Source organism: Artibeus jamaicensis, unplaced genomic scaffold (genome assembly GCF_021234435.1).
Source record: "Artibeus jamaicensis isolate MK-2021 breed Jamaican fruit bat unplaced genomic scaffold, CSHL_Jam_final contig_685, whole genome shotgun sequence".
Taxonomy (NCBI): Eukaryota; Metazoa; Chordata; class Mammalia; order Chiroptera; family Phyllostomidae; genus Artibeus; species Artibeus jamaicensis.
Window position 1 is genome coordinate 13,018,640 of NW_026521924.1, and position 284,227 is coordinate 13,302,866.

At 47.8% G+C, this 284,227-nt stretch overlaps 8 protein-coding genes, 5 non-coding genes and 1 pseudogene across 19 annotated transcripts; 5 read left to right on the forward strand and 9 right to left on the reverse strand.

Moving 5' to 3' along the window:
* Positions 1–18,004: 18,004 nt before the first annotated feature.
* On the reverse strand, positions 18,005–74,323 carry EBF4 (EBF family member 4). 4 transcript variants are annotated; one of them, XM_053671371.1, is made up of 18 exons: positions 74,030–74,323; positions 73,391–73,512; positions 63,066–63,222; positions 62,785–62,848; positions 62,574–62,629; positions 60,929–61,002; positions 59,837–59,905; positions 26,893–26,974; positions 25,948–26,065; positions 25,715–25,848; positions 25,488–25,614; positions 24,157–24,245; positions 23,952–24,017; positions 23,680–23,857; positions 23,417–23,605; positions 20,300–20,497; positions 19,020–19,095; positions 18,005–18,808 (listed from the first exon to the last, which is right to left on the reverse strand). In XM_053671371.1, the coding sequence occupies exons 1-17, from the start codon at positions 74,321–74,323 to the stop codon at positions 19,025–19,027; spliced, it is 2,088 nt and encodes a 695-aa protein (XP_053527346.1). In that variant the 3' UTR covers positions 18,005–18,808; positions 19,020–19,024. The 4 variants fall into 4 exon arrangements, 3 of the variants coding, with proteins under 3 accessions (XP_053527346.1, XP_036997070.2, XP_036997073.2); XM_037141175.2 differs by having other exon boundaries at positions 25,715–26,065; XR_005081937.2 differs by lacking the exon at positions 74,030–74,323 and having other exon boundaries at positions 18,794–18,808; positions 20,300–20,381; positions 25,715–26,065; positions 73,391–73,527.
* Positions 74,324–89,928: 15,605 nt separating this feature from the next.
* On the forward strand, positions 89,929–94,978 carry IDH3B (isocitrate dehydrogenase (NAD(+)) 3 non-catalytic subunit beta). Of its 3 annotated transcripts, XR_005081936.2 has the most exons (13): positions 89,950–89,985; positions 90,109–90,189; positions 90,314–90,418; positions 90,518–90,638; positions 92,278–92,338; positions 92,416–92,548; positions 92,646–92,779; positions 92,872–92,974; positions 93,067–93,213; positions 93,398–93,492; positions 93,605–93,665; positions 94,561–94,765; positions 94,863–94,978. XR_005081936.2 is itself a non-coding variant. In XM_037141172.2 (12 exons), the coding sequence occupies exons 1-12, from the start codon at positions 89,950–89,952 to the stop codon at positions 94,959–94,961; spliced, it is 1,176 nt and encodes a 391-aa protein (XP_036997067.1). In that variant the 5' UTR covers positions 89,929–89,949; the 3' UTR covers positions 94,962–94,978. The 3 variants fall into 3 exon arrangements, 2 of the variants coding, with proteins under 2 accessions (XP_036997067.1, XP_036997068.1); XM_037141172.2 differs by lacking the exon at positions 94,561–94,765 and having other exon boundaries at positions 89,929–89,985; XM_037141173.2 differs by having other exon boundaries at positions 94,561–94,978.
* A 1-nt stretch (position 94,979) lies between these two features.
* Positions 94,980–100,118, reverse strand: NOP56 (NOP56 ribonucleoprotein). Its single transcript, XM_037141170.2, has 12 exons — positions 100,016–100,118; positions 99,756–99,845; positions 99,328–99,442; positions 98,578–98,739; positions 98,203–98,401; positions 97,690–97,877; positions 97,455–97,606; positions 97,168–97,268; positions 96,662–96,810; positions 96,323–96,444; positions 96,003–96,137; positions 94,980–95,414 (listed from the first exon to the last, which is right to left on the reverse strand). The coding sequence occupies exons 1-12, from the start codon at positions 100,016–100,018 to the stop codon at positions 95,040–95,042; spliced, it is 1,791 nt and encodes a 596-aa protein (XP_036997065.2). The 5' UTR covers positions 100,019–100,118; the 3' UTR covers positions 94,980–95,039.
* On the reverse strand, positions 96,206–96,276 carry LOC119046258 (small nucleolar RNA SNORD57). Its single transcript, XR_005081941.1, has one exon. It is a non-coding gene; the product is annotated as a small nucleolar RNA SNORD57 (small nucleolar RNA).
* Positions 96,536–96,606, reverse strand: LOC119046259 (small nucleolar RNA SNORD56). The gene has a single exon (XR_005081942.1). It is a non-coding gene; the product is annotated as a small nucleolar RNA SNORD56 (small nucleolar RNA).
* LOC119046256 (small nucleolar RNA SNORD86) lies at positions 97,020–97,105 on the reverse strand. The gene has a single exon (XR_005081939.1). It is a non-coding gene; the product is annotated as a small nucleolar RNA SNORD86 (small nucleolar RNA).
* LOC119046260 (small nucleolar RNA SNORA51) lies at positions 97,957–98,088 on the reverse strand. The gene has a single exon (XR_005081943.2). It is a non-coding gene; the product is annotated as a small nucleolar RNA SNORA51 (small nucleolar RNA).
* On the reverse strand, positions 98,898–98,965 carry LOC119046257 (small nucleolar RNA SNORD110). The gene has a single exon (XR_005081940.1). It is a non-coding gene; the product is annotated as a small nucleolar RNA SNORD110 (small nucleolar RNA).
* A 9,546-nt stretch (positions 100,119–109,664) lies between the features above and the next one.
* Positions 109,665–165,956, reverse strand: TMC2 (transmembrane channel like 2). Its single transcript, XM_053671247.1, has 20 exons — positions 165,923–165,956; positions 165,271–165,318; positions 158,524–158,839; positions 155,774–155,926; positions 152,034–152,124; positions 148,945–149,026; positions 148,472–148,578; positions 142,391–142,489; positions 140,959–141,101; positions 139,059–139,206; positions 136,395–136,583; positions 133,993–134,172; positions 132,450–132,599; positions 130,163–130,291; positions 127,788–127,855; positions 126,776–127,015; positions 119,346–119,471; positions 113,985–114,063; positions 113,003–113,120; positions 109,665–109,882 (listed from the first exon to the last, which is right to left on the reverse strand). Exons 1-20 carry the CDS (start codon positions 165,954–165,956, stop codon positions 109,665–109,667), a joined length of 2,718 nt encoding a protein of 905 aa, XP_053527222.1.
* A 35,382-nt stretch (positions 165,957–201,338) lies between these two features.
* Positions 201,339–210,180, forward strand: LOC119046227 (zinc finger protein 343). The gene is given in 6 exon segments (XM_053671181.1): positions 201,339–201,348; positions 201,437–201,522; positions 201,524–201,590; positions 201,753–201,811; positions 208,967–209,093; positions 210,155–210,180. Coding segments are annotated over 6 exon segments (375 nt in total).
* A 1,689-nt stretch (positions 210,181–211,869) lies between these two features.
* On the forward strand, positions 211,870–214,743 carry LOC128628296 (zinc finger protein 343-like). The gene is made up of 3 exons (XM_053671183.1): positions 211,870–212,102; positions 212,271–213,243; positions 214,729–214,743. Exons 1-3 carry the CDS (start codon positions 211,870–211,872, stop codon positions 214,741–214,743), a joined length of 1,221 nt encoding a protein of 406 aa, XP_053527158.1.
* Positions 214,744–222,873: 8,130 nt separating this feature from the next.
* On the forward strand, positions 222,874–231,329 carry SNRPB (small nuclear ribonucleoprotein polypeptides B and B1). Of its 2 annotated transcripts, none has more exons than XM_037141169.2 (7): positions 222,874–222,994; positions 225,197–225,348; positions 227,326–227,437; positions 228,596–228,748; positions 229,242–229,380; positions 229,694–229,819; positions 231,007–231,329. In XM_037141169.2, the coding sequence occupies exons 1-7, from the start codon at positions 222,992–222,994 to the stop codon at positions 231,015–231,017; spliced, it is 696 nt and encodes a 231-aa protein (XP_036997064.1). In that variant the 5' UTR covers positions 222,874–222,991; the 3' UTR covers positions 231,018–231,329. The 2 variants fall into 2 exon arrangements, with proteins under 2 accessions (XP_036997064.1, XP_036997063.1); XM_037141168.2 differs by having other exon boundaries at positions 231,170–231,329.
* Positions 231,330–239,981: 8,652 nt separating this feature from the next.
* On the forward strand, positions 239,982–243,903 carry LOC119046226 (intraflagellar transport protein 57 homolog; annotated as a pseudogene).
* Positions 243,904–247,691: 3,788 nt separating this feature from the next.
* TGM6 (transglutaminase 6) lies at positions 247,692–279,457 on the reverse strand. The gene is made up of 13 exons (XM_037141161.2): positions 279,394–279,457; positions 270,055–270,228; positions 269,252–269,494; positions 268,355–268,473; positions 266,676–266,804; positions 265,116–265,293; positions 264,413–264,551; positions 260,694–260,797; positions 260,374–260,616; positions 254,163–254,504; positions 249,443–249,597; positions 249,037–249,170; positions 247,692–247,845 (listed from the first exon to the last, which is right to left on the reverse strand). The coding sequence occupies exons 1-13, from the start codon at positions 279,455–279,457 to the stop codon at positions 247,692–247,694; spliced, it is 2,178 nt and encodes a 725-aa protein (XP_036997056.2).
* Positions 279,458–284,227: the final 4,770 nt, after the last annotated feature.

The following is a 284,227-nucleotide window of genomic DNA, read 5'->3' on the forward strand; positions in this document are numbered from 1 at the left end:
ATTCTTTGCCTGGACGTTTCCTCCAATAAACTCCAAATAATAAACTCCATGCCATGTGTCACTAGAGGTGTTTGCCTTTGCATCCCACTTGTCATTTGTGACAACATGAAGGACACTTCAGCATAATCTGGTAACATTGAACACACAGATGTCCCTGTGTATAATACATGCTATAGAGAAGCGCTACACCTGGGCAAAGAGATTCATGTCAATAAATGCTTAGAGCAGACTTCTTTGTAATGGACCCAAACTGGAATCAGCCTGAATGACAACCAAGAATGGGATATAGAATAACACACAGTACACTTATGCAGTGGAATTGTACACAGGAATGAATATAATCACTAAACACACACAACACGAATAATAACTCACAAAGACAATTTTGAGTGAGATAAGAAAAACCAAAGAAAAATTGGTTTATATTGTTTATGGATGTATGAGTGATAAAGAGAATCAAGAACATGACTATGATAAAATTCAGGATAGAGACTTGTTCTGGGGGAGCCGTGGGGTAACAGTCGGGGAAGGGGATGTGAGGTGCTTCCAGAGTGCTAGCGATACACTTCCTTTACCTGATGGGAGTGCATTGGTGTTTACTTAAAAATACATCTTTCTGTGAACATTTTATGCACTCAAAATTATTTGTTTTCATTTATAAAAAATTGCATTGCACACTTCAGTGAGTCCCATGTGTGATTCCTGTAGCCACCACCACTGACACACAGGTGAAGAGTTCTCCTGTGCTGTCGCTTGTCTTCAGACCTCCCATCCCAGCTGTAGGCAACCACAAACCTCTTGTCCGGTCCAGTGTTTCTGGATTCGCTCAGCAAATTCCCAGCAGAACAAATTCAAAGGAATCCACATCTGGGCATAGAATCAAATTGTCAAAAAGCCAAACACAGAGTCTGACAGCAGCAAGAGAGAGAATCGGCATGTCATGTATAAAGGACAAAAAAAAGTTCTCTTTTAAAATAGTTTATTCATTTGGTTTTAGAGAGAGAGGAAGGGAGGGAGAAAGAGAGAAACATCAATGTGTGGTTGCCCCCCAGGGACCCCCAAAGGGGGACCTGGCCTGCAACCCAGGCATGTGCCCTGACTGTGAACCAAACCCGTGACCCTTTAATTCCCAGGCCAGCACCCAATCCACTGAGCTACCCCAGCCAGGGCCAAAAAAAAAGAGTTCTTTTGTCCATTAAAAGAATTTGGGATCTGACGGCTGTGGCTCAGTGGGTTGGGCATCATCCTGCAAACCAAAAGGTCACCGGTTTCATTTCTAGTCAGGGCACATGCTTGTGTTTGGGGTTCGGTCCCCAGTTGGGGTGCAGCCAATCGATGTTTCTCACAATGATGTTTCTCTCCTTCTCTCTCCCCTGCCCCCTTTCTAAAACTAAATGAGTAACATCTTTAAAAAAAGAAGTGGGTAGTTTGCTTTCTTATTTTTGAGTTTTGAGAGTTGGATACTACAAGTCCTCTGTCTGATATGTGCTTTGCAAATATTTTTCCCAATGGTACTTATGTTTTTATTCTTTTGAAAGGGGTTCTTTGCAGAGCAGTTTTAAATTTTGATGTAGTTCAATTTATCATTTTTTCTTTTGCAGATGGTACTTTTCTGTGTCCTATTTGAAAACTCTTTGATTAACCAAAAATCATGAAGACTTTCCCCTGTTTTATTCTGAGACTTTTATAGTTTTACATATTACATTTAGATTTATAATCCCTTTTAAGTTAGTTTTTATATGTGTGAGATGTAAATAAAGGTCTGTTTATTTATTTATTTGCATACAAAGGTCCAGTGTTTCCAGCACCTTCTCCTGAAAACCTGTCCTTTCTCCATTGAAATGCCATCTGTGTGGGTCCGTTTCTGGAAGCTGTCATCTGTGGCATTGGTGTGCGTCTGTCCTGTCACTGACATCGCACTGACTTGATGACTGTAGTTTTATGGCACATCTCAGAGTTGACTACTGTGTACGTGCAAAAGAATGGACCCTTATACAGAATTTAACTAAGAAATGCATCAAAATCTAAACTTAAGAGGTAAAACTATAAAATACCTAGAAGAAAACATGGGGAATCTTCGTGACATTGAATTTGTTGATGATTTCTTGAATATGATAGCAAAAGCATGGGCAACAAAAGACAAAATAGATGAATTAGATTTCATCAAAGTTAAAAATGTTTTAGCACCATAGACTACTACAAGAGAGTGAAAAAACAATACACAGGAGAGAAGTTTTATAGAAATTGAAGTATCCACAATACATAAAAACACCTGCAATTCAACAATAACAAAAAAACTATTCCACAATAACAAAATAAACCAATTCCAAAATGGGAAAAGGACTTGAACACATTTCTCCAAAGAAGATAAACAAATGGCCAATAAGTACATGAAAAGCTGCTCAATGTCATTAGTCATTAGTGAAACACACATCGAAAACCACAATGAGATTGCATTTTACACCCATTAGGATGGCTATTGCCAATAAAATAGAATATAGCAAATGCTGGCACTAATGTGGACAAATTGGAACCCTGCGTATTGTCAGTAACAATGTAAAATATTTCAGTTGCTGTTGAAGAGTTTTAGTGGTTCCTCAAAAAGTTAAACATAGAATTACCAAATGACCCGCAATTTCACCCTATGGTATATATACCGACATTTTAAAGCAGGAACTCAGATACTTGTATATCAATGTTCATAGAAGCATTAGTCATAATAGCCAAAATGTAGATACAACTCACACGCTTATCAAAAACTGAATAAACAAAATGTAGTGTACACATAAGCAGAATATTACTCAACTAAGAAAAGAGATAAAATTCTAATATCAGCTTCAAAAAAGATAAAAATAGCAAAAAAAAAATTCTGGAGTGTGGATGGATTTCCAGTCAAGATGGAGGCACAGGTAGACAGGCTTTGCTTCCTCACACAACTAGAGCAAAAATTACAACTAGACTACGAAACAAATATCACCCAGATTCACCAGAAAATTGAGTTGTATGGAAATCAGACAACCAAGTATTTAAAGAAGCCACACTTATCTGGGTGGGTAGGAGGGGTGGAGATGCAGAGAGGCAGCAATATGGTGGTCCCACATTCACATGTAGTAGATAAAAACTGGGAGGGATACCTCAGGAGTGAGTGATCCCAGCCTCAGACCAGAACATCCAGCCCAGGGTTCCAGCATCAGGAAGATAAATCCCCCTATCTTCTGGCTGTAAAAATCAGCAGGGGTTGGGTTGGGTGAAGAAACTGCAGGAGTCCCAGGAGATTCCTTTTAAAGGATCCACAAAGGTGTAAGGACTTACAAAGACCTACCACCTTGGATTCAGCACCAGGGCAACAGCTGAAAGGGCACCAGTGGCATAAGGGGAAAAGGGGAGAAAGTGAAGTGATTGGCAACAGCGTGAGTGTTGGGGGACAACTTCCTCCTGGACAAAACTCCAGAGGCCAGGCTGCAGCACTGTCCTCTCTCCAAGCCCTGCCCCACACAAAGCTACGAGGCAGTAAAACAAGTTGCTCCCCTCACATGGCAATAACTTAATGCTCCACCCCACATAATTTATAGATGCCTTTTCTACAATAGGCCATGCTAGGGTGTTAAAGCACCTCTACCTGAAACACAGAAACAAACAGAGGGAGGCTGTTGAATTGAAGAGACAAAGAAACATAGCCCAAATGAAAGAACAGAACAAAAGCCCAGAAAAAGAAATAAACGAAATGGTGATAAACAACCTATCAGATGCAGAGTTCAAAACACTGGTTATACCAGGATGCTCAAAGAGCTCATTGGGTACTGCAACAGCATAAAAAAGACCAAGGCAGCAATGAAGGTTGCATTAAGTAAAATAAAGAAAAATATACAGGGAACCGACAGTGGAAAGGATGAAGCCGAGGATCAGATCAGCGATTTGGAACACAAGGAAGAAAAAAGCATTCAATCAAGACAGCAAGAAGAAAAAGAAATTAAAAGCAAATGAGGATAGAATAAGGAGCCTCTGGGACATCTCCAAATGTACCAACATCCAAATCATAGGGGTGCCAAAAGGAGAAGAGGAAGAGCAAGAAATTGAAAAGTTATTTGAAAAAATAATGAACAAAACTTCCATAATTTGGTGAAGGAAATAGACATACAAGTCCAGGAATCACAGAGTTTCAAACAAGTTGGACCCAAAGAAAACCACACAAAGACTCATCATAATTGAGATGCCTAAGGTTAAAGATAAAGAGAATTTTAAAAGCAGCCAGAGAAAAGCAGAGAGTTACATACAAAGGAGTTCCCTTAAGACTATCAGCTGATTTCTCAAAAGAAATTTTGCAGCAAGAAGGAACTGGCAAGAAGCATTCAAAGTGATGAAACGCAAGGACCTACAACCTAGATTACTCCATCCAGCAAAGTTATCATTTAGAATGGAAGGACAGATAAAATGCTTCCCAGATGAGGTAAAGCTAAAGGAGCTCACCATCACAAAGCCAGTATTATATGAAATGTTAAAGGGAACTATATAAGAAAAAAATAAAAACTATGAACATTAAAATGGCAACAAATTCAGTACTATCAACAACTGAATCTAAAAAAAACAAACTAAGCAAATAAGCAGAATAGGAATAGAATCACAGAGATGGAGATCACATAGAAAGTTATCAGCTGAGGATGGGGGGAAGGGTGAAAATGGGGGAAATGATTCAGGGATTAAGAAGCATAATTGGTAGGTACAGAATAGACAGGAGGATGTTAAGAACAGTATAGGAGGTGAAATAGCCAAAAAACTTACATTCATGACCCATGGGCATGAACTAAGGTGGGGGTGGATTGCTGGAAGAAATGGGGGTACCAAAGGGGGAAAAACTGAGCAAACTGTAATATCATGATCAATTGAATGCATTTAAAAAGTAAAACATGTCAGATACAAAAGTATAAACATTATATGATTACACTTATATTAGATACTAAAAAAAGGTACATTCATAGAGACAGGAAGTAGAATAGAGGTTATTAGAGACTGAGGGAGGGGAGTGGGGAGTTATTATTCAGTGGGTACAGTGTTTCTGTTTGGGATGATTAAAAAGTTCTAGAAATAGTACTTGCAGCATTTACAACATTGTAAATCTACTTAATGTCATGAACTGTACACTTAAGAATGCTTACAAAGGTATATTTTACCACAATAAAAAAAACTAAAAAAACATCAAAAATTGATCAGTGTGAATCCTTCAATCCTTTATATTTTTTTCAAAATTGTTTTGGCTATTCTAGGTTTTTACTTTATTTTATTTTTAATTAATTTTTAAAAAGATTTTATTTATTTATTTATATACAGAGGGGAAGGGAGGGACAGAGGGAGAGAAACATCAATGTGTGGTTGCCTCTTGCACGCCCCCTACTGGGGACCTGGCCTGCAACCCAGGTATGTGCCTTGACTGGGAATTGAACCCGTGACCCTTTGGCTTGCAGGTGGGCACTTAATCCACTTAGCTACACCAGCCAGGACCTAGGTTTTTTAAAAACCTTTCTACGTACATTTTAGATTTAACTTGTCTACATCTACAAAGAATCCTGCCGGGATTTTGATAGGAATTGCATTATATTTATAGGTCACTTTGGGGGAGAATTGACATCTTAAATGTACTATGTCCTTCAATTGTGAAAACAGTATGTTTTTCCTTTTATTAGGTTTTCTTTGATCACTTTCATTAGTGTGTTGTTATGTCTAGCATACAGATTCTGCATATATTTTGTTCAATTTATATCTAAGTATTTCATTTTTTGAGCTATTGTAAATAGTACTGTGTGAGCTGAATTGTGTCCCCCTAAAAAAATTTTTATGTTGAAGTCCTAACCCCAAGAACATTGGAATGTGCCTGTATGGAGACAGAGCCTGAAAAATATTTTTAATTTTTGTATTACAATTTACCTTCAATATTATATTAGTTTTAGGTGTATAAAACAGTGGTTAGACATTATAACTTACAAAGTGGTTCCCCAGTAAGTCTAACACCCTTGATATCACACATAGTCATTGCAATATTATTGACTATATTCTCTATGTAGAGATAGAGGCTTTGAAGAAGTAATTAAGGTCACATGAGGTCAGTTGAGTGGGTCCTAATCTAATATGACTGGTGTCCTTATAAGAAGAGGGAGAGGCTCCAGGACACGCACGCACAGAGAAGAGGCCATATGAAAACGGCATGGAAAAGACGTCCACCGGCAAACCAAGGAGAGATGTGTCAGAGAAACCACATCATCAGACATCCTGATCTTGGACTTCACAGACAGAGCTGTGGGAAAGTAAATTTCCTCTGTTTCAGCCACCCTGTCTGCGACAGCCTTAGCCAACTCATATCTTCAAAACTTTCATTTTTTCAGCTGTTCAAGCTTAATATATTGAAACGTGATTGGTTTTTGTATATTGATGTATTGGTCAAATCTTGTGACCTTGTGAAAAGTGCTTATTAGTTCTAGGAGTTTTTTTTCCCCTTCCCCTGAGGACTTTTTTTTTTCTGCTTCTAGAGAGCGGGGAAGGGAGAGAGAGGAAGGGAGGGAGGCTCGATGTAAGAGAGAAGCACAGATGGGGCGCCTCCCATCTGCACCAGAACTGGGGATCAAACCTACAACCCGCGTATGGGCCCTGACCGGGAACTGTACCTACAACCTTTAGGTTAAGAAGAGGTGATGCTCCAACGAACTGAGCCATAATGGCTAAGGTAGTTCTATGAGCTTTTTAAAAAATAAACTGGGCTCTGGCAGGTGTGGCTCAGTGGCTTGGGTGTCCTCTCGCAAACTGAGAGGTCACCGGGTTCTACTCCCGGTCAGGGCCCATACCTGGCTTGCAGGTGTGATCATCAGTCCTGGTGCAGATGGAGGCCACCAATCTATGCTTCTCTCTCACATCAATGTTCCTCCCCCTCGCTTTCTCTCTTCCTTCCCCTCTCTCTGAAAATAAATTTTAAAAATTTAAAAAATAGATTTTGTAAGGTTTTCTGCACAGATGATCAAATCATCTGTGAATAGGGATAGTTTATTTCTTTCTCTTCTTGTCTTAGTGAACTTGCCAGGACCTCCAGTAATACGGTAAATACAAATTAACAAGCAGTGGCAGAAAACTTCTCAAATTTGGTTAAAGGCATAAATTTTCAGACCAAGAAGCACAGGAAACCCCATACAGAAGTGGTGAAAGTGGACATCCTTGTCTCATTTCTACTTTTAAGAGGAAGACATTCATTTGATGCTAGCTGTTAGGTTTTTATAGATGCCTTTTATCATGTTAAGAAGGTCCCCTTCTCCCCTGGCTGGTGTAGCTCAGTGGATCGAGCACAGGCCTGTGAACCAAAAGATCATGGTTCCATTCCCGTCAGGGCACATGCCTGGGTTGCAGGCCAGTTCCCAGCAGGGGCCAATTCCCAGCAGGGGATGCACAAGAAGCAACCATACATTGATATTTCTCTCCCTCTCTCCTTCCCTTTCCTTCTAAAGGTAAATAAATAAATTTTTTTAAAAAGAAGGTTCCCTTCTAATTCTACTTTGCTGGATATTTTTATTAGGAATGGATGTTAGATCCGTTGTTATATGCTTTTTCTGAATCTATTGAGATGATGACATATTTCTTTTTTTTTAGTTGTTAATATGGTGAATTCTATGTTACAATCCATTTCAATTAGAGAAGAGGATGAGAATCAGTTTTTTTCCATGTAGAATGGACGGAAATATTTGCTTAGAGTTTTGCCATAGGGCTGTGTTAACGTTCCCAGCTCCCATAATACAGTTCGAAGATACCTGCATCGTCTATATATTGTGCGGTCCACTACAATGGCCTCTTATTCCACGGACACCGTGCTCATAGGGCAGCGTGAGCCTGGCAGGGCTGCCACACTGGGTAAGACACTTGCCCTCCAAATGGCGGGGGAAACCCTCTGAAGACTCAGGAAACTGCCGCTTCAGTAGAGTTTTACAGGATCCCTTAACCAAGGGCGTGCCAGGATATCTCCTCTGAAGTAACAAACTAATTCCTTCACCTCGTATCCATCACCTCAAAGAAGAAAGCACAGTGCCTGGTGGACTCCTTGGATTCTGGAGACAACACATTCATCACTTAGGAATGCTGCTCCAGTGTCTATGCCGGGTGACACCATCGGCTCTCTGCTCTTTTTTTGGGGGGGGGGGCGGGGAGGCAGGTGTTTCAGTATGTTTGTCCTAACTATTGTTGCTAAGAAATATATAACACCTTTTTAACTTGAGAAGGGGACATCTTTTTTAATTTGTACAGAGACACCGTGTGTACTAGCATATGCTTGGGATGAAAGCTATTTGAGATCCATAGAGAGAAAGACCAAGGTGGGTGGTCTCAGCCTTTGATGAGGCTCAGGGTAAATGCCCCCGAGTCTGTGAAAGCGTGTGGAGGATATAAAGATCACAGGCACACAATTGGATGTCAAATTGTCACTTACTAAAAAGTCTGTGTGCAGGAAGAATTGGGGAGGCACATCCAGTTGGTGACCCAACTCCACTGGCTTCTTAGAGCTTTGAAGTTACAAATGTCTTTTTCCCTGTAGGACATTGGTCCTGTCCTAAAATGTCCACAGAGGCATTTGGTCTGCTGAGGAAGGCCCTTGAAATTTGGTCCTTTGGTGGGACCGGGGACAGGATGGTGTGTGCGTGTGGGGGGGGGCAGCTCCTTTTTTGCTGATGGGAAGAGATGGAAGGTCTGGCTCCAAGTGTCACCTCCACTGACACCTCGGTTCAGGGGTAGCCTTTCACCTCTGGGCCCTGGTGAAAGTCCTGACTCGCCAGGAGGCTTCCTGTGACACTGTCCCAGCCTGGAGGGTGAGTCACCCTGTTACTGCTGAGAGGGGCAGAAACCAGGTTCCCAGAGTGGTTTTCACTGAGGAGCCAGTGAGAACACATGGGGCGGGTGGGGGAGCCTTATTATTAGCTGGTGGGGATGAGCTTTAGTCTCAGTTCCTCACCTGGGCTTCTTGAACATGCCCCTGGAGGGGTTATTGGGGTACCGCACTGCAGCCTGGAAGGGTGAGGTTTGAGGCTCCTCAGTGGGCTTTTGCTGGTGTGGGTGGAGGTGGGGCCACAGCTAGTTCACAGGTTTGGCCACAGCAGAAATATATTTTTAATAGATTTTAGAGAGAGAGAGAGAAAGGGTGGGGGGAGAGAGAGAAAGAGAAGCACCGATTTGTTGTTTCATTCACTTATGCATTCATTCATTGGTTGGCACTTGTATGTGCCCTGACTGGGGATCAAACCTGCAACCTAGCGTATCTGGAAGGCACTCTAACCAACTGAGCTACTGGCCAGAGCTGTAGTAGACATATGTTGTCTAAAAGCTTCTGTCTCATCAAATCCCTCCTTTCTTTTCCCCTTGGTTGGTAAGAGCACGTTTGAGGGGGGTGGGGAGGGGGTGGTGCTTCTTGTTGTTGCTTGCACAACATTGACATCTTTGGACTTTTGGCTTCTGCATTCCAGACCTGGAATATATGAGGCTAAATAACAACAACAAACGAACAAACGACCCCAGAGAACTCACTATGGAGTCTTTCCTTGGATACTGAGTTCCCCAAATAATCTGCCTCCTTTCTGCACCTTTCAAAGCATTTTTTACACTGTTTTACACATAATGTCCAGGATTTTCAGTTATACTTAGTGAAGGAATAGGCATGTACATCTACTCCCATTCTCTCCGAAGTAGACGCCTCTACTGCTTTTTTGTTTTATATGGGTTTTTTTTTTTGTGCATAAAGTGCTTTCCACATTCTTTATTTTTTCCTAATCCTTCCTCCCATTCGCTTCCTCTCGAGCGCCCCTTCCCAGAGCGGCCCCTCCAGCAGCCCACTGCCGTCCTTACTCTCTGGACACTGCATCGCCTCCCCTTGAACCTCCCTCCTCCTCTCTTTTCTCGTTTATGTGCTCTTCGCTCTACCTAGTCAGTAGTGTTCACATTGCCCAAAGTAGAACTAAGAGGGCTGTCCCAGAAATTCAGAGGGAGAAACAGAGCAGGCTCAGTATTTTTTGTTTTGCTTTGGAAATTGGCATTTGAGAATCAAAGGGGAAAAGCCTGAGGGAAGCTGGAGTTGATGCCAAGAAGGCATCTTGGAAAGAGACTAGAGGGACAGCAAGACTGCCACCCTTCCCCCTACCGGGGAACTGGCTGAGGGTCACCTGATCTGGGAGGGAGAAGAGAAGGGAGGTGGGGCCCAACTTGTGTAGGGGGGTTGGGAAGGGGGAAGACGACAAGCATAACAGGATGGGTCACCCTGGCTGGGTGATTCCGTTGGTAGGGGCATCATCCTGTACATCAAAAGATTGTGGGTTTGATTCCAGTCAGGGCGCATAACTAGGTTTGGGGTTTGATACCCAGTTAGGGTACCATGTGGCAGGCAACCAATCGATGTTTCTCTCTCACATCGATGTTTCTCTCCCTCCCTTCTTCTTCTCCCTGTAAAATCAATAAACACCCTCAGGTGAGAATTTAAAAAAATAATAAGAATAGTAAAAAGAGGTTGGGTAAGCTTTCAGAGCCATCTCTGACAATGGCTGGAGAGCCCCAGGTCGGCAGAGCCAATGTAGACACCACCCACTGCCCTTCCAATGAGTGACCACTACTGAGTCAACTGTTGCACTGGTTGTATGTGTCCCCCTCTGCTGCAGAGTTCTGCTGAGCCTCGTCTCATCTCCTCTCCCTGGTGGATTCCTGCCCTTTGTTAGTCAATGGCTTAGGACACTCCCATTTAGGGGAGTTCTTGCCACCCAAGAAGTTTTGATGTCATAAACAAAGACGTAGCCCCTACTCTTGGAGGTACCAGGTTGATGGGTATATTGGAGGTCCTTAGTAGCCTACCCAGATCACCCTTACTAACCCATGCACCCATCCTCTCTCTGTGGGGAGTGTTGGTTGCTAACAACTCACAACTACCTGCTTCCCCCAGGTACTTTTCTTGGCCGAACGGGAGATGCTTGGCCCAGAGGTTCCATGCTCCACCCCACTCTGCAGCCTGCAGCCCATGACCGGAGCAGGGGTGTTGTAGCCTTCTTGCCACAAAGAAGGTCCAACTGCGATGTCCTTCATGCTCCGCACCCTGGCAGGGGGGGGGGTAAGGAGTCATGCTAGATTCCTGCTGAGACCACACTCTTGCTTAGCTCTTACCCCTGCCTTGTGCTGCCTCTCTCACTCCTCTTCTTCCAGAGAGCACTTCCACAGGCACCCCAATACCCACTTCAGGTTCTGCAGCCAGGGCATCCCACCTAATAGAATGGGATTATGGCAAAACCAAAGAAACCAGGGAGCTAATGGTGTGGAGCCCTCTCACACTGCGCTGTTCAGGGAAGAAGCCTCCCTGGGGCTCTTTCTTTTGCTCTGGCAGCACTTCCCAGCCCCAACATATGCACACACACAGGCACACACACTTCCCACAGTCCCCTCTCCCTGGCCTTCTGCTACTGAGCTGCGCCCCCAAGGATGTGGGTTTGGAGGAATTCTGTGAATCTTGAGGCTCGATTAGGGGTTTTTGATTTTTCAGGTGAGATCAAGAGAGGATGATGTTTCTGTCTCACTCCACAGGAGCAGAGAGATGTCCCGTGGTCTCTTGGTACCTGCTCCTGGCCTGGCCTGCCCCCAGGGACCCTGTAGGTCCCCGAGCTGTGGAGCCCACAGCAGGAACGCCAATGACAGGTCTGCCAATTTGGGCCTGCTCAGTGGCCGCCCCACTACATGCTACCCAACAGCCACAATTTGTCTTGGCAGGGTGGCCCTCTGGGCCCAGCTCCAAAAAGGGCCTGGGGAGCAGCCCAGACAAACCAGCTTTCACCACAGAAGCCAAAGCTGTCTGGGCTTGAGTTGGTGCCAGCCCAAAAGTGGTCGGACCCTCCCCCACCCACCTGAAGGTGGACTCATGCTCTGGGTGAGTGGGTAAGAGGAGGAGGATGTGGGAAGGGGAATGAGGCTCCCGGGTGGGTGAAACTAAAGACAGGCAGCAGAAGCAGGGACCCAGGTCAGAGAGCTTTTTTGATGATATCCTATCCCAAGACAGGCCAGCAGCAACTGGACTCACAGGATTGCTTCCTGGCTCTGGAGTGGCCCTTGGCCCCAGTGTCACAACCCTGCCATGGGGAGACATCCTCACCTCCCCTCTCCCAGCAGCTCAGCAGCTTCCCTCAGCCCTGAAGCCCTGGCAACCTAGCCCGAGGGGCCCACTGCCTGGCCAAGGGTGCACCAGGAGCAGCTTTCTTTCCCAGGCTGGCAGGCGATGCGGCAGGAAAGGGTTTAGAGAACCATGCTGGGCCCCAAGGAGCAGCAGACCTGTTACTAGACGGCTTTTTTTCCTTCTCCTTTTAAACACTTGGCTCCTATTTTCTCAAAGAATAAAATTAAAATGGTCCTGTTTGTTACTGACCTTCTACAACTTTAGAGCCATGAAGTCTCTCTCCTGCTGTATCTAGTAGGGTCTGTGTACTCAGAACCACCCCTGTGACCATTCCCATTGTCAGTCCCTGAAGCTCTAAACCCAGAAGCTCCCCACCCCCTTAGGGGCTGCCACTCTGGGCTCCCCAGCAAGGCTGAGGCAAGGTGGGGAGGTTTGTACACCGTCTTCTCCAGGGAGTGGGGGCAGGAGCTCCTGGACAGACTGCCCATGAAGAGGACCTAGAGCTGAGTCCAGCTAGGAAGGGACAGTTAGAGTGGGGTAGAACGACTCGGTGAGAGATTAACTTCTGTTTGCTCTTGTGTTTCCCCTGCCCTACTCCAAGAAGACAGCAGAAGATGACATGGCAGGGTGAAGTACCGAGGTGACCTGTAGTTCTCTGAATTTTGTTTCTCAAAAGCCTAGCTTCTTGAGGAGAAGTGGGGAAGGTGAGAGCCAATGGGTGCCTTCTGGGAGAGTAGTGTAAAGGGAGAGAGGCAGAGGGGCCTGGGGAGTGGGGCTACATGTGAGCAGTTGCTCTGCCCTGGGCGAACAGTACATAGGAGTTTACTGTTAAACGTAATTAGACAGTTAATACAATGGTTTAACATTAGATTTAGAATGAAGGTAATTTAGCACATTAACAAAATAGTGAAGCAAGTCGCATGATTATCTCAACATGCAGAAAAGCATTTCATAAAATTTGGCATCTATTTATAATTTAAAAAATTTTAAAGCAAATTAAGAATAGAAGGTTATCTATAAAACCAAACTAAATACTTGACAGTGAAATGTTCAAAGTTTGCCTTCCATCATCAGGAACAAAACACAAATGTCTATTAGCACTACTTTTATTCAACATTTTAGCGGAGATTTCAAACAAAGTATTTAGGCAAGAAAATAAAAGAAAAAAGACTGGAAATGAAGAAATAAAAGTGTCCTTTGCAGGTGATATAACTATGTATTTAAAAATGCAAGATAATCTGTGCATAAAGTATTACTATAAGTAACGTTGCTGGATGCAAGGTCATTGTGCAAAATCAACCGCATTTCTATCTGCCCACAACAAACAGGAGCTGAGATTAAGAAAATGACATATTTATAACAGCATACAATAATCAAATACTGAGGAATAAATGAAGAATATGTTAGACATCCAAGCAGAGGGCTATAAAATCCTATTAAGAAAATTTTCAAAGGTGTAAATATCCATAGATTGAAATACTCAATATATCAAAGGTGTCAATTCTCCATTAGTTGGTAGATGAATTTAATGCAATCCCAAAGAAAATTCAGCAGGTTCTTAAAAAATAGAAATTAATAACTTGATTATAAAATTTATATGGAAATGCTAAGGACTAAACATAGCCAGGAAAGTCACGGGTAACTCAGTTGGATGACTTGCTGTACTGGGTATCAACACCTGCTAAAAGTAATTATGATAGTGTGGTATTGGTATAAAGCTAGACAAAAAGACCAATGAATCGGAATACGGAATTCAGAACAGGCCCGTGCATGTAACCCCCAAAATGAATTTATTCATTAAAAATGTGTATTTATTCTTACATGTTCAAACTTAAGTCACCTTCAAAGTACTCTCCATTTGATGCAGTATGCCTATCAAGACTTTTTTCTACAGCTCAAAACAGTTTTGACTTCATTGATTTTGATGTTTTTTGGTGCCATTTTTTGTTTCATCTCTTCCACATTGACAAAAGGTCTCCCTTTGAGGACCTTTTTCATCCAGAGGGGAAGAAGTTGCTTGGGGTGAGATTGGGTGAATAGGGAGGGTGGGGTTCAGGGGTCATGCCATTTTTGGTCAAATACTGCTGAACACTCAGCGCAGTGTGGGCAGGTGTGCTCGTAAATCACCCATCATGAAACGGGCAAATGCACTTGGAAGAGTTTTCAAAACAAAATCCACTGAAGCCCAATGCAGGGTCTCGCAACAATGCCAGCTCTGATACAGATGGGCTCCTAGAACACTCCCTAGTGGGGGAAGCCTGTACTACAAGGGGCCCACCCTACAGAAGGTAATTCTGGGTTTTTTTGGACACCCCCTCGTATGGACAGTCGATATATGACAAATTGCCACTACGGTGCAGTGAGGAAGAGACAGTCATTTCAGTGACCAGTGCTGAGCTGACTGGTTGTCCATGTGGAAAAAACTAAACTGGTTCCTGCCTTACACTATACACCACAATCGAAATACCTTCTTGATTTAGGGATAGGTAAGGATTTTTTAAAAAGGAGAAATGTAGCAGTAACCATAAAGAAAAGGTTGAAAACTTAGACGACATCCAGTTAAGAAGTTCTAGTCATCAAACAACCTATGAGAGCGAAGAGAGGGGAGTATTTACGAAGTGATAGGAGGGCCTGAGTCCACAGGAATGGCCGGTACCCTGCACCCACCAGGACCTCACCGTGGGGCCTTCTGGTAAACGTCAGACTTCAAGCTCGTGGCTTCCAGGAGGAAGCTCCTTCCCTCCCATCATCCAATGACTGTTGTTACTGCCGCTGAGATGGTAGCAGAGGAAGGACGCTCCGGGGTTTAAGTGCAACGGTGTGAATGGGGAGGGGACAGGGCCACCCTAGGCTCAGGAGCTAGGACCTTCAGAGAATCACTACCTGGGAAAAGCAAGACCTGTAACCTTTTTCCCATTTGGAGAAGTTATCCTGGGGAAGAGAAGAGATTTTGGGGTCCATCTGAACCACCTCAACCATGTCCAGTGACTGCCTCATGCTAAAGTTGACTTTATGGTGGTGAAATGGTCTGTAGTCTATTCAATGGTGTGAAGCTTTATTGTTTTAGTCTTCACATTGAGATCCACATCCACCTGGAATTGATTTTCGTGTATGATGTGACACAGGGGTCAAGTTTAATTTTTTCATATGAATATACAACTGACCCAATGCCATTTATTAAAAATAAAAATCCCTTCCAAACGTCATGGCAGTTTCCATTTTTCTAGGAGACTTGTTTTTGGAAGAAGCTAAGGGCCCCGCCAGTTTGGGTGGGGAGGAGGGAGAAGGACGTTTTGCAGAATAGCCAGCCGTGGGGCTGACCTCAGTTGCTACCTGGCTTCCCTGGACTCATTGAGGCCAGTCCACAGAGGACCCTAGCTGAGCCAAATGCAGACTCAGAGGCTGCCTGATCCCCAGCGTAGGATGCAGAACATGGCAGCCTGGTTCTGCTGGGAAACATGAGGAGGAAGCAGAGGATTCTGGGAGATGTTCTCTCTCTGAAGACCGGGTCACCAAGTGTCATACCTCCATGCTACTCCCACCCTGATTGACCCTGTGGGGGAAAAAGCCTGGGGGTGGGCTGATGCTGAGAAGGGTCTCTTTGTCACTTGGCATCTGGAAACAACCTGGGTAGAGTTTCTGTCACATGATCTCAGGAGAGCTGGGACCTGGTGATAAAGAAACATTTGCGCCCACTCTGAACTTATTTTGAGTACAAAACAAAAAACAAAAACAAAAACAAAAATAATTTCCTTTTCCACAGGTTGACTGCCAGGGACCACCTCCAGGGCAGATACCGTTGCGCCCACCCACATCTGCTCATCTCTGCGTCTCCCGTGTACACCTATCTGACTCCATTTGCCAACACCCGCATTTAAAAAATGATTTATTTATTCTTAGAGTGGGGAAGGGAGTGAGAGAGAAACAGCGATGTGCACGAGAAATATTGATTGGCGGTTGCCTCTCGTACACCCCAACTGGGGACCTGGCCAGCAATGCAGCCATGTGCCCCAGACTGGGAATTGAACTGGTGACCCTTTGGTTTGTGGGACAACACCCAACCCACCGAACCACACCAGTCAGGGCTGCTAATACCTGATTTTTTTTTTTTTTGCCTGAGAATTTTTTCTAGTTTCTGGGACCACAGGCGGACTGGAAGTGCCAGGAAGGTGGTGCTCCCCACATCCCCTGCCCCACACCATTCCAGAAACCCTCAACCACAGATTGATAAAACTTGTTGTATAAATACTCCAGCTCCCTTGCTCCTCAGGCCGGAAAACTATGGGGTGTGTTCTGGCCTGTCACCTGAACTCTCCAGCAGGAAACGTGCCTCAGGTTCCATTTCTCGGGAACCCAAACTAAGACGTGGGAAAGAAAACTGTATGAGTCAGCCTGGGTGGCCATAACAAAACGTGTGATGCCAGGAGAGAGAAGCTACAAGCACCAGCCATCAAGGTGCCGGCTGATTCAGTTCCTGGTGAGGACTCTTCCTGGCTTGTAGATGGCTACCTTGTCACTGTGCCTGAGAGGTCTGGGGTCTCTTCTTATAAGGACGCCAGTTCTACCAGCTTAGGGCCCCCTCTCATGACCTTATTTAACCTAAACACCTCCTTAAAGGCTCTATCTCCAAACATAGTCACGTGGGAGAAGGGTTAGGGCTTCAATGTATAAATATGGGGAGGCCACAATTCAGTCCATGGCAAACATCCCATTCATTAGCTCTCCCTGCTCTGTACCAGAGAGTGGGCAGTGTTGGCTCAAGGGGTGGCTTGAGCACAGTTGAGCAATTTTTGAGGACAGGTGTCACATCAGCCATGGCACCTGACCCATCTCAAGAACTGGAATGTGACCACTGTCCAGTACAGACCAGGGTTCTGCAGGAGCTGCTCAGGGACTGAGGGTGGGATGGCTTGTTTCCGGGCTCTACGCACAGGCTGGAAGTGGGAGCGTGGGGGGAGACCAGGCAAGCACTGAGAATGGGGGAGGATGACCAGAAGACCGCCCATTACGGGTCCCAGGTACTGGCCAGAAACACAAGAGAAGGAAGCGGCAGGACCAGCCCATCTGCCTCAGCAGGGGTATCTGTCCACAGGGCTGCAGGGCATGGGTGCATGGGCGCATGGGTTGGGGGAGGATAGGGTTTCCGGAGGCCAGAGCCAGCGGGCTGCCAGGAGAGAAAAGAAAACCTGAAGCTTGGGCCTGGACACTGGGCTTCCTGGACAGTGGGTCAATAAAGTGGTTCCTAGGGCCAGACAGGTAGACCTTTGAGGTCTAAGGGGCATGTCTCAGGGGAACAACAGGGATTCTTCCTGGGAGAGGGGGTAAATGAACCCAGGAATCTTGCTTCTTTACTACCCTCCCTCCAAAACTCTGAGACAGGAGAGCCAAAAAGTGCCTAGGCCTGAGGGTCAGGACTTGCTCAGATAGCACCCGGGGTGCCAAAGGCTACCCCACCCAGCCCGGGTAAGGCCCTGCAGCCTCTAGTCAGGAAGGACCTTACTTCTGGGCCTGCGCACACTAGGTAGTGTTTAGTTTGTTCTGTTCCGGTTCCCAGCAACCCCCACCTTGCAGGGAGACACTCCGTGCCTTGGTCCTGGCAAGACTGCTGGGGGACAGAGTCCTTAGTGGCAACTGTGCTCCTAGATGGAGCTCTCCAGGCCGATCCCATGCTCTGGATCTTCCAACCTGCTAGCGTGCTCCCCGTAATCCCCACAGTACCTGCAGACCTGGGCAGGGAACACTTGCTCTGCTGAACTCTGGGGCTCTTGAAAAAGCCCAAGGTGCAAGAAGGCTGCCCAGGTGTAGAACTGCCTTGAGAACTGCAGAACCGCCAAGAAAAGCAGACCCAGGCCAAGGAAGCAGGCAGGAGAGGCCGGGTGGCCACCTGCATCTGTGTTTATTATTCTGTGTTCTCCAACCCTAGCAGAGCAGAGTGTGAGGCCAGGGGCAGCTGGGCCCATTCCATGATTCTGTGGGACCAGCCAGAGTCCGTAAGACATCTATTGGGAGGAAAACCCACTACTCAGGGGGCCTGGTACCCCCTCTTCTGCACTGCCATGCCCGAAGCCCCCACTGGGATTCATGATGTGGCAAGCATGAGTGTGCAGGCTGCAGTGGGAGCGAGGCAGCTGTGGGGTCAAGAGGCCGCTGGAAGCTCCATGGGAGCCTGGGCGGGCCTCCTGAGGCTGCTGGGCATCTCCCTTGCCCTGGAGAGAAGTCGGAACGCTGGGCCAGTGAGATGGGCCAGATACAAATGGAACCTTCCCAGGCTACCTCTCCCTGAGCTGTCCTCTCCCACGGTCCCCTTCCCGTGCTCCTGTCAACCGATGTTCCAGGTCTGCACAAAGTCCATCTCTTTTAGAGGAACTGACCCAGAGAGTGAAATTCTGCATTCCAGCACCTCCCTGAGATGCTCCCCTGCCAAGAGCATCGGCACAGTGCTGGGGCTTCCAACCAGCCCCAAGGAAGGGAGGTGAGAGGAGCCTGTGGGGCTGGAGGGCCTCCATGAGAAGGAAGTCCTCTCCCCACTCAGGTCGATGGGTTGAGGTCTGTCCGAAACCCTGGCCCTGCATCTGTCTGTGTTGCCATCCAGGGTGTGCGTGTGAATTCTGGAGAGACCTCCAGTCTGGGCCAGCAGGGGCCAGACCCGTAGACCTGTTTGGGAGATGGAGAGAAGTCCTGGAGGAAAGCTGGCTGCAAGGGGACGGGAAGCCACTTCTGTTCAGTTTGGGCCACTGTGGCTCTGACAGCTGTCTAGATGGGCCCCGAAGAGGCCTGGACCCCAGCTCCCTGTCCCTGCTACCACCTTTTGTAAAGACAGCCCACCCAAGGCCGGGGAAGGAGGCAAGGCCAGCCAGAGACCTACCGTAATTAGGAGTATGCCAGGCCCTGAAGCCCCCGGGCTGGAGAGTGGAACTTCTCAGAATCCTCATAAGGCTGGTCTGCAGTAACCAAGGGGAGAGGCTGTAAGTTATGTGTAGTCTGGGGATCTTATCTGCCTGCCTCTGTGGGCTGGGGACGGTATGTAGGGCATATAACGCTTCCTGAGCACAGAGCCATCAAGAGCCTTGAAGGTAGTCAGCCACCCCAGCCCGGACCTGGAACCAGCATTGCAGAGTTGGGGGAGACATGCCCCTCGCCTAACCTTTGCTGCCCTATAGCTTCTTCAACTGAGAGATGACACTGGCCTCCTCTTCCCTGGCCAGCCTCCTCCAGAGGGCCTGGCTCAAGGAGAGGAAGCAGACGGCCAGGGACCAGGGCAGGACAGAAAGGCCTGCCTCCAGGAGCACTGACACCCACCACGGCAGCAGCGGCAGCGTGTCCCCCTCCCACGGCTCCGTGAGGGTGTTACTTCCAACACCCCTTGGCCCTGCCCAACGATCTCCCATGCTTCTCTTTGTTGGCAGGAGAAATCAATGGCCCCCTGTCATCCCCACCCCTTACCTTTCAAGCTCCAGGCACCCTTAGGTTAAGAAAAACGAGGCAAAAAATGGCTGCCCTTTCAAATCACCCTGGAGCATTATCTGACAAGCTCACCCTACGAGGCACCTTCCTCTCGGGCATGTGACTTTTTCCAACTCGCCGTACACTATTGGTTAGGACTTGGGCTTCGTTAAGTTGGAGGAAACTGATAAATGGCCAACGACAACCCCTGCACAAATGGGATGCGGAGGGGTGACATGATCTCGATTTTTTATCTGTGAGACGGGGGAGGGGAAGCTGGGCTAAACCTTGTTCAAAGTCAGTCCCTTTCCAGCCAGCGAGTGACCAGGTCCCTCACAGTGGTGTGCACTACCCTCCAGTGGACGCACAGGTCAAAAGCATGCAGTGCACGCGGGGTTCCTCCGGTCTCTCTGCTCTGGGCTCGACTGCGTGGGAGCGGGGCCTTGGGATAATTCTCAGGCCTCTCCAACTGGAATTTGTGTCCCTTTTCCCTTGGTCAAGTGGCCAGTTGATAGAGTGGTGACCACCCCAGACTGTGAGGCCCAGGGAAGCAAAGAGCCCCCTATGGAGCTCCTTGCTCTGTATCCTCTGGGGAGAAATGGTCCACTGGCTTGAGGTTCTGGTGGGATGTGGACCAAATGGGCCAGTCCCTCAAGCCCACCTGCTCCTCTAGGTCACAGTGGGGCAGAATGGACCACTTACCTGGAAGCCCCTCTCCGTGGGCTCTGGGGCAGGCCTGGGGTGGGGAGCTGGGTGGGCGCAGCACAGGGGCAAAGGCGCTCCTCTGTTTGACAGCGGAGATCATGTTGACAGGCGAGAAGGAGAAGATGCTGGTGGTGGGGGCAGCAGCCGGGAGGGACATGGAGGAGGCAGCGGCCAGCGGGGGGCTAGAGGGCATGACTCCGGGGCGGGGCGGGGAGGGGCAGGCGCAGCAGGGAAGGCAGTGGGAGACACAACAGGGAGACAGCACCAGAGTGAGCAGCGTGGGCTGCTGGCCACAGGCCCAGGCCTCACTGGGGGCTGCGAGAGTCCTGGCGAGACCAGTACAGGGCAGGACCTGGTGGTGGGCTGGGAGCCTCTGAGGTCCTGGGTCAACACTTGCCTTTTGGGGAGTTCTGGAGACTCTTTGTCAGGGCTTGAGGGGACAGAATCAGATTAGGTAAAAATAAAAGCAAAACTAGAACATCCAACAAAACCAAGTACTCAGACGTGGCCCCAAAGACGAGGGATGAGCAAGAAATAGAATAAGTTAGGATTCCTGCTGAAAACCACTGGGAGTCTGAGGTGCTGGGAAACGTTTATGGGCCCCAGAGTACCAAAGATAGAGGCAAAGATTGGGGTTCGTAGTGGAGTTGGGGCAAGTGGGCAAGGATGAAGCTTGGGGTATATAAAGGCTCCTGTTACAAGGCCTCTCTGTCCAGGGTTGGAGCTCACAGCAAGCACTTTAACTTCCTCCACAAATACATCCCCCTTACTAATCACCCCTCACCCCAGCACTTTGTTCTCTACCAGCTTAACACAGATCCTTGTCATTTGCAGCCTGGGGCCTGTATCACCCATATCACTCTCTTCCAACTGGTCAATTTTAAAGAAAGGCATAGGGATACACATTTTCAGATCTTCCTGCCTCCAACCCTGTGGCCTCCTCTCCTGGGACCCTGCCCAGGGCATGTCTGAATCCCTCTTTCTATATCCTCGTCTGGACCCAATTCCCTGCACTCCCTAAAGATCAACCAGGCTGTGATTTCAATGTTGTTCAAACGGCTGGCTATGGGGGTGGGAGCTGGGCTTTCTGGAAGAAACCAACAGCCTGAGAAGGTTAGCTGCTTTTGGCATCAAAGCACCCCCCCGCCAACACACACACATCAATACAGTGTGTCCCCTCCGCCCTGCTGCCCTGTTTCAAACATTCTCAGCTCGTGGATGCTCATCTCCTTTACAACAATGCTCATTGCCAGCTGATGAGGCCAAGTGCTCCACGGAGGGCTCGAGACAAATTTACTTTCTCTCTCAAGGCCAGGGGCTCACAGCCACGTTGTGTAGCTTGGGTATAACCGAGAGTTGTGGGTCAGTCCAGGGCTGCTGGTGGCCAAAGTAGAAGACCAAGGGGCAGCCTAAACAGCGCCAGACCCTTTGTCTGGGACAGTTCTAGAATGTCATTCTAGGCACGTCCTGGAGCACTCAGTGAAAATGAGAACCCCTGAAACTACACCACAAAGTATTCTGCACAAGAGGAATGGATGGGACCTGGGCAAGCACGAGTTAAGACAGTGTTAAGAGATGGGACTGGCCCTTGGGCAAGTCCAGGGTGTCCCCAGCTGATGCTGGAGGTAGGGCATAAGCAGCTCTAGAATTCTTGATCCTCTGGATGAACAGGGAGACCCCAGGTGGCCTGGCTTCTGCCCCCTGGAGCCATGTGTTTCTCCACTGCCGACAGCACTGTGTGTATAGTGGGGGAGCGAGGTTGCTGGTTCAGATTCCACCAGCTTCAAATCCAAGGGGCACCTAAGAGAGAGGTTTTAAGAGTACTGTCCCAGAACTGAAGGGAAAAGAGAGCGGTGCAGACTGGCCTGAGCAAGTGGCCAGGAGAGACAGAGGTCTTAGGAGGGGTTCCAGAGGGTTGTGGCCTGTGTGGACACTGGGTTATGGGGCCCACAGTTCCAGAAACTGAGTCCAGGAAGAGAGGAGATGGCACACTCAAACCCACAGCCAGAAAGAGCAGTGCCCAGGATGCAGGCCCCTGGCAAGGAAGGCTGGGCAGGTGGCCAGATATTTGGATCCTCAGCAGTAGCAAACATAAGACGGGGAACAGGTGAGGAAACTGCAGGAAAAGTCACAACTAGCTTCTCCTTGGGCAGCCTTCTGGCTCAGCAGCATCTCCCAGAACTTGAGGTACAGACTCTCTTACAGTTGGCAGGGAGGTGTTTTGTATGCAATAGGTGCTTTATAAATGCCTGCTGAATAGCTAAGGTATAAGGAGCTGAAAACAAGCCATTTTGGAACTTGGTGTTGGAAAGAGGGACTTGAGGTCCAGTGCAAATGGTAGAAGCATACATGTCCTGTTGCCCATCCACCGAGCTTTGAACTGCACCCCCCGCCCAGAAGCCAGACAGAGGATGATTAGTGCCCAATGACACGTTCAGATCTAGGAACAAGCCTAGGCAGGGGGTGACAATGATTCTATTCTACAGTGAAGAAACTGATGTCCAAAGTGAATAACATGCCAAATGACAGATAGCTCCTGATCTGAACACTCAAACTCTAAATCCAGTTGTCTGGCCACACAGAATTCGCTCGCTCTACCTGGTCCCACGGCAGGGAGCCACATCTTCCCTGCTCCCACGCGGCCTATCAGAACAATGCTACAGCGGAGTGTGGGGCCAGGGGAAAGCCCACTTATCTTGAGCCCTGAGTTCCCTCAGGCTTCCGGCAGGGGGAGCCATCCTCCTCCCAAAGTCCTAGTATAAGATGGAAAGGGGGCGGTGGGCCAGGTTTCAGCAGGATGTCCCCTAGTTAAAACCCCATTTCAAGAGGGCACAAGTACTAGAAGCGATGTGTGCTGAGTCAGCAAAAAGAGCTAAAGATGCAAGAACTGCCCCAGGCCCCGAGCCTGGGATACGAAGCCGGGGAATCAAGTTGAGTGTCTGACCCCCGACCTCAGAGAGAGGTCAAACGCAGGCCAGCCTGGCATCCAACGGAAGGGCCAGTGCCGGTTCTCACGGGACAGGTGCTGGAAGCAACCCCCCTGCTCCCCAGGGCTGAGCCCCACTTTGCTCCCCGGGGTCCTGGTTCCTCCCTCCTTCGGTAGGGGGCACTCACTGGCGAAGGGTGAGGTGGCCGTGGAGCCATTGAGGAAGCTAGGGGAGCCGGGCACGCCGAGGCCAGCCACTCCCGGAGTCCCGTAGCCGCCGAGGCCCGCTCCGAGGCCACTGCCATAGCTGCTCTGCTGGGAGCCCGGGCTGGGCGCAAACCCGCGCGGGGACGCGCTGCTGCAGCTGCGGGCGTAGCCTGTGAGAGAGCGGAGTCAGGCGAGCGCTGCGGCCGGGAAGGGGCTGTCGGCGCGCTGGAACTGCGGTACGTACCCGGCTCCGGGCCCGGCGTGGCTTCCCCGACTGCCACGGCCAGCGGGCTGCTGAAGGCGTTGATGCCCACGACGGCGGGGTGCGGGTGGCTGGGCGCCAGGGGCCCGAGTGGCGCGGGCGCGCGGGGGGCGCTGTACAGAGCCTCGGCGACATCCGCGGCGCGCTTCAGCAGGAGCTCCTGTGAAGACACGAGCGGGGCAGGGGCAGCTGTGGGCGCCGGGACGGGGACAGCCCTGGGCTCGGCGGCCGGGAGGCGGCAGGAGGCGCCATACCTGGTTACTGCTCGGCACTCCGTACAGGGCCTCCGCCAAGTCCGCCGCCCGCTTCAACAGCACTTCCTGGGGGCCGGGGAGGAGACAGCGGGACCAAGGAGCAGCTCCCGGGGGTCGACAGAGCGGCCGGGGACCCCCTTCTCCACTCCCCACCTCTAAGCCACAGAATGCCCTCATCCCTGCCCTGCCGCGCCCCTCTGAGTACCTTGGGCAGTCTCTCGGGATCTCCGGGGTGTCTGGGAATGACTTTTTGTAGCCTCTGGAATCCGTAGTCAATGGTGGGTTCGTTCAGGGCTGGGGAAAAAGGCAGCGTGTGCAGGACGCTGCGTCCCAGCGCCCGGCGCGGGCCCCGCCCACCGGCCGCCAGTCCCGGAGCCTCGCCGCAGACCCCTGCACCCAGCCCGGCCCACACCCCGGGCACCCGGACTCAGTGAGGTTCGAAGTTTCCTCAGATCCTTTCTTATCACCAAGAGGGAAACTGTATGTACATATTAGCTTCCGCAGAACCGGAGGGGGAGTTTTCTGTCTACATCTGATCTTATCAGGAGTAAATTATTTGTTATAAAACAGAACCCCGCCGCCCCTCAATGATCTCCATTTGTCCCTCAATCCAACTTAACTCGCCCGCGTCTAAGCCTTATCTACCTTCACCTCCAACTTCAGATTTAGAGATTTTCTTTAGTTTCCCCCAAGGCGTAAAACATGCACCCCAGGTCTTTGCCCTGTAAACCTCCTCCCTTCTCCCCGGAGGACGTTCCTTCCCGATCTCCACCTGCGCACTCCTCCCCCCAGTCCCAGTTCAGCCCGCACTCCCTCCAGGAGGAATTCCGTGACCGCCACACCCTGTGTGCACTGCTTAACCTTCCCTTAGACCGCCAACTCCCTGACGGTAAGTAGGGTCACTGCCAAGTGGTGGGAGCCCGCAAAGGGCTCCGTGACTATCTGTTGGGTAGGGTGGGAGAGACGGGCAGCAGCGAGGGGCCTGGACTGGGGCGCGGAGGTGGAGAGGATTCTGACCACTGGCCAAATTTTACCCTGCATCTTCAGGGAGTGGCTTTCCCTCAGGTCATGTGTTAACTTCTTGCCGTGGCTTCTTGCAAGGGTGTGTGTATGCATGCAGAGTGGGGCTTGGGGGAACCAGGACACCCTGGGAGGATTCAGGGAGCAGCGAGCTTATTTGGGGGCACCTGTGAAATCAACATCCTCATGGAGATGTTCTAGACTCTGGGGAGTGGGATGTTCTAGACACTCTGGCGAGAAGTCCCAAGGCAGAGGATGTTGAGGAGGGCGCATACTCCACGCCAGGGAGGGGACTGAGGAGCCAGAGGCCAGGGAAAGAGAAGCACTGGGTAAGAAAATCAAAGGAGGAGGGGTCATACAGCACTGGTGGGTGGCCCGGATAGGGAGAAAAGCAGCAGCCAGGGGGCGTGGCCAAACGGTAGACTGGGTAGCTCGGAGACCAGGGTTCAGCGCGGTAAGCAGGACCCAGCTCCTTCCACCCAACCTCGGCCTCCCCTCTCACCCCTGACTCCTTACCTGTGTAGACAAAGCGGCCAGGGGCTCCCTTGCAAAACTGCTTGGACTTGTAGGACAGGGTCACCTCCACCACCCCGGGAATGTGCCTCGGGGGCGTCTGCACCCGAATGGCGTGGGGAGTGATGAGCTGTAAAGGGAGAGAGGAAGCCTGCAAGTTCCCACGCGACGAGGGGAGGGGCGAGGGTCCAGCCCCAAGGTCCGGAGGGAGTCTGGCAGGGGTGGCCCACCTCGCTCCACACGAGCACGTTTCCGAACACGACCTGCAACCCATCGAAGAAGTTGTCCCCAATGACAATGACGGTGGCGCCGCCGGTGGTCCAGCCCTCCCCAGGGCTGATGGCCTTTATGCAGGGGGTGGCAGCTGGGAGGCAGGAGAGGAGCCAGGTCAGGGCCTGGCCCCAAGGTGGGGCCTGGAGGTTGGCTGGGCCTGCGGCAGTGGGACAGGTCGGGGAGTCCTGACCTTCGGAGGGGTCCAGGCGGCGTGCCCTGCGGCCGTGCTTAGAGTTGTTGTGCACAAACATGTTGTCAGACACGGCCAGCACGTGTCCGTCCACGCTCACGGTCGTGGACACCACCACCTGCGGGGAGAGCCGAGGCCAGCCTGGCTGGAGCCCTGGAGAGAGGGAGGCTCCCAGGAGGGAATTGTTGTGGATGACCAGCAACTTGAGGCTGGTGTCTGGATGCTAGAATTCAGGGTCTCTGGCATGGGGAAGAGCTTCAGCGCCTCAGGGGCTGAGCTGGTGGAAGGGGAGCCAGCTGGGTCAGGTGACACCCTAGAAGCACAATCTCTGGCTGCCCAGGGAAACTGACCCCCAGGAGCTAGAAAAATCAAGAGCTCTGGAAAAAACAAAAACAAAAAAACAAAAAACCTGTCTCCCTGGGTGGAGTGGCTACTGTTTTTGCACATACATAGTAGCCCAGGCTGCATCCCCCGGGGCTTCAAGGCAGGAATGGGTCTTAGGTAAGTGGCAATGAGAGTTTTGATGGGGGTGGAGGTGCAGCATCAGCTTGAGAACCCATCAGCAGGAACCCCCACCCTTTGGAGGAAATTGGGGCTGCCTTCTTCGCCCCTCCTTCACTGGGATGGGTGTGCAGGTTGGGGATGTGCTAAGGGCAGCTGCTCTCTGCTTTACGCTATGCAAATTAGCTAGGTCGTTAATCATGTAAAAATGTCACAATTAGCATCTCCTTAAGTGGGACTCTAATGAAGCCTCCCTTGGCAGCCGGCATAAGTTGAGATGGAGCCACTCCACCCCCAGCAGGCACCAGACCCTGCGGCACAGCGCTGGGCTGGGCAGGGACCTGCCCTCCAGGCCTTTCCTAGGGTGACGGGGCTTTGGCCTGCCCGGTTCCCACTGTCGGGAAAGGGCAGATTTACAGGGGGGGACCCTCTCCCCAGACCCACCTGGAAGCGGCGCATGTCTCGGGGATTCCCTGCGTTCTTCAGGCAGTTCTGGTTGCATTTGAGGAAGAACTTGAGAAAGAACCTGAAACAGTGTAGTCAGTGGGCTCATGGGTCTGGGGGTTCTGGAAACAGGTGAAGAGCCAACTGCTCCCTGCCACCTGTCCTCCCAGCGGAGCGACCATTCTGTCTGCTCACACGCAGGCACACCCCCCACGTCCCCATCACAAGCTGCACACGCACAGGATGCCTGATGCCCAGAGAGGAGACCTGTCCCAACGACTACTTCGTACACAGAATGTCCCCACAGGGTAGGGTCACATGGTGCCTGTTTGTCCCACAAAGTGTGTACTCATCACACTTACACAAAATGTGCTGCCAAAGAATGTGTCCGTTATATACACCGAATGTACCTCTGACTTGTGAATTATACCCACCACACAATGTGCACTTCATATGCAGCCGGTACTCACACTTACCTGTAAGCTTACCCCACTCTGTGTATATTTGTCATAGTATATGCCCATGGTATATACGCATCCATATCACATAGCATGTCCGCCCCCCACAGTATATCCATCACCTGCACAGTGTATACTGTCATAAACTGTGTATCCTTTCTACACACTGTATATGCCTTATACACTATTACCAAATGGCCACCACACAGTGTGTACCCACCACACTCGGGGTACACCCTTCACAGAAGCCTTCACTAGATGTGCTCCACATACAGCCTGCACTTATCACACCACGATATATACAAATTACAGTCTGCCCATTGCGCACAGTGCATGCTCATCCTACATAGTATATGCACAGAAAGAACAGGGCTGTATATGCATTAATATACCATTTAATGTTGTATACGATTGCCCAAAATATAGTCATCACAAGTACTGTACAGTCATCACATACAGCAAACAGGTCCCCCTTCCTCCTTCACAGCTGACCCCCCCCAACAAATCCCCCTCACAACACAGATCCTGCTCATGCACAGCGGACCCCCTGCCCCAGGACCTCCAAAGAGATCTTCCTCACACCCTCTATATCCATTATACACAGAGTAAAAACCTAATCACACTGCGCCTATGCCCATCATACACACATCAAGTACCTGTCAGACACTCGGTACAGACACAGTGAATGCCTTCTTTTTCACATACAGTAGTAATTGGAAAAAAGCACAGCCTATGCAGTGATGAGGCTGCTTTTTAGACGAATACATGAGCACCTGGTCTTCCATTCTTCCAGGCAGCTGGCCGAGATGGTGGGGCCTTGGCCCCGCCACCCACCAGTGAGGTAACCACAGATAACCTTCTGGTTTTGGACTCTCAGCAAATTTGGAATGCTGTCACTATGGGTCTCAGTCGCTATGGGGCTCTCTGAGCACCTGGGGAGATGCCCTGTGCAAACTGAAGCGTGAGGGGGTCCTAGCATGTGGTGCAGCCTCCTGGGCTGCTCTATGAGCCCCTCTGGTCAGCTCCCTCATTTTATCACCACCCCCTAGTTTTGAACTCTGAATCTAAACATCTGTTTTAACTCATCAGAGTTGCTCTCAGAGTCTACAAACAGGAAATTCACATTCAAAGAACGATCTGATACAGGCTCTGAAAACAAGTCCAAAAAGAGGAGTTCCCCAAGTGGTGGGTGCCACTTCTGGAACAGAGGTGTCCCGGGGGGAGCCTCGCTGGGTGCTGGCACTAGTCGCTGTCCTGGAGATGTACCTCATCCCAGGCCCTGCCTCTGTCCCACTGCGGACCCCAGTTCCCCAGAACCTGTCAGTTCCCTCTGCACAACGGGTGCCCTCTGGGAACCCCCGTTAGTTCCCTTTCCATATGCACATTACATCGGCACATATTTCCATCCTCAAGGAACACCCCCAAATACTTTCACATAGTGCAGACCTTCTATACGCCCCTGCAGAGCACTCTTGAGGTGCAGGCATGCCATTGGCCCTGAATTATACACACCCATCATGTGTCTCCTTCATCCACCCCTGCAAGGTGCCCTGCAGTACACACAGCTCTCGTGCCTCCAAACGGTAGTCACCACAGTGTAGATGCCACATGTAATCCAGTAGGTCCCCCAAGGCGCAGGCACCTCAAATGCTCCCAAATACTATACCTGCGCAGAGTAGACACTCCATTTATGTCACATTATATGCCACAGTAAAGACTCCCTGTTGCCCTATAAGACACCCCATGTTGCAGACACCTCTATGCCCACAGCCGTCATCTAGTGCATGTCCCTCGTTTATATGACAGAGTGCTGACACCCTAACCACACGCAGTGTAGACCAGTTTATTTAAATTCTGTGTTAATAAACTCAGTCCTTCACAAGGTGCTAAACTGAGGAGGACAAAAGGGCAGGATAGGACATAGTCCCTGTCCTGAAGGGGGTAAATGCTGACCCTTGGATGTCACTGACAATTCAACAAGCATGGGCCTGCCCCGAGGGTGACACATGCTTCCCCTACATGCTCACATGTGTCCACTGCATGCAACCCTGCTTCCAAACCTATACAGTCCGGAGGAAGGGCTCCTGGGTAGGGGCTGGAGAGGCAGGCTCTGGTCCAGGCACTGGCTCGTGGTGAGGGCCACAGTGAGTCCTGCTGGCCTGGCATCCACCCTGATCCAGGAACCGGAAGAGCAGCAACTGAGGGCTGCCAAGGCACCTCCGGTCCTGCCTCTGGGGAGTCCTTTATTTCCACCTCCCCAGTGCCCGTGCCTCGGGCCACTGCCTCCCGCAGGGCCCTGGCTCCCTCTGGGGACTCCCTCATGGACCCTTCCACAGCTCTTGCTCAGCAGGTCTTCCTACCTTTCCCTTTCCATTATAGGCTGCATTTGTCCTTTGGGGCCACACCAACGCTCACTTCTGGTCTGACCTTTGGAGACCACCCCTCCCTGAGAGCCCCAGGACATCTGTTTTTGAGGCTGGTTGGCATTGCCTGTAGAGGGGTGTTGAGCAGGAAGTGACCACACAAGGCCTGGGCCCTCCTCAGGGTGATGACCATCAGTTCCCTTTCCCCTTCCCCCTGAGCTTCCAGCTCAGAACTGCACATGGTAGGTGACGCCAATGGTGGAGCTGCTGGAATCTCATCCATGCTGGCTGGCGGTCCACGAGGCTGCTCCCACCCGGTCAGAGGCGTGCCAACGCACACTCTCTCCAGAGAGCCTGCAGCTGCAGCAGTGCACGCCCTGACCCTCCTCACCAGCCCCTGGGCTACTAAGAAAAATCACCCACAACTTGCAAATAAGGCAAAAAGATGACTGTGAGTCCTTTCAAAGCCATCCTGGAACAGTGGTTTTCAAAGTGTGGTCCTTGGACCAGCAGCAACAGCATCACCACCTGGGAACTGGCTAGAAATGCAGAAACCTCAGGCCTCACCTCAGACACACGGAATCAGAAACTCTTGGGCGAGGGCCTAGCCACCTGTGTTTTCATCATTCCTCCAGGTGATTCTGACGCCTCCTAAGGTCTGAGAAGCACTGCCCTAGAGACGCACCACCCGTACACCGGCCACTGGCCCTGTATGGCATCATCGAGCACTTCAAAGGTAGTTAGTTAGAACTGAGATGTGCTGTAAATATAAAATCCCTCTCGGATAGGTTTCAATTGTTTAGTTAGAAAAAGAGAATGTAAAAGACCTCATCAGTAAATTTTTTGGTATTGATTATATATTGCAATGATAATAATTTTGGATATATTTGGTTAAATAAAATGTATTGAACAGCCCTGAACGATGTAGCTCATTGGTTGGACACTGTCCCTGGAAATGAAAGGTCTGATTCCTGGTCAGGACACATGCCCAGGTTGCAGGTTCAGTGGTCCCTGGCCAGGGAGCACATGAGAGTCAACTAATCGATGTTTCTCTGCCTCTGTTTCTCCCTCCCTTCCCTGCTTACTAAAAATAAATTTTAAAAATTGTCACAATTAATGTTACCAGTTACTTCTTTTTTTTTCAAAGTGCGGTTATTAGAAAATTAAAAATTACACATGTGGTTTGCATTATACTTATGTTGACAGTGTTGCTGTAGAGTATTATGTTAACAAAGCCATCTGAGAGTTAGCTGATTCTCCCGGGGAAGTAACTTTGACCCATATTCACTACTGACTGGGGCCCAGACCACTTAAAATTAGGTGCTAATAATCTACAGAAAACTGGTAAGATGCAAGTGATTTTTGTTGGGAGAAGTAAATCATTTCTGTTTGGTAGAGAAATTAGCCCTACAGGTTACAATTTTACTTATTGTCCTAAGGACATTAACTAGCTTCATATCTAACTTGGCAACCTTATTCTAGTATTTTTCACGTATCACATTTCTTCTCCCATCCACCCTCCCTGCCTCCACCCCTCTCCGTAACTACATACTCCCTGGAAAGAAGACAGCCTGGCAGGGTCTGGGAAAGTGAGGATTGAACCATCCTGCTCTGGGGCCGGGGCCATCCCACAGGGAACAAAGGCAGGAAGGGATGAGGACTTTGTTCCTAGGGGCTGCGAAGTTCTGCTTGTTGTCATGGAAGCCCCTCCCTCCCAAGCCTGGATGATGCCAGGGGTGGGAGAGGATGGGAGGACAGGAGAAGGGTGTTTCTGAAAAGCCTCACCCCATAGGGCTTGCAGAGAGCCTGGGGGAGCCCCTTTTACCTGGCTGGGTGGGGCCAAGCCCACAGCCCTGGCTGAGTTGAGTACCCCTACGGGAGGTGAACGATTTAGGATGCCCCCTGGGTTAGGCAGGACCTGTGCCCAGTGCCATTTTTACTGTGGCCATAAGGCTATTTGGGGCCATGATCCCACAGAAAGGGTGGCAAGAGAAAGGTCAAGTCCTAGGAGCTGCCACTGGAATTACTAGAAGAAAACACCATGAGTTACAGATAAAATACAAAACTGCGAAAAGAAATTTAAAAAGTATCTGGGTCTGATTTATCAAGCACTTAGCCACAGCTTGGAATTCTGCTGAGTCCTCACTTGCATTATCTCATTTAATCCTCTCACAGTTTTGGGGTAGTAGGGGTACATCTGCAATCACGTCTACTTTACAGATGAGAACACTGAGGGTGAGCAAGAATAAGCTGCAAAGTCACAGTGAATGCCAAATGAACTTGACACTTCATGCACCACTGATTGATAAGAATCAGGGGAAAGACCCTCTAAGCGAGGTTCTCAGAGTCCAACCTGGCCCCAGCCACGAGGCTGCCACTGCAGGACTGTGCAGGACTGTGCAGGAAGCCACCCTTTAGAAGAGGCAGGCCTAGCAGCCAACAGGTTAGCGCTGGGTTGAGAAATTTCCTCAGGGTTGCAAGGGAGACTCGGGTCTCCTTACCCCTAGTTTTAAGTCTTTGGTTGCTGTCACTACTGCTCTCAATCAGAAGATTTTTAGGATTAAAGGCCCGTTGCCCGAGATGAGCCAAAAGTTTATTAGTATTGCAGTTCAGTGAAGGGTGCACATGATTTCATTATTTTATTCTATCTTCAACATTCTCCATAAAGTTTAATGAAAGACCAGATGAAGAGCTGTGCCCTGGCCAGGTGGCTCAGTTGGCTGGACCATTGTCCTGTGCACCGGAAGTTCACAAGTTTGACCCCCAGGCAGGGCACATCATCCCGAGGTTGCGAGGTTGCGGTTTGATCCCCAGTGGGGGCGGGTACAGGAGGCAACCAGTCAGTCTTTCTCTCTCTCTCTAAAATCGATAAACACATCCTCAAGTGAGGATTAAAAAAAGCCCGGATGAAGAGCTGTGGGCAGTGGTCATCCAACTAATAAAGCAGCTGAAGGTGGTAGTTACGCACCTTTGCTCTGGGTACCTAAGATTTAAATGAAACCTAAGAGCAGAGCAGTTCACTCACACACCTGAACTCAGTTTAGCCTTCTTAATCATTTCTATAAATGCTTTTTATTCCTCTCTGTAAAAACAACTCGAGGTGAAATTAAAATCAACCTCGCTAGCCAATGAAATGTTCCCTATCAAAGAAGCAGATGCGGGATTCACTAGGACTCAAGCGCAAACACCTGACTTATCCGTCACTTCTCTGGGATGACACCACCTAAGGAAACCTCCCCCCACGCCTCCCCCCCAACTCCCGGCCCCAGCACAGAGCTTTACTCAGGAGACAAGAGATAAGGAAAACACAGAGGTGGTTGGTATAAGTCCACTGTCAAACTGGCTTCTCAGGGGCGGGAGAGCAGAGTGGGATGGAGCCATTCTTTGGAAGGCAGTGTTGAGGTATCACATGGGGAGTTGGTCCCTGCCTGGATTCCCTCACCCCAGCTTCTGCAAGCTTGCTGTTAAAGCGCTCACAGCTGCCCCCACTACCTGTGAATTATCCTCAGCCGGAAGCATAGTCCCCACCAGCAGCCCACAGCCAAACATACTGACATCACAAGAAGGATCAAGTAAGTAGTACTGCCATTCTTGCCCCGAACTCCCCAAAGGTTAGTCTGATACTGGCTTCCCGCTGAGACCGTTTCTTGCAAACAAGCTCCCTTTCCTGCCCAGTCCTGCCGCCCTCACTCCCCGGCTCCCCAGAGCTCTCCTCCGATACAGTTTCACAAGCATCCCGGTCTCCAGCCCTGCTTCTAGGAATGTCATCCTGAGAACTAGGTCACAGAGCTTTTTACCACTTTCTTCCTGCATCCCTGTGAGATGCTTACTTGGAGCTAAAATTATGTTCCCACTTCCAAAGAGGAATCTGTTAGTAACCGAGCCCAAGGGTGCTTACAATCACGGGACTGCCAAGAGCAAGGAGGTCAATGTCTAGATTACAGGTGCTTTCTAACACAGATTCTCCCAGAATGACAGCCACTAGGCACAGGTGGCTATGGAGCACATGAAATGTGGCTCGTGTGACCGAGAAACCAAAATTTCAATTAATTTACATTTAAATTTAAATAGTCACACGTGGCCTGTGGCTACACATCAGACTGCAGACCTAGGAAGGGAAAGTGCTGTGAAAAGCCCGGACTCCTGTGGCTCAGTTGGTTGGGCGTCTTCCTGCAAAGCGAGAGGTTGCTGGGTTGATTCCCAGTCAGGGCACATGCCTGGGTTATGGGTTTGGTCCCCAGTCAAGGCGTGTTGGAGAGCCAGCCAATCAACATTTCCCTCCTCTCTTTCCCCCTCCCTTCCCCTCTCTCTAAAAAAAAAAATAAAATCTAAAAAAAAAAGAGAAAGTGCTGTGAACAGATACATGTGTTGGGGCAGGGTGTTCAAAACAGCTGTATTGTGAAGGCCTTGGAAAAGAACGCAGCTCGGGAGCAGAGGGTAGAATAAAATTAGGTATTTCCCAGACTAACGGTGGCACTGCAGCCAGGGGTGTGGAAAAGCAGGGTGAGGGAATGGGGGCGGGGTGCGATCCTCCACTAATTTTCACTCCAAAGGGTTTGCCTTTGAGCTCGTGAGCCTCAGGAAAGAGAATATCTTCTGGGGCAGCATCTGTGCTCACCACTGACAAGGTCAGGACCATTCATTCCCGCATCCATTCAATATGCCCATTTAAAAAGATGTATTAAACACCTCCTATGTGTTAGACAGTAGAAGCTAGAGATGAACAAGATCTTAAGAAAATTACAATCCAGCGGGACACAGAGAAACTTAAAGCACAGCCAGTAAGACAGTGGCGGGGTAACTTGCCAAGTGTAATCTGTAGCAGCCACTCTGCCTGGGAGAAGTGGAAGGGGTCCTTCAGGTCACATGTGATCTTGGGCATTTGAGGTCTTGCAGGACCAGAGACATTTCCCTGGAAGAAAGTAGGAAGAAGGGGCCTCCCAGGCAAAGGGAATAACAGCCCTGCCAAGGGGCGGGTGGGACGCATGGGACACTTTCCCAGTGGTGCCTGACAAGCCTGAGGAGGGTGGCTGTGGACCAGGGCCTGAGGGTGGGGGGAATTGGCACCAAAACATGTGGGATCGAGCCCCTGTGCGTGATGGGAGGTCAGCCAGGCTGTGTCATTTGGAAGAGCCATTTTGCATGGAGGGAGAAGCAGACACCAAAGGGCCTACACTAGAGAAGGGATGGTCAGTGAGGAGGCTGGTGTGAAGAGTAGTTCAGGCCCTGGTGGGAGTGGCCCCAGTGGGGCAGCCATGCTACTTCCTGATCTTGGCCTGGGACAGCAGCCAAGGCCCAGTGTCCCCAGGGCCACAGCCACCTGCCAGGCCTGGACCTGGCCTCCCTACCACGATCCTCACTGGGGCAGAGGTGGCTGCAGTGCAGATGGGCTGGGGGACTATAAATAGCCAGGGTGCATACATTAGCATGCCAATGCACCCGAACCCCATCCTCTATGCTAATGGCCCACCATGCGCCTGAACACCTTCTGTTCCCCTGCATGCATTTGCATGCACAATTAGCATAATCTTGTATAATTAATGAACAGTGTCAATTTTAGCTCCTAAGTAATTTGATTAACATGTTGATAGGGCACTTACTAGGCTCTCCAAAACTCAGGGCTGGGCATGGGGCCTGAGGAGAGGAGGAGAGAAGGTGGAGAGACTGCTAAGCGGGCCCCAGCTGCCCATGAAGAGTGGCGGTGACTCCACTTCCCCTTTAATGGGGCCTGAGGGGAGGGGTGGAGAGGTTGCTGATGGGAGGCCTCTGGGCGCCCCATGAGGAGCGGCAGGGACAGGCCGGAGCATGATTACAGTGGGTCACCTGAGCATGAAGCACATCCTGTAGACAGAGACGCACACCTCCCCTGCACGTACCCCTGGCCCAGGGAGTCTTCTGTGAATGCAGGATGGGAAGAAAAGAGGAGGAGGAGGGATGGAGAAAAAGTGGGATGAATGACGGGCAGAAGGACGCCACAGAAGGGAAAGGTGTGCCTGTGGGTGCTTTGAGGACATGAGGGGAAGATAGGGGTCCTGAGACTAAAAGGAAGAAGTTGTGTGTTCCTCTGGCCTCGGGTGGGTGCACCAGGCTCCAAAACCAGGATCTTGGACCTTTTATGTATGAGCCATGAGAGAGGCAGAGGTGGGGGGCTGGCAAGGCCTAGTACTTTGTAATACACCAATGACTCAGGGCAGAAGGAACATGCAGAAGGCTGAGGGCTGCCCCCTTCCTACTCAGAGACAGGCTCTTTCCCAGCCTGGACATCGGCAGAGGCTCCCCTCCTCTCCCGTTCATCTCTGACTGTGGTCAGTCAGGAAGTTCCTCTCTGCCTCTGACTGACTTCCTCGTTGCTGTCTAGGCTCAGTTGCACTCACCTTCTTTAATAAGATGATCAGCTGAGGTGAGGGTAGGGTGGGGTAAGAAATGTAAAGTAAGCCCTGGCTGGTGTGTCTCAGTGAGCTGAGTTTTGGCTTGCAAACCAAGGAGTCTCCAGTTCGATTCTTAGTCAGGGCACATGCCTGGGTTGTGGGCTGGGCCCCTAATGGCGGGTGTGTGAGAGGCAACCACACATTGATGTATCCCTCAGTCTCTTTCTCTGTTTCTTCCCCTCTCTCTTTTAAATAAATAAAATCTTTTTAAAAAAGAAATGAGCCCTGGCTGGTGTAACTCAGTGGATTGAGCACGGACCTGTGAACCAAAGGATCACAGTTTGATTCCCAGTCAGGGCACATGCCTGGGTTGCAGGCCAGTTCCCAGCAGGGGATGCATGAGAGGCAACCATACATTGATATTTCTCTCCCTCTCTGTTTCCCTTGCCCTCTAAAGACAAATAAGTAAAATCTTTTGAAAAATTTTTTAAAAAGAAATGATATTGTGGCAGGCACTGTGCTGGACATTGTGTAAATACTTCTTATTTAACTTCACAACATCCCTACCAGCTGAGGTGAAGAGTCAGCTCCATTTTACAAATGAGGAAACTGAGCCTGAGAAAGGGGAAACCTTGCTCCTGGTCACATGGCCAGACATTCCGGGTTTCCTGAGCCCCGCAACCCTGAATAGTCCTTAGCTTTATGGTAAGAATGTATCACTCGAATTGCAGTCAGTTCATTCATTAGCTACCTTCCACTTTACATATTATGGTCCCCAGGCCTTGGCACACCTATGCTTGAATTCTCTACCAATATCCTCTGGGGCAGTGTCCACAGCTCCCCTCTACCCTCAGCATGGGGGTCACTGTGATCTCAAGCTTGATTTCAGCTGCCCAAATGTCTTAAGTCCCTGGATGAGGGATGGCTTGGGGACCCTTGCCTTTGTGATTGGCATCCCAGCCCACATGATCCCCAGGGCACATGGAAGAATCTCTAATGAACCCTCTCCGCTTCTCCCTCCCTCAAATGCTCCCAGCTCTGAAAGGGGATCAGGAGAAGGAAGTGCAGTTTATTTATTCTGTAGGCAAGAAAAAAAATTCAGCCCCACTTTAGCACTGACCCAGCAGGGAAGTTCTGGAGGAACCTCAAGGGGAGTTGCCAGATGGACCCTAGATGGAAGGCTATACATGCAGCATCAGTATGGCAGACAAGACACCCTGCTGGAAAGAGTGGAGGGAAACAGATGCGCTAATGGGCTTGTTTTGTGGCTGCAGAGGAAAATAGGGATTATTCCACTGACCACTGCATTAGGAAGGGGGATGTATTTTTTCACAGTTCCCACATTCCCTTCTCATCAAACTGCATTTGTCAGGTTCTATTTGATCTACGGAATTTGGTCTAAGTTTGCCACCCACAGGATGGATGAGAACTTACCTCGGCCAGGTGGCTCAGACATGACCCATTTCAATAGTACTATTGAACGACACCCCCTGAACTTCAGGCACCACTACATGCTGGAGACTGTCCATAGCCCACAGCTCCTGCCCACACCCAGGAGCCAGAAGAGGAGGGCCGTCGGCTTCTCAGGAGAGGAAATCCTTGCCCCTCCCCCCATCCTGGCCAATCAGGATGACCCTGATTTAATCTTAGAGCTGTGATGCTCAATTTAATCTTAGAGCTGTGATGTTCAATAAATAAGATAGCTATTTTAATGCGATTATTTACATTTTAGTCAAAACTAAATAAAATTAAACATTCAGTTCCTCAGTCAGAGCAGTTACCTTTCAAGTGCCCAGTAGGCACAGGTGGCTGTTGGCTACCATATTGGTCAGTGTACAACATTTCCATCATCACAGAAAGTTCAACCGGATAGTGTTGTCTTAAAGCCTTACAATGTTTTCCATGTCCTCATACCATTATGTGAAACCTTACGTAATTATGTTTTATCTCAACAGCTCTGTAAGCTCTCAGAGGGCAGGAATCGTGGTTAAAACTTCTCCCTTTTCTCCATAAAGCATTAGGAACACAGACAAAAAACTGTCAGGATTAACTTTTTCATAATTCTGAAAATTAACAAAAGGTCTGCAGTGACCCAAGGATTATTTATTTAAAAACATGGTTGAATCTTAGTAAGAATAGAGAGCTTTGCAGTGTTTTAACTTGGCCTATCCCATCCCCCTCTCCCTAGCTTTCTGGTAGCCTTAAAAACCAGCAGCCTTGAAACCATGGTGGCTGTGAAAACTAGCAGCCTAGTAGCCACTAGAAAGGATAGATTTGGTTTGGAACTTCTCAACAGTCTGTACTTCCAGCTGTTGATCTACCTGGAAGCCCTCTAACATCCCCATTTTCGGTACTTGTTATAGGACTTCAGTGCTTGCTTAGTGGGAAAAGCCCTATCCTCGGGGTGTTTGTTCAAAACAACCAGTGGTAACTGTTCAACATCGCTACTGCTAGAGGCAGTGGTACTAGTTAGGACAAACAGGAGCCTGGAAAAAGTGGGAACGAGATGTTCATAGGGGCTCTGAAAAGCTCTTATGTATTCTTGGGGATTTAGAAGGCCATGTGTATATGCAGGAAAGAGCACATGCCCAGGAAAGATCTCAGAAAGCTCTTCCTAGTCTCTCATCTCTGGTTGACCCTGAAACCTTGCCTAAGCAAAAAGTGAGGGTAAAGACAGAGCTGCCCCACAACCTTTTGGCAAAGGGCTGAAGACTTATTGATCCAATCCAATTAAGAAAGTGCCTGTCCAATCATGAGGAGACCACTAACTTGAATGAACAGAAGAAACTTTAGTGGCCACACATGACAAGGAATACAGACTCTACAGAATCAGTCCAGGAAAGGCACTAAATAAACAGCAGCAACAACAAACACTGGAATAAGGGATCTGAGTTACCACATTATATTACTAAAATATTCAGTTTCCAACAATCATCAAACATGAAAAGGAACAAGAAACTACGACCCATACATGAGAAATAAACCAGTTAGTAGGAAATGTCCTTGAGGAAGCCCACACATTAGACCTACTAAACAAAGACTTTAAATTGGCTATTGTAAATATATTTAAAGAACTGAAGGACACAATGTCTCATAAAAGAAAATATGAGAATAATATCTCACCAAATAGAAGACTTCAATAAAGAGATACAAATGGTAAAAATTGTATCCAAATTTAAATTCTGGAGTTAAAGGAAACAATTGAAACAGAATTTCTAGAGGAACTCAACAGCATATTTGAGTTGACAGAAGAAAAAGAAATCAGTGAACTTGAAAACAAGTCAATTAAGATGACCAAGTTCTGGAGCAGGAAGAAAAAAGAATGACAAAAAATTAACAGTGCCTAAGATGTTGTGGGACAGCATTAAGTATATCAACATACACATAATTGGAGTCCCAGCAGGAACCATGAAAAGGAAAGGGGCAGAAAGAAGTTTGAAGGAATAGTGACCAAAACTTCCCAAATTTGATGAAAAACCTTACTCGGCATATCCAAGAAGCTTAATGAACTCCAAGTAGTATGAACCCAAAGAGATGCACATGGACACATACTTAAACTGTCAAAAGACAAAGACAAAGAAAGAATCTGGGAAACAACAAGAGAGAGAAGCAACTCGTTATTGACAAGGGCTCCTCAGTAAGGTTAACAGATGACTACTAATTAAAAGTTATGGAGGTTAGATGACAATGACATAAAATAAGTGCTGTATGAAAACAGTTGTCAAATGAAAATTCCAGCAAAACTATCCTTGAAACATTAAGCATAGATTAAAATTAAATAAATTTCAAGGATAATGAAGATATTTCTAGATAAACGAGAACTGAGGGGATTAATCACTAACAGGATTAATAGTTATCCCTCCAAGGAATACTAACAGGAATCCTTCAGTCTGAAATGAAAGGACACAAGAGAATAATTTGAATCCACAGGAAGAATTAAATAGTGCTTGTAAAAGTAACTGCATAGTTAAATGTAAAAGGCATTATGTATGTATTTTTGTTTATAATTATTTTCTTTTCCTATCTAATTTAAAAGACAGCCCTGGCTGGTGTAGTTCAGTTAGTTGGAGCATCATCCCGTAAACTGAAAGGCTGCAGGTTCAATTCCCGGTCAGGGCACAGGCCTAGGTTGTGGGTTGGGTCCCAGTTGGGGTTTGTGTGAAAGGCAACTGATTTCACATTAATGTTCCCACCCCCAACCCTGCCACTTCTCCTCTCTCTAAAATCAGTGAGCTTGTCCTCAGGTGAAGATTAAAAAATAAAGACAACTGCATGTGTTTGGGGGCGGAAAGTACAAGGCAACTCTCTGTAATTTCTGTTCATTTTTTCTGTAAACCTAAACCTGCTCTAATAAATAAAATATATCAAAGAAAACTGCATAAAGCAGCAATTATAAAACTGTGTTGATGGGCTTTGATTGGTAAACATAGACTGTGATTGACAAGAATATTAAAAAAGGAGAACAGGGAATGAAGCCCTGTTAGAGCACTGTTTTTGTATACTATTAAAATTAAGTTGATAATCTAAATTATATTGTTTTAAACTAAGATATTAATTCTTATTTCCAGGAAAATCACTCAGAAAATTACTCAAAAATTAGATAAAAACAACAACATTTTAAAAGTACACTGGACACTATACATTTAACACACACAAAAGGCAGTAATAGAATAATAGAAAAACACCACAAACAAAAATAAGACAGAAAACACGTATCTTTCAATTATTTGACATTTACCTATTCAAATGAGACAGTATTATTAAGAATGAACCTTAAAAACAAATAGAACTCTTAATATTCACATATAATAATTTAAAATATTTTTATTACTGCGAATTGTGAAACACTGACTTATGATCTAAATAGCACTTTCTTTCCTTGAAAAAAAAAATGGGTAGCACAATTTGAGAGCTTAATTAACTGAATAGGCTAATTCCTAGTAACAAGTTGAATGGTGAGACACATCATTGGAAAGGCAGGGGAAGATCTGCAATGCGCAAAGCTACATAGGAGAAGTCAAGGTTAAAATGAGGGTAGAAATTGGGATGATGTATCTAAGAGTCAAGAAATGACAAGAATGGCTTCAAGCCACCAAAAACTGGAAAAAGCAAGAAAGGACACTCCTTTAGAGTCTTTGGAAGAAACATAACCACAAAAACCCTTGATTTTTTATTTCTGGCCTTTGGAACTGTGAGAAAATAAATTTCTGTTGTTTTAAGTTCCAAAAAAAAAAAAAGATAGGCAACACAAAGCAAAACGGCAGACATACATCCTAGTTCATCAGTAATGACATTAAATATAGATGGATTAAACACTTGAATTAAAAGGCAGAGATTGGCCAAATGGATTTAAAAAACATGATCTAACTACATGCTGTCTATGTAACACATAGTTTAGATTCAAAGATAGTAACAGGCTGAAAATTAAAAAGAGATAGAAAAGATATAACAAGCAAATTCTAACCAATAGAGCTGGAGCAGTATTATTGATATCACACAAAACAGACAAAACTGTTAAGAGACAAAGACATTTTATAATGATAAAAATGCCAATCTATCAGAAAGAATAACAAATATAAACACATGTGGACCTGATAACAGAGCTCTGAAATATATGAAGAAAAAAACAATAGACTTGAAGGAAAAAAACAGATAATTCAACAGTAACAGTTGAAGATTCAATGTCCTGCTTTTACTAATGGATAGAACTACTAGGCAGAAGATCAACAAGGAAATAAAAGGCCTGAGCAACCCTCCTTAGCAACTCACACAATACATGAGTTACATTTTTACATAGCACTTTCAATAATTACCATTGTAAAGACTTCCTTTCTACCTGGGTTTATCTGAATTAAACACAATGCCAATAAAAATGACCTACAATCAACAGAATGGAAAGACAACTATAAAATGATTGAGAATATTTGCAAATTATCTATCTAGTAAGGGGTTACTATCAGGACTATACACAGTTGAATGTGGGTCAGTCAGTCTTGTGAAATGGGCAAGCACCATTCTGAATAAATGGGAAATGGCCTCTGTCACCCTCGGTCGAAAGGGAGGTGAGTTAAAACTATACAAAGAATTCCCACAACTCAACAATAACAACAACAACAACAAAACAATTAAAAAACAGGCAAAGGACCTCATTTCTCTAAAGATGATGTACAAATGACCCAAAGCATCTGAAAAGATGCTCATTATCATTTATCATTAGAGAAATGCAAATCAAAACCACAATTAGATATCATCTCACACCCATTAGGATGGCTATACAAAAAAGAACAACAAGTGTTGGCAAGGAAGTAGAGAAATTAGAATCCTGTGCACTGCTGGTGGGAAGATAAAATGGTGTAATTGCCACGTAAAACAGTACTGAGTTCCTAAAAAAAAAATTAAAACTATCATAAGATCCAGCAATATGACTTCTGGATATATAGCTAAAAGAATTGATATTTCAAATATCAATATCTATCTCAGAGATATTTTCATACTCATATTCATAGCAGCATTACTCACAATAGCCAAGAAATGGAAGCACCCAAAATGGATGGATGTGGTATATACACAAAAAGGAATATTATTCACTCTTAAAAAGGGAGGAAAACCTATTACATTCTACAATATGAATGAACGTTGAGAAATTCTATTAAGTAAAATAAGCCGGTGACAAAAACACAAATAATGTATGATTCTTCTTATATGAGGGAGGTATTTAAAGTAGCTGAATTCATAGAAACAGAAATTAGACTGAGCGGAGGGAAAAATGTGGGGCCACAGTTTAATAGGTACAGAGTTTCAGTTTTGCAAGAAGAAAAATGTCTGGAGATCTGTTGTACAACAATGTGAATACACTTAATACTACTGAACTGTGTGTTTAAAAATGGCACAGATGATAAATTTTATGTTATGTGTTTCTTTACCACAATTTAAAAAATGAACCAGGTAATAATTTTAAAGTAACCTAAGCAATCTAATGGAAAGTTATATGAAAAAGTATAATCAAGAAGAGTTGGAAAAATTCTAAAATTAACATTAATGGTGAAGGAATGCTAGATCTACCAGTTACTAGATCTACCATGTTATAAATCTTCAAAAATCAGTTTTATGTTTTCACATAAAGAAGTAGGTGAAATAATGAAATAGAGTGGAAAGTCCAGGAACACACATAATTATATTTAGATTACAGCATGTGCGATACTTATAATTTGTGGTGGGAAGATGGATTATTTAATCCATCTGTATTTTTTCTGGTAGCTGGTCTCAAGAGAAATTATTAAATAATCCATGCACTAAAGAACTCTTAAAGACAAGCCCTGGCTGGTGTAGCTCAGTGGATTGAGTGCGGCGGGCCTATGAACCAAACTAGGATCATGGTTTGATTCCTAGTCAGGGCACATGCCTGGGTTGTAGGCCAGTTCCCAGCAGGGGACCGACGAGAGGCAACCATACATTGATATTTCTCTCCTCCTCTCCTTCCCTTCCCCTCCAAAGATAAATAAATTAAAAAAAATAAAATAATAAAATAAAATAAAAGACCTCCAAAGACAATGAGAAGCTCTTATACACAGGCAGAGAGAAAAGAGAGTTTACCCACGAAAGAATGATAACTATGTCATACTTTTTAGTAACAACAATGGAAATATTTTCGAAGTGCTAATTAAAAATCACTGTCAATCTAGAACTGTATTCCCAGAGAAAGCAGCTTTCAAGAAAGAGAGTGATGTCAAGACATTTACAGTTAAAGAAAGTGAGAATGATTTACCGCCAGCAGACCTTCACTGAAGGAGGGACTTCTCAAATATACACTTCAGAAAATGACGCCACAAAAAGTGCATTGAGAAGCAAAAAAAGATGAGCAAACTTTGGTAAATCTAAAAAAAAGTTTATATAATAAAAATAAAAACAATGTGTAGAATTTAAAAATAATTTAGAGACTTCCAGTCAAGATGGCAACGTAGGCACACATGGCTCACCTCTTCACACTACCACTTTGAAATTTCAATGAAAATACAGAACAACCATCACTCAGAACCCTGTCAGAAATTGAACTGAATGGAGGTCTGACAACTATGGAATTAAAGAATCCACATCCGTCCAGACTGGTAGGAGGGGTGGAGATGTGGAATGGGCTGGTCCCTTACCCACATGTGGTGGATAAAAATTCAAGAGGGATATTTCAGGAGTGATGAGTCTCAGCCCAACACCAGGCCCCCCAGCCCAGAGTTCCAGTGCCAGAAAGATATGTCCCCACAACTTCTGGCTACAAAAACAAAAGGAGATTGAGTCAGTGGAAGAAACTTCTGGAGCCCAAGTACTTCCTCTTAAAGAACCCCCACATGGACTCACCTAGTGAGACGCACTCCCTCTGAGCTCCAGCACCAGGACAGTAGCTTGAAAAGTACCAGTGGTTTACAGAGAGAAAGAGAAGTATCTGGCATCAAGGTGAGGAGAGTCCATTGTCCCTTTTCTAAACCCTCCTTTCACTGACCCCACAAGATGGTGCCATATCTGAGACTCCATCAACTTAGCTAACACTGTGTGACCTGCCTTGGAGATCCCCAGAGACCCCTCCTCATCTAAACTTACAGGCCCAACCAAGGTGCTTTTCCATATGAATGAATGGTCTTGGTTCATGCTCACAACTTCCCAAATCCTCTCAAATCAGCAACAGCTGGCCTCAGTGAGCCTCCAGATGAGCACTAGCAGCAGCCAGCCTAGATTCATAGCTTGACTTCACCTGGAATCTGTCGGCCCAGCACAAGTAGCAACCATCTCAGAATGCTTTATAACTCAGGCAGGGTGGCCCTGGTTAAAATACAGTGGGGGCTGACCTTGGCATGCACCACTTGGAAAATCCTAGAGTCAGAGCACCCATTGGATAGCTACAGACCATGTCAGAGCACCACCACCCTGTCCCTACACAGCTGATCCTCAATGGAGGGTGGAGGTTGGTGGTCGGTCAGTCATCACAGCCAGTTCTTGCAGCTGACTGGCCTGGGTAAATCCCTCCAAATGACCTGCCAACTCCAACCAAGACTCAATTACAAGAGGAAGGTGTACGCAGCCCACACAAAGGGAGCACTTCAAGTACCCAGCTTGCGTGATAGTACAGGTTGTGCCACTGGATCCTTTAGGATACTTACTACATTAGGCCACACTACCAAGACACTGAGTCAAAGCAGCTCTTCCTAATACATAGAAACAAACACAGGGAGGCTGCCAAAACGAGGAGACAAAGAAACATGGCCCAAATGAAAGAACAGATCAATACTCCAGAAAAAGAGGTAAACGAAATGGAGATAAGCAATCTATCAGATGCAGAGTTCAAAACACTGATTATAAGGATGCTCAAGTATCTTATTGAGGACCTCTTATAAAAAAGATCCACTCAGAAACAAAGAATACACTAATTGAAATAAAGAAGAATTTACAGGGAAAGATGAAGCTAGAATAGATGAAGCTCAGAATCAAATCAACGATTTGGAACATAATGAAAAAAAAACAACAACCAATCAGAACAAGAAGAAAAAAGAATCCAAAAAAAATGAGGATAGTGTAAGCAGCCTCTGCAACAACTTTAAGAGATCCAAGGTTTACATCATAGGGGTGCCCAAAGAAGAGAAAGAAAGAAATCAGAAATCCGTTTGAAAAAATAACGAAAAAAAACCTTAATTTGGTGATGGAAATAGACATACAAGTACAGGAAGCACAGAGAGTCCCAAAAAAGATGGATGAAAAGAGGCCAGCTCCAAGACACATCATAATTAAAAGGCCAAAGATTAAAAATAAAGAGAGAATCTTAAAAGCTGCAAGAGAAAAGTTAACTGCCAACAGTGGAGTTCCCATAAGACTGTCAGTGGATTTCACTAGAGAAACTTTGCAGGCTAGAAGGGAGTGGCAGGAATTATTCACAGTCATGAAAAGCAGGGACCTACATGATTGTTCTACCTAGCTAAGCTATCATTTAGAATCAAAAGGCAGGGACTTCTGGCCAAGATGGAGGTGTAGGTAGATACACTTTGCCCTCTCACACAACCAAAAGGACAACAAATTTAAAAACAAAAAATAACCAGAACTGCCACAAAATCAAATGTATGGATATATGACAACCAAGGAGTTAAAGAAGAAACATTCATCCAAACCAGTAGGAGGGGTGGAGATGGGCAGCTGGGGGTGGGGGATAGGACTCATAGCAAGGTGGCAGCTGGTAGATGGCGAGGTCCAATGTTTGCATGCAGATAAACTGGGAGGAACAACTGGGGAGCAACATAAACTATGTAACCCATGGTTACAGTGGGGAACATAAGGCCTTAAAATCTCTGACTGTAAAAACCTGTGGGGGTTGAGACGGTGGGAGAAACTCCCAGCCTCGCAGAAGAGTATGTTGGACAGACCCACTGGATCCTAGAACATACAAACCCATCCACCTGGGAATCAGCACCAGAAGGGCCCAACTTGCTTGTGGGTAGCAGAGGAAGTGGCTGAGAGCCAGCCCAGAACTGAGCAAGTGGCATTATTTCCTCTCTGACTCCTCCTTGCCATACAGCAGCACAACGCAGAGATGTGGGTTGCCCCACCCTGGCAAATACCTAAGGTTCCACCCCTAACTACATAACAGATGCACTGAGACAAAAAATATATGGCCCAAATGAAAGAACAGACCAAAACTCCAAAAATAGAACTAATCAATGAAGATCAGATAGCCAACCTATTGAATGCAGAGTTCAAAACACTGGTAATAAGGATGCTCACAGAAATGGTTGAGTATGATCGCAAAATAGAGGAAGCAGTGAAGGCTATGCAAAGTGAAATAAGGTAAAATGTACCGGGAACCAAAAGTGATGGGAAGAAAAACAGAATTCAAATCAACAATTTGGAGCAGAAGGAAGAACTAAATATTCAACCAGAACAGAATGAAGAAACAAGAATTCAAAACAATGAGGATAGGCTTAGGAACCTCTGGGACAACTTTAAACATTCCAACATTTGAATCACAGGGGTGCTGGAAGGAGAAGAGGAAGAGCAAGAAATTGAAAACTTATTTCAAAAAATAATGAAGGAGAACTTCCCCAGTCTGGCCAAGGAAATAGACTTCCAGGAAGCTCAGAGAATCCCAAGGAAGCACACACCAAGACACATCATAATTTTATTACCCAAGATGAAAGATAAGGAATCTTAAAAGCAGAAAGACAAAAGGAGACGGTTGCCTACAGAGAAGTTCCCAACAGCCTCTCAGCTGATTTCTTAAAAGAAACCTTACAGGCAAGGGGCTGGAAAGAAGTATTCAAAGTCATGAAAAGCCCTACATACAAAATTACTCCATCCAGAAAAGCTATCATTTAAAATGGAAGGGCAGATAAAGTGCTTCCCAGATAAAGTCAAGTTAAAGCAGTTCATCACCACCCTGCCCTTATTATATGAAATGTTAAAGGGTGTTATTTAAGAAAAAGAAATCAAAACTATGAACAATAAGTTGGCAATAAAACACATTTCTATCAACTACTGAATCTAAAAAACAAACTAAGCAAACAAGAGGAACAGAGACAGAATCATGGATATGGAGAGAGTTTTGATTGTACCCAGGTGGGATGGGGATGTGGGGGAATGGGTGAAGAGGTGAGGGGATTAAGAAGTACAAATAGGTAGTTACAGAATAGCCACGGGGATGTAACAGATAGTATAGGGAATGGAGTAGCCAAAGAACTTATATGTGTGACCTATGGACAGGAACAATGGTGTGGGGATCGCCTGTGGGAATGGGGGGTGCTGGGTGGAGGGAGGTAAAAAGAGGAATAATTGGGACAACTGTAATAGCATAATCAATAAAATATAATTTAAAAAAATAAATAAAATTCATGGGGTAATAGGATGGCCTAAGATCAATGGTGTGCTGGGAAACGCTTAACAATTTCCAGAGGGTGGAAAACCCTAATTTATATTGTTTGTCCCTTTCCATGGTTATTCCGTCCCCTAAGGCTGATTTTAAGCTACCAATGTGATGTCTCTGAATATCAACTTGAGAAGAGTTGCCAGTAATTAGCTCTTGTGAGTCAAAGATTCTAATATTAGTCAGGAAAGAAACTGTGACTTTGTTAGGAATATATATGAAATCTTAAGGGTAATGATTAAAAGAATAGCAATGAAATTAATAAATTACCAAACCAGTAAGGAAAAAATAAAATAAACACATATACTACATCAAACGAAATAGTCAAACAATTTAAAGTAGCATGAAAAGAAAACAAAGAGACACAGAAGAACTGGAGCAAATAGCACAATGATGATAGAAAACAGTTGAAATAAATCAATAATCTCAATAAAGTAAATTGATTAAACTAGACAGGTAAGAAAAAGACTAGATTTTCTAAACAGAAATTCAGTATTCCTCTTTCAAGATAAATACCTGAAGCAGGACACATAATGTTTGAAAATAATAAGCTATAAGAAGAAATGAGGCAACTATAACCAAAAGTAAGTTGAGAAAGCCTCTAAATAATGTCTATAAGATAGACCTTAAAGTAAAAATATTAGAAATAAAGGATCGATAAATGCTGATAAAGGGATCTACTCACAAGGAAGCTACAAGATTTCAAACTTTTCCACACTTAATAAAGTCTGTAATATATATGTATCAGAAATTGATAGAGCCCACAAGGAAAAGCTCAAAGTTCATCTCTTAATTTTTAATAGGTCAAGCAGGCTACAAGTACACACAGACCTGAACAACACAACTAACGGTCCTAATTTAGTGGGCATACAGAAAACAATAGACTAAATTAGACAGTTAGGTTAGAAATTAATAACAAAAGATAACTAGAAAAACACCACCTGTTTGGAAATTAAGAAACACACTTTTGCTTCTGTTTAAGCCAACATGGAGTAACAGAGACCACATTTACCTAAGGCCTGAAAACAAAATAAATCAGACAAAATACACACAACATTTTTCAAGACAACAAATACCAGACAACAAAGGACAATGGGCCCTGAGAGAGGGTAAGTAAACAAGGTGAACCTCATAAATGTCCCAGTACGATGCTTTGAGTTTTGCTAGGTCACAGAACTGGTAGGGGGAACTGAGGCAGAGCCCGCAGACTTTCAGAGCTGACAAGATGGAACGAGAATGAGGGGGAACCCAGCTAGTGAGACTTCATAGCACAGAGTCTCACAGAGGAAAAAGGTGCGTGGAAATAGAACCGCAGACATTTGTGGGGGGTCCCCTTTGAGTATTTAGTGGAGTACTAATCAGTGCATGCATGTGAAGAAACTACATAAGGCCGGGGGGAAATCACCCTGAAAAAATAAAGGGAGCAGTTGTGGTGCTCACATAGGAATAGGAATAGTGCCTGTTTCTACCAGTTAGACTGAAGAAAATGAATAATCCACAGAGTAGAGTACTCAAGAAAGTCTTACGTTAGCAGTGAGGAATAAATAGTCCCAGATAGAGCACTCCTGTGGGCTCATGTAATAAATCATAAAAGCAAGACTCAAGAAAATCAAAGTGTTTCCAAGTAATTTAACCACATCCCAGAACAGAGGTCAAGGAGATTTTAGGAGTATGAAACTATCCACTATCCAAAATGGATAAATTTCACAATGCCTGGCATCCGATCACAGATTACCATGCATGCTAAGATGCAAAAATAGTATGGCTCGTAGTGAAGAGAATAATCAATTGAAACTGACACAGAATAGACACAGATGTTAGAATTAGCAAAAAAGGGCATTAGAAGAATTATTATACCTGTATTTGGTACGTTCAAAAACTTAAGTACTGCCCTGGCTGGTGTGGCTCAGTGGATGGAGCACCAGCCTGTGAACCAAAAGGGTTGCTGGTTCAATTCCCAGTCAGGGCACTTGGCTGGGTTGCAGGCCAGGTTCCCAGTAGGGGGTGCTCGAGAGGTAACCACACGTTGATGTTTCTCTGCCTCTCTTTCTCCCTCCCTTCTTCTCTCTAAAAATAAATAAATTAAATTTTTAAATGTTAAGTAGAGACAAGGAAAATATAAAAAGATACAAATTGAGTTAGTAAAAAGAAAAACTACCAAGTCTGAGATAAGAGATATATTGGAACAGCAGATGAGATATTGCAGGAAAAAAGATAAGAAAAAAGTGAAGGCACAGCAGTAGAAACTATCCAGAAATGAAACACAGAGGAAAGATAAAATAAATAAATAAAAGAAGGAAAGAATTATCGGTGAGCTACAGGACAATCTTAACCAGTTTAATATGTAGGTAATAGGAATCCCCGAATGAGGAGTGGCAGAAAAAATTATTAAAGAAATAATGGTCAAAAACTTTCCAATGTAATGACAAGTGTAAACTAATAGATTCAAGATCAATGAACTCCGAACATAAGAAACATGAGGAAAATTACACCAAGGTACACTGAAATCAAGTTGCTACAAATGAAAACTAAAAGGGGACATTTTCTTAGGATTTTATTCACTTAGTTTTAGAGAGGAAAAGGGAGGGAGAATGACAGGGAGAGAAACATCAACGTGTGGTTGCCTCTCGCGCACCCCCTAGTAGGGACCTGGCCCGCCACCCTGCCATGTGCCCTGACTGGGAATCAGACCAGTGACTAACAGAAGAAACCTTAAAAGCAGCCAGAGATAAAAGACGTGTTACAAGGTAATGATGGTATCAAATTTCTCATTGAAAATGTAAGAGAGAAGACTGTGGAGCAACATCTTAAAACAACTGTCAATCTAAATATCTACACCCCATGAGTCTATCTTTCAAAAATACAAGACATATTAAAGGATGCCCTTCTGGCATAACAAAAATGATAACAGCTGGAAATCCCAATGTGTAGAAAGGAATAAAGAACAATAGAAATGGTAACTACATGGGTAAATACAGGGTCTGGCACAAATAATGCCCCCTTTTTATTACAAAATCATAAGCATGTAATTCTGTAACATGACAATATCACACTCACCCACATCATATAAAATTTTAGGTGAAATGTTCAAATAAAAAAAATTACATCCATATTATTATCCTACCAACCACACTCAAGCAGATGTTACTTCTGCCAGACCCTGTATATAAGATTTTTTCATATTATTTAAATCTCTTTAAAAATACTTAGCTGTTTAAACAAAAATCATAACAATGTATTCGGGATTTTAGAACATATATAAAAATAAAAATTCATGACACAATAGCATACTATACGTGAAGTGGTATGATAAATTATAGTAAGTTAAAGATGTGTACTATAAGTCCTAAAGTAATCACTAGAGTAACAAAATAAAGTTTTACTAATAAGATAATAAAGGAGATAAAACAGAATAATAAAAATCTCCAAATATAAAAGAATGGAAAAAAAGGAGAACAAAAAAGAGACAGGAGAATGGAAAGCAGGTCCAGATGATAAACTCAAACATAACCATATCAGTAAACACATTAAATGTAAATGACCTAAATATTCCAATTAAAAGGTAGAGATTACCAGGTTGGATTTTTTAAGAGACCAAACTATATGCTGCCTACAAGAAATGAACGTTTAATATAAAGGCATAAATAGGTTAAAAGTAAAAGGATGGAGAAAGATTTATCATGCTCATACCAGTCAAAAGAAAGGTGGAGGGGCTACATTATTATCAAAGTAGATTTCATGGATTCATGACAAAGAGGTCAGTTAAACAAGAGGACAAAATAATCCTATACATTTAGGCACCTAATAACAGTGTTTCAAATTATAAAAGCATAATAGATAGGACATCAAAGAGAATTAGACAAATATACAACAGTTATTGCTGACTTGAATACCCTTCTCTTAATAACTGAATAAACAGGCAGAAAATCAGCCAGATACACTAGCCTCAAACAACACTATCAACTAACTTGGTCTGTTTGATACTTAAAGAGCACTTCACACAATAACAGTGCAATACGCATTGTTCTCAAGAGCACACAAAACATTTACCAGGCGGGGCCATATTTTGGGCCATAAAACAAGTCTCAATAAATTCAAAAGAATTCAAGATGCACAAAGTATACTCTCTCTGACAATAAAAGAATGAAGTTAGAAATTGAATAATGTCAGGAGTTTAGGAGACTCGCCCAATTTTGGAAACTAAGTAACATAAGGGTAAAAAAAAGTAGCCCTGGCTGGTGTGGCTCAGTGGATTGGGTGCCTGTCTGTGAACCAAAGGGTTGCCGGTTTGATTCCCAATCAGGGCACATACCTGGGATGCGAGCCAGATCCCCACTAGGGGGTGTGCGAGAGGCAACCACACACTGATGTTTCTCTCCCTCTCTTTCTCCCTCCTTTTCCGTTCTCTAAAAATAAATGAATAAATAAATAATCTGTGCCTTAAAAAAATAAAAAACACTCAAAAGTAAATAAAATCCAACAGTATATTAAAAAGATAATCCACAATGACCAAGTGAGGTTTATCTGGGAAATGTCGGGTTGGTTTAACACTGAGAAACTTATTGATGTAATTCATCATATTAAACGGAAATGTCAAAAAGCCATCTCTAAATATGCAGAAAAAGCATTTGAGAAATCTAACATCTATTCCTGATAACACTTCTCAGTAACCAAAAACAGTAGGGAACTTAACCTGATAAAAGACATCTATGAAAAACATATAGCTACCTACCTACCTACATACCTACACATACATACATCATGGTGACAGACTGAGTATTTCCCACCTAAAACCAGGAATAAGAGAGATGTTCATGCTCATCACTATCATTCAACACTGCACTGGAAGGTCTAGCTAGTACAGTCAGGCAAGGAAAACCAATAAAAGACACTGCATTCCAGTGCCAGGTTTAAATCCTAAACAAACTCTTATACCTACTCAATTAGGAAAGACAAATAAGAATGTGCAGAGCAGCTTTGCTTATCACAGTAAAAATGAAATACAGGAAGCAAAAGAAGGACAACAACCAATTTAAAAACAAAAACCAATGAGAACTGCCAGAAAATCAAACTGTATGGAAGTCCTACAACCAAGGAGTTAAAGAAGAAACATTCATCCAGAATGGTAGGAGCGGCAGAGATGGGCAGTCGGGCTGGAGAGGATGCTCAGCAAGATGGTGGCTGGCAGACCTCATGGGCGAGGCAGTGGATGGCAGAGGGGATGCTCCCACATTTGAGTGCAGATAAACCAGGAGGAACAACTGGGAAGTGAGACAGACCACCCAACCTAGGATTCCAGCATAGGGGGAAATAAAACCTCAGAACCTCTGGCTATAAAAATCTGCAGGGGTTACAGCAGCAGGAAAAACTCCCAGTCTCGCAGGAGAGTCCATTGAAGGGTACCCATGGGGTCCTAGAACGTACGCAAATCCACCCACCTGGGAATCAGCACCAGAAATGCACAATTCACTTGTGGGTAGCAGGGGAAGAGCCTGTAAGCGGGGTGAGAGCCAAACAAGTGAGCACGCAGCATTGTTTTCTCTCTGACCCCTCCCTCACATACAGCACTATAATGCAGCAAAGTGGGTTGCCCCACCCTGGTGAATACCTAACGCTCCCTGCCTTGCAATGCAACAGGTGCACTGAGACAAAGAAATATGGCCTGAATTAAAGAACGGATCAAAACTCCAGAAAAAGAACTAAGTGACAAGGAGATAGCCAACCTATCAGATGCACAGCTCAAAACAATGGTAATCAGGATGCTCATAGAAATAATTGAGTATGGTGGCAAAATAGAGGAAGAAGTGAAAGCTATGCAAAGTGAAATGAAGAAAAATATACAGGGAACCAACAGTGAAGGGAAGGAAATCAGGACTCAAATAAACAATTTGGAACAGAAAGAAGAAATAATCTTCGAGCAGAATAGAATGAAGAAACAAGAATTCAAAACAATGAGGATGGGCTTAGGAACCTCTGGGATAACTTTAAATGTTCCAACATTGGAATCTTAGGGGTGCCAGAAGGAGAAGAGGGAGAGCAAGAAATTGAAAACTTGTTTGAAAAAATAATGAGGGACAACTTCCTCAATCTGGCCAAGGAAATAGACTTCCAGGAAGTCCAGGAAGCTCAGAGAGTCCCAAAGAAGGTGGACCCAAGGAAGCACACACCAAGGCACATCATAATTACATTACTCAAGATGAAAGATAAGGAGAGAATCTTAAAAGCAGCAAGAGAAAAGGAAACAGTTACTTACAGAGGAGTTCCCATAAGACTGTCAGCTGATTTCTCAAAAGAAACCTTACAGGCAAGAAGGGGCTGGAAAGAAGTGTTCCAAGTCATGAAAGGCAAGGACCTATATTCAACATGACTCTATCCAGCAAAGCTTTCATTTAGAATGGAAGGGCAGATAAAGTGCTTCCCAGATAAGGTCAAGTTCAAGGAGTTCATTATCACCAAGCCCTTATTATATGAAATGTTAAAGAAACTTACCTAAGAAAAAGTAGATCAAAACTATGAACAGTAAAATGACAACAAACTCACAACTATTAACAACTGAACCTACAAAAAACCCCACAAAAAACAAAAACAAACTAAGCAAACAACTAGAACAGGAACAGAATCACAGAAATGGAGATCACATGGAGGGTTATCACCGGGGAGGGTGAGAGTGAATAAGGGAAAAGTTACAGGGATTAAGAAGCATTAATTGATAGGTACAAAATAAATAGGGGCAGGTCAAGAATAGTATAGAAAATGGGGAACCCAAAGAACTTATATGCATGACCCACGGACACGAACTAAGGTGGTGGGGATTGCTGGAGGGAAGCGGGATATAGGGTGGAGGGGGCTAAAGGGGAGAAAAAATGGGACAATTGTAATAGCATAATCAATAAAACATATATTAAAAAACCTCAACACACTGCAAAAATGAAATACAACAAACTACAGCTAAATATGGCAACAGAAAAATCTTAGAAATGTAATGCTGAATTTCAAAATAACATTTTTAGAAGACTACTATATAAAAAAATAACATTAGTTTTACAGTTAAACCAAGCACAACCAACAACATGTTGGTTAATATTACACAATCTGTGATAACTTATTTTTTTAAGTGCAAGGTCATGATAAACACAAACCACTCATTACCTTTACGAGGCGGCAGGCAGCGGTACGAGAAGGGAGGAAGATGCTGGCAGCACCAATGGTAGTTTCAATGTTCTGGATTTAAGTTTGTCAGTAGGTTCACAAGTGCATATTCATTACTATGCTTCCTAATTCTTATTTTGTTATATTTTTCTTTTCTATGTATCAGCTTGGACATAATAACTTAATTTTTTCCAAATGGATCAAATATTTAAATGTAAACAATGAAACCATAAATGTACTAGGAGAAATCACAGGATACATTTTTTGAAGTTACTGTGACATGATAAAAGGCCTTTCCGAATATGATCAAAACCCAAAGGACTTGAAAGATGGAGGAATTAGGTAAATTTCACCATAAAAAAGTTAAAAGATAACAATTAACTAGACAAAAAACACCTGCCATCCGCGACAACGCGCCAATTTGCTCAACATATACTTTCACAAATCAGTAACAGAAGCTAATCCTTCATACAAAAATAAAGGATATGAACTGCCAGTTCACAAAAAAGGAAATAGAAATAGACTTTAAATACATGAAAGTGTGCTCAGCCTCAGAATAGGAGAAATGGAATCCACTGAAATATCACAGTAGACTCGCACCCTGGAGAAAGATAAAAAAAAAATACGGTAACCACCGCTTGCTTGTTGCAGTCACTTCTCAGCCCTGAGATCACTTGCCTTAATTTCTTGAAGATTTTACTACTGGATCTCTATACATGCTCTTGAACATTGGTTCTGTCATAAGTCTTGGTGATCTCATACCAATACAGATGTATAATTCTTCCAACACATTCTCCTCTCCATTCCTGCATCTCTCCTGCGATGTCCTTGTCTCCAGCCTCCCTAGGTCACGCATCAACAATAAATGCAATCCCCAAATAATCCCACCTACAGACAGCCCACCCTCTAACCCCCCTATACCTCAGTTCCAATAATTCCTTGGCCCCATCAGAACCCATGTTCCATTCATCCTGCCTTCTCTTCACTCCCCCACACTCCTCTCCTTACCCAGATGAAAATCCTTGTTCCATTTTTGCAAATACCCCTTGCATACATTTTCATTCCCTTGCCCTCTCAGGTTTCATTGTACTCACCTGGCAAAGCCCTAACTGGTTCTACACCACCACTTGCCTGCTCTGTGCTTGCATTTACGCAGCTTTGCATGGCTGGAAAAAGTTCTCACTTTAAATTATGACCACAAATCTCAGGTGGGTCCTTAGTGCTGCTTGGCAATCACACATTTCCACAGTCCATCACTTCCCTGGACAACTATTTCATGCCCTAATGTCTCCCATTCCATCCTCACCCTCTACTGTTGACCTTGCTTCCTGCGTCACTGAGAAAACAAAGCAATCGGAAGAGAACTCCTGCAGGCTCCCGCACTGGATTTCTGTGCCTAGGTTTTCTGTCTTCGCTGCTGTTTGGGGGATAACTGTGCTTCCGGCTAAAACTAGTCTTGTGCACGGGGTCCTATGCCCTTTGCCAACTAAAAATCATGGCATTAGCAATTCTCCCTTCTGTTTATTGTATCATTTTCCCCTTTCCTACTGAGTTTTTCTTATCAGCATATGAACAAGCTATATATTTTTAAAGATTTTATTTATTTACTTATAGAGAAAAGGGAAAGAGGGAGAAAGAGAGGCAGAGAAACATCAATGTGTGAGAGATACATTGATCAGTTGCCTCTCACATGCCCCCAACTGGGGACCCCAGGCATGGGCCCTGACTGGGAATCGAAGCAGTGACTTTTTGGTTCACAGACCAGGTGCTCAATCCACTGAGCCACACCAGCCAGGGCATTTTTCCCTTTCTTTGTCCTTACATTGTATTTCAGCCCCCATCCCATTTCTATGATCCCTGCAGAGCAAAACTCAAGAGAATTCCTCCAGTCCTGGTCTCTAATCTCCCTTCTCCCATTTTTTTCTTAATCCCTCCCGTGTCATATTTCTGTTTCTCCACTCCAATGAAGTGGCGCCCGTTGAGGACACTGATGTCCCCCACGTTGCTAAATCCAATGGTCGATTCTTAGGTTTCTTATCACAGCCAGAGCGCCACGCATGCTGTTGACCCGTTTTCTTTTCAGAATATTTTCTCCCCTAGGACACACCACTCCCTGATTTCTCTCTGACTTCACTGGCTGCCCCTTCTCATTCTTCTTCGCTGGTTCCAGTTCTCTATGACCTCCAGACACCTGGGCACGCCAGGACTAGGGTCTTGAACTTGTTCTGTTCTCTATCAGTACTCATTCCCTCGATGATTTCATTCACTCAAATTTCTATCTGCAGCCTGGACCTTCCCTGGAGAGCCACACCCCTGTTTGTGAGCTGCTTTGCACCATTCCCATCTTCAACATAATGTGTTCAAATCCAAACTCCTGATCCTCCTCCTTCCAAACTTGCTGTCCACGAGCTTCCCCCTTCTTGGTAAATAGAGGTTCTTTCTAAGTTGCACACATCAGAAACCTTGGGAGACATCTCTGACTTTTCTCCGTCACTTTGTCTCTCCTTCCGTAACAAATCGGACGAGCTCTGCCTGTGGAACCTCTCCCACATCCAACCACTTCTTACCACTTCTTATTATAATGTCCCTGGTCTCATTCTCCATCATCTCTCCCCTGTGATGGCTCCTAACTCATCTCCCCGCTTCCGCCCTTGCCTGCTACAGGTCACCTTCAAAGCAGAAGCTAGAGTAATCTTGCTGAAATGTAAATCAAGTCATATCATTCTTCTCAAACTCCCCCAATGCCTTCCATGTCATTCAGAATAAAAGCCAAAGTCCTTACGACGGCCTGCAAGCCCAGCACGCAGGCAGCCTGCCAGGCCTTGTGTGATCTTGCTTCTCCCTGCCCCATCGCTAACTCTCTGACATCACCCCCTGCAGTCACCTGGGGCGTCTTGCTGTTCCTTAAACACACCAGGGACACTCCTGCCAAGAAGATTTCCCCCCAGACTCATACATGGCTCACTCCCCCACTTCCTTCGGGTCTCGGCTCAAATGTCATCTTGGGAGTGAGGCCTTCCTTACATAATCTAAAAATTGCAGTTCTGCTTCCTGGGCACTCTCTGAACCTCTCCTGGTGGCTTTTTTCCCTCCTTAGCTGTTACCACCACCCAGCATGCTGTACATCGTACCCACTCGGTTTACGTCCATCTCCCCGACTAGATTGTAAGCCCATAAAGACAAAGCTTTTTGTCTGTTTTAGTCACTGCTTAATCCACGGCATATGGAAGAGACCCTGGCACAGAGGAGATGTTAAAAAATTGTTGAATGAATAAACAACATATATCACTGGCCAGAGGATTGGGAACAGGCATTCTGAAAATTGTTGGTGAACTGGCAATGACCATCAAAATGACAAATGCACATATCTGTGACTCAGCAATTCCACTTCTAGCACTGCAGTCTCATTCATAAAGTTCACATTTGTGCAAAATGGCACATGCTCAAGGTCATTCACTGCAGTACATCTTATCCCTGAAAAAGAACGAAAACAGCTAAACTGTTCGGCAACAGAGACCATGTAAAGAAGTTACAGTTTATTCACACAATGGAATGTTTACGGTGGCAAAAAAGAATAAGGAGACTTCTCGTGTCCTGAGAGAAGCTCCCAGATATATATATATATATATATATATATATATATATATATATATATATATATATACCACGTGCGTACCCACCTTTGAGAAAGGTGCTGAAAATACATGTAAATGCCACCTTTTTATATAAATAAAGGGGTAGGTGCAAAAGCAACGTATATCTGCATTTTCTTGTATACGCACAGACTATTTCAGGAAGGACTGCTAACTTCAGAGGGCAAACGGATGGCGGGTCAGCCAGAGACAGATTTGCTATAAACCCTTTTAAAGTTGAATGTTTTCTTTATTAAAAGAAGAGCAAAGCGGGGTTTATGTTCCAATGTGAAATGGCCTCTAGGATATAAAAAGTGTGGCAAAAGTAGGTTTATAGTTGTTTGTATGGAAAATAACACAATAATTAATAAATAACACAAGAGCAAACTTTGTGTTTAGTGCACTGCACCCTGTACCCATGTGCGTGTATGCACATATACATACTACACTTTTTTCCAAAAACAGGTAAAGTACAAAGGCGTGTGCGCACTATGCTGTGCATAACAGTGAGGGCAGACTTACTTTCCATGATTGGCTCTCAGACCTTTTGAATTTTGTACCTTATATATATATGTCCTATTAAAAAATAAAATTGTTTTTAAAAGTCATGGTGGGAGAGTGAATGTTTATCTGCATCCCTGTGACCTGTGAAGTATTTCTCCCATTTTCCAATGAAGGGAACGGACATCGAGTCAAACATTACAGAGGCGGCACCTGGACCAGAACCCAGCTTTCCCTGCCTGGCCCACTCCAGTCCCTCCGTTGTCCCAGCTTTTCTCTCTGGGGCAAGTTCACTGCCTGCCTTGCCTCCCATCCCCTGCCCTTCCCAGGCTCCTCAGGGCACACAGCTCCTAAGCCCGGCCCCAGAGCATTTGCCAAGGCTTCACTGGAGGGGGGGGCATGGCTGGTGGCTCCCCGGTGTCTTGACAGTTTTCGTCTGCTGAGAGCCACCAACAAGGGGGGGGGGCGGTGTGGAAGTGGGGGCGGGTGGCTCCCTCCCTCCCTGGAGCCACCACTGTGTTCTATGACTGAGCCCAGCCTGCCCAGGCCTTGCAGCACCCAGGCCCACACACCCAGCCTGTACCTGTCAATAATGACGGGGTCTGAGGGCGTCTCATTCCGGTTACCACAGCTCTTCCGGTCACAGCACCGGCTGTGGAGAGATGAGGAGGGAGGGAAGGAGAAAAGCAGTGAGGGAGAGAAAGATTGCAGTATGCGTGTACACATGTGTGTGTGTATGGTCTGTGGGGTGAGGATGCTGATGTCCAGTCTCCGGGTATAGTATCCTTGGGCCAGAGGGGCCTGGGGGAGAAAGGCAGTGAGGGTCCTGTCACAGGGAGCTGGAGCGCCCCGCCCCGGGGATGAGGTTGGCCGGGACACCCTTGTCCCCAAGGCATGCCGCTCCTGGAGGATCCAGGAAAGGGCCGGCTGCCGGCCACCTACGGGGCTGCTCATTCTCTCCGTGTGTACGCTTTTTATCCATTTAGAGACAAGCTAAGATTGTAAGCGTGCAGCTCATGAATTATCACCAAGTGAACCCACCGTGTAATGAGCATCCAGAAAAGAAATGCCACACGTGTGCCCAGTGGCCCAGAAGCCCCCTCCTGCCCTCTCCTGTCACTGCTCTTCCCAGGGGCAGCCACCATCCCAACCAGATTTTGGAACACTGGGCTCTCTTTTCCTTGCACGAGGAACTGCCTCCTAGGAGGTTGTCTGACTGGCATCTCCTGGGGAGACCTTGCCCAGAAATGCCAAGCCCTGTGGTCATGTGACAGGGGAGTGGAGAGCTGTGTTCCCCACTCAGCCCCTAGACAAGGGAAGTGCCCGGAGGGTTACATAGGAGGCAGCAAAGTTTCCTCCCTCCTTCCTGCTCTGGAGCGAATCCAGGAGGCCCAGGCCCTGCCCCCACGTCTGCAGAGAGCCTTCCCCAGAGCTTCATTAGTTAAGCTTCCCAGCAGGGGCAGGAGGCCTCTCTTACAAAAACACTTGGAGAAACCACATAAACAGGCCAGGCTAATGGGGCCTCAAGGACCCTCTCCTCGGCCAGCACTGTGCCCAGGGGCCTCCCTCTTCCCTCACCGCCTCCTCCCACCAGACTTCCCCAGGGAGTGGCAGGGGTGGGGGGTGGCAGCCGTAGGGGGCAGGGTCAAGGTGCGAGTGACCCAGCCCTCCTCACCTGCACATGATCTCATGGGTGAGCAGCACTCGGCACATTTCAGGGTTCTTGTCCTGACCCTCATAGATGATGGCCTGCGGAGGGAGGAAGAGCACAAGCTCAAGTGCAAGGAGGCTCCTCTTCTAAGTGCAGGGGAAAGAGGGGAATGGCCCCGCCCCCTGAGAAGATCACACTTTCCAAGTCACTCTAGGGGGCCTAGGAGTGTAAAGCAGGCGCTGGGAGCCTGGCTCCTCCCCAATCCAGGATCGCCACTAGGGTGAGCAACCGTGGCATGAAGTCTATTGATTCTGTTTGTCCACAGGCAGCTTATTCCAGGTCCAGCTCTGCTTGGAATCAGGGAGGACCGCAGACCAAGGACCAAGGTCAGGCTGGGATGAGAGTAGACACTTCCATCCCCACTCCTCCCATGGCCCTAGTGGGCCTCTGCTTCTGCTCGCAAACCTTGTCCTCTAGGCTATCTCAGCTGGTTAACCAGTGTCTCCCTGGGACTATTGGACCAGCCTCCTCACCGCACCCCCCACCCACAGCTTCCACTCTGTCCTGAAACAAGGAGTAGCTTCCTAAATAGCAAATCTAGCTTCCTACTTCATAACCCCTGAGCCTCACGGCCATCCTTCAGTGAGCAGGACTCCTGAGTCCTTCTCTCTTCCAACTCCCCAGCTTCTTCCACACCATCCCCTGCAGTCTCACTTGGCCACTGCCTGCCTGGCCTGCCTCCCTCACCACTGCGAACACAGACCACAGGGTTTCTAGAGAGAAACCATGTCTTCCTCTGCCCTGGGACTGGGTGGAAGCTGCTGGAAAACCCTGCCTGTGTGGGAAAACCCAAGTGTCCACCTCGCATTCAGGGCCGCTGACGGGCCCATCTGAGCTCTGCTCCCTCTTTGCCAGTGCACACAATTTCTCTCCAAAATTCTGAGTCCTGTCACAGCAAGCACAGCCTATCAGGGCCCATTCCTCCCCAGCTCCTGGGGACATGGGCCCCTGAGCCTCCTTCCTGTGACCTTTCCGATCAGCAGGGGGCTGAGGGTCTGCAAAAGCTCTGGGACCCTACCTCAGCTCCTTCCCTGAACTGGTGCACCCACCCCCAGTTGCAGCTGGTGTTGGCTGCTAAGTGCTTTCTCCTGAGAATGGCTCGCAGCAGCAGATAGGCGCTGCCTTGCCCGAAAGTGTCTGGAAGGTTACACATTCCCCTGGGGAGTGCTCCCCAGCCAATGACTGACTCATACAGGATACCGAATGCTGGCCTCTTTGCCTCAAGGTGGACGACTCTGGTGTGACTTCTTCTCTACAGCTTCCTGTCCATCAGGCTGAGGTTGGGCTCCAGCTGAGCCCCCACCCTTGCTGAGCATCTCCCACCCTGTCCGGCTTCCCCCCACTCCCTTCTGTTACACACCCCTATCTGCTATTCCAACAAACCTTGTGTGCCTGAATCCCTGTATCTAAGCTGCGCTCCTAGGGAACATGACCCAGGATGAGGTCTTTGTATAAATATTGCCTTTTTCTAGACTAGAGGGCAAGGACTGCACAGGCTGGGTGAGCACTGAGGGACCTGGACCAGTGCAGGTGGCAGCACGGGGAGGCGAGGGCAGGGATGCTCACTCGTGCCACAGCAGCCAGGGTCTGAGCACTCGGACTGGCTCACCTGCTTGGACATGGAGTCAATGAGGCGCACGTAGAGGTCCTGCTCCGTCCGAAGTCCTAGGGGTGGAAAGGTGAGAGGGACTGCTGCATGGGGAGTGTCTGTGGCTGCCGATGACTGGAGCACGCTGCACGCTCTCCCTCCTCAGCCCTGACAGCAGGTATCACGTGTGGCATGGGGCTCTGGTGCCCAGTGTGCAGTGGGCTTCACTCACCATTGTTATACACCAGCCGGAGGCGGTAATGGATCCCGTTGTTCGTCTTTTCTGCCCCAGGTTCCTACAGGGCCAAGATGGGGAGGATGCTCCCAGGGGTCTCCCTCCCCCAGCCCTCCTCTCTAAACCCACCTTTCCCCCCTCCCTTCCATCCATTTACCCCCTCTTCTCCTCTCCTCCACCATCTACCTACTCATCTGCCTCGTGAGAGGGGTGTCCCTGAAGCCCTCCTGCCCCCACTATCCCGTGCTCTGTCCCAGCCGAGCCCACGAGCCTCTCACTAGGTCCTTTTCCACGAAGTTGATGAAAGCCGTGCGCTCCACCTCCACGGGCTGCCCCTGCCGGTCATACATGGCCAGCACGAAGTGGAAGAAGTTGGATTTCCTGAGGTTGGAGGGAGGCTGCTTCTCAAAATGTGCTCGTGCCAGGCCCACGCCACTGCGGGAGGAAAGGAGCCGGGAGGCTGCGGAAGTGCCCTCGGGGAGAGATCCCTCTGCCCAACCAGGCAGCCTGGCTGGTCAGGGCCCGGCCCCCACACGGCAAGAACTTGGGCAAGGAATAACTTAAGTGGGCCCATCTCACGGGCGGCAGGGTCATCTCAGTTCCAGAGGCCTCTCTGCCCCGAGGTCACCCCCGCCGGCTGCCTTGGGAACAGGGAGTAGCATGGAGGTGCCCCGGCCAGGCTCTCTCCTAGGATTTTCCCTGGGCTCACGTTTTGAAAGGCTGATCTCCAAAACCAAGTGCACGGGCAACTGGACAGCCCATTGTACTGAGAAAAGACATCTGCGCCTGCCCTTAGGGCATCAAGGGGCAGTTGGGAGGCTCTGGGACAAATACCCCACTGTACCCCGGTCCATGGCTGTGTACCCGAGCCTGCAGCACTGTCTGGGAGATGATGACACCCAGCAGACTCTCAGAGACATCAAACGGGCTCGGGGCCATTAGCCTGCCGGGCCTGGATCCTGGCCTACGGAGAAGGCAGGGGACACCCTCTCCAGGCGTGGAGGGCCTGCCTCTGTGCTTTGGGAAAGACAGCCCCTGGCTCCCTTGGGCAGCAGGCTCTTTCGGTCTGGCCTTGCCAAGGGCTTTCTCCTCATTCGTCAGAAACCATTCCCAAAAGCACGGCCAGGGCAAAAGCAGGAGGAGGAAAAGGACCGAGACCCTTTTCACCAAATACTTGCTGAACTCCCATGATGCACCACACATTGGACACGTGGCACCAAGTGGGGCTGGAGTTAAAAGCCTGGATGGGAGGGAGACAGACAGCTTTAACACCAGACAAAGGGGTAGGTGCCCTCCAAAAGAAGTTACTGTATCAAAAGCTATAGAAGCAAGGGAAGAAGAAATGAATTCTTTCTGTGAAAGATGAGGGAAAAGACTTCATGCAGATGGAGGCTTTTTGCCTGGCCTTTGAGGGATGAATAGGAGTTCAACAGGTACACCAGACAAAAGAACAGAACAAATGGCCTAAGGAACAGCGGTAGGGATAAGGGCTAGTGTCACAGGATTACAGATGTCAAAAAGTGAAGCAATGAGAGAAAAGGCTATAGTGGAGGTGTTAGACTATGCAGGGTCACAAAAGAGTTTTGACTTTCTTGTCAAGGTCAAGGTCTTCCATAGTATATTCCTTAGATGTCTCATAGACTCAGATCCTTCCTCTGCAAAACAGAGGTGCTATGGTCATGTGCTATGGCCATAACCCTGGAAAACGTGGCTTCGAAGCATTCCTTGTGTATGGCAGGGGTGGGGGGGGCGGGGAGCCTGGAATACCCTACAGGAATGGACCCCATTCAGCCTGGCTCAGGCTGGTACCCCTGCCATGCGGTAGCCAGCCTCCAAGATGGTCCCCCAGGGTCCCCCGCTTCCTGGGATTCACACCGTGCCGTTGGTCACCTCACACACTGTATCAGGACCACTCTGTGTGGCTGACAGACTACAGCGCAAGTGATAGCATATGATTTCCAATGTTAGTTCCTGAAAGACACTGTGGCTTCTGCCTCATTCTCTCTCTCGGGTCAGTCACTCGGGGGAAAGCCGGCTGCCATGTTGTGAGGACATTCCAGCAGCTCCACAGAAGGTCCAATGGAGATGCACTGAGGCCTCTGGTCCACAGCCGGCACTAACTTGAGTGAGACTTGAGAGGAGATCCACCAGCCCCAGTCAGGCCTTCAGATGACTGCAGCCCTGGCTTCCAACCTTGACCGCGGCCTCATAAGAAGCCCTGAGCCAGAACCACTCACCTATGCTGCTCCCTGTTGTCTGACTCTCTGAAACTGTGAGATGTTGGTTGTCTTATGCAGCTCAGTCTTAGCACCGTTTTCTATGTGGCGGTAGACAACTGACACACCACACTTACCTGACTACGGAGCATTTTTACTGAGGGATGTGCTTTAGGAAACACGACTCAAGGCCACCAGAAAATTCTGGAGTCAGGCAGGGCTCAGAAGGTGCTGCAGGTGGCAGGATGGGAGGTGGGAGTTGGTGGTGGGGGGTGGAGGGGGGTGGTGAGCGTGGGGGAAAAGTGAGAGGCTGCTGCAGGGATGCAGAGGAGGAAGGGACGGTGGGGCTGCCTCGAGAGGCATTTAGACAGGGTCCCGCCGCGGACATGCCACCATGGCAATGGCTGCCATATCCACCACTACTTAAGGGTTTTTTTTTTGCCCTGGATGGTGTGGCTCAGTGACTTGCGCACCAGCCTATGAACTGAAAGGTTGCCTGTTCCATTCCCAGTGAGGGCACATGCCTGGGGTGGGAGCCAGGTCCCCAGTAGGGGGCGTGCGAGAGGCAACCATCTGATGTTTCTCTCCCTCTCTCTTTCCCTTCCCCTCTCTCTGCAAATAAATAAATAAAATCTTTTTTTAAAAGATTCTTCATATAATTTAAAATCAACTCACTCAGCTCCAGGTGAAGCCATAATATCTGTGCCGTCATGGGCTTGAGAGGCCTGTTATATTTTTACTCATATGTTACAGTAAATATATAAATAACCAAAAGAAAATTGTTCCTCCTCTTGAAAGCCTGCTTCAGAGTCTCAGTGGTTGATGTGAAATGATTTCAGAGACAGACGTGATGGGGCCAGCCCTGGCTGCTGTGGCTCAGTGGACTGAATGCTGGCCTCAAGACCAAAGGGTCGCTGGTTCGACCCCCAGTTTAGGGTTGTGGGCCAGGTCCCCAGTGGGGGCATGTATAAGAGGCAACCACACATTAATGTCTCTCCCCCTCTCTTTTTTCTTCCCTTCCCATCTCTCTAAAAATAAATAAATAAAATCTTTAAAACAAAAAAAATTAAAAAAAAAAGAAGTGATGAGTTTTGTTTGTTTCTATCAAGATGAGGAGGAAGGGGGCTAAGGAAAACTATTCCCAGGCAAACGTTTTTTCTACACTTGTTCCTTTCCCTAGGGACATCCTTCTCTCTTTGTCCTTCCTTCTCTCTCCTGCCCCTCCCCCCTTCTCCCTCGGGCTACAGTCCTTTCAAGTCCAGCCCTTGACCCTCCAATTTCCCTTTTACCGAGAGTCAGGGAAGCCCAAAGAGGGCTTTGATCACAGCAGGGCCCTGATTACTGTTAATGAATATGCTAATGAGACAGCAACTTTGACTCCTCCCTCCTGTCCCCAGGACCACCTAAGGGGAGAAAAGCTCCCAGGGACAGGTTCCAGGCCCAGCTGGTGGAGAGGGCCAGAAGGGGGCGGGCTTGTGGAGCCGTCCCGGATCCCTCTGCTCTTTCTGCTGTCATCTCGCCCGGGAAAGGTACGGGAAAGCTTTCAGACAGCAGGGAGTGAGGACGCAGAGGGAAAAAAGGTCTTGAAAGAGGAGGGTAGATGCTGTGCAGTAAGTAGCACAATCTCCTAGACCACTCAACACACCCTTCCTACACAGCCACGTTTGTACTTCCCAGGCCCAGAGTAAATCAGTGATGCTGGCCTGAGCCTCCTCTCCCAACCATCTCTCCTGGCGAATACCAGTCAGTCCTGGGTCCTAGCTACCTGCTGGCTCCTGAGAACCAGATCTGGGAAGTCTGGCCTAAGTCCCAGCCAAGCTCCCTTCACAGGGCCCACCCTCATTACTGGAGGGGATGCTTGGGGAGAAGAGGTCAGGTACCCTGGCCTGGGGACACTGGTGCTGCCCGCTGGGGAGAACAGTGCCCTACCCCACCATGGGGTCGGGCTCAGTTCCACTTCGCCTGAGACTGCCCAGCATCATCCTCTCTTCCCCACCTTGTTTAGTGGGTCCGAGCCACAGTCATCCTCCTGGGTTCCTGTCCAGCCACACTGAGCAACAAGACAGAGGTGGCTAGTGCACAGCTCCGAGAGAGGGTCACTGTTCTGAACAACAACAGCACAAGGCAATAGCCCCAGCCCTGCAGACCAGGAGAAGACAGCAGAATGGGGCCAGCCGCCTAGCCTGCTGGGCACACCCAAGGCTGCTCCTGGCCTGTGAATGCTTCCAGTTTACTCTGTTCGCAACCCCCGCCGGACCTGGGAGAAGATTGAAGTGAGATAGAAAAGGTCTTGCTTTAGAGACATCCTAGTGTTCCTATGAACCAGAGACAGACAGTGACATAAGGATCAGCACATCAGTGAGAGCACCAGAGGCTGGCCAGGACTGTGCCTCTCTTCTCCTGGTTGCCCGAGGCAACTCAACCCCCAGGGTGCAGTAGGTGACCCACCACCATCCCTAAATGGAACTGTAAGCCCCAAAGGGAGAGGGCTGAGGGAGGAGGGATTTTTGCTTTTCTCCCCTTTGGGAATAGCTGGTGCTCTTGTAATAAGAAAACAAACCATGATTAAAGAGCAGAAAGAAACAAACATAGAGATATGCTCCAACAACTCAGAAGAGAGACACAGGGCAGATGCAGAGGTCTGACAGCCCTGCTGGGTGCAGATGTGTGGGACACAGGCGGGAGCCGGGACTGCGGTCCGCTCTCACACCAGCTTACAGATGGACAGATGTGGAGGAAGGCCACTGTCTCTGGTTCCATGGTCTCCAAAGTGGGGTTACCCAAGTTTGGAGTGCAGGGAGAAACTGCAAGGACGTTTATTGATGTCTACCCTTTAACTAAAAGAAAGAAGGGAGGCAGGAGGAGAGCCCCTGAGGTCTGGAGAGGCAAGCGTTTTATTTGGGTTTCCTCGGGTGCAGCACCCTCAAACACCAGGTTTGTGTGGGAGACGAGTCTGGGAAGTAACTAATGCGGAGAGGGAGTGAGAGAGAAAAGGAAAGGCAGTTTATAAAAGGGCGCATTATTGAAAAGTCGCCACTTTGGGCAATGGCAGTGCAATCCCCCGGGGAGCTCTGGAAACACTGGAGGAAGTGAGAAAGCGTGCTTTGGAGTTGCTGCGCCAGAAGGCGGGAGGAGGGAGCTGGAGTTTTATCCACCAGCTCCAGAGGGCTTCTGGGTTACTTCTCAGGTACTTCTGGCCTGATGTGAAGGTGGGCAGAGCAGGTTCTGGGAGCCTCAGTCTCAGGATGCAGATACCGGCAGGGGAAGCAGACCCTTTAGAAGGCTCTGAGGGAGAATGGGTAGGGTACCAACTACCAGCGGTGTGATGGAGGCCAGCAAAGCTACAGCCCAGGGGCCTGCGTGCAGCCTGGCGAACAGGCACAGAACTGCCTCACCTGGTACATGTGCTGCCGGGGCCTATAATTCAGAAACAGCTCATTCACTTAGCATCGTTAGTGCACAAAGCCTGCCACATAAGCACCTTTTTCAGATGAATGAGGCTGAGTGATGAAAACAGCCACATTAACCACTTTTTATAAGACTCCAAAACGGATTACACATCTCGCTTTCTTAAAAAGATTGTTTTCATCAAAATGTTCCAAACACTTTCCTGTCAGCTCCGGAGTGTGCTGAGGCAGTGGGCCATTTGCTCCTGCACTAAGGAGCCAGGATGTGGGAGGCGAAAGTGCTCATTTTCCTATTTCCACCATGGCTCACTCACTCCCTTCCCATCCTCAGTTCTGAAATAGCCCAAAAGTTAAAGGCGACTGTGACAGAAAAGCTTTGGTTCGCACAACTTTTAAGGGGAGGATACCAGCCTTGTACTGTGGTGTGTGCATGGGCTTCCCGAGTACTGTGCTGGGAGTCCAAGTTCAAGTTGACACCAAGGTCAACCTGACCTTCACAGCCTGGGCCATTCAGGTGAGCTGTGCTCCAGAGTGCAGAGGGGTGCATATGGGGACATGCCGGGGGCTGTCGAGGGGTCGCACTGCTATTGCTAAGGCCACCCAGCGGTCCCTGGAGGCACTCCTTTCTGAGGCTGAGCAGGATGCCCCAGGGCAGAAGCTGCTGGACTTGGCCATGACTGTGTCGTACTGACGACGCCTCCCTCATGGACTCTGCTCTGTACACAGGACACCATTTGTGGTTCCTTGCATCCTTGGCTACATGGTTATTATAAACACCAGCAATTTAAAACAAGCATCTCAAACCACAGAGGACAAGTGGCTAAAGCTCTGGCTCCCCCCTAGAGGCACCCTCAGGCCTCTCCCTCCCCCCATTCCACCCCAAACCCTCCCTCTTACCCACTATGACAGCCTGAGGTTCGCAACAGTGCCTTGGCTTGGGTCCTATCTGCCTTGGAGTCTGGGACTCGGGTGAAACAGACAAGCCCTGAGGTCATCAGCTACGGGGCGAGGCTCCTTTTTGACCTCCCCCTTCCCCTGCCCCGAGGTGGAAGGAGCAAAAAGTGTGTATCTCCTGCATCTCATCCTCGTCTCAGATTTTCCTGAAGTCTCTGTTAAATCCTGCTCTTCCTTTCCCTACCCTGGCATGGTTCCCTAAGTACCCCCCTCCTTCCTTTCCTCAGCACCCTCGCTTACTCCAAGTGTCCCACCAGCCCCCACCCTCCCTCCCCCTCTCTGCAGGCATCCCCTGGGCCCCTGAGACTGCTCATAACCATCAGACTGGGCCTGGCATTCCAGGCTCCAGCCAAGGTCTATCGGCCCGGCCCTGCCCTGCCCTGCCCAGCCCGACATGCCCAGAGCCTGGCTGTGCCACAGACAGAGGAGGATAAAAGCAGCGGCTCGCTGGGGCACACCCACCTCAACCACGCAGCAAGGAGGCCCTGGCGGCTAGAGGCAGCTGTTCAGAACCTCTATCCTGGGGGCCTACAGGAAGGAGAGGAGGCTTTGGGGACTGCTTCATATCCCCTGCTCCCATTGGCCCAGCAGCGGCTCTCTCTGATCACCTGCCCCTCAAAATTGTCTCAGCCACTGAGGTCCCTAAGCAGGAGGGGGAAAGACTGCCCACCCTGCTTCTCTCTGCCCACTCCTTCGCCACCCACCCACAGGCCTGTCTGCCAGGTCCCAGGCTGAGGAGCGGTTATTAATTATTAAAGCAAACAAAAGCATTTCCTAGCAGGGAGGCTGGCCTGCAGCTGCTTACAGGAAAGGCAGCCCCAGCTGGCTTCCCTCTCAGGGCCCTTGCAAGTGAGGTAGAACCAGCTCAGGGCGGAGGGCTGGCCTGGGTCCTCCAGGGGTCTCCCCAGGCTGGGCATCACATCAGGATGAGGAGACAGCTGCTTCTGTGCTGAGCACTCTAACAAGAGGATGCTCATCTGAAGGGGAGTCTGGAAAGGGGGGTGGGGGGCTTGAGCTGGGATATGGGTTTTGGAGATAAAGCCCTTTTGGCTCAGAGTAGAAACAGTTATGGCAACAGCCAGGGTCCTGTGCAGCGTTCCCCACTGGGAAGACCCTGCCAGCCCTCAGCAGCCGCCTCCAGGGTGAGGGTATGCGGCCCCTCTTTTCCCTCTATATCCCCCTTTTGTTGAGAACCTCCTTCCTGTTGGCGGAGCCTCCCCCCCTGTTCTTAGGCTCTGGGTCTTCTCCTCCACTTCCAGCTCTGTAAAACCTTGGCTTTGTAAAGCCAGAGAGCAGCAGCTGCTCCAGGACCTGGTTCCTGGGGTCAGGTTGGTCCAGGAGACCATGAACAGGGAGGGGGAGCCCAACAGAATGAGATCGGTAACCTTCAAGAAGCTACTTCTGCTTCCTTCAGCAGATGCTCATTGCCCACGGCGCCCCCCCCCCCCCGCCATCCCCAACTGCTGGAGCCTGTACTTGTGCTGTGGACACAAGGATGAACAAGCCTTACTCTAAGGGAAGGGACAGGCTGGCAGGCCAAGGAAGCTCGGGAGAAGCAGGGCACAGCTGGCCCTGGCCCGTGGCAAGCAGCCTCAGGCAGCAGCACTAAGAACCATTCCCCTGGGCTGAGCGGAGCACACAGATAGAGAAGATACTGGGTAAGACTGGTAGGCCCGTGGGTGCTGGGCGCAGCGGAACTGTTTCAAGAGACATTGCTGCATGACAAGAATCACACGGGTTCACTGACGTGTGTAACCGAAGAGGGACGGGACTGGAGAAAAGTTCTTTGGAAATACTGCTTTGGTCCCCGGTGTGCGGCAGCTGGTTTTGGGCAGTGCTGAGAGGCTGGGGCGGATAGTGGGAAACCTGGGTGGGTTAACCTTCAGCCAGGGAGGCAAGCGGTGGAGGGCAAGGGCGCGTCATCATTAAAAGTCGGCTGTGGCCACTGAGATTAGGAGTAAAACACAGAGGGAACTTCCAGAAGCCTTGACAACCAGGTGACAATGGGTTAAGGAGAGCATCCAAGACAACAACGGTCGGATCCCAGCAGCCTGGAAGGAGTGCTCCTCGTCAAGTTTTGCAGAGCGGAGCCGGAGAGGAGCCAGGCAGAAGTGGAAGAGGGAGGCCGGGGATGGGAAAGAAGTTTTGTTGTTGCTGTTTTAGGAAGGGAAGACCTGAGCACAGGGCCATCGGGGACTGAGGTACAAACAGGAGAGAGGCCGGGCTACCTCAGGAAGAATGAGGAGAGGATTAGCCTGCTCTCGACTGGAAGGAGGTGGCCCAGAGTCACTCAGGGGTGGTGGAAGAAGGGGCCTCCTCAGCTGTGTCCTAGGACAAGTCTCTGGAATTGGAGATAAGCCTCCCAGGCCTGAAGAAACATCCCTTTTCAAATTGGAGAAGCCTTTTGAGTCCCACCAGGGTGGTCCTGGCGACTCAGAGTTGGCCCCCAAACACCAGTCAGGACCCCTGTGCACAGACAGCACTGCTGGTGGCCTGATCCATGGAAGAGCCTCATACCCACACCTTCTGCACCCACACAGGCCGCAAGGGTACTGCCTCCTTCCCCTCATCGGACCTGCCGCCTGGGGCTGCGCAGGGGAGGGTGGGAGGGAAATGGGAACCTGAAACCCCAGAGGCCCCCGTGGGAACTCCCCATCCACTCTTACAAGTTCTCACCACCTAGCCAGTGGCGGAGAAAAAGATGGGGTCGTATTAAGAAAGTGACCATGTCAAGTTAAATTTCAAAAGAAGAAGAAGAACCAATGGAAAAACAGGCAGGATACAGAATTGCACGCATTTCACAGGGAAAAAAAGGGCCATGGGAACAAAGGTGGGAAGGAAACACACAAACGTGTTGACAGTAGTTGTTGTGTTAGAGAGGTGGGAATTCGTTCCCTATTTCCCAGTTTTCTGGAATCTAGTTACATCACAAATGAATTAATCATAGGCAAGACCTTTGCCTTTCTGAAGAAATGAGCTCCAGAGAGAGCCCCCGTGCTCCCCCCTGACAGCCATGGAAGGACAGGAGGGCAGAGGCACTGGTTCAGCTGCAGCATGAAACAGGTGTGCGTCTGTTAGGGGTGAGCTTGGTGCAGGACTGGGGATGTGAATGCATGGCCCTCGAGCCCGGCCTAGTCTGCCCCGGCAACCCCCCGTCCAGAGTCCCTTCAGGCTGCTGGACAAGCAGCGGCCCAGAACACTGGGGAGGCAGCTTTCGCATGCCCCAGCTGCCTGCAGAGGCAGCACCTCCCTAATCCCCCTCCATGCTCAAAACTAGGGAGACAAAAAGCTGGGGATCAAAGTGTTGTAGGGGACAGGTCAATAAATCTTTAAACTTCCTTTCCAGATCCAGGAGTCTGCCCCCCCATCCCGCCTCCCTGCACAAGCTCCTGCAAAGGAGTCAGAAGAGATGAGGCTGGGTTCCCAGGGACACGCACCTCCCGTAGGACCCACTAGAAAAACACCTTGACCAGAGGCGGGACCTGAGTGGCTCTGCCCCATTCCCAGTCCCAGTCCCTCTAGCCAAGCTGACTGACCACCTCATCTTTCCCTACTCAGGCCCTACCGCTTCTCCAGTCCTGCACACCCATCCTCCAACTCGGAGGGGCGTGGGAAAGCAGAAAGGGGCTGGGTTTCGTATCTTTCCTGGTAGAGAGCCACGGAATTGGATCTGTCCGGGAGAGGTACTAGAACTGCCCAGGAAGGAGGGGTTGGCCATTCCTTGACGGCTGGTGGCTACAGGGCATACTTCTTCCACTAGAGCAGTGGGTGTGTGGGCCCGCCTGCGACAGCCAGAAGTCAGAGCCCGGACAGCCGAGACAGGAGGCAGAAGCCCCGCCCCGCCCGGCCCGCCCCACAGCCTCAGGAAGAAGCACAGACGCTCGGGGCAGGGTGGGCGGGAGAGCTTGCTGGGACTGTCCAGAGTTAGGACTCCCTCCAGCCCTTGCCTTAGCAGCTCAGCTAGCTGGGCGAAGGCGACGCGGAGCCGTCCAACTCCTGCGCGCCCGGTCGCGTCCGATCGCTTACCTCTGCGCCGCGGTGCTGGCGTCCAGGATGCCCGCGCCCTGCATCCAGGAGCGCACCGAGCCCAGGCCGGCAGGCAGCAGCGGCTCTTCCTTCAGGTTCAGCCCTCCGCGGGGCAGAGCGTCCTGCGCCGGGAACATAAGGGCGCGCAGTGGGTGGGCGCCCCCGCCGCTGGGGGTCCGCTCCCCCTGAGGCCGCGGGCGTCTCAGCTCCCCCGGACCCGACGGCACCGGACGCCTCTAAGAGCGCAGCGCAACACTGAGTCCCGGCGGCTCAGTGCGCACTAGCCTCTGGGGCGCTCCCTCGGAGAAAGCGGGTCCGCCAGCGCCGGCGCTGTCCCCTCCCCTCCCGGGGCGCGGGGCGGGGAGATGGAGGGATTCCCCCGCGGCCTGAGCGCCGGCGGGCGGACTGCGAGCGGCGGGGCGGGGAGGGCGGGAGCGCAGCCGGCACCCGGTCCGCGCGGAGGCGCCCCAGAGGCGCGCTCTGGCGGCTGCCCAGGGCCGCGGCCGTCGGAGGGGGGGGGCCTAGCGCCCCAGGAGCTGCCTCAGGCGAGGAGGGGGCGCGCGGCTGCCCGCCCTTTCCCCCCCGCCGCCCCCACCGCCCGCCCGCCCGCCCGCGGCGCCGGCGCGGGGCGCTGATTACCATCCGGGAGGCGGAGGCTGCGGGCGCGGAGCTCGGCGGCGGCAGCGGAGGAAGGAGCAGCAGCAGCCGCGCGTCCCGGGGAAAGGCAGGGACAGCGGCGGGCCAGCAGACGCCGCCGCCGCCAGCGCCCCGCGTGCCCCGGCGCCCCGGCCCCGCCGCAGCCCCAGGCGGCAGCACCTGGAGCAGCAGCAGCAGCAGCCCGGCCGACTCCCCCCGGGCCCCGGTTCCCGCGCCGCCCCGCCGCGGGCGCCGCCGACCGCCGCTCCCCAGGGCCTGGCCGCGGGCCCGGGCCATCCCGCCGCCGCCGCCGCTCCCGGGGGAGCGGGAGCCGAAGGGAGGGAGCGCGGCGGGAGGAGGGATGGCGGGAGCGGGCGGGCCCAGGGGACTGGGGCCGGGGGAGGCGGGGGCGGGGCGGCGCGGCCGGCCGAGGGGCGGCCGGGGACGTGACATCATCGGGGGAGGAGCGGCCGGGCCGGGGCCGCCGCGGCGGGGCGGACCCTAGCGAGTCTGCCGCCGGGGCCGGGGGCTGCGGCCTGGCCGAGGCTGCAGAAAAGACCGGAGGGACATCGGGGGCCGGGGGTCGGGGGCTGGGGGCGCGGCAGCCGGCAGACGGGCTGTGAGCAGACGGGCTTGTGTGGTGGGGAGCCAGGCCAGAGGCGGAGGAACGTGCCACGACGCGCTCAGGAACCGCCACCACCTTGGGGTCGCCCCAGGACGTTCCTCCGGCCTCTTGTCAGCCTCGTCTCCATCACCTAAGTACCCGCCGCTCTTCACGGCGACGCCCTGGTCCTGTCCTTGCTGCTCGTTTTGACGCCTCCAAGCTTTTGCTCTTGATGTTCTTTGCTCGCCTGCAAAGACTGTCCTTCCCGCATTTTCCTGGTGAACCTGACCTCGATTTAACCTCAGCGCAGGACTCAAACCTCTGTCTCTTAGACTGGGCCGCGGGGTGATGAGGGGAGTCCCCGCACAGGCCTCCCCGCACCCCATCACCCCTAGTTCCTGTTGCCTAAATGGGAGCATTTGCCTTGCAGCCTCTGCCTTTCAGAAACCTCTTGATTTTTTATTGCAAGTTGAAGATTTAGTGGTTGGAGTCAGGACTGAGAGCCAGCTCACTTGTCTTTCTCCTCAGCCAGAGAATTGTCCCTCTCAGACGTCATTCCTGGCGCCGAGGTTGTCTTGCCCTTGACTCTGGGGCCCGGCCATTTCTGCCCCTCTCTCCACATTCTGTCCTGGGGTGTCTTGGGCAGGCTTTGCACAAGCCCAGAACGTGCCCAGCACTCCCCTGCAGAACATCGTGAGGGTGGCCAGCCCCGCCTGTTCTGTCACTCTCAGGCACCGCTTCCTGTCCCAACAGACTCCTGTCCTCTTTTGCTCTTTTGGGGGACCTCCAAGTGTGCAGTTAATAGCCCCCCCTACATGGACCCAGATGAGGGGTTCCAGGGGCACTGCTCTGCCTCCTACCACCCCAGAGGTCCCCTCACCTTTTCTGGACCTGTCCTCTTTACCACCCCTCCCTCTCCATGCCCACCTGCAGGGCCTGGCATTGCCTCTCAGACTCATCCAGGTTTCAGTTTTCACCCAGGTGAGATTATCAAAGGTAGTTCTTTCCTTCTGGTGGGTTCTTAGGCCAACGTCCTTCTCCATCTCTTTATCTGGCTCCCTTAATCCTTGCTCCTCCCCGCATCGGCAGCGTGGGCATTGCATGGGAGCTTGTTACAAATGTAGAATCTTAGACCCTGCCCAGACCTGCTGAATCAGAACCTGCCTTTTAACAAGAGCCCAGGTGATTTTCATGCACATTACATTTGAGTCGCGTTGCTCTAGAGAAGCCCCCCAAGGCTGTGGCATACATACGCCACCCTTTCTCCAGCCTTCCAGCCTTTGCTACCTCTTACTACGTGGAGAGGATACAGGGAATCCTGACAGGACCCTGCTGTCTCTGAGCTGCCCACCTTTTCATCCTTTCTCAGTTTCTTCATCCATTCTCTCCTCTCCTTGCACGAGGACAAGTAAATACCGGGGACCTCTTTGCTCAGTCCCACCTTTTGCATCTCCTGGTGTTGCCCCATCTGATCTGTTTGTGTCTTCATCGTCCTCCTTTCCTCTGCTCAGGACTCCTCATTCTTCAAAGAACCCTCCCTTTGTCCCCACCTTCTCCTCCAACGTGTGTCCCTCCTGTTTCTGAGAGTCCACAGGCCCACTCCCCCAAACGATGCCTTCCTTGCCAGCCCCCCATGAGCTGCTCCCCAGCAAGCCTCTCCGGAGCCCTGGTGGTCTGGCCCCCTCCCAGCTCCGCAGCCATGTTCTCTTCTCCTCTCAGGCCTCTGACCTCCCTGCAGTATTGGGCTTCCCACTCCTGCCCCCCAAAACCATCCTGATGACCAAAGCACTCCTCTCACCCCTCTGAGAGGCGCTTTAGCCCCTCTGAGAGGCGCTTTAGCCCCTCTGTGCCTCGTATCCTTCTCCCTCGGAGACCTGCGCTCCCCCAGGGTCTCAGAAGCCACTTTAGGAAAATGATCGAGTGTGGGCCTCCCTCCTACTTCTCTCAGTCCTGAACGTCAGCTGGCGAGGACAGAGCTGGGCTTGACCCTTTGGGGGGCAAGGGGGGGACCTGCCTCCACCGAGGGTCCCTATCATGACAACTCTGCCCCTGGGCCGGGCTACTTCGCCTCCATATGCCCAGGCCACACCGCCCATTCCCCACAAAGTGGCTCTTCCTCCTGGCTCCCCTGTCTGCTGGCGACACTTCCTCCTGGTGCCCGCCTGGCTTGGGGCCCAAGCACGCACCCCTGATGCCTCTGTCAGATCTTAAGGATTCTCCCTCCACGTCCTTCTTCCTAGGGCCCACAGTGGATATCTTTAACGAACTTGTTTGTCCTCCCCTGCACTCTCCCTGGCTTGGGGGAGAAATTCGCCCCAGTCCAACGACAGCCTCCTCAGATATCTCCCCTTCCCCAGCTGTCCACCCCTCCCCAGCCACCCTCCATCCTCCTGCCACAGTTTTTTTAAAAGCATGCCATCACCTGCTTAGAAACTTACAAATGTCTTCCATGGCTCCCCAAGGAGACATTTAGGGACATTCCGGGCCATCTGATGCTTGATCCAAATGTCTCTTGCTGGCCTCCCTGCCATCCCCTTGCCGTGGAAGTCTCTTACTTGCCTGACAACCTTGCTGTTTCTGACACGCAGACCACTCTCTCAGCTCCCTGCCTTTACTCCGCTGTCCCCTCTACCTTTGCCAGCCCCCCATGAGCTGCTCCCCACCTTTGCCACACCTTTCCTCTCTGGGAGGCAACAGGGTCCACAATCCTTTTCATAATGTCGAAGGGCCTTAGTGGTGCAGATCTGCATGGTTCTAGGAGACTCTTGCCAAGGTAGATTTGGGAATAGTTGTCAATATTAACCTGGGGATAATGAAAGGGGAGTATGTCAACCCAGGAGAAGTGGTACTGAGCCAAGGCCAGTCTGGACGGGCTCCTGACTTGTAACTAGTATGGGTTTCTATTCTATTCTCACTGTATGGACTAGAAAAGAAACCAAGCAGGGTGGTGTTTGAGGCTTTAGGGCTAGAACTGCTGGACCAAAGGGGTAGGGTGATAAGGCCTTCCCCTACCAACTGGACTCAGCAGGTGGAAGGCCAGTGAGCAAGTTCTCAGTCAGCCTTTGGGGTCAAAGTAGTCATCTCTGTTTTACATCCAGAAAGTCTGCTTCTTGGAACTTTATGTGCGTTTTCATTTTGCAAATTTCTCCCCTCAAACTCCTGCAGTTTCTCCATGAGGAAGGGATTTTGGGACCTGCTGTGGCTGTGGTCACAGAGCTGGAGGGGTGATGGTAACAGGCAGAGGAGGCTGGGTCCAAGCCCACAGAGAACACCGGTCCTTTCTGGCCCAGACAGAGGCTCACCCCAGACCACCAGCCCAGGGCCTGTGACCTCACCCTTCCCTGTCCTGCACATTCATGCTCCCATCCACCCGAAGGGCTCTTATCACGTGCCCAGGGTGAGAGAATAAGGAAAGACTAGAACTCGGGCTCCATCCTCAAGGGCACCACAGTGTGGCGGTGTGGGACGTGTAAACACTCCGTCACTCTGGAGTGACCTGGGTTGCTAAAGATGCAGGGGCAAGGATGGGGACCCACACAGCGGGGCCTGAGCCTGGGAAGAGGTGAAGGGGGTCTTGGGCAGAAGTGCCAGCATAGGTAAGAGTAGGAGGGCTCAGTGACTGGGTTTGCTGCGCTCGCCGCAGAGTGGAAGCTTGTAATACCTGCAGCATCATGCTGGTGCCGAGGAGGGCTCACTGAGGAGCCTGGAATTTTTCCTGGCCTTAAAACAATAGTTTTAAAATAGGCATACAGAATTGTACACCTGAAACCTATGTAATTTTGTTAACCAAAGTCACCCCCGTGGATTCAATAAAAATCTTTTAAAAAAATTGGTAGCACTCTTCCAGTCTCTCTCTTTCTCTGAAAGGGGATGCAACCCCGTTGAAAACAAACCCAAAGTGCTGCATTGGGCAGAAGTTGGGCCGTAGCGCCCCCTGGAGGTCTTAGTGTGTCTGATCGGCACGTGGATCCCCTCCTGTTGGGAATTAAAATATAGGAAGAATAGATAATAATAAAGCATGCATTAAATATGGCTGTTCGAATAATTCCATGAAGAGAACAAAAGCGACTAGGGCCATCCCAGAGGTGTCCTGGTGGGTATGCTCACCTCTTAGCCTTCCCGTGGACTCCTGAGGTCTCTTCAACTGCTTCAGGAAAAACCTGCACCACGGGTGTTGGTCTTGCCTCGGAATCCATCCCATTCTGCACATCTAGGCTGAGTTATTCAATCCTGAATAAAAGCAGCATCAGAGCTGCAGTGGAGGTGAGGTGAGCTGCCTCTTCAGTCTCTGGACTGGAGCAAAGGCTGCATGTCCCCTCGATACTCCTGGTTGTTCACCCCACTACTAATCACAAACCACCTCAGGGACAACCAGACTGAATCCCCACGGGGGAAGAGGGAGGGAACCATTTTTCCTGGTGCAGCCAGATCTTCACTAGGCTGGCCCTTTTGTTCACCTTCTGGCTTGAAGAGACGGTCCAGGACCTGTAGGTTTCTAACCAAAAGCCGTAACAGCACCCAGCACTCTCCTGGAGCATGCTGCCCCTTACCGACCCACAGACAGTGGCAGAAAACCTGAAATTGAATTATGTGTATACTTTTTACTCATGGGCAATATCCACTTTTTCTGAGTGCTATGGGATCAATAGCAAAGGAAGCCATCACCTCCGAAGAAAAGCAGGAGAGGGGTGGGGGTGAGGGGAGTGAAAGGAGTAGGTGGGAGGGGTCTGCTGATCACTTTGTCCCGGGGAAAGTGGGGAGAGCGCCTGGCAGAGGTCAATTCTCCAGGAGGCCAAGGCTTCAGGAACCCCCTCATCTGTACCCTTCCAAGTCTCTTCAGGAACTCGTTGCAGTGTGTTCTCATGGTTATGTGTAATTGTGTGTTCATAATGTTTTAATATTTTTATCATGCATTCACAACATTTTTCTTCTTAAAAATCTTACCCTCACTGTAGAAGCTTCAGGACCCCCAAACCCAGCTCTTCCAGCAGGACCCGGAGTTGGGTAGGAACGGTGCAAGTAGGAGACAATAAAGACCTAAACTAGGGCAGGATGGGGAGCAGAAAGATATAACTTAACAGAGAAGAGTTGTCACTTCCTGGCCTGCTGCTCTTATTGATGGGGATTTTTGTTCCTTCTCTATGTACAGAGAACACTCGGAACAGTGCCCAGCACACAGATATTTGTGGAATTAGTACCTGTCTGAGAGGGAGAGGTCAGGGACTCAGACTGATTGGGCATGTGGGGGTCCCATGGGATGCCCCAAATAGATGGGCTCAGACCCCTGCTACCTGTTGCCTAGCCCTGATCTGCCGTCACTCAGGCCTCCTCCTGGGATAGAGGACGTCGAGGTCTCTCCCTCTTAACCTTCAGTGGTCACCCAGCCAGTTGGAGCCAGGTCCTTGGGATGCAGCGCATGGTGAAAAGGATTTGGGGCCTGAAGATTTGAGTAGGCAATATTCTTGCCTGATTATTATAATATGTAATATAATTAAATATCAGATATTTATTAATTAAATATTCTCATCTAATTCTCAGCTTCGGTTACTTTCTGCATAAACCTGGGTACTAAGGGCCCAGTGGTATGACGGTGAGTGTTCAGTAACTGCCTCTGAAAAATTAAACCAGACTTGTAGCGTTTGCCAGTTTTCATGATGTATGTTCCCATTGGGCCGATTTCAAACTACCAATGTCATGTTCCTGAGCATGTTGGGAAAGAAGCATGCAATGGGTTCCCGGAGCCCACACCAGCCGACTCCACCACACCTCAGCCTGGGTCCCACTGACAGGAGTCTCCCCTTATTTGAAAAACAGTGATGGGCAAAGGGGGCCTCGTGCTCCATGCCAGGCTGTGTGCGGGATGTCTGTTAACTGGCAAGACCATTTCACGGGTGTGAAACACATACGGATAACCAATTAGACCTGGCGCATGACTTTTACTTCTTCTGGTTTTTCAAAAACAGTTATTTAATTTTTAAATTATGGCATAACATAGTATTACACATGAACACCTCAATAAATTTTCATCCATGTATCTAAATAGCCACCACCCAGATTAAGATACAAGCCATTTCCAACATCCCATCTCTGGCACAGCCTCCCAGTCTGCGCATGCCCCTCAGAGGAACCTCCTGTCCTGACTTCAAGCGCCATAAGCTGATTTGTCCCGTTCTTGGAGTTCATGTCAGTGGTATCATGTACTGTGCAGTTTTTTTAATCATTATATCTGTGAGATGTATCCATGTGGTTAAGAGTAGTTCATTCTTTTACATTTGTGCAGTATTTCTAGTACAGACTTTATTTTAAAAGACTTTATTTATTTATTTAAAAATTATTTATTTATTTATCTTTAGAGGGGAAGGGAAGGAGAGGAGAGAAATATTAATGTATGGTTGCCTCTCGTGAGTCCCCTGCTGGGAACTGGCCTGCAACCCAGGCATGTGCCCTGACTGGTAATTGAACCGCAATCGTGTGGTTCGCAGGCCTGCACTCAATCCACCGAGCTACACCAGCCAGGGCTATTTATTTATTTTTAGAGAGAAGGGAAGGGAGGAAGAAAGTGAGGGAGAGAAACAATCGGCTGCCTCTCACAGGAGCCCCAACCAGGACCGGCTGCAACCCAAGCACATGCCCTGACTGGGAATCCGACTGGCGACCTTCTGCCTTGCGGGACAATGCCCAACCAACTCAGCCACATTGGTCAGGGCCCTGGTGCATACTTTTAATAACTTTAACTTAGTAAAGGGTTTTTGTGTGCTTCTCATGTCTATTTTTATCACTCACATACGAATCTGTGGGTCCCGTAATTTGGTCCTTCTGGCCACATACTCTGTCCCATAATGCTCTGTTTCTCCTTGGCTCTGACTCATCCTCCACCGCTGTTTCACTTCCCAAAACATCTGTCATACTTTCAGAAACGCTTCTCCATTTCTAGCCAGCATCCTCACATCCTTACCATTTCTTCTAAGGGTTCCGCTCACCTCCAGCGTTAACTGAAACCTGAGTGACACCCTCTATAGACTGAATGTTTACGTTCCCCTGAAATGTATGTGCTGAATCCCTAACCCCCACTGTGACTGTATTTGCAGATAAGGCCTCTGAAGAGGCGGTGGAGGTTGGATGAGGTCATGAGAAGGGAGCCCTAATTTGATAGGGCAAGCGCTCTTGTAAGAAGATGAAGAGAGAGCCCTGGCTGGTGTAGCTCGGTGGATTGAGTGCAGGCCCGGGAAACAAAGGATCGAGGTTTGATTCCTAGTCAGGGCACATGCCTGGGTTGCAGGCCAGTTCCCAGCGGGGGACGCACCAGAGGCAATCATACATTGATGTTTCTCTCCCTCTCTCTTTCCCTTCCCTTCTAAAGATAAATACATAAAATCTTAAAAACAAAAAGACAAAGAGAGACCAGCACTCTCTCCCCACTGTGGGAGAACACAGTGAGAAGGTGGCCATTTGCAAGCTGGGACAAGAGTTCTCACCAGGAACTGAGTCAGCTAACACCTTGATCTTGGACTTCCTGGCCTCCAGCACTATTAGAAAATAAATTTTTATTGTTTAAGCCTCCCGGTCGGTGGTACTTTGCTTTGGCAGCCCGAGCAGACTGAGACAGCACCCAGGGACACACTCTCCTAAGGTGAGGCCCTTTCCAGTGAGAACAGCTACTGTCCGTTCTCTCTCTCCTCACTGCGGGTAAGCATTTGGGATTTGATGTTGCCCTGCCTTCAAGCTAAGAAGTGAACCTGTCAGTGTGTCATGGACGTGGGCAGAAAGCATGAAATTCCTGCATCGAAAACAGAGAAGCACAGCGAGTCGTGAAAGCATCATGGTTGTGTGAGTTCTCCTTGCCGGCCAAGTCCAACTCCCACAGGGGCGGCGTGGAGGAGCCCTGCGGCGGCCGTGCGTGCAGTGGCTTTGTGCTGTGCCCGAGAAACGTGAGCGTGGGGACTCCGCCTCTCTTATAGAAGGCAACGGCATGCTCTCTGTCCTGGAGAGAGAGATTACTTCATTCTTCAAGGTTGCTTGCTGCAAACCCAACCCTGAGAAATAGTGCAGGCAGCAAACGAAACAGCATCACGGACACAGAGAACATCCTGAGGGTTGCCAGGTAGAAGGCAGGTGAGGGGGCTGGATGAGGAAGGTGAAGAGGTGAAGAAGTACAAACTGGCAGTTATAAAAATCATCATGGGGACGTAAAGTGCAGCATGGGGAATATAGTCAGTAATACAACGTGACAACTATGTGTGGTGCCCAGTGGGCACTGGACTTACTAGGGTGATCGATTTGTAAATTGTATAAATATCTAATCATTATGTTGTACACCTGAAACTAATATAATATGGTATGTCAGCTGTAATTTAAAAATAAAAAGAATTATGAAAGAAAAGAAATAATCCAGGCAGAGTGGCCAGGGCCTTCCATTCTTGGCCTGCCCAGTAATGATGAGCGGTGATGCTCAGGCCGTGGCGGCTTGCTTCCCAAGCAATTGACCCCACACGCTGTCCGCTGGAGGTGAACAGTCACATGGGGGGGGGCACTCTACTCACCGTTCTGATTAATCTGATCAGTAGAGTCCGGGCCCAACTCTGTCCGATCTGTCGCAGACAGAATTTAATTAAGGCCACTGTCAGCGGAACTCCAAGCAGCACAATGAGGCCAAACTGAAGTGTGGGCTTCAGCCACGCCACTCGGGGCCCCACACTCAAGGGGTTCGTTCAGCACATCTCATTTCCAACACCCAAGTTATATGTAAAGCCAGGTTGTTATCTGCTCGAATGCTCACAGGTGAGTTGGGGGCTAATCTGCTGTTTTTTTATGTCATTTCCCATAATTACAGGAGAAGATAGCTGGGCCAAAAAGCAATTCCCAACCCTAATGGAGAGACATCCCATGGCCCACGTCTCAATATAGGCTCTGAAGGGTCACATGGAAATATGCACAGGTAACTCCAGTTCAGGACTTAGTGTTAAATCTGATCCACATCACCATTTCACTGGTTTGGTTAAGCCAGATGCACTGTGTTACCAAATAGTTGCAGCCTTGGTCACTGTATATGAACCAAGGCCATCTGGTGACAGGAAAAGTACATGCACTTGACCCAGTCCACTTGAAACGAGTGTCTGTATAATATGGGGGTGGGGGAGGTTCCACATTCAGGACCTGCACTGATGGCAAAGTGCACAGATAGTTTAGGAACGACCATGCCCACATGAGGTCATCTGTTTCTATGGCCTAAGGACAGGACGACAAACCCAGAGGGGCAGGTTGCCAGCTGCAGCTTGGCTGCAGTGCTGGATCTAGGGGGCAAAGAGGACGTTAAGCACCCCCTGTCCCCGCACCTACTGGCATCTAAGCTGTCTTCTCACCAGGCCTCCCTAGCCACAAAAGCCGTGTGTCCCATTCCAGTAGCTGTAACTTCATCTTTTTTCCCATCATTCCCTGTGAGTACCCTGACCTTTCACCTGGAAGGGCCAAGTGTGAGCAAAACAAAACTGACAAAGTTTACAGAGACCGATGATGTCTCCCACCTTGGCCTGGGTGGGCCAGTGTAGGGGGACTTGGCAAGCAGTGAGCTCAACTAAGTTGTCATCGCTTTTATGACCCATGCAAATTCATCAGGAGAATCCAGGAGGTGAACTAGAATCACACTGGAGCCTCCCAGCTCCCTTTGCCAGGCTGACCACCAGAGGGTGCACCAAAGGGGCTGACCTGTGGTTCTGGTTGGGGAGGGGGCACCATGCCCGGAAAGAGTCAAAATCCCCAGATCTTAAAAATAGATCTATATCGCCTTCCACCCCTTTTGTCCTGATAATGTGACCCGGGAGTTGGTTGGGAGGAGGTGACTCTTGGACAGCTGCCTTCAGTGCCACAGGGTCTCACAGAGGTGTGTGGGTCAAAAGGAGACAGGCCGGCAGTCAGAAGCTGCTCGAGCTTGCTTTTGAAGAAGCCATTCCAGCGTTCAGTAACCCCGGTGCCAGGAGCAGCGCATGGCCATCAGATGCCTTGACTATTGGCACGTCGTTGGGCGGCTTTTGCAACCAAGGCTGCATCACTGTCAGACTGTAGATGGTCTGAAAAGCCACACACTAGACATGGCTTAGTTACAGGGGCAACAACGGTACGGCCAGAGTCTCCTGATCAGACCAGAACGGCAGCACAGTACTCGGAAAATGTGCTCCCAGCAGAGAGGCACCAATGACGGTCAGGCCAGAGAGGGGCTCAAAGGTCTGAGGCGGTCAGTTATCCAGAAGCAGATGGGAGCCAAGCCTGTGCAACGTGACCTCTTTACTGCAAGATTGTTGGGAGGTGTCATGAGTCTGGCAAGTAGCAGGAGTTCTGCATCAGAAACATGGATTCTTTACATCGTGCCCAGTGCGTGGTGGTGGATGTGCGGCCATAGTCAGCGCAATGATCCAGGCAGCAGCGGTGGTGGCTGCGGCTGAATCCGCAGTGTAGGCTGCACCGGCAGCTGGATTCCGGTTGGTCTTATTAGATCCGCGTAACGCAAGCATCTCCGTGAACGACCCTGGCTGTCTGATTAGCAGTTGAATTTGTTTCCACAGTCTGCAGCTCCAAAGAAGAATGTCTTTAATCTTCCAAACTTGCAGACAAGACAGCTAGGCCTTTGGCAACAGCACAAAAGGCAGTAAAAGTGCACTAGGTTTCATCAGGGAAGGTGTTGGCCAGGACTGTTAGCACTGCCGTGAGTTCTGTCCATGGAGCAGAATGACCACGCCTGCGTTTTAAGTTCTGCGCAGCTGTGCTGAGGTTGAATTCGGCCCCCACTGGGTGTCAGCACAGCCGAACCACCAGTGAACCAGGCAGCACTGAGGGGACCTTCTGTGAATCGAGGGCTTCGCTGACCAGCTTTGCCTCAGGTGATGGAGTGAGGAACAGTTTCCCCCCCCAATTGCTGCCACTCTTTCTAGTAAAACACAGGTAATGTTAGGGCTAGGCCCACTATGCTCTTGAATGTGACTAGTAAGGCTTTTTGTGCCCTTCCCTTGATAACCACCAAATCCAAGTTGATTTTTATCATTCCCATTTGGGGGTGGATGGGGGTGTCAGGTTGGAGAGTCACAGGACTGCTATGGGTCAGTAATAGGTTACGTTCCTTTTTATTTTTAAAAAATATTTTATTAATTTATTTTTAGAGAGAGGGCAAAGGATGAAGAGAGGGACCCATCGACGTGTGGCTCTCTCTCACATGCCCCCAACTGGGGACCTGGCCTGCAACCCAGGCATGTGTCCTGACTGGGAGTCCAACCAATGATCCTTTGGTTCACGGGCCAGTGCTCAATCCGCTGAGCCACACCAGCCAGTGCAGGTTATGCCTTTTTTTTTTTTTAAAGGACTACGTCCCCATGCTTGGGTTGCGGCAGGGTCCCCAGTTGAGGGCGTGCGGGGTGGGGGCAGCCAATGCACGTGTCTCTGGCACACTGATAGCTTTTCTCCCCCTTTCTCTAAAAATAAGTAAATAAATCAATCTTTTTTTAAAAGACTATGTCCGGCAGGTGGCGCTGTTGTGCTGAAAATGGCCTCAGTAATTGGAGCCTTCGAGTCTGTTTCTCCTATCATGTTTCTCCTCTTGGAAGCCTATTTGGTTTCTTCCGGACAATCTCAGAGGTTTCAGGAATCACCTTTGTATGCGCAGCAGCCTCTGAATGGGCGAATCCCCTCTGACCCTTATGGACGTTTACAGCACAAGCCTGGACAATCATCAACACCAGTTATACTTTCAGCTGTGGCAGCCCCAGTGACGGTACAGCACACGGAATTGGTCCTGAGGACCCACTTACAGCGCCACTTTGATTTCCCTTTCCTACTGAAAAATTTGCTCAAAGCCCATCAGTTGAAATTGGGTGATTTTTTTTTTAACCTTATGGGAAAACAAACCAAGGAGTTCAGTGTGTACGGATCAGGAGCTACAGCAACAGCTACAGATCAAGCTATTCCAGAAGGGAGAGCAGGGAGCTCTGAGTAGGGGAGGCTAGCCCCAGGGAAGGGGGGCAGGTGTGGGGAGGGGGCAGCCAGGAGGCTTTTATTTCCTCTTGGCCTCTGGCTTCAGGATTGGCGCACCACTGCATTCTCCCCCTCCCCCTCCAGCTTCGGCTCAGAGAGAACCCAACCCAAGACCATCACCCACCCGCCCCCACAGCATTACTTGGTGCTTTCAGCCACCCCTGCCTGCTGGGTAAGATAGCGACATGGGTACTTGGGTCCTACAGAGCTACAAACTTTTGAGGCCTTCACCTCCATGAAAATTCCCGACATATGCCACTTTTTCTTCAAAGCAGCGGAGGGTGAGATCGTGAGGGGAGAGAGATGGGGAAGCACAGAGGGAGGGAATAGGTCTGTGCAAATAAGCAAGACTTTTGTTCACTTTGGGTTAGAATGGCCACTTGTAGGGCTCAAGCAAATAAATTGGCAATGTTTTGGGTTTATGTAAAGCTCTATTTCAAATGCCCTAACTAATACCATTTTATTTCAGCTTTCAGGACTCTTTGATTCAGTGGCCATGTCCCTATTGCCTCTTGGGTGGGGCCGTGGGGCTTGCTGCCCAACTCTCACAGTGCCCCCTCCACTCCTGGCACGGAGGAGTGAGCAGGAACAAAGCACCGTCCAGGCGGCGTGTCTGCATCATGCGTCTCACTGCTTGGCCTCGTTAACGGGTAGAACAGTGGGAGACCCTCTCTAGCCACTCTTGGCCTGCTGCCCACCATTTGGAAGATTCGCTAACATGTGCCAGGGGTCTTTTCATATCTCCTGATCTGAGATACCCACAGGGTCCTGTCCTTCACTGTTCCAGAAAGCACATCTGTCAGAAAGCACATCCTCACTGCCAAATTGCCAGGGTCTGGCATTTGAGCTAACCCTGCTGATAAGTGGAATAGTTATTCTCTTACCATTTCATGGATGCTGGCCAAGATGAGATGCCTGGGTCAGAGACAAAAGATTTTAGTATTTGTGGCACAGCAAGCAACACAGCGTAATGTTTACATTGACTTCCTTTGCCCCAAGTCCCACAGGGACAATGTGGAGGGTCCAGTAGATTCTGCACATGTAGTGCGTTTGTGCTGCTTCTGAGGAACATGGAGTTTGGGGAACCCACCTCTTTTATAGCAGGAAATAAGCGAGCTTGCTCTTAGTGCTAGAGGGAGATATTAGTTCATCTCTCACAGTTGCTAACCACAAATACAAGTCAGAGAAATGGAGTGGGCAAAGGGCAGTTAGGACCTTGATCTTAGCACACCCAGCAACGATGTGCAGGGCTACTCAGGGCTCACGGCCAGTTGCCTTTCCCAGTAGTTCCCACCCATGACCACTTCTGGGTCACGCCTGACTCTTCTTTAAAAGTCCTGTGTCTTAGTCCAGATGCCCAAATTAGATGATAGCAGAAAAAAAAAGAAAAGAGAAATCCAAACTATTTTAAGATCACAAATGCAAACTACTTAAACAGGTATGAGCTGATCAAAAAGACTAGTATACATGCCCTGGCTGGTATGGCTCAGTCACTGAATGCCAGTCTGTGAACCAAAGGGTCACTGGTTTGATTCCCAGTCAGCGTACACGCCTACCTTTCAGGCTGGATCCCCAATCATGTGAGAGGCAACCATACATTGATGTTTTTCTCCCTCTCTTTCTCCCTTCCCCTCTCTCTAAAAATCAGTAAATAACATCTTTAAAAAAAAAAAGATTCCCTTAAAAAAAAAAAGAGGAAGGAACAGATATGGCTGGAACTGTTCTTTCTCCCCCTTTCCAGCTGTGAATACAGAAGCAATGTCCAGAGCTGCAGCAGCCATATGGTTGGTATGAGGCACCAAGGACAAACATCTCTGACAACACACTAGGCTGAAAGAGTGAAAAGTTAGAGAGCACAGATCTCCAAGCAGCCAAGACAACCCCAAGAACGCCTTACCTTCAGAAGCAAAGGGAAAAAAAACCACCAACCCTTACCTTTTTAATTATTTTTCTGTTTATTGCAGCAGAACACATTCATAACTGAAGCATACACATGGGCACAGGTGCTTTGTGGGACAAATTCTTCTGTAATTTTGTTTTTAGGAATGTCACTTGTAAAATGCATGTAACTAGAATTTTATAAAATCAGTCTGAAATTTTCCTTTAGTCACACTTACAGGCTTAAAGTAAGTTCTGTCTCCACTAACAGTGCTGCCCAGGGGAGTTAAGGTTTGGGACACACTCTTAAGGAAACCACTCTCTGAGTGAAGAACAAGACCACATGGGGAAAAAAAACCCCAAACAAAAACCAGTGAGGAGACTTGATTAATGCCAAGTAACTGGGCAGACTAAGATTGAAGGAGAAACCAGACACACACACTTTCTCCCATGGACTGTGTTGTGTTCTTTTACACCTTTAGTGCCTGCCATATAAATGTTCAGCAAGTATTGGTTGAAAGAATTACAAATAGGTAGGCACATTAAGACAGATTCCCCAGTATTGGTTCTCAACTTGTTATTCAATTCAGGCCTTTGTTTGATAAACATTTTATAAGAGGGTACCCCAGAAACTCAGAATTATCTTCTGGAGGGCGGGCCCCTTATAGCACAGGCTTCCCCAGCTAGGTGAATGTTCTAGGAACCCATCTGTATTAGTGTATCAGTTGGCGTTGTTGTGAGAGGCTGCATTTGGCTTTGGTAAGTTTTTTTTAAGGCTCTCTCAATGCATTTGCACATTTCATGAACACACCTGCCCACATTGTGTTGAGTATGCAGCAGATTCTGACCCAAAACAGCATGACCCCCATGCCTCATCCTCCCTCTTCAACAGATCTCACCCCAAGTGACTTTTAAAAAATTTCTCCAGATGAAAAAAGTCCTCACCGGGAAACATTCTGCAGATGTGGAAGAGGTGAAGCAAAAAACAGCAACACTAAAAGGCATCAGAATCCATGAGCTCCCTGGTAGTGACAGGGAGCACATTGCATCAATTGGAGAATACTTCCAAGGTGACTGAACATGTTTAAACATGTAAAAATAAATACATAATTTTTAATAAATAAATTTCGGCTTCTGGGGTGGGGGTCCTTCCTTGTATAATCCCATATTCTTCTTTAATGTTATTTTGACGTTTCAACATTAAATATGGTGACTGAAAATAAAGCAATAAACAGAGCGGTTGTGTGTCAACCTCCAAGGAAGCGGGTAAGTACAAAGGATAAAAGAGAGAAATGGAGAGGAGTGGTCGAGGGTGTTGGGTGGAGCAAAAGAGAAAAATTCGGGGTCCTAGGACAGACCGGAAGTCAGGGTGCCCGATCCGCGCAGGCTTCCAGCGTCACTTCCCTCGCGACTTCCGTCAAAGAACATGGCTGCTCTCAGCTGTGCCCGCTGGCTGACCCGAGTAAGACCGGGGAGCAGGTCGCGCGGGGGGGTGGCGGGGGCGGGCTGGGATTCGGCAGGGTTTTACTTGGCTCACTGGAGAACTACGTAGCCTACCTTACAGGCTTGTGTGTGTCTGTCGCAGGCGCTGGTTGCCGCCCCGACCCCTGGGGCATGGAGGGGCCTGGGCACCTCCGCGGTGGCGCACGCCACCTCGCGCGTCCAGGTAAGAGGAAGGCCCGCTGTGGTCTTGTCCATTCCCCGCACCCCTCCTACCCAGCCTCTGCCTCCACCCCCCACCCCCGCCCCGACTCCTGCTCCCACTCCAGCTCTAGCTCTGATGGCCCCAGTCGCAGGCCGAGGACGTGAGGGTGGAGGGCGCCTTTCCCGTGACCATGGTGCCAGGAGACGGCGTGGGGCCTGAACTGATGCATGCTGTCAAGGAGGTGTTCAAGGCGAGTGGCCTGGGGGAATCAGCCGGCTGGGACCATGGGGTGGGTTGGTAAGAATTTACTCGATCATGACCCTGTAATTTGTGGGACCTGTCCCTGAAGGCTGCCTGTGTCCCAGTGGAGTTCCAGGAGCATTACCTGAGCGAGGTGCAGAATATGGCTTCTGAGGAGAAGCTGGAGCAAGTTCTGAGTTCCATGAAAGAGAACAAGGTGGCCCTCATTGGTATGTGTGCCCCCTCGCGTCGTGCCATTTCAAATCAAATGACCGAATGTTCATTAAGCTTTCCACCGCGCGTACTAGTACGTGAATTCCCCTGAGCTCCTACCGGGCTCGTGGGCATTTGTTCCTACCAGTTGGTAGCACAGGAGCTGAGAGATCATGTGAGCTGTTCGTGCAGGAAGGCTCCAAGAATTGCCACTTTGTCATGAGTCTACACCATGGGTCCTCAAGTCTTGTTAATTGTGTTTTTAGAATGCAACTTCTAGCTACCTCTTTTCTCTCTTCCCCCGGTTCCCAACTTGGTTCCTCTCATTAGATTTCTTTGGTTTCCAGTTCTGCCCCTGAAATCCATCTTCTCCTGAGAAGACCAGCATGACTTTGCTATGCCCAGTCTTAGCACAGGAAAGTTAGTTCTTTATATGGTGACTCTCAGCTTTTCTGGCTCATTTCCACAGCACTTGTTCTGTGTTGTGGTCACACTAGGCTTCGTTAGTTTCCAAATACAGGTACTGCCTTAAATTATGCTGTTTCTTCTGCCCAGACTATTCTAATGCTCTCTGTCAGAATCCTCTTCACTCACTGTATTAGTTTCCTAGGGGTGGTGTAACCAATTACCCCACAAACGGTGCCTTAAAGTAACAAAAATTATTCTTTCACTGTTCTGGAGGCCAGAATTCCAGAATTAAGGTCTTGGCAAGGTTCTTTCTGAAGGCTTTGGGGAGAGACCTTCCTTGGCTCTTCCAGATCCTGGTGGCACTTGGAGGCTCCGGGCGTTCTTTGGCTTGTAGGTGCATCACTCCAGTCACTGTCCCTGTTTTCATGTGGCTTCCTCCTCTCTCTGTGTGTGCATTTGTTTCTGCTGCTTGTCTTGTATGAGGGTTTGCCATTGGATTTTGGGCCCACCCTAATCCAGCTTGATTTCAGCTCAGGATTTTTTATTATATTTGCGAACAGTATTTCCCTAACGAAGGTCTTGTTTACAGGTTCTGGGGGTTGCGGTATGAACATATAATTTTGGAGGTCACTATTCGATCGACTACACTCAACCAAAGATCTGGCTGAAGTGCCAGCTGTTCTGTGACATTTCCTGATATTAACAGAGGGTTTCTTTGTGTGTCATTTAAAAAAAATATGTCCTTTGTAGTGTCTGTCATCCCATTGCGTTATTTGCCCCTTGGGGACAGGAGTTGTGTGTTGAATTTTTGCCTGATATCGCTAGTACCTTACACATAGTGGATGGAAATCCACATAGTGGATTGTTTTGGGTTGAAAAAAAATCTCAAATAGGTAGCCACAGAAACATCAAGAAAGGTCAAAGATCCCCTAGCATTATTTCTCAACATATTAAACCCAGGCTTTCTGATAATATGAAAAATCCTTCTGTCCTCCTTTTAGGTCATTTTGAGGTTTCAACCTAAATATGGTGACTTAAAATGAAACAGTAGACAAAATGCTTCTGGTTTTAACTGCACCGTTCTCCTTTGCCACTTGCCTCTAGAGGAGTTTGAGGGTCACTGGTGGGGAGTGGGTTATGGGAGTCTAGGTTAACGTGGTGTCACTGAGGGGACTGGACACTGATCTGGGTTCCCTTGGGCTTGGCTTGTGCCTGACATATTTTGCTCCTGCCACTTTGTTTATGCAGGAAAGATTCACACCCCGATGGAATATAAGGGGGAACTAGCCTCCTACGATATGCGGCTGAGGTAGGTGGCAGGGGACCACGGGTCAGAGGGAGTACTGGGACATCAGGCACAGTGCTGATGGCTCTGCCTGCCCCCAGGCGTAAGCTGGACTTGTTTGCCAATGTGGTCCATGTGAAGTCCCTTCCTGGGTACGTGACTCGACACAACAACCTAGACCTGGTGATCATCCGAGAGCAGACAGAAGGGGAGTACAGCTCTCTGGAGCATGAGGTGATGCTCTAGAAATTGGGGGCAGGGGGTGAAGGTGGGAAAGAGGCAGAGCTCCTCCTTTCCAGTGTCACTCAGTTGTATCTCTCTTCTTCCCCAGAGTGCGAGGGGCGTGATTGAGTGCTTAAAGATTGTCACTCGAACCAAATCTCAGCGGATTGCAAAGTTCGCCTTCGACTACGCCACTAAGAAGGGGCGGAACAAGGTCACGGCTGTCCACAAGGCCAACATCATGTGAGGGACATGGCTTTGCGCGGGGTAGATCCCTGTGTAGGTAGTTCCCTGTACTCTCTTAACTGAACCTGTTTCCTCTGGCTCATGGACAGGAAACTTGGGGACGGGTTGTTCCTGCAGTGCTGTGAGGAAGTTGCTGAACTGTACCCCAAAATCAAGTTTGAGACTATGATCATAGACAACTGCTGCATGCAGGTAAGGCCCTTCCCACATCTGCATATCACAGGCTGAGGGAGGGCGGGGGTAGAATTGATTTCTCTCCTCCATGCCCACATTTTCCCTTCCAGCTGGTGCAGAATCCTTACCAGTTTGATGTGCTGGTGATGCCTAATCTCTATGGGAACATTATTGACAATCTGGCTGCCGGCCTGGTCGGGGGAGCTGGTGTGGTACCCGGGGAGAGCTATAGTGCAGAGTATGCAGTTTTTGAGATGGTGAGTGAGGTCACCTCCTCTCTTACCCCTCTGTGTGCCCTTCTGACCTCAGGCCCCCTAATAGCTACCCTCATGCCTCTTCTCAGTGTTCCTAGCCTTACCTCTCTCTTCCCCGATGCCCTTCCCCGATCTTAGTTTCTGCGTGTCGGCTCCCAGTGACTCGGGCCTGCCCCTCTCTCCACAGGGTGCCCGGCACCCATTTGCCCAGGCAGTGGGTAGGAATATAGCCAACCCCACAGCCATGCTGCTCTCCGCTTCCAACATGCTGAGGCACCTGAAGTAGGTAGTGGTGGCCTGGGGGAGGAGGCTGGGTGTTATGAGGGGGGGTGCAGGTGGGGAATTTGGGGCCAAGGAGGAGGGAGTCTCAATTGCTTTCTGTCCACATTGACAGTCTAGAATATCACTCCAACATGATTGCAGAGGCGGTGAAGAAGGTGATCAAAGTTGGCAAGGTGAGTTTAGAAAGGCTGTAGGGTTCAAGGCCTCAGCACTGCTCTCTGGGAAACCTGAACTGGGGTCTCCTTTCCCTCTAGGCTCCCAGAACGTGTCTAATCTTGCCGTCCCTCTCAGGGCTGTTCTTCGCCTCCCTTCTCTTGGCTGTTTCATCCTCTTGATCTCTTTTGCCTTTTAGTTCCCATCTGCTTGCTATTCCCTCTTTCCTGCTCCATCTATTGCAGGGCTGTCAAACTTATTTTCACAGGGGGCCACATCAGTCTCGTGGTTGCCTTCAAAGGGCCAAATGTAATTTTAGGACTGTTTCATGTAACTACTCTTTAACTAGGGGCAAGCAGCTTGGGGCTGCCACCGGGTAGAAACAAGGTACTGCGTCGGATACAACAAGGTCAGTCCTCGGACCTTGTGTTTGCTACCTGTGATCTCTTGGCACTTTTATGGGCCATCTTAATGCTAAACTTGCAACTCTCTAACTGGGAGCACAGAATCACGGATGGAGGAGCAGAGGGAGATAGCAGGCAGGATGAGGCAGGGGTGTCAGCCTCCTTCACCCTGGAAGCCCATCCTCATTGCATTCTCCTGTCATTTTCTTTCCTCCCACTTGGTCTGTCTCCGTATTTCCTCAAGGCATCTTCATCCTGTTTCCAGCCTGCATTTTCCATCTTCCTGTTCAGTTTCCCATTCATTCTGTCCAGGCTGTAGCATAGCTTTAATAGTGGCTCTGGCCCGCAGGAGTCCATGTTTTTCCAAACCTGGCAGCCTCCTTGTATCTCTGCTGCATGTCTTTTGGCCTTGTCACCCATTCTGGGACTCCCATTTCCATCACACCACCCCACCCCCCTTCATGGGCTCTCTTCTCTTCTTCCCCACGGCTGTTGCCTGTGGTGGATGTAGGTGCGGACACGAGACATGGGCGGCTACAGCACCACAACGGACTTCATCAAGTCTGTCATCGGCCACCTGCACCCATATGGGGCCTAGAGCCCTTTATTCCCTCCAACCTCATGAGGACCATACTTCTTACACTCCCCTTCCTACAGTGGACCAGAGAAGAGCCCTTAAACCTCTAGACCATAACCATCTTCTGGGCAGAGCCTAGGTTGTCCCGGGGCTGGCTTCCTTAGGGAACTGTATAGGGTGTGGGGAGGGTTAGGGATGGGTCCAGGCCACAGGGATGATGACGCTTCTCCCCGCAGGTTCGAACTCCTGACATGGGTGGCTATGCCACCTGCCAAGACTACACTGAGGCTGTCATTGATGCCCTTTCCCACCTGCATCCACATAAAGGTGTCTAATAAAACATGTGCATCAAGTCTTGTGAATTTGTTTTTATTGGGATACAAGTGGTGGGTCACTGGGGAGTACTGTCCATTCTAATCTTCCTGGGAGAGCTTTTGGAGCTTTTTCTTTTTCTTGGAGCTACTGCTCTTGCTACCAGCAGCTTCTTCAGGTCCACTGCTGAGTGGCTCCTCTTTGGAAGAAAATTTCCTCTTTTTCTTGGGGATGCTCCTGTTTCCTGCCTCTTCAAGGTCACTAACTGGTTCCTCCTTGGAGAAAGATTTCTTCCTCTTGGAGAGATTCCCACTGCCAACTGTCTCCTCAAGATCACTATTAACCAGCTCCTCCTTGGAAAAAGATTTCTTTTTCTTGGGTTTGGATAAAGGAACAGGTGGGTCTTCCATTCCATTCTCCTGAGGAGCCTCCTGGAGCTTTTGCTTTTTCTTCTTTTTGGGTTTTTCACTAGTCTCCTAAAGAGGGAAAACAGGCATGAAACAATGTTGCCACCCACTGCATGAGCACCCCTCCCAACCACCCCACAGAATTCCAGTAGGGCAGAAAGAATGCTGTTGATTTGCCCAATGTATCTGGGATGGTTTAACTGTTAAATAAAAGGGAAAAACCCACCATGCTGGTCACAATATAGCCACCACACCGAGTGCCACAGGAGATGACAAACCAGACAGCACGAAAACCCCAGGGAAGATTTTAACCTAACAGGTGGGAGACTTCCCTGCCCCCACCCCCACTATGAAGAGCTACCACCTCCAGACGCACGGCCCAAGGACAGCAGGAATTCACACTGCCCCTGGTTGAGGACTCCTGGGAGGCAGCCGAGGACAGAACACACTTGCCCAGGGAACCGGTGTGTGCTACAACCAGCTCTCTGGGCTCTTGGACAAGTTCTCTCAGCACCTATCTCCTTCCTATAGAATCAAGAGGCAGTTTGAGAGGTTGCAGGTCCTTGTTGCAGTGCAAAGGCCTGGACACACATCCTTTGTCCTGCTGTTGAAAACTACAGCCCAGGACCTTCACTTTGGGCTGATCTGCCTACTGACCTCGCACTCCTCCGGTGCACTGCTGTTTTCTGAAGATGCAAGGGCAATCGCAGCCAGCCGTTTCTTTTCCTTCTTCAAGCGTTTTCTCTCCTGCTTCTCCAGCTTCCTAGTAATCTCAGCAGCCGCTTCCTCTGCCTGGCCAAAGAAAAGTGCTGAAAAGGCTCTGAAGACCCCTGGCCTTCCAGTCCTCTCCTGGATTTATTGGATCAGGCTCATTAAATCAGTTTTTTGCCTCCACTCTACAAGGTCAGGCTGAGACAGTTCATCACCTCCAATGCTTGGCTATGGTCTTCCCCCTACCCAGCAAAACCCAAACTGACCTGAACCATGGCCTCCTTCATGACCTCCAGATTTTTTCGTGGAATGTCTCCAGTCTCATAGAAGGATAGCCGTTCCTCCACTTGTTCTCGAAGCTTCTCCCCAAATACACTTGTGGGTACCTCTGGATGTGTGTGTGTGGGTAAACAAAGCCTGTCAGCTCCTAAAGGGACAAAGTACACTCCACATCCCCAGGGTTTCCTCCGCCCTCAGCTTCACTCAGACCCAAAGTCTCAACACTCACTAGGTGAACTGCTGTTGACGAAAAATGTTACCATCATTGTAGAAGCTGCTAAGGCATTCAGCCCCCCACTCCCAACTGCCAACTCCCCTGGCCATACCAGAGAAGCAATCAATTCGTGAGGCAATACTGCATTTGTTTGCCAGGTATCGGGAGATGCGCCCTTTGTTCTTGGCAGCTGCTCGGCCAATGAAAGTGGAGTGGAAAATAAGTCCATATTTTGGGGTGTTACCCCTTGTCTTCAAGGCTCTGGGAGAAGAATATTCAGTGGAAAGTTTAAGATCAGAAACTTCAACCCTATTAACCAAGGCAACTCCTCCCCAACCCCCGGTATCCGGAGTGAGCCTCAGGCTGGGCTGGGTCTCTATCCCACCTCATGCCAACCCACAGCTCCCAGAAGCAGAGGGAAGGCATCCAATGTCGCTGACCTGGAAATGGTCCCTTTGCTGGGCCCTGGGAATCACTCAGACACCAGGGCTGGCCATCACCCCCATAGCAGAGGCCTGTATAGGTCAGGATGCCCTGGTCAGCCATCACTGTGATCCCCAAACAAGCAGTGGGCACCAGAAGTGGTACCTGAGTGCGGGCAGGTGCCCTCACTGGTACCTGAACAGGGCCTTTTCAGCCCCAAGGATCTGCACTGTGGATGCTGGATACTTGGCCAGGTTGGTGAGGCTGCCAGCATGAGCAATGAGACGCGCACCTACCTGGAGAATGATTCAAGGAATTAGTCACAAAAACTCGATCCACCAACCCACCCACTGCATAATCCTGCTTCACCTCTCCCCATCAAGTGCATGTGGGGAAAACGTAGTGGGTCAGGAAATGCAGCAGTATGGACATACATGGTACCATTCCTTGCTCCCCCAGTTTTGTGTTTCCCCATGACGCACCGCTTCCCCAATCAGGGCTGACAGGCTGGGGGCCACTTGGCTCATCTTGGACCGCAGGTAAGTGTGCAGGCTCTGGCGGTACTCTGACAAAGACACCACCCGGCTAGAGAAGCTCTCAATGTTTATCAAGTCAATGGCCGATATGTCCATGCCTGTAGGACACACAGAGTATGACTGTGGGAGCCAGATATTCAGAGTCCGGCACCTTATCTTGACTGCCAGGTACTGTACTGACCCATGGAGGCCCGTGAGGCATCCAGAATAGCCTTAGCCTTGGCCCCATCCATCGTGAGCTCCTCCAGCTTCTCCAACTTTTCTTCATTCAGCTCCCTTCGGTTTCCAATGAACTGAGCAAGGCGGCAGTATGTAGCATTGTCATTGATGATCTTCACCAGCTCAGGAAAGTGATATCCATACCACTCCCTGCAAAGAGCCACAATGACTCCCTGGCCCTCCTGCCACGTCTCAAAGCTACAGCCTCAGCTCTCCCCACATCTCGACTCCATGTCCCCCCATTCACAATACAGACCAGGCAAAGGGCCTGGGCTGAGGTGTATATGGGGTGGGTTTACTCTGCCTCCTCTTTCTGTACAGGCAGCGTAAGAACACAGCCTGTGGTAAGCACCGGGAGGCCCAGTCCCACCCCACCCTTGTTCTCCCCACAGGAGCCATTTATCACCTCAGGATTCAAAATTAGCTAACCCACAGGCCGCAGACCCTATCCTCAAAGGCTGCCCCTGCACTTTACCTGACACGCATGGAGAAAGTATTGATGTCCTTATCCAGTTGGTCCAGGAGGCTAATGGACTGTATAATCATATTGTCCACCCGGTTCACATTGAACTTAACTTTGGCACGAGAGTAACTGTGTCCCAGCCCCAGCTGGGCTTTACAAGCAGACAGATCAGTCAGGCCCTTTACCAAGTTGTGGAAGTGCAGACGAACTCCTGGAGGAGGGTAATACTATGAGTAAGGAAAGGTTCTGGGCTTGCTCCTGTACCCCCGGGCACAAAACAAGGAGGACACCTCCCCAGAAACAACCTTAAGCACCCTAATGTTTTCAGAACCCTCCTAAAAGATGCTAAGAATGGCATGAATATTAGTTAACAAATCACGATCTCACCTCGAAGAATCTCAGCTATCACGCCTCCAGTCTGGCAATTGTACCCTAATTCCTCTTGTATAGCTGCACCAATCTTGGTGTCCCCAACCCCCAAGAGAACTTTCTTCTTTTTGGCTGGCAGGTGAGTCTCCAAGAACAGGCGGAGGTCCTCATGAACAACACCTTGGGACAAAAAAACAAAACAGCTCCCACTAACAGGCTGAAGGACGCTCATATCATAAAAGTGATCCTGTCCCTTCAACTGCGGATCATGGCACAGACCAACTGGTCCAGCACAGCATGCTGGGATGGCCCGCCTAGACAACCCCCTTCCTCAGGCTTTGCTCAGAGACATGGAGACATCAGTGACTGCACTCAGGGGATTGACAGACTCAAGTCATCACTGCAAAGCCTGCATTAACCATGGGAGAAACAGCACTCAGGTCCAATATAACAAGCATGGAATATATAATTAAAAGCTTAAAGCATAACCTGTGCGCTATGAAAATACTTACCACCTGATTTGCCTCCTGGGGCCAATCATTTTTCTTGGTTTTTATGTATCAGCATTGCTCTTTCCAATCAACTGAACCAAGCAGCACAGGACCACATGTGATCGGTTTTAGCACTGAACCAGTCCCTCCTGCCAGTTTTCATCGACTCACACAACTCATTCATTACTTGTGCCCACGAGGTAAGACTGCATGATGGACTGTGTGTTTTAAATATAACGGTTCATCTTCCTGAAATACGCAGAGGTGGCCGACTCACCTTCAGACACAGAGTTGGCATTTTCCAAGGCAACCTGGGATGAGGCAAAGGGACAGAAGGCCACGAGACGAACAATGTTGTGGAACTTGCCCAGGTTGAGCACGCACTCCTCCACCTAGGGGGCGGAAAACAGTGTAAGCGTCTTTCTTCCCCCACTTTTGCCTCTAGTTTTCAGCCCTGGGCACACGTAACAACAAACGGAACGCTAAGAATGAGCCTATAATGGGCCTTAAATCTCAGTTCTAATCCGCTGGACGGGAGGCTTCTAAATGATCCTAACACGACTCTAATCATAAATGTAGGTAAGGACCCCGAGCTCTGGGGTTTCTGGGTCCAGCGCACACCCCCAACGCGTGAGGCCGGCCACGTGGGAGCGCGCGATGCATGCTGGGGCCGGTGAGGCCGCCAAGACCCCCACTTCCACCCACCTGCGGCTGCAACAGGCTAATCTCTTCCACCTCCTTCAGCGCCAGCAGTGCGTAGCCGACCGCGTGCTCGAACAGCACGTGCAGCAGCACCTGGAAAGGGAGCCAGGTTACCAGAGTCAGCGCGGTCCCTGCCTTTGTCCGGCCCCACTCCCAGGGCGGGTCCGGCTCCGGCTCCGGTTCCGGCTCCAGTCAGGGCTGCGGCCCGAACCCGGGCCCAACTCCGGCTTTGGCCTAGCTCGCAACCCACAACCTTTCCTCACCATGGCGCCCGCTCCTGGCCCAGCTCGCAATGCGGCTAGCGGGCTCTGGCGCGCGGAACCTGACACTGGAGGCCACGCCCTCCACGCCGTCGGCCAATCAGAGGTCGGGGACGAAACCTTTCACCGACTCCGGAAGGGTCTGCGGCGGGCTGAGAGGGTGGAGCGAGCGCCGGCTGGCAGACCTTTTCCGGTCTCTGCAGCGGCGCCAACCCGCTCGGTTGCCGGTACGCGCGGGCTGGGGCCGAGTCCTACTGGCAGCGGGATGGTTTGGGGAAAATGCTTTTCTGAGAAATAGTTCAGGTCTTCATGTCCTCATTATATAAGTTACGGGCCAGAGAGTTGGGTGAAAACCGGCCGGGAGGTCCTGCACGGGCTGAGGTGACCACCCCCAAGCCGGGAATGGGTGTCCAGCTCGCTTCCTGCAGCGCGGGTGACGTCGGGCTAGTGCATTTCTACCCCCGCCCCTAGGACCCCTCCGTCCCCGCCTCCCACTAGGGGCGGACCCTCCCTGGAATCCGGGCTCGCGCGTCTTTTCGTCTTCTCCACTAAGGAAGCGTGGCCTGGAGCGTGCTGGCGCAGACCTTGAGGAAACGGCACTCCTGGTGGATGGTTCTGTGCTTTCAAATTGTATTTTATGTGTCTCCTTTCCTAAAATGAGGGTGGCAGGCGATAAAGTAGGAAAGAAAGACGACCCCACCTTTTCCTGGGTAGCGTGCTCCCTCCCCTTGAGCTCCTTTTGCGGGAACACGTGTTGCTTGCCTTGTTGAAGGGCCCTTCGATATTAACCCCCTAGTTAGCTCCGAGGGAACAGGAGCTGCCGCCACCTGTGCCACGAGGGTGGCTTTTGGACACTCAGGCGACTTTTGAGTTAGTTTTGCTTTAGTAGTTGATATTAAGACTTGGTTATCCTAAAGTAACATATATGCCAGTAAATTTTTAAAAAGTAGTTTTAAGGTTTTTTTTTAAAGTAACGTTTAATATATTTTATTTTCTTAAGCAGTTCTGTTACTTGACAAAATCCAAGTACTGAGTTCACTCCTAAAGCCTATTATATTAAACTTAAAAATATGGTTGGTAAGTCTTAAAATTTCATAATCTCAGTATTGCTTGTGAACGTTTTGTTCCGTATATCCACTTACAGTCACGAGTCTAAATTAGTTATACCATTTCATATTTTAAAATAGAATTGCAAAGTTAATAATGTTAAGTTCTCTTAAACGTTAAAAATACCAGATTAAATAGATGGTTTTCAAAATGTAATGGAGAATATTAATGCTATGATTTTGATTGAGTTCATTACTTTAATACTAAATTCTAACTATTCCCAGGGTTACAGGTTCTTATCTGCTAAGGTTAGGGATTTTCTTTTTTTTTTGGAATTTCCCAATTAAAATTTTTATTTATTTTAATTTTTTATTTTTAATATATTTTTTATTTTATTGATTATGCCATTACATTTGTTCTGTTTCCCCCTTCATTCCCCTCCACCCTGCATACCCTTCCCCCACCATTAGTTCATGAACACGTGTCTCAAGTTCTTTAGATTCTGTATTTCCCCTACTATTCTTACCCTCCCCCCTGTCTATTTTCTGTTTACTGTCTATGCTACTTTTCTGTACCTTCTCCCCCTACTCCTCTGTTGCTAACCCTCCACGTGATCTTCATTTCTATGGTTCACTCCTGATCTAGCTGTCCTCTTAATTTGCTTTTGTTTTAGGTGTGGTTGTTAATAATTGTGAGTTTGCTGTCCTTTCAGTTCATCTTTTTTATCTTCTTTTTCTTAGGCAAGTCCCTTTAACACTTCATATAATAAGGGCTTGGTGATGATGAACTCCTTGAACTTGACCTTATCTGAGAAGCACTTTATCTGTCCTTCCATTCTAAATGAAAGCTTTGCTGGATAGAGCAGTCTTGGTTGTAGGTCTTTGGATTTCATGACTTGGAATACTTCTTTCCAGCCCCTTCTTGCCTGTAAGGTCTCTTTTGAGAAATCAGCTGACAGTCTGATGGGAACTCCTTTGTAGGTGACTGTCCCCTTATCTCTTGCTGCTTCTAGGATTCTCTCCTTCATTTTAATCTTGGCTAATGTAGTGATAATGTGCCTTGGTGTGTTCCTTCTTGGGTCCAACTTCTTTGGGCTTCCTGGATTTCCTGGAAGTCTATTTACTTTGCCAGAATGGGGAAGTTCTCCTTTATTACTTGTTCAAATAAGGTTTCCACTCGTGGCTGTTCCTCTTCCCCTTCTGGTACCCCTATAATTTGGGTGTTGGAATGTTTAAAGATGTCCTGAAGGTTCCTAAGCCTCTCCTCATTTTTTTAAATTCTTTTTTTCCTTCCTTCTGATCTGCTCCATTGATTTGATTCCCAGTTTCATTTCCATTCCTGTGCATTTCCATTCATTTCAACTAGTTTGACCTTCATATGTTCCTCTAATTTATGACTAAAATCAACCAGGTCTGTGAGCATCCTGATCACCAGTGTTTTGAACTGTGCATCTGAAACTTTGGCTATTTCTTCATTGTTTAGATTTATCGGCTCTGGGGCTCTGAGTTCTGGGGTTCTTGGGCCATGTTTTGATCTGTCTGCGCCTGTTACGCATGAGGAGAGGCACCTTAGGTGTTCACCAGGGCGGGGCCACCCAGGTGGCTGGTTTGTGATGCTGTATGTGGGGGCGGAGTCAGAGAAGGAGCAATGGTGGTCCTCTCCGCTCGCCACCCGCCTATTTATCTGAGTGCAAATGTGCGAGTCTGCTGCCGGGGCCTGTGTGGTGTGTCTCAATACTGTCTCTTCAATGATTTATCTGCATGCAAATGAGCGACTGTAGATAGCCAGCCGAGCTGCCCGTAGCTACCCCGCACCTGGGATCCACGCCCTCGGCGCACAGGTAGCCAACCGGGTCGGGGGATCTTTTTTGCTCGACCCGCTCCGCTGCTGGCTTCGCCCCTCTCACTGGTTTAGCTGAGCATTTTGTTGTTTTCAGACTTCATATTGTTCGATTTTTTTGTGGTTTGGTTGCATTGATAGTTGTTAAAACTTTGTTATTTTTAGATTTGGTTGTGCGAGGAAGCAGTGTTTCCACCTACGCCTCCGTCTTGGTGGAAGTCCTCAGAATTTCCCCGGGATTTTCAAAGAAGTCAGAATCCATGAATGGATTGCAGAATTAGTTCAGAAATAGGATGAAAGAGAATAGGAAATAATAGTATGTCACATAGAGTTAGGAATAATCATCTGTAAAACTTGTCTCAGCTAAATATACATGTTACGCTTATATGTTTATATATGTAACATGTAGAAGTACATGTATACACACATATATGTGTATATATATTGATTTGTTTATGTGCATTACATACAAAAAGCCTGACAGTTACTGAGCTAAAAGCTACCCACGGTCATATTTTGGACAGATAAATCTGCACCTGAGTCTAAGAGCATGTGAGCCAGGAGCATGATGTCCTAGGGTAGGAGAAGATGGACGTCTCAGCTCAAGCAGAACTACAGTCATCTCTCGGTACTCATTGGCTTCAGAACTTGTCAAACCCTGTACTCATCACATTTTGACAAGAAAAAAATGTTTTAGCACTCAGCACTTGTTCAAGATTCATTGCACTTGCTAAAATTTGTATGAGTCACAGCACAAGAGAAAATGCTTCATTGTTTGGTACTGGTTGGTTTTGATACTTGTCACAAGTTGTGGAACGAATTAATGATGACAGGTACTGATGTACCACTGTGATTTGCTCTTCTCTCACCTTTTGTTCCGTTCTGGCACTTGAAATGCCATCCACATTTGGGAGGGCCAGATCACCAGATCAGTGCCTGTAGCATGCCAGGTATCTTTCTAGATGCAGGATACAGTAGTAAGCAAACCAAGTCAGTGCCATCATGGAGTTTACATTCTATGGGGAGACTGAAAATCAAGTAAATATGTTGATAAGTATTAAGGAATATTGCATTGTTTTGTAGAGGCCCTTGGGGAAGAGGTAACATTTGGGCAGAGATCTTAAGTAAGGGAGTAAGCAATGCCGAAATCTGGGAGAAAAATAAAAACATAACCCTTGACCTCCGACTTCAGAGACTTTATATGGGAGAATGCACACAACCGAGTGCCGAAATGCAGCAGTATAGGAGACTGGCCAGGAGACTGTTTGGAGGGGCCAGTGCTCCTGAGGAAGGGCTTTTAGGTATATTTATTTGTCCATTTATTGATTTTAGAGAGAGAGAGAGACATTGATGTGCTGTTTCACTTACTTATGCATTCATTGGTTGATTACTGTATGGGCTCTGATTGAGGATTGAACCTGCAGCCTTGGCATATTGGGATGTCTTCAACTCTAACCAACTGAGCCGTCTGGCCAGGGCTTTAGGTATTTATAGAAGAATGTTTAGGTCCTTAAGAGGTGAAGAAGGGAGAGCGGAAGCAAAGGCTTGAAACGGGAGAAGAACCTGCTAGAGGTGTAAGTTTCGTCCTGGGCAGTAGTTAGACAAAGACTGAAGGATCTAGCATACAGGTGGCAAACAAGGGCCGCGGGCTGAATCCGGCCCTCCGCCTTGTTTCTACCCACTGGCAGCGCTGAGCTCCTTTCCCCTAGTTAATGAGTAGTTACATTTATACAGTCCTAAAATTACATTTGGCCCTTTGAAGGCAACCATGAGGCTGATGTGGCCCCTGGTGAAAATGAGTTTGACACCCCTCATAGCATGTAAAATCTAAAGCCTTGAATGAAGTTTGGGGTGAATGGCTTGGTTTAATGGAGACTTCACCACACAGTGTTTGATTAGAGATTAATTTAGAGGGGATGTGAAAGACAGATTTCCCAAAAGTTCCAGCTGAGAAAATGCCCTTCATGGGTAGCAGGTCTGAGGGGGAGCTGTGAGTTTCCCCAGTGCAGTCCAGTCTCAAGCTTTAAAGCCATGTGGCATCTGGGGTCTTTTCTTTGGGGAAATAGGACTGTCACCCATTGGGAAGGACTATACACTGTAACATCTATAACCCTTTTATGTAGCCCAGTCTATAGCTCACTGTCATTTTGGTGTAAATTAACCCAGAGTTTTTATTCTGGGAAATGCTAATGGAGACCTCTGGAAATGGAATGTGCTAGTTATATGCTACATAAGGACTAACCTCATACATGAGGGTAGTATACCATATAGCCTAGGTGTGTAGTAGGCTGTGCCACCTATGTTTGTGTTAAATATGCTTTGTGATGTTCGCACAGTGACGAAATTGCCTAGTGATGCATTTCTCAGAACTATCCTGGAGGCAAAATCAGCATGATGGTGTTTCAATTCCACTGTCTAGGAGAGCTTCAGGAAAGGACATTGCATGAAACAACCACAAGATGGCAGCACTTACACTCATTTCTCAAATGAGAAACCCCGTTAACGTCGAAAGGCTTCTAGCAATTTAAATGTGGAAAGAAACCCTGCAGAAGTCTTTGGTAAAGAGTTGCCCACATACGCAACATTTCTTTCCATAGGCACAGAAGAATGAAAAGCGTCTGAGGAAGACCAGCTATCCCAGAGTTTCTTGTCTTTTTGGGTGCAGCTTCTGAGGCCTAGAATTGATTAGAATTACAGGGTAAAAGTTTTGTTTAGTGAATGGTGTTTGTGTTCATAACCTGAGCCTGAAGATATTTCATCTTAGCCATAGCTGTGATAATATCTGTTATTTATTGATCAGTTGGCTTAATGCTTTGCACTTACTCTTACATGTGTCAGCTTGTTGAATCTTCGTAACAGAATTTGGGTTTATGTTGCCCATTTTCCAGGCATACTTTGGTGATGGAGATATCTGTACACACCTTCTGTGCCCCAGCCATGATCCTGGGTCTTTCTTTACATGTTTCAAATTAACACTTCATTGAGGAATAAATTATCTGGCATATTGCTGTGGAGAGCTGTCTTTAGCAGAAATCATCGGCATTGGAAAACAGGCCCAGCTCACAAAATTGGGTGGTGCTCATGCACCTGGTGACTTGGCTCTAGACAGTTGCATTTCAGTTTTGCTATCCTAGGAACCAAAAGGGGTAAAGAGCCCGCTTGCCCGAGTCTCAGATTTTGAAGGCATACATGGGGTTAGATATTTATTTGATAATCTCTTGTCTTCTGTCTGGAGGGTTTAGTCCATTAGTGTTTATTTTCATTTCTAATATGTTTTATTTTTATCCTCTTACATGCTATTTGGTGTGATTTTTTTGTCAGTGTTTCTTTGCCTCCTCCACCCTCTTTCTTGGAAGCACTATTAATCTAAGATCACTTGGAAATTTTCCAGTTGAGTTTTTCAGGGCACACAGTTGTTATAGGAATTTAGATTCTCTGTGTGAGAACTGCCTTGTGGATACAAATTCTCAAGTTCTCAAGGGAGCATTTTTTTCCTCCACTTCTGCGAGATCAAGAGAGAAAAATGTTCCTTTCTTCATGGCGGGCTTATTTCTTATTGCCCCTTACAGAGCCTGAGGAGCTTTGGTGCCCCATCTCTGGGTGGAGTTCTGCAGAGCATGCTGGGAATGACTTTACTGAACTGAGGATCACCAGTATAGTGAATGCTGTTGGTGCCCCTCCCAGGTCCCCTTAGTGGTTGGTACATTACTCCCCAGTTTCAGTGAGTGTGCAAGTCAAGGGCAGTCAGGTGTCCACCTTGATCTTCACCAAAAATGTGTTCCTACTTAACGTGATTCTGTGTGAAATGGAGCTCTCCATGGACCTTGAGCATGCAGATCATTAGAAATGAAAGGGTCTGTCTGCAAAAACAGCTTCTGACACATTTCATTGTCTTTCATTTCTCCCCAGTAAGGAATACACAGACAGACTAGGCTCATATCAGGCAGACACCAGTTACAATTCCCTGGATAAATTGTTAAGCAGACTTTCTAATTCAAATCACTCTCAGGTGATCTGAAGAAAGAGAAAAGGAGGAGGGAGAGAGTAAAGAAAGGGAAAAGGAAGCAAGGAAAGAAGGAAGGGGGTCTTCATGCCTGATGGTCCCTGGACAGGTCGAATAGTGAGGTTTTAAGATAGAATGAGCTGGAAGTCAGACCCAGGAATGCAGATTATAACAGTCTTTAGGTGGTTGTCTAGTAACACGTCCCAGCTGTAAAGCCACACCCCATCAACACCCTCCTTCCTTACCTGTGCTGCCGCCTTCTGCCCATCTCCCCAGCTCACCGGAGGTTCCCTGTTGCTCGAGGGTCCTGAGAGCCACCAGTATCTAGTCCTCTGACGGGTATCTTTCAAAAAAAGCTTTAGTTTTCTCCATAGAGTTCTTGTAACTTTGAATTAGGAAACCTCCTATTAATATATGTCCCAAAATTTTTGGTAACTGCTCCCTTCAAGAGACCCAGCTCATCATCTCCCCTTTGACTGTGGGCTAGACTTAATGACTCAGTGCTAATGAGTAGGAAGTGGTAGAATCGATGGGGTAACTTCTGAGCCTAGGTCACAGAAGGTGTTGAACTGTGGCTTCCCCCATGCTCGCTCTTGGATTACTTGCTCTGGGGAAAACCAGCTGCTATATTGTGAGGATACCCCATCAGCCCTGTGAAGAGGTCTGCGTGGGGAGTAATCAAAGTTTCCTGTTAATAGCCAGCAAGGACCCAAAGCCGTTTGCCAATGGCTACGTGTGCACGCCATCTTTTGAACAGATCTGCGGCCGCAGTCAAGTCTTCCAGTGGCTGCAGCCCTGCCTGAGGTCTTGACCACAGTATCCAGAACCGCAGCTGCTCAGTGAAGCCATTCCCAAATTATTTTTAAAATTTTATTTTTTAGTTACACTTGACATTCAATATTATTTTATATTAGTTTCAGATGTACAGCATAGTGGTTAGACAATTACATCATTTATGAAGGAATCCCCCCAGTAATTCAAGTATTCAACGGAAAACCTACATTGTTATTACAATATTATTGACTATCAGTCCCAAATTTTTGATCCACAGAAACGGTACAAGATAATAAATGTTTATTGTTTTGAGCTGTTAGATTTTGGGAACAATTTGTCGTGCAGCAGTAGACAGTGGAGATCCCCTCACATCACCACAGGGTAACTTGTTTTTGTTTATTGTGGTGTTTAGGGACGTCCAGAGCCACCAGAAGCCTGACGGTGATCGCTAGGAGGCTCATGACAAAGGCCTCTCCTGTTCCCTTCCCCAGGGACTGGCATGATCCCCAGACAGGATGACTTGAAGGCCAGGTCCAGTGTGGTGGCCATCGTTGGGTCTCCCAGTCCTGGTTGGTTGGGTTAGATCCTATGGATTCTTGTGTCAAGGTCTCAGGTAGGCTAGTTCGGAACCAGGGCATGCCCTTCAGAAGAAAGCATATGATGCACAAACATTTTTGGATTTGGGGATTGGGTCTTGCTTCCATGGAGATAAGCCATCAGCCATATCTTATTTAGCCTTGCCTGGAGATGCACTGGGGTGAAATAATTTATAATTTCTCCTGGTTATGTGTCCCCATTCCCACTCCACCCCGGGTTGTGTGTGAGGTTTTGGAGCTAGGTTGGGAAGGGAAGGAATTGGGAGGGAAGTTGGAAATTACTTTAATCGCATAGCTTATGAAATCTCTAAAATCTCCACCAGAACTTGGCTGACTTTCAGGGTGTGGGGGAGTCTCCTGAGAACCCCTAGGGACATGATTGGGTGGTGGCTGAGGGAAAGGACTTCTTTTAGAATTCTCAGACATGGAGTGAGGCGGTCCCTTCAGCCTGAAGCCACATGCCCACCTGGGCCTGGGAGCGCCAGGCAGAAGAAGAGGAGGGAACTGCCTGCAAGACACCTGGGCCATTGAAAAGTATTGGACCGTGATGGTGCTGCACCTTTGCCCTTGCTGGCAAGGCCTTCCCGCTGGGCCTTCTCCTGGCTCGTGCTGCCAGTGACAGTAGGTGGATCATCAGAGTCAGGGCTCGGCATCGTGCCCTTTGCGAGCCTCCTCAAAGAAATCATCTCCAGCTTCTCTTATACAATAAGCAGGCCATCAAATTCCTTTTAGAAATTGATGCATGAAAAATACTTTTCTGCCCTGCGCAGCCTTCAATCAGATAAGAAGGGCTGTGTTGCTCACTCCTCCGTGCCTTGCTGCTAGGAGGCTCCAGTGCATTTTGGGTGCTTACTGGCCTCAGTTCTCCTCAGACTGGGCTCTGGGTCATCATCTTCTCACCATGGCTGGACTTTGGTTCATTTGGTTCTATTTTCATTGGCTTCTTGTACCTTTTATTTTATCTGTCTTACCTGCTTCAGACAGAGGTGATGGTCAGGAATATGGACCCCTCTGCACCCTCCTCCCCATTGGTGGAACTGGCAGAAACCTATGTTCCAACACAGGTGCCATGAAGAAAGTCTAGGATGGTGGTCACAGCCCTGCCCTCTCCTCCCAAAGTCTGGAACCAAGGGAAACCACCATGAGCGCAAGATCCAGAGCTGCCTGAACCAAGATACTGGAAGGACAGTTACGGGGAGGCAGGAGGCTCAGCTCCCCTAAGGGCAGATGAAGCCATTGTCCTCCAGTTTTGGGAGCCAACAGGGGCCTGAGACTAAGTAATTCAAGGCCCCACATTTAGTTGGAGGAGAGAGAACACCAATTTGGGTGGGTGTGTGAGCTGGTGGGGGCTCAAGATTCAGCCCCAGGACAGGGCTCCTGTGAGTCTGAGCTGTCAGTGGGGAGGTTTCTGAGCACCCTTTTTAGAGGCTGACCTCCCAGGGTGAGTCTGAGGCCGGGCTTGGCCAGCATCTTGTCTGAGGCTGGGAGGCCGAGACACAGGGAGGTGGCCGGAGGCAGGCAGTGTGGTCCCACGGGCAGAACTGGAGGTCCCAGGGTCCTGTGCCTTCCTGTCCAGGGTCTGGCTTTGGCTGGCAGAGTGAGGTGTGGTGCCTGAAAAGAGAACCAACACAAGAATGAGGGCATGAGAGATTTTGCTACCGTTTTTTTGGTATTGAATTGGAACCCTCTGGAGCTGTCCTGTTCTCTGTAGATTTCAGTCCTCTTTGGTGATTTGAGAAAGGTCAGCTCAGCCCTCTGGGGGCACCTTGGCCTAGTCTTTGCATGAACAAATCTGCTGGAGGAATATGGTCTGCTGGCTGGAGAACTCGATTTTGAATGCCGACCCTGGGCTAGACTCTGACCTGGGTTTTCTTGAGTGTACAGTTGGGACAACAATAACAACAGCCTCACAGGTGTATGACAGAAGCGGTTGTATAAACTGGAATCAAATCCAGTTTCCAGCTCAGCCCTTGTGCTTGTTTCCTTCTTTTCCCTTAACTCCAAGTTAGGGGCAATTACTGGCTCATTCTTCACCAAACCCAGTTTCTGGGACACAAAAATGGACTAAATTTCCATGATGGATGGGGGTGGCCTGTGACCGAAGTCCAGGCTTTGATGTGCACCCCTTCCAGGTGTGTCTTCTAGGCTTCTCCCCTTGTACCGACTTGACACAGGCAGAGTCACAGGATGGGAGGAGCCAGGGTCTCTGCATCCGAACTTGGGAAGAAGGTGGCCATCAGGTGGAAACACCCAGTTTGGACGTGGTGCTGAGTGAGAAGTACACTTTTACTGTGTTTGAGCCATTAGTGTTTGCTACAGCAGCTGAGACCATTCCAGTGAATACTTCGAGAAAAGCAGCTGAGTGAGGGCGGCAGTGAGGCTATTGGAATTCCCAGACTAAAGGCTGACCGTATTCCTAAGCTCCAATGGATAGGTTCAGATAACATTTTCATTAAAAAAAAAAAAAAAAAAAAGTCAGGACCTGGCTGGTGTAGCTTCAGTGGATTGAGAGCAGGCCTGTAAATCAAAGGGTTGCTGGTTCAATTCCCAGTCAGGACACATGCCTGGGTTGTGGGCCAGGTTCCCAGTAGGGGGTGCTTGAGAGGCAACCACACAGTGATGTTTCCTCTTTCTCCTTCCCTTTGCCTCTCTAAAAATAAAATCTTTTTAAAAAATCAAATTCTGCAGCAGTGATTTAATCAATATAAAATTGAAAGGGCAAAAAATAAACAAAAACAAAATAAAACTCATAGGCAACAGTATGGTGATTACCAGAGGAAAATGGGGGTGAGGGGAGGCGAGAGAGGCCAGAGTGGGGATAAATGGCATTGGAAAGAGACATGATTTGGGGCGATGAACACGATACAATATACAGATGATGTGTTATGGTTATACACCTGAAACCTATGTACTTTTATTAACCAATGTAACCCAGATAAATTTAATAAAAATAAAACTTGAAGAAGGGCAAACTTTAAAACAGCAGCCAGTACTGAAGGGATGGTAAAGGAGTGGGTATGGTGGGCGGGCACGTTGATATTCTGGGGACTTGAATTGGCCACTGTCGAACCAGTGTCAAGTTTCTTGGTTTCTCATGGACAGCATTTTGTACACTTATTTTTTTCCTTCCATGCTTAAGTCCATCAGTGTACAAATACACATGCTTCATTTTTTGTTTTGTTGGTGATATTATGACATAGTATCACATTTATTCCATTTCTTAACTTATGTGGAAAAATTAGGGGATTTCAAGTATTTTCCCCAGCTTCACAAGAATGAGGTGCCAGCCAGGCACTCTTCTGCCTTTTGTCTCAGAACCATCCTGTGCGGCCATGATGGACTGGCAGCTGACCTTACTGACAAGGTCTGCAGCTTCGCAACGTCTTCCACTGATGCGGGAGGACTCACCAGGGGTGGGTTCTATGCTGACACAGACTTCTCGTCCTCCTTTTCCAACATCCACTCGTTTACTTGTTACAGGTCACTAATCAACAGTAGCTTGTTACCATTTCAGCACCAACACTGGGCACTAGAATACTCATGCCAGCTCTCATACCCACAGAACGTGTGCTAGGGAAGCACACGGGCGCCCTGTTTCTCCTGACCCGTTTCCATAGCCACTCCCTTTACTCGTGGGTCTGGAGAACGGAAAATAAACTGATGGAGGATTTTCATCTTGCAGGGAAACACCACTATGTGCCTATGTTCTTGTTTCTTTTTCTCATAGTCACGCCTGTGTGTTCTAAACGCATGAAATAAATTATCATTTCTGCACTAAAAATTATAACCCCTAAACTACCGATCATTTCTTGTGCCCCTTACTCAATTCTCACACCAAAGGCCAAAATCCTGGCATACTGGCCCTGCTTAATTTCACAACAGGGACAGTCTTTGGAAAACAGGATCACCTCAGAGATGGGCTTTTCCAGTTGGACCTCTCCTTGTTCCCAAGGTGGAAATGCTTTCTGATTAGTTCCTTCTGAAGCTCTGTGACACTTTCTTAGGACCGAATGTGGCCATTTCTCATCCTTTTATTGTAACTATTCTAGTGCTTTTCTTTTAAAGAAAATACAAACATAGCAGCTGCTGGATGCAAATCTCTCTATTCCTCCTGAAGAAATTGCTCAAAACAACCTAAACACGGACACTTTCCCTAGCCCCAGGCTGCTGCGACCCATGTCAGTGGGCACCGAGCATCTTGAAGGGGTGCAGAGGGACACCAGTAGTGCTCCCATGTTGGGTTAAGTCGCCGGACATCAAGAGGATATGACATGGGGACTAACAGATTCAGGAGAGAAGCTGAAGAAGACAAAAATCATTTCTGAAACAACTACATTGTGAGGAACACAGAGAGGAAAAGTCACCCCAGAAGATGTCACCGGAGCCTGGGAGGATAGAAATGAGTCTGACAACCCTGCAAGACAAGCGGTGCTACTTCCCCATTTCAGAGAGACACCTGCCCCTCCTACCAGCTCCCCTTCCTTGGCCAGCCTTTCTCTGCACCCGGAGTTCTGTGAAGCACTTTTCTTTAACACGTGCTCTGTCTCATTTTCACCACCGTATGAGGTCAGCACTGTAATTTATCCGTATTTTCACTGGCCCAACTTCACACGGCTAGTGATCGTCCAAATTCTGATTTCAATCCCAGATCTGTCTGGTTTCACAACACGCGCTCTTTACTCCTTTCCATGTGGCCTTGTAAAAAGTAACCAACCGTGAAACACATCTTACCTGCTTTGGTGAGTTGGAGCTGGGTGGCATTTTTGGAGCTGTCTTTAGCTGTGTCCGCTGAATCTCTGGCTGTGGCCCTGCCTTTGACAGATTTGTGGCTCTTCTCAACCTCACGGAGCTGCAGGGAAAAAAAAAAAACTCATGGTTGATCTTAGCCAGGGAAACGGGAGTTTGTGTCTCGGGGCCCAGGATGGTGAACTCCACGGGGCGAGGATTCAATCTTCAGTTCTTGGGAACCACCTTAAATTGCCTTATTCGTCCTCAATGACTGGCTGCGAGGTCAGCGGAGACTTGTGTTGCAGGAGCGGCAGGCCAGGGGAGGATGGAAGCCCTCCAATCCTCTAGTTCAGTGGTTTTCTTTATGGGGGTGGGGGGGCGGCAGGAGCCCAGTAAGATTAAGGAAGTGGGGATAGGGAGGAGAACCCCCTGTGAGGCAGATGAGATTAGTTCCACCGGAGGCAGAGGGGAATTGAGAACATGGCTTAGAGAGGGTGGGGGGTGGGGGCTGGGAGAGTGTACAAGGGAGGTCAGAGGTCAGCCAACGTTGAGAGACTCTGCCGGTGTGTGGAGGGAACTTAGAAAAACTCTTAGCCCATGAGTCACAGGCAGCATGTGGTTTTGACCACACCGTTTTCTTCATTATTTATAGTAGTATTTTTAATCTCTAGGAGTTACTGTGTGTACTGATTTTATTATGTACTAACCTTGGTTGCATCCACTGAAATTCACCTGTTCTTCAGCAACCTCTCAACATTTAAATAATTATTGTTATATATAAACAAACATCTGCAGAATATAAATGCATGTTGAATCTCACAGGCTTCTGCCTGTCACACAGATATTTTGGGCTTTGGTTTAGAAGAAAGCCATTTAGAGTATACAACTGGGTTCACAGAGCAAATCAGTAAAAAACAAAAACATGACTTCATTTTTACCTTCCAGAATGAAACGTGTGGCAGAAGGAAACTTGGGACAGACTCACCGCTTGGATTTTCTTCCTTAGCTGGGTGTTAGCTCGGGAAAGGCTTTTGGAAACTGAGTTCAGGTAGTAGATGGCCAGGCTGTAAGACAAGAGTGTGTTCCTGTGGTATCACTATCCTGGAAAGTGGCAAGAGCTGGATGCCTGTCTGGAAAATCAGGGCAGGCTTCCTGGAATAGGTGTCAAGGCTTTGCCTCTGGGCAGGGTGGAGGGGGGTCCTACCATCCTCAGTAACCCCCTTAACATGGAAAAAGGGTCTCCTGGACATCCTTGCTCTCTCTCTATTTGATGGAACATGGAAATGACCTACACATTTCTACCTTTAGAGTGCTCAGTAGAAGCTGGCTAAAGGTATCATCCCTCTTTTGGGAAATCTGAAAAGGTGGGGGAGGAGCAGGGTGCCCTGTCTGCAGAAGAAGCTACTGATTCTTCTGGGTACCTGCCCTACGCCAGGCTCTGTGCTGTGCGTGCCCCACCGCCACGTCTCACTGGTTTTGGCAAAACTCCACAAGGCAGAAAGGATGACTCTCAGCTTTACAGAGGATCCTGGAACTCAGAGAGGTTAAGTACTTTGCCCAAGGTCAGCACATCAATTAGTACTCCTCAGAGCCCACATTTGAAGCCACAGCTCTTTCCACAATCTTCAAGTACAGAGACAGGCAGAGCTGCTAGGTACCTGCTCCAAGTTTGCCCAGAAATCCAAATGTAGACGCCCTGGTAGGCCCGGTGCAGGGTGCACTGACGGGAATGTGTGTCCTGGGCTGCAGGTTCTCAGCCCCCAGCCCCACTGGCTGACTGCAGGACTCGGTGTCCCTGGAGGCTGCAGCCTGGGCTTCCCTTTCACAGGACCTGCTGGGGGCTGTGACCTGGACTGTACCCCCTGAGAACAGAGGGAGCCCCTGGGTTGGATGCTCAGCCAGCCTGTTGCCTGGGAGCTTTTTAGGTTCATCCTAATTGTCAGTTTCTCCACGCATTTCAAGCCTTAGCTACTCCATCTTGGGTCTTCTGAACCTTCCCCTCAGGGCAGGGCCACATGTAGCCACTTTGTAGAGTCTGCAACCAGCTCCTCTCCATGCAGAGAAGAGGATCCACGTTGCCTTCAGAGCAGAATGTACGTGTAGGTGGAGGGCTGTCCTGTGAGCCTCCCGAAGCAAAGGGGAGAGGGGAGGGCGGGTAAGGGACCACTGTCTGTTCCCGCACCTCGTCTCCACCAGGCCTTGCCCTTCCTCCTAGTAAACAACCCATTTGTTAGGGAGGAACCGGGGGTCAGAGAGGATCGAGGGTTTCTGTGTGGCTACATTCCTCCCGAGGCTGCCTACAAGGGTCAGGCTTGGTGCCTGGGTTCCAGAACTTTCTTAGGGCGGGTCACAGGGCAGTCCAGGTTGTCATATCATGTCAGCCCTCCCTCATGCAGGACTAGAAGTAGAGGATGTTTGAAATTGAGGATGTGAGGAAATCTACCCATTTTGGAGAGCAATTCAGCACTCTCTAAAATGAACAAAGAAACGCGTCCCTATGACCCTGGAGGTCCATCCTAGAGAAACCCTCACAGGGAGACATACACGAGAGGCACCTCTGCAATGGCAAAAAAAGGGGAAATGACCAGATTCTGTCTGCAGAAAAATGAATAAACTGTGGTTCACTCATTCATACAATGGAACACAATAGAGGCATTAAAATCTGTGCTCGTGTACCCACATGGGTACATCCCCTAAACACAATGTTGAATGAAAAAGCTATGTGGTGTGAACCATTCATTAAAAAAACCCTTAAACTCAGAAAACAATGGTACATACACATGTGATAAAAAGTACCAAGTATGGAAATGATGAAAACTAATCAAAATAGTGGCTGCTTTTGGGGAGAGAGGAAGAGAGAAGAATTGGGTAGCACTTGAAGTATATTGGTGACATTTTATTTCTTTTAAAGAGACACAGAGCCCTGGCTGGTGTAGCTCAGTGGATTGAGCTCGGGCTTGCGAACCAGGCAATCCGGTTTGATTCCCAGTCAGGGCACATGCCTGGGTTGCAGGCTGGTTCCCTGCAGGGGATGCACGAAGGCAACCATACATTGATGTTTCTCTCTCTTTCTCCTTCCCTTCCCCTCTAAAGGTAAATAAATAAAAATTAAAAAAAAAAATAAAGAGACACAGATCTGGAGCAAATATTGCTAAGTTTTAACATCTAATCTTGCAATCATGTATGCGGTTGTGCTTTTCTGTTAGAAATATGTTATAATTTTATTTATTTATTTATTTATTTAAGTATTTTAATTTATTTTTAGAGAGATGGGAAGGGAAGGAGAAAGAGTGGGAGAGAAACCTCAATGTGTGGTTGCCTCTCATGTGTCCCCTACTGGGGACCTGGCCTGCCACCCAGGCATGTCCTCTGACTGGGAATCGAACTGGTGACCCTTTGCATCACAGGCCCGTGCTCAATCCACTGAGCTACACCAGACAGGGTGGAATATATTATAACTTTAAAAGATGTATGCTGAAAACAGGTATTTATAAAGAAGAAAACTAATATTTTCTCTAGTATTTTTTGTAATCCTCATCTGAGGACATGCTTATTGACTGCTAGAGAGAGGGAAGGGGAGGAAGGGGGGGAAGAAACATGCCTCTGTGCAACAAACCCAAAACCTAGGCACGTGCCCTGACCTGGAATTGAACCTGCAACCTTTCAGTTTCTGGGATGACACTCTAACTGAGCCACACTGGCCAGGGCTATTTTTGATGATGGTAATTCACATCCAGGGCCCTAGCTTCCTGCCTCTTTTTCCTTTCTTCCCTTGGCCCTTCCTCGAGCATTCCTTGTTTGCCTCCACTGCCCTAGGCATGGGGCTGGTATTGGGGATACAAAAATCATCAGACCAAGACTTCCGCCAAGATGGAGGCAAAGGTGGAAGCACGGTGCCTTCTCACACAACCAAGTTTAAAAACAACAAAATTTTAGCAACAAAAACACACCAAACTACAGAAAATTGAACTACACGGAAGTCTGACAACAACAAACCATTCAGTCAAACTGGTAAGAGGGGCAGAGCCAGCAGCAGAGCAGGGTCGGGCAGGAAAGATCCACCAGACCAACCCAGGTGCGAGACCCAGGTGCGCCAGCAGCCATGGGCAGATCCCAGGTGTGGAGAAGCAGATGGACCCACTGAGGGCTGACCACGGTCACACATTCGAGAGCAGATAAACCGATGAAGGAGTGAGCAGTGAGGTGGACCGTGCAGGCCCCAGTGGCGGGAAGTGGCAGAGGGGACTGCCATTGTCCCTCTCCGACCCCGCCCCCACATACAGCATCACAAACCAGCCACCTGGGTGGCCCCGCCCTGGTGAACAACTAAGGCTCCGTTCCTCATACGTAACAGGCACGAACAGATCAAAACATGGCTCAAGAACAACTCAGAGCCCCAGAGCCAATAAATCTAAGTGATGAAGAAACAGCTAAACTTTCAGATGCACAGTTCAAAACACTGGTGATCAGGATGCTCACAGAACTGGTTGATTTTAGTCACAAATTAGAGGAACATATGAAGGCTAAACTAATTGAAATGAATGGAAATGCACAGGAAACCAAGAGTAATGGAAAGGAAACTGGGAATCAAATCAAAGGAGTGGATCAGAAGGAAGAAAAAAATGACCAAACAGAAAAGGATGAAGAAACAAAAATTTTTTTAAAATGAGGAGAGGCTTAGGAACCTTCAGGACATCTTTAAACATTCCAACATCCGAATTATAGGAGTACCAGAAGGGGAAGAGGAACAGCCACAAGTGGAAAACTTATTTAAACAAATAATAAAGGAGAACTTTTCCATTCTGGCAAAGGAAATAGACTTCCAGGAAATCCAGGAAGCTCAGAGAGTTCCAAAGAAGTTGGACCCAAGAAGGAACACACCAAGGCACATCATCATTACATTAGCCAAGATTAAAATGAAGGAGAGAATCCTAGAAGCAGCAAGAGATAAGGGGACAGTCACCTACAAAGGAGTTCCCATCAGACTGTCAGCTGATTTCTCAAAAGAGACCTTACAGGCAAGAAGGGGCTGGAAAGAAGTATTCCAAGTCATGAAAAGCAAAGACTTACAACCAAGATTGCTCTATCCAGCAAAGCTTTCATTTAGAATGGAAAGACAGATAAAGTGCTTCTCAGGTAAGATCAAATTCAAGGAGTTCATCATCACCAAGCCCTTATTATATGAAATGTTAAAGGAACTCACCTAAGAAAAAGAAGATAAAAAAGATGAACAGTGAAAGAACAGCAAACTCACAGTTATTAACAACCACACGTAAAACAAAAGCAAACTAAAAGGACAGCTAGATCAGAAGCAGAACCATAGAAATGAAGATTACGTGGAGGGTTAACAACAGGGAAGTGGGAGAAGGAGAGGGGGAGAGGGGGGAGAAGGTACAGAAAATAAGTAGCATAGACGGTAGGTAGAAAATAGATAGGGGGGAGGGCAAGAATATATGGGAAATATAGAATCTAAAGAACTTGAGACACATGGTCATAAACTAAAGGGGGGAATGGTGAGGGAGGGGGTGTGCAGGGTGGAGGGGAATGAAGGGGGGAAATAGAACAACTGTAATGGCATAATCAATAAAATATATTTTAAAAAATCATCAGACCCACCCGCTGCCCTTGGGGTTTCTAAGTCTTTGAGAGGGACAGTGATGAATGAATGCACTAGATATTTTAGGGCACAGGGTACTCTGAGGAGAAGTCCCATGGACCCTGCCAGGGACAGGCTGAATCAGCTCCTTAGCTTTCTCGGAGACTAAGAGCCCAGAGGTCTTTGATATTTCCTGTGACTGGTTAGGAGGGTGTTGCAGACACCATCAGCACCCACCCATATTTATTGGCCCCATTCTTTCAGTGTGCTCCCCAAAAGACTTGCAACTGCTAGTACTTCTCTACCCTTGTACCTGAAGCTTCCCCTGCAGCCCGCTCCCTAGAAACTGTTCTACCCAGGAACATGGCTGACCCCCACTGCCCTGCAGTGAACCAACACAGTTCTCCTCCCATGATTCCCAGCAGCACTCAGCCAGGGACTGATGGGAGCTGGTACACAAATGCTGCAGATCCCTCGCTCTTGAGCAGAGTTAGTCTGAAGCACATTGTTTTCCAGGGTTCTCCAGCAGGTCTAAAGTCATCCCAGGGACAATAAAGCAGCTTCCTGTCCCTTCTGCCTGTCTTCCCTACCCTTGTTCCCCAAAAAGCTACTTGCATTTGAATCTTTGTCTCAGGATCTGCTTCTGGGAAATCCAGACTAAGAAGGTGAGAAGGAAGGACCTACTAAGTAAGTCTGAACTGCAAAGGGGAGGTTTCCGTGAGGCAGAGCCATGAGCCTTGGCTAACTTACAACATCAGCAGGATGGCTGGAATGATCAGGCCTGGATTGGCCAGGAACGCAAAGATCTTGCCCAGGAAGGTTGGGAAGTCGTTTTCAACGGTCTCTTGGATGACATCATACATTCTGTTTTTCCCACTGGAAAGAAGAAGACACATTGTGGCTGCAAAGCTCACCTGGCACGTGACTGTGTGCACACACCCCCTCCCCACCCCCTCCAGCAGGTCCAAAGCTGCCTTTCACCACTGCTTTGGAAGAACTGGAGCTCTGGTCCGAATGGACAGCAAGTAAAAAATGCCGCACAGGGGGCTGCCATTTTGGCTGGGGATTGTAGCTGGGTCAGCACTCTGGCTTCCCAGCTCCTCATCCTTAGTACCTCACAGCTTCTCAGGCTACATTGGTCTCCTGTGTCTGACATCTTATGGGCTTTTGCCTACTCTCACAGGAGACTGATGTAGCTCTGATCTGAGCCCAGCACAGAGCTTCGCCTGCACAGAAGTAGTTCTCCAGAGGCTGATGTGATGGATGGACAACTTCACGGTGCCTCTCAAACACACCTGTAATCAGTCTTCAGATTACAATTCCAGGAGATAGGATGATGGTAATTCAAATGCATTCTCAGGGGTAATGCAAACCCCTGACCCACACTTTACAGAAGAGAAAAATGAAGCTTCTAGCTGTGACATTTTGGAGGGCACTACTAATTTGACAGTCCTGTGCTGCTTGCTGACTTCCACAAATGCTTGCCCAGAGACAGCTGCCCACTGCTGGCTTTTGGCTGGTAGTTTTGGCACCAAAGAGTGGACTTCAGGGTTTAAAATTCCTGGTTTAAATATTTGTTCCTCTATTTATTAACTGTGAAACATCATGGATAATTTACTTATTTTCTTTTTGGCCTATATTCATGCCCTTACTCTCCCCATTAGAGCTGTACTGTCCAAAGTGGCTATTAAAAATGCAATTAGCCCTGGCTGGTGTGGCTCAGTGGATTGGGCACCTGCCTGCGAACCAAGGGGTCACTGGTTCGATTCCCGGTTAGGGCACATGCCTGGGTTGTGGGCCAGGTCCCCGGTTGGGGATATGCAGGAGACAGCCACACATCAATGTTTCTCTCCCTCCATCCTTCCTTTCTCCTTTCTCTAAGAATAAATAAAATCTTTAAAAAATGCAATTAAAATTATTTAAAGTTAAAGAAAATTTAATTTCTTAGTCACACATTTCAAGTGCTCAATAGTCATGTTACTAGTAGCTACTCTATTTAAAGAGCAGATATAGACTTTTTCATCATATAGAATATTGTCTTGGACAGCGCTGCCTCTAGAGGTTTGATATCTTCGGGCAAGATACTGAAAATCTCTAGGCCTTCATTTCCACATCTGTATAATATGGTATTATAATAATAGCGTTTCCCTCAGGATATTGTTACAAATGCCTATAAAACGTTGAGTATGAGTGCTGTCAAATTACAGGTGCCCTCCGAAATGAAGCTAGAGCTTCGGTTTTCTCTTCTGTAAAGGGGGTTGGCAAATAATGGCCCATGGACCAAAGTTGGCTTGCTACCTGCTTTCATATGGTGTAAGGGCTCAGAATGGCTTTTGGGTTTTTAAATGGTTGGAAAGATAGCAAAAGAAGAATCATATTTTTGTGACACATAAAAGTAGAAGTATGAAATCCAAATTCAGTGCCCGTAAATAAGTGTTCTTGGTGCACAGCCACGATCCTCCATTTGCACGTGGTCTCTGGCTGCTTTTGTGCTCTGCCGGCAAACGGGGACTGTTGCGTCCGAGACCACTGCAGCAGGCCGGCCAGCACAGTACACGCCGCCGTGATGCAGTTATAACATGACCACATTCCAGGTGCCGTGCATCTCGCCACCATCTCACACTGATTATTACTTTTTAACTGCCAGTGCATGCCCACAATGCAAAAACAAGAAAAGGAAAGTGGACCTCGAATATTATGCTCTTAAGTCACAGTCAAGGGTAGACTACTTTGTCATTGGATTATGATATTTTAGATGATGTATTAGTTTTCAGTGTCTGCTTTCACAAATGACCACCTTGGTGGTTTAAAACAATACAAACTTATTCTCTTGCAGTTCCAGAGGCCAAAAGTCTGAAATAGTTCTGATGGGCCGAAACCACGGTGCTGGCCGGGCTGTTCTCCCTCCCAAGGGAGGTTCAAGGAAGACTCTGTTTTCTTGCCTTTCTTCAGCTTCCAGAGCTCCATCCCTTGCATCCCTCGGTTTATAGCTCCTTCCTTCCTGCATCTTCACAGCCAGCAGCACAGAATCTCCAGATTTCTCTTTGCTTCCACAACCACATCATTTCTCATTTTAAGGACACTTATCAGGACACTTGTGGTTTAAGGTACACCTGGGTAATCTCCCTATCTCAGGATCCTTAAATGAATCACACTGACAAATGTATCTTTTGCTTTATGAGGGTAACACCACAGGTTCCATGGATTAGGACCTGGGGAGCCATTATTCAGCCACCACATCTGCTCTGTGGCGCCCAAGGATTCACATTCCTTGCGCCTGTAAAATACGCTCACCAGCATCCCTACATCTCCAAAGTCAATCCACCAAAATCTCATCTAAATACCATCAGCTTGCAAGTCCCAGATCTCATCATCTAAATCAGGGATAGCTCAGACTCTGGGTAGGATCCACCTTGAGGCAAAATCTCTATCTGTGGACTTGTGAAACTAAAAAACAAGTTGTTTACTCCCAAAACATAACAATGGGTCAGCCTAGAGATAACGGTTATAGATATTCTCTTTCCAAAAGGGAGAACATAGGAGGGAGAAAGGAATCACCAGTTCCCAACAGTTCTGAAATTCTATTAGGTTTCAAAGGCCTAAAAGTAACCCTCTGGGCTCTTGGCTCTCCCTCTGAACCCGCATCTCTGCCTCCAGGACCAGAACTCTGCCTCACAGTCATCCTTCCTTTTTCTTGAAGAGTAGCTTTCATTTCAAGCAAATAGACTTCATCAGCCTGTTAACTGCCTGAAACAATTTTGGAGTCCAACAGCTTTCCTTTATTTCATCTCTCCTTTGTCCCTTTCAGCCCAAGTCGGTAGTGTCACTGCTCACAAATCATTCTCAGATGCCTGGTGGGTCTTCCATGAAAGCTGTGGGAATTCACTCCATTAGACAAGAAGGTCCTACATAGATCTTTCCTGGATAAATCTATCTCTGTTTCTGGCTTCTGCTGAGATGACTAGGAGGGTCTGAGTCACGTGCTTAAAAGAACCTCCGGTGCCAACGAATCTTTAGATCCTTTGATTCCTCAGAAGCATGAGCAAACGTTGTACAGTGTCCCCTCTGGCTTTCTTTTTAGAGCATGTGTTCCTTCCAGTGAGTCTGTTTTTGATGTCTTTTGCAATTAAGATAGACTGGGACTTTTCAAAACCATCAGTCCTGGTTCCTTTTGCTTATCGATTCTTTCTTCAATGTATCTGTTTCTTCTCACATTTTAGTATAAACAGCAAGAAACAAGACTGCACCTTCAATACCGGGCTTAGAAAGCTCAGTGAGATAGCCAAGTTCATTATTTACAGCGTCAGCTTTCCATACAACTGTTAAGATGTATCCATCTAGGTGTCTGTCTCTGTATAGTAAAGATCCCTTCTCTCCAGTTTCCAATGTCATGTTCCTCATCGACCAGTGGTGAAGAAATTAAATTGTGTTCGATGGCAGGAGCTAAGGAAATGTATCCAGAGAAAATAAATGCGTTTAAGACTTTCAGAGTTTCCAAGAAGAACAGGTGCTTGAATGATTGAGGTCAGTGAGAGCAATGTCCTACTGAACAACCAGGCAAACAATTTCAAGCGGTTTCCCTTGTTTTTTGATGAGTCAATAGACAGTGCTGATGCCGCTCAGGTGTCTACTTGAGGATTAATGCCAAGTGTGAAGTCGATGGAGAATTACCTTCTGTGAATATTCTGTGTGGAACAAATACAGGTGAAATTTCCTCAAAGAAATGGAGAAAACACGAGTTCAGAACAACCGAGTTAAGTGGGATCTCCTATGATGCGCTATAGCTGATAATGGTCACCACGCATGTAGACCAACCAATATGCTGTACACCCGAAACTAATACAAACTATACTGAATGTCAACTGTAACTGACAAATTAAAGAAATGTAATAGCAAATAACAAAATACATGGCAAGAAGAAGAAGGCTTAGATGGACAAATTCACAAAGCTTGTGAAATTGCAGGTGTGTCCAGACTACAGTTATTCATTGTCATTCATCTGTCGATAATTTTTGGAAAATATCTGAATCTTCCAAGTGCAACTGAACCACCAGTGTCAATGGTGAACTCCATTTGCTCTCATGACCTAATAATTTTCATATCTGTACATTTTTGTTCAAATAAAAGCTGAACATCTTGACTTGTCACCACTCAGCAGTTCAATGGCGTAGCAGTAAGTGGCAAAGGTCTCTGGCATTTCTTTTCTATGGTGGTGGCTGTGTTGCCACAGCCGGTACAGTGATGGATCCGGGCAGCAAAGGCGGCGATCTGGGCCGCACACTTAACCTTTGATGGTAAATAACAGTAACTTTGAACTTCTACCAATGGAAATATTATCACCACCTCCCCTCAAACACAATTCCATTCTTTCACTGGCAGACCTGTCTTACAGAAAATTATACTCTATTATTATCATAATTTGCATTTTGTCAATTAAAACTTTGTGTTCATTTGTTTCTTTCTTATGTATGTAAGTATCTACATAATAGTCTGTTTTTGTCTCTTGATCCCCAAAGCCTAAGTTATTTACCATCAGGCTTTTTTCAGAAAAGGTCAGCCGATCCCTGCTGTAGATAATGCCTCCCAGCTCACAGCACTGCTAGGGGTACGAGCTACTCCCGACTTAGGCGGGGCTCCGGCTGAACAAACTTGTGTGCACGCCTCACTCTGGATTGGCACTCTACTCCCCTGAGTACTGTACAAGTAATGACACACTAAATCCTCAAAGCAATCCTGCGAGGCAGGCCCTCACATTATTTCCCTCTTATAGCAATGACCTTGGTTTAGGAAGCTAAGTAACTTGCTCCAGATGACCGAGCTGGCAAATGACAGAGCTGGCTCTAGAGCCTATGCTCTAAATGAGAGGGTTGGCAATTTTTTTAAAAAGGGCTTGATAATAAAGATTTTAGGTTTTGTGAGCCAGAAGAGCTCTCTTGGAAGTGCCCGATTCTGCTGTTGTAGCAAGAAAGCAGCCATGGCTTATGTGTAAGTAAACAGGGGCGGCGTGTTCCAGTAACACTGTATTTGCAGGTGGGGGTCTGCACTGGTCCGTGGGCTATAGTTTACCAATCCCGATGTTTACCTATATGTTGTGCATCACCGCCCATCACTCATTTATGTTGCCTGCCTGGATCTGATCCAAACTCTAAGTCCTTCCATACCAAAGGTGAGGTGGGGGCTCTAGTTTAAGCATAGACTGTAAACAAGGTGTTCTTCTGTTCTAGAGAGTGGCTGTAAAGCAGTGAGAAAGGAAGCAAAGATCACATCCTCATGGAGCTTACGTCCCGGTGGGGGAGACAGACAACAAACTAAATAGGCAGAAGGAATGGCATGCAGGATGTTGATAAGGAGCTGTAAGCAGAAACAAATTTAAGTGTGTGTGCATGTGTGTGTGACATTTTAGTTAGCGTCTCCAGGGACAGCCTCACTGAAAAGGTGACCTTTGCGTAAAGACCTGAAGGAAGTGAGAGGACAGCTGTGAAAATATCTAAGGAATGAGCATTCCAGCTGTTGATGGGATTTGATCAGAAGAGTGACAGGAAGGAGGTGCAACCAAATCGCCTTCTGGGTTCCGTTTTCAGGTCCCTCCCCCTGCCGTCTGGGTGGAAGCTGTCAGGGCCTCTCAGGGTAGGGATGGAGCAAGGGTGGGCAGATGGTGGGGGCTGGGCATGGCACAGGCCCACCCACTGGCCTCCTGCCTGGGACAGGTGGGGCAGCCTGAGCAAAGTGGCCCTGGTGTTTGCACCCAGAGCCCAGGCCGTCTGACCTTGCTCAGGAAGGCTCCCCTGATTTGTACCATGTGGCTCTCCCTTCAGCCTGGCATTCTAGGCCTTCTGCAGCTTAGCATGTTCTTTCACACTAGATCTAGCCCCACTTTCCTTCTGCCTGAACCTCGGTTCATCCAGATGATAGTCCGCTATGGGCACTCTGCTAATGCCTCCTCTGAGCGTCCATGGCACTCACCATGGGCACTGACCACAGGGCTTTACCTAGCCACGTCCTTTACAACTGGGAATGCCAGATCAGATCTCCCAAAGTGAGCTGATCCCCACCAGGAGCCAGGGCAGGGGCTAGCCAGGGGCGCACAGTTTAAGGGAGGCATTCACCCTCAGGGCCGTGCAAGTGCAGGGGCGTCTCTCTCCCGCCCTGGATGGGTGTGTGTGAAGAAAGGGTTTGTGGCCAGTAAAGACGAAATCACTGGCTTGCACACTTTACCTTATTACAAAATTCTTTCAGGCCTTCGGTAAAGGAGCACGCATCAAGCATTTCTAAGTGAGAAGGTGGCAGACAAAGGGGGTACCATGTTCCAAACAGCTTTGACCACAGACCCCTTTTTGTGGAGTGGAGAGAGGGCTTTGGTTTTGAGGGCCTCGTGTTTAGAAAGAGAGCGGTGGATACACATTACCTCTCAATCCACCTCCTTACGAAATTATCCCTTTATACAGTGTCCAGTCTTCTAAACTAGTCTGACTTACCCCCTGAACCTACAGCGCTGACAAACTCTCCAGAGATCGTGGGGACTGTCAAGAGTCTCGGTAGCCACTTCACATCTGAAGGGCCTTTGTCCATATATGGTCATTTTATCTTCAGAATGTCCCCCCCACCCCACCCCCATTACATTACTCATCCTTCAGTAAGGTAATCCAGGGCAGGAGCTTATCTGTATGCTAAAAGGCTAGAACTGTGCTGTCCAGTACGGTAGCCATTAGCCACATGGGGTTATTTAAATTAAAATTAATTCAAATGAAAGAAAACTGGAAAGTCAACTATTCAGCCCCCATTTCAAGTATCCAACAGCTGTGTGGCTGGTGGCTACCGTATTGGATCATGCGCGCATAAAATACAGGGTCTAACACAAATAATGCCCCTTTTATCACATAATCATAAGCATGTAATTCTGTAACATAACAATATCACACTCAAGCACACCCTGTGACATTTTAGGTGAAACGTTCAAATTGCTGTTCACCTCGCGTGAGACGTTCACGCACCGTAACAGCCTCACACTCAATGGCGTTACTTCTGCCAGACCCTGCATTTCCATCCTGCAGAAAACTGCTGAGCAGCACTAAGAATTTGCCCAAAGCACCATGGCCTTTCACAGGCTGATGTGACACCAGAACCGGAATTCGGAGCCAGGGCTCTCTGAGCAGGGGGTTTCGGGGGCGTCTCTAATGCACCTGAACGGCCCACAGTCGAAGGAGGGCGGCAGAGACATGATGGTGTAGGCCACCGGCAGGAGGCTGAGGAAGAGCACCAGCAGCAGGAGGCCCATGTAGAAGTTGTTGGATCGCGAGGCTTTGAACACACGTTCGTGGGGGACGTTGCTGCTCATCACTGCCCAGCACTGGAAGTACATGGAGGTCAGCAGGCGCAGCACGTTGATGCCCACCAGTCCCGGGGCATAAAAGGAGCCCATCCTGGAGGGGCAGAAACCACACACCTGGTTGGCCCGGCAGCAGGAGAGGGGAGGGAAGGATGACAGGAGGAAATGAGATTAATGGGTTAGGGCCAGGGGGCGTCACTGCTTTCTCTGCAGGTCCTGGGAAGGGGCTTCCTACTTAGCCAGGACATTTATCACCAAACCATAGCCATTCATTCCTCAGGAGGAGGAGACACTCTCAGCATTACTGCCTCACCACCAGGCATCTAGCAAATTCTGTGGCCTCCTGCCAGTCTCCCCATGGTTTCCCTAAAGTAACACTGCTGCCCAGAAAAATATTTGAAAAATTCTTAAACTAAGAGAGTTGGATACTGACTTGCATCCAGCCATTGGCATCTTGAAAGTTGCAGCTGAAGTTGTGTGACCTCCTTGAACTCCCTTCTCAAAGGAGGAAGTCCCTCCATTTATCATTCTTCGTCTCTGCTTTTTGTCCTCCCTCCCTCCTTCTTGCTTTTCCCTCCATCCCTCCTTTTTCCTTTCTTCCTGCTTCTCTCTCTCCTCCTTCTGTCCCCCCTCTTCTTTCTATTTTCCTCTCCTTCCCTCCCTCTGGCCACGGTAGCCCAGGGGTGGGGCAGACACCGTCCTGGTTCTCATCTAGTCCCGTCATCCAGTTTTCGTGTGAAGGAAGGGAGCGCAGACAGGCCAGATGGTTTTTTCCAGCCCCTCCCCGCTAACGGAGAGGCCAGGCCTGGGATTCCAGTTTTGTGACTCCCCGAATGAGGCGATGCCAGGCATGCTGGCTAACTCACCAGATCATTCCTTGGTTGAAGATCAAACCAAGCACGTTCCCACTAATGTCAAACTCAGCATATGAAGGCTCAAGAAACAGAGAGAGAGAGAAGACATGTTAGATGGTGTCACCCAGACCCTGCTCCCAGCAGACTGTCTCAGCCAGGGCCACTCCGTCCCAAAGGGCCTGCTCTGTGGCCAGAGAGGAACTTTAGATTCTGAGCTTTACCTCCTTAATGTGTTTTTAAGTTTTAAAGAAACATTTTGAAGTTCTCAAAGTTGAAACTTTTTTCAAGTAAAGAAACGCGAGTTTTTATCTTTTAGGGCCTGTAGGCTGACCGTGTGCTCTTGGGAGTATGCTCGTTCCCAAGAGAACATTTTATCCATGCTCTTGTCTGAAATGTACCTTGAAATTATAATGAAAGAGTAACTCTAATAAATAATGAAATGCAAATAATTAAATGAGAAGTCAAATGAAAGCTTAAAAAACCCCAAATAAACAGATCACTGCTCTACTTCTCTTTCCGCCTTCTCGTCTTTCTCTGGTCTAAGAGTGTTCATGGAGAAGAGCTCCGCCGGATGCATGTTTTCAGTCTAACTCTCATTTTCAGAGTTTGGGAGGTTTGTGAAGCATTTGAAAGAATACGAATCTGTGAGCACCGAGTCAGGGGTCTTCATGAAACCTGTTTAAACCTATTTTCCCATTTGTCTTCCAGGTGTGGCAATAAGAGGTTACAGGGGTGAGAGAAGGAGGGAGGGGGAGTAGGAGAGAAAAGGAGGAAGGTCAGGCAAGTGTGAGCCAAGGGAGGAAGCAGCATAATCCGAACACAGGAAGATTAAATCCTGGGAATTTAAGATTTATCGTTTTAAAATATTTTTTAAGGCCCTTTATCTACTGGGTTTCATATATTGCTTAGAAAAATCTGACTCACCCCACGATGTTATATTCTCTGTTTTCTTTGATAATATATTTATATATGTATATATTTGATGATATATTTATATATGCTTCCTTTGAAAAATTCATGATTTCATTTTTTGATGTTTAAAACTTTCATTCACCTATAATTTATTTATTTAGGTAAAATGGGTGAGAGAGATAGCGCCCCTTCCAGTGGTTGACCAGTTGTCTCATCTCATTTGTTATATAATCCTTCACCTCCCCACTGGCACGAAAATCTCCCTTTATCATAAATTAAATTCCCATACAGATTGTACCTTTCTGTTCTACTCATTGCCAAGTTTGTTTATCCTGCAAGACCAGTTTTAGTTATTGTAGCTTCATAGTGTGTTTTAACATAAGGGTAGGTCTAGTCCCTTTCATTCGGTTGGTTTAAAATATTTGCCAGCCACTTCCACATGTTGATTTTTTAAAGAAACTTTAGTATTATTTTGGGATCTTGTTGAACTTATAAATTAATTTGAGGGCAATGACACTGTAGCAATGTCATGACATAAAGAGCCCATTTTCTTTGAGAACAAGGTTCTGCACCCCTGTTCTCAGGTAAGATTACAAAGTTCCCCCTCCCCCAGCTGAGGAGGAGTTGAGAAAACCTATGTAAAACTGTGGCTGGTGGCTAAAAGAAGAAAAATATGACAGAGACTTATACCTGGACCCTCACCTGGGCCAGATACCCTGCTGCATGCCGGGTGAAGATGACATAGTAAAGAAGATATGGAACTCAGTGAAGGGGGAGGTCTCTCCCAGGACCAGTAACCACTGGGTGGGTGAGTCAGGGGTTCTGGGAGAGGCACTCACAGGACAGATGAGGCCAGAGGTTCTGTCAGATCACAGAAGGCTTCTAGGGAAAGGAAACAACACACAGAATGAGCAGCTTCCCAGGTAGGTGGGGAAGAGCAGTAACTCAGGTAGAGAATAAGAGTGAAGGAGATTTGTCAAAGCACAATCCAGGAGACAGAACCAATGGTTATTATGTTCTTGGTGTGTTTCAGGAATATCTGAAACATTCACATCCATGTCTGCCCTACCCTGCTCCAGGATTTCATTAGGGCTTGAAAAATTAGGAACTACCATTTTCCCATTATCACTCTCACTGTTCCTGTGGCTTGCACAGTGTGGACGTGGAAGCCTGGGGTCCTTCGTCTTCCCTAAGGAGAGGGGATGCTGCTTCAGCATTTCTCTACCAGCCATCTGCTCAGCAATGAAGCATGTGGTCCACCCTTCCCAAGGTCAAACGCCTCCTTCTCCCAGATAAGGTCATGTTGATTGCATTGGGAAAAGGCAGATAGGACACTCAGAGGTAATACACACGAAACACTTTTCTACTTTGCAAAGCTGAGACTGGCATTAAGCAACTAAAGAAATGCATCTGTCTCTATCCCAGAGGACAGTCCAGACAACTTTCTGCAGAATGTCCGTGAGACGGGGACCTACAAATCCAGCCTCCAGGTCCCAGCACCAGCAGTAGTTCATGAAGCGGACAAAACAGGCCCGCAGGAAGTCCCCCACCAGGATGGTGATGTATGTTACCAGCATGTCAGACACCGTCAGCCTCATGAATTCCTGCAAGGAGGAGCACAGAGAAAGGGGGTGGTCAGGGCTGGACCGTGCCCACTTCTCCCAACTGACTGCAGCCACACAAACCCTCCCCCACCCACCCATATTCTTCTCTTTGAACCTCCAGTTCTTGTGGGGGCAGAGTGGTGGTGGTAGAGAGCAAGGACCCAGGCTTTGGAAAACATTTATATAGGTCTCACCTCTATAATTACTAGTTGTATTGCTTTGCCAGTCTCTAAACATCTTGAAGTTAATATTAACCTTGCAGGGTTAATAGGAAGCTTAGTGATTATGTATGCAAATTGCCTGGCATGCTGGCAATACCCAATGCTTGGTAGTTATCAGCACTTTTTCACAGATACAGGATCTGAAGGCTCACCCCTTCCTTTCCCCGCCTGCTCTGGAACACCAGCTGCCCCAGCTAAGACTGAATCTGGTCCTTGTCACTGAGGACAACAGCTGGCTCTTCACTTCTGGCTAATTGGATTTTTTTATTATAGAGAGAAAATAACACAGGTTTTTCATAGAGGCACATAGAGGAAGAGGCAAAAACAAAAGAACGAAGATTGTTCTTCTTTGTAGAGTGTATATAATTTATTATTTTTTGGAGGGATTTAAAGAACTGCCAGATGTCATTGCAACCTAAAGACATCTAGTAGATTTGGAATTCCTAGGGGGTACAAGGTCCACTTTATTCATTCTTGTATCCTCCAAGAGAATTATTAAACTTCTGCAGAATGAACAACTGATGAGTGTTTGGGGTTATTCCTGAGTGAGAATTCAGGTTAAGGCTCTAGATATTTATTTATCTTTAAGAGAAGGGAAGGAGAGAGGGAGAGAAACATCAATGTATGGCTTCCCTCATTCCCCTCTCATCCACTGAGCTACACCAGCCAGGGCCTAAGTGTTTTCATAGACAGCCCAGCATGTGTCAGGTCCCCACTCTGCACAGTGATCCTCTGAGGCCTGGGGAGGACGCAGTGGAGGACACCAGTGAGTGGGACAGAGTGCCACCGACCTGTCATTACCAACGAGCTCAGAAGGAAACAAGCTTCCATCAGTGATGGGAACAGCAATGGGCATCAGAGAGGAGGGCAAGAAGGATGCCTCCCAAGGATGTGAGGCAGCAAATGAGAGACTCTATAGGAGAATAATCCAAAAGAATCATGTAGGTAATGAACTCTCTTTGGCCTTCCAAAGAGGATGGGTTTTATTGACCTGAAGATTCATTCTCTGTTTATACATTGTGATGGGTTGAAAGCAGGAGCTGAGGAAGCTCAGTGGCTCTACACACTGAAGAGAAGGAGGCTTTGAAGAGCATGGGGAGTTTGGACTGGGGGAGGCAAGAAATGGTGAGTCTGAACCCTCCATGAAAGGAAGGGAGACAGGCAGAGGGGAGAAAAGGCCCCAGGATCCCATGGGAAAGAACAGATATTTCTCCCTGCAGGACTAGCCAGTTGGGAACCTGCAGGCGGTGTTCAGTGGCGTGTGTGATGGAATTCCTTCCTTTGTTGTGTACTCTATTGTCCTCAGTTAAACACACTGTTGCCTGGTGCTCTATGTGAGTGGATTCTTCAGGGGACCCGTGAAAAGGTCGTAAACTCTGCATCTCAGTGGGGTGATGGATGAATAGAAACCCCATGCAAAGAAATGGAGGCGAGGAAAAGAAGGCAGCTGATGCCCGTGTTACCTGTGAATACTTCAAGGTTCTGCCCACAAAGGCAAAGAACGCTAGGCTTTGAGGTCTACCTCATGCACGTTACGGAACAGTGGGGAGACTGGTAAGAGGGGATAGTAGCTGTCAATTTTTGAGACTTAAATTCAATGAAAACCACTAATTCTCTTTACAGAAAAATGCACAGAAGAATGCACATACACAAAAAGTCCTGCCTCCAATTTTTAGGAGTAATTATTCATGACTTCCAGGTGGAGAACCTGAGGCTTTCAGCAAAAAGTACAGTACCACTTTAAATAAATTGAAGTGGTATTAGATTGATGAATGAAACATATAGAGAAATTATGTGGGACACTGGAAAAAATGGGAAAGTGAGAAAGTAAGGAATACTAGCTGGATATTCTTGTGGCTTCAAAGTGGAAATGTCAAGGAAGAAATAAGAAGAACTGAGAACACAGATAACCTTTTCAGGAGAGCTGGGCTACTCACAATGCCCACGGCTGTCTCCCAGCAAGAGCCCCGGGGCACGTCAGCAGGGTGCAGGGGTGGCCGGGGGAAACTCTCGTTCCAACTGGAGGAGTTGTAATAGTTAAACAGAGTCCAGTGAGTGATGTTCTTTATTGTCTCTTCATTAGAAAGCTGGAAGAGAAGATGGCGATGAGGGTTGAAAGGAACCAGGGATGATCCTGCCACTTCCACAGGGACATCATTTAAAGCCAGAGCCTTACCACCTCATCTCTGCCCTACCCCTCAACAGAGTCTCCCCCAAAATGTCCTTGGGTCTTTTCCATGAAGTTATCTCCCATCCATCCATCCATTGTCCTCCCGTCTACCTGTTCATCTGTCCATCCACCCAATCATTCATTCTTCTTTTGAGAATAACTTATTGGGGTCTGTTCTGAGCAACTAAGGCAGTGGTGACACAGGAGCGAACAAGAGATGGGGCACTGCTCAGAAAGTTCACGGTCTAGTAGATGACAGAGATGAGTAGACCCTTGCAGAGTAGAGTGATGGAAAGAGCGATGGAAAAATTCTCTGGGGGTCCATGAAATTCACATCAGTCAATGGGGGCCACAGAAGACTTTCTGGAGGAAGAGGCACCTCAGTCACAACCTCAGGTAGATTAGTCAAACATGGGGAGAAGAGTGGACAGAAAGGTGGGGGAGAATTTTGCCCCGTGGAGAAAATGCGAGGCTTAGGAGAGTGGACCAGTCTACTGGGGTAGGAAGGAAGCCAGAGATGATGAAGAAGTGGTAGGCAAGGGCCATATCCAATCACTTCCATGCTTAGAACCTTCTAGTAGCTTTCCTGTTAATCTCAGGAAAAAGTTCATGCATCTCCATTATGAGGAGGGAGGAGTGAGGAAGAGGAGCATCGTCATCTGGGCCTTCCCCCCTTTTCATTTGTTCACTTCTTCCCCTCTGCTCTGTTGTCCAGCAATCCTGCAGTTCTCTGTTTGCACCAGCTGCCCCCTCAGCCTTTTCCAGTCTCCGCTAAGATTCCCCAGGTGGTTCTGGAGCCTCTCCTGCTCACTGCCCTGCTGCCCTGGGCTTGACCCCACAGAAGCACATCCTGCAGCATGAGTGAGTCTCTGTCCCCGCCCAGAGTGTGGACACCCTTGGGACAGGACTGAGTTCAGCTCTCTGTGTACCCTGAGGGCTTGACAGAGTGGGTGCTCCACAACCACCTGGTGAGCAGTGATGCAAGATCTCAGTGGACACTTACTTGGCTGGTAAACGCTTATGGCAGCTATGAAACAATAGGGGAAAGGCTGCAGGTAAAGTACGAAGGGTTCCAACCGAAGTGCGTATGATGTGAAAAAAGACAGTCTAAGAAAAAGACAGCAAAGAACTGCAGCTGAATGGTAACAATGGCTATCTTTGGGCCATATCTTGGGGATTTTTTTCTTCATTTAACTTTTCTGAACTTTCCAAAATGTATTTAATTAATATGACAGGTATTAGGAGATTATGACATTTTAGAAAGGAAATTTTGTGGGCACCAGAGACTGGGGGGAGTTTGTGGTCTTTACCTTGAGGTGGACATCATCCATCAGGGCCAAGAGAAACGTATAGAGGTTCCCCAGGAAGAGTGCAAAGATGCGTCCCAGCTGCCACTTCAGTCCAATGCGTGGGTGGTAATTCTCCAGGGCAGCGATCGTTTCAAACAGAGGGGGACAGAACATCCCAAGCAGAGACATCACGATTTCTACCTGAGAGATCGGAAAAGCCTGGGTTACTTACTTTGTCAACAGCACTTGGTTGGCCCCATCTCTGTACCCCGAGGCCATGCATCTCCGTCTCCTTGTTGCCCTCTCCTCTGTCTCTGGAGATGCCCTGGGATCTCCACAACTTGCCACATGACCCTGGCAAAGGCACCAACATGCCCCAAGCAGTCAGTGTACATCCCACACAGCATGATTGCTCTGTGACTGGCTGCTATCCTAACTGTTGCACTTAGTGTTGATAAAATAGCCAACTTTTCTGCGAAGTAAATGATCAGCCCCTGGGACAGTGCCTTGTGTTCTGTAAAGCTGTGAACTAGGTAAGTGTCACTGTGGCAGCCCTCGTCTAAGGAGCTCGACAGACAGGAAGCTCGGATCACAGAAGGGGTTTATCAGTAGAGGGATATAGTGGAGAGCATGGCGTTTGGAGTCACATGGCTCTGGGCTTGAGCCCACGCTCTATTCCTTGCTGGTTTTGTAATTTAGGAAAAGTTACCCAACTTCTCTGAGCTTCATATTTCTTCATGTGTAAAATAGTGATGGCAGTTCTTGTTGTGAGAGGCAGGAAATATATGGAAAATGGTAAGCTCTCAATTTTGCCTCCAATTTTGAGAGAATCCTGACTCCATAACTGAACCTGACCACAGCAGAATATCCTCTCTGCAACTCAAACTGCTCATCCAGTGGAGGGTAAAGTCCTGAGCTGCTGACCAAGTTGCAGGTTGGTCAGTACTTCTGGGCAGCTCCAGACTCCCTCAATCTCACACTGACCGTTGGCTTGGCTCTCATCCCCTTCATACCTGCTTAGTTCTACCCACCACTGCCTTTCTTTACGTGGTTGTCTAATGTTCAGCCTAATTCCTGCCTTTGCCACAAAATCCCGATCATGTTATTCCCGCCTTCTGCTGCTGTCTGTGCTTTGGCTTGTTCTTGTCAAGCCTGCTTCCTAAGGAAATTGTAATGCACTGAAGAGCAGAATCCATGCTGGACATCTTTCATGCTCCCCCACACACAGTTAGAGACCTGATGTTTTAGATGAATTCATTATAAATAGCATGTGCCTTTTAAAGATTCAATCTGATTATCACCTTTAAACTGTAACTTTAATCCATTTACACTTATTACAGTCACTAGTATATTTAGATTTAAATCTATATAATGTTTGCTTTAGGTTTGTCCTACCAGTTTCATATTTCTTTTTCTGTCCCTTCTTGCTTTGTTTGGGTAGACAGATTTTCTTATTAATGAATTTGTTTAGCTTATGATTCTGCTGGTCAATATTTGTTTCTGGGCTTGGCCAGGTGATTCTTCTGCTAGTGTCGCCTGGTTTCACTCCTGAACCTATGGTCAACTCATGGTTGATGGCTTTATTCACGTGTCTGCTGGTTGATTGGCTATCGCCTGGGGTGATGAGATAACTGGGCCATGTGTCTCGTCATTCAGCAGGTTAGCCCGTAACTGTTCAAGTCATGGAGGTCTCAGGGTTCCCAAGAGAGCAAGATCCAATACACAAGCACTTTTTAAGTTTGCTTATATCATGTTAGCTACTGTCTCATTGGCTAAAGCAAGTCACATGGCCAACCTCAGCTGGATTCAAGGAGTGGGGAAACAGATTCCACCTCTTCATGGGAAGAGCTAGAAAATCGCATGGCAAAGAAATGTGCATACAAGGGTGGGCAGGGTTTGTAGCCATTTTGCCAGCTGCCACAGATGTCAAATTCTCAAAAGAAATTTATGCATTCAACATAATCACAATAAAACATTAATGTGTTTTACTGTGGATCTCAATGAGAGAATCACTCTGCCAGATAATCAACACATACTACAAAGCACTGTTTATGAATGTGCTATTAGTGCAGGAATAGACAAATAAACCGGGGAAGTAAAGAAGGGAGGCGGATCACAGGCACACATAATAAGCACTTGATTTATGGTACTCGGCGCTGGAGAGCTGTGAGGAAAGGATCACCTCATTAACAACTCGTGTTCACTGACAAGCTAATTAAAACCAGCTGTATCTGCTACGAAAGCCTAATAATGGGTGACTCTTTGTTCAAGATGTGTATACTACCAGGTTGGAAAGAGATACAATTTCACTTTGAAAACAAGTCCTATAATCCAGACTTTCACTAATCCAGCTGAATGGCACAGAAGCCAGAGTGATTTCCACATTCACCCCTAATATTCACTTCCACAGATGCCCTCCTTACCTCATTCCTTTCATACCAGCTGACGTTCTGCATTTTGGAGAATTCCTGGGATCGCTTCACCACAAAGTAGATGAGGTACCCACTCCCACACAAACAGCAGATGATGAGAAAGTTGGCCAGAACCCGGAGGAATCTCGTCAGATGGATATTTTCCTCTTTATTACTCTCTTGTTCATCCACTATTGATTCCTTAATGTGTGGAAACAAGATGTGAATAATGTAAGGCCAGGAACCACTAGGAACCATGGATGGGTTTCTGAGATGACTACTTTCTGTATTTCCATAAATGAAATAATACAGAGGGGCAATATGAAGCACTATTGCTTATGGAGAACTAGTCCTTTCCTTTTAGAAAACATATTTTGTTGTTACTGTTATTCTGGTCCATGTAATGACAAAAGCTTAGGTTTGTTAAGTAATTGCTATGAACCAGATGTGGAGCTAAACACTTCCCAGGCATTTCCCCTTTTAATCCCATCAACTAACCAACAGAGTGATCACTGTTATTACCTGTAACACAGATACTAAGGAGCTGAGAAATTTCAGGAACTGTTTGGGATTGTTTTAAAGCTGTAGTTCAAATGGATTAAAATGGATTATTATCATGATTGAGCTTTCTAATTCAGAGACTGGTTTTTCTATAAAAAAAAAACTTGTGGCCAAACTTTTTCTATAAATGGCTCAGTAGCAACTCTTTGGCTTTGCAGACCATGTGGTCTCTCTCGCAGCTGCTCAGCTACACCGCTGTAGCACGAGAACAACCATAGTGAAGACATAAATATATGGGCATGGCTTTGCTTCAGTGAAATCTTGTTTACAAGTATAGGCAGCAGACTGGATTTGAACCTTGGGCCATAGTTGGGTGACTTTATTCTAATCCATGAGCATGGTATATTTCTCCCTTTATTTCAAGGTTTAGAATCTTTTTCAGCAATATTTTATACTTTTAGTGTAGCAATCTTCATATTTTTGGTTAAATCTAACACCGGGAATTTTTTAATTTAATTTCTCAAAAATCGATTTGAGAGAAAGAGAGGGAAGGAGAAAGGAAGGGAGAGAGAGAAAGAAAAGCAGTGATTTATTGTTCTACCTGTTCATGCACTCATTGGTTGCGTCTTGTATGTGCTCTGATGGGAGTTTGAACCTGCAGCCTTAGTATAAGGGGACGATGCTCTAACCAACTGAGCTACCTGACCAGGGGAATTCCTAGAATATTTTATAGTTTATATATATAATATTAATGTAAATGGAGTTCAAAATTATTCTCTAATTGTTTGCTGCTAGTGTACAACAATACCACAGATTTTTTTTTTATCATTAACCTGGTCTTCTGCATCAGTAACTACATGAGACACAATTAGTGTATGTGAGACCAGGATGGAAACGGGGTCTCTTGGGTACAGAAGTACATGGTAGGAGATCGTGCCAGTCAGTTAACAGTTACTGTGTTCACATACAGGTGTAACCAACTCATCAGGCAGTTAACCTGCATGAACACAGTTCTCACAACATGCGCCCCTTGAGTAAGTATATTATCTTGGTTTTGAATGGACTCAGAGGTTCAAAGAGCTTCATAGGCATTGACCTGTTTTGTCCCTCTCCGGTAGGCCTAGAGGAAGAGACAAAGCCTTCGTCGACCCCTGGCCTGTCCTTGGATGCCCCACCAGAGGCTCCCATTACTGTGAGAAGCGGGGAGAACTGGTCGGCTGTCTGCTCTACCCACTGCCACGCACACAGGACTTTGGGGCTCACGAAACCCATGTAAGTGAGTTGCTGAGCCCGCGCCCTGCTCCTGTGGGTGTACCCACCACCTGTAGGTGCCCGTCAGTGGGCAGCAGCTCGCTTCTCCCAGGAAGGGCCAGGAGAGAGGAAAGGGGAAAAGATAAGAAAACCGAGCACAGTTGTGTTATAAATCCGACCATTTCTGGGTCCTGGGGGCAAGTGTGGCTGATCAGACAGGAGAAATATTGAGCTATCGATAACTTTGAATGGTTTCTATAGTCATGGAGAAAAAACCAACAAGATGTGCAGTGCTTCAGTGTTACAGCCTCTGCCTGCATTAATCTGGTTACCCCTTAGTTTGTTTAACAGGGAGAGGTGTGTAGGTCATCTCACATCTCTATGAACCAGTTGATGAGGTAACTCATTGTGGAGTCAAGCACATAATTAATTCCTTCATTCCCACACCCCCTAACCAGGATTCTCAACTCTTTCTGGGTGTGCTAATCACTTGAGAGGAGCTTTTTAAAAAATCCAATGCCAGGATGCTGCCTAAAACCGATTATCCCATATTCTCTGCGGGTGGGACCGAGAAGACTTTTAAAGCCCCTGAGATGATTCAGACATATGTTAAAAGGTTGAGAACATCTGCCCCAAAGGCATCTATCTTTTCATGTCCCTCAGCAGAAAACAGTTCCACAAGGCAATCGGCATGACCAGGTCCTGACATCTGTGATTCTCTGACTTATTAAGAAACCGGTAGTGGGTACCAGCTGTGAGCATTTTTTTCTTAAAGGTTTGAAAGCTGGGCTCCTGCTTCAAGTACAGCTCTTGCCACAGATTATTTGGCAATCTTACTTCCTATGACCCAGCTGGGAGAAGTCTCCCAAGGACCAGAGGCACCCAGGGCTCCCCCAGGAAGTGGGAACCGCCCCGGGCAGCTACCTTGAAGCTGGTGGTGATGGAGGCGTACTTGTTATCGGCCGTCTCTGAATTCCCGATCAGGTAGTCCCAGCTGGTGAACATCTTGAAGCTGAATGTGAAGTTCTCACTCTCCCCCTCGCTTGTGCTGCCCTGGCTGTTGCTGGCCATCCTGTAGGGTACACAGCGCTGCCGTCATGCTTGCCCTGTTTTTGCTGCGTCAGCCCAAGGGGACCCTGGCCTGAGCCAATACTGGGCCCAGGTAGCAGACATCCAGTAAAGGAATGAACCGCACAGGAACACAGGCCGAGACAGATGGGACTCGGAGCACTTTCTTCCCAAATTCAGAGTCCTCTGCAAACACACACGGTGTCGCTTGTGTAACAAGCTTGCAGGCTATGGGTCACTTAGCCCTGTTTTCTACCCCGATGTCTGATTTCCTGGGGCTTGACTTGCCTCCTAGTGCTTGAGAACTCTTTATTCTCACAGAGGAACATTTCCTTCTAACTTACCTATTTTCTTTGATAGAAAATCTATTCCAATATAAAATACAGTAAGTCTTGAGATAGATGGTACTTTTCTGAAGTATGTTCGTGAAAGCACCTTGGACCTGCCCGGTCACCCATGCATTTCATTCTACCTACCCTCCACCTCTCTTTGTGGAGTTTCCCCTCTGGAGGTCAGCTCTTGGGAATCCCACAGTTCCAAGCAGGGGCTCTGTCAAACATTGTGTGTGTTGAGGGAGTGTGCTCCTCTCTAACTCTATCTTACATGTTGGCTTTTGGGATTTGTGTTCCAGGGGCTTCATTGGCTTAGTTAGCCCTTTGGTTCCATATCCGCAGACATATCTGGGATAATAGCAGGGGAAAAGGTAACAACAAGAGGCTAAGAATAAAACCACGTCTGTCTCCTTGGTTTTTTCCCTGTTGCTTGATGGAGCAGGGCAGCCACATATCAGCTCATGGTCACTGCTGCGTGCCGGGCAGGTCCCCATGAACGGCAGCACTTCCCCTGATGTGACGCAGTAGGAAGCCCCGCTGGTCCCACACATGGCCCTTCGGGGTTTCTAGCCAGGCTTTGAGAGTTCTCTGCTCCTGTCCTGCAGACACAGCTACCCCTGCTCTTCTGGGAGAAGTGACCCCTTGTGGCCCTGCTGAAGGGAGGTGAGCCTTGGTGGTCAGGTGTGTGCAGGAGACTGGGCCACCCCTCCCTGCACCAGCCTTTGTTGATGGGGTCCCCTGACTCAGAAGAAGGCCATTCATGGAATGGGTCAAGTGTTTCTTTAGAGAGCATGAATGAAGAATTGCAGACATAATTACAATACAATTAAGAACCAAGTCCGTTTCTGATCACTGAGACAAGGTAGAGTTGGGGCCAGCGAGGATACCACGGTTAATCAGAGCCACATACATTCATTTAGGTCTATTGTTTATATTGTAAGTGCTGGGCTGGGTTCTCACATGTAAGTAGTTACAGAGGAACAGCAGGGTTTTCTAAGGAAGTTGAACTCTGGGGAAAAACAAAACAGGTCTTGCAAACCTCTCTAGCCTTCCCTTACCAGGTACCATGCTTCCCCTCAAGCCACACTGGCCTTTTGACAGTCTTTGGTACTTACTCGAATATTTCCTACCTCAGGGCCTTTGCACGTTTTCTTTTGTCTAAAATGCCTCAGACTTCCAGCATCACTGGCAGTTTCCAGGCTCACCTAAAGGAGTTTCTGTCCCATTTCCCAGATCTCCCCACATTATATACCCTGTTTATCTTTTATACCACATGTGACAACCTGCATTTACTTTGCTTGTTTGAGGGTTTTTTGTTGTTTTCTCTCTCCATCCCCCACAAGGTGAGTAGTTAGAGAGTGGCCATGGGAGCGGGCTGTCTCATGAACAAAATTAAAAGCCTGTAAACAAGCGGTCATACTTACGATCTAATGACCATCATCAGGCTATAGCCGAACACGCTGACCCCCACCATAAAGTAAGCCATGGGCAACCTGTACCTCAGCCACCCGATGGTCCTCTGGTCGTTGTAGTAGCCGTAGAAGAGAGCGGAGTATTTGATGTAGCCCTGTGGGACAGCAAATCCCAGTGCTCTGGGTTGGTGTGCTGGGCGCAGTCATCAGACACCTCCGTTCTACCAGGCATTTCTCAGGGGTTCAGCGGGAGTCTCAGGGGAGGAAGGGAGAGTTCTGGGCCCTCCTGTTCTTCCCTTCACTTCCCTCAATTGCTCCCAAGTCTATCCATGTCTCCACATCTCCTCATCTTTCCCTTCTCCATTTCCTCTATTCTCCATTATACAGAGCACAAAGAAATACAGGACAGAGAGGAGAGTGTTGTTAACGTTAGGGATAAGGGGTGTGTGTGTGTGTGTGTGTCTGCGTGCATGTGCACAGATAGCTTCAAAGTTTTACCCTGACCACAGGACCCTGAGCAAAGTCAGGGAGGCACCGGAGGTGTGTGATGTGTTCAGGAATTTCCCCCAAACTTGATAACACTGGAGCATCAAGTGTGGGGTCTTAGATAGACAAGGGACTGAAGAAGGAGGGAACAGCCAGGTCAGGAATAGTTGTTTTGTAAACCCAATTCAGAGCACTGGATTTCATTCCATTTGGGAACGGGAACAAGTGACTATCAGAGGTAGGGGATGACAAGGTCAGGTCTGCATCGTGAAAAGATTGCTCTGGCAGCAGAGGACAGAGATGGCAGGAGCCAAACTAAGGCAGGGAGCAGAGCTGGAAGATTCTGTTGGTGCCCTGGAATAGTGGGGTGCTATTCAAAGGAGAGGTAAGGAGGGAGAGGGACAAGGGGACCAATTCAAGAAATATTTGCTAGGTGGGCTCAGACTTAGTGATTGATTGGATGTGGGGTGGGGTGGGTAAGAGAGAGAAGTGTAGGATGACTTTTGGGTTTCAGACTTGGATGATCGGATGAACGCTGGTTCTGATCAAGGAGATGTGGAAGAGATGCAAGTTTGGTTAAACAGACATTGGAATTTACGGAGCAATAGGACATTCACTGGAAGGTGCCAAGTGACACTTGGGGAAAAGCTGGAGTAGCAACAGCCTTGAGGTCTTCATATGGGTACAGGGAGGAAAAACCATACCGTAAGCTCAGCTTACACTGATCTGACAGAAGGAGCGGGGCAGTGTTCTCACAAGGACTGACATTCATCAGAGTGTGTGCCCACAGAGAGGGACCTAGGAAGGGGACTGAGGGGGACAGAATGGGCTGACTCGTTTTGCATAGTGCTGGAACTGGCTTTTCAATAATTAAATGCAACCTGTCTCACGTACCCACACAATTTTTTAGATCTCCCAATCACAAAATGAAAGTGCACTGGCATGTTGGCAATGGTACCTCAAAATCCCAGAGAACGGAAAAATCCATGGCTTTTTCTTCCTCAGCCCGAGGCACCGTCTTCCTGGGTATACTTCCATAGGGCATGCCCATCAGTACCTGTGCAGGGACGGAACGACGCAATTAGATGCGGGGAAAATACAGACACGTGGAGACTTTCCTTCTCAGAACAGGACACGCTCGCTTTCTTCTTTAAATGACATTTATCGTATTCCTGATTTTATACGTAACATACTTACTGTAGGAAATGGGGGCGGTATTGTCCATGAAGGGTAAAGGGGGATAAATGGTGGTGGAAGGAGACTTGGCTTGGGTTGCTGAGCGAACAATACAATATACAGATGGTGTATTATAGAATTATACACCCAAAACCCACATTAATTTTATTAGGCAATGTCACCCCAATACATTTAATAAAAAGAGAACAAAAAATTTTTTAAATGTGAAAAAGTTCAGAGAGCACGTAAAAAATGACCTGCCGTCTTAAAGATAATGACTTCATTAGGTAGTCACATGTTTCCTTTCAATCGTTTTTTGAATTTTATACATATTTCAGTCTGGTTATTTAGCTTAATATTCTTTTTTAAAAAAATAATTTTATTTAGTTATTTTTCAAGTACAGTTTTTTGTCTATTTCTCCCATCCCAGCCCCCCCACCCTGTGCTCCCACCTCCCTCCCATTTCCACCCCCCTTAGTTCTCGTCCCTGTGTCCTTCCTATTTGTTCCTCCAAATCCCTCCCCTTTTTCCCCCTTAAATAGCTTAATATTCTTTTATGACCGGTTCCCTATATCACATAGCATTCTCAAAACACAATGACTTCAGAATATCTAACCGCATTATATGTAGCATAAATTGCTACATATGGGAAGGACTGACTTTTCTGTGACATGCAGTTTCCTGTTTCAAGAACGCCTCCTCCCCTTTATCTACTTGTGCTTTTACCCTGCAGGGCTTTCTAATGCCCCTCAGAAAAAGTCTTCTAATGCATTAAATTTGTTAACAGTTCTCCCATAGGTTTGCTACTATTGTGAGTGTCAGAATTTTGAATTTCATCTCACACTGGATTATTGACGGTATAGGAAATGCTTTTGATGTTTGCTTATTTAGAATTACCTGGCCATCTCAATATGCTCGTCCATTAATTCAAGTAACTTTTTATTTATTTATTTATTAAAAAAATTTTATTTGTTTTCATTGTTGTTCAAGCACGGCTTTCTGTCTTTTACTCCGTTCCCAGCTCACCCCTCCACCGCTCCCCACTTCCGTCCCATTTTAATTCAAGTAACTTTTCACAGACTCATTGGGATTTTGGAGGGTATACAGTAACATCACCGCCAAACTAAAGTGACTTTGTTTTTTTTTTTTCTACAAAATGTGTAAGTTTAATTTTCTTGACTTACTGCTTTGGGTAGAAATTTCAGAATAATGTTTAAAAGTAGTAGAGATGGCACACCCAACATTGCTCTTGATTTTCAGTAACAGAGGCTTTAATATTTTACCATTAATGTAACATTACTGCTATTTTTTATTGGGTTTATAATTTCTAGGTAATTCTCTATATTTTTGTTTGTTTTAAATCTATATTCCTATTGGGAAATATATTATATATAAATGGTATATATGTATAGTTGTTCATAACAAAAAGAAAATTAACTCTGTATATCCACTACCTAGTTGAAGAAATAGAGCCCTTACAGGCTCTATTATGAACTGAGCCTTTATAACACCTTGGGTATGCCCTCCCTGATTCACAGAAGCTGTGAGATAATAAATGCTTGTCGTTTTCAGCAAAATTTTGGGGGGTATTTTATTATATAGATAACTAATACAAACCCAAATATCAAGAAAGAAATAATAAGAGTAAAAATGAATGACATAGAAAATAAAGATACATAGAACCAAGACCTAAATGTGAATATTTACAGTAGCTGTATTTATAATAGCCCCAAACTGGGAACAACCCAAACGTCCACAACTGGTGAGGAGACAACAAACGACAATACATCCATACAATGGAATGCTACTCAGCAATAAAGGAACAAAGTATTGATACTCACAACAACATGGCTGAATCTCAAAGACACTGTGCTAAGTGAAAGAGGCCAGACACAAAATAACTGCATTTGACATGATTCTATTTATATTTCCTCCCTTTCCCCTTCCCTCCCTAAAAGTCAATAGATGAAAAGAGAAAGAATCAACAAATCCAAAATTGTTCCTTTTTAAAAAATATAAAGGGGTGTTTTTTTAAAAAAGATTTTAAATTTATTTTTAGAGAGAAGGTAAGGGAGAGAGAAAGAGAGGGAGAGAAACATCCAGGTGTGGTAGCCTCTCACATGCTCCCAACTGGGAACCTGGTCTGCAACGCAGGCATGTGCCCTGACTGGGAATCGAACCAGTGACCCTTCTGGTTTGCAGGCTGGCGCTCAATCCACTGAGCCACACCAGCCAGGGCTAAAGTTGTCCCTTTAAAAAAATAACTCAAAGACAAAACTTTGATGTAAATGAGAAAAAATTACATTGTAATGCAAAAGGGGCTGTAGTTTCAGATACACAAATGATTTGAAAAAGCAAGAAACTATAACTTTAAGCCACTACATTTAAAAATATAAATTGAATGGCAAGTTCAGGAGAGTGATTACATGTGAGGGTTATGGAGATAATACAATTGGGAGAAATAGAGGACTTCAGTGTATATACAATTTCTTTTAACGCTTTAAATTACTGGTAGACAAATGGGCTCCTTCTTTATTTCTTTTCACATGTCTTAACTATTTTAATAGTTATTCTTAGTATAGGAAGTATACTTAGGAAGTACAGATATTAGGCTTACTGACTGGATGCTGTCTCTATGATCCCTAGAACAGAGCTTTTGAACTATTTTGAAGATGTAATTGAATTAATTAATGTCACCAGCAATTATCAACTTTCGCTGCATATTAGAACCATCCGAGGGGTTGTATGCGTCATCTAATGTTAACACTTAAACACTTGAAACAACCACATTTGTATCTTCAAGTTCCTGAGGGTCAGGGATCTGGGCGTGGCTTAGCTGGGTTCTCTGCTCAGGGTCTGTCACAGGCTGCAGTCAGGGTTCTGCCAGGGCTGGGGTCTCACCTGAAAGTCTGGCTGGGGAAGGACCTAATTCCAAATGCACTCATGTGGTTGTTGGCAAGCTTAATTCCTCACGGGGTGGTGGACTGAGGGCTTCTGTTCTTTGCTGGCTGTCTGAGGGCCACACTCAGTGCCTTGTCAGGTGGGCCTCTTCCGTCTGGCAGGTTGCTTCGTCAAAACATGCAAGCCAAGAAGGGAATCGAAAGAGAATGCCAGCAAAATGGAAGTCACAGTCTTCTATAATTAAATCACGTAAGTGACAGCCTTTGCTTATAGTCTGTTAAAAGCAAGCCACTAGGCTAGCCTGGATTCGATGGGAGGGAATTATATAAGGGCTTGATACCAGGAGGTGGGGATGACTGGGGACAATTTCGGGTATCTGCCTACCATAGGAGCCTTTAATTGGAGGATGCCACAACCAGAGTCTCAGGGAGTCACATTCGATTAATCTGAATTCATTGGTATGGGCCTAGGACCTGGTAGTTTTTTGCAAACTCCACACATCATTTCCACAACCAGCCAATGTTGACACAAGAAGTACATGAATGTGTCATCCAGCAGGGCCCTGACAGCCAGCTTCGGCGGCGTAACTTCCCCAGGGATCATGTGGACGTCCTGGGCTCTGCAGGCGATTGTCATTAAAGCTGAACAAGACTCGTTCTAGCATTTGGAGCTGTTTGATTCCATTAAAATGGTATTAACAATTTGTGGGAAAGAAATAGAAGTATGAGGAGAAATTTCGTTCAAGTTGTCTAACGTTTGAGCACTTCTAATATTCTTACTCCCAGACCCTCTGATTCACTGTGGGTAGCCTTGAGACATCGTTAGCCATGGGAATAGCCGGTCATCAGGCTTAGGCTGAAAACCCTTGGGCCCTGAGGTTATTATCCGTGTCTTTGACCACCAGGGCAATTTGCAGTGACTTTGGATGTGTGTGATTCCCATGTGGCCAATTTGCCATTTCTTCACTAAGAAGGCACCTTGGGACACCTGACATCCTCAACTGCTGTTATTTGAGCTGTCAACAAGTCTAGTCTGTTTTACTTCTGGTTCCTTTCTTTTAATCCATTCCCACTGGTCACGCCCTGACCTGGGACTGAGGTATTGAGTATCAGGCTTTTGATTTGCCTTTGCCCCTCTGCTCTTTCCTATCTGTCCCTCCCTGCTGCCCAGGGCTCCTCATTCCAGCCAGCCCCACCCCTCTCCCCACCCCCCACCTACACCCACACGACTTTCCCTGATCAGCATCCAATCAAATCAAGGCACTTTTGCTTGGGCAGTTCTGGTGACGCTGCTTCATTGAAACACACCAATCAGTAAGTTTTCATTGTTCCAAACAAACAATCCCCTTGATATGAAATACTTATAAATGGCCCTGGCTGGTGTAGCTCAGTGGATTGGCCTGTGAACCAGAGTATTGTGGTTCGGTTCCCAGTCAGGGCACATGCCTGGGTTGCAGGCCAGTTCCCAGGAGGGGACGCATGAGAGGCAACCATACATTGATATTTCTCTCCCACTCTTTCTCCTTCCCTTCCCCTCTCTCGAAAAATAAATAAAATATATATATAAAAAAGAAATACTTATAAATGATACCAACTCACATAAATTACATGATATTTAATGTTACCTTTTAGAAAAAAAAAGTAAGTGCCCTTAAAATGATTCAACTTCCCATAAGACTGCCTGTCTGAAGCACTGTATAGCACAATTCCAGCGATGTCTCCTAGACCTGCAGAATTTAAATGTGCTCTCTTCTCATGGAAATAAATTCATTTGGAACAAACGCTCCCAGGAAGAAAACAAAGGCTCTGCGAGGGTAAGTTTCCCCAGTGGTTTCTGACAATACTTTTTCCGTGGGGAGAACCAGGCTCAGGGGAAGAGCTTGGCCCACACTCGCCGGAAGGTTAGAAACCCTCCTCTCCTGCTGGGAGAGTGATAGTGGCCCCAGGACACGGCACTAAGTGGACTCATGACCCTGGATGCCCAGCTATGTCTATAAAGGGCTAGGAAGGCTAGTTAACGACATATTAGTCACTACACGTTTTAAGTCATGTAGAAAAGAATTCAGTGGTTTTATAATGTGACATGTCTTTCCTCCCAAGTGCTATTACAATACACCATCAACCTCTTCCGGCTGATCTGATTTCATTCACATTACATGGAAGTCCTTTTAATTTTCTAAAAAACGGACTTGCAGAACTGTTTCTCAAGGACGGGATCACACATAGAATTGACTCCAGTACATTCACAAATCACTGATAATAAAACAGGGATCAGTAAACTATCATAGAGCCAATGAATAAACCTGGAAGGAAGAAAATACTGAACACAGACATATTGTTACCACAAAGTAAATCCCCCTGTGCACCCAGCGCCAGCACCACGCAGCTCAGGCAGGACACTGAAGGTGTGTGCTCAGCGCTTCATGGACCAGGGGCGCCGTTGGGAAAGATGCCAGGCCACCGCTCTGAAGACTTGGGAGCTCATTCACACGAATTTGCTGTATAACTTTGTCCAAGTCACTTACTCCTTTTTTTATCTCTCAATTGCCCATTTATAGGCAAGGATCTACTTATATCTACAATAAGATTACACTTGAAAAAATGGTGAGGGCTGCTATTTAAATTTAATATTTTTAGGTAATACATTATGATATAATGCATTCTATGCCCCCCCTTTTAGGGTAAAAGAGAAAAAACTCACTGTGATAGTAATTCCTTACTGACCTTAAAGTAAAATGAGACATAGAAAAATGTAGGGTCCACCTCCTAATTCAGAAACACAAATATTTTGGTTCCATTTTGGGGGGTGGGTACTGAGCTATCCGGGTAGCAAATGTGAGTATAGAATCCATCATGAATGACTTGAGTCTTTGTAAAACAGAGAGATTTAATATAAATGAAGATGGTAGTCATGATAAGCCTCCACACCCCCCCCCCAAAGTTATAAGGAGTTCTTTTCTTACCTCTGGGATTATGACTAGACCAAATATTAAGCCGAAAAGAACAAGGTTAACGCCATACATCCATCGGAGAAAGATGAAATATGATGCCACTGACGAACCAAAGTGACCTGGAGAGAGAAAAGATGGTGGGACTTTAACGTTGCAGGAGGAGGACATGAACGCCAGGAAGCACTTTCTGTGTGTGACGGATCCAATCTCCACATTTGTCTGTGGCCCGGACATCCTGATCTCCATGTTCTCTTTGCAAATAACTAGCCTGAGGCTCTATGGGCTTCATGAATCTGCCTACCTTCCCATAATCAGAAAGTCAAGAAACACAATGTAAATATTTGTCTAGCTAGTCCAAAGCCCGTCCCTTTTCCTAATACAGCAGGATCTCCAAAATATTCTAATCAGATGGTCAAACACACAGTCCCAGCCCTTGCAAAACTCTTCAGTAAACCAGCTAAAAAGTGTGACACCAAAATACTCACTTTCAATGTCCTTGATCTTCATTTCCCAGGGAATACACTGAGTCTTGAAGTTATGGAAGTCTCTCTTAAACTTGACCCATTTCTGAAATTAAACAGGTAATACCCTCAGTTCATTAACATGCTGCCTTGGAGTCTGGAGGGGCCTGTGGAGGTGCAGGTTGACGTTGACATGTCCACATGAGGTCGGCCTGTGGGCGAGGCTGCCATCCTGGAGTCAATGAGCCCAGGCTGCCAGAGGTGGATATTAAATCTTCACTTTAAGTCTGGCGCGGAGTGAGGGAGAAGTCGGGGCAACACAATACCTTGCTTCTGTCTACAGGGTTGATAAAATTTCTCGATTGGACAATTTATATATGAATTTAGAAATTTTGTGTATAGTTTCGGGGATTGAATGGGTTAGCAACCTGTGATACAACTTCTTCCACCTTAAAACAAAAATTCAGGGGAAAAAAGAAACCTCACCACTTTCACATCCACATTTGGCAGACAGTCAAGTGTCTAAATCTGATAGGAAATGTTGCTAAACCACGATGCCGATAGAACCAGTAGAGGTGTCAGCCCGTGGCTTCCCATTCTTCTGGGGAAACCATAGCCTGCTTTGTCTTTGTTTTGTTTTTCTGAAAAAAGCATTAGGAAGACATCCCGCCCCTTTCCACAGTCTTTGCCCACCTCCAACACCCAGAGTCTGCCTGTCTGCGGGTGGGGTGAACATCTGTCAACTCTTCAGGGGGGGCTGCTTTCCAACACCCCCTCCATCCCCTGGTGATAAATCCAGTTGGAATGTTGAAAATTCATAGAAAACAGCAAAGGGGTAGTAGGCAGAAGATCCTAAGATCAATTTCTACTATTACAAAGCTCGCCTAAGAACTTGTTCAGGGAGGAAGATTTTTTTCCCTTGTAAATTCACTAAGGATGAAAGGGAAAATTGGAAGGAATCAGGCAGGCTTCCAGACCTGAAGGTTCTGACCACACCCTAACTGGGCGGGTACTAAATAAGGGAGAAAAGCACTTGTCAGAAGAGGGAAATGGTCACAGAGGCAAAAGAGAAGAGGTGCCCATGAGGAAAAGACTGGTTAATAACAATGCACAGGTATTTCTATGACAGGTAGAGAGGGATGTGAGGCAGGTAATGGCCATTGCGCACCTCAGTCCCATTGCTTCCCCCACTTTTCTCAGTTCCGATTCCGTGCTCAGAAGTCCTTCTTGGCTTATTTGGCTTCCTCCGTAGGTCTGTCTATGAGGAAAGCATTTGCCCATCACCTGGGCTCTGAGTATTTTGGTGTCTATGGCAGTAATTTTTCACTGCAAATGAATAGATTGGAATTGGGATTATAGTTTAGCTTTCCACATAACTAACTCTACTAAAAGTAAAATGCCTTGCTGATCTGGACTTCAGATTTCCCAGTTCTTGTGTCATTTATTTCTCCTTTTAAATTAATAACCCAGCATCTGGTTTTATATATCAGTCTCATAAGCTTTATTAATGTGAGTCCTCCCCCAGATGGATCTCCTATCGGGTTGCTGATAAAATCAGTACAAACTATAGGCTTGCAAGGCTGAGGCCAATGTGGGTAATGAAGCTGCCCAGTGAGGCCCCTGGAGGCAAAACCTGCCACTTGGTCACTTGGCAACTGTCTGACAGCCCCTCAGGGCTGCAAGTATCTCCTCCTGAAAAGGATGCCCTGGAGGTGGAGCAGAAGCAGGGGGAGGCCTGAGAGAAGCTTCTTCTGGAAGCTCTTACCCTTCATTGGCTCAGAGAATCAGGAAACTTGGCAGAACACCCCCATACCCTTGCTCAGAGCTCGGTGAGGTGGTAGCTGCTGCCCTAGGACGGGGTTATGATCACAGTCGTGCCTGTCACCTGGCTCTCCAGCTATACAGGAAGAAAGGTTTCAAATAGGGACTGGACAAGGCACAGGTGAGCTATCCATCCTGTCTGTGGATGTCACTCAAATGACTAGGAACAACCAATGAGGCCTGAGAAACTGCACCACAGAACCAGGGAAAAGGGACAGCACTCTGAAATTTTTGGAAGGCGTTTCCTCTAGAGACATGAACGCATTTGGAGAAAGGATTTGGCATTCTTAATAGGACACAAGAAATGTGGCTTCTAGAGTAAAGGATGCAAATTTGAGATGAAAAAGAATATAGGCAAAGTGTGGAAGGCTTACAAGGTAGCAAAAAGTTCAGTAATAGAATGAAAACAAGCATTATATAGTAATTGAGATAGAAGCAAATTGATTAAATGATCTTGAGAATAAATCTGAGAAATTTCAGTGACTGCAAAGAGAGAGAGAGAGACAGAGAGCAGAGAATTAATAGCAATGAGGGAAGGTAAACACAGAGGACAGAGGATGGGTGGGAACCCTTTTCTAAGGAAGAAGGTAGAACTCTGAATAGAAACATGATTGATCAAAATCACTTATCAAGGATATAGGAGAGGAGCACACTCCTCAGGTGGAAAGAAAAGATCTGGGTGTGCAGTTGTTAAGTGGTAGTTTCCAGATAAAATTAATAAAATGACTCATAGGTAGTTGTTAGGAAATTAAAACTGAAAAAGGAGAAAAAAAATAACATTAGGAACAAAAAAATTCAAACCCAGTATATATAGAAAGTAATTACAAAGATTATGGGACAACCACCTGTAACTTTCTGGTAATACATATGTAGATCTTATAAAATGATCTCATTTGGGGAAGAATATAAAATATCGAAGTGGCCCCAAGAAAAAGTTAAAACTTGAATACACCAATAACCAGGGAATACATAAAAAAGTCATCAAGGCAGTCTATACAAATGGATGATTGCTCAAACAATATGTAGGGCTTGGAAAATGAGATCCCAGTGGCTTTAACATTGTTAATTTTATGAGTTGGGGTCTTCACTGGAGAAGAAACAAGTTTCAAATGTGTTGGGACCCTCACGTACAAGTGTAGAGAAACTGAGCGGGTTACCCTTCCTGGATGAATTGGAAGGGTCCACGGGACCTCACGCTCAGGATTCTGGGGCAGCCAGACACAGCGGCGAGGGTGGGAGGTGTCTGCGGTAGTCACCCGGATTCAGAAGTTTGCAGCCCCTGCACCACACACCTTAGCCATCAGCATCTTATAGGCGTAGAGTCGCTTGCCTTTCCCCTTTCCCAAGGCTCCTTCATACTTCTCCACAAATTCTTGGGCCTCCCTGGTTAGTTAAAAAAAAAAGGGGGTAGGGGTAGGAATTCAATTAACACCCAGCCAAAAGAAATCTGAACGATGAGGGTGCCTGTGTGGCTGAAAGCTGTGTTTTTACACTCCTAGTTGAGTATAAGGTAAGTTCCGTGAAGGAAGGGCATTTTGTCCGTTTCGTCCCCACATTCTCAAATGTAAGCACAGGGCTTGCTACAGGGTGGGCACCTGTAGGCAGAATTTTGGCCCCAGCGATCTTCTCCCCCTGGTGGTACACTCATGAATGGCAAAAGGGATTTTGCAGATGTACTATTACAGACTTGAAAATAGGGACATGATTTTGGATTACACGGAAGGGCCCGCTGTAATCACATGAGAGCTTAAAAAACAGAAGAGGACAGCAGAAGAAGCAGAGACAGAGCGATGTGGAAGAAGGGAAAGTCGACAAAAGCCGAAGCAGGACAATTTCTGATGCTCTATTGGTGCGCCCCAGGTGGAAAGCAAGAGAAGAAAATGAATTCTGCCCCAAGCCAGTGGGCTTCGAAGAGGACCCCGAGCCTCAGCTGGGAACTGCAGCCCTGCCGATACTTGGTTTTAGCCTGGTGAGATCCTGAGCAGAGACTCCAGCCATGCAGAACCGTGAGCAAACCAGTGAGCACTGCCTGAAACTGTTAAGCTTGTGATTTGTTACAGCAGCGATAGAAGAGAAATATAGCATTCGGTGGATATGCGCGGACTGCATGAATGTTGAATGAATAAGTGAGTGAACAAGGAAGGCTGGATGAGAAATACGTGGATCAGTGAACTATTCTGGGGTGGTGTGCGGGAGGTGGCAAGGGCTGGCTCCTGAGAACCTATTGTTAGCTATTCAGGAATGTGGCCGAACATCTGTCGAAATGTTGGTACCTTGAAATTGGCTTTGGTAGGAGTACTTAGACCATGGAAATCAGCAAATGCCACAGAAGCAGGGCTCCCCCATCCTGTCCCCTGGAGAACCAATTAACCAGCAGCTACTGGATAAACCCAAACAAGCAGAGGAAGAATGCAGTCCATTCTCGGGGTGGATGCTGGAGGCATGATGGAGCTGTGTGTCTCACTGCTACGGCTCCAGCTCCCACTGCAGCCGCTCAATACGCAGAACCTCCGCCCTCTGTGCGGGCTGTCAACACGTGTCAAAGTCACGTTCTAACCTGGGATTAATCCCAAGGCTGGTTGTCAGGTGGTTGTATTAGGATGTTTCCACTATGTATCAATATATACATTTTTTGAAATGTGTCAACTTTTTTTTTTTTTTTTTAATCTTTAGAGGGGAAGGGAAGGAGAGAGGGAGAGAAACATCAATGTATGGTTGCCTCTAGTGCGTCCCCTGCTGGGAACTGGCCTGCAGGGAACCAGCCTGCAACCCAGGCATGTGCCCTGACTGGGAATCGAACCGCGATCGTGTGGTTCGCAGGCCCGTGCTCAATCCACTGAGCTACGCCAGCCAGGGCGAAATGTGTCAACTTTTTAAAAAAAGATTTTATTTATTTTTAGAGAGGGGAAGAGAGGAAGAAAGAGGGAGAGAAACATCAATGTGTGGTTGCTTCTTGCTCGCCCCCAACTGGGGACCTGGCCCAGGCATGTGCCCTGACTGGGAATCGAACTGGTGACCTCTGGATTTGCAGACAAGTGCAGGAGGAGACTTCTGTTTGCTGGGGAGACCTGCCCCAGTGAGAAAGCGAGAGACATTCTTTCCAGCACTTCAGGCCTCAGGCACTTCTCACCTCCGCCAAGGGCAGACACTCTCCCTTTTGCCTTTTGGGGAGAACAGGAGGTATGTTAGACTTCTGCTCAGGGCAGCTGAATAGCCCTAGGGGGGTTTTCGGGGTCCCCAAGACTTCCAGCCAGCTGGAGATCTCGTTTCCGTAAGCATCAGGCTTGCTCTTTTTCCACTGTTAATAAAAGATGTGTTCGCTGACACCTGAGCGGGAGGAGGCTCTGCAGGAGTAGCAGATGGCCAGGCGCTCTGGCTGAGCAGAAGAAGCAGGCCCCGGGGGAGCAGGGATGGGACTCAGACAAGTGGAAGACAGCCACTGCCCCAGCCGCGCCCACAGCCCAACTTGTAGCCATTTGATCTGATACTTAAAACATACTTTCCGCATGTACTCAATATAAAAAATCACTAACAAGATATTTGACATTCTTTTTGTTCTGTCTTCAAAACCTGCTGCTCGTCTTGTGTCATGCATGATAGTTTAAATTTAAATAATTTAATATAAGTAAAAATTTTGGTTTCTCCGTCACATTGACTGCTTTTCAAGTGCTCGACAGACACATGTGGCCACTTTGTTAGTGCAGAGTTAGAGCATTTTCGTCACTCTGGAAAGCTCTGTGGGTCAGCGCTGGCTGGCAGGCGCCCGGGGAAGCATCTCTTCCTGTAGCTGCGGGGGAGGCAACGTAATGATTTGCAGACAGTGGAGGAGGCTCTGCCGGGACCCTTGTCAGGGTCTGCACCGCATTTGCGCAGCCGGCGTCTTTGCTATGGTCTTGGGTGCAAACAGAGTTAAAATTAAACCGCCAGCCCTGGGCTGGAGTGGCTCAGTTGGCTGGAGTGTCATATCCGTACACCACAATGTTGCAGGTTCAATGCCCAGTCAGGACACGCACTTAGGATGCCGGTTCAAGACTTGACTGATGTTTCTCCCTCACATTGATGTTTCTCTCTGTGTGTCTCTTCCTTCCTTTGTTGAAAGTCAATGAACAGGTCTTCAGGTGATGCTTTAAGAGAAAACCACCAATTTTTTCTACCTAATAAAAGGGAAGGCAGTTGACTTGAGCCATCAGAAAACTCAGGTGTGAGAGCAGCCAGGGAAATGGCTTAGAGAGAGGAAAGGGGGAAGGTGAGTCGCCCCCAACCGCAGCAGACATGCAGAGGAAAGACTTGGGGGAAATGGTAATGTTGGATGGGAATCTTTTCCCATGGAAAACCTGAAGTTAAGCGATGTGACGCCTGCTCTTATCTCAAAACTGCAGTCGAGACACAACATGCTTGGTGTGCCGCTGTCACACGGAAGCCAGAGAGGTGGCTGAGTTGAAAGCAGGGCTGGGGACATGGGCACAAGGCGGGCGCAGTGTCCGTAGAGCACCACTGCAAGCTTGGCCCTGTGTTGGCCACCTGTGAGGACGTGAGGCAGACCCCCTCCCTGCTCCCCACAAGTGTGGGGAGACTCTGGGTGCTTAGAACACAAGATCAGCCTGAACCTGTTCAGGGGGGGTCATAGAGAGCTGCCCCCACCCCCGAAGGCACGGCTGTGCTGGGATGTGAGGGAAGCACAAAAGCCAGCACATAGGGTGGGGGTGAGACAGAGGGAGCAGCCAGGCAGTGGGAGGGCTGGGTGTGAACTGGAGCACCGTGATTCTGTCCCTGTAGCCGAGCCCTGCTCCATGCTGGCCAAACAGCAGGGCCTCTGTCCACAGTCACAGCCCACACCCGTCCTGGCTATAACGGCAACTCCCCTCAGCACTGTGCTTGGTGCTGGGACCGAAAGGGACCACAGCAGGTGGGAGGGCAAATCCTCCTTCGGGCCAAACCTCGTTGGGGCAGAGAAGACGAAGGCACTACCATGCCCATCAGGAGTGGAGGCTTTTGGACATCAAGAGGCCCCGCCTGACCACCACCCGCTCACCTGAGCTCCGTAAGCTTCTTTGCCATGGGCCAGGGCTTGTTGCGCATGGTGGCAATGAGCTTCTTCTTGTCTTCCACCTGCTCCAGGATCTGGGCCAGTTCCTCCTCAGACAGAGACTCCCCACCGGAGGCACTGGAGGCCGAGGAGGACGACCTGGAGGAGAGCCAGGGCGGAGCAGAGGAGAGTGAGATGAGACGGGTGTGGAACTGGAGGAGCCCACAGCCAGACAGACGGGCTACGAGCCCGACACTCACGGCTCTGACCACCCCTGGCAGGCCTGCCCTGGCTCCGAAGCCCTCAGTGGCTCCCCCACCTGTCTGAAGGGGCCACGACTCTGCCTGCAGCCCAAGGTGCTGGGAGGGGTGCCTCCCCAAATTCTATTTCTCTGAGTCCTCCCCACATACCATACTCTAACACAGTGCTGCCCGATAGAAATATCATGCGAGCTACATACTGTAACTCTAAATGTTTTAGTAGTCACAATAAAATGGTGGAAAAGAAATAGGTAAAATTGATTTTAATAATGCCTTTCTTTTCATCTAATATATTAAATTTATAATTTCAACATGCGATCAATAGAAAAATTATTGAGATATTATATATTCTTTTTTTACTCTTTTCAAAATTTGGTGTTCATTTTGCACTCATAGTGCCTGTCAAATCAGACATTAAATTTTCATTAAGCATATTTGATCCATATTTGAATTTCATGAACTTTATCATTGAGAAAGTAGGTTCACATGCCCAAACTTTTAAGACATACATTGAAAGTTTCCTGATAAACGAATCAAGCAACAGAATATCATTTTCTCCTGACATTTGCATCCGCATTGACAAAATTAGTTTGCCTTCTTTTATTTTTAAGAGAAATGCTTTGGCTTCAAAGTAAAATTGATTTCGAAACTACATCTGCCAGTCTAAGTTAAGGAAATTTACTAACTCTTGTGACGGCTCTGCATTAACATCAAGTTAAAATTAAATTAAGTTGGAAATTCAGTCCCACTGGCCATATTTCAACTGCCCACCTTGGGGCTGGTGGCCGTTGTGTTGGCCAACACCCTTCCAACTGCCACAAAATTCAAATTCCCGTGCATGCTCCTCGCGGTTTCCCTCCACCAGAGGAACGGTGGCTCAGCTGAGCTGACAGAGGGCAGGTAAGGGAGGGGCTGGATGAGAGTTCTGCTGGGGCAGCCTGCTCAGCAAGGTTGGTTCACGGAAATACCAGGATGTGCGCTTTGGCTCCTACAGGTTGTAGGGGCCAGTTTGCAGCAGTCTGCATGGGGTTTAGCATGTGGTGAACTCCAGACGGGCAACAGGGGAGTCGTGGGTGGGAGGTGCGGATTGGGGGCCCTAGCCCTTGAACACCGGGAAGCCTAGAGCACACCTCTACACACTCCGTGATATCTGCCTTGGGGTCTTGGCACTGGGTGTGCCCTCGGTCTGGGGGCCTTCGGTCATTGCTTGTTGCAGTTCCACCTTTGCTTCCAGAGGGCTTATTGATGTGCTCATCTTCTCCAGGGAGAAGCCCTGGTGCCCAGCCCCAATCCCATTCTTTCTAATGTGCATACTGCTTTCTGCCTAGTCTTACAGTGACTGATGCCCATGTCCTGTCTCCCCCACAAGTCTCTCAGCATTCGGAGGGCAGAGCTGAGTCTTTTTCATCTCTCTGTGCCCTGCTGGGGGACACCAAAGAGCCCTTGCCTGCACCCCTTACTTTGTATCTGCCATCCAGACACTGGTGGTCCATTTGGGATGGTGCAGCCTCCCTCTAAAGTTCAGGACACTCCAGGGCCCATTGATGATGCATTCAAGCTCTTTTAAGTTGTTAGGGGCACTATGCATCCTTTACCCTGTTCATGCTCATGTCCAGGGACAACCAGACAGTAGACAAAAGGCCTGAGACAAGGAGGGTGACATGGTGACGGAAGAAACCAGTGGCCCCGTTTAAGAGCCTGAGCCTCTGTAGAGGTGGACAGGCGCTGTGGACAAGGGCTGAGGGTGTGGGCAAAGAGGGTGTGTTGGAACCCAGCTGTTTCAAAAGCCTCCCCACCCATTACTGACAGGAACTCCTCAAACATCCTGAGAAGTGAGGAAAGCAAAAGGGGGAGGCAAAGAGGGAATCGTCCCATTGAAACTGGGAGCAAAACATGAGACTAAAATTCTGACTCGATGATTCTGTAAGCTGGTTCCATTCACTAACCCACGTGTGCTGGTGCAAATGAACAAGGAAACAGAACAGAACAAATCCCCGCTCCTAGAACTTCAGAGCTGGTGGGACCCTCGAGGGCCTTCCAGATCAGTGCTGCGTGTCGCAGGAGAGGACGCAGGTCCTGACTGGGAAGAGGCTGCACTCAGAGCCTTCCAAGGAGCCCTGAATCCCATTTTGTTCACTAATCTCAGGTCCTCTGCGAGAGCTGCGGTGAGCCACCCGCTGGCGTTCAGGAGAGCTGGAACCCTGTCCCACCCTGCCGCCACGTCACCTCCCCACTCGGGGCTGCCAGTTGCTCTGGTGTGACATGGGTGTTGAGTGGAGAGTGCCCAGTGACCACTCCCCCTGGATGGCCATGATCCTCCCCCAGGTTCTGCCCCAGATGGGGAGAGGTGGACAGGGCAAACAGGAATCGGAGAAAAGAGCAGGGGCTGCCTATTCCCAGACGGGGGGACATCAGGCCCTCGTGAGAAGAGGGGGAGGACCGGCAGGAGAAAGAAAGCGTGTCGGAAAACGCACCCGAATCAGAGCCACAACGCACCTGTGTTTCTTCAGTTGCTTCCACGTCTCCTTGTTTGACGCCTCCTTTCCCTTCTTTGAAGGTGCTCTCTGCTCCTTGAGGGGAACCTTCCCATCCCTCCTCCTTCTCCCCTCGCGGATCCTCTGGGTCGTGCTCCGCTTCTGTTCCCTCAGCTCCTCTCGGTGTCTCCTGTGCTCCGCCTGCTTCCTCCTGGGGGACTCCGGCCTTGGGCTGCCCCTGGCCCGATCCTTCTGGCCAGGAGGGACTCCACGCTTGCCTGCTGCACCCTCAGCTTTGGGGGCCTGCTTCCTGGAGGGTCTCCTTCCAAACCTGTCACCTGCAGGGGCAGGAAATGGACAGTGCCCTTGGCTGTGAGAAATCAGGTGTTCAAGGGGCTTCCTAGATCTTGTTGGCTCCAAAGGCCTGTTTTGGAGGCTCTGGCCTGAGATGAGGATTAACGTCTCCTTCTTTTGACCAGCTGGCACTCCTACACACTCTTGCCAATTCTCAGGCAGAGGCCTAGGCACATGCCTTTCTTCTTCTTGGGCGTGCAGTCCCTTGGAGTCAGAGCTAAATCATTTCCTGACACCCGGGGTCAAGGCCATGTCTGGGCCTCTGTTTGTAAGATGGAACCATTGAGACAGGAAGGGCCCAGCTGACTCCATTCTCCAGGGGCTTTCCCCTTCATGTGCCCCTGCCTGGCATGAGGGAAAGAATAGAAAGTGAGAGCAGCAGTCAGCTCAGGTCCTGACCCTCAACACGGCCATGTGGGGCCACAGGTTCTGTCAGGGCCAGAGGAAGAGAGGGGAAATGTGGGCAAGAGCCTTTGTTGTAGTTTCTGAGGGAAGGATTGGGCGAGGCAGAGTAAGCAGGGTTGGCTGCGTTGAATAATTTCAAAAAAGACCCAGAATAGCCTATATAATGTCGAAAGACACTATCCAACATCAAGAATTGCTATCAAGCCACAATAATCAAGACAGCGTGGTATTAGTGAGAGAATAGACAAATACACCAATAGACCAGAAGAGAGACATTTTGAATATGTCACGTAAAACATAATTCATGAAAGAAAAACTTGATCAATTGGAGTTCGTTAAAATTAAAAAGTTCTGCTCTACAAAAGTCACTGTTAAGAAGATGAAAAGACAGCCACAGGCTGGAAGAAAACATTTGCAAAACTCACATTTGACAAAGAATTTGTATCCGAAGTATATAAAGAACTATTAAAACTCAACAATAAGAAAACAAGTGCCCTGGCTGGTGTGGCTCAGTGGATTGAGCGCCAGCCTGTGAACTGAAAGGTTGCTGGTTTGATTCCCAGTCAAGGCACATGCCTGGGTTGCAGGCCAGGCCCCAAAATGGGGACATGCCAGAGGCAACCACTCGATGTATCTCTCACATGTCAGATAGTTCTCTCCCTCTCTTGCTCCCTCCTTTCCCCTCTCTCTAAAAATACATAAAATCTTCAAAGAAAAAAAAAAAAGAAAGCAAGCAACTCAGTTTAGCCCTGGCTGGTGTGGCTCAATGGACTGAGTGCTGGCCTGTGAACCAAAAGGTCGCCAGTTTGATTCCCAGTCAGGGCACCTGCCTAGGTTGCGGGCCAGGTCCCCAGATGGGGGGACATGCCAGAGGCAACCAATCTCTTGCATGTTGATGTTTCTGTGTCTTCCTCCCTTCCCCTCTCTCTTAACACTAAGTAAATACAATAAAAAACCCCACAACAACTCAATTTAAAAATGGGCAACAGATCTGAACAGGTACTTCCCCAAAGAAATACACAGAGGGCAGATAAGCATATACAAAGAAGTGAACATCATGTCATCAGGGAACTGTGAATTCAAACAAGAAAATACTACTACATATTTATTAGCATGACTAAATCTGATACACTAACAGCATCAGTTTCTGATGTGGAGCAAAGAAGCTCTCATTTACTGCTAGCAGGTATGCAAAATGCTGAAGCTATCTCGGACAGTTTGGCAGATTCTCACAAAGCTAAACATGGGTTTACCATGGACTTCAGCGATCACACTGGTAGGTGTTTACACAAATGAATTCAAAAGTTACATCCACATAAAAACCTGCCCACAAATGTTTATATCAGCTTCATTTATAACTGTCAAAAATTGGAGGCAGCCCAGATGCCCTTCAACAGGTGAATAAATAAATAAATGTGGAACATCCAGACAAAAGAATATTATTCAATAAACAGAATGTGCTATTGAGCCATCAAAAGACATGGAGGAAACTTGAGTGTCTATTTCTAAGAGCAAGAATACAATCTGAAAGGACTACAAACTGCCTGATTGCAGGTAGATGACGTCCTGGGAAAGGCAAAACTGCAGACAGTAAAAAGGTCAGTGGTTGCCCGGAGTGGAGCGGGGAGGGGCAGGGGTGGTAGGGGGAGCACAGGGCATTTTTGTTAGGACATGCTAGTCTGTATGATGCTGTGCAGTGGATGCACGACATTACGCATTTGTCAGAACTCGTACAGACAACACAGAGAGTGGCCCTGGACATAAACTGTCTAATGGACTTCGGCTAACAATAGTGTATTTAATATTGGTTCACCAGCTGTAACAAATGGAGCACACTAATGCAAGATGTTAATAATAGAGGGATCTGCGGGGAGGGAGGAGGGAAAGAAAGAAGTCTGTATACGGGCACTCTCTGTATTTTCTGTGCAATTTTTCTGGACACCTGAGACTGTTCAACTCAGGCTGAAGAACGACCACAAGGACAGAGTGAGGATTGAAACCACCTATCCCATGCTCAGCTTGGATGCAGAAAACCCAGACTACACTTCATTGTCTTTGTAAAATGACTGTGCTACGCCCATCTTCACTGGCACGACTTTATTTTTCCAGGAATCTCGTGCCCAGGCACACGGCTCATTGCAGGATTTCCCCACAGATGCATCAACACTTCAGTGAAAAGCATCACAGACATTGTACACCCTAAGGTTTGTTTTTGGAATGCTTTGGCTCACAATCCCGGCCTTGCTGTATTGTGATTCTTACCCAATTCTGACCAAGCCCCCACTTTGAAAGACCTGCCTTAAAACAAATTTTAAATTCTCAATCAATTCTGACCTTACCTTCCCCTCTCTGAGACCTGCCAAAGCTTTGCCTGTAAACAATCAATCAGCTTTGGGTGCAAGCAATAAATCAGCTCTGTCATATCAACAGATTGTGTTCTTGATATTTAGGGAGCCAGCTTTCGACAATAAATTAGAGAAACATATGTTGCGTAATAAATGGCGTCCTAAAGAAAAAAGGCCACGGAAACAGAGAGTGATGGATTATAGTGAGGATGGCCGAGAATGCCTCACAAAGGCATTTCCATATTGAAGGATGAACAGGAATTTGCCAGGAGAAGAAAGGGGTAGAGGAAGAGAGGGGGCGGTGGTCACTAGAGCAGAGGAATTGTGAGCAAGGGAAACAGGGGATCGAGGGACCCCAGTGGAAATGCTGAGGACTCTGATAGGGTGACCCAGGCAGAGCTGGGTCTCAAGTAAGACCGGGGGCTGGGACGGAGGGCGTGCAGAGAATGGTTACCCCGAAAACAGTGCCTGACTGTGGGGAGGAGGGCTGGAATCCGGAGGGGGAGGATGTGGTACTGGAGAATGTTTTGCAGGGTGTGGCAGCATGGATGGGTCGTGCCAGTAGCGCTGAAGAGACTGATGTGGGGCAGGGACACTGGCTCGCGGTCACTGGAGGTCCCTGTGCACATGTGTGTTGTGGCAGCTTGGCTTGTTGTGAAGGCAAGAGGAGGCATGAAGTAGGGGTCCGACTCCAGCACTAAAAATCTCCATGTCTTTGGGACTCAATTTCCAATTGCTGCTATTACTGCAGGGGCTGATGAAATAGCCGGTGTAGATTAGCACACTGAAAGGTATTGAGCCCTGGCTGGTGTGGCTCGGTGGGCTGAGTGCCAGCCTACAAACGGAAAGGTTGTTGGTTTGATTCCCAGTCAGGGACCTGGGCTGCAGGCCAGGTCCCCAGTTGGGGGTGTGAGAGATGCAAATGATCAATGCTTCTTTCACACATCGATGTTTCTCTCCCTCTCTTTCTCCCTCCCTTCCCCTCTCTCTAAAGATAAATAAATAAAAGAACATTGTTTAAAAAAAAAAAGTATTGAGTGCTATTTACGGACTGACGGGCAGGCCCTCACGTGTGTGGGAGGACAGGTTGCCTTTGCCGGTCGTGCCCTAACACCTCTCTTCTCCTTCTCACCTCCTAGGGCAAAAGGGCTTTTGGTAAAGCAACGTGAAGAAGGATTCTTTGAACATAATAATAATTCATCCAAGTTAGAACGCTGGTCAGTAGCAGCCGGTGGCAATGGGCTTGTCTTGTAGATGCTCTACCACGGCTCCGGGAGGCTCGGCGGCCTCTTGGAGGGGAGACGGAGCCAGAAACAAATCCACTCCCTCCAAAGACGTGGGAGCAAGTGACGGTGTGTGACACTGCGGCAGTGACCCCAGGAGAGCCCTGGGACTGAGACAGATTCTCAGAGTGGGCCAGGGATTAAGGAGAAGGGTCTCCTGGGCCTTCATCCAAGATGGGCTCCATATTGCTTGAAAGGAATGGATAAGGAAGTCAATATGTGTTTGACTTTCCTCTTCTGAACTCTGTATATCCTCAATCAGCTGGTAAATGGTTTTCTTTTTGGTAATGAACAGTACCAAGTAGCCTGGGTACAGTTAACTGTACAGATAACAATGGGATTAGGGAATTCATACACTTTTTTCCAAGCTACAATTTCATTTGCAATCACATTTCCCAACAGAACGAAGTTCATGAGGAATACGGGACGTGAGCCTGAATTTGCCCTTCAATCTTCCCCAACCTCTTCTACATAGAAATCAAGACGCTTTAAAAAATTTTTTTCCAATAGTTTTCAATGGACTCTAAACAAGGCATAATTTGGCAACTGGAAAGACAGCTGCCTCATTGGGAAGACGTGAAAGCCCAGCACACACTCCTTACATGTAAGAGGCCTCCTCACGTGTAAGACCCTCGTCAGAGGAGAGAGAAGCTGGGGGCGGGCTCAGCCTCCGACTGTTCAGCAGTCATGTGGCCCAGAGGGAGCGCCGGCCCCCCTTCTCAACTAATAGAATAACAAATTGTAATTATTTTGCGAAAAGACCTTTGCATACTCGGAGATTATTTTTCTCCTTGTAGAATATAAACCGAAAGAATAGGATATCAAGTCCCCTCAGGGACGACTCCAGAGGAGACTTTAATTGGAATCTTTGTGTAACTGGGTTTCGGATCATTTAGCGGATTCCTATTATTTAACTTCACTGTGTCCCTTGACCATTTGGATCCCTGAAGCAAGAAATCTGACCATTTCCTTTGCTTTTCTATGAGAAAGGGAAAATGGCAAGGCGCAGAGGTGTGTGCGTGTGTGGCCCACTGCAGTAGGAAAATGTTTGTGCTCTAGGCAAAACAACTTGCCATTTCAGTCCTTCCTAAGGACCATCCGTGCACAAGCGACCCCACAAGGCCAGCCCATTCAGCTGGGGGGGGGGAGCAGGGGGCTGCAGAAGGGACAGGGACTGGAGGACAACAGGGGACTGGCACGTGGAGAACCAAAAACCCCAGCATCCTGCAGGCAACCATCACCAGTGGGGCTGGCCCTCCTGTCTGCTCCGGCCACACCGAGGCACCTTTCTTGTGCTCGCTGTCATGTCTCTGGAGGGAGGTAAGGACTGGATGGGGAGGTAGGTGGGAGTAAGGAGGAGGGACAGTGACCAAGGGGCAGCTGAAGTGTCGAGATGCCAGCGCTGCCCCACACCTCCTCCCTGCTGCCCAGAGCCCTGGCTCCCCTGCACGGCCCCTGGTCACAGAGCTGCCCCACCAAGGAGCGGGGCCCCAGCAGTGGGGGAGCACTGGGGGACAAGGGGGAGGGGCCCGGCAGAGGAGGCAGATGAGTGGACCTCGGGGTCAGTTCCTCCACAGACTGTGTGCCCGGGTTGGGGCCAGGACAAGTCCCTTCCCCTCAAAGTGGGGTGAGGAGATCTTTTCCAGCCCCAAGTCCATCAGTCCCCAAGATTCTGTCCCCTCACCTAAAAGTGGGGCCCTGCCTGGGGCGGGAGGAGGAGAAAACGGCAGCGTATCCGGAATACGCTTTGTGGTATGAAGTGCAGGACACGCACCATGTGGGTGTGGCCTTTGCCCCCCTAATGGCAGTGGAGGGTCTTCTCCCAGCCTGTGGCGTCCTTGGGCTTTCCCTAGAGCAGGTCAGCCCTTCTGGGCAAAGCCCTCACTGGCTCACAGAGAAGCCGAGGCCATGTTCTGGATGGGAAGGGGGATAAACACCCAGTACTGCTGGGATTTCATGGAGGCTAAGAGTGTGCTGGCGGGGGGAAGGGGTATAAGGGGACTAAGTGGCAATGGGAAAAAATACAATAAAGATTAAACTAAAAATAAAACAAAAAGAGCGTGCCTGCTGGAGCCAGCTGGCCTGTTGCGAGTCCTGGCTCCACCACCTACCAGCCACCTGCAGTGGGCTTCCCTTCCCTCGGGCTGGTAGGGTCCCAGACCCACTCAAATTCACTAACTCTGCCTCCCTAACCTGGGGCTGGTGCAGGGAAGGCCTGCACCAGCCCCAGTGAAACCTCCTGCTTGGCAGGGTTTCTTACCAAGAGAGAGGGAAGGGGAGGGAGGGAAGAAGGAGGATGAAAGAGCTGGTGGCTGGACAGCCAGGCTGAGGGGGCACTGCAGGCTCCCCAGGAACGACTCGCGCCCCCCCACCCCATCTCACCTGTGCCTGGAGAGCCGCTCCTCGACCTCCCTCTTGCTCCACCTCCTGCTGTAAGAGATGGACAGGAATGAATGGCCGACCTCCGGAAAGACCCCCTCCCCGGACCACCTGCACTTCACTATGGGAACCCTTCTCTGGTCTACAGATGCCTTGGCCTGGCTCCTGTTATTTTACTAACGAGCTCCAGAATCCCCAGTCTTGACATTTCTCTCACACCCTGGGAACATCAGGAGGCCAGAACATACCCACAGCCCCCTGCCCCAGACAATCAGAAGCCAGCCAGCCAGACAGACAGAGGAATTGGCTGAGGGGTTTGCTAAGAAGAGACAATTCTAACCAAGACAGCAGGAGACTGAAAGACCTAGCGGTTCTGCCTCTGCCACTCAGTGTTTACACAGGGCTTGTGCACAGCACTTTGCACGTATTTTAAATCCCTCCAACGAACCTGCGAGGACCGGTGGCTGCCTTCATCTCACGGATGAGGGGGGAGAGGCTGGATAACCAGACTGCAGTCGCTCCGTAAGCAGGGGGCAGGGGGCAGGCCCTGGACTCAAACCCGGGTCCCTGTGTCTTGAAATACCCTTTCTGCTTTGTCCCCTCCTGCTGCCCAGGAACCATGGGGGTGGCCCCACAGAGATGGGGACAGACTCACCTGCCTCCCTCAGGCCCTTTGGCTGGTGGCTCATGGTCAGCAGGGCTGGCTCAGAGGGCTTGCTGGTCCACACGCACCTTTAGCCTGGGGTGATTTCCTGTCTGCATGGTGGCCGTCCTCCCTTCCCAAGGGAGGACCCAAGGGCAGCCAGGGCTCCGTGGCTAGATTGAGATTGACTGTGGAGGTAGGAGAAGTGTGGGAGAGAGGCAGGAAGGAGGAGAGGTGCAGAGTGCCCAGCCCTCCAATCCAGCCACACACTCCTCAGCTCTGGTTTCCCTGGAGGGAGGCGGTGTGGCCTCACCTTTCAGGCATCACTTACAACAGAGCAGGGGCCGGAGGGGCCAGCAGCAGCCGCTCATCTCCACTTGCACTCTGCTGGCTGGCCAGGGGAGGTGAGGGGAGCATCCCCACACTTGGGAAAGACCAAGGCCCTTCCCCTCCCCCTTGTTCCTGTTTGGGACAAGGCCCCAGGGAAGTTGGAGGGTGTTTGTGAACATTATCACCTGGGCTCTGTTTACAACACAGATTCCCAGGACTACCTCTGGGCATTGAATCAGGAGGTCTAGGCAGGGCTCTGCACTCTGAATCCTGATGGAAAGGATCCTGAGCAGAGCTGTTCCCTCTCCTACCTCCTGCTTACTGATCGCCAGCTCCGCCCACAGCAGCCCAGCCGGAAACAGGGCAGCTCCGTGGCTTCCAGAGCCACGAGTCGAGTTTCAGAGTCGACCCTCTGCCAGACAGTCCCGGCCCCGGAGTTGGGGGCTCTTGACTGCGGTCCCTGGAGCTCTGAGAGTCGTGTACGGAACTTTTGGGGTCTGTAAACAGGGATGGGGGAAAACATTTTTGTTTTTCCTAGCCTTTAACTGAAATTTAGCATTTCCCTAAGAATGTGTGATTTTTTGTCCCCAGTAGAAGTCACAGATCAGTTCATAGCACATTAAGCCATCAGGGCCATCTCAAAATATACCTTACACTCATCACTGCTTTGAAATTACAATAGTCATAGATGCGCCACTAGAACTTGCTCTTTAATGACTAGGAAGCATGCGTGTCATTACATGACACGTGTCATATAATAGAATGACACCCATATCAGTGGGCGTCCTTGACGCCTATTTCAGGATTGTTGGTCTCCTTCATAATCTTCACATTTTACCTTGTGGATTTAAAGTCAGTGTTCCGAGAAGGGTATCTGGGTCTCTCCAGGATTCTGAGACGCCATAGGATGAAGAACCTGCCCTTAGCCGAGTCTTCACTGCAGACTGACCTGGCCTCGGGCCCTCTGGTGACCTTGGCAGAGGGAAAGAGCAAGAGAACCACCACGTGTGGTGGCCTCTGACATGCACACAGGACACGGAGGCTTTAAATCTTTCTCTTTGTCTCCTCGCTTTTCTCTCTGATCTGATAGTTCCTGCCCCAGGGTTCAAGGACAGCTGGGTGACTCCTTTCCTCTGTCCTCCACGCTGTATGACTGGGACCCAGGGGCGCCTGCAGCCAGCCCCTGCCCCAGCTGGACAGTCCCACAGAAGGGCTCCTGACGGGCAGCAGCAGGCTGCGTGCCCAGAGGAACGAGGGGCAGCGCCTGACAGAGGGTGCTCCCAGCCCTCCTGTCCCCTGAGAGCGAGGACCCGGCAGCTCTTGGCCCTGCCCTGCAGGGTTCTGTCTTGTCAGAGGAGGAAGGCTTCCTCCCTCGCCTGCATCTCTGGAGGATTCCCTCACGTTCCAGCACCAGCCCTCTGCACAGTGGAACGCACCGCTTCTCTGCTTCCCATAGAGGATAAGGAGCAGCCGCAGGGCCGGGGCACTGGGGATCCACCCGTGAGGAAAGCAGGGGACCTTGATGGGTTTCCGCCTTCCAAGGCAGCTAGGTTCAGGCTGCATGGCCTGAAGGGGGAGATGTGGGAATTTAGAAATTTCTTCCCTGTCAAAACAAAGCCTGCGACCGCTGTTGCTATGGGATTCAGAATCACGTTTGGGAGCAAAAACGCCGAACACAAAGTCTTTTGCTTTATTTGTTGCACACCATTTATATCGATCCCCATGCCTGCTGAGGCACATGCACATTCAGGGGAGGGCGGGAAGGTCCCCAAACGGCTCTCTGTCATCTCTGCAGGGCCTGTCCACAGGGTTCCTGGGTGGCAGCCGCAGACGGGGAAGCAGGTGGGCTCTCACAGAACACAGGGACACGCGTTTGAGTCACCTGCTCAAGGAGTGAGAACGAGAACGACACTGGTATTTTAGAAATCTTATCCGTGGTGCACACACGCTGTGCACCGCTCCGTGCGAGGGCCTGCTGGGGGCTCTCTGGGAGACGTCCGTCCTTTCTGCTGGGCACTGGTCAAGCCCTTAACATGGCTTAGTTACTCATCAACAAACACTTGAGGGCTTTGGGCAAACATAACAGTCTCGTTACCTACTCCTTTTTAACAGATGAGGAAACTGAGACTGAGATAAATCAAGGTCTCCACAGTCTCTGGAGACAGCGATCACCCTGTTGGCCGCTTTCACTGCAGGGCCCAGGCTTTTCCTCTACACTCCTCTGACCTCTCAGGAAAAACCCGGATCTCAGCACGGCCTCCCACCTGGGCACCCGGCTTCTGGTCCGGCCCCTTCAGGCCTCTCCCACACGGCCGCCCAGGGAGCCCCTTGACCGCATCCATCTTCTACTGAAAGCCCTTCCTGAGAACCTCAGAATCTCCATGGTGGCTCTGGAGGCCCCCGAGGGCTCCAGGCCTCTTCAGCCCCCTCTGCCCCTCCGTTTCAGTGCGGCCATTCCAACCTGCTGAAGCAGCTCACTCACTTGCTCGGGTGCCATTGTTTTCCTTTGCTTTTGCTTCTCTTGTCCTCTGGGGCACAACTCGGAAGGATGCCGCCTCTGGACGTGGGTGCAGTGGACAGACAATATTCATCCATTCATTTATTTTTTAATCCTCACCTGAGGATATGTTTTTCCTGATGACAGAAAGAGAGAGAAACATGGATGTAAGAGAGAAACGTTGATCAGTTGCCTCCTGTACATGCCTGGACAGGGAATCAAACCCATAAACTTTCGGTGTACAAGATGACACTCCAACCCACTGAGCCACCAGGCCAGGGCCCGCAGAGTCAACATTTAATTTAAAACTATGTCTTGTAAAGATGTTTCTCGAGTTTTCTGGATGCCCAGTAAGGGCAGTCTATGGAAGTGATTTACAACATGAGCTTGGAAATCAGAGTCTAGTGTTGCCTGACCTTATGTATGTTATTTATTCTTCCTCAGCCTCTGTCTCCTCATCTGGAAGATGGGGATAAGAGGATCCCTCTGGGGACCTGTGAGGGATAAATGTCTGAAGGGAGGTAAAGGAGTCCACACAGGCCAGAAAACTCCAGTAAGTGGAAAGCATGTCACGCTGCCCGCCCTTGGGGGGGGGGGGCAGTGCCGGCTGCATGCTTTGGGTACCCCAGGACCTTGTTTACCTCCCCTCATTCCATGTTCCCCATTCATGCCTCTGTGTGCCCGTGGTAGCCACACAAAAGAGGCCCTGTCTCGCCTTTGTCACAGGAAGATCCCAGGCCAGTGCCATGCCAGCCAAGAGCCGATGCGTGCCCGTCAGCAGGGAAGCCCCTGGACACGACCCCAGGCAGGGTGCAGGAACAGCTCTTCCGGAGAAGCTGCGGCCGGGCCGCTGAGCCCATTCAGACTGGCTTTTCTACTCGGAAATGATACTTCTTAAGGCTTTGGGCAACATCCTGCCCAACCAGGGGAGAACTGTCCTCTGCGGGGAACGACCACAGAAGGGAGTGTGGGGTCACCTGCAGTCTCACCTCCTGCTTCTCTCGCTGCTCTGGTCGCGCACCCCTCCTCACTGTGTTGACTCCTCCTTGTCACCCCTTGCCAGGGGACTGCGGGGTCCCACCAACGTGAGTGCCCACCTCCGGGGGGGGGCACTTACTCCCTCTTTAAGCTGCTCCTTCCACTGACACACAGACCGGTTTGGGGGACGATTCGTTCTGGTGCCTCCTTATGAAAGGTTCACAAGCAGAGAAAACTCATCAATGGCAGCACCTGGAGCTCCCATCCCAGCGGCGGCCGTGGGGCATGCACACAGGTGTGGTCGTTTGGACCTGGGGAACCCAAACCAGCCCCCGCCCACCTCCCACGCCTCTGTGACTGGGTGGGCTGCACTCGGCAACTCCAATCTCTCTCCCTCCCCCATGTTCCCTCAAGTACGAAACAGGCGTTGACCCTCCATAACAACAGAGAAAGGGGTGCCCAGCTTGGTCGGTGGGGAGGGATCAGGGGAGACGTCCAGGCAGCAGTGTGCTGAGTTGAGTTTTAAAAGATGAGAAGAGGCCAGAGGAGGGCTTCTTGGGCCGAGGTAACAGCGGGACCCGGGCAAGAAGTCCTCTGTGTGGCCCTCGGTGCTGCTGGTGGGTGAGTCTGAGGTGAGGCCAATGGGCCGGCCGGCCGGGAAGACTGTGGAGGAGTCTTGCAATTGTCTTTTGAGGACACACCAGGCAGCACCTTTGATCCTGGAAGGATACAAATCCTCTTTCAAGGATACAAAACTCAGAAGGATTTTGATCCAGGACAAAACAAGTCTCAAACGAACAGAAGGTTAGAGGCAGGTGGGTCGTACCCTCTGTGGTGCCCCGTCATTGAATCCTGAAGGTTTTGTCACCCTTAAGGACCACCAGCCATGGGATATGCGGAGTCAGAAAACAATACCCAACTACAGCTACCAGTGAGAGAGAACAGCCGTCCTGCCTGCCTGTGGCCGCTGGCGGGTCCAGGGCCGGTGGTGTGGTGGGGGGCAGGGAGGAGCTGTGGAAGATCTTTCCAGGTGGCAGGCTTGGGTATCACAGTGAGACCAAGGCCCCTATTTGTTACATTTTTTCCCTGTGGTGCTGCCCAGCCCACAGGGGATAAAGTGAGCATTTTGACAACTGTCTGATCTGGCTTTACATTCTCTTTGCATTCTTGCTGCCTACTCCAGGTGGAGGTCGGGGGTGGGGGACACACAAGGACACAGACACACCTCTGCCCCTGGGGCATGTGGTGGATTCCTTTTAGAGGATGAGGGAGGGGTGCTCCAGAGACTGTGGAGTGACTTCCTGTTAGAAGACAAGCTCTGCTCTCTATCTGGGGGAGAGGCAGCAAGATCAGGAGTTCATCTCTCAGAATAAACTGTGCCCCCAAAATTGTCAGGCAGGATCTGGTATTGAGGAGATCGACCAAGCCTGTAAGACAATTCCTTCTCTGCTTTGCTTCGGAATTTTGCCTCATTGAGATTTGCCTTTTCTTTGTGGTGATTTCCCCATGTCTGTACCGTGAACCCTCTTGACTTCACGCATTTGCAGGTTTTAAGAGGCATCATCCAGTTTGAGGGCAGTGAAACCAAATCAGGTGGCATGAAAAACATGTCTTTTAACTTTTCATAAAATATTCTTGTTTTTATTCTGCTTCACCCAGGCTTTGGCTAATTCATACTTGAGTTACATTTATTGGGCATTTGTTCAACATAAATAAATATTGGTTCAAAGAGTGATAACAGCCCTGGCTGGTGTAGCTCAGTGGATTGAGCACGGGCCTGCGAACCAGACAATCGAGGTTCAATTCCCAGTCAGGGCACATGTCGGGGTTGCAGGCCGGTTCCCTGCAGGCCACTTCCCAGCAGGGGATGCACGAAAGGCAACCATACATTGATGTTTCTCTCCCTCTCTCCTTCCCTTCCCCTCTAAAGATAAATAAATAAAATCTTAAAAAAAAAAAAAGAGTGATAACAGCAGAGTGGTGTGCTCTTTAATATTTTATCGGGATGATGAACATTTCTCTTGCTGGGGTTGAGGACGGTGAAGGGCTGCAGTAATTCTCTTATGGGGGTGTGGCTTTGATCTGAGAAAATAAAACCCTAAAATTTTATAAGACAATGACAAAATAACATGTGCGATTTCAACCAACAGTCACAGGGCGTCCAAATGCAGAGGTGCTTTTGTCTCCAAAGCCCTTATTAATGGGAAAGCACCTCGGGCCACCTTGTTAGTTTATCTCTCCCATTAAAAATGCAGATGCATAATTAGCTATGGGTATCTGCTTACAAAACATCCAGTGCCGCTCACAGAACCTTGTAAACCAGCACAATGGAGAGGATCGGGTGATAGGAGGTTAACACCTCCGCTGGGCTAACGTGAGCTGGTGCTGTGGCCAGGCCCCTGCCCTTTACCTGCTACCCACACCGAAGAGCTCCCTGCTGGGGCAGGGTGTGGTGCAGGGCAGCAGAGGGGCCAGAGAAATCTGGACAGCAGCCACGCATCCCTGTGAGGCTCGGGTGTTAGGAAATGCTCTGCCTGGTTTCAGGAGCTGTAACTCCCCCATGGCTAAGGCTGAGTGAGCCACCTTGGGACCGTAAGGCACTGAGGAGATGAGGTTTGTCTCCCTGGTAGGTACACAGCCTTTCCCGCTTTACTTTACCCTGCCTGCCCCCCTCCCACCCCTCTCCCCTGTGCACGATTGGTTAGCCAATGACAGGTCAGATTCCTCAAGGGAGCGATCATGAGGAGGCCTCAGGGAAGGACTTGGGGGCTATAGAAAAAGGAAGTGATGGACCCTTGCCCCTGGGCTTAGACATAGCCAGAGTCCTCATTCTATCGCAAGAAGTCTCCTAATCTCTTGGCTGCCTTATTTCCACTGCCTGACTTAAGCTTGAAACAATTCTGGAGGAGGGTGCTGCCCTGTGCTGGAAAGAGCAGGTTCCCTGGGGTGATCAGGCGTAAGAGAGAATGCATAAAATCCTATTTTGCTAATACTCTCAATTTAAATGAGAAAGGTCCAAGCCTGAAATGAGTTTGTTTCCCCCAAATTTTACGGACCTTTAACTAGCTGACCCTGACTCAGAATAAGCCCTGAGAGTTCTTTGAACATTTTCTATTGTTTAATCATTTCTGCCTGACAATGATTGATGAGCTTTATTCCTGTGCAAATTGAATCTAATAAAAGCTTGTCAAGGCAAGGGTCAGGGCGCTGTCCTCTTGAGAGGGTGGCCCAGGTGATCTGAGGCTTTTTCCCTTCTGGAGAGAGAAGCTGCGCCATCCCTTTTCCTCCATAGGACTCAGTAGTCCGTGTGAATTGGTCTCCTATCTCATCCACAATGTCGCAGACCCCATGAGCTGGGATCCGCATCACTTGGGGTTGTGTATTATGAGCAGGGTGTTTCTGGGGCTCCTTTAGGGATAGTGTCCTAGCTCCTCAACTTTGCTTCAAGTCCTCATTGAGGGTGTAGCAGAGGGGACTTGTTTGGAAGGAACCACTGACGTTTTCTCTGCCATTTGGGCTCGTAGGACAGGAGACCTACACCCAGGTATTTGGGATCCAAAGGAGCATTACCACTAGGGCAGGGGACTATTCCTGCCAGAGATAAGCCAGATGGAACCAAGGCGTCTGGCTGGGCAAGCCCTACACAGCCCGGGAAGAACAGGCTGTGGGAAGAAGAGCTGCGAGGCAGCATTCTGTTCCTTCTTCCTGCAGCAGAGAAGGACAGTTCATAACAGGAGTGTCCCTCACGAGCAAATGTGCCAAATGACTAAAGCCAAACTGCATGTATAGCTGTCGCCTGAATCACAGGTGGCAATCCCTCTCCAGTCTTCCACTGTGTGTGGGACATAAAGCAAGTCTCTGGAGACTACTGATGCCTTCATTTTTTCATCTAGTTGGTGGCGGTAATTCTGCTCCGGCTCCTACAAGGGGTCTGGGGAGTTGAGTGAAATAACATGGCTATAAGCAGAACACCCCAAAGCCCCGAAGAGTTCAGAGGGGCCTCCGTGGACTGCCTGCTCACTGCCACATGGCTCACAGTCCTGGTACTTGGACCTGTGCCGCACCCCGAGCCCCACTTTTACCAGGGCGCAGACCAGCTCCTTTGCCTCCAATCCTCCACACTTGCCGCAAAGCTCTTTACGGTGTGTGGCTACTTCTCCAAAGTGTGGCCACGTGGTGGCAGGGGGGGTCACACTCGCCGTGCTGCTGCCCCCATCTCTGACCTCTGCTGTCCTCTCTGGGGACCATTTGGCTGTAGGAGGGGAGTGGCTTCTACTCTGCGCCATGGTGCTGCACGAAGCCCAGGCAACGTTCGCCGTAACCCAGTGTGGCTGTATCAGTTTCTTGGCCGTTTCTGCCACAGGACAAACCGCTAATCCCTCTCCCCAGATGTTTGTAATTTCACCCGCCACTTTGTTTCTAGCACGCATGCAAGACACTACTCATCTGATAAACTAGAATATCAGGGTAATCACACACAGTTTGCAGTGGAGAAAAAACTTTAACCGCGCTGTAGACTCCCCGTTTTAAGATTCCTAGGAAACCACTCACCTGGACCCCGGCAAACGGAGCTGGAAAAGATGCAGGGGGACTTCGTGCACTGAGATGTGCACGTCTGCATGGGCGAGTTTTACCTCCCTCAGCCATTTGGGTGAACTCTCATTCAGTCCTCAGCCTTGGACTGTTTGGCTTTTGGGGGGTACATATGTCCGTGGGCCACCTGCAGGTCCTCTTTGGAGAATCCTCACTCTTTTGGCATTTATTTTTATTATTTGTGCCTCCTCGATCTTAGTCTCTGGAACCAGAGGTCTGGACTTGGACCTTGGGTCAAAACTCCCAGATTCATCTTCCGGGGCAGACAATGTGGGACTCCTGAGGGAGCAGTGGGGTCTTAGCCTCTGGAGCAGGAGGAGGAACTAAGCAACCGGTGTGGTCATTGAGAATCTAGGCAGACTCTGAGGGAGGGACCCAGTTTCTGAATTGAGGTAGGGTTCCCTGTAAAAGGCCGCCCACTGTGGGGACACCCCGGAGGTTTGCGGGTCAGATCTATCACTCTCCATCCTTGAGGCCGTAGAACAGGTGACCACGGAGGGTGCAGGTGGGCTGCCATTGGCAGGACCCCGGCTTCCTGTCTGAAAGACCTTGGGGGGTCCCCCGCGGTTCCCATCACTGTCCCCCTCATCACCCAGTAACTGCCCCCCTCCCCGCCCCCTGCCATGAAGAAATTGGGTGGGGAAGCTCACCGTTCTGTCTCGCGGCCCCTGTCGGCCGGATCGTGACTTGGCCCTGAGGCACACCTGGGGAGAGCCGCTGGAGCCAAAAGCAGGAACAGCCTTTAGGGGGCAAGAGGAGACTGGCTGAAAGTGGAAAAAACATGACTTAACGAAAGGAAACAAAACAAAAAACAAATCACACGTCCTTTGCCAAAGGAAGTATTTGTTGTGATTTAGGGCAATCTTACATGAATCTAAGCAGTATAATTAAAAGAGGCTCAGATCTTTAATCTCAAAAGTAACTTACTGTGAGTTAGAGCAGAATATAAATGTAACTATGCTATTCACATCAAAATGAAAACTAAGCTCTACTGACTTCTCATGGTGAGCTAGAGAACATTAGTTCAGAAAGGCCAATTAAATTATCTGGGGAAGACACATCCACACATCTAAATGGCTTATTGCAAGTAGTGCAAATTAAGATAAATCTAAGTAGTAGTACTAAACATAACTTCATGTGTGAAATTAGGACAAATCCAGTAGATGTGAAATTGAGCTCTACGTCATTCCTTTCAAATAAGATGTATAGCCTTGAAGTGCTGTGGAAAATTTTCATGGCGGACAAGCTCAGAAACACAGTCACCTCAAATGTACCATCTTACTGCAAATTAAAGCAAATGAAGGAGATTAAGTAAAAGCAATGTATATGTAAGCTAAATTTAAAGTACCCTTTTATGTTGAGTTAGAGAAAATGAAGATGAAATTAACTACGTGTAACAAGCAGTATGTTTGTAAACAAGCTAAGAATCAGACACTTAAGAAAATTTCTAGTGGTGAGAACAAGCAAATAAAAATGAGTTAGAACCAATTTAGATAAATCTAAGCAGTGTCGAGGAATATATCATTGCTCCTTAACCTACTTGTGTTGAGGAATTAGGGTAAAAGCTCAAAATCATTCATTTATTTTATTAAAAAAGTTTTTTAATTTATGTTTATTGACTTCAGAGAGAGAGAGAGAGAGAGAGAGAGAAATATCGACGTGAGACAGGAACATCAATTGGTTACGTTATATGCATTCCAACAGGGGACCAAATAGGTAACCCAGGCACTTGCCTAGTGCCCGGACTGGGAACCAAATCCCCAGCCTCTCGGTGTGTGGGAGGATGCTCCAACTACCTGAGCCACACCAGCCAGGGTGCGCTCATTTATTTTACAGGAAACTTCTTACTGCTCCTTAGAAATAATTCATATGGAACAGTTGATACAGAAACAAGTGCAGGCTCAAGCATTCTTGATCAATATTAAGTGTATCTAAGGGTCTATGTGAAATCAAGCTTGAAATCACTCCTTCGCTTCAAACACATCTCACAAGCTTCCGAAGCACCTTGTAAACGTTAAGTGTGCAAACAAGCTCAGAAACACACATGCATCTCTGTGTTTCCTGCTCCCATCACTTGCTGGGGGTGGGGGGGTGGGAGGGGTGTGTCAGGCTGGCGGAGACGATGATTTTCAGGAGGCTGCTGGTCTCCTGAAAATCGCCGCTGTGCTTTGGCTTCCCCTCCAGAGGGCGAGGCTGGATGGTGGCTCTACAGGGAGTCCCTTCCTCTCACCCCAGAGGCCATCTCCCTGCCTCTCTCTCCGGAGGGTAAGAACCCATTGCTGGCCCTGGAGCCTAAGTCCTCGCACCCCTTCCAGAGGTGGGGTCCCCATTTCAGCTCCAGAGTCGAAGTGCCAACCTGTGCTGCTAGTGTCTGTCCCCACTAACCTGCTCCACAGGCCATGCTTCTGCCACCTGCCCCAGTCTCTGAGTCCCCTCTTTTCCTCACGGAAGACAGGTCTCCATGCTCACACGTCCTTTTTGGGGGTTGCTGACCAAATTGCTGGGACCAGACCTGACAGGAGATATTCCCCAGCCCAGATTCCTGCTGGTTCTCCTCCCCTTTAAGGTGAGAGTGTTTCTAGTCAAAATTAAGCAGTATATTAATAAACTCAGAATGAGACATCTTTCTCAAAAGTGACCGTAACATCTTAGGGAGACTTAGAATATGGCTAAATTAGTATATGTGAAATCAAGCTCAAAATATTCCTTCATAATAAATAAAAATTTTAAGCTTCACAAGTAATATACTTATATATTACTTTATATATACAGCAATAAACCTTATATATACAATCTAGCTTAGAAACACACAATTGGAAATAACAATAGATTAAGGTGAATCTAAACAGTATTAGTAAACTTAGCTCAGAAGCACACATTATTCTCAAATGTATTTTATTATGTTGAGTTAGTGGAAATAAAAATGAAACTAGGTACAATTAAGCAGTACATTTATAGACAAGCTAAGAACCAGAGAGTCTCCTCTTGAGAACTGTGAAATGGTGAGGCAGAGCAAACAGAGGTGAGTTACAGCCAAATTACATCAGTCAAAGCAGGTTTAGAGAAAATAAGCTTACAATCACACCCTTCTCTAATTTCCTTGTTCTTTTCCCTTATAACTGTTGGCATAAACAATACTGAAACTCATAGAGAATTTTCAAAAGAAGCTGATTCAAAACTGATGACAATTGTCGAGAAGCAAGATCTCAAATGCTCTGGAGAATAACAGTTTTGCAGTTAAAAAAATGCATTTGAAATTAAGAAGGGAACATAAGGAAAATTGGAGGCGAGGACTGGGTTAAAAATAGTTAAAGTTATGTGCTCTCTCTAAGGTTATGCCTTCCGGGGCTATTACTTCTGGCATTTTTCAAAGGTGTGTTAACCTAGATGCATACAAACAATGGAGAGGACTTGTTTAAAAAACCTTTCACTGAAGAAGTTATAGGCCTGGGGTGTGACTACCCACCATGACTTGCTCAGTCAGGAACTTTCTGTACAAACTCTTTTTCATCAGCACGACAAATTAGGATGAATCTAAGCAGTTTAAGTGACAACATCAGAATCACACATTCTTATCCAAGGTAACTTCCTAGGAGGCCTTACATAGAATCTATATGAAACTAAGTAGAAAATTTGAAAACAGGCAGGAAACCACCCTTTCAACTAAAGTCCAAGTTCAGATTCAGGAACATTTCCAAGTGTCTTATTGTGAGTTAGAGCATGTTTAAATGAAACTAAGCTGTTTATGCCAAACAAGTTCAGCATCTATCATTCTCCCTGTATTAGCCAAGGTTCTCCAGAGAAATAGAACCAATAGCGTCTGTGTGTGTTTCTTTGTATATATCGCAGTTCGTTATAAGGAATTGGCTCATGTGATTTATGGAGGCTGGCAAGTCCAAAATCCGCAGCGTGGGTCAGCGGGCAGGGGATCCAGAAGAGCGGACGCTGCCGTCCCAGTCCGAGGCAGCCTGGCAGAGAATTTCCTCTTGCTCTGGGAGGCCTGTCTTTTTGTTCTTCTATTCAACTGATTGGATCAGGCCCACTCACATTATGAAATGCAATCTGCTTACTCAAACTTCATTGATTTAAATGTTAAACTCATCTAAAAAACATGCTCCAAGATCAACAGTAACTATCACACTTCCCAAAACTTTTTTTTTTAAATTATATTTTATTGATTATGCTATTAGCTGTCCTGATTTCCCCCTTTTGCTCCCCTCCACCCCAGTGCCCCCAACTCCCTCAGTCAATCCCCCCACCATTGTTCATGTCCATGGGTACTCTGTTTCCTACACTGTACTTTATATCCCAATGACTTTTCTAAACTACTTATTTGTACTTCTTTTATCAAAAGATTTTATTTATTTATTTATTTTTAGAGAGAGTGGAAATGAGGGAGAGAAATATCAATCTGTGGTTGCCTCTCGCATGCCCCCTACTGGGCACCTGGCCAGCAACCCATGCATGTGTCCTGCATGGGAATAGAACCCGTGACCCTTTGGTTCACAGTCCACCAAGCCACACCAGCCAGGGGCCTCTATTTGTACTTCTTTTTTGACCTGGGCTGGTTCATCCCTCCTTAGGCAACCTGGTGGCCCTCCATTCCTGGGAGGTCACCATAATGATGCCGAAGTTAGTCCGGACACCGGATCGGCATAGTGCACTGCAGCCAAGAGCTCCTGGGCTTGAGCCATCCTCCTGCCTCAGCCTCCCGAGTAGCTGGGACTACAGGTGCGCGCCACCATGCCCGGCTCTATTTGTACTTCTTAATCTCCTCACCCCTTTCTTTACCCATCCTTTTCTTCCTCCCTCTCATCTGGCAATCTTCTAGTAACTAATTTCTCTTCTTTTGCTTTTAAGAGTCTCTCTTTATCTTTAACATTTGGCCTTTTAATAATGATGTGTCTTGGAGTGGACCTCTTTACATCCATCATAATTGGGACTCTCTTTACTTTCTGGACTTACATGTCTATTTCCTTCACCAAATTAGGGAAGTTTTCTTTCACTATTTTTTCAGGATTTCCAATTTCTTGTTCTTTCTCTTTTCCTTCTGGCAACCCTATGATGTGAATGTTGGAACTCTTAAAGTTGTCCCAGAGGCTGCTTATACCATCCTCATTTTTGGGGATTCTTTTTTCTTCATGTTGTTCTGATTGGTTGTGTTCCAAATCATTGATTTGACTCTCAGCTTCATCCACTGTACTGTTGTTTTCCTATAAATTGTTCTTTATTTCAATTAGTGTATCTTTAGCTTCTGACTGGGTCTTTTTTTATGCTGCTGAGGTCCTCACTATGTTCCTGGAGCATCCTTATAACCAGTATTTCGAACTCTGCATCTGGTAGATTGCTTGCTGCCATTTTGTTTAGTTTTTTTTTCTGGAGTTTGTCCTGCTTTTTCATTTGGCCCATGTTTCTTTGTCTCCTCATTTTGGCAGTCTCTCTCTGTTTATTCCTATGCATTAGATAGAGCTGCTTTGACTCCGTGTCTGGTGGTATGGCCTAATGTAGTAGGTGTCCTGTATGGTCCAGTGGCATAGCCTCCCCTATAACCCCAGCTGGCTGGGTACTTGAAGTGCACCCTTTGTATGGGCTGAGTACACCGTTCTCTTATAGTTGAGCCTTGGTTGCTACTGGCAGATCAATGGGAGGAATTTACCTAAGCCAGTCAGCCGCAAGGACTGTCTGTGACCACTAACTACAAACCTCCACCCTCCATGGAGGGTCAGCAGTGCAGGTGAAGGGTGACGGTGCTCTGATGTTGTCTGTAGCTGTCCACTGAGTGGATTGGCACTGGGGTTTCCCTGGTAGTACAGGCCAAGGTCAGCCCCCACCTGTGTTTTGCCTGGGTCACCCTGCCTGAGCTGTAAAGCAATCTGAGATGGCTGCTACTTGTGTTGGCCTTGGAGAATCGCAGGTGAAGCCAAACTGTGACTCTACTTTGGCTGCTGCTAGGGCTCACTGAAGCCAACTGTTGCTTGTTTGATAGGATTTAGGAGCAAAGACTAGCCATTAATGGAAAAGCCCATAAATTGGGTGGGGTAGAGTCTCTGTGGATCTCCAAGGTGGGTCCAAGTGTTAGCCAGGTTGATGGAGTCTCAGATATGGCACCAGCCTACTGGGTCTGTGGGGGGAGGGCTCAGCATAGGGACAATGGCCTCTGCTCACTTTAATGCCAGACACTTCAGCTTCTCCCTGTATGCCACTGGTGCCCTTCAAGCTGCCACCCTGGTACTGGAGCTCAGAGGGAGTGAGTCTGAGTAGGTGAGTCCATGTGTGGGTTCCCCAAAAGGAATTGCTTGGGGCTCCAGAAGCCTCCTCCACCGACTCAATCCGTGCTGGTTTTTACAACCAGAAGTTGTGGGAACTTATCTTCCTGGCACTGGAATCCAGGGCTGGGAGCCTGGTGTGGGTCTGGGACTCCTGGAGCCTGAGATATTCCTCCCGAATTTTTATCCACGTGGATGTGGGACCAGCCCGTTCTGCACCCACACCCCTCCTACCAGTCTGGATGGCTGTGGCTTCTTCAGTTCTGTAGTTGTCAGACTTCCATTCGGCTTGATTTCTGATGTTCCTGAGTAATGGTGGTTCTACATTGTCGTAATTTTTTTTCATTAATATCATTTACCTTTTTTTTTTAAAGATTTTATTTATTTATCTCTAGAGGGAAAGGGAAGGAGAGAGGGAGAGAAACATCAATGTATGGTTGCCTTTCGTGCGTCCCCTGCTGGGAACTGGCCTGCAACCCAGGAATGTGCCCTGACTGGGAATCGAACCGCGATTGTCTGGTTCGCAGGCCCGTTATATTGTCGTAATTCTGATGTGGCTGTGCAAAGAGGCGAGCCACATCTGCCTCTGTCTCCATGTTTCCCAAAACTAACTTTTTATAGGGAGAGCAAATTGAGTTCAGACTAGGCATATTATGTGAAATCAAACTAACACCACTTATACTTTACAAATGAAGCTTTTTATTTATTGTTGGAGCCATGCAAGTTTAGATGCATTCTTCTCAATAAAATCTGATTAGGGTGAGTAAGGGCACAGGAAGATGAGAGTATAAATGAAATCACTGATTCTGACACCCTTACTCTAAACCTCACCGCTCTGCTGGTGGGAGTAGGGTCTTGCGTGGGACTGCAAGGAAAACATTCCAGGGACCCACGTGCGGGATATTGTGGTGTGGGAAGATTTATTTGGATGGAAATAGAAGGCTACTCCCTGGTTCCTGATGTCCCATCTCTGTCTGTCCGTCAGTGGAAAAAGTCTAATCTTATCTTCATCAGGTCCAAAAATAGGGCCCATATCCAGACATTCTGGACCACTGGCGTAATCCATGTCTCTGTCCCTATCTGGCTGGCTTAGTCTGCTCTTGGATGGCACTGTGCCAGGGCACACTGTCTGCTGGGAGCCCCAGGCAGCTGCTAGGGTGATGTGGCTATGGAGACAGAACTCGTGAGCAAACGGGGTAAGCACAAGTCACACACACACACACACGCACGCACACGCACATTCTTTGTTAGGCTGATTATATTACCTCAGACTTGGGAAAGACCAGGTGCTTTTTCAAAACAACCCATCAGCCCTGGCTCGGCTGGAGCACCATTTCCTACACCAAAATGCAGTAGGTTCAATTCCCGGTCAGGGCACATACCTAGGTTGCAGGTTTAATTCCCAGTCAGGGCATGTAGGGGGGCAACGGATTGTTGTTTCTCTCCCATTATCGCTTCTTTCTCTTTCACTCTCCCCCTCCCTCACTCTCTAAAATCAATAAAATACGTATTCTTGGGTGAGGATTAGAAAATAATCAACTTCCCAAGCTTTTGTGGGCTTGCACTAGGCTTGCCCTCCAACTAATCCATTTCCTGGACCCTCTGGGGTTCTGTGTCCCTCCTTTACCCAGTTTGTCCCTTTTCCCAGGCTAGACTGACAGTCCTCTGTGATTGACATCTCGGCTCCTATTGCTCACGTGCCTGGCAGAGGCATTTCTCTTGCTTCTTTTATTCCTCCCTCGGTAATGACTGCGTTAGGGAATCGGGTCCCTAGGGCGGAGGATGCCCTGGGGAGTAGGTGAAGCTATAACTTCCTAGTGAGGCAAGCCTATGCTCTTTAGTCGATTATGCTTAATAATGTTTGATTCCCTTTGCGCTCTTTCTTTACTAGTTTTTAACTGCCTACACTAACACTATGATCCAGGTGTGAATTCTCCTGCTGACTATGTGATGCTTACCCTGAGTTTAACATCTGACCTTGTTTCTCACCCTCACGTTGACCCTCACAATGTGAAATTGAAGTCCACATCCAAGGTCAAAGTCAAGGCTATGGGGTCAGAATACATTTCATTAGCTATAACTTAATACTTGTTAGTATAACTAGTGAGAACTAGTGACTAGTAGAGATAATGAGGTAACCCAGAATAACTAGATAACTAGACATAATTAGAATAAATTAAGAACATACAAATGAGAAGTTCTAGAACATACACGTGTCTCAGATTATCACTATTTATCTGGTTACTTAGCAGTAGTAATTCTAATGAGAGTTTTAAAAAGTTAGAGTTTGAGTGCTTTTGAATACTTTTGTATTTTGGAGACGTTTGAACGTTCTTTGGAGAATAATAACCAGAATAATAACCAATTCTTAGCTAATTTCATAAGTACCTTAGGTTTTAAGTTCACCACACCTCTCAATGAAAAGGGTCTTACATTAGTATGTGATTACTGGATTGTTTACACAAATCTCGCTTTCATTCACTATGATTCCTCTGTACTGCAATAAGAAATCTTCTGAGTGCTTTCGACTACCTTTGAAAAGGTATTAAGAACACTGTGCACCCTGACTGGTGCGGCTCAGTGGGCTGGGCATCGTTCTGCAAAGCAAAAGGTCGCCAGTTCAATTCGGGTCAGGGCACATGTCTGGGCTGTGGGCCAGGTCCCCATCTGGGGATGGGTGAGAGGTGAACAATCGGCATTTCTCTCACACATCAGTGTTTCTCTCTCTCTCTTTCCCTCTCTCTGAAAATAAATGAAAAAATGTAAAAAAAAGAACAATATGTGATTTGTAAGAAAGTACACTTGTGATGTGTGTACATTTCTCACCTGGTTTCTTTATTTAAAATATTTTATTTATTTTTATAGAGGGGAAGGGAGGGAGAAAGAGAGAGAGAGAAACATCAATGTGTGGTTGCCTCTCGTGTACCCCCCACTGGGAACCTGGCCCACAACCCAGGCATGTGGCCTGACTGGGAATCGAACTGGTGACCCTTTGGTTTGCAGGCTGGTGTTCAACCCAGTGAACCACACCAGCCAGGGCACACCTGGTTTCTTGAAATAAAAATTACATTAATCTAATTTTATTCTAATTAGCGATAAGAAATTGAGTCTAGCCCCGGCTGGTAGAGCTCAATTGGTTGGAGTGTCCTCCCATAACTGAAGGGTCCTGGGTTTGATTCCTGGTCAGGGCACATACCCAGATTGTGGGTTTTATCCCTGGTCCAGGCACTATGCTCTCCTGTCCCAGCACATACGGGAAGGCAACCAATCAGTGCTTCTCTCTCACATCGATGTTTCTCTCTCTCTCTCTCTGAAAGCAATGAAAAAATGTCCGGGGATGAGGATGAAAAAAGAAAAAGAAAGAAACTGAGTCTAATGACTGAGCTTGTGTTCACTAACGCTGCTTCTTAAAAAAATATAAGCTTCTTTATATTAGACTGCTTTTTTTTTTTTTTCCCCAAATACTGACTGGATTCCCATTGCTATCAGATGGAGACAGGGCTGGACACGTCCGCCTCAGGCCAGCCTGTATTGCGTGGGATCTTGACTATGAGAGGGAAAGATTTCACAACATGAGTCAAGGTGATTTGGAGAGTCAGTTTATTAATGCTGGGGACAGGGAAACGAAGGAAGGACTTAGGGTAGAAGGAGCAACAGGAGAGAGGCCAGGCCATGCTCTGCTTTGGCTCCCTAGAAACGTGATAGGAAAGGAGTGAGCCAAGGCGGGGCTGTTGTGAGCACACTGAGAAGTCAAAGAAAAGGGGGCCTTGAAGACAAAGTCAGGCGTCAGTCCAGGACGAGCTGCTGTTGCCCGCTGCTCCCCTGGTTGCAACCCTTGAGGGGACCTTTAGAGTTTAGGAAAAAGAAAGTAAAACCTTCATGCCTGGGAAGGTGCATGGGTGCTCCAGAGTGAGCCATGCTGGGTCTTTGTTTTGAGGGGTTTTGTCTTTTTCCTGTGGGTAGAAATCCTAGGGGGAGGCACTTAACAGAGTATTCAGTAGTTTTCCAGGTGTGTCCTTCAATATGTTGATTTATCAAAATGAGCATATAGGGGAGTCTGGGATTATCCTCTGCTTAGTTTCACTGCTCTGCTTTTATCTTGGGTCTATCTGGCTCCAACCAGTTTTTCGTTATTTGTTCCCCGACTTCATCATCCTCAGGTTTGGTGGGACCAAATGGCACTGAGTGGGTCTTTGTTCTCTATTCCCCTTGACCGGAGTCAAGGGGATTTAAGGTATTTGTTCTCTGGTTCAGGAGGAGAAGTATAAATCATTTGCTTTCAAGTGTCCTTGATTAGGAAAGATAAGGCCTTGTGATTCACGAGCTGTAACCTGGTCAGTCTGTTTGCCTTGTGGAATTATTTAGTCTCAGCTTCCCCACTGCACTTGCCTGGGACCTCTCCTAGCTTCCTACTACCCTGCCTCAATGTCCAGTGCTGTGATTTGACTAGTGTGGGAGAGGAAAAATGATTTTTCTTTCCTATTCTAAGTTCTTCTTAATAACTAAATTGACACGAGACAGATTAACAGGAGAATATGGCCAAATTTATTATATTTGGACATACTGGGGTTTCCTAAGAACATGGGACCCGAGGACAAAGGGGAGGTTAGTGTTAATATGCCATTCTGGACTCAGGAGAGTGAGGCAGGGATTTGGGACTTCAAAGGGAAAGCAGGTAATTCACAGGTAGATGGGAAAGAGCAACCACGGGATTAAAAGAGTCTTTCTGGGCCACCCCAAAACCACGGGGCACAGAGGGCATCTAACAAACAGGCCGGGTAGATTCCTTCCCATTTGCCACATTTGGTTCACTTTCCAATGCTGAGGTGATCGCTCCCTTGCTTTAAGCAGGTTTTTCTATCTGAGTCCCTTCAGGCAGGTAAGGAGAAGGGTCAAAGTTTCTTTCTGAGTTTTTTGTTTCTTAAAAATAACCAGCTTGAAATGATCAGCATTGCAAAAGGCACATTTTGGGGTAGAAAACTAGGCTTCCCCTCACTAGTAATAAGGTTATTGAGAGCATGCATGATTATGAACTCATTCTCCCAAATATTGCTTTGATTCATTATAATTGCTTATAACTCTCCAAAGAGAAATTCTGAGATCTTTGAAGGTTGGAGGGCTTCCAAGTACTTAGGAATCCCTTTGAAGGTTCTTTTGAGAACAGTATGTGTTCATTTTCATCAACACCGATTAGCTACATTGAGTTCCGTCTCCTTCACAGAAAATGTAGTTAAGGCAAATGTGTTTTCCTCAGAATTCTGATTTCTTCTTTTCTAGCTCAGGTCTTTTGTGAACATGTGTCCTGTCCTGGGCACATGTATGGTTTTTAAAATTACCCAGTAGTTATAGGAGGTTTTTAATGCCCTAATTTCCCAGAGAAATTCTCTCCCCAGCTTTTCCTCCAGGTTCTGGCATTGTGTTGTTGCCTCAGCTGCATTCTTGGCTCCGGATGGCAGCTGGTGGTTCATTTGCCTTGCGGTGTCTTGGGGGAATGCTCTCGTCATACCTCTGCTGCCAGTGAGAATTGTGTTCTGTCACGGGACTGTAAGGAAGGCATTCTGTGGACCCATGCATGGGAGACTGTGCCGTGGCAAGATTTATTCAGGTGGAAACAGAAAGCTGCCCCTGGGTTTCCAGCGTCCCATCTCCATCTGTCCTGCCATCGAAAAGGTCCAGTCTTGTCTACATCAAGACCAAAACAAAGGCCAAGGTCTGTTAGGGTGGTCAGTGACGTGGGCTATAAAAGCATTCACAAGGAGAAAAAAGTGCAGAGAGTAAAGGTTTTATTTTCACTTTCCCGAGGGAGGGAGAGGGCTAAGTGCAGAGAGAGGCATCAGCACCAGCACTGAGGGCTTAGGGCTGTGAGTGTTTATCGGGTGATGGGGCGGTTGTAGAGTGGGAGGTTTCAGTTGGGCTGCAACGTGTTTTGATGTTATCTTTGGTGCAGGGACTGGTCCTTGAGGTCTGGTATATCCTGAGTCACTGTGGTCTGGTACATCCTGTTTCTCGAGTTCCTGGGGCCTCTGTGCCTTCCGGGCGCTTTCAGGAATTTTCTAGTCCTGAGGATACAGGCTCATAAAACAGTCAGGGTCAGTCATGCTTTATGGGGTCCAGCCAGCTCTGGGAAGGAGGGTCTGACAAGGGGGATTTTGTCCTGTTAGTGTCCAGAGTTTCCATTTTATATTAAAACTTAGTCCTTTGGAGCACGTGGGGCCTGCTGTGGGCCCTGGTGGCTGCTGGACCCACCTGGTCGCTACAAAGAGAACACACAAATAAATGGGATGTGCACCCGTTACTGACAGTGAGACAGAGAGAGGGAGAGAGGGAGAAAGGTTTCGTTCCCTGGGATTCTACATATTACCTCAGGTTTGGGAAGGACCAGGTTGGCTTTTTCAAAAGCCAATCAACTTTCATGGGCTTATGCTGGGCCCGCCTTCTGACCAATCCATTCTCTCCCCAGGCTAGACTGACAGGCCTCAATGATCACCACCTTGACTACTACTCCCAATACCTCATAGAAGCACCTTCCCCTGAGCCATTTTGACTTCTGATGCTTGTGCTTAGCAGAGGAACTTCTCCTCCTTCTCCTCACAGGGGGCTAGTAGCACTCCCAGGGAGGCTTTCCTGCCGCCTTGGAAGATTAAATCTCTTCAGCTACAGTCCCCTGGAGTGTGTGAATGAGCCTGCAATTGCCATAGTTTCCTAGTAAGCTTAATGGAATGCTGTCCTAATATCTGATTCAACTTCCCAGTTTATTAGGCTTTACATTGGATTCAGCTCCCTGGTTTATTATGGTTCATGTCTGATTCCCTTTGCCTCCTTCCATTATGAACATCTCACAACCTGTGCTAACAACTCCTTCTCTGTTCTGAGTGAGTTCCTCAGGCTAAACAAAGGCAGGTGCCTTATGTCAGTCCTCCGAGCAGTCTCCAGACAAGTTAGAGCAGAATTCTTAGAGAACCCTTTAAAAAAAATTAGACCCTTCCATTCACACTGTGAATGGGGACTACTATCTTCAAGACCATCACTGAGCCTGGGAGGAGAATGGGGCAAGGGAAAGTAAATACTGCAAAGCTTTCCTATCATTGCTTTTCTTTAAAAAAAAAAAAAAAAGAGTGGTTTTAGGCCCTGGCTGGTGTGGCTCAGTTGGTTGGGCATCACCCCGTGGAGCAAAGGGTCTCTAGTTCAGCTACCGGTCAGGGCACATGCCTGGGTTGTGGGCAGGAAGTGTGAGAAAGGCAACCGATGTTTCTCTCCCTCTCTTTCTCCCTCCCTTCCTCTTTCTCTAAGAATAAAAAAAATCTTTTTTTTAAAAGTGGTTTTAGGTTCACAGCAAGATTGAGCAGAAGGTACAGAGATTTCCCATATACCCCTGCACCACACGTGTGTAACCTTCCCCCCAGCCCATCAAAACCCTCACCAGGGTGGCACATTTGTTACAATCAGTGAACCTGCACTGACATCATTATCACTCAAAGTCCGCATTGCATATTAGTGTTCATTCTTGGTGTTGTACATTCTATGGGTGTTCAAAAGGGTATATGACACGTAACCACCAATAGTATCATATAGAATAGTTTCACTGCTCTAAAAGTACTCTGTGTTCTGCCTGTTCATACCTCCCTCCGCCTTGAACCCTGACAGCCACTGATCCTTTTACTGTGTCCATAGTTGTGCCTTTTACAGAGTGTCATATGCTTGGAATCATATAGTACGCAGCCTTACAGATGGGCTTCTTTCATTTATTAATAGGCATCTAAGGCTACTCCATATTATTTTGTGGCTTGATAATCCATTTCTTCTTGACACTAATTTTCCATTGTTTGGATGTACCATAGTTTACCCATCACCTATCGAAGGACATCTTGGCTGCTTCCAAGTTTTGGGAATTATGAATAGAGTTATTATAAACATCCATGTACAGGCTTTTGTGTGGCCATAATTTTCAAGTTCTTTGGGTAAATATCAAAAAGCTTGATGGCTGGACCATATGTTAAGAGTATAGAGGGTGGGGCAAAAGTAGGTCTGTAATTGTGAGTATGCAAAATACAGGTTAGCCTTGCATTGTTATTTATTATTGTGTTATTCTTCACGCGAACAGATGTAAACCTACTTTTGCCTCACTCCATATTTAGTTTTGTGAGAAACTGCCAAACTGTCTTCCAAAGTGGCCACACCATTTTGTGTCTCCATGAGCAATGAGTGAGAGTTCCTGTTGCTCCATATCTTCTCTAGCATTTGGTGTTGTCAGCATTTTGGGTTTTTAATTTGCCATTTCCTAATGACACCTTTTCGTATGCTTATTTACCAACTGTGTACCTTCTTTGGTGAGGTATCTGTTCATACCTGTTGCCCACTTTCTAATTGCGTTGGTAGCTTTCTTACTGTTTAGTTTTAAGAGTTCTTTGTATATATTGGATAACAGTCCTTTATTAAATAGGTCTTTTGGAAATATTTTCTCCCAGTATTCCTACCATTTGTAAATCACTGCTTTTTCTTAATTCAAAGTTCATTTGATTTCTGGAAACATCTGACTATTTCCCAGTGTTCTGACAAAGCTGATTCTGATGTTCTTGCTTCATGTTTTGTGAAGAGACAGGTCTTTGGAGCTACCTACTTCTTTTCATTGACATCACTCTGTTATATTTTTATTTGACCTGATCCTTGTATGTTGTTCTCATGCTGAATAACAAAATAGTCAGAACACAAAGAGATGCTAAGAGAGTTGTTCAGATTCGGGGCAGGTTTATAACATCTGTATTAACATGGTCGTCTCCAAGACAACAGAAGGGAATCAGTCCATTCTGTGGCAGCCGGGACAGAATTTCAGAAAAGCCTCTCTCTCTCCTGACTCACAGTGGTCTTGTGGCTGTTTCTCTGTCTCCTGAGTAGTGAACAACAGAGTAGAACCAGAAGGCTTTTATAAGGAACATGAAGAGAAATGGGAGGGTGGAAGGAGAGATGGTTTTAGAGAAAATTAAAATAAAACTCCTACCAACCCAGAAAATCCTTTCCACAAATGGAGAAAAGCTTCTTCTTATTATTATTGAGTAAGTTAAACAGGACTGTGAAACACATTATCGACCATCTATTAATAAGATTGCAAAGACAGAAATAGATTCCTTTTTTTTATATATACTTGAGCACATACAACACATTACAAACATATTCTCAAGATTAATGGTAAGTTGTCCTCTTACAAGAGGATTTTACAACACTGTTCGCTACACATTTTTTTCACAGTTCATCCCAAAGTCACCTGGTAGCCACCTGTGCTAGTTAATTGCCTTTATTTGAAAGAAAAATAAAACTTCTCTGACCTCGGCGTTGAGCAGGAATTTGCAGTGCGGAATCAGGCATCTTGGCCAAACTTTCTGAGTGACAAAGTCAGAAAGTCAGTGACCTGAGATAAGGGCACTATCTTCCTAACATTTGCATTTCAAAGACATGGCTCCTAGGTCTTTAAGAAAAAACATTCCTAGATTATAAAGCGATCAACATACTTTTAAGCCCTTAAAAATATTTACATACATATGAAAGCACTACATTTACACATAAGTTTCTTAATAAAATACTCCAAGAAAAGGGAGAGAAAACAATCTATTTCCTTTTTCGGCAAAGGTGAAAACTAAATTTAAATTTCACTTACCACTGCTATTTAAATGTTCTTCCTACGAGCTGAAATATGAGGTCTGTCCAGAAGGTATCCAACCATGTACTATGAAAAATAGAGACATTTATTGAAGAAGATACAAGATACAAGAAACACTGTACATAGGACAATGATGCCTCAGTCCCTTTCAAAGCCGGCACCTTGGGACCTCACACAGTTCTCCCAGTATCTCTTCCACTCTTATAACACTTGCATCCATGTTGCAGCAAACTGTTCTCATTATATTAACAATGGCTAGATTTTTTCAAGACAGTCCTCATGGGTCTGCTTTGCAGAACCCGTTAAAAAAGAGACAAAGAGTCACTTGTGCAAATCCATGCCATCAAACTGAGACCTAATATCTTAGTTTCAACCTCTCCCAGAAACAAAATCTTAAACCAGCCATTCTGGAATTACCTGGTCAGTACTTGTGAGGTAATCTGCCCACAGACCCCCTATGGGAAGGTGACCTTGCTTGAAACATTCCACCCTTTGCCAGTAGTTTCCTTGTCCCCCTCCCATCTCTTTCTGCCTATAAGAGTCTACTACTGTGTGCAGCCCCCGGAGAGCTCCTTTCTGTCTGCTAGATGAGATTCTGCTCCAACAACTGAATGAAACCAATTAGATCTTTAAGTGTACTCAGCTAAAAGACTGAGTCAAGCTGCAGCCTGTGTGAGGTTTCTGTCCTCCAGGAAATGGATGAGAATTATCACTAACTTTGAGGACTTGACGAGAGGAAATCGACTATACAGCATTAAAGTGGGAGACTACTTTGCCTCCCCTGTTTCTCCTGCCAGTGAAGTGGGGATGCCCACAGGCGTGCGTGGATAGCACAAAGCCACACTTAATGGCGTTGATGGAAGGCAGTATTTATGCTATACAGTCTAAGTCCAGGGAATTTAGCTTGGTCTTGGCATGGGAGGTGGTCGAAAGCAAGCCAAAAGTGTGGAAAATCCACGCAACTTGCAACATGGCCCCAGTGCGAAAGGCCTTTGAAACCTTGCCCAGTGGGAGATGGGGTAGGATGCCGGAACCCTCGGCAGAAGCTGCCGCAGAGGTTTCTGGGAAGCGTAGAGTTTCTCCGAATGAGCGGAGGGAACGGATTTTGCTCCGGAATCACTACCTACACGTGGGTAAGAAAAGAGAAAACTCTCACCGTAATAGACACGGTCACTGTAAAATAACCTCGTGGCCCAGAGGCCGCTTCCTAGGTGGCCAGTGGGGGCGGAGCCTACAGGGATTCTGGGAACTGTAGTTCTGGCGTAGGTGAGTGGCGGAGGGCTTGGGTAGACCTATGCGGCTGGGTCTGGTGAGCGAGGGTTTCCAGGGTCCTCTACAGCGCTGAAGAGAGGGGTGGGGGAGCCCTGCTGTACGGTGAGGGACCTGGCCGGAGTGGGGCTGTGCGGTGGCTAGGCCAGCAAGTTCAGGGGGGTTCTTGGTTTTTGTTTTTTGGTTTTTTTCCCGAGAAGGGGCGTGGCTAGAGACGTTTGAGGGCGGGGAAGTGGGGGGAGACCCAGCTACCTGGAAATCTGGGAGTTGCCGGGCACCGTGCGGACCTTCCTTCTCCGGCTGCGGCGGGTGATCTGGGACTCATAAACTTCTTTCTTGAAGGAGGTGGGATTATTCTGGGCTCTACAATTAACGAATAAGAAGGTGGCGTCATTGGTGTATCCCCAGTGTTTATTTGGGTTGTGGTCGCAAGTTCAGCCAAGACAAAATGGTGGGGTGGGGTTGTGCGTGGATGTGGGCTTATTGTGTCCCCCACGTCTTGTTTCTAGCAAGGGATTCATTGTTTTCAGAGAGAGAGGGGAGAGAGGAAAATATCGATGTGAGAGATACGGATTGGTTGCCTCCCATCACCCCTGGACCAGGGATTGTAGATGCCTAGACCCGGGAATGGCAACCTGGGTATGTACCCTGACTTGGGATTGAACTCACAACCTTTTGGTTATGGGATGACTCTCCAGCCACCGTAGCCGCACCAGCCAGGGCTGGTTTTCATTGTTGGTCATCATTGTTTTGTTTTGGTGGGGCCGAGTGTAGCCCAAGTGGTGACCGAGTGAGGACTGGGTTAGGGTGGGAGAATCTCAGGACTCACAGTCCCTAGGTTTGTTGGAGGTCGGTGGGGGAAGTGAGCTTGATTGGGCAAAATAGCAGTAAGAGGCCGGGAAGTATCTTGGGTCTAGAGGCCCTGAGGCTTTAGAGGGTGGGAGAGGTTTGGGCGTAGGACACAGATCTTCCGCCGCTGGTGGGGTATACCGCCAGCCCTGTATGTCGAGGCCGTTTTTTGAGTGGGGTCGGGTTTGCCTGAGTGGGACCTGTTGTCTCAGGGCTTGTCGTGGGGCAGGGACCCACTCTGCGCTGTGGCAAAGATCCGAGTTAGGTTGTAATGTCAGTAGCAAGTTTGACTGCCCCTCTTATTGTCTGCTTTCCCCTCATGGGTTGGGGTCAGACCTCTGGATTAGGGTTTAGGGAAGTTAGGTCGGGCGGTAACCTATGAGGGAGATTGGCTGGCTATCCAAATCACTTTTGGCATCTGGTGGGGCCCGGGTATCAAGACTTTAATTTTCTTTTAAATTTTTGGTAAGGACAAATTTTAAACGTGCTCAGTGAGCGAACCCCATGGGCCTGTCATCAGATTCAGCATTTATTAATTCATAGCTAATCTTGTTTTATTTATATCTCCTCAGCCCTATGTGTGAATATACTTTGAGACTAGTTACACACCACAGGGTGTGACCCCACACGGTCTTTACCACTGACACATCTGGTTAAGGTCATGGCACTCCACAGAAAGCGTTAAAATCTAGGCACTTTCTAGCTCTACAACTTGAGCAAGATTCCCAGCTCTGCCTCAGTTTATCCTAAGACCTAGCTAATGAGGCCTATAGGGAGGTAAAAGTTCTATAGTACCTCGTATATACTAAGAGTTTTTAGTAATTGTTAAAATTACTAATCATGTTACAACGTGAGACCCATAGACACTGAAGGATTCAGAATAGGCCTCCCTAAGACGTGCTCCTTTGGCATGTGAATTATTTTGACCTGAAGGCAGTTGAGACCCTGTGGGCTCATAAGAAACTTTGTACTTTCCGCCTTAAAGAATTTAAACTTGAGGCCTTGTCCACAACACAGGTTACCACCAGAAGAAACTTTTTATGACTTAAGGGACAGAGCAAACATGTAATTTCTGAATGTCTCTCTTCTGATCATCCTGCAGTGACCTGCCTCCCCTCTGAAGCCCCAAGACACCTTACCTCATCCTGAGCTCAGAGAGCAACACCTACCTCTATTCCCCCCTCATATGTGTGTGGTTTCTGGCTCTGCCATGCATGCGGGGTTTCCATTGGTATGTATGTGATTAAATTTGCTTACTTTCTCTCATTAATCTGTCTCACAAAGATGTAGGCCAGACAGAAGAACCTAGAAGGGTAAAGGAAAATTTCTTCCTCCCTGGCACAGTGAAAAAGATGGATTCCTTACCTAAGAGCAGCTTGTCTGGGCAGGCTGTGTTCTGATGCCCATGCTTGACTCTGTCACCAGAAGCTGTCTATTGTCTTCTCTGACAGATCTGAAACATTTTAGAGGATGAGGAGCGCCCTCATTTTAAACTTGGAGGTTTCTAGCCTGGTGTCTGGGGCTGAGAGATAGCCCTGCAGCTCACACTGCCTGTTTTATCCCCCGGTCCATGTTCTCATGTCCCCAGTGCCCAGAGAGCGCTGTGTAGAGAAAGTGGGCTCCTGACAGCCCCCATTGTGGTGGACACCATGGGTGAATTTTCTGTGCGAATCTTGTGTCCTGCAGGGTCCCTTTTGAAGCTTTCTGGATCTTTTGAGGGCTGCATTTTTTTTTTTTTTTACATTCTTATGTGGCCCTTGGTTAAGTCATATAAAAGCTTATGGGTTTGGATCACTGTTAAGCTCCTACTTGTCAAGGCCAGTTGATGGATCCTTTGAATTGGAAAAACTTCTAAATTGAAAAGACTTTTTTTTTTTTTTTAAAAAAAAAAAGAGAGCTCTCCTACTGTTATACTGGCTAGCCTTTAAGATTCCCTCGTTAAGATAGAAGAGCAGAAATCAGAACAAAAATCAGAGTCCACTCAGATTCCCTCCTGTTTGCCTTCTGACATTTATAGATAATGCTAAAAAATCCAATCAGGACATTGGAAGTGGAATCATTCTGCAGTTAAGAAGAGAGAGGAAAGAAAAAACTGGCAAAATCTTATTAAAGACAATCTAAAAATTGTATGTCCTAATTGCTTATCTTGGTAGCTGTTAGGTTGGAAGCTTCAAAGTATAGCCAGAAAGAAGCGTGGGCCAAACTCCATTCACAGCTAAAGTCCCACCTAACTACTGCCGGCCCTCAAGGAAGTTACAGCCTCAAAAAGTTACAATGGCTATTAGGAGGAATATTCCAACAGATTGGGTCATTTAAAAGTGAAGTGCTTCCGAATCCAATACGCAGAATGAGGTGCCTATGTTTAATTGGTATTAGTCTCCATTAGGCTTCAAAAATTCTAACATGACTTCACTGAAAGATTTATTATAACAGACTGATGAAAAATTAAACAGATAAAAGGTACATAAAACAAAAGACTATAAAACTGATGTTACCACCCTGGCTGGTGTGGCTCAGCTGGTTGGAGCATTATCCTATAAACCGAAAGGTCACAGGTCTCATTCCTACTCAGGGCACATGTCCAGGTTGCGGGCACTGATTGATGTTTCTCTCTCTCCCCCTTCCCCCCATCTCTTTTTGGCATCACTGGATCTGTCCCTGGGTGAGGATAAAAAGAATCAAAAACTGATGTTACCTCTTATACGTGATTGTCCTCAGATAGTTTTTGCTTCTTGGCCTAAAGCAAAACTAAGGACCATAATTGGAGAATTTCTTAAATTTAGGGAGGACCCTCAACAATTTTTGTAAGTGGATTACTTCTTGAGCTCAGTGAGAAAGGGAACTAAAATTTCGCATTGTCCAGTACTTCTCCAATCCAGAACGATTGGTTCTGTGTCCCTTGTTCCCCAAGGATAGCTATTGTGTCCCAAGGGCTTGGCTTGGCTTCCCCCCTGCCTGGAACATGCAGGCTGTCGGCTCTTTCTCTTGGATGTCAGAGGGAGCACTCTGGATGTCGGGGAGCTTCGCACACCCTTGAGTCTATGGACTCATTCCGTACTGCCAGCAGTCTTTACTGCTCGGCCCAGCTGAAACCTGACAAGATATTTGGAAGGCTTTAATAACCTTTTGATCAGAAATTTGGAAAAATTGGAAACGAACTATTCAGAGTCCGATGGAAATTTTTTTAAAAGTCTCTCTCCCCTAAGTTCTAGTAAAATTGTTTACCCAAACAGAAAGAAACCAATGTGGAATGATGTGGCGTGACGTGGGTCGACCGGTGATGTCATTTGAGACACTGAGAACAGTGGTCCGTATCTTAGAAATCTTTGCGCAACCAGAAATGCAGTCCAGAGGCAGTTCAAAGCCCCCCCATATCTTTACCTTCATTGGTTCCTAAGACCGAAGAAAAAAATGGTATGTGAGGGTTTTGAAAGCACAAACAGCTACTCTGGCTCCAAGGCTCCCTTCCTAAGGACAAAAACAAATATTAAATATCTTCTCCGCAAATTTTAATGTCTTAACCATTTGAGTGGATAAATTTATTACCCATCTCGCGGCCATTTCCAGTTTTTTCTGTCATCCTTCTGACTTGGAATCACTAAAACTACCCTTTTCCCAAAAGCTTGGATGCTAACATGGGACGACTTGATATAAACTTCAGAAAAATCATGACGATTGCTCATAGATGGACAGTCTTTTAAGTCAGTTGTGGAAAGATCGCAGTAATTCAAACTGAAGACCAGGAAAATCTATCTGGCTGCCTGTCTCTACTCCACCTGAAGGTGCTCTGAGCCAGACATCTGGAATCTTCTCAACTGCCTAAGATGATAGTCTGCTCCAATCATTAACCATTGTTTTTCTTTTGTTTCTGTAGAGATATTTCATAGTAAATACCCTATTGCTTGCACCCTAGGCCTAACTCTGGGAGCCCATCTATCTCCTGAAACGAGACACAAAACTCTTTAACTGAACTGACCCATTCTCAAGGCTAAGACTGGTTTAATGAGACATGAGACAACCTGCCAACCCAACTTCTGGAATGTGAAACTTCTCAGGAAGTTTCAAGGTGAGACTATTCAAGGTTTGGAACAGGCCTGCCTGAGGTGTGCTACTCGGCATGTGAATTATTTTGACCTGAAGGCAGTCGAGACCCTGAGGACTCACAAGAAGCTATTACTTGTCTCTTAAAGAATTTAGACTTGAGGCCTTTCCCAGAATAAGAGGTGACTTGTTATGATGACCCGTAGGGCAGGGCAAACACATCATTACTGAACATATGCTCTACTTACAGTCCTGCAAGTGACCTGCTTCCCCTCCGAAGTCCCAAGGCACCTAGTCCCTAGCTCAGAGGGCCACTGGACCTCATTTTCTCTTTCTGTCTCTGAACCTCTCGTGTATGTGGTGTCTCTGACTCTCTCACGCTTGCAGGTTCTCACACTTACACATGTAGTTAAATTTGGTTAGTTTCTCTTGCTAATCTGATCTGTCTCATATAGGTTTAATGATTAGACCAGCCAGAAGAACCTAGAAGGGTAGAGGAAAGTTTCTTCTCCCTCGCAGCACAGAAAGGACACGCTCCCCACTTAGTAGCAGCGCATCAGGGCAGGCTGTGTTCTGAGGCCCACGTTGTGCTCTGTTCCCGGAAGCTGTCCGCTTTCTTAACAGATCTGAGACTTTTTTTAGAGGAAGAGGAGTGCTCCTCATTTTAAACTTGGATTTCTAGCCTGGTATCTGAGACGGAGAGACAGTCCTGAAGCTCCCTCTGCCTGTTTCAGCTTCAGGTCCACGTTCTTGTATCACTGCCTGCCCCGAGTGGACTCTGTAGAGAACATGGGTTCCTGACAGCCCCCATTAGGGCGGGTACCGTGCACTTTTCACATTCTTACGCTGTTTTCTTTTACTACAAACCATGGGTGAATTTTCTTTGCTCATCTCGACATCTTGTGTCCTGAAATATCCCACTGGAAGCTTTGAGCCCTTGCTGATTTCCCTAGGACACCAGGGCTGGTTTATGAGTGAGAGGTAATATCACCCCAGACCAGTGCTGCCATTCATGTATCCAGGATCCTCGCCCCAGCAACATTGCTCTTGTTAAAAAACCAAAGCAACAATTCAGCCACACCCATGGCCTAGACCTGTGCCCTGACCGGGAACCGAACCTGCTGCCCGTCACCGTCAGCTCCGGGGTGGTGCTACCACCAAGTGGCCACACCAGCCGGGGCTCCCACAGGTTGTCAGTTTTAGTAACTTCCTACGGATTGTTTCAGTGGGTTTTTAAATAAAAGACAATCAAAGATTGTAATCCACGCCAACATATTTAGGCTCCTCCATCTTTCCTAAAGGTGTCTTTAGTTAAACTGAAATTTTTAATTGATATCAATAAAATTTACACGCCTCTTCTGTAGGTGCTTCTGGATATATAGTTATACAATTATATATTATTATATAATTTATGTGTTTCTAAATGTTTATATTTTTGGTTCTAATGTTTAGCTCTTACTGAGAATTCACTTTTATGTAAAGCGTAAGCTAAATTTGATTTTCTCAGGTAAAAGTGTAATTGGTGGAAATCAGGCTCTTTCACAGGATTTCAAGGGAAGCATTCGCAGGACCCCCACGTGGGAGATTGTGCTGTGGTAAGATGGTTTATGTGGGTGGAAATCTGCCCTTGGGTTTCCAACGTCCCATCTCCTTCCGTCTCGTTACGGAAAAAGTCCAGCCTTGCCTTCAGTAAGGCCAAACAAAACAAAGGCCAAAGTCCAGAGTTTCTGCTTCATATGAAAGCTTAGTCCTGTGCAGCTCCTGCAGCTGCTGCAGGCCCCAGAAGCTGCTAGATCCACATGGTTGTGTGCTGCTGGGTGAGAGAATGTGTGAACGCCTGGGGCTAGTACATGTCACAAAAGAGAGAGAGAGAGAGAAAACGGGAGAGGGAGCATGTGCATGCTTCTTTGTTCCCCTGGGCCTGGGGTTATAACCAGAATGACAGGCCTCTGTGGTCAAGGACCTCCCACTGAGGTACTGGAGGGCGGACAGTGCATCTGGGGAGATTTCCTGTGCTCTTAGTGTTGAGTCTCCTTGCAGCAGTCAGTCCCCCGGAGTGTGTGAATGAGTCTGTAAATGCTCTAGTTTTCCGCTAGGTAAGAAGGCTTGTGTTACTCAGTTTTTAAACTTAATGTCTAATTCCGTTTGCTCCCTTTATTTAATAATTAGCTAACTATCTATGGTAACAAAAGTATTCTAAATTGTCAGGTTACCAAAAGGAGACTGGAAGCTTTTCCTCCCAGAAAAGGTTTTCTGATGCTAACCTGTCCCGCCATTCTCAGAATTAAGGCTAACTGGTAGTTGTTGAAGGTACAGCTGGATTGTTTGCTGCTGTGTTAGTTAAGATCTTTGCATCTGTTTTTACGCATGGAAATGACCTTTAGTTTTCTTTTTCTGTCATGGTCTTGCTTGCTATTGGTGTCCTTGATGAATGAGTTAGGAAGATTTTTTGAAAAAACACTTTTGGGCACTTACTATGTATTGCAGGAATGACCTCCTCTTTAGAGTTTTACTAATAAAATTGCCCGAGGCTGATGCTTTTGGAAGAGAAGATCTTTGACTGTCTTTCCATTTTCTTTTTTGGTTACTGATATTTTTCTTTTTATTTGTTTTTTTGGACTAGATTTGTAGGCAGTCTTTTTCTCCCATGAAATTACCCGTTTCTTTTGGTCTTCTCTCTCTACCCAGTCTCTTCTCTCCTTGTCCCTCCCTCCTGACAGTCCTCATTTTTCTGAGCTGAGTTAGGTTTTTCCAAGTCAGTATCCTTGCCTGTGCTCTGATGCTATGGCGAATGGAGAGACCCAGCCCCTTCCTTTTGTATCCTAGGCACAGCCACGTCCTAGCCCACTCAAGTTCCGGCTGATGGTGCGCACTGGGGCTGGGTGAGAATTGATTTATGGGCTCAGGACCTAGTCGTGGTTGTCACTGTGTATCAGATATCCTGGCATCTCCCTGTAAGCATATGCCCCTCCTGTATTGAACTCAAGAGCGACGGTGTGACTTGATTTGCTTATGTGGGCGTAGTCAGGGTGTCACTTTGGGAAGAATTTTTGAGAGCCCGAGTATGGTTCTGTGCCTTTCATTTCCCTCTACGACTCCTGCTGGTCATGCTCCAACTGTCGGCCCCATGGTCAGCCTTGGTGCTGCAGTGAAGGCGGCTTTGAGCACAACTGCAGTTGACACACGATGCCTACGTCGCTGAAGGGGGAAGTAACTTTCGTGACTTTAAGTCACAGATTTTTTTTTTGGCGGGGGGAGTATTTGCTACTACAGGATAACTTGGCCCATCCTGACTTACAGACCCCTTTCTCCACTTCACTCTGGGGTCCCGTCTTCTTCAGGGTGAACTTTGAAACCTGTGGTCATCTGCTCACTCTGTTTTTTACATTTAGGGACTTGGCCACTCAGCATTACTTTAGGCAATGGTGAAGAAAAGGGGCCTTGGAATGAAACTTTTGGATTCGGGGCTTGGCTTCAACACTTGGTAGCTGTGTGATCTTAAGACAAGTAATGTACCTCTCAGGCCTTAGTCTCCTCCTCTATAACATGGGAAGGATAGCAGTGTCTACCTCTTCTGTGTTGTGAAGACTCACAGCGCTCTGCCAATAGCACAGTACCTGTTTCGTAAATGTCAGCTATAACTACTAGCATTAGTTGGAGGAAGAGGACAGGATTTATCAGCCCAGGCTGCGTTGTACTGCAGGAACACAGGACCCCCAAATCTCATGACCACAAACGACCTAACCTTAAACCCAGTCTTACCGCTCCTCCTCTGTAGATCAGCTGTAGCTCAGCACTGTGACCTTTTGCAGTAGAATGAAGGCCCTCCTCGGAAACATGCTGTTCTTGGAAACATGAGCAATGGTGGCGTCACTGCCATGTGTAGATGCGGCGTGTCATTTTCACTCACATTCCATTGCCTAAGGCAAGACCTGATGTCACGGGGCAGGAAGTACAGTCTGTTTACAGAGAAACAAAGAATGGGGGAACAAGGATAAAGTCTATCACAAAGGACTATTTTATTCTAATCACTAGAAGTAGCAAGACCACTGACACGCATTTCTTCTTACAGGAAGCTCGCATTCTAGTACAGGTAGAGTAAATAGAGTGTCTGTTACTACCTAGTACAGATAGTACGTATAAAGAGAAGAATTGCACGATAGTGTGGTCAAGGTGGGGTGCCCAGTTTGGATGGAAGAGTGAGTGACTGTCTCTGCCTGTGGTGTTACAGCATGAACCAAAAGAGCTTCTAGGGGAACCCTAGCCAGTCTCAGAAGGGAACAGCAGGGCCACCGGCATCTGGGCTGAGAGCCCAGACAGGGTGTCTGAGTTGCTTCTGAAGGTGGGGCAGCTCCTTACGCCCCCTGACTTCCTTGGGCCTGCGTGAGTAGAGGACCTCAGATCCCATCAGGAGACACTCGTGCACCTCACTGGTAAGGCCTGTGGCGTACCGGTGCAGGAAAGAAATCGGGGGGTTATCTTTGTAGAGCCCTGGAGTTCTACCTAGAGCAAGAAGGACTTAGTTCAGACGCCCATAAAATTCCTCAGAGCGCAGGGACACGGGATGGAACTCAGCTGGAACCGAGGGCCAGGGGTCAGGAGCTGAGTTCTGAATGTCCACTGGTCTGGAAGGAGACATTCCGAGACACTCTCCACAGGCCTTGTGCTGCATCTTCTCTTCCACTCAGGCTCCAAGTGGCAGAGACTGAGGGTGGGAGGGAATTGTAACTTTGGTCACATAAGAGAGGGTGGCAGGGGGTGGACTTGAGGGCTCGAAGGCTGGAAAGAAATGAGGTAAAAAAATCCGAGGAGCCCAGTGGACTGCGGCTCCGTATTTATTGAATGGGGAGGGTGTGAGAAGACAGGATCCTTGCTCAGAGGCGTGGGCTTAGGGCCTCCACCAGAGTCCCTGGTGACACCAAATCGCTCCTCTGCTCCACAGGTCCCGGCTTCATGCAACCAGGTGGGCTCTTGCAAATAAAGTTCGGAGAAGCCCAGGCAGCGGAAATCAGTCTTGAGGTGAAGTAACCTCTACCTTGGCCTTCTGGCAGAATTTCGAGGCAAACACTGGGTTGACTCTGGGGCCACGACGTTGCCTGATCCTTCTGCCTTGGGACAGCAGGGCTGGGAGGAGATTTTTGTCTTTGGACGACAGGGAAGAGACGCAGACCATGAAGAAATTGATTAGAAATCATCAGGCAAAAGGTGAGTCGCGGAGAGTGTGGAGAGGTGAAGAAGGGGGAGCAAGACTCCAGGTTTAGAGGAGAACGGGCTCCTGACCACAGCTGAGCGAACGAGGCCTGGAGGCGCTGCCCCGAGGGCTTTACGGGAGGGCTGCTCTCTCCTAGCTGCTGCTTCTTCCCCCAGGTGTGCCTTCTAACAGTACCGACTGGCCCCAGGGAAAGGAGGGAAAGCCCAAGATATTGGTGAGTCGGGGTCACATTTTTCCCGCCCTGAAATGCTGGCTTGTTGTCAGAGAACAGGCACGCTCATACTCTCCTTCTCGGGGAGGGAAGAGGCAGTGGACGCGGAGGCAGGTCCTCACCGGTGTCAGGTGCTGTGTTAATCACTCTGCAATGGGTTCTGCACTTGGGTTTTCTCTCCTTGTTAAAAAACATGCCCAAGATGAATAGTTAGAGTCTAGGAAACTTTGAAACCTAAGGGATATTTTTGAACACCTGAGGTTATTAAAGAATTTAAATGTACTGTTAAACGTCCCTTCACATGCACACGATCTGATGATATTTCTTTTGCGCTGGACACCTTTTTACTTTTTTACTACTGGTGTCTGTGAACATATAGAGAAGTAGGAAGCGTGGTAATAATAGGGCCTTAGGTACCATCATCCAGCTTAACAGTCATTTACAGTGGCCGGTCGTGTTAGATTTCTACCCTTCCCATGTCCCTCACTGGATTATTGTAGACACATCCCAGACATTATAACATTTTCTCCATAACTCTTAAAAAACATTGGTAAGAGGGCCCTGGCTGCATGGCTCAGCTGATTGGAGCGTGGTCCCATACACCAAAAGGTTGCGGGTTTGGTCCCCGGTCAGGGCACCTACATAGTTTCTGGGTTTGATTCCTTGGTGAGGCCATGTGTGACAGGCAACTGGTCCATGTTTCTCTCTCACATTTCTTTTCTCTCTCTGCTTCTCTTCCTTCCTCTCTCCCCCAAATCAATCAACGTATCCCTGGGTGAGGGTTTTTAAAATGGTAAGGGGGCAGTGGTGGTGGGAGTTTTATTTCCTCCGGGGAGAGGAAGTAGGGTGTGAGGGGTTTGTGATGGGTGCATGGCTACACTCATCTCCTCGGTGGCGGAGCCAGGATCCGAACTCCGTTTTCTCTGACTCTCAAGCTCCTGCATCTTCCAATGTGTTGTGTTGCCTTTTGGACTCTTTCTGCCACATCATTCCCTGTCTGAAAATACAGGAGCATTATTTCCCAGTCTCAGGGAATGGCCCTGCATTATTGGATGAATGACTCATGTGGAACGCTCTCTGTCAATACAGCGCTTCACCCCCGTTCTGCCTTCTCTGTCTGTGTCCTCCCTTTTCCCAGGCATTTGACTTATTCTTTCATGCCAGTGGGTGTGTGTGTGTGAGATTCTTTGAGCCAAAGTAATAGGTTTATAAGTAGGCCATCTTTGTCCTCAAGGAACCTACAAGTTCCTTGGAAAAGTAATGCATAAAAACAAGAAATGATGACGATAATAGTTGTTTTTACTATAATGGTTGACATGGTTACATAATGGTGCAGTAAAAGCCACTGCAAAGTGCTAGCATAGAGCTCTCACACCCGTGTCCACCCACTCCCAGCTTACTGACTGACGGTCAGGCTCCCGGACAGACACGGGGGAGCGTTTGTGGGGCGCTGGTGTGAGGGGCTCTGCACACACTCTCCCCAGTGGAACAACCAGATGGTTTTTAAACACCCATGAAACCCAACATTTAAAGTCTCTGGAAATTGTCCTAAGGGCATATAGCAAGGGGAGAAACATGTATTTCAGAAAGCCTCAGCAGAAACAGTAAGTCCGTGGCATTAGTCACATGACCTGCTCCGTCTGTCCACTCTTCAGCCCAGTGTAATGGATGCTGTACTCTGAGTGGGTACAGCTGAGGAGATGGAGCTCTTTTCTGTTCCAGTTCCTAGTCTAGGACTATACTTTTTCCCTGGGAGGGGCTGGCCACCAGCAGTTCTCATTCCCCCTGCATCAATGTTGGCAGGCAAGCTGGCCGAGAGGTCTGGAGTTTTCTCTCTGCACCAGCCCCTGTTGGTAGGATAGAAGCTCTGTCCCAGATATAGGAGGTCAAGAATCAGTAGGGACCCGATTGCCATCTCCCCAGCTTACTCAGAGGACAGAGGTTCTGTGCCAAGAGAGGCAAGCTGAGAAGAAAGGAGCTTCCATCACCCGCCACCCTCAGTTTCCTGCTGTTAGAGCTGGGGCGTCACGGAGAGAAGTGGCTGCTGATCCGGCTTCCTGGTCTAAGCATGTGCAGAGATCTTGCCCTGGGGGAGAGGCAGGCTGGAGGAGCAGAGACAGATTTAGCACCACCCAAGAGCCCTGGCTTTATTTGGAACAGAGGGTAAGGAAGTGGATACCTAATGGTGCTCTTGAAAACAATGGAGATTTGGGTGGTGAGCAGTTCAGAGGCACTTGGCAGGTCCATGATAGCAACAAGCAAACTGGCCAGTCAGCCAAAAGATTTAATGGAGCGAACAAGGGAGAGACTGAGCTGACAGGAGCCCTGCTGGAGTCTCAAATACTGGCCTTAAAACTACCCCTGTAAAAGGGCCTGACTTTATTGAGTCAGACAGCGGAGCCATTTATTCACTAAGACATTATTGAAAATAGTAGTGCAATCAGCTAGTGATCAGTGGAGGGTGGGTGTGATACCAATATAGGGGGCCAGCCAGAACCTTGCCACAGAGATCAGGGGGACATAGGAAGAGAGCCCGATAAAAGGACTGCCATTTCTGGAGGGGGACAGAACCATGCAAGCTGGGTTTTGGTCACTTGGTGCCCTTATATACAACCGCACAATTTGTGATGGAGGAAGCAGGTTTTTATTAACAGGGTTCCAAACAGGGTGGTGCCAAGAGTACTCACTCTGAGCCCTTTTCTCCCATGAGACCCAGAACTTCTCTTGTTCCCCAAAAGACTACAAGCCAAAACCATGCCCAGCAGTTCCCCATTTGTCTGTCCTACTAAGTGGGCCACACAGACAGAAGTCCATCCTCTCTGGCATATGTGCTGTGGGTTTCGGAGTTGCCATGTCCTCACAAGCAGCTCTCTCCTTTAGGACCTGGGGTGCACTGTTCTCAGCCTCCACTTAGCAGTCCTGGAGCCGCATGCCCTGCTGCACCGGACCAGTGTCCAGGATGCTGGAGCCCAGAGAGGCATGCATCCCCGTGTGGGACCCTGCTTCCAGAGTGGGCTTCCATCCTCTACGGGGTCTGAGCCCTGGTGGGCCCAGCACCTCCTGGTCCCACAAGTGCTCTTGTGCATGTGGGGAGCAAGCCAGAGGCCCAGAACATTCAAATGCCAAAAGCTCAGAGGGAGAGAGTTTACACCAAGCTCCAAAGTCCTAGAGCCCCTGCACCAAGAGAGCAACATCTTCATGCCAAGTGTGTGAGAGAGAGTGACAGGGCGGGAACATTTCCAGGGGTGTCCAACCAGTGGCTTGTGGGCCGCATGCATCCCAGGATGGCTATGAATGCGGCCCAACACAAAGTCATAAATTTACTTAAAACCTTTTTTTTTTGCTCATCAGTTTTCGTTAATGTTTGTATATTTAATGTGTGGCCCAAGACAGCTCTTCTTCTTCCAGTGTGGCCCAGGAATGCCCAAAGGTTGGACACCCCATATGGTGTGCCGTTAAGTTCCACGCCATTTAAAAACACCCCAAAACAAATAGCCCTGCCTCCCTCTGCCAAGCTAGGCCAGTTTCAGAACATGCCATTCAAAAGTACTGTCCAGAAACTCAGAAGTCTGTCTGTTTCTCTGGAGCTGGCTTTACTCCAGCCATCATCAGCTCATCATGTTGCAGGAAAATGAAGCAACCAGACACAGAGGGTTCCTGGAGTACGAGGTTTATTAACGTGCACGGACCCAAAGAAGTTAGTCTCCAAATTCTGAGGAACAAAGGATTCCTGGGGTTTATATAGTCTTCGGGGTAGTAAAGTAAGATACCGAAGCAGGAAAGCGGAAGCCCAGTTACAAGGCGAAGTAAAGCACAAAGGCTAAATTCAAAGGTTAGTTTTTAACAGCAGAGGTGCTAATCTCAGCCCCAGCTAATGCACCGTTGTTTACTTATCCCAGACAGCCCCATCATTCTCCCCAGGGCGCCTGGGGCCTGGGCAAACAAAGGTTAAACAAAGGTTCTTCAAAGCTTCCCATATCAATCAGTGTCTATGCTGGGCCAGGCAGGTCCCCCCGCAGTGCCACCAGCTCTGTTGCTGTCTGTGCAGGAGGGGCACTGAGAATGTTTCAAATGGCCCTCCAAACCCACCTCATGTTTCTTGATGTGCTTCAATTTAAAGACCTGGCTCAGAACTTCCTGAGTGGCCAAACTTCCGGCTCTTCCTGCTGTGCATTAGTGACTACCATTTTTGTCAGCTCCCCAGTGTCTTTGACCCTCTTGTGGTTGTCATCTTTAGTCAGGGCAAGAGTTTCGCAGCCATGCACAGACATCCAGGGTGAACATCCGCCCCTGCAGCTCACACAGGAGCTTATGCCCCCCACCCCTATGTCTTGACTCACTTCGCTAGCACTAGTTCTCAGTCACGTTCACAATTTGCTCCAGGCAGCCTCTCCCTTCAGGAAGGAATGTGTTGTTTATCTGTCTTTGTTATGCAATATGCCTCAAATGCTGTGCATTCCACTCTTGGCATTCTTTCCCTCCCTGCTGCCTGCCTTTTTGCAGGATTTGGGTGGGTAGGTCCCCTGCTTTCAGGGGACCTCTGTTCTGACCTACCCTGTTATGGGGGGGGAGGTGGTCATAGTGACTATATGTCTAAGGCTTCACCTACTGATAATGTTACAGAATGGACCCAGGGGTCCCTCTGTCACTGTGGATTCTTAGCCTGCTGCCGGGGAATTGGAATTATGGCTCTCAATGCCAGAGTTTGATAAAAAGGAAAGGAACTATTTATTCAAAAGTTCTACAGACTTAGAGAAATGACTTAATGTCTTTGTTATGTTATATCCACTGGATGCGAGAATAATTCTCGAAGAACTTTCAGGGTTTTGATCTTATTTTATTGGCCAAGCTTAACCTGCGCAGGGGCGAACTCTCGGGGTGTCCGGAGACATGGTGCCCAAAAGGGCTGCAGATGAGAGCCGCGCTGAGCGCTTACAGCTAAGTTCTTATATAGGGACGAGCAAGCAAGCGTTGAACAGAAGCAGACGTGGCAGTTAGCTATTTGCTGACAGAGACCGAACAGGGTGGGGTTTCAAAATTCAAAACTAAACAGATTACAATCTGCCTATCTTGCTCTAAGTAGGGCACTCACATACTGCAGGCTGTCTGCTCAGCCTTTGTTTGCATGCTGTTCCTTGTTCCTGTTTTGCTGTGGTCAGGCTATGTTCTCAATTTCCCAGATCTCAACAGTTAAAATCCCAAAGTCTGCCCTGGCTGGTGTGGCTCAGTGGATTGAGCACTGGACTGCAAAGCAAAGTGTTGCCTGTTCGATACCCAGTCGGGGCACATACCTGGGTTGCAGGCCAGGTCCCCAGTAGGGGGCGAGTGAGGGGCAACCACACATTGATGTTTCTCTCTCTCTCCCTTTCCCTCTCTCTAAAAATAAAATCTTAAAAAAAACACCCAAACCCCAAAGTCCCTTAAAACACCCACAAACACACACAGTCCTTCCTTCCCCCTTTGCCCTGGCAGGGGCAAGTCTCAGAACATGCCAATCAGAAGTACTGTCCTGTGGAAGAAAAACACAGAAGTCTGCAGCTCACTTCTGGTTCCTCTCAGTGCTGGGCTGGCAGGCCTCCCGAGGTTCTCAGCACCATCAGCTGTGTCACTGGGATCTCCAGTTCTTAGTCCAAACCCATGTGGCACCTTCTCATGCCCACCAGCAGGAGTCCTTTCACCCCTTTCCTTCACACAGACTCTCCTGCATTCCTCTAGACTGCTCTCTGAGAGCTCTGCGTGGCTGCAGCTTCTTGCTTCCCTGCTTCCCAAGACACATGGTCAAGGGAACACCCTCCTTGCCCCAAAACCGTGTGGTTGGAAAACCTGATATGGCTGTCGTGCCTGGGTTTAAAGCCCAGTGCAAATCTTGCTCTGTGGCCCCATTTCCGACTCCTCCCACAATTGGCTACACCTGCCACCATGCTCCTGTTTTTTTCCAGCCTTTCTTTTTCTGTTGTAGTTGGCGCAGGCATGGACCCGGGGCACGGAGCAAACTGTCTCCGAGCTCTTGGGCAGGCGCTGTAACAAGGGGGAACTGCCTTCTAGCTACATCCATCTCCCTGGCTCAAAGCAGGGCCACAGCTACTTACCATGCCTATGAAGCTAGCCAGCTGTTATAGATATGCAAAATAACCATTTTTTGCATATCAGGTATGAAGCTGGCCGACTGTTGATATGCAAAATAACTCTCAATGGCCCTGCTCCTTGTGTCCCATCCCTCAGTCCAGACTTGTGGGGGTGAGGACTTCCTATATTTTTATATTTTCTGGATACCCCACTTCAAATTGGGGGCCTCTGCCTGTACCCCATTACAATAAGCCACAGCCCTGGGGCAGTAGCCTTTATTAAACTACTCCAGACAAGTCAGCAAACATGGACAAGTGACCACAGCAACAGCCTGGGGAGAGAGAAGGGTTGGTATACAAGTTGCTACAATGTTTTACCTAAAATGTCCAGTATTCAACAAAAAGTTACATAGATAGGGAGAGGCAGGGAGAGAAAGAATATGGGAACATGAGAATAAGGGAAATTCTAAATAAATTTTCCTGGTATGTAAAATGAAAACAACTTTTTGGTTTTATGTTAAATTACAATGTCATTGGATTGTAAATTTACCCTCCCCTTATAAGTTATGAATTGTTATTGGACGATACACTATGGGTACAAAGTTCCTTTTAAATGGGAGTTTTCCAGCTCATCCTGAACTCTTCCATCTTTTTTTTGTTTGTGTGTTTAAAGAGGAAGGGGAAGGGAGGGTGGGGAGAGAAACAGCGACTTGATGTGAGAGAAACATCGCCCAAGCCACTGAGCCACACTGGTCAGGGCCGAACCCTTCCATCTTGAATTCCTCCATGATGAACCCTCGAGGTCACTTTCTTGAGAGCTGCTTCATGTTTCAAACTGATTCACGAGTTATTTCTCCAATGAAATCATGAGTGTCCAGGGTCTGGGAATGTACCGTATGTATCAGTGATGCTTCCCTCGGATTTAACACAGAGCTATAGTAACGGCCAGGAGAATCTGATATGCAGAACCATGTACCCTGAAAAGAATTAGACTAACTTCCTTCATATCCAGACTCATGGTCACTACATACACTCCTCCCACCGGGGAAATTGCTGGTGGCTTGCGGTTCATGAATGGATTGCTCGCTTACAGGTACCGGTTACATTCAGGGACGTGGCTGTGGTCTTCACCAAGGCAGAATGGAAGCGGCTGAGTGCTGAGCAGAGGAGCCTGTACAGAGAGGTGATGCTGGAGAATTACAGCAATCTGCTCTCATTGGGTGAGGCTGCGTTCTTTCCTTCATTAGTTTATTGACCACCACTAGGTGCCAGAAAATGTTCTGGACACTTAGAACACATTAGTAAATGAAACAGTAACCCCCGCCCCCTATGGGCAGGGGTGTCAAACTCATTTTCACTGGGGGCCACATCAGCCTCGAGGTTGCCTCCAAAGGGCCAAAATAATTTTAGGACTGTATCATGTAACTACTCCTTAACTATTAAAGAGCTGAAATTGCATTCAGCCCTTTGTAATGAGCTCATAGACTATATAACAGCAGAGGCAGGATTAGCTCACAGGCTGGTTTTCCCGCCCGTGTCCTAGAGCAGCGCAGTGCAGCAGAAATACAATTGAGAGCCACGTGGGCTACTCGGCATTTTCTAGTGACCACATTTAAAAAGTAGGCATAAATGGGTGAAATGAATAGTCTTTTTTAACCCAATATATCAAAATACTATTTCAACACGTAATCACTATAAATATGACACGTCTTGTTTTTGTGCTAAACGTTCGAAGTCTCGTGTGTGTTTTATGCAGGATGTTCAGAGTGGCCACATGCCAGATGCTCCATAAACATGTACCTGTGGCTAGTGGCTACCACGTTGCATCGTGCAGTTCCGATATCTCCGTATTTCTAGACAAAGCATGTGGAGAGAGTCACATTTTTGCAGACACGAACTAGTTTCAGGCAGGAGTTTCTGCAGGAGCCTTCTTCCAAGGCCCTGGCTGTTTCCCTGATACCAGTTAATCCGAGTTTCTTCATTCCTTTTTCATCTTCTTCCATAGGTTTTGATCTGATTCCCTCTAGTTTGGGCTCTATCTAATTAAGTGTGGATCCATCCAGTTCAGTCTGGTTCTGTCTGTTTGGATTTGGCCTTGGCTAGTCAACCCAACTAGATTTTGTTCTATTCTTATTTTCCTCTGGTCATGTTATTCTTTCTCTATGTTAATACATCAAATGGGTTTGGAGAAAAATGTCAGAGTGATCTGGTTCAGATTAGTCCCGATGTGGAGACCCTGGATTTCCTGACATTGTGTCCTTTGTCTTGCTCGACACCACAGTGTCCTGCAGTTCCCCAGCCTCTTAAGTCTGTCTCTCCTTTTGGCTTTTCTCTCTGCTTTCCTTTGGACTAGTGTTCACATGCTCTTTTTTTTTTCTGGGTCTATATTAAATAATTTGTGAACTTTTAGTGATTTTGCTCAGCACATGTTATGATGAAGCCATTTTCTCTGTCACTATCTCGCAACCAAAAAACCTGTGCTTTTCTGTTTTGTTGCAAGAGAGCACAAGTTTATTTTCAAACTTAATAAAAAATGGAGATCATGCTATTTCCCCCCTCAACCTGTCTCTTTTTCTTTAATTCTTCACATATTCATGTAACAATGTCTCTTCAAGTGCACTGTTAGAAATAAATGGGCCACTTTCCTCTGAAATAATCCTCACAGCTTTCACAGGAGATATTTCAGTTAGTATAGGCTAGGCAATGCTGTGATAACAAACAACCCCAGACTTTGGCAAATGTTCATTTCTTATGGTACCTCTTGTCAGCAGTTCACGTGGGGTTCAGCTCTATTGATGCTGGAATCCAGGCAAAAGGACCAGCCTCCTTCTGGGTCACGGGATTCTTAAGGGAGACAGGAGAAGAGCAGTGAGGAACTCTGCTCTTAAAATGTGTTTAAAAGTGGCACTAACTTTTCACCAACCTCTATTGGCCCAAGCAAATCCTGCAGCCATCTCTGAAGTCATTGTGATGGGATTGGTTTGGGCACAAGGTGTCAGACTTCTGAACTCATGGGCCACATCTTTCTTGTCCATTGCAGAATCCACACTACCTAGTAGAGCACTGAGCACTTGGAAATTTCTAATAAGTACTGTTTGCAGTTGGGCAACCTGAAATTCAGATTTATTTCATATACAATCTCGTTAGCCACTGTTTCATATACTGTCTCCTGTGTTAGAAGCCCTCCAGATGAAATGACTTTCATGTGTATCAACTTCTTTCGTTTTAACAAGAAAAGTCAAGAAGGAGATTTCCATGTAGGTCAGAGAGACTCTTACCTCCAAGCACAACAGAACTGTGAATAATATACCAATGCAAGTATCTGGCTTGGATGATTTACTAGAAAGAAACTGCCCATGGCATTGAAGCTGTTCACAAAGCAGAATGCCTACCTGAAAGGCTCCTATTTCCAATGACATATAGAGGGTGTTTCTGACACGCTTTCACTGGATTGCAGTAGAAAATGGAATGTGTAGGAATGGATTAGGAAGGAATTACTGGTAGGAAACAAGTCATGTTGTGCAGGTATTATCAGTAACCAGGTGGCAGAAAGACACTCTTGGTTCTGCGACAAGATGGAGCAGCCCCGCAGCCTTGCTTCGAGCTTCTCTAACGAACACTCTCTCCCCAGCAGAGTTAGAGCCAGGAGCAGATGCCTGCTCTCACTGCATTCTGGCCTCCTCCACTCAGCCACTCCTCAGCCAGCATGTGCTTCCACTCTTCTCAGACTTTCAGGACGTCCATCCAGGGCATTCTGGCCCAGGGCACCCGGAGCCGAAGTTTTCTTCTCCGAGCTGCTGGAGTGAAAACACAGAAGGTCAAGAGAGAGAAGACGGCTTTGGACCCTTGTTTGTGAGCACAGAGGGGAGAAAAACATCAAGCGCCTCCCCCAGCTCACTCCAACCGCAGTCAGTGAGTCCTAGAGAAAGCAACACAGTGGTAGGAATAGAGCCCAACTCATCCCAAAGGGCAAACCCTGTGCAAACTGACAAAAGAATGAAGGAATCGGAAACCCCAAGATCTGGAGCCGTCTCTAGTGAGCACGAACGAGATGGTAGCCTGGAATCAAACTCTATTACAGACCAGGTAACCCTCTCAGGGGAGGAGCTCCATGTTTGCAAGGAGTGTGGGAAAGGCTTTAAAGATAAATCAAACCTCATCGGACACCAGCGGACGCACGCATTGGAGAAGTCTTATGTGTGTGTTGAGTGTGGCCGAGGCTTTAGCCTGTTGTCGGTCCTCATTAATCACCAGAAGAGACACCCAAGAGAGAATCCGCACACGTGCAGCGAGTGTGGGCGAAGCTTTAGCCAGAAGTCCAACCTGAACAGACACATAAAAATACATTCAGAAGAGAACCATTATTTGTGCAAGGAGTGTGGGCAGAGCTTTAGAAGTTACTCAGTCCTCACTAGACATCAGCGGAGTCACTCTGGGGAGAAGCCCTATGTTTGTGAGGAGTGTGGGCACGGCTTCACCGAAAAGGCGTACTTTATCAGACACCAGAGGACACACTCCGGAGAGAAGCCCTATGTGTGCATGGAGTGTGGACGAGGATTTGGTGATAGGTCAACCCTCGCAAAACACCAGAGGATTCACTCAGGGGAGAAGCCCTACGTTTGTCATCAGTGTGGACAGGGCTTCAGTGAGAGGTCATCCGTCACCAGACACCAGAGGACACACTCTGGGGAGAAGCCCTATGTGTGCATGGAGTGTGGACGAGGATTTGGTGACCCGTCAACCCTCAGAAAACACCAGAGGATTCACTCAGGGGAGAAGCCCTTTGTTTGTCAGGAGTGTGGGCATAGCTTCAGTGAGAAGTCATGCTTCATCAGACACCAGAGGACACACTCAGGGGAGAAGCCCTATGTGTGCATGGAGTGTGGACGAAGATTTGGTGATCAGTCAACCCTCAGAAAACACCAGAGGATTCACTCAGGGGAGAAGCCCTTTGTTTGTCAGGAGTGTGGGCACAGCTTCAGTGAGAAGTCATGCTTCATCAGACACCAGAGGACACACTCAGGGGAGAAGCCCTACATGTGCCCGGAGTGTGGACGAAGATTTGGTGATCAGTCAACCCTCAGAAAACACCAGAGGCTTCACTCAGGGGAGAGGCCTCACACGTGTGGTGAGTGTGGCCGAGGCTTTAGCCGGAAGTCATTCCTTCTTACTCACCAGGGGACACACACAGGGCAGAAATATGTTTGTGGGGAGTGTGGGCGAAGTTTTAGCTACAAGTCAAATCTGGTCAGACACCAGAAGACACACTCAGGCGTGAGGCCTTATATATGCAATGAGTGTGGGCGAGGCTTTTTCTATAAATCGACCCTCACCACACACGAAAGGACGCACTCAGGGGAGAAGCCTTATGTGTGTGATAAGTGTGGACGAGGCTTTAGCCGGAAGTCACTTCTCCTCATGCACCAGGGGACACACTCAAGGAAAAGCATTATGTTTCCAAGGGGTACGGACAGCACAAGCCAAATGTCATCAGACCCCAGAGGACACACTGAGGGAAGAAGCCTTGTGAATGCAGAAATCACAGGCAAGACTTCAGCAGTCAGTCAAACCTCATCTTGTGCCACGGAGACACCTAGGGAATAGCCCTTCTGTGTGTGTGGAGTGAGTGGACCTTCAGAGATTTGGTGACTCTCATCAGGCTTCGGGGACACATTCATCCGAGGAGGTTTACACATTCAGAGTGTGGGTCACTCCAGCTGTAAGTCGACGCTTATTGCACAAGGAGGACACACTTAGGCGGACACGTGGGGTGAGCAGGGACTGTGGGGGAGGCGTTAGCAGTAAGTCAACATTTCCCGAACATCCAGCGGCCGACGGACAGGCACAAGGTGGCGCCCTCAGGGAGGAGCTGTGTGTTGGGCAAGGCTCTCGGGCTCTCACGCCGCAGGGAGATCCTTCTGTAGGGGTGAAGTGGGGTCATGTCTAGGGCTGAGGATGCCGAGGAGCTCTGCCCAGATAACCGCATCCGGACCAACGCAGCTGCAGCTCTGATGGCCGCAGGGCCGAATTCTTCTCCAGGATCTGCTCTCAGCCACAGGGAACTGCACCTCCCTACGGACTCACGCCTGGTCAATGGCAGATGGACATGGGGAGGCGAAACCTCACTCCTGAACTCAGTTGGGTCCAAAGGGTCATCCTGGATCCAGAGATGCTCGTAAGATCTCAGTTGGAAACACACTGCAGGTGAGCTTCTTCCTCTGCCCGGTCAGCCCTTACTCACCAAAAAACCACTCAGTTCCCCGTCTCATTGTCTCTCTGGTGACTCCACTGTAAGACATGTGAAGTGTACAAGGAGTGTGGACATGAGTCACCTTTCACAAGCCCCAGCTCGTACTTGTACATAGAAGCTCTATGCATGTGGGCAGAATGGGCACAGACTCGGGAAAAGCACGGCTCGCTACGTATCAGAGCACAGCTGCGTTGGAAGAAGCTTTACATGGACAGGGAGGGAGTCGGTGAGACGCTTTAGTGATTAGTTTTACCTGATCTTCGACCCGAGGACCCTCAGGGAGAAGACCTGTGTGGGCAGAGTTTGTGGGGGGAGCTTCACCCTGATGCACCTTCTGCGGAGGCTAAGAGGACATTCCTGCCACCACAGACCTCTGTCTGCCTCACGCACCTTCCAGGGTGTTTCCGAGCTCTCGACACCCGCTGTCATCTTTTGTGTGAGAGTTGAGATAGAACGAGCAACTAAATAGACATGTTTTCTTCTACTTTCTGTAATCAGATGCAATAAATAAGTAAAAGCTTTTATTGAAGTGACCTAAGAACGACCAACTTGTTTTCTTTTCATGCACCAATTCTGACCTGTGTTTTCTTGTCCTTTTGTTCTAGTCGAATCTTGAATAAGCTCAAGCTGTGCCCCTTAGTCTCTCATCCATTTGGAAAGGAATTCACATGAATTCGGGCCTAGATTTGGGGCATGAATCCAATCCTTGAGAAGAAAATAAGTCCCAAATAAATCTAATCAATTTGTTGGGGAATCTGGGCCTTTGCATGGGGAGGGTGATCGAGATTCTGGAGACATGCCAGCCGAGGGGAGGGAACTTGCCAGGTCTCCAGGCCCGGACTGCCTCTTCTTCTGACTGATTACTCCCTTTGGCTTCTGGGAAGTTCCTTCCGGGGCTTTGTTCCTTTTAATCTGTACTCAGGTCTTAGCTGAATCCTCCTCATCCTCACTGAAGCATCACTGTTCCCCGATGGCCCGTGTATGTCCTGCATTTTCAGGGACCTTTTAAGCACGCCCTCTCTGCTGCCTTCCACAGTCTGAGCTCCAGTCCTTTAACCACGGCCTGTTCTCCAGTCATGAGTCAGTGCTTTGGGCCTCTTAGCTACTCGGAGGTCTAAAGACCCCTAAATGTAGCTTCAGTGCCATGTCCCCTCAGCCCTCCAATATAAGGGCCCTATTAATGACACCGCACATCGTCTTTCTACTAACTGGTCCAAGACAGCCTAGCCAAACACCAGCTGCTGTTCTCCAGCTCAGGGACCTGGCCCTTCGGCCGCACCCTTGCCTCGTCCCACTCCCTGCGGAGCCCAGGTTGCCCGACTTGACAACCCCACCATCCCTGGCTCTGATTTCTAGGTTCTGGGCCAATCACTGTTCACTGGGAGAGGGTCTGCCTACACTGTAGCAGGTTGGTTTGCTCAGTTGGAGTTTGGGTCCACAAATTTGACATCAGGCTTTGAAAATCAGAGAAGGCGCAGAGTGGTATTAACACCCCAGCCAAGGAGGGGCCGGTGCAGAGTCTGAAGGAGTCCCTGGCTCCAAGGCCTTCACTCCCTCGGCCCTGCAGTCAAGTCTCCCATGGCTCATGGGTCTGCTCAGGTGAGGAAGAGGCGTCAGCACCAGTATGTAGGCCCCCACCCCTTTCCCTCACAGTCCTTTGCCAGAACTACTCCTGTGACATTAGCACTGCTTCCAGTCAGACCTGGAAGCCACAGGTGGAAAGTGTACACGGGTCTGAACAGTGATGAATGAGATGGGCCCTTTGCCTCCCACGTGAGCTCAAGGCCCTTCCCCGTGTCCTGCTATTGGGAGAGGGAAATGCCAAGAAGAAAAACCAGTACCTTCTTTTAAAAAACAGGGTATACCCTCTTTGTTGAATTTAATCTAGATGTCATTTTGGAGAACAGCCAAGCACACAACTGCCCTTTAATTAAAGAGAATTAATTGGGATAGGTTGAAACATGGCATTCTATAGTACTTTAAAAAAAAAAAAAAGGAAGATTCCTAGAGTTCCTTCCACCAGTGTTCACCAGTGTTCTGAAGAGGGTAAGAGAATTCCTTCTCTGAGGGTCTGGGCAGCAGCTGGGGACTGGTAATCTCCCAAAGCCAGGTTACACTCAGGGACAGGTTTGGCCTTCATCCACTGCCAACAGGGACCCCACAGGGACGGGTCCCAGCTCACTGACACCGCGGCAGAGTTGTGTCTGCAGAGCCCTCCCTGCTGCTGGTCATTGGTGCCCCTTTTCCCAACCTTTCACATCCCCTGGGGATTTTATTATTTTTTTTTAAAGATTTTATTTATTTTTAGAGAGAGGGGAAGGGAAGGAGAAGAGAGGAAGAGAAACATCAATGTGTGTGGTTGCCTCTCACGCTCCCCCTACTGGGGACCTGACTGGCAACCCAGGCATGTGCCCTGACTGGGAATTGAACCAGTGACCCTTTGGCTCACAGGCCTCCACTCAATCCACTGAGCCACATCAGCCAGGGCCCCCTGGGGATTTTAATGCTACTTATAATAGTTTTTGTCTGCGCAGTCTCTGTGCAGTATCTGTCCTAATAACTAAAAGCAGGGCCTGAGCCTTTCCCTAAGGCTCGGAGACACTGCCATGAACAGAGGCTTGCTTGTCTTTTGACAGAAGGGCCCAACCTGTCAAAATCTTAGTGTAAATAAATTACAATATTGGAGTTGTGTCTGATTAATAAAATTGTGAAAACACTTCAGATTTCCTGCCAACACATCAACACAGGAATTATCTGGGGGTTGAAGATGTGGAAGAGATGATGCAGGGAGATGGAGAAAAATTAAGAGAAAGATAAGGCGTGATGAACAGCACTGAGACCGGGACAGATTTGGGAGGTCAGAAGTGTGGTCGTGGCCCAGACAAAATTTCCAGAACAGCTCTGGAGATAGCAATGTGGCCTGCAAGGGAAGATAGAAGTGTCCTAGGGTTTGTTTCCAAAGTACCGATGATTGATTGCCTGGATGTAGAAGATAGGGGAGAATTTAAAAGGATGTCCACAAACACAGCTTTCCAACAGTAGAAACATTTGCTAAAGATAAACAGTTCTTATCACCCCGAGAATCCAAGCGGAAAGCCAGCATCACCTTGTCTGTTTATTGTAGGGAGAGTGCCTTCTCTGGGGGGTGGGTTGAACCTCACCCTCTCTCCCCACCCAGCTCCTGTGCTGTGCTGACCTGTGTGGTGGAATGTGTTTTTTGTGTGTGGAATGGCGCCACATGTTAACATACTGTCTCAGCTCCAAATTCACTTTTTGTTGCCTGATCTATGAAAGTGGATCTGGGCCCTTTAAATACTTTCCCTTGGCCAGCTAGCACGAGGTTTATCAGTAGTGGGCTCTGGAGCAACACCGCAGGAGAACGGGGTGGTCCTTCTGGGCTCAGTGGCTCTTTCACCAGGCTCCTGAAGAGTGAGTACCCTTTTCCCCCCAACTCCTTGACCAGCGTGGTCTCTTCATGCTACATGCCTGCAGAACACAGCTGCCTCTACTGATTGGCCATCCTGTGTTTTCTTCAGCTGTCCACTCAGGCAGCGGCGGTTTCGTCAGGAGCCCAGGCAGCACAGGTCCCTGCTTCCGCACCCTCCCTTCATCTCCACGGGCATGGAATCTGGGGCCCCACTGGACTGGCTTCCTGACAAGCAGATCACCTGACTTTTCATCTCCTGCGGAGGCCCAGAGCTCCCCAGCCCCTTTCTTCAGCTCCATGTGCATGCACAGCAGGGTCCCTCCTTAGCTGCCCCATCCCAGGCTGTGCAGAAAAGCACACTGGGTCCCTGCAGCTTTTTGCTCTGCATTTCCAGCAGTGCCTATAGCTGTGCTGTGAAGTTCCCACTCACCTGCCCATTGGCCTCATCTCACTTGTGCCTCATGGGTTCCTTCGATGCAGCCCTTCAGACACAGACAGTGTGGGCTCCATGTTTGGTATCAATAGCAGCATCTTGGTTCTCTGTCCACATCCAACCGCCTTTGGCCGGCCTGCAATCCAGAGGATTATCCTGCTTGCCAGCTCTGGCCTGTGCAGTCCCCCACCCCAACTTCTCCACCATCAGCAGGCTGTAACCACACACCTCCAGGGAGGGCTGAACCCCAGCCTTGCAGGGGAATGCTGCTTCCATTTGACCCTTCCTTAGGAACTCTCCCCTGGCTGTTTTCTTCCAATATGTATTAGTTACTCTCCTGTCACTGTATAGTAATTCTTTTTTTCCCCAGGATTTATTTTTTATTTTTAAATTTTACTTTAATTGTTGTTCAAGTACAGTTTTCTGTGTCTTTTACTCCCATCCCAGCCCACCCCCCCCAGTGCTCCCCACCTCCCTCCTATTTCCACCCCCCTTAGTTGTTGTCCATGTGTCCTTTATACTTGTTCCTGTAGACCCTTCCCCTTTTCCCCTGAAATTCCCTCCCCTCTCCACTCTGTATAATAATTCTTTATGTTAAATTTCCTGTTTAAATTACTGTGTGGTTTCTGGCTCCTCATTGGACCTAGACTGACACAGAGGTGAATTGTGTGTGTAGTTCTTGAATGAAGGCAAAGACACGAACTTTTGATGGCATTATTCATTGAACCCATAAGCCGAAGAAATAATGCTAGTCAAAGTTACTATCAACACTAGTGGGAGCTCTGGCCCTGAACCCAAAAACAAAAATCTAACGGTCTAGACTTGGGGATGGCTAAGTACAGCCGGAAGGCCAAATATGGCCTGTTTCCTGTTTTTCTGTAAGGCTTGCAAGCTCAGAGTGGCTTTTTACATTTTAAATGGTTGAAAATAATCAAAAGAAGAGTACTATTTTGTGACACATATCCGTGTCCATAAATAAAGTTTTATTGTAACGTGGCCCCACATTTGTTATGTATTGTCTATAGCTGCTTTCATGGTACCATCATTGAGTAACTGCATCAGAGACCATATGGCCCATATACCCTGAAATACTCTGACCCTGAACAGAAAAAGTTGGCCGATCCTTGACCTATACTAGTGATTTTCAACCAGTGTGCCATGAGAGTTTTTAAAACATGCAGTATCTGACTTCTTAGTCAGGGGCACTGACCTCTTTTTCCCTTGGATTTCTAAATAAAAAATGATGACAGCCAATACAACAATAGCTGTCCCATATGAATGAATAAAAATTATACCTATTTTTTTTGTCAGAGCAGCATCATTTTAGTAATTAGTTTATGTGTGCCATTAAATGAAAAAGGATGAAAATTACTGATCTGGACTGAACCTTGGGGCCACTTTACCAAAGGCCCAGTGAGTAGCCCACTTAACCCCTTGTTCTGGAATTCATGACCTCTTTTTTTTCTTATTTGTAGAAACTGACAAGCTGGTTCTGAAATTTGTATGAAATTGCAAGGGATCTGGAATGCCAAAACAATCTTGTAAAAGAAAAACAAATGAGGAGAACTCACATTTTCTGATTTCCAAACTTACTACAAAGCAATGGTATATAGACAGTGGGATAGACATACAGATCAATGGAACGGATCGAGAAATCAGAAGAAAACCATGTGTCCGTGGTCAACTGATTCCCACAAGGGTGCCAAGACCATTCAATGGGGAAAGAATAGTGTTTTCAACAAATGGTGCTGGGGCAACTGGATATTTACCTGCTGAAGAATAAAGTCGAATCCTTACCTTATGCCGTCTGTAAAAATTAACTAAAAACGTATCAAAGAACTAAATCAGGGGTGTCAAACTCATTTTTACTGGGGGCCACATCAGCCTCGTGGTTGCCTTCAAAGGGCTGAATGTAATTTTAGGACTGTGTAAATGTAACTGCTCCTTGGCGCTGCCACCAGGTAGAAACAAGGTGGAGGGCCGGATTCGGCTCATGGGCCTGGGGTTTGCCACCTGTGATCTAAATGTAAGAAACTAAAACTATAAAACTCTGAGAAGAAGAAAACAGAGCCAAATCTTCATGTTCTTGGGTTTGGCAAAGGATTAGATATGCCACCAAAAGCATAAGCAAACAAAGGAAAAAAGGGAGATAAATTGGACTTCATCAAAATTAAAAACCACGGTGCAGGACACTATCAAGAAGGTGGTAGAGTTGCACACTTTCTTGATAGACAACCCACAGAATGAGAGAAAGTGTTTTTAAGTCGTATCTGATAGGGGACTTGTATCTAGAACACATAAAGAACTCATAACTCAATAAGAAAAGCACATAGCCCAAGGATGATACACAGATGGCCAGTAAGTACATGAAAAGATGCTCAACATTATTGTCATCAGGGAAATGCCGATCAAAACCACAATTCAATAAATCCCAGGTACATACCCTAGGATGGCTCAATCTAGATCACTTAATAACTAGTGTCAGTGAAGAAGTGGAGAAATCAGAACCCTCACAGACTGCTAGTGGAAATAGTCTGGCAGGTCCTCAAACAACTAAATGGAATTACCATATAACCCAGCAATTCCACTCCTAGGTATATACATACACACACGAAAGAAATGAAGGCATATGTTAGCATGAAAACTTGCACATGGATGTTTAATGTAGCATTGTTCATAACAGCCAAAGGGTGGAAACAACTTTGTGTCTTATTAACTGATGAATGGGTAAACAAAAGTGGTATATCCATACAAATAGCATTCGGGCATAAAAAAGGAATGAAGTACTGATAAACGTGCCACTGTGGATGAACCGTGAAAACATTGTTAAGTGAGGGGGGTGGGGTGGGTAAAGGCAGAAGAGGGGAAGGGGGTTTAAATGGTAATGGGAAAACAAAATACAAAAAAGAATAAAATACGCTAAGTGAAGTAAGGCAGTCACTAAAGACCGTGTACTGTATGAATTCCTTTGTAAGAAATGTTCAAATGTCCTTCGTTCGGGTCTTTGTTCACATGCACTCTTCAGAGAGGCTTTCCATGGTCATCCGTCCAGTTACGACCCAACACTCTCAATCCCTCTGCCCTGCTTTTTCTCTTTTCCACAAATCACTCTGTTACTTTCTAACCTGTTCATTTGGTTTATTGCCTGTCTTTCTCAATAGAACATAAACTCCTTCCAGGAAGGGAGTTTGTATCTCAGTAACAGTGCATGGCCTCAGTAGGTACTAAATACATTTAAAAATGCACGCATGAGTGATTTGTTAGGAGGCAGGCTCCCTTGGGAGCAGCTGAGGAATCAGATGGTATTATATTCCTGTTTTTGCCACCTTGAGCAAGATAATTTGTCTCTTTGAGACTCCATCTCATCATCTACAGATCAACGGAAATGGGATGGCAGAACATACATTTTAGGGTAGTGTGAGGATGAAATCGCAAAGCCTCGAGGTGGAAGCTTTCCTTGCTAGGTTTGAGGAACAACAAGGAGACTAGTATGACTGGAGGAGGAGGAATGAAGGGAATGGTGAAGGAGCTGAGGATGGAAAGGGCTGCAGGGCTGGATTTTATTGCTTATGTTCTGGGAAGTTATGGGGAAGTGGAGAGCAGGGCAATGACATTGTCTGATATTCGTAATCCCATCATCACACTATAGAAGGATCCCTCTGGCTGCTGTGAGTGCAAGAGAGGAAGCCAACAGACCGCTTAGGGGCTCATTCAATTATCCAAGATAGAGGTGGCTAGGGCTGGAGTGGTAGTAGAGGGGTAGGTGACAGCAGTCAGCTCTAAGACATTTTGAAGGCGAGGATTTGCTGGCTGATTGTGACATGGGAGAGAAAGAGAGGGGTCAAGGATGCTGCCAAATTTGCCATTTTGATTTTTGACCTGAGAAGCTTCTGAGATGGGGAACACTGGTAAGTGGTTTGGGGAAGAAGAGTAAATAGAATAAAGTATGTAGTTTTCCCTGGCCAAGTAGCTCAGCTGGTTAGAGCATTGTCTTGATACACCACAGTTGTGGGTTTGATCCCCAGTCAGGGCACATACAAGAATCAACCAAGTAATGAATGAATAAGTGGAACAACAAATTCTCTCTCTCTGCCCCTCCCCCCTAAAAATCAATAAAAAAATTTAAAAATAACATATTTAAAAATCATGTGCTTAAAAAATTAATTTTCATCGTTAAACTTAGACATTCATGCAGGTGGCTGGATATCAAAGCCAAAAGTTAAACCAAGAAGCCCAGGGTTAAAGGAGTAAGTAAATTTGAAAAACCTGAGCATGTAGTAGCATTCAGAAATCACGGAACTGGATGGGACTGATTGGGAAATATTCATTCAAATATTTATTAAGTCGTTGATTTCTGCTAAGCAGTTTCTAGGTACTTACAGCAGTGAACAATAGACAAAAATCCAGTTGTTGGAACTTCCATCCTGATGGGGAGGGATAACGAAATGACAAAAACATGCAGTATGTTAGCTATTAAGGTTAAAGAGAAAGGGAAGGTTGCAGTTTTAAACAGGATGGCCGAGGCAGTTAAGTCCTCAGTGGGAAAATGTTGAGTCTTGAAGGTAAGGGCAAGAGAGGTGCACCCACCCGGACGACAAACATTCCAGGCAAATGCAACAGCGAATGCCTACCTGGTGAGGCGAGAGCGCGTCGAGCAAGTTCACGGATAAACTGGGACAGTTTATGTGGCTGTACCGGACTGAGCCGGGGTAGAGTGGCCGGAGTTGTGGACCTGCAGTTAATGGGCCGGGGCCTGGACGGCGGAGAGTGAAAACCAGCTCGGACAGTTAACTTTGATTTAACTCCCTCCCCCAAGCCCCGCCCCACTTTGAGCACATCAGGTTACAAGCTCCCTGCCCAGCTCTGGGACCGGAAGTAGCTTCCACCCGACACCATTTTGCTCACACTCGCACTTCCGGCAACAGTGGCGGGAAGCAGGCTGCGGGAGGGCGACTAGGCCTAAGCGGAGGCGAATCCGGCGGGAATCGGAGCCATCAAAACCGCCACCATGGTGAGGAGATACAAGCTGGGGATGCGGGCGCTTCCGGGTCTGTTGTGGAGGGAGCGGCCGCAACCGATTGGGGAGGAAGCCGTGGTTGGCCGCTCTTTGCGGTGAAGGTCGGGATCGCGTCCACTCCGTCCCGGCGCGAAATACGCGGACTCTGGCTGTTCGGCGGGTTGGGGGAGGGGGAAGCTGGAACTGCGGGACGGAGGTCCGGGTCGCTCGGTGGGGGCGAGGGTAGAACCGTGGGTCTTCTCTCTGCTGTTGTTGCAGTACTTGGGATCCTGTAGTCACTAAGTAAACTTTTGCAGAAGAAATGTGTGTCTGTAATTTGAGAGCGGGCACTAGAGCCACAGGAGGACTAGGGAAGGGGGTGAGTGCCTAAGAAGGACATGGGGCAAGAGGTGGAAGGGCTTCTGGCCAAAACCAGAGAATATTTTGGGGTCTAGTAGATGGGGAGGAGGGAGCGGGAGGGCGAATGAGACTGTTAGGAGGAAGAGTTGAACTTCTTCAGCATGTATGTATGAATACCTGACTTTTCAGGAGTTGGGGCTATCCTACGAAATGTATCCTTTCTTCACCGAGTTCACTTTTTAATTGGGGACATAATGCAGAGTTGTAATTCGGCATTAAGTAAAAGTAGTGGTGCGGAGGGAGGCGGGGTAAGAATGCCTTTAGGAGTAAAGGATACTCCTGGGCGGGGGTATTAACAGATTCAAAGGATGCGAGAGCAAAGCATTGAAAGTTACTGGAAGTGGACCGGGAGGAAGAGGTGGAAGACGAGATGGGAAGAATTGGCAGGAGCCTGGTTACTAAATGCCTTACATGCTCCTTAATCGTGCTGGTGAGGAGGCATGTCCTTGAGGGATTGCGACCTGCAAAATGACATGGACTTTGTGTTTAGAAAGGACACTTTATTCTGTAGGTGATCTGTGTTGGGTGAATTGAAAGCAGGGAAATCAGGTCGGGTATTGTTTGGGGAGTTGGTTAGAAGAGTGGGCACTGGATTCAGGCTCATTAGGTTCCAGCACAGCTTCCTGACCCCGAGACAGGGCAGGCTACTTCACGTCTCCCAGCTTCAGTGGCCTCATCTGTAAAATAGCAAAAATAATGGAGCTGATTTTGAGAATTCAATGAGATATACAGTTCTTGTCACAGTGCCTGGTATACAGTGAACCTCCTGGTAAGGGTCAGCTATTTACAGGGTGGACCAAAAAATGTTGCTGTGAAGGTTGAGGAGTGTGTCTGGGAGCTGTGTGATTGATTACAAGGCGATTAAAAGAGCCATCCCCCATAACCTGGGTCTCCAGGGTGCAGTTCAAGGTTCTGATTCACACATGTGGATGTTCAGTAACCTGTTCTTGTCCAAGCTCACAGATGAACAGCACACACAGGTCTGGCCCATAGAAGGCCCTTGTAGGAGTTAAGACTGGCCAACGCCAGTCAGATTGATGGGAGGCTGATACACAGGTCAAATGCCAGATCATTGATTTCTGTGGAGAAATATAACTGCCCAGGGCACCCGACAGTTCACACTGTGCTGTCATTATAGTCTGTTTTAGCAGAGATACACTACAAGCCAGACTGTAAAGCAGAAAAGGTGCTTGGGTTAATTAAGAAGTATATTACGTCATGTATTCTTAAAGATCATTTTGTGTTCAGACCGATGAGCACCCTGGCCACAAGCAAGTTTCCCAAAGGCAGCCTTGGAGGCACTCACAGATTCTCCACTGGGGGACTCCACACTCACCTCCAGGGTGATCAGCTCCTTTCTGATCAGCTTCTGATTGGTTGGGTTTTTAGTGCCAGTCCCATCCCAGCTTTTTTACTCAGTCCCTTTAATGAGGTGTGGGTGTCTTACAGCACCGGGGTCACACTGTTAATCTTCACAATGGCAGCTGGCTGATCTCTGCTAGGGATGGGTTGGATTAGTTTGGAGACATCCTACGAGCTCACTCCTGAAATGTACCCAGCCTAAACAAAGGCAGTTGTAATGTGCAATTATTTGAAGGGAAAGCGGGGGAAACAGTAGTGGGTGGAGGTCGGGGCTGAGCACAAGCTGTCATGGCAGAATTCCTGGGAAAAGGACTGGCTGTACTGAGACAGACAGACACATGGGAAAGAAGGCCGCAGCAGAAGTTTTTAGGAAGGACTAAGGGGTATGTGGTTCCAGAAGAGGTGACTCTCCTCCCTGCTGATTTCTTCTTACAGACTGTGGGCAAGAGCAGCAAGATGCTGCAGCACATCGACTACAGGATGAGGTGCATCCTGCAAGACGGTCGTATCTTCATTGGCACCTTCAAGGCTTTCGACAAGCATATGAATTTGATCCTATGTGATTGTGATGAATTCAGGAAGATCAAGTGAGGAGTGGGCTGTGTGGGGAGGGATTTGGATCGGGAGGAGTAGATTGGGTGGGTGGTCCAAGTGATAGGTGGTGATGTAGGTAGCTGCTTCTGGTCGGTTTGCTCTCCGTTCTAGAGGGCAGATTTAAACGGTGACGTTGGACTCTTAAGAAATCTCCTTCTTTAGCCCAGCAAGCCTTGCTCTGTAGTTCTAGCACATTACAAGTTGTAAGGAGGGCTGCTAGGCTTTTTGTTTCTCTTTCATTCTTGTGCCCCCCGGGTACTGGGGTAAAGGGCTCTCCTGTTTTCCCCACAGGTGTGTGAGGGGGGAGAGCTTGATTTTCTGGCCTCATTGCCTATTTGTAAAGCTGTAGCCTAAAGGGCTCTCCCCTTGCAGCCTGGTCTGAAACTGCTTTAAGAAGCCTCTGACCCTCTTCAGGGTAAGTGCTCAGCTCCCTCTGGGTTTGGGGCCAGTGATTTTTCTTGGCATTCATAGAAAAAGTTGGACTTATTTTCTACTTTCCCACAGTTCCACAAGTTATTGGATAACTCCCTTATATTAAGACTCCCGGAAGTTTCTGGCCTACTAAACTGTGTGGTCTAGTTTTTGGTCCTATTTTTACATTTAAAGCATCTTGAGGCCCAAAGAGGTTAAGTGATTTCCATGCTCATCCAGCTGTCTTTTGCCATGTGCATTGCATGTTATGTTGTCAGGAGCTGTGAATTCCCTTGACTCCCTCTTGGGCTGTTGGTTTCTTTGTGGCAGGAGGTTAAGAAGCACAGGACACAATGCGCATTAGAGCAGGGCCGGCGGAGCAGTGTAGAGCTGTTCCAGACGGTTCTCTTTGTTTTATGAATGAAACTAACTTTAGTCTAATGATAAAAAAAGTGTTTACTAGAAAATACTTTTTTAAAATGCAGAAAAATACATGAGAAAAAAATTAAGATGCCCAGAAGGGTTTTTTTAAAGATTGTAAAAGGGCAATATGTACTTTCATTTAAAAATTTAAAAAGCACAGATTAGCAAAAGGGGGGGGGAGTCCACCCACAGAAAATCACTGTTACTTTTTTTTTTTTTTTAAAGATTTCATTTATTTATCTTTAGAGGGGAAGGGGGAAGGAGAGAGGGAGAGAAACATCAATGTATGGTTGCCTTTTGTGCATCCCCTGCTGGGAACTGGCCTGCAGGGAACCGGCCTGCAACCCAGGCATGTGCCCTGACTGGGAATCAAACTGCGATCGTGTGGTTCGCAGGCCTGCGCTCAATCCACTGAGCTACACCAGCCAGGGAAAATCACTGTTACTTTAATATAAAATAGCTTTAAAATGAAACCTTTAAGTTCATTTTTACATTGAGGTATATTCTTTTTTCTTTATTTTTAGTGCACTGGTTTTGGTTTTTTCCTTCCCTTCCCTATCTTGTAGTTTATTTTTCCAGTTCACACTCATATTTTGTTCATCCTTTTATGGCTGTGGCTGTCAGGAGATCTTTCTGTGCTGTGAGGACAGAGGTGTGGTTCCTGTGTAGTTAACTCTTCTTTTCCTTTATGGTTTCTATTTCTGGTGTGAAGCGAGGGACGGAGTGATAGGCCCACTGGTAAGTGGGGTGAGTGGGATTCAGTTGACCTGAGGAATTGTTTTGGCTGCCTTCTGACACTGGCAAGACCTTAAGCCAAAGGGAGGGAACAGTGATAGCGAAGAAGGCTGCGGAAGGGTAACTGGACGGTTGTTGCTGAGTGACATTGAGCCGGGCTGGGCTTTCTGGACTGTTGTCGCTTGTTCTGTGTGTCCTCCTGGCATGGGAAACAACCACTTTGGGTTACAGAGTCAGCCTGTGAGGACTGTCTGGAGGAGCTGTCTTAGGGAAAGCTCGTGTGTCGCTTGTCAGGAGAAAGAGTGTAAAACAAGTCTTGGAGGCCTTTGGGAAGGTAAACATGAACTTTACCCTCTTTCTAATACTTGCTTTTTTGTTTCTTCTCCTGAACCTGTTTGCAGGCCGAAGAACTCAAAACAAGCAGAGAGAGAAGAGAAGAGAGTCCTTGGTCTGGTGCTGCTTCGAGGGGAGAACCTGGTCTCCATGACCGTAGAGGGGCCTCCCCCCAAAGACGTAAGTCAGAGCCAGGTGCCAGGGCAGGGCCATTATTGAGCTTATGCTGTGTGCCAAGCACTTAAGCCTTTTCTTTTTGAAGCTTTTATTTACTTATTTTTAGAGAAATGGGAAGGGAGTGTGGGAAGAGTGGGAGAGGAACATCGATGTGCAAGAGATACATTGATTGGTTGCCTCTCACGCACAACGCACAACGAACTGGGGACCTGGCCCGCAATCTGGGCAAGTGTCCGGGCTGAGCCACACAGCCGGGGTGCACTGAGTATTTTATTTAATTCTCATAATCCTCTTTTGGGATAAATTACTCCTACTTTATAAATGAAAACTGGGTTTTAGTAACTTGCTCAGGGTGTTACAGCTAGCAGGTGATGACACTGGCGCTTGGTCCCAACCAGTACAGATGGCATTGGTTCTATAAATGCCACCCTGTCAATACATTTAGAAATAGAGCAGGCTTAAAGGATTTAACCAAGTTTGTTTTCCCTTTTTCACTCCACATACATATTTTTTAGTATTTAACACATAATATGCATGTAATATTTAGTTCGGCTTTTTCACTTACTGTAAACATTGTTCTGCTTGCTACAAGTCATGTTAATGAAATGACTATAATTGTCTCTCAGATGAATACAAAGTAGTTTATCATAGTCATTTTCTGATTTTTGGACTGCAGTTGAAGCTTTTTCCAGTATAAATGTCTGCAAGGGATGTTATATTTTTCGGTTCCAAGCATATTCATAGCTCTTGATACCTATTTCCAGTGGAATTTAGTGCTCTAATGTAGCCTATTGTACACCGTCATGACCACGATCAGTTTCGTTGTTGCTCTGTCATTTGCAGATGAGGAAACAGTCCCCAGGTTGTCAAGTGCTCTTGACTACCGCACCCTTCTGAATTTGTTTTAATTTTCACAGGAGTTCGTAGGTGATTGTGTTGTGGCATGTTTCTCTAAAGTTACCCTTAGGCTGTTCTAGCTCGCTGCAGGGGTGGCAGCTAGGCATACAATCCCAGGTGAAGGAGTGATGGGGTTATCACGCACAGGTGGAGCGTTGTTCTGGGGCCCCGGAAGTCTGAGGTGTGCTCCGGGCAGTGGCATTCCAGAGTACATGTGTGATTCTCTAGGCCACAAGCGTTTCAGCACGTTCCTTCATTTTCCAGACTGGCATTGCCCGAGTGCCACTCGCTGGAGCTGCCGGGGGCCCCGGGATCGGCAGAGCTGCAGGCAGAGGAATCCCAGCCGGCGTCCCCATGCCCCAGGCTCCTGCAGGGCTTGCTGGGCCAGTTCGTGGGGTTGGCGGGCCATCCCAACAGGTGAGTTGGTGAAGGGCACCAGTGTCTGCTGGTTAAAATAAAGGATGGAGGGAGGGTCCACATCTGGGAAGAGTCCAGAGTGATCAACCTGTGACGGTCTGACCATCCGTATTTCATGCACAGGGCTTTGTGTATTGTTCCTGGAATCAGTCGGAAAGGAAAACTTGTCATTGTGAATGATATCGATGGTATTGAAGTGAAGGGATGCGTGAAAAGTGTATTAGTCGTCTGTACTGGAGCAAAGTGTTTCTGTGATGACATTTGAAATATACTCTCTTATCTCCAATTTGCGTTGGTATCCTCTGCTCAGGCTAGAAGATTGGAATTGGGCATTTAAACTTGATCTTCTCTGCAAGATGGTTTTGAGTAAGAAGTCTGATGCCATGAGTTTTCCCTTAGGAGATCTGGTGTTTGCTGTTCTTTCCCGAGTTGCGGGGAGAGCGGACGCTGCATGGAATGTTCTGTCTGTAATTCTCTTCCTGTGTCTTCCTAGGTGATGACCCCGCAGGGAAGAGGCACCGTTGCAGCTGCTGCGGCTGCTGCCACAGCCAGTATTGCAGGGGCCCCAACCCAGTACCCACCAGGCCGTGGGGGTCCTCCCCCACCAATAGGCCGAGGGGCACCCCCTCCAGGTGAGAAGCCCATAAAGAGACCATTGGTAATTGAGAAAAGATCCTGAGCTGGATTTATGATGAGACACACCTTGACTGAAACTGATGATGAGTTTTTATAGTTAAGCAGGATTACTCTGAAATCCAGCCTTACTGACCAACTGTGGAACGGGAGCCCCTGGGAGGCCCACGTCTTTGGCCCATGTCCCCGTTTGCTCGGGGTTGCTGGGAGCGTGGGATCTGTCTCAGAACTTGGTGGGCAGCTTGGTGTGTTTTCTGCTTTTGACCTTTTGACAGACGGTTGAGCTGTATTTTGGGGGCTTTTCTCTTGCAGGCATGATGGGCCCACCTCCGGGGATGAGGCCTCCCATGGGTCCCCCAATGGGGATTCCCCCTGGACGAGGGACTCCCATGGGCATGCCCCCTCCAGGGATGCGGCCCCCTCCCCCGGGAATGCGAGGTAAGTGCCCACGGCAGTCACTTTGACTTCCTTCCTAGAGCCCTGTTGGGATGGGAAGTGGAGGGAAGATTAGATTTTGACCATATCCTCTGGGCTTTCAGGCCTTAAGCCTAGGGAAGTGAACTTTTAGCAGACAGCTTAGTCCAGAAAGGAAAGAGGGAACAGCATTTCTTAAATTGACCTAACTCCTGCTTAGAACAGTTGGAGCAGCCCTGTACCCGGGTACTTCTCAGTGTCCGAGGCCGGGTTCTCAGGTCACGTGAAGCGATGCATTCCCAGGGTTCCCAGGAAAGGTCATGGACTTGTCTTACACTCTTTGGTTTGGTAGTGTTTAGTAAGTAAGAGAGGGTTCTGGGCTTGGCTGTGCTGTTCAGCCCATACAGTCGTACCTCGGTACTCATTGGCCTCAGAACTTGTCAAACCCTGTACTCACTGCATTTTGAGGAGAAAAAAAATGTTTTAACACTTGATCCTTGCTTGGGACTTCTCACACTTGCTAAAACTTGTGTGAGGCAGGGTGCCGCACCGCAAGAGAAAATAACTTCATTGTTCGGTGTGTGTCAGTTTTAGCACTCGTCATGAGTTCTGGAATGAATTAATGACAAGTACAGAGATACCACTGTATATCTTTTTTTTTAAGATTTTATTTATTTTTAGGCAGAGGAAGGGAGGGAGAAAGGAAGAGAAGCATCCATGTGGTTGCCTCTCGCATGCCTCTTCAGGGGACTTGGTCCACAACCCAGGCATGTGCCCTGACTGGGAATCGAACCAGTGACCCTTTGGTTGGCAGGCTGGTGCTCAATCCACTGAGCCACACCAGCCAGGGCTCTTTTTAACTCCAGTTTAAGTAATGCTGGCTTAGATCAGCCCTCCTTTTACAGACAAGGAAACAGTCCCAGTGAGAGCTCAGTGTCCGCACTCCCAGGCCAGTGTTGTTCTTGCCAAGCCGTAGTGGCTTCTAGGATGTCCCGCAGCCACACTCGGTGACTCCTGTGTCTCTGTGTCTCTGGGTTTTCTGCTTTGGGGTTTTATAACCCAGCAGGAGCCTAGTCAGCCCCAAATGGGCCTCCAGTCAGCACGCTGTGTCCCCTCTGATGGATCGACACTGCAGGGAGCGGGAGGCTGGGACAGGGCCGGGGTTTGAGTTGCAGATCAGGCGCTGACTAAACTTCTCACTCTTACTTCAGGCCTTCTTTGACCCTTGGTCACAGTTATGAAAGTAGCTCCACAGAGGCCCGGGCCCCGGGGCCACGTTACCACAGACCCGTTTGTTTGTTGTGCCGTTGTTCTGGAGTCTCACCGTTATTCTGCAAGTCTGACTTCTTACGGATTGTCTGGTTTCCCTTACAGGGCCCCCTCCCCCGGGAATGCACCCACCAAGGCCCTAGACTCAGCCTGGCCCTCCTCAGCTCCCTGCCTGTTTCCCGAAAGACTGTACATAGTCCTTGTATTTCCTTGTGGCCTGTGAAACAAATTTGTAATAAACTCTTAATAGCCTCGTGTGGATGCACCTGATGTTTCTGTTCATTTTTGGATAAAATAAGTGCTTAATTGAGTCGAGAAGGGGTGCGTTGGGAAAATTAGCCCTAATCTTAGCTGCTTCCCTTATAAAATGTTTTTCTACACTTGCAGAGATGTGTACAAACTCATACCAAGAGAATGACAGGATCGAACTACAACGAGATATTGTAACCCTTCTAACTGGCAAATACCAGTTGAAATAAACACTTTATGCACTGTTGGTGGGGGGACTTGGGGTGTCCTCCTCGGAAGGCGCTCATCAGGACAGCTCCCTGGTGCCTCTTCACAGCCACGGGAAAGGGACGTGTTGGTAACTCTGGGAAAACAGAAACCCTGGTGCGGTACTAGTGAGGGTAAAGTGGGGCAGCCGCTATGGAAAACGGGTGGGTTTTTAAAGGGTTAAACAACGCTGTGTGATCCAGCAATTCTACTCCTGGGTAGTGACCCAACAAATAAAAATGCGTGTCTACACAGAAACTTGTACCTGAATGTTTGTGGCATTGTTACGCATAATCAAAGGGTGGGGACAATCCAACTTCCCGTCGGGATGGATGGGTAAACAAATTGTGGGGTACTACTTCAATGGAATGGTACTCAGCCACTAGAGGGATGAAGTATTGATACATATTAGCACTTGGACGAATCTGGAAAACGTGATAAGTGAAAGAAGCCAGGCACCAAACCACATAATTGATTTGTGATCGATTCCTTTTATATGAAATAATATAGACTAGGTAAAACCAAAGAGACTGAAAGCTGGTTAGAACCTGCCAGGGCACGGGGCTGGAGGAAATGCAGGGGACTACTCAGTGGCTATGAGGTGTGCATTTGTGGTGATGGAAAGTTTTGAACTAGAGTTGGTAATTGTGCAACACTAAGTACGCTGAATACCAGAGTTCTAGTGGTCAAATTAAAGTGGCTGAGTAATGTGGCATGTGACCTCAAGAGTTTTTTCACAGAAAGAGTTTACCAGGGCTTTTCATCATGGGAAGGATGTTCCCCAGAGAGGGGACTGAGGGGAAGGACCCCGGGGAGGTGAGCGCGGTGGCGGCAGCTGCTTGTCACCAGTGTCAGTAGTTTGCTCAGTGTCCAGGAACCTGCGCCCTGAGCAGCACCAACTGCAAAGCAGGGGCTGAGGCCTGCCAGGTGTGTCCCAGAAGGGATTTGTAGTCCAGGCCCCGGGAAAGGCAGGGACTCGGTATGCAAATAACGAGCATAAATCAAAGGGGGAACAGACACATTGCCTGGTGGCGGTGAGCAGGGTAAAAGTCCCGGATGTTCAAAACTTGAAAATGGATTCAAACAGTGAAGCATGTGGTCCTGTGCGTACAGCCCTGCACAGGAAAGTAGGCACACGGGCTCCGGAGAACCACTGACCAAGAGAAGAAAAGGGAAGTCTGCCATCCGGCATCCGCACATTCCCGCTCGCTGTGACTTTAGGATAGCTCCTAAGTCCTGGAGGTGAGAGGGGTTTGGGTGAAGATTGCTGATGAGCGTTGACTGACTTCTAGACTTGACTCCAGTCTAGTTTTCACAGAAGCTCCTACACTACAGTATTAGTTCAGTCAGTAAATTGGTCTGTGGCTGTGACGACCCAATGAGATAACTGTAAAGGCATTAGGTTTGCTGCTGGATTTAAGTCTGAATTCTGCTTGGTCAGACCCACGTGTGTGCTGTTTCACAGTTTGTGTACTCTGCTGTTCCTTTAAAAATACTTTATTATCCACTGAGCCACACCAGCCGGGGCAAAATATTATCTAAATGCTCACCAAGGAATGACCATGGAGCCCTGGCTGGTGTGGCTCAGTGGATCGAGTGCTAGCCTGCGAACCAAAAGGTCACGGGTTCGGTTCTCAGGCAGGGCACATGCCTGGGTGTGGGAGAGGCAACGAGAGGCAAACTGGTCAATGTATCTCTCACACATTGATGTTTCTCTCTCTCACCCTCTCTTCCCCTCTCTCTAAAAGTAAATAAAATCTTTAAAAAACAATGAAAATGGAAAGAAAATACTGAGTCCCAACACACCAAACATTCATTTGAATGATCTTAACTATACACTCAACTTTCTTTTACCTTCAAAAACATCTCCCAGGTCTCTGCAAACATGTTCAGTAAGTGGACATACCACTACTTACTTAACTAATCCTCTGTAGTTCACAGGTGGCAAACACACGGCCTGTGGCTGAATCCGGCCCTCTGCCTTGTTTTATCTGGCAGCAGTGCCAAGCTCCTTGCCCCTAGTTTAGGAGCAGCAACATTTATACAGTCCTAAAATTATTTCGGCCCTTTGAAAACAACCGCAAGGCTGATGTGGCCCCCGGTGAAAGTGAGTTTGACACCCCTGCAGTGTAGCTGGACATTCAGATTAGTTTTTTTCACTCACAAATAAGGTGATGACCACATTTTCACATAGAGATTATTCTATATTTAGATCCCTAAGAAAGGAATTTCTGAGTGGAAGGATGTACTTTAATGAACTTTCTTAAAACTTGAGTGGATTTGCCCTGTTACAAAACAGACACAACTATACTTTTTATAACATGCTCCTCAGACTTGATAATTGTTGTTAAGAAGAAAATTACTTTTCTGTTTGACAGCTGAAAATAATGTATATCATTGTGTTCCTTTTATTCCAAAGGAGGGGTTTTAAAAAATTTATCTTTCTTTTGTGTATTGTGTTAAAAATTTGAGGGATGGACCTTTTTTAATCTTAGTACATGTCATAATGATTACTAGTGTGTATCTAGTGAGACTATCAACTCAGTTCTGATTCGGGGAATTCATATTATCTTTGATTTTTCTTGATTACAAATCAGGCTGTAGAAATTTTTTTTCTTTGGATTTTCTAAGTTTTTAGGAGCCCTACTTATTATAATTCAAGGGCAGGCACTAGAAAGAAGGAAACTCACTTACTGAATTCTGCTGTTTGCATAAAATGCATACAAGGAATTGGCCGATATTGTTGCCTGTGGGGAAAGAAACCTAGTTTGAGGGAAACAGGAACGAAAGGGAGAATTACCATTGTGTACCATTTAGAACTTTAAAGATATGAAGTCGTGCCTAGGCCGGTGTGGCTCAGTAGGCTGGGCATCGTTCAGCAAATGGCAGGGTCACTGGTTCGATTCCTGGTCAGGGCACATACCTGGTTTGTAGACCAGGATCCTGGCTGGGGGTGCGCAAGAGGCGACCTATCAATGTTTCTCTTGCACATCAATGTTTCTCTCTCTCTCTTTTTCCCCCTCTCTTTCCCTAAAAATAAAAAAAATAAAATCTTCAAAAAATGTTGAGCCATGTGAGTGCATTACTTAGTTAAAAAAATTAAGTACATTTTAAAAATAGGAAATGGTGGAATAATGAACGCAGTTAAAAAGGATAAGTCCACTAGGAGGCAGCATTGCTCTGTCAGAGGGAGCAGCAAACTGGACAGACGGGCTTCTGCGTGGGTGTTAGGATTACAGATCGGGTTTTTTTCTTCCTCACTTTGTGTTTTGTTCTATAAGGACCTATGCAGAAATAAAATACACATTATTTAAGGAGGTGTCGAGCCCTGCCCCTCTTTAGCGGTGTATAAATTCATAAAAGTAGAGTTTCTGAGGAAGAAGGAGGTCACATTTCAAACGTTAATGGATGTATCAAACAGCCCTCCAATTGCACGGCATCACTCCACACACAGCAGGCGGGCGCCTGTTTGCCACCTCCTTGCCAACACGGCACATTGTGACATCGTTAGATCTTGTTTGACTTGATACATTTTTAAAAATCTTGCTTTAATATGTATCGATTTGGTTTTAAGGGATGCTAGTTATGTTTCCATATATTTGAAAGCAATTCATTTGCACTTCTCTGTGGACTACTTCCCGCACTCTAACGCCGGCAGGGGTTTGTCCATCTTTTCCATCGCTCTGTGCACTCAGCACGTTGAATGAGTGAGAACTTTTCTGAGCTCCGGTTCCCTCATCTATAAAATGAGGGTGTGTCTCCTTGCCAATGGACTCCTCTACAAGATTTGGATTGCACACGTAGGTCAGAGGGCAGAAAAAGCTTTATTACTGGCACAGTGAGGCTTTCTGTGGCGAGCAGGGCAGGGTCCTGAGCAAGTCAGAAGGGGACTTGGGAGAGCGAGGGGTGACTGGCCCTCTACACCATACTTAGGGCACAGAGCTCTGGTGAGGGCCAGACGAGAGGGCGAGGGCTTGGGCAGCTTAAACTCTCTGTAGGTAGGTGCCTGGGAGGGAGCCCCCAGGCTCTCCTGTGGGCTTGAAAACCGTCAAGTAAAACAAAGGAACAAAATGAAGTCAGACTTTTTATCACCGGCCGATAGAACCTCATCACATTGAAACTCTAATGAAGTGCTATACGCAATAAGCTTAGCACAGAGGATGCTGGCAGTAAATATTTGCCATTATTGTTGTTCTTAAGTCTTCCAATTCTAACATTGAAAAGAGAATTTTTGCTCTTGAGTATAACTTGAGAATATATCTTTTTCAGGAGTGATATCTATAGGTATGGATTTGAGCCACTCTTACATATAATTTGGCGTATTTGTCTTTGCAGTGCACCAGCTCTAGTGTTTTGTGTGGGGTCAAAGAAGGTACTTACATGCCCAGTTCTAGAACGCCCCATAGTGAGGGCCACGCACAGTCCCAGGGACTTCGCACATGTATGTCAGGGAGACCGGGTGACTCGAAGGAGAGACCCGGGTGACCCGGGGAGCGGGGTGGGGAGGGCGGCTTCTGACACCGAGCACGCGCACATCGGTTGCACGCAGCAGCTCCACGTGTAGACACACGCCTAACCAATGCTGATGTGTGTTCACAAACGGACATGCAGAACCATCTGTACAGCCATTGACTCACAGTTGCTCCGAACAGGAGACTCCCCAGATGTCCCTCCACAGGAGAGTGGACAGGCAGCATCTCCTCACTGGGACATTGGACACTGGACACCCAACAGCGTGAGAGATCTCAGGGACACACGGCAGTGGGACGAGGCCTCTCCACAGAACGTCAGGTGACGGAGCCCAAGACCGGATGCAGAATACGTACTGTGTGCGATTCCACTCACAAAGCACTCGGACTGATTTCCTATGTGGCATAATGGTTTTCCTGGGCGTGGCCACAAAGGGAGTTTTCAGGTTATTGGTAACATTCTATTTCTTGGTCAGGTGCTGGTTACCCAGGGGGTTCAGCTTGTAAAAATTCAGCAAGCTGCTCTCCTTTGGTATTAATACATTTCTGTATGTATGTGAAGCCCCATAAAATTTTTCAAAATCCTCATTGGGGAATATCAAAAAGGAAATTTACCACCAGGCTAACCGTGGCAATGTCTAGGTGATGAGACTCTGACTAGCATTCCCTCCTCTTTCTTTATTCATTCAATTGATTTATACTGTGTACCAGGCACTGTTTTTTAAAAAGATTTTATTTAGTTTTAGAGAGGGGGGAGGGAGGGAGAAAGAGAGGGAGTGAAGCATCGATGTGTGGTTGCCTCTCATGCGCCCCCTACCGGAACCTGGCCTGCAACCCAGGCATGTGTCCTGACTGGGAGTTGAACCTGTGACCCTTTGGTTCACACACACACACACACACACACACACACACACACACACACACTTAATCCACTGAGCCACACCAGCCAGGTGTTTTATTCAACTCTGCTGGGTATACAAGAGTACACAAAATAAAATTCTCTGTATTTGATGAGCTTACATTCTAGAAGGCAGAGCTGGACAACCAATAATAAACATGTAAATATATTATATTAAACAGTGATATTTGCTGTAGAGAAAAGCAGATCAGGAAAAGGGAGATGCAAAGTGCCCTGAGTGCTCTTTAATTAGAGCAGTCAGAAAAGGACCTCCCGATAAAAAGCAATTTGAGTAGAAGCCTACTGCTTCAAACCTTGCAGACGTGATTGGGGATAGAGGAAAAGAATGCCAGGCAGAGGGCACAGCGATTGCAAAGGCACTGAGGTGGGAGCATACTTCATTTTTCAGAGAAAATCTAGGTCATAGTGCCAAGTACCCATTTGTTGCATCTCAGCTCCAAACCCACCCTTCTGTGCCTGCTCTGTCGCTAGACTCAAAACATTTTTTGTCCCATGGCACGACATTAAGATTTGTCTGTAGAGGGCGTGGGAGAGACATTGCAGAAGAGAAGGCTTTCTTTTCTGGTTCCGCTGTGCTCTCAGCAAGCTTCTGCAGCCCGCACTGCTGCGTGGTCTCTGCAGCCCTGGGGGCTTCTGCAGGGGAGATGGCCGCCTTAGCCCCCGGTCCCACAATGCACAGTGGCCATCAGCACCCAGTGACCAGCGGCGCCCCCTCCCGCACATCCATCTTGGGTGGTTTTGGTGGTGATCGTGAATGGCTTTCCCTGGCAATCTAGAGGGCACATTTCCAGCAACTTCCACTGGTGAGACAGCATGGTGACTGCTCTGTCCTTCCTTCAAGGCGCAGCACACCCTCGCCAGCAAGGCCTGCCTGTCAACCGTGCCAGGGAGTGGCGAGTGGGCTCTCTCCCCGGGGTTCTCTGTCTCAGCCCCAGGGATAGTAGCTGCTCCCTAAATATGAAACTCCTACCTTCTTCGGAGTTCTCTTTATGCCTTACTAGCAAACATTTCATGACTCCAACCCCTCATCACGGTCAGTAATTCTTTAAATTAAACTTGCTCTGTGCAGATTAATTACCACGTGGTGTCTGTCTCACGAGTGGACTTGATGGAGACGGTCACTCTTTCTCATAAGTGGGTAAGAAAGTGGGCAACAGGCAGCTGGGCTGCCCTGAAGGACACTTGCTTTTGCTCTGAGTGACATGTAGCGCCTGCCCATGGAGGGGATTGGAGCAAAGGAATGACATGATGTGACTCAGATTTTCAAAGATGCCTTCTGGTGGCTTAGAGGAGAAGGGACAGAGGGGAGGAAGAAAAAGAAGGAGAAGGAGACCAGCGAGGAGGCTACTGTAATAGTTCAAGCGAAAGGCGGCGGGGGGTTGGGTGCGGGCAGTGGCGGCTCTGAGAGGCAGATGGACTCTGGGGACCTTCTGAAGGTAGAACTGACAGGACCTGCAGTTGGATTTAACGAGGTTGGAGAAAAACTAGCATAAGGAATAATCTCAAGGTTTTTGTCTTTAGCAGCTGGAAGGAAGGAGTTTCTATTTACGGTGGGAGGGGACAGGAAGGAGGTATTCATTCGGGGATGTATTACGTTAGACACAAGAAACTGAGACTCATTTATTTAAGAAAACCAGGAACTGTGGAGAGCCGTGGCACGTCAGCCCAGAGTGCCCCCCTGCCCACTAACCTCTGTAGTTCTGCCAGGGCAAGGCCACCAGAGGGACTCAGCTCTGCTGAGGACTGGACTGACTTTATTGGAGATGAGTGAGAAAGATTAGGTGCTCAGGTGTTAGGCAGAACACGGGTCTCCAAGGTCTGGGCAATTTTAAATGTTATTACTAAATGTTGTTCTTGCCAAATGTTAAAATGTATCACAGTATTTTGCAGACCAGCTATAAACAGGATGAGTTTGACAGGAACCCAACAGGATAAATGTCACCAACTGCAGAGGAGAAATCAATGTATAATTAACCGGATAGTGTATATGAGCATGGCTAAGCCTCCTTTCCGGGAGCCAGAGCTTTGGATCAGAATGCCCTGTGTCCTTTACTTGTTGCACGTGAATAAAACTACCTTGCAACAACCACATCTTGTTCTAGAAGAGAGCACCCCAAGCGGCCTACCTCTCGAGTTTGGTAGCACAGGCGTGATGGCGAAAGCAACAGCAATATCAGTGTATCAGTGACAAACAGTCAGAGAAGGCCACTGGCATGGCCAACCTAGGGTCTCCATACTGACCCGGGGAAGCAAAGGACAGGCGGACCAGCTGGAAACTCAGCAAGGGAGGTCTGGGAAGCGGGTCTTGATAAGACCCTGCTTATCTCTGGTGGTCTGGAAGACTGTGCTTGTGCCCACGGCTGAGAACCACGGAAGGAGAGACCAGAGAGGACACCAGCCAGCTCCTCTTCTCTGGCCGAAGAGAAGGTCTGTGAGGTCTTGCCAACACAGAATGTAAAAGGCGAGTCCCACTTGTAAGTTGCCTGAACTTTGAATGCATTCCTGAAACTGTCCATAGATGCATCAGCAAAAGATGGAAGCCATACTGTCTCAAGGCACTTCAGCACTACCTCTGACTAATCACATGCCAACCCAGGGGTGACCTCTAGGAAATCAGGCTTAAAATTAAAAACAAGGATCAAAAACAATCAAATGAACAAAACCCCCAAAGCAGACACCACAGGGATGCCAGGGAAATAGACTCCACAGAATTAATCCAGGCAAGCAAATCCAGGACACAAAGTAACAAACAACGAGAACAACTCCTCCTCCTGGGGGATTAGAATTCGGCGTTGCAAAGATATGGGATATAAAATGTTGAGTCTTCAACAGAAAGTGGAACGCACAAACACAAACCAGAAAGAAAGCAGTCTGTTTCCCCGGCAACAGGTTGCCTGGCGGTTGCCTGGTCACCGGTGGCAGCAGTCTTTGCCGCAGCAGTGCAGGCCGTCAAAATCTGCGAGCTGGAGCCCACGCTGGGCCATCTGTTTTGTGGCCACTGTGGCAGTGGTCATGCCCTTGGGATGACTAAACATTTGGGAGAACTGCAGATTTTCCTCCTTCAAAATTACAATCAGGTTATGGAGGACACGTGTGCTATGGTCTCGAATGCATAGCTGAAGAAGCATTAAGATACATTGGTTTCACCCAGAAAAGACCAGCATCCCCAGTGGTGGTATTACGGGGGAGAGATCCGAGTCAGGGGACCCACCCCCCAGCTTGTTCTCCAGTTCTTGCCTTGCTTGTAAGAGATGAAGTCAAGCAAGAGACAATATGTGTAGTGGAAATGAGACAGCAACTTTATTTATGAAGCACTTAGGAGCACAAAGCTGCAAGCAGGCACCCAGCTCATCTGAATGCCCCACATATAGAGGAAAAAAGCTGTCAGTAACTTTGTTCTCTAGACTTGAGCTGAGTCTACAAGTGGACCCTTAGCCAATCTGAGTGCACCATCTATTGGGGTTCAGGAGTTATATACCTCAGTTAGCTCCTAGGTTCCTCCTCCCTCCCTTCCTCAACCTTGGGAATAATGTACGGCTGTAGCTACAAAGGCTTTCTTTCTTAGCTAGTAAAGGCTCTCATCTCAGTGAAATTGCTACAGAGGCTCCCTTTCCCAGCACAGAGTCTCAAGGACTCCCCTCCTCCTGCCCTATCCCTGCCTGGGCGTTTGGACACCCGGAGATCTCACCGGACCAGGCTCAGCACTGCTGAGTCAGTGAGTAGGATCTCCCTCCTCCTCCCTGCCTTAGCTCACTACCTGTTCGACCCAACAGAAAAAGTAGCAGAATAAACTGTTGCAGATGATGCAGAATTAACGTTAAATAAAGTGGATGAAGAATTTGAGGAAGGAGAGATAATGAAGGAAACTCCGTTTATCTTAACATTTTAAAAGTCCAGACCTATCACTTAAATGTGAACAAATCCGCCAGACACAAAGATGTGGGACTTCCGGCCAAGATGGAGGCGTAGGTGGAAACATTGTGCCTCCTCGCACAACCAAGTTTAAAGACAACAAAGATTTAGTAACAAAAACGCAACCAAAAGAGAAAGAAAATTGAACTATATGGAAGTCCAACAACAACGAACCATTCATCCAGACCGGTAAGAGGGGCGGGGTCAGCAGGTTACGCAGGAAAGAGTGGCCGGAGGACCCTGGCGCCCAGGCGGCAGTTGGCAGATCCCAGGCGTGGGGTGGCAATGGGTGGACCCAGCGAGGGCACAAGGCAGCTGGCTGACCGTGGTCATACATTCGCATACAGATAAACCAAGTGAAAAAACGGACAGTAAGACAGACTGCATGACCCAGGGCCCCAGTGCTGGGAAATAAAACCTAAAAGCACCAACTGGAAAAACTTTCAGGGGTTTAGGTGCCAACAGAGGCTCCCAGGCTCACAGAGTTCGTTGGACAGACCTACAGGGTCCTGGAGGGTGCACAGGCCCACACACCTGGGAGCTGGCACCAGGGGGGGCCGGTTTGATTTTGGGAAGCAGCAGAGGGGACCGAAATCTGAGAGAGAGCAGAACAAATGCCATTGACCCTCTCTGACCCCACCCCCACATACAGAGCCACAACCCAGAGACTTGGGTTGCCCCACCCTGGTGAACACCTAAGGCTCCACCCCTCATATGGAACAGGCACGTACAGGCCAAAACATTATGGCTCAAGCAGAAAAACAGCTCAAAGCCCCAGAGCCAATACTTCTAAGTGACAAAGAGGTAGCCAACCTACCAATGTACAGTTCAAAACACTGGTGATCAATATGCTCACAGAATTGGTTGATTTTAGTCACAAATTAGATGAACAAATGAAGGCTAAACTAAGTGAAATGAAGGGAAATGCACAGGGAACTAATAGTGATGGGAAGGAAACTGGGACTCAAATCAAGGGAGTGGACCAGAAGGAAAAAAGAAACATTCAACCAGAACAGAATGAAAAAACAAGAATTCCAAAAAATGGGGAGAGGCTTAGGAACCTCCAGGACATCTTTAAACATTCCAGCATCCAAATTATAGGGGTACCAAAAGGGGAAGAAGAAGAGCAACAAGTAGAAAATTTATTTGAACAAATAATAAAGGAGAACTTCCCAAATCTGGCAAAGGAAATGGACTCCCAGGAAGCTCAGAGAATTTCCTTCATTGGGTCCACCAAAGAAGTTGGACCCAAGAAGAAACACACCAAGGCACATCATCATTACATTAGCCAAGATTAAAATGAAGGACAGAATCCTAGAAGCAGCAAGAAATAAGGAGACAGTAACCTACAAAGGAGTTCCCATCAGACTATCAGCTGATTTTTCAAGAGAACTTACGGGCAAGAAGAGGCTGGAAAGAAGTATTCTAAGTCATGAAAGACAAGGACCTACAACCAAGATTACTCTATCCAGCAAAGCTTTCATTTAGAATGGAAGGGCAGATAAAGTGCTTCTCCGATAAAGTCAAATTAAAGTAGTTCATCATCACCAAGCCCATATTTTATGAAATGTTAAAGGGACTTATCTAAGAAAAAGAAGATATAAAATATGAACAGTGAGCCCTGGCTGGCATGGCTCAGTGGATGGAGCGCTGGCCTGCGAACCATGGGGTCTCAGTTTGGTTCGGTTTGGTTCCCGGTTGGGGCACATGCCCGGGGTTGTGGGCTGGTTCCCAGCAGGGGACACTTGAGAGGCAACCATACATTGGTGTTTCTCTCCCTTTGTCCTTCCCTTCCCCTCTGGGGATGAATAAATAAAATCTTTAAAAAAATGAACAGTGAAAGGACATCATACTCACAGTTATTAACAACCACTCCTAAAACAAAAGCAAACTAAGAGGACAGCTAGATCAGGAGCATAACCATAGAAATGAAGATCACATGGAAGGTTAGCAACAGGGGAGTGGGAGGAGGAGAAGGGGGGAAAAGGTATAAAGAATAAGTAGTACAGATGGTAGGTAGAAAATAGACAGGGGGAGGACAAGAATAGTATGGGAAATATAGAATCTAAAGAACTTGTGACACATGGACATAAACTAAAGGGGGGGAATGGTGGGGGAGGGGTGTGCAAGGTGGAGGGGAATGAAGGGGGGAAATGGGACAACTGTAATGGCATAATCAATAAAATATATATATTTTTAAAAAGATGTGTCAGAGCCCACAGCAGATGCTGTAGAATGGGGTCCAGAGGTGGAACGTGGACCATCGCAACTGAAGGTCATGAACAGGACAGACAGTAGAGGTTGGAGAATCCTTGTGGACCAAATGCACCAGCACAAAAGTGGGGCTGAATCTGCTCTAAAGGAGACCGACGGACCGTTGGACGAACTCCACAATGAAAGCAGTAGGACTCTGGAAAAGGCCAGCAGCCAAGAAAAGTACATCAGCAACCAGCCTGAGCACTTGGCTCAAGAATGTCATGCAGCTCCAGCTCTGCTGACCGAGCCCAGGGAGCGATGCCAGCAACGAAAGGGCAGAGTGACTGTCTGCAAGGACCAGTCTGCTGTCCTGAGGTTACCCGGGAACTAGAAAAGGTAAAGCAAGAAATGGAAGAGAAAGGGTAGCAGTGAAACTGAGGTGCCCCTTTGGCGAGGAGAAGCAGATCCCACCCACACTGAAGCAAGACACTGTTCACATGAACATTAGAATGGATCTTAGGGGAGACACATTAGTCCATTCAAAATGGAAGAGCCCTGGCTGGAGTGGCTCCGTGGGTTGGGCACTGGCCTGTGAACCGAAATGGCCTCCAGTTTGGTTCTCAATCAGGGCGCAGGCCGGGGTTGCGCCCGGTTGGGGGTGCGAGAGAGGCAACAACCCATCTCACACACTGATGTTTCTCTCCCTCTCTTTCTCCCTCCCTTACCCTCTCTTTAAAAAAGAAATAAAATCTTAAAAACAAAACAAAACAAAACTGAAGGAGAAGTCTGACGTGGCTGGGTACATGCATGCAACAATCATTCCAGAATTTGCATTGGGTTCTTACTGAAACGGGCTGTTTTACTGAGCTTCTCATCAGTTGGCCCTTTTAGACCAAACCATAGTTCAGGTTGCATATTTCAAAACACAATTATACTTCTTAACACATCTTCAATGGGTATTTTTACACACACACATATGTTGTATCATGATGGTTATGGATGGTTAAAGCCTTTAAAACAAATATCATATTTAATAAAGTAATTAAAAATTCTCACTTTCAAAAAAGAGAAGAAAAAGGCAGTCAGTGCACAGTGTCTGAGGGGCCCAGACGTCAGACTTAGCAAAGACCTCAAAGCAGCCACTACCAGTGTGTTGAACTAACAGACTGGTACAACGCTGAGTGGCGGTCAGTTTTATTTTCTTTTTTTGGCACGTATCACCTCATTTAATTTGCTTATTTATTCATGAATTTGTTAACTTTCATTTCTCATTTTACTTTTTATAGCTTTTAAAATATTGTGACGGAACACCTGTTGGCACCAGCAGGAAGGAAATTCCCGTAAGCACAGGGAATTTGAAACATTGCTCTTCAGTCCTTGGGTTGAACGGAATGCTGGGCGGTGGACGTGAGGATGCATTCCCCAGACCTTCCTTCAATGGCGGGCTTGTTGCCCCAACTGCTAGGACTGCTGCCTGCAGGGGACCCTCAGCTGCCAGCAGCTTCCGGGGTGGCCTTACTGCAGAGAGTCATCTTGCCCAAAGTCAGGCCCCTTCTGGGGCAGATCAGTGACAGATGCAAGCATAGACGGGTCTGGCCATACCAGCTCAATCTGTGATGACTCTGATGGGTCATTCTAGCTCCAGAGCTGCCCGTGAGGTGGGCCAAGGCTGTCACTGTCTGCATTATGGTTTGATTCCTCCCTCTCCCTGCTCCCCTGCTTCCTCTGGTGTTGATCCCTCAGCCATTCCTCAGTAAACGTCCTGCACCCTGAACTTCATCTCAGAATCGGATTCCCGGGGACTTCAACCTGCAACAGCTGAGCTTGAGGACAATGGGCAGCCAGCATTTGCTGAAAGGAAGTGCAGTCTGGGGCCACTGCAAGGGAGACCTTCTCTGATGACATGTGCAGCCTCCCTGCTGAAAAGAGCATCCTTTACTCTGAGTGGGATATCGCCTCCTGTTCTGGTGGCAGGTGTGTAGCTAAGTACCTTTTGCTCATGGAAAACGTGAGTACACATGAGTGGTGGAGAGGGCCCTGCTCAGATCCAGCTTTTACATTTATTCCTGGAGACCTGGGCTGTGAACGCAGACTCCCACAGCAGGACAGAGCTGAAGAACCCAGGGGTCACCACACTTTGTAAATGTTTCTGCCCTACAACCCTAAAGGGAGAGGCAGGTGAGTTCAAAACCCTGGTCCAGCACGAGAGGTGTGTTTACCCAGTGACATCAAGTACGCCAGAGGGGTGTGTGGCTCTCCATTTGAGAGGCTTAGATGTGGATGAGAAACGCAAGCCAAGACCTAGAGTCAGGTCTGGCTGGGGTCAGACTGAGGTCAGGACTCAGTGTGGGGCCAGAGCTCAGACCCAGATCAGGTTCTTTTTGGGATGGAGGCACAGGCTGGGTTCTGGGCTCAATCAGAGATCAGGATTAGAGCTCAGTCTTGTTCTGGATTTAGCCTGAAGCCAGGATGAGAGCTCAGTCTGCAGGCAGGACTTAGTCTGAGGTCGGGATGAGAGTTTAGCCTGGGACAAGAATTTAGTCTGAGGTTGGAGTTGATCCCCAGGCCACTTCTCAATCAACCTCCTGCACCCTAAACTGCATCTCAGAGTCAGCTTCCTGGGGAGCTTCACCGGCAGCCGCTGAGCTTGAGGAAGATGGGCAATTGGCGTTTGCTGGAAGAATGAGGGGTCTGGGTCCACCACAAGGGAGGCCGTCTCAGTCTCCCTGCTGAAACTGTCTTTTGTACGAAGAGAAGGAGATCACCTCCTACGGTCTTCAGCCCCCAGTGCCCCTTCCCGCTGCTCCACCCTGCCTGCTCTGAACCTCCAGCTGCCCTTCTTTTAGAGGATCAGCATCCAAAATCTAGGTTTGGAAAGCGGGTGCTGAGCTGAGGCAGCTCAAATGTCTGAATTATTAAATGCATCCACTCCTCTGGATTCTCTAAGCTGTCCCCATGCTGTGTAGGGTCACCAGAGAAATGCCATCACTGAGGCCTTAGTCACAAGGTTCCTCCATTGAACCCTGTCCATGTGTTTGCCTGACCCCCTTTTTGCAAGGACCCATGACATCAATTGTCCCCACTTGAGGTTGCATCCAGGAGGTGTTGCACTGCAGATAAGCCTCCTTTTGTTGTGGTTGTTCAGATTACTTAAATGGTGTCAAGCATACTCAGAAAGAGTCAGGAGGCTTTGACTAGAAATAAAATAACAAAGATTTATTTGAGGGCCTTAGGATTTGCAAAGGGGAAACACAACTCAGAACATTCAGAATGTTCTGAAGGAGACAAAAAGCTGAGGGTTCTGATAGTGAAAAGTACATTCTTGAGAAGAATTAGTCCTGTATTCTTAGACCCTGGGGTGGTCTGAGATGGCAATCTTCAGCTGTCTGGTGATCTGACAATGAGATAGTCTCTCTTGAGGTCATTCAGATGGTCATCTGAGGGTTCGAAGGATGTCCAGGCACTGATGCACAATGACCCAATGGGCATGCAGGTGTTGATGCAGGACTGGAAAGTCCAAAAGTTTAAGTTCCCAGAATCAATGAAATCAAGCATAGAATTGTTCGCTCATGCTTCAGCCCACTTAACTTTAATAATTTAGTAGCTTTATTATCATGGCTCCATTTTATTCCTTCACTCTATTCCTCAATTCTATGGTTAGTTGTCATTCCTTTGGCCATCTAGAACACTTTGGAGCTGATTTTCAGGTCTGATGCAGTTATTTTCAGAGCCTGGGGGTCTCTGCTCTGGTCCTCATCCCAGGGGTTTCTGTCCTGTTTGATGTTCACAGTGTGATTGTGAGCAGTGTAAGCTGCTGGGAAAGTTCTGCAAAGTCAACACTATTCTGGTTTCAAAGAAGTAAATTGACTCTGTGCTGACTATGTGAGGTCATTTATGACCGTAACCAGATCAGATTTGGGGCTGCCTACCCAAACGTAGTCCAATCTTGATGGCTCCCCCTGTGTCTTCAGCTTCTTCCAGGCAGAAGTGGCCCCTCAGATGCTGGGCCTGGGTCTTCACTGAGGGAAAATCTCCCACCCCTTCAAGTCTAATGCTCTTCAGGGACACGACTTTGGGTTAAAACTTAGATGGTGTAAGTGGCAAGCACAAGTCCATGGTCAAGGCTCTTCACTGTATGTAAAATGGAAGTGTTGAGGAATGTTAAGGTTTCAGCTGGAAAACCTTTGGGTTCTCTGCAAGAGCCAGGAGGAGCTTCTTGGGTCTGGATGTGGTCAGAGCACTGAAATGCTGAGAGAGAAGCAATGAGAGCCCAGGGGTCAGCCAGGGTGACGGTGATCTGGCTGGCAGGTGGTGGCAGTGCTGGGTCCGTTGGGGTTACCTTGATGCTCCCTCTGTCAGCCTTCCAGCAACAAGGGTGATGAGATGAAGGTGGTAAAGGCTCCCTACATAATCCTTCATTGTCGAAAAGTTTAAGGATTACTGAGCCTAACATCTCATTTTACAGATAGGGAAACCAAGGCCAAAGCAGGGAGGAACGTGCCCAAGTTCACAGAGTGGGGCAGAAGCTGAAGCAGGACTGGAACCCAGGCCTCCTGGCTCCCACATGGTAGGGGCAAAAAGGTGGACAGGAGAGGAACGAGAGCCATCTCTTCTTCGCTCATCCTCTCGTGGCCCATCACTTGGCTTTGGCCACGTGGATGATCACGAAGCCCTTGATGTCCGAGAAGTGGGAGCTGACAAGGTCCACCTGTAGCTGCCTTGAACCGCTCTTGGAGGGGGTGATGCTGAACTGAACCAAGGCCCTCTCCTGGGGTTCTAGGCTGGGCACACTGGGGGAAGGGGAAAGGAGAAAGGCAGACCATCAGTACTCTCTCATTCCTGAGCCTGGCCTGCCAGCCATGGCTCTCCAGAACTCTCCAGATCAAGGTCACACCCTGTGGCTTGACATTCAAGCCTCCAACTTAATAGGCTCCATTAATATACTTACAACTTAATCTTTCCTTCCCAGCCAGTCAGGCTATTCTCCTCCCTATGCCCAGGACATTTCTTACTGCTTCTTCTGTCTGGGATTTTTTTCATCACTGTTCTTCCTAACTAGGATGTCCTTCCCATTTAAATCCGACCCAAGGCCAAGATCAAGTTTCTCTTCTCCAAGAGACCTTCCCTGACTACACAGGCCAAGGAGACTTCTAACTGGGAAGTCCTCCCTCCTTCTTGATACTCAAAATCTCCTGAATTGATCATTTAAGGTCTATATTAAATATCAGCTCTGCCGTGGCTTCACCATGGTCCCACCTCATCCCCACACAAGGGCTGCCTCTGATTCCCAAGACCTTGGGGACCCGTGTGTCTGCATAAATCACACTGTCTTCATTTAAAAGGCCATCTGTCTCTGAAAGCCCTTCTCAAGGAAGAACCTCATTTTTTCATCTCGGTGTTCCCAACAGTTGACATGTTGCTCAGAGTACAGGTCAGTATGGTCAGGACCATAGAAATGAGTGAGTGAATGAATGAAAGAATAAATGAGTGCATGAATCATTGAGAATGAATAAGTAGATAAATGAGTGTAAATAAATGGAACATGTGTGAATGAGACAGGGAGGGCATATATGAATGAGTGAGTGAATGTGTAAAGGAGTGAGCAAGTTAAAGAAAGATGAATGGATGAATGAACCAGTCACAACTCAGCTGAGTATAAATGGATAAGTGAGTGAATGAGTAAAAACATGAAAAAAAGAATGAGTGAATGAGTGAGTAAAAGAGAGCAAATGAATAAAAGTGAGTTAATACATAAGTAAATGTATAAATGAATAAAAATATGAGTAAGTGAATAGTGGATGAGTTACATAATTAAGTTAACGATTAAGTGAATGAATGAAGGCTGATGTGTTGAGACAGTGGGCTAATTCCTGGGGGTCCAGAATCTCTCCTGCACTGCCTCACCAGCAGCTTCTCTATAGCCCATCTTACAACAAGGCAGCCACACCCCCCACTTCCAGCACCCACAAGCTGGCACTTACCTGATGCTCTGCTGTCCCTGGAGAAGGCCACTGCCCTCCACCATCAGTTTACAGTCCTCCACTCTCTCCAAAAGGGGGTTGACCACCATCACTTCCACTACAACTGCCACCCCCACCATGGCTGGGCCCAGCACCTGGAGGGGCAATACCCATAAATTATTCCATTCCTCCAGCAAAACCCACAGTCTTGTCTGGGTAAGAGAATGGGGCAAAATCATGTCTACCCCTTGCTTTCATATACCCAGTTACCAAGCTCCCTCATTATATCCACGCCCCTGTCCCCACATCCTTGCCATTTCTCCCACCCTTGAGAGCTGAAGCTGGAGCTAAAAGCACAAACTCCCAGACTCTGATTCCCTCCCTCAGCTCTGCTCGGAACAGGGTGGTGGATGCAGACAGGAGTCACCTTGATGGTGATGAAGTCCTCCAGAGTAATGTCCTTTTCTACCAGGAGCTTCTCTCCTTTGCTGACCAGGCACATGGCAGCCAAGAGGATCTTCTTGTCTTCTGTCAGGTCTTCCTTATATTGAGAGTAAGATATTGTGATTGGGATCCTTTTCTCTGGAAGGGAAAGCAGAGGTGAAAGTTGGGGATCCAATGCTCTTTTTCAAAAGAACCTAGAAAGAGGAAGAGAAGGTTCAACTCATAGTTACACTCTTTCTGGTTCTTGCAACCAACTGAGGCAGGCATTATCATGCTCAGTTCATGGATGAAGAAACCTAAGGCTCAGGGGAGGGCAATTTCTCATCCAGTGTCAGCTGGCAAGTAAATTAAGGAGCTGAATGAGATGAGATTCAAATTCAGGCCAGTCAGCTACCATGACAACAGATTGTCTCTCCAAGAGCTCCTGGAGATGTGTTTAAACTTTTCCTCATTGTTCCAGATGGAAATCTCTCAGTTCATCAATCATTCATCTCACCAGGAATTCACTCACTATTTATTGAGCACATATCATGTGCTAGATGCAGAGAAGGGGGAAGCCAAAGACCTGTCTCAAGCTTCCAATCCAAGAAGGAGGCCAATTTCTCTGCAGTTCTCCAAATCTTCCCTCCCCATTAAGGCCCAGTCCCAATCAGCCCCACCAGTTATGAAAAACCTTCACCGATAGCCCGACCCAGTGATCTTGTGCCCCCTCCTAAGCTCCTATGGTCCTCGCCATCTCTGTCTCTCTCACCAGCCACAAGCACTCTGCCTATGTATTCTCTTCCTGTAACTATAGATTACCATAGCCCATGTCTGACTGTCAGTCATACTAAGGATAAAATTTAGTTTGCTCCAGTCCCTAGCATCCTCTACTGCTCCCTTGCCACTGCTTTCTTTATTTCTGTTGCCTTCCTGCCCTTGAAGTCATCTGAGTTTTAAACCTGTGGAAAAGTTCCTTAAAGGGCTTGAACTTGGCTCACACACACTCTTTCCCAAGAATTTTGATTAGGAGCATTTACAAAAAACCTGCAGCTACAACATACATTACGATGAGAAGCTCAAAGCTTCCCCAGTAAGACTGGGAACAAAGCAAGGATGTCTCCTCTCATCACTCTTTTTTAACGTTGTACTGAAGGTTTTAGCTAAGGCAATAAGACAAGAAAAGGAAATAAAAGTATACAGATTGGGAAGGAAGAAACAGAACTCTTTGTTCACAGATGACATGACATCTGTGTAATCTATGAAAAAACAACAAAAAAATCCTAGAACTCATATGTGATTACAGCAAGGTCACAGGATACACAATTAATATACAGAAGCTAATCACTTTCCTATACACCAGCAGTGAAGTGAGATTTGAAATTAAAAACACAATGTCATTTACATTAGCGCCACCAAAGTGAAATACTTAGTCATTGATCTAACAAAATATATGCAAGATCTATATGAGGAAAACAACAAAACTCTGATGAAACAAATCAAAGAACTAAATAAAAGGAGAGAGATTTCATGTTCATGTATAGGATGGCTCAATAACATCCAGATATCAGTTCTTCCTGCCTTGACCTCTATTTAAGGCAACCCTATTGAAGTCCCAGCAAGTTATTTCATGGATATTGAAAAACTGATCCTAAAGTTTATGTAGAAAGGCAAAAGACCCAGAACCACTAACACAATATTGAAGGAGAAGATCAGAGGAAGGGTGCTACCTGACTTCAAGGCTTACTAAAAGCTACAGAAACCACCACAGTGTGGAACTGGTGAAAGAATAGACAAATACATCAATGGAAGAAAACAGAGAGCCCAGAACACAAATATAGTCAATAGATCTTGGACAAAGGGGCAAAGGAAATAATAGAGAAGAAATGATAGATTTTAAAAACAAATAATGCTGGAATAATTGGGCATCAGAATACAAATAAATAAACAAGCATAAATAACTGTAGACACAGATTTACACCCTTTATAAAAATGAGCTCAAATGGATCATAAGCCTAAATGAAAAATGCAAAACTATGAAACTTGTACAAGAAAACCTAGAGATCTTGGGTGTAACCCAGATTTTTAGATGCAACATCACAGGCACAACCCATGAAAGAAAAAACTGACAAGTTGTACTTCATTAAAATTAAAGCTGTCAAGAAAACGAGAAAGCAGGCCACAGACTGGGAAACAGTATTTGCAAAAGACAAATTTGACAAAGGACTGTTACCCCCAATATGTAAAGAACCGTCGAAGTCAACAATAAGAAAATGAACAACACAAGTAAAAAATGGGCAAAGGATAGGAACATCCAAGAAGCTATACAGATGCATATGAAAAGATGCTCAACATCTTACCCCATGAAGACATTGCAAATGAAAACAACAATGAGATACCAGTACACGCCTATCAGAATGGCCAAAATCCAAAACACTGACAACACCAAACACTGGAGAGGATGCAGAGCATCAGTAGATCCTTATTGCTGGTGGAATATAAAATGGTACAGACATTTTGAAAGACAGTTTGGCAGTTTCTTAGAAAACTATACATACTTTTATACTATCCAGCAATCATGCTCCTTGGTATTTACCCAAATGAATTGAAAACTGTTCTCCCAAAACCTGCGCACAGATGTTTATAGCAGTTTTCTTTATCACTGCTCAAACTTGGAAGCAACCAAGATGTCTTTCAGTAGGTGAATGCATAAATAAACTGTGGTACATCCATATAATGGAATATTATTCAGCACTAAAAAGCAATGAGCTACTAAGACACACACACACACACACACACACACACACACACACACAGAGAAACAACCATGGAGTAATTTAAAATACATGTTTCTAAGTGAAAGAAAGCCTTTTCCAGTTTGAAAAGGCTGTAGGACCTTCTCAAAAGGCAAAACCATGGAGACAGTAAAAAGATCAGTGGCTGCCAAGGGTCTGAGGAGAGGGAAGGAGGAATGAATTGGTGAAAAAACCCCAAACACCCCAGAATTTTAGGGCAGTGAAACTATTCTATATGATATTCTAGGGGTGGATGCATGTCATTATGGATTTGCCAAAACCGTAGAACTCGCAACATAGTGAACCTAATGTAGACTCTGGACTTTAGTTATAAATAAGGTATCAGTATTAACTCATTGGCTATAACAAATGTACCACGTTAGTGCAAAATGTTAATAATACAGAAAGATGGGAGGTAGTGAGGGGACTGTTAGGGTAAAGCTGCTAAAAATGTCTAATTAAAAAATGATAAATTTAAATAAGCGATGTACTTTAATAGTCCCACCATTTGGCTCAGAAATATCATGTTTGTGAATCTATTCTAACAAAACAATAAAAAATCCCGGTGAGAAAAATGGATTTTTTTTGCACCAAGATGTGTACTTTAGATGTTTATATTTTGAAATAGCTATAAGCTGGTAATTACCCAAAGGAGGGGGAAGATAAAATAAATCACTATACATTTATTTACAGATCACACACCTATTAAAGTGATGTTAATGAAAGGCTTATAAACATTTTAAATTACAATGTAATGTGAAAAGAGTAGGGCACCAATGAGCATTTGCAATATAATTAGAACAGTGTTTTTCAAAAAGCAAACAGGCATTAAAAATTTGGAATGAAGACATGTTCATTTGTAGGTGGGTGGCAGTGATTGTGTGATCTTTCCCTTGTGTGCTCTAAATTGTTAGTGAGTATATACTATTTTCAATATAAAAAAATTGCTGAAAGCCAGGAGATAGTATATGTTAATTAATATTTCATTATAAAGTGTGATTTAGATTTTGTGAAAGTTAAATGGCACCTCCTTCACATGTTTCACGCCTTGTCAAAATACCCAAGTTTCACTCTCCAGAAATTGGACCAGAGGAACAATTTCTTTTTTTTTTACATTTTTAAAAACTTTTAAAAAATGTAATTAGTGTTCAAGTACAGTGTATAAAGGACACATGGACAAAAACTAAGGGGGGTGGAAATGGGAGGGAGGTGGGGAGCACGGGGGTGGGTGGGAGCGGATGGGAGTAAAAGACAGGAAAAAAGATAAAAGGAACAATTTCTTTGTGTAATTGAATCCTTAGAGTTCAAGAAGGTATATGAAGAGATAGGTAAAGAGAAAGGAGCCAGTGGGGGAGGGCCATAGAGACATGTAAACAGAGAGAGAGAGAGAGAGAGAGAGAGAGAGATGGAAAAGGATAAAGAATAATCAAGTGAGATACATTTAGTAAATTGTGTATGAGGTCCTACCCAGGCACCGGGAATCCAACCCACAGCCCTTGGCTCGCAGGCTGGCACTCAGTCCACTGAGCCACACCAGCCAGGGCTGGGACACCTCTCTGACCTGCCCCTCTCATGAAGAACACCTGGATTTTAGAAAGGTAACACAATGCATATTCCATATATTATAGGTTTCCAGCAAGTGTTTATTTGGCACGTAAATACTCATACTAATTCGACAGAGCATAAATCATCTCACTGTTAGGTCAGTGTTTCCACCAGATGATGGTGGACTTTTATTACTACTCTCAATATTTAGCCCCGCCCTCCCCACCCCAAGCCTCAGTTTTCTCATCTGGAGCAGAGGAGACGCGCAAGGCACTGAGCACAGGCTAGGACTACCCTCTTCTTTCCTGGGAGTGAATGTAGGGTTGTGTGAAGTCAACCCCCGCCCCCAAGTCTCCAGGTCCCGCCCCGCGGAGGCGTTCTTACCTTCCTCCGGCCCCAGCCGCACGGTGTGGGATTCTTGTAGGATCTCTGCCACTGGCTTGCGGGTGTAGAGGATGGTGGCACTGCTCAGGTTGACTCGGACCCTCTGGGCCCGGGAGATGAGGTTGGTTAAGCACAGGGCCAGCTTTAGGTCATGGCCCAGCAAGGGTGGCTCCAGCACCCTGAACTTGCCGGTGATGCTGGGCTTGGCGGCGGGTTCTAGAAGGTCCTCACACCAGAGACCTCGGCCACCGCCCCTGCGGACCCGTCCTCTCCTTCCAGAGGCTTCCACGCCGAACAGCTTCCTCAGGGCCTTCCTGTACACCTGCCTCTCTTTCCGGGACCCTGCAAGGGCATCGCACACCCCTGAGACCCAAGGCCATCTTCTCTCGTTTCCCCTCTTCTGCAGGCAAAACCACCCTCACCCGCTCACTGCTTTAATTTACCACGGCTGCTGGAGCCTCAGATTGACAGCTCAGGGGCCGCACGCAGACCTCAGCATTGTGTTTGGTTCTGGGACTATTTAAATAAAGTTTTCATCAGTTGCCAACGACTTAGGATCAGGAAATTCCACATAATACAGATTTGTAGCATCTTTGACAACTGGGTCTGAAGTCTCATGTGATAATGATAGCTGTCACTTCCGTAGACTGACCCTGTGCCCCCGTGAGGTAGGTACTGTTATCCCCATTTTACAGAGAAGGAACCCAAGGCACAGAGAAGTAGAGCAATTTGTAAGGGAGGCAGGATTTGAAACCAAGCAGTCTGGCTCCAGTTGCATGTGTTTTTTTTTTTTTTTTTTTAAGATTTTATTAATCTATTCTAGACAGAGGGGAAGGGAGGAAGAAAGAGAGGGAGAGAAACATCAGTGCTTGGCCTCCTCTCCGGGGCCCTGCCCCGGGGACCTGACCAGACTGAAACCCAGGCATGTGCCCTGACCTGGAATTGAATTGGCAACCTCCTGGTTCGCAGGCCAGAGCTCAATCCACTCAACCACGACAGCCAGGGCCAATTCCATGTTCTTAACCATATGCTCCCTTTCCACTCCACATGGCAGTATCAGTCTAGAGTGGCAACGCGGGTGCTCGCTCTGGACAGCAAGTCACTCTCCTCCATGGTTTCTACCCACTGGCCTGCTGCTCTCATGGGGGAGGGGCCCATCTGCAAGGCCCCTGAAGACACGTGAGTTTAGGACCCCTGCTCTCTCACGTTCCCTGTTGCTAGCACAGGCCTGTTTTTGACCCCCCAGACCAATACACCTAACTGGATAGCTCCCACCCACACCCCTGCCCTGCAAGAAGTCGCGCAGATGCCTCAGATCCAACCAAACAGGCCATTCCTTCTCCCCAACAGCGCCCCTTATCTGAACAAATGGCTCCACGTTCGCCCACTGATTTACTCAGTAAATGTGCCTCCATTCGCCAAGCGTACAAGCTGAAAACTGGGAGCGCCCTTGACTCTTTCCTCACCCTTGCCGCCTGCAGCTGATCAGCCCCCAAGGTCTGCTTAGCGTCCTCATTCATTGATCTGCACAATCTGCCCTCTCCTCCCCTCTCATCTCCCACCAGACCACCTCACCATCAGGTCAGCTGGCCACCACATGTTGTGGATTTTTATTATATATATATTTTTTAAATTTATTTTTTATTTAAAATTTTTTTATTGATTATGCCATTACAATTGTCCCATTCCTCCCTTCATTCCCTTCCACCCTACCCCCCATCCCCACCATTACCCCCCCTTTAGTTTATGACCGTGTGTCTCAAGTTCTTTAAATTCTATCTTTCCCATACTATTCTTATCCCCCCATCAATTTTCTATCTACTGTCTATGCTACTTATTTTCTGTACCTTCTACCCCCTTCTCCTCCTCCCACTCCCCTGTTGCTAACCCTCCTTGAGATCTTCATTTCTATGTTTCTGCTCCTGATCTAGCTGTCCTTTTAGTTTGCTTTTGTTTTAGGTGTGGTTGTTAATAGCTGTGAGTTTGCTGTCCTTTCACTGTTCATCTTTTTTTAACTTCTTTTTCTTAGGTAAGTACCTTTAACATTTCATATAATAAGGGCTTGGTGATGATGAACTCCTTGAATTTGGTCTTATCTGAGAAGCACTTTATCTGTCCTTCCATTCTAAATGAAAGTTTTGCTGGATAGAGCAATCTTGGTTGTAGGTCTTTGGATTTCATGACTTGGAATACCTCTTTCCAGCCCCTTCTTTCCTGGAAGGTCCCTTTTGAGAAAGAGACAGCTGACAGTCTGATAGGAACTCTTTTGTAGGTGACTGTCCCCTTAGCTCTTGCTGCTTCTAGGATTCTCTGCTTCATTTTAATCTTGGCTAATGTAATTATGATGTGCCTTGGTGTGTTTCTTCTTGGGTCCAACTTCTTTGGGACTCTCTGAGCTTCCTTGGATTTCCTGGAAGTCTATTGCCTTTGGCAGATTGGAGAAATTCTCCTTTATTATTTGTTCAAATAAGTTTTCCACTGGTGGCTGTTCCTTTCCCCCTTCTGGTACCCCTATAATTCGAATGTTGGAGTGTTTAAAGATGTCCTGGAGGTTCCTAAGACTCTCCTCATTTTTTTGAATGCTTGTTTCTTCATATTTTTCTGTTTGGTCATTTTTTCCTTCCTTCTGGTCCACTCCATTGATTTGAGTCCCAGTTTCCTTTTCATTGCTATTGGTTTCCTGTGCAATTCCATTCATCTCAACTAGTTTCGCCTTCATATGTTTCTCTAATTTGTGGCTATAATCAACCAGTTCTGTGAGGATCCTGATCACCAGTGTTTTAAACTGTGCATCTGAGAGTTTTGCTATTTCTTCATCACTTAGATTTATAGGCTCTGGGGCTTTGAGATCTTCTTGAGCCATTTTTGGTCTGTTCTCGCCCGTTAAGTCTGAGGAGTGGAGTCTTGGACTCCCAGGTTGCTGGATTGTGACGCTGTATGTGGGGCCATGGTCAGAGCGGGGAAATGGCAGCCCCCTCTGCTGTTTCTCGCAGCTGGGTGAGGAGCAGAGCCGTAGGTGGTTCACTGGGGCAGGGCCACTCAGGTCGCTGGGTTATGACGCTGTATGTGGAGGCGGGGTCAGAGTGGGGAAATGGTGGAGCCCTCTGCTGCCGCTGGCCGTGGGGCCTGCTCAGTCCCGTAGTTTCACCTCCCATTCCCTCGCTTGTCTATCCGTGCACGAATGCGCGACCACAGTCAGCCCGCAGCCCTGCTCCCTCGCCGTTTCCCCGCGGTTGCTCGCTGAGTTGCTTACTAGGTCCAACCCTGCACCTGGGTTCCGCATGCCTGAGTCTGTCTGACCGAGTTTTCTTGTGCAACCCTGCTCTGACAGCTGCTGGTTTCGCCCCTCTTACCGGTCAGGCTGAAGAATTGGTTGTTATCAGGCTTCAGAAAAGTTCAATTTTCTGTGTTCTGGCTGTGTTTTCTGTTGCTAATATTTAGTTGTCTCCAAACTTGGTTGCGAGAGAAAGCACAGCGTCTCCACCTATGCCTCCATCTTGGCGGAAGTTCCACTTTATTATATCTTTATTGCTTAGTACCTTTGAACCTAAGTTTTTCCATTTGTGAAGTGGGGACAAGAGACCCAAAGGCTGGTCACTGAGTACAATGGTCAAGAATGTTCCCTCCCTTCCTGAAAATGTAGACTGTAACCCCCCTCGAGTCCTTTTTCCATCCCGATTATTCCCAAACCCAAACCTAACAGTCCCATTTCCCGCCTTGAAGCCTGCGGTGCAGTCTCACCCACGGCTCCCTCCCTAACATTCCTCAGTGCTGTGTGATCTTGGCCTGAAGCAACCGCATGGCCCAAAGGTCCTTTAACATTTCGTGTTTTATTATTGAAATGTATGTGAATTTTGCATTCTACTTCATAATGTGTTCATGATATATTTTACTAGAAAATGTTTCATTTCCCTGCCAAAGAATGTCACTGTCACATTCTCTGGGAGGCCTTTTCTGACCACCTGATTTTTAAAAACAGCTTTATTCAGATACGGTTGCATAACCTACAACTCACCCACTTAAGGAATGCGGTTCAATTGTATATTTACAGAGTTCTGTGCCCATCACCACAGTCTAATTTTGGAACATCTCCTCGCCCCCCAAAACTCTGTAACCATTAGTGGTCACTTCCCATTTCTCCTCATTGGGATCCCAGTCCCAGGCAACCGCTAATCTAAGTTCTAACTTGTCTGTTCCGGACATTTCATAGAAAGGGAGTTATACAATGTGTGGTCTTTGGGACTAGTTCTTTTTCTTAACATGTTTTCAAGAGTCATCTAGTTTGTAGCGTGTTTTCAGTACTCCACTTTTTAAAAATTGCTGAATAATCTTCCATTACAGTAATACACCACTTTTTATTTATCCACTGATAGACATTTGGGTTGTTCCACTCTTTAGCTTTGTGAAAAAGGTTATGAATGTTCATGTACGGGTTTTTGTGTGCATGTTTGTTATTTTCTATTTTTTGAACTTTTCCGAAGCAGTCGTGCCGCTGTGCATTGCTGCCGGCAGTGTAGGAGTGTTCCAACACTCCACTTATTGTACGCATTTATGATGAAAGCGGGCCTAGGGGGTGGAAGTGCTATGTCAGGTGCAGTTTCCATTTGCATTTCCCTAGGGACTGATGATGTCGAGCATCTCTTCATGTGTTTATTGGCCATCTGTGTATCATCCTTGGAGTTATCTATTCAAATCCTTCGCCCAATAAAAAATGGATTATTTATTTTTTACTATTGAGTTGCAAGAATTCTTTGTATAAGCTGGATATATGTCCCTTACTAGAGACAAATTGTTTTTAGCAAAAAAATTGCAAATATTTCTCTTATTCTGTGGGCTTTCCACTTTCTTGATAGTATAATTTGTAGCACAAGTTTTTAAAATTTTGATGAAGTCCAAGTTTTTCTTTTGTTACTTGTGCTCTTGATACTGAATCGAAAACATCTTCATTTAACCCAAGGTTACAAAGATGAACTGTTATGTTTTCTCTTAAAAGGTCATAACCTTAGCTCTTACAATGGAAGGGGAAGTTGGCGTGTCGCTGCTGTGGGGCACACCTGTCCTGTCTGGCTTTCTGAGCTGAGTGTCACCCATATAGGGAGAGAACCGATGGGAGATGGCGGGGCGGGGGGGACAGCCCATCGACCTCTCTCCCAACCCAGGCTTTTATTTTTATTTTTATTTTAGAGAGAGAGGGGGAGGAAGAGAGAGATAAACACTGATTTATTGTTCCACGTATTTATGCCTTCATTGGTTGCTAGCTGTATGTGCCCTGACTGGGGATGGAACCCGCAACCTTGGTGTATTCAGACAATGCTCTGACCAACTAAGCACCCGGCTGGGCTTCCCCACTCAGCCCTTGAGTGGCGCAAAGAGTATAGATGAGTGTGGGAGCCACAGCCCTGCAAACCCCTAGAAGAACCTGGGGCAATATTGTGATGAATCAGAAGGGACCTGCTGAAGGAGATGGCAAATGTCTCAAGAAATTCGCAGTGCCTGGGGGAACAGCACAGGTGTGAGTCCTGACGGCGCAGGTTGTAATAGAGCCACCATCTGTCCCCCACAGGCAGAGTTAACCAGGAACTTTCTTCTCTCCTCCTCCTCCTCCTCCTCCTCCTCCTCCTCCTCCTCCTCCTCCTCCTCCTCCTCCTCCTTGGCCCAGTTCTCAGTATTGGCTGGATGTTGGAATTGCCTGAGAGCTTTTGAAACTCCTGGTACCTGGGTCACACTCTATAGGGCCTGTTATTCAGTTAATTGGGGGCAGAAGTCTGGGCTGCTGTGGTCAATTAAAAATGGCCATCATGCCCTGGCTGGTGCGTCTCAGTGGACTGAGCACCAGCCTGCAAACCAATGAGTCGCTGGTTTGATTCCTGGTCAGGGCACGTGCCTGGGTTGCAGGCCATGTCCCTAGTGAAGGGTCCATGAGAGGCAACCACACATTGATGTTTCTCTTGCTCTCTCTCTGTCCCTGCCCCTCTGGCTAAAAATAAACAAAATCTAAAAAAAAAAAAAATGGCCATCATACTTTTTTTGCAACTTCTACTATCAAGAGGTAGCTAAAGGCGCTTGGCTCTCAAAGCACAGACACAATACTGAACAAAGCTATCACCACCAGAACATAAGGGGAAGGGCCAGCCTTGGCCACCCACAGTTGTCCCCCTGCAGCAGAGGGGTCATCTGAGGAGGCTGATGGAGGCCACTATGCTGCCCTTACCTTCTGGATACTTGTAGAGGCTAGTGATGTCCACCCGGGAGTCGCTCCCCACCGCCTTAGTGCTGATACACCTCCCGATCTTCTTCGTGTCAGAATACACACGTTCCCTGCTCTCATCCTCATTGCAGAGCCAGGTGACATAGTCTGCATTGACCTCCGCAAACACAAAGGGGCCGTCGTGGGCCAGGTGCACGTCACCCTCACGGATGGCGGCGACCGAGGCTGGGCCACACTGGAACACGCCTGGGCAGGAGGGGTGGGCGTGAGCAGCGTGGGTGAGGAAAATCGGGGGTCTGGCACCCACCTGGCTGAGCTCTTACCTTCGCTCTCCTCCTGGGGGGTGGCATCAAGAACCTGCCAGCCATTGTAAGAGGGGCCAAGGTCCTGCCGGGCAAACCAGCTCTCATTCCAGACATGGAAATTCCTGCCACAGAGAGAAGATGGGGAGGGGTGGCCTACAGTGAGCACAGAGGGCCACGGCGGGGCAAGTTCCCAGTGCAAGCCAGTCCCTGGGCCAGCCGTCCACAGGAGGGCGGTGCCTGCGCCTGCGCCTTGTGAACCGTTCATTCAGCTGTAGGGGTGGCTGCGTACTGTGTGCGTGCGCCAAGAACCTGCTGTTCGAGTTACCAGAAATGCAGCTGTAAATAAGACAGGAGATCTTTTGCCCTCATGCAGTTCACCTTCCAACAAAGGAGGCAGATTGGAAGAGAAGCAAAATTAAGTAAGCAGGTGAATAAAACGAACGCAAATACTGTATTTTGCCATGTATAATGCGCTCCCGTGTGTGTGATGTGCACCCACGTGTTTGGCCCAAATTTTCAGGAAAACAGTCCTTTGTTTTAATTTTTTTAACTCAATCATTTATTTTTTTATATTTAGAAACAAAACCAGTTATATTCCAGGGTATTATTTTGCATATGGACATTGTTATTGCTTTTTAGAGTTACACTTTTAATGCACATGCAGAAATAAAACAATTAAAAACATTTACCATATTTTCAGACTCTAAGACACACTCCTCCCTAAATTTGAGAGGGAAATGGGGGTGCGTCTTATAGTCCAAATGTAGCTTACCTGGCTCGCTGTGGGGGGAGGGGTGGTGGCCTATGTTATTTATGTTATTAAATATTTTACCACATTTTTTGCTTCAAATTTTTTCCTATATTCCTCCTCTAAAACCTAGGTGCATCTTATGGTCTGTTACATCTCACAGTTAGAAAAATTTGGTATATAGATATGGAATTAGTAATTCTCATGTATAATGCTCACCCTTATTCTTCCCTTGAAAATTTGGGCAAAAAAGTGCGCATTATACACGGCAGAGCGGGTGACAATGCGTGCTCTGGAAAGGAGGCCCGGGGATGGAGACCACCTGCCGGAGGCTGACTGCAGGCGGATGGCATCTGAGTCTGGACTTAAAGGGGAAAGAGTTTAGCCACAGGAAGAATGAAGGCAACTGTGCTCAAGGCAGAAGGACTTTTTTTCTTTTAAATCAAATTCTGTTTGTGAATTCAGCAAAATAGTGTCTATAAAATAAAACAGCAAGATATTTAAATAGACTAGGGTGGACCGTGTCTGTTTGTGGGGGTGTTTGGTTTTTAGACATGTCCCACATAGACACACACATGCAAGTTTCCCGTTCTCTTTTAAATAATACAGCATTAACTGATGAGTTCTTTGTCTTTAACTGAACGTTTATTCTGAAATTATGATACCTCAATTATATTAATGACCCAGTAGTTTCCTTTTTAATTAGGCCCTGCTTTAATTTTTTTGGACTAATGGAAAGGGAGCTGGGACAATTCTGGCTTCTAAATAAAACTGCGACCGAGCGGAGACTCAGCCGACCTCGTGGTGCAGCGCCGCACCCGGTACCATGGGCTCCTGAGGACCCCGCTTCTCCAGGGTCCAGCAGAAGGGAAGTTTTAGAGGATTCACCTGATAAGCTCTACCAAAGACACAAAACAGGTGTACCAAATACAGTCTTCAATTAGGCTCCAAGCATGCTGGCCTAGCAAATGGTTGCATATTTGTTTTAAATCTTTTAAAAGTAAGTCCCATTGCTGATACTTAAGAGTCTTTATCCCACCCAGAAATCGAGCTGTCAAACATTAAATGTAAGCGGCATGCGCACAAGCTCTCGAGACCGGAAAAAGCTTAGTGCGTCTGAGGAACAGAAAGTGCGTGAGTATCTCTGGGCTGCAGCAAGCATGGGATGTTCGTAGAGTTCAGATTAGGCAGGGCTCTGCGGGTCTGAGTACGGAGTTCAGGCTTTAGGTTCCTATGTTAGAGATGAGACTATGGGACTAGAGAAGGTGACACAGGCTCACACAGTAAGAAAGCAGCAGAGAGAAACCCTAGTTGGCCAACTTGGCACCTTTACAGCTGGTCTCCGAACTGAACCCTCGTTAGGTAGGTAATGTCCAAACCAAACCCTCATTAGGTAGGTAATGGTCTTTGGGAAAATACCTTGATTAGCATCTGGGAGTAAAAGGGAGGAAAGTGATAACCTGCATGGTGACAGAGGCCCCAGCGTCCAAAAGAAGCGTCAGTCTCTTTTGCTTGAGCGAAAAAGACTGTCATTTTTGTCGTGCTCCTGCAGGCAGAGGGAGTGAAGAGAAGTAAGAAGAGAAGCAAGAAGAGAAGGGAAGGGGAGAAGAGAGGCAGAGAGGTGCGGTGAGGCTGGAGACGAGCTGGGGTAAAGGCTCTGGGGCATAGTCCCTGCGGTGGCGAGGGCCTTCTGAGGCCAAGGTTGCCTAGGTGTCTGTGTTCTGTATTGTGTGCTTGTCACGGTTTCCCCTGCACTTTACAAAGTTGACTTGCGTGACCACTAGCACATGATTAAAAAGACATTCAGACAAGGCCACTCACTGAAGCCTTGTTTATAAGAGGCAACCATTGGTCCATCCATGGCCGATGGTTAGATAAAGTGTTTCTCCATGCAATTTAAAGGCAGACTAGTTTCATACCCCTGCTTGTCCACTCACTAGCTGTGTGGCCTTAGACAAGTTACTCAGCCTCTCTGTGCTTGGTCTCCTCACTGGCAACACAGAGATAACAATACTAGCTTGCTCACAAGGTTTTTTAGAGACGTGTGTGAGTTAGTATATGTCTAGCACTTAGAGCTGGGCCTGGCACAGACCAGTGTGATATGATTATTTCACACACTACAAAAAAATAAGGAAACCTTGAATATACTGATCTGAAATTCTTAAATGTATGAGCAAGATGAACAGTACAGGCGTATCTCGAAGATGTTGTGGGTTCGGTTCCAGACCATTGCAATACAGTGAAGAAGTATCACATTCAAGGAAGCTGTAATCTTTTTGCTAATGGAGTGTCTTGCTGTCAGTTGCTCAAAATGCAACATCTGTGAAGCACAGTAAAGTGAAATGCAGTAAAACGAGGTACACTTATTACACAGTGCTGCCTGTGTTAAAGAGCAGGAGTGCGAGCAGCCTGTGTGTGTGCGCGTGCGTCCTCCTGTGTCTGCAGAGCCCCTCCCTCTCTGGAAAGAGACCTGAGACGCTAATCACACTGCAGCCTCCAAGAGCAGGACGGGGAGGCCGGAACGGGGTGGGAGGGGGACTTACCCTGTGACCCATTTTGCACCTTTGGAATATGAAAGCACAAGAATGTGCTTCCTATTTTAAAAAATTAACATTAATTTTTTAAAGCTTTGTGAGAAAAGTCTTGTTTGAGCTGAGAAGGAGGTTGTTCCCGCCCCCCCCCCCCCAGACAAGCAGCTTGTGCCCAGGCAGCTGAGGGAGAAGCAGGAACCTTGGCTTCTCTGTCACAGGCCTCTGGGGAGGGCTTTGACCCACAACAGTGTGGTGGGGGGGGGACCTGGGATTGAAGGCAGTTAGATCTTGAGCTCCCCCCAACCCCAAAACCTCTGTGTCATGTGTTCAAAGACCCCTGCCTCTCAGCAGAGTCTCTGCCTAGGACTGGCCCCTCCCCTCAGAGGGTGCCCCTCCCTCCGACTCAGCAGGGTTGGGCTCCAGATCCCAGTCTGCTTCGGGGAGCCCCTGGGACCCACCACATGCTGTCATCCGTCAGGTCCTCCAGGGTCCGCCCGAAGGAGTCCACAAATTTGTCCACACTCAGGTTCCTGTCTGTGTCATGGGCAGAGTTGAAGTTGGACACAACCCGGGTTGCGATCCCCAAGCACCTGAGGACTGCAGAGCAGGAGGCTGGTGAGGTTCCAGAAGCAGGCCAGGACCCTGGACTGGGGGAAGCCATCCCCCAGCAGGCGGCCCCCTGGTTTCTGGCCACAGGCTCTTGCTTATCTCTGTCCACGTTGTCAGGGCCGAGACCCCTGGCTCTGCTCTCAGAAACACCGCCACCTACTGTACATTCTCTCGGGGGACTTCTGGAGACGCTGCTGTCAGCCCCCTTTTGAAGAGACAGGCTCCAAGGCTGGCAGGACCTTAGGAGCCACATTAACAGTCACGTAGCAGCCTGAGGGGCTCGGAGGCCTTGGGGCCGCCGGATTCGCCCAACAGCTCTCAGTGCGTTCCAGGCAGGAGGAGCTGGGACTCCCTCCGCAACATGAATGATCAACAATCTCATAAATGAACTACCTGGTTTCTTTCTTCATTAACCAGACTTCTATCTTCCCATCACGAATAAAGAAAGCCTGGGGTTTTTTTTGGAGGGAGAAGGAGGCCTATGCAAATATATGCAAATGAACACAAATGAGAGCATAGGCCCGGGACTGGGGGCCTTCTTTCCCTGGGTACCTGTGCACATGACTCCAGCGAAGACCCAGCACTGGCCGTATTTGACGGGCTTGAACCTGCCCTTGAACCACTTGTGCAGGATGGCCACGCTGCCCCGCCATTGCAGTGGGCTGGTGCCGCCGCCGTACTTGCCCCGCCACTGGCCTTGAATCACCCCGCGGTCGTTGTTGCTGTTCACCTGGGCAGACGAGGACATGGGCAGGGCTCCCTTGTCAGCAGCCTCCTCACTGTGAAACCACCTCCCACTTTGGACCGCCCCATCATTTGTGGCCGCCCCTGGCTTTTAAATTGTCTGAAAATTTGGGTCGCCTCCTGTCTTAAAGTATCTACTTTTTACTGTCATTTATTACTTGCAATTACTTTCCAACAGGATTCTCCATTGCTGAAAATTTGCTACAGTTTTAGAACATTTCCTGTTTTAAATGGGGTGTTTTGGGGGACTGCTGGTTATGTAATAAATATAGAGACAGCATTCATTAAATGCCTACTGTGTGCCAGGCACTATTCTAAAGGCTTTGGGCAAATTATATCAACCCACTTAAAGTAAATTCTATTGATATTATTTTCCTCTTGTTTTCAGAAGAAAAAAAAATGAGATTCCAAGAGGTTAAGGGACTCGCCCAGATCACACGGGAAGTTAGTAGGCGGAGTCCAGGACTTGCCCGCCGGGGCCAGAGCGCTCTGCTGTCAGCACTGCTCACTGCTGCTGAGTCTCTGTGCTCCGAGGTCTGGAGGGATCAAGAGTACCAAATATGAGAAAAACAGCTCTGTCCACTTTTGGAATCATGGTACCCACACACTGACCTTAACACTTGCTTTCTTAGAGGCAGATGCAAGCCCCTCTGGCTACCTCTTGAGGGAAAGGACTGTGGCATGTAATAGATTAAAGATGGAGGGCCTCCCCCGGGAAGGTGGGTCTACGCATCCTCTCCCCAAATCTGGGCTGGCCCGTGACTACTTTGACAGGTGACTATGGAGGAAGTGATGCTATGCCAGTCAGCAGGCCCAGGCCTCATGCAGCTGGTAGCTCCTCTTCATCTTTCTGGAACAGTCTCTTGGGGAGAAGTCAGGTGCTGTGCTGACTACCCTGAGATTTCCATGCTCTGAGGAAACCCAACGTGGCCACATGGAAAGGCTGCACGGAGAGATAGAGTGGCAGCTGGCCAGCCCCGGCTTCCCCCACTAACCGAGCCCAGAGCCAGGCACGAGCGTGAGCAAGCCATCTTCACATTTCAGCAGACATGGCATGGAAGACAACCAAGGACACATTCACTGCTGGAAACAAGGCCCCAGGTACATGGTCCTGTCAAACCAGCCCAGACATCTGCAGCCGTCTAGACACCCCTGGCTGAGCATCTTGGAGCAGACACTAGCTGTCCTGTACAAGTCCCTGATCTGCAAAATTGTGAGCATAGTAAATGGTTGTTTTACACTGCTGAGTTTCGGTGTGGTTTGTTAGGCAGCAACAGAGAATTAAAACAAGAGGTGACTTGGGTGTGGCCCTGGGGTCGGCCTGGGATCTATGACAGAGTGCGGATGCAGGGAAGGTGGGCTCCTTACCATGGCGCTGATGACCCTGGTGATGTAGATGGGGTCGTGGCGGCAGGATACGTCGGTGGCTGGGTCTTTTTGATGACTGGGGCTTCGGTCCAGGACGGAGAGGCAAATGTTCAGGATGTCCTCTTCAAACTGTCCCAGACAGGATGCACTTAGAGGCTGGAGTCTCAGCCATGCTCCAGACCCTCCCCTGACCTTCACCAGGTCGGTCACTTGTGTTGTGCAGGAGAGTTGGCCTCCCCTTACCCACCGGGGTCACCACAGAGCACCGCCAAGTCTCAGAAACCCTTCTCGAGAGAGTCAACCCTTCTTGAAAGGGGAGCCCTGGCTGGTATGGCTCAATGGGTTGAGCTCCGGCCTGTGAACTGAAAGGTCTCGGGCTCTGTTCTTGGGTTTTGGGCCAGGGCCCCGGATGGGGTCAAGTGAGAGGCAACTCACACATTGATGTTTCTCTCCTTTTCTTTCTCCCTCCCTCCCCCTCTCTCTAAAAATAAATAAATAAAATCTCTTAAAACAAAGTCATTGGGCACCAGAAGCTCAACCGTAGTCATCCCCTCTCCTGCTCGGTAGCCGCCCCCCTCTGCATGGCTCCCCGCACCCACAGCAAGTGCTGACGTGTTGTGGTGCATTTGTGGCCCTGCAGTCGCATCGACCCACTGGCCTGCTTGTCTGGTTTATATGATTTTTTAACTGTATTTGAATTCATTGGCAAACTGGGGGATTCACTGAAAACCTGGGAGATTTTACATACAAATTAAAATTTCTAGTCTCTAAAAATTTGTAAGGTCTGGGAACCCTCATTTTCCACGTGGACTAAGAGAGGGATTCTGGGAAGTGGTTACCCCTTAGGTAGACCCTAAACTCTCCAGTGTATTCTCCCTGCTCAGCCCCTGAGCCCCAAATGCTTTCCACTCCCAGCTTGTCAGTCGAGGTGCTTAACTTGCCCAGCCAGCCTCCTGCTGGTTGGGCATCCGGAGCCCAGGCGGGCTGAACTCCTCCAATAGAACCTCAGCTACCCTCTGACTTCCTGCCTCCACGCTGCTGTCTGCTCTTTTCTCTGCCTGTCCAGACCCCACCTGACTTTGGATGCCCAGCCCCAGTACATGAAGCCTTCCATGACCCCAGGGGCAGGGGCTGGCATTTTCTTTCATGCTCTTCTGAACTTGCTCTCTGCCCACCTCTACTACCCTGACTTCCCTCTGCCCATTATACCTTGTATTGTGACTTTATCTAAGGCCAGTGGCTCTCAAGGGGGCTCCAGACCAGCAGCCCTGACATCATCTGAGAACTTGTTAGAAATGCAAATTCTCAGCATCCTTCCTCCCACCCAACCTACTGACTCAGCCACCCTGGGGGTGGGGCCCAGCCATCTGTGTGTTTCAGGGATCCCTCCATACGATGCTGGTGTATGCTTCAGATTGAGAACCCTTGGTCTAAGCCGTTTATCTTTCTATAGTTGATCTGGTCCCTTATTTCCAGATTATATCCACAGCTTTGCCTTCCCAAGGACCCAGCACAGGCCCTGACACAACTAATGGGGAATGAATGAATGGATGAATTTTCTGTAGGGGTCAGACAGTTTGTCCCTCCTGGGAAGAAGTAAGCAGACAACAGTTCTCCTGGGCTGAGATTCTGCACACCCCAGCCCACGTCCCCCCCTTCTGGCCTGTGCCCCTGGAGACCTGCCCGAAGTTCCAGCCTTGGGCTCGGATGTGCTTCTCCACGCCTCGGAAGATGACCCCGCTGTCATTGAGCACGTACTCCTGTCTCTCCTCCTCGGAGGCCAGAAACACGTCGTCCTCTGAAAAGCAGTCATCAGGCCCAGCGTGGGCTGGGGCTCTGGCCGTGCCCGCCTGGGGGAGGGCCTACATCAGGAACTGGCTGCGGGATGGGGCTGGGAGGCTGACTGGGGCAGGGGAGGCCGAGAGGGGCTCGCTGGGCTCCCAGGCTGCCGTGAGGCCAGGCCCCACACCACCTGGCTGGTCTTGCGTCAGACAGGGACCAAGCCCAACACAGCCCAAGACTGAGGGATTTTAGGAGTCCTGATGCTTCTGGGTGATCTTACTGATGCCTACAGCAGCCTCATATTTCTTAAATACTAATAAGAATACTGACCCCAGTACACCCTATGATGTGCTTCGTACATGATAAGCGTTAGCGCTATGAATTCTCACCATAACCCTAAAAGGTAGGCACTGTCATTCCCATTTTGTAGATAAGAAAACTGAGGCGCACAGAGGGAAGCAACAGCAGAGCTGGGACTGAACCAAGGCTGTCTGGTGGCTAAAGCCCAGCTCTTACCCACTCCCGGGCCTCTCCTGCCATCAGGCCCCATCCCTGCCCACTGGCCTCTGCACGCCAGGCACCACCGGTTCCCGCCCCTCCGGCACAGGCTGCGGTGGAGCACCTGCTACCAGGTTCCTCCGCCCAGTGCCCACCTCCGTCCAGGCCAGGCTCTCACCAAGCTCTCGCATTCACCTCCCTGTCCTTTAACCTGCCTCCCAGTCTCCCTCTAAGGGCAGACCCTCCTCTAGGCCCACTTCCCCGGAAACCTCTGCCTTGGACTTGGCAGCTCCTACCTGAGCACCACGGATTGAAGAGGAGAACAAACTCTCCCAGCTTCCGGTCACTATGTTTGCGGCGAGAGGAAACCCTGAAGCTCAGCAGGTAGCGGCCAATGATGGCGTCGGGAGGGCTGGTGAGGCCGATGGTCACTGTGTTCTCCTCCTGAGCTTCCTTCGCTGCGGTCCAGGCATTCTGCTCCCCCGGCTCCGATGTTGCGAGCACAGCTTTGGTGCGCAGAGCCTCGGAAGCCTGGGGTCCTGGAGGGGAGGAGAGAGAATCGGGAGCCCTGCCACCCCCAGGAAACCCAGTGCCAGAGAAGTGAAAGTGCCTCACTGCCCAAAGTGCAGCCTTCACCCCTGAACTGCTGGGACGCTGCTGCGGGGAGGACCTGACCAAGACACACGAGGGCCAGTGGCAGAATGGGGCACTCAGCTGTCCGGATTCCCACCCGCCTCCTGGATGAAAGAGAAAGTGATGGGAGCTTTGAGACCAAAGCCTGCCTTTTGTCTGGCCAGGAGAGAAAGGCCCGGGCTCCAGAAGGGCCTGCTGGTTTCCTGTAACCTCGCAGAGACGCACATTCCGCAATATCCTCAGGATTCCACAGTGCTCATCTCAGGTCTCCTACTGCCTGCTGGCAGCACCTCCCAGCCACCCTCAGAAAGCTGTCATCAGAAGCTTGCAGGGTTCAGGGCTCAGCCCAGCTCTAAGGGTTTGCTTCCCTTCAAGTCTGGGCTGGTGACCACAGGGTCTTGGTCGCCGGTCACGAGGCAAGTGTTTCTGACTGCGGAGCAGGGGAGGCTGCTGGTGAGCTGGTTACCTGTCTCCACGGTGAAGATGAGGGTGTCCGTGCTGTCCAGGGGACAGCTCAGCTCCAGTGCGAAGGTGAACACCTGGCCCCTGCGGACCACCAGCTCCGGGCCGGGGTACTCCTGGGTGTGGTGCGCAGCACCATTCCTTGCCTGCTGCCAGTCCACCTCGGTGACTCTGACCCCTGAGCAGGGAGGGGACAGAGAGATGAGGCCAAGCCCTGGGCGTGTTTCTCATCTGTGCCCTGCTGTCTTTGGGCTTGTGCGTGTCAGCCACATGCTCGTGTGTGCATTATTTATCCTGCACAGTAGGTTCTGGTTATGTGTGGTAGTTATGTGCTATAAAGGCTCCGTGAACCCTGAAGTAGTGAGCACTGAGCCCTCACTTCTAGGGAAAGAGCAGGGCTAGGCCCCTGTGAGCCCCTGGGCACTGTTTTCCCATCAATTGATCATCATCTAACCTCGTTTTATGTGTTTCTGCTTAAAGGCATCTTATTTAATATACTATTGATCTATTAACACCAAACTCATGGACAATGCCGTAGAATTCACGCCTGAATGAAGCTTATCTAACGCGTGTTTTCTGCATAAGGCACATCGTAGCCTTTCCTGTGCTAGGAGCACTAGACAGCGCTTCAGCACGCTGCTTGGGGCCATTTTAAATAGCAAAATTACCAAAAAAAAAAAAAGAAAGAAAGAAAGACAACAATGCAGAAAACTCGGCATTAAATAGGCTGCAGAGGGACATTTGTCTGTAGTGCAAGAGCAGGAGTAGAAAGAGCAGCGTGTGCATCTTGGGCAACCCTGTTTCTCAACACCATGCCCCTGACCGCGAGCAACCATGAAGCGCCAAGGATGTTGACTTGGAGTAAAAAGTAAATTTTAGCGAGTAGGCCAATTTGCAAACACGAAATCCTCAAATATAGGGAGTTACCGTATATTCTCTGTGCCAGACTGACGCTTCGATATGTCTGTGAACCAGGTAAACGTGGGCGTGCCCTGGAGAGATGTGCGGTGAGGCCGTGTGGGTCAGTGGTCATGAGCACTGCCTTCGGGACCAGCTATGTGGTTTCAGATCCTGACTTGGTCATCTACGGGCTACACTACCTTGTGCTTGCCCTCTCTGTGCTCCAGTTTACCCTTCTGTAGAGTGGGGATAATAATAGTTGTGGAGGCCTGAGAACAAGAGCATTATATTCCAGACAAGCGAGGGTTACACCCAAATCGGTGAGTCCACTAAAAGCTAATCATCATTTGGATACATGCTGTCAAGGCAAGGCACATGAAGCGGAAAGAAAACATAAAAGAGGGGCCTGGCTGGGTCTGCAGAGTGACAAGCGAGGCTTGCTTGAGGAGGTGGCATTTAGACGGTCTTGAAGTGGATGGGGTGTCCGCAGGGGAGAGGTGGGTGGCATATCCAACCTCAACCCAGGCGTCCTCTCCCTCCATCCACTTCCATCCACTTCGGTGTTCATTCATTCAGGTGTCAGCATTGTGCTGGGGGCCACAGGCTCCGCAGCTGTGAGACAAACATTAGCCCTGCCGCCAGGAAGTTGACAGTCCAGGAGAAGAGCGGGTACATCTCACACACCGCAGAGCAAGCTTTGGAAGGTCCCTCACAGCACGGCACCGGGTTTCCCCATGGTCGAGTGAGCCAAGAGCCCAAGGTAGATGCTGCAATGCCTCTTATGACCTAACCTCAGAAGTTGTATTCTGTCACTTCTACTTTATGCTGTTGGTCAAGGCAGTTACCAAGGTCTGCACAGGTTAAAGGGGAGGGAACACACTCCACCCGTTGATGAAAATGAGTCAATGTCACATTGTAAGCAGAACAGGTGAGATGATATATATATATAACCATCCTATGAAATCCAATCTGCCACACTTGAGAGCCAAGGAAGTAATATCACCAAGTAGTCCCTGCCCGAGGGGACCTGCCACGGGGCTCTTGGCCCTATTTTATTTGTTGCCTAGTATATCGTAAGGGCTCAGTAATTCTTACCTGGACTATTTAATAAAACTTCCTACGAACCAAGCATTTTTTGAAATATTTTATAAATATTAGCCCATTTAATTTTCATAAACCATGTGATGGAATACTATTATTATTCCAACTTCACAGATGGGGAAATGGAGGCTCGGAGTCACACAGCCGGTAAGTGATGGAGCTGGGACCCTGGCTCCTGAGCCTGTGCTTGTCTGGACCCCCTAGGCCACATCGCCATTACCTTTGACTCCACAGGAGTCCAACACCCAGAAGTCCCACACTCTAAAAATATGACATGGGCTTGGTCCATGTGCGTCAGAGCAATGGCTCATCTGGCCAGCGTTTGGACAGAGCTGGCCAGAATGTTTGGCTTTTTACACACTCTAGAACCTTCATATAACTGTGGTTAGGGGAATGGCTGATTGTATTTTCCAAAGGTGGTTGCAATAATATCTCTCATCCCGTGTACTTTTTTTTATAATATGACACTGATACTTCTCCCACTGAGTCTGGAGGGAATTGTGGCTAAAACAGAATGACATTTTCTGTTGACTTTCAAGACTTAAGTGGGCTAGTTCCGCCAAGATTGAGGCATAGGTGGAAACACTTTGCTTCCTCACACAACCAAATCTAAAAACAATAAAGTTTTAACAATAATAAATGCAACCAAACCACAGAAAATCGAACAATACGGAGTCCACAAATAATGAACCGCTCAGCTAAACTGGTGAGAGGGGAAAAGCCAGCAGCGGAGCACGTCGGACAAAAAAGATCCCCCGACCCGGGCGGCGCACAGGCAGCCAAGGGCGCAGATCCCAGGTGCAGGGTAGCTATGGGTGGACCCAGGGAAGGCACGGCTGGCTGTCTGTGGTAGCGCATTTGCGCGCAGATAAACCAGTGAAGAGACCAGCATTGAGACAGACTGCGCAGGTCCTGGCGCAGGGCGGCAGGCTCATACATTTGTGCTCAGATAAACAGGTGGGGGTGAGTGGAGAGGCGGACTGGGTGAGTGGAGAGGACCTCCATTGCTCCCTTTCTGACCCCACCTGCACATACAGCATCACAACCCAGCGACCTGGGTGGCCCCGCCCTGGTGAACACCTAAGGTGCCTCTCCTCATACATAACAGGCAGAAACAGATCAAAACATGGCTCAAGAAGAACTCACAGCCCCAGAGCCAATAAATCTAAGTGATGAAGAAATAGCCAAAACTTTCAGATGCACAGTTCAAAACACTGGTGATCAGGATGCTCACAGAACTGGTTGATTTTAGTCACAAATTAGAGGAACATATGAAGGCTAAACTAATTGAAATGAATGGAAATGCACAGGAAACCAATAATAATGGAAAGGAAACTGGGACTCAAATCAAGGGAGCAGACCAGAAGGAAGGAAAAAATGACCAAACAGGAAAATTATGAAGAAACAAGCATTCAAAAAAAATGAGGAGAGGCTTAGGAACCTCCAGGACATCTTTAAATGCTCCAACATCTGAATTATAGGAGTACCAGAAGGGGAAGAGAAACAGTCACGAGTGGAAACCTTATTTGAACAAATAATAAGAGAACTTTCCCAATCTGGCAAAGGCAATAGACTTCCAGGAAATCCAAGAAGCTCAGAGAGTCCCAAAGAAGTTGGACCCAAGAAGGAACACACCAAGGCACATCATCATTACATTAGCCAAGATTAAAATGAAGGAGAGAATCCTAGAAGCAGCAAGAGCTAAGGGGACAGTCACCTACAAAGGAGTTCCCATCAGACTGTCAGTGAATTTCTCAAAAGAGACCTTACAGGCAAGAAGGGGCTGGAAAGAAGTATTCCAAGTCATGAAAGGCAAGGACATACATCCAAGATTGCTCTATCCAGCAAAACTCTCATTTAGAATGGAAAGACAGATAAAGTGCTTCTCAGATAAGACCAAATTCAAGGAGTTCATCATCACCAAGCCCTTATTATATGAAATGTTAAAGGGACTTACCTAAGAAAAAGAAGATAAAAAAGATGAACAGTGAAAGGACAGCAAACTCACAGTTATTAACAACCACACCTAAAACAAAAGCAAACTAAGAGGACAGCTAAATCAGGAGCAGAACCATAGAAATGAAGATCACATGGAGGGTTAGCAATAGGGGAGTGGGAGGAGGAGAAGGGAGTAGAAGGTACAGAAAATAAGTAGCATAGATGGTAGGTAGAAAATAGATAGGGGGGAGGGCAAGAATAGTATGGGAAATATAGAATTTAAAGAACTTGAGATGCGTTCATGAACTAAAGGGGGGGATGGTGGGGGAGGGGTGTGCAGGGTGGAGGGGAATGAAGGGGATGAAACAGAACAAATGTAATGGCATAATTAATAAAATAAGTCAAAAAAATAAAAATAAACAATGCTGATTAAAAAAAAAGACTTAAGTGATAAAAGTCGACATGGCTTTTCCCTGGTTCCCTTGAACTGGTTGATCTTGGAACCCAGTACCACGCCATGGAAAAAGCCAAATGGCCCATGGAGAAGCCCTCACAGAGAGGGCCCAAGACCTCCAACCCACAGTCTGCTGAGCTCCCAGCAGACGGCTGCCATTTACTTGGCAGCCAGGAGAGTGGGCCATCTTGCAAGCAAATCCTCCAGCCCCGAGTCACACGGATCCACCTGACACCAAACAAGACATGGACAAGCTATGCGCACAGACTCTGCCCAAATGACGGGTCCCTGAGTGAGAGGACGGCTGCTGTTGTGAGCCTCGCAGTGCTGGCTGGTTTGTTGCCCGGCAGTACAGAACTGACACACAGAGGGAGCCCAATAACAACCAGGCTGTAATTTTCTGACGGGCCCAGTGGAGTCAGAACTCAAAGGTAGATTCGATTTGGTTTAAGTAGTATCAGTAAATGTCCGATGTGTGGACACATCTTCCTCATTCAAGTCTGGGCTGTTGATTCCCACGTGCTGAACTTTTTAACATGAAACTGGTGTCTGCATAAATCTTCAGGACTCCTCTTCAGTAATAACGTTCAGCTCTTTTTTGCAACATTTAAACTCAAACTTGGAGGGCTGGGTAAGGCTGTCCCAGGTAATGCCCCCAATTATGATAATGAGAATAAAAAGATTAATAGCCAACATATTCATGCTTACTATGCGTCAGACAACATCCTCTGATGTGGGTACCTTTATTCAAGGAATATCTTAGGGGGAAACGAATGGGGCCCCTAAACTCTTTGTTTTGAGGTTCGCTATTATTGGAAGTTTTTTGATAAAATGACGTGGTCTCGATGGAGGTTTGCTGCTGTTATCACTCAAGTTTACGTCTTCACTCTGATCTCTCCTTGGAAATTCAAACACTGTAATCACCCGAAATCTCCATTTAGTGGTCTTCTAGGCAAATCCAACCTAACATGCTGAACTCTTGATCTCTTGCCTGCTCCACCCCCAAGTCTCAGCTCTTCCCATCTTGGTGGGTGGCATCCCATCTGTTCTGGGGCCCAGGGACAAACCCAGAAACCTTCTTTGGTTCTCCTTTGCTCTCACATTCCTTGTCTAATCCATCATCAAGTTGACATGGTGCCACCTCCAAAACCTGCCCCGAGTCCATCCCACATCTTTGTTTCCGCTGCTACCCTGGACCAAGGTGCTGACGTCTCTCGTCTAGACTGTAAAAGCCTTCTAACTGCTCTCCACTGTGCGGAGCAGGCTGCTGCTGGTCTCAATACCTAGGCCCGAGATTCTCGGAAAAGGCTAGTTCTGGCTGACCTGGCATCATGGTTTGGGGCTAACAACTGAACACGCGAATAGGAATGTGCACAGCTGACACCTGTGCCCCAAGCTTGGGAGCCCCAACAGCCACCTCTGTGGTTGGTGAGCCAGAACTGTACAGGACCCCTGGTCAGCGGTGCCCCTTGTGGCAGGGGGCTTCCTCATTGGCTTGCCAATTGCCACACTTGAGAGTAGGGCTGAAACCTTCCTTCCCATTGAGTTCTTGGGCAGGAACAAATTTCTCAAATCTCAGAACTTTGGTTTCAGGTGGCCTGTGTTTAGTCTGAAAACACAGGCAGGAACACCACTTACCTTGCACATACCATGGGCTAATCTAATAATAGCAGCAGGGCTGGAAGGACCATTAGAATCCCAGGTCTCTATTTTATTGACAGAAACTAAGACCCAGTCTGGGAAAAAAGAAACTTCTTTTTCTTCGTCTTTTTTTTTTTTTTTTAAGATTTTGTTTATTTTATTGTTATTTTTATTTATTTTCTAAAAATATTTTATTTATTTATTTTTAGAGAGAGGGGAAGGGAAGGAGAAAGAGAGGGAGAGAAACATCAATGTGTGGTTGCCTCTTGTGCGCCCCCTATTGGGGACCTGGCCTGCAACCCAGGCATGTGCCCTTACTGGGAGTTGGGTCAGCGACCCTTTGCTTCACAGGCCCATGCTCAATTCACTGAGCTACACCAGCCAGGGCTGTTTATTTTATTTTTAGATAGAGAGGAAGGGAGGGAGAAAGAGACAGAGAGAAACATCAATGTGTGGTTGCTTCTTGCGCATCCCCTACTGGGGACCTGGTCTGCAACCCAGGCCTGTGCCCTGACTGGGAAACAAACCGGTAACCCTTTGGTTTGCAGGCCAGTGCTCAATCCACTGAGCCACACCAGCCAGGGCAAGGAAGAGACTTCTTGTCTGAGGGCATGTTGAGACTGAAGCCCACAAAGACAAGCCATGGCCTATGTTGGGACAAGCAGGAAGAGAATGCATTTTTTCCTTCCTTTCTTTCTTCCTTCCCACCTTTTCTTCTTTCCTTCCTTCCTTTTCTCTTTCTCTCTTCCTCCTTCCTTCCTTCCTTTCTTTCTTTCTTTCTTTCTTTCTTTCTTTCTTTCTTTCTTTCTTTCTTTCTTTCTTTCTTTCTTTCTTTCTTTCCTTCCTTCCTTCCTTCCTTCCTTCTTTCCTTCCTTCCTTCCTTCCTTCCTTCCTTCCTTCCTTCCTTCCTTCCTTCCTTCCTTCCTTCCTTCTTTTCTGGATGAGTCAGGAGTATAAGGTTATAATTATCTCAGCCCTGGCATAGTCCAGAGGGCTTATAGTGGGGTGGGGGGAAGTTTACAGGTGTGGAAGGTTCCTGGATTTTGGGCCATGGGTTCATGCCCTGATAATTCCTCCTTGGCTTCCCCTTTCCCTGTCGCAGCCAAAACCAGCCCCCACCACCCTCTGGGCATCTGAAGCCTCATCAGAGAGGGATAAGAAGGGTGGGATGAGTCAGATCTGCCATTATCATCATTATCCCTGTATCTCAAAGACCATCTCCCTTGCAACTTCCTGCCCAGGGTCAAGTTCTCAGTGTATACTTGATTGTCGTTGCAGCTTGCATACCTCTGAGAGGCAGCTCATCCACCACCCAGATATTTAAAAAGTTCTTCCTTCTGCTACACCAAGGTCTTTTTTTTTTCTCTATTTGTCCCCATATGTCCCCACTCTGTCCTTCTGTTACTGCCACAGAAGAAACACAACTGTTCCTTTTGCCCCTTGACAGAACTATTTTGCAGAACTATTACCAAGAAACCCTGACCTGCCATCCCTGCCAGTTCTATACCAGCCTTATCCCAGGAGGTCACTGCTCTGGTCCTTGTGTGACCTGAGTTGCTCCTTTGGTGACCTAAGTCATTATGCTCATCACCATCACACCCCCCAGGACCTGGCATTTTGGGGGCTGATATACAGGCCAAGATCCTGCAAGGGCAAAGCAACTGTTCTGGTGATTACAGCCAATTCTGCCCTAGCCAGCGTCCTCCCCAGCCCTCATCATGGAGACTGGTGAGCACCAAGGAGGAAAGCTGATGTTTAGGGCAGCCCAGGGTCCAGACCCCCTACTGACAAAGACCCAATCTCACCTTCTCTCTGTGCTCAGCTTGAGTTCTGCTCTCTGAGACTATCTGATTGTCCCAAGTCAATCATCAAAGAGGCCCAGTTATAGTTTGTTGTTTATATGTCTCTCTCTTCAAGTCGAGGCCTGGGTCTCATACTCTCTGGGCTGTTAGAGCCTGGCTCAGGTGGCTCAGGACCCAGGGCATAGTAGATGCTCAGTGAACACTGACTAGGCAAATAAATGAACATCCCTCCCTGTCCCTTGGCTGGCATGAGGGTGTGAAAGGGAAGCTGATGCTCACCAACGTGTGGGCACACCCTCAAGGATCAGCGCTCACACCCCCAGCTTCCCCACCCACCCATGATCCTTGATTCTCAAACTGTCACGTTCTGAAACCTGTCCTTTCTTCCTGACTTCCTTGGGTCCTGGAGGTGGGTGGAGTGTGTGGCCTTGAGCCCAGAAAGGCCAGCCTGCCATTGGCTCCTTGTAGGACTCAAACTAAGCAGCTTCTCTCTGAGCCTCAGTTTTCTTACCTAGGAAATGACTCAGGATTCTTAGGGTTTGGATCATCTGTGTTTTGCCCAGTCGATTGCCTCTGAACCCCCAGGGCTCCTCTCAGTCCCTCCCCACAATACCTGCCTCCCCTTCAGTGAGCTGACTCTGTTGTCACCCAGCTCCTCAGTGGACACCAGGGAGGGGATGGAAGAGGCAATGTCCCATCTGGGAACCCTCTGGTTGACAGCGCACCTGAGGCCTCGAGGATAGAATAGATGACATGTCAGTCCCTGGGCCCCCACCTTTGGGATATGTAGGGTGAGCTCCCAACCCTGACCTCGAAGACCCCGGGCCTAAAGCTGTGACCATCAGACACAGGGAGGGAGGGATGCCATAGGGCATTCTCTCCACCTACCCTGCCACTCCAAAACCTCTCCAGCTTTGTTGTCTTCCATCCTGTGTGTCTCCCACCTTCCACTCTGCACAGCAATTAGGAACCCGATTTCAGAGGCACGCTTGACTTCAAATGCAGACTTTATTGCTTGTTGGCTGTATGACCTCAGGCACGTGACCAAACCTCTCTGAATCTCAGTCTCCTGGTAAAAATGGGCATGATGAGAGTAGCTGCCTCCTTGAGTTGTGAGGACTAAACAAAACAATTCACAGAGAGAGCTTAGAACAGCACCAGCACCCAGTATGTACACAGCAAATGTGCATATTTTCGGTATTTGCGCTAGAACTCCTGGCTGCCATTCATTCCAGTGTTCTGCCAATCACTGCTCTCCTGCATCTTCCCCTTACTGGCTGTGTGGCTCTGGGTGAGTTAATGCACCTCTCTGAAGTCCAGATTTCTTTCCCTGAAAAGTGGAGACAATAATACCTCCCTCCTAGAATTTTGGGGAGGATAAGGTAATGATTATAAAAAGGTGATGAGAAAGTGTATCACCTAAATCTGGAAATTCTGAGTGAAAAGAGAAGCCATTAATAAACATGCTAGGACCACAGGCTTCAGACAGGTTGAGTGCGCTCCTTACTTGCCAGGCGCTCAGCACAGTGTGGGGTCCGCAGTGACGAGGGCAGTAGATGGAGTTTTTCCATTGTCGCCTCCTCCTCTCCCCAAATCTTCCCCCTTCTCTTTGGTTCTCCCCTCCCGATTCCTACAGACATTGTTTTTCTGTGTATTCTTTCCTCTTCACCTCTTGCTTAAATTACTGATTGGCTTTAACAGCCTTGGAACGTTTTTAGTGCATCCGGTTCAATCCATCCTAGTACGTTCCTTTGGAGAAATGGAGGCTCAGTCCAGGGAAGAGACTGTTCCAATTGCCCAGCCATCACTATGTCATGTCCCTGCTCACGAGTCATCAAACCCACAGCCAGTCGTCTGGCATTCAAGCTCCCAGCCCACAGTCCCTGCCAACCTCATCCTGTCTCCAGCTCCACTTGCTCAACTGCCCCCAGAGGTCAGCCCAAGAAAGAATCCTGGCTGGAGGGAAGGGTCTATTGCAGAAGATTGCCTCCCACCCCCAGCCTTAGCTCACCCCAGCTGTTCCTCCGCCCCCCCTTAGAGACATGAAGAGCTGGTGATGCTGTCCTCCCCAGATCTCTGCCCCAGCCTGGGAACGGCACCCAGCTGGCCTGAACCCAGGAGGCTTTGCTGAGGCCAGCAACATCTCCCAGACTCTGGACTCCACGTAACTGGTTTTTAATGGGCCCCATTATGACCCCATCCCTAATGTGCATCATGGGCGCCTGACCTCCACAGCTAAATGATTAACTGGGGAGTTGCCTGGGGCCACGGCCCAGTCTCCCTTTTCTTCCTGGTCCTCTTGGACACTGCTGGACTCTCTTTCACCAGTAGGCAGTGACCTATCAACTCCAACCAGAGCCACCCTTGCAGAGAGAATTCTTTTTTTTTTTATTCCTCACTCAAAGATATGTTATTATTGCTTTTAGAGAGAAAGGAAGGGAGAGAGAGAGAAAGAAAAACATTGATCAGTTGCCTCCCATTCATGCTCTGACAGGGGATCAAATCCATAGCCTAGGTACATGTCCTGACAGAAATAAAACCTGCAACTTTTTGGTGTATGGAACGATGTTCCAACCAACTGAGCCACCTGGCCAGGGCAAGAGTATTCTTGATTCTTAGAATTCGAGCCAGAAGATTACTATAAATCAACAACGGCAAGAGTCTCATTTCAATGACTAACACTGATCAAGTGGTTGGTACCGCTTGAACTATGTGGAGGAGAATTCTGGGCCACATCCAGGCCCTGTAGGGAAGAGCTCTGGGGTCGACTAGTGATGTCTGCATGGACAGTATGAGGGAGGCGTAGAGGAAGAGCAGCACGCAGGCCACACACTTTCCCTCCAGGATCTGATGTCTGTCGTCCATGCAGAGACTGCACAGGAGGCTTGGTCTACTGCTCTGGGACGGAGGTCCCCCAGTGGCCTGATGTTTTACAGATGGGGAAATCAAGGTTCAGAGAGAGGGATGGTCACCCAGCAAATTAGTAAGAGACCTGGCACTGGAACACTCATCACTGACTTTTCTCCTAGAAGGATCCTTTCTCAACAATTAAACTTGGTCAAGTTTAAGGCTGATCGGGAAGCCCCGAAAAGCAGATCCTGAAAGACACAAAGCTAGTCCCCTGTAAACCAGCGCGAATAGCGAGAGGCCACGCCAGCTGTTGAAACTGCAGGACGGGGGTGGGGCGAGCTGGGGTGGTGGGACCTGGTCCTCAGGGAGCAGTCCTGTCCCAGGAGCCAGAAGGGCCAGGATGTCACTACTGTTTGTAACTGCCAGGGGACACTCAGAAGAGGATGTTCAAATATGACAAGGAAATTAAAATATCTGTCTTTGAAAGTCAAAAAATAAACAAGAGTTGACTCACATAATTGTCATGTGATACTGAACAATTGAAAACAGGAAGCATAGAATTAGAAAGACCCTCTACAGACCTGGACCCAGCTCCTACCACGGAGGTGGTATGAAATCTGTAATTGTTAACTAACAGACAGGTTCCCATGGTGGGAGGGGGATTTGCCCCTCACTATATTGGGGCACGGGTGGGGGGGCATATTTTCTCAAGTGTACTGTCTACAGGGCTCCCCACTTGGTCCATCAGTTCCTCACAGCAGGCCTGTGGGGTGATTTGCATTATAATCCCCATTTTGCAGAAGAGAAAATGGAGGCACCAAGGGCAAGTTCTCCTGAGAGTTCAGGGTCACAAAGGTCTTTTTGCTTCACACAGCACTGCTCTTGCCCTGGAGTCCGTGGGGCGGGAATTAGAAAAGGATGCAGCTCCTGGGGTCTCTGTCGTCTCTGTAGGCAGCCTACGACCCCCAGCTCTGCCCAGAAATGTTTTGAATCCATGTCATGTACACGGCGCGTGCACAGATTTTGGTTCTCTTCCCTTTCTTCTCTCTGCCTCCTCCAGCCCAGCAAGGTGTGTGCTGAAGACCTGGCTCCAGATCAAGATAGGCTCTGCCGCAGACTTCTGGGTGGTCTGGGGTCGGCCCTTTCTACCTCTGGGCCTCCATGTTTGTGAGGGGACAGCTCAGGGATCAGGCAGCTGGACAATCCTGGCAGTGATCAAAGTTTCACTCGGCACCCACCCCCTTTGCCGAGGCCCCCCGGGCCCTGCCCACTCACCAGCCATGCCGGGGCCTGCCCGACGACGCCTTGCTTCCTCTGCTCAGCGGTGTGCGGACTGCCAGGGTGGCCTGTCGCAGCTGCCAGCAGACCCAGGTTCACAAGGCAGGTGCTGGAACACTCCTGAGAAGACAGAATTCAAGAGGAGGTGTGGTGCTTTTCACCCCGACAGCAACACCTACGAGACACCTAGTCACCCAATAATTGCCCTGATTTGTACCTCGAAAGTGTCCAGGGTAGGAGTGGCTTCAGCCAAGGGGCCTTCCAAGTTCTCTATGGGAGAAACTGAGGCTCAGAAAGACCAGAAGCCAAGCGAGGAACAGAGGAGGGAGAAAAGGGAAGTAGGACGGAATCAGGTTCATGGTCAGCCCCTTTCACTCCTCACAATGACCGTCAGATGAGGGGACCCTCAAGGTACAGGGTTACAAGATGGGGACTGGGACTAGGACCAGTGTCATGGTATTCAGCCTGGGACTGCCTTCCCCTCTGGGTGAGGTGAGAAAGTTCCAGTGACCACCACTCTTCTCTCTTCTGTGTGGGCTCCAGAGGCATCTGGAGGGGCAAAGGCCCACGTCCCTCTCGCAGGGACCTGCCCCCATGATGCCACAGCCTGCCGAGCACCTGCCACACCCACCAGCAGGCTCAGCCTTCATGGGGGAGCCCTGAGTGTCAGAGGAACAAACTTTGGATCCCCACAGACTTGGACGTGAAGACCAGCTCCCACCCCTGGTCACCTGTGACTCCGGCTAGGTCTGTGGTCCTCGCTCGGCCTTAGTAAATAATGACAGGGGCCTCTCTTTATGGGGCATGAAGTGGGTGACTGGGATAACTCAGGGACATGGCTTAGGGAACGTGGCTTGCCTGTCCCTCCTCTCTGTACTTGGGAGGTTGGACCATTTCTGATCTTATCCAGCTGCCTGATTTAGACTTACCCTGGAAATTGGGAGGAGACCCTCAGTTGGACTTTTTCAGGGCCTCCCTGTGACAACCCAGCTGCCAGGAGTGATGTCAACCTAGGCTCTTGGGGGGAGGTGAATGAGAAAAAGAGAGAAATGGTTCTCTGGTTTAAGGGTGAAGCCCCAGGTACCCCGTGACCGTGACTGAGCAAGACCTCTCTCTTCTCAGAACCCAGCTTGCCCACCTGTAGACTAGAGGGACTGAATGAAAGTATTCTTCAGGGCCATTCTAGCTCAATGGCTAAGATACCGGGGTTCAGAGACTCTGGACTTCAAAGCTTCTAAAGTCTTAGAGCAATGAAATAGCATTTTATTTTCATGGGAGCGGGGAGGAAAGTTTCTTTGTTGGGAAGGGCCTTGAGGGGATGACCGGGGCCATCAGAAACTGGGCTGGGCTGGGCTGGCCAGGAAAGGGGAAGTGGGAGGGGGCGGACAGGAGGGGCAGGTGGTGTGGTCTGCGTGCTGTTGGCCTCTGTGAGCACCCAGGCATTCGGGAAAGTGTATAAAAACCCCAAAGTGTTTGATGTGGTTGGAGTTCCTATAGAAAGTGGCGAAGGGGCTGAGCTGAGCTGTCAGTGCGACGCAGGGCAAACCTCGTTAATGGACAGACCTGAGCACCACCAAAGCTGCTTTTCTGCCTGTGCAGGGACAGGCTCCTCCCCGCTAATGACAGTTTATTCAGGGACCTTTTATCTTTCATTCTGGATCTGCCTGAACTTGGGCTCCCAGAACAGGGTCATTCAAAAGCACTCCCCACCCACCCCCTCCCCCCACCTGCCCTGAAACAACCCAAATAGCAATTCACTCTCAGCTTTAGGGGAGAGCTCTGCAGCCTGGCTGCAGAGGCCTGGGCTGAAGCGTGGTAAAGTGGGCTCTGTTCTGTCTGGGCCAGACTGGCTGGGTGACCCTCAGCAGGTTAAACACCTTCTCTGGGCCCTGGATCCCTCAACTGTGAAATAAGGAATAAGGGTGTGGGTTGAGTCTTAACCACTTCCAACATTCTCTGCTTCTAAAATAATCAGGCTAGAGATGGCAGATGGGATCCAAGGACCGGATCAGTGTATCCCAGTGCCACCTGGGCGGATGCCTGGCAGATAGTGGGCGCTTCGCAAATTAAAATCCACGCCAGTGGAATAGACAGATGCTTTAAAGATAGTTTGATTGTTTTTCAGACTGTAGAGATAATACACGCGAGTGAAGAAAGCCAAGCAGCACAGATAAAGCATATAAGCATATTTAAGTCAATTAACACAGCAAATC

Bases quoted from the DNA above. Each gene is read 5' to 3' on its own strand.
- IDH3B (XM_037141172.2), top strand. From the start codon at position 89,950: ATGGCTGCTCTCAGCTGTGCCCGCTGGCTGACCCGA. The intron at 92,549-92,645 runs GTGATGCTCTAG...CTTCTTCCCCAG, and splicing joins ACAGCTCTCTGGAGCATGAG to AGTGCGAGGGGCGTGATTGA. The intron at 93,214-93,397 runs GTGAGTGAGGTC...CTCTCTCCACAG, and splicing joins AGTATGCAGTTTTTGAGATG to GGTGCCCGGCACCCATTTGC.
- TGM6 (XM_037141161.2), bottom strand. From the start codon at position 279,457: ATGGAAAAACTCCATCTACTGCCCTCGTCACTGCGGACCCCACACTGT. The intron at 260,798-264,412 runs GTGGGTCCCAGG...TCTCTGTGGCAG, and splicing joins CTGACGGATGACAGCATGTG to GAATTTCCATGTCTGGAATG. The intron at 249,171-249,442 runs GTGACTCCTGTC...TTGCCCCTCCAG, and splicing joins AGGACTTCATCACCATCAAG to GTGCTGGGCCCAGCCATGGT.
- NOP56 (XM_037141170.2), bottom strand. The intron at 99,443-99,755 runs GTGGGTGGAAGT...TCCGCCCCCTAG, and splicing joins TTAGCCTGTTGCAGCCGCAG to GTGGAGGAGTGCGTGCTCAA. The intron at 97,269-97,454 runs GTGCGTCATGGG...ATCATTCTCCAG, and splicing joins CAGCCCTGATTGGGGAAGCG to GTAGGTGCGCGTCTCATTGC.
- LOC128628296 (XM_053671183.1), top strand. From the start codon at position 211,870: ATGAAGGAATCGGAAACCCCAAGATCTGGAGCCGTCTCTAGTGAGCAC. The intron at 212,103-212,270 runs GTTGTCGGTCCT...GAGCTTTAGAAG, and splicing joins TGTGGCCGAGGCTTTAGCCT to TTACTCAGTCCTCACTAGAC.
- TMC2 (XM_053671247.1), bottom strand. From the start codon at position 165,956: ATGAGCCACCAGCCAAAGGGCCTGAGGGAGGCAG. The intron at 142,490-148,471 runs GTAAGAAAAGAA...GTCCCTGCACAG, and splicing joins GTCTAGTCATAATCCCAGAG to GTACTGATGGGCATGCCCTA. The intron at 114,064-119,345 runs GTAAGTTAGCCA...CTTGTCTTACAG, and splicing joins CCAGCCATCCTGCTGATGTT to CCTGGCCATCTACTACCTGA.
- EBF4 (XM_037141175.2), bottom strand. From the start codon at position 74,323: ATGGCCCGGGCCCGCGGCCAGGCCCTGGGGAGCGGCGGTCGGCGGCGC. The intron at 73,513-74,029 runs GTAATCAGCGCC...TTCCCGGCGCAG, and splicing joins CAGCCTCCGCCTCCCGGATG to GACGCTCTGCCCCGCGGAGG. The intron at 20,498-23,416 runs GTGAGTGCCCCC...CCCGCCCCGGAG, and splicing joins GGCCACCTCACCCTTCGCCA to TCATGCCCTCTAGCCCCCCG.
- SNRPB (XM_037141168.2), top strand. The intron at 227,438-228,595 runs GTAAGTCAGAGC...TTCATTTTCCAG, and splicing joins AGGGGCCTCCCCCCAAAGAC to ACTGGCATTGCCCGAGTGCC. The intron at 229,381-229,693 runs GTGAGAAGCCCA...TTTCTCTTGCAG, and splicing joins CCGAGGGGCACCCCCTCCAG to GCATGATGGGCCCACCTCCG.